Here is a 288,358-nt window from a genome sequence, read left to right as displayed (position 1 = left end):
TGACTACTAGCGTGAACGTAGTCCTGTCGTAACGAAATAACGTAATCACGTCGGATTTTCCGGCAACGTTGTCCGACCATGTGTATGCAACAGTTTCGGACAAAATACGACGGATTTGGTTGTGGGAATCTCCGACCGTGTGTACAAGGGCTAACCTTCTCATTTTAGGGATTTTTCTAAAAGCTGATAATACTCAGTATGAACGACTAAAACGGTCATACTGCCATAGCCATACAGCCAAAGATCATCATTTCTACAATCTTGCATATTCCTTTGGAGAAGTTATGAGGAAAAGCACAGTAAACTGGCACTGCCACAACTGATCTCACGCTTCTACAAAAAAAAAGGCTTCTCTTTATTTTTCACTGTTATCCTCTCTACAGGATAATCCAGCATAGTGGCTTTTATTACTGGTCTGTTATATAAACATGCCTGCTGGGCACAAGAGAGTTTTGATCCGAGTAATGATCTGTTTCTCTATAGCTCGGTACCACTACAGCAGAGACTTCCGTCTCCCATTAGACTGTAAATACTGCCTGGCTCTGTGCAGGTTACTGCACCGGGCCAACTCTTTGTCTTGGGTATGCATACTTATTGGATGAGGAGGCTGGGGCAGGGGTTGTAGGATCATTAAACAACAAAGATTGTTTTCCAGAACTTTAAAGCATCTGCTTTTAAGAAATCTAGAAATATCCTTTTAGAATAGTGACCTGGGATTTATCAAGCATGTCCACCCTATCCAATCTTTTTTTTTTTTTTGTAGGAACTGCAATGGTTCTGTGTTTGTGACTCTTTTGCCTGGAGTCAGATTCATGACTTTGACAGATTCACAAATACCTATCGTCATACTGGCAGCGAGATTGAGGCCAGGAATATGTTTTTTATCCACACAGTGCTACTTCTGAGAAGAAGTAAAGGGAATGACTGAATAAACATGTTCCGCTCCTCTTGATCTGACTCGCTGTACAGCAGAAAATGATAAACATCTCCCAGGCTGCTCTGCTGGAGATGCAACATCTTCCTCCAAGATATGTATAATATATGTATGCTGTCACTCAGGAGAATTGCTGCTTATATCTGTGTGTGTATGTATGTATGTGTGCATACATACACACACACACACACACACACACACACACACACACACACTCACCGGCCACTTTTTATTAGCTACACCTGTTCACTTGCTTGGCAACACAAATTGCTAATCAGCCAATCACATGGCAGCAACTCAATGCACTTAGGCATCTAGAGGCAGTGAAGACAACTTTCCAAAGTTAAAATCGAGCATCTGAATGGAGTAGAAAGGGAATGTCTTAAGTGTCTTTGAACGTAGTATGTTTGTTGGTGCCAGACGGGCTGATCTAAGTATTTCAAAAACATCTACTGGGATTTTCACGCACAACCATCTCTAGGGTTTACAGAAAATGATGCAAAAACGAGAAAATATCCAGTAAGGGGCAGTTGTGTGGAGGAAAATGCCTTTCTGATGTCAGGGGAGAATGGGCAGACTGGTTTGAAATGATAGAAAGGCAACAGGGAGTTTAACAAGACTCGTGGCCACTCATTAAAATTAGAAGAAAAGAGGTTTAACCTTAAACTACGTAGAGGGTTCTTTACTGTAACAGCGGTAAGGATGTGGAATTCCCTTCCACAGGTGGTGATCTCAGCGAGGGGCATTGATAGTTTCAAGAAACTATTAGATAAGCACCTGAACAACCGCAGCATACAGGGATATACAATGTAATACTGACATATAATCACGCACATAGGTTGGACTTGATGGACTTGTGTCTTTATTCGCCTACTATGTAACTGTAACTGAAATAACCACTCGTTACAACCAAGGTATGCAGAATACCATCTCTGAATGCACAACACATCGAACCTTGAAGCTGATGGGCTACCGCAGCAGAAGACCACACCAGGTGCCACTCCTCTCAGCTAAGAACAGGCTACAATTTGCACAGGCTCACAAAAATTGGTCAATAGAAGATTGGAAAAACGTTGCCTGGTCTGATGATGAGTCTCGATTTCAGCTGCAACATTTAGATTGTAGGGTTTGAATTTGGTGCAAACATGAAAGCATGGATCCATCCTGCCTTGTATCAAAGGTTCAGGGCTGGTGGTAGTGGTGTAATGTTGTGTGAGATCTTTTCTTGGCACACTTTGGGACCCTTAGTACCAGAGGAGGGAGAGGGGGAGACAATAGGAAAAAAGAGAAAGCTAGAAGAGGAAAAGTTTAAAATGCACATAACCTGGGGCAGCAACTCAAAATCAAAGAAGATCATATCCCATCCACCGCATTACCCCAAAAATCTATCCATGCCATCCATATCTTATCACCTTTCCTGGGACAACTATGACTAGCATTGGAAAGTTTATACAAGGGCAACACTGTTGATGGCAGCACACCAGGAGTCAACAGTGGGGGAAGGGGAATCTTCCATTGAAGAAGTATTTCTATTCAGGCATAGAAAAATGCGAAGGAGACAAATAACTTATTGTAATGGCTGAGCTCCACACTTTCCAACTCTCCCAGGAGTATCTTAGGATCCTGGGTTAGAGACAGGTCCAGTGCACCATTAATAATGGTTCGTAGGACCTGAGTCCCAAAAAGCACCAAGCCTGGGGCAAGTTCAAAGTCAAACCATGTGATAAAAAGTGCAGTCAGCTCCTCGGCATCTAGGGCACAAGAGACTGACCGTGGCATAAATATAAACTAATCGGACAGGGGTATAATATACTCTATGCTAAAATTTTACTTTAATAAATTGATCTTTAGCTGAGATCATACTTGTGATATAGTGAGACGTACAGACCTCCATATGACAGATTTACTACAGGTCGCCCACAACAAAAGCTTAATGGCCCCCGCTCAGGCTAACAAAGTTTGATTCATTGGATGCCGCTGACTAGTGAGTTTGCAGGCTGGGGAAAGGTTCATCTAGATCAGCCTTTTTCAACCTTTTCAACACAGAGGAACCTTTGAAAAAGTTCTCCGGTCTCGGGGAACCCCTTCTAAAAATTAGAAATCTACAACTCATGATACATTCGTGTGATGGTCATTGGGAAGAATTACCTCCTTACAGACAGCTAAAAAGATCAATGGTGTCAGTTGGAACTTATCTGAGAGGCAAAAATTGCCCAATGCTGAAGGAACCCCTAGCAAACTCTGGAGGAACCCTAGGATTCTACAGAACCCTGGATCACTGATCGAGATCCAAAGCGCGCTGTAGAAGTAGGAAGAGGTGGCCTGGCCATAGCCCAACTTTTTTTGGCCATATTTCTTTTGCGGGTCACAGGAGTACAATTACTTTTGTCCTGTAATCCAGAGTCAGCTGATGGTGGGTCATCCCATACCTCTATGAACCTGAGCCAGCTACGGGAGGGGCAAAATGGAGAGCGGTGACCGACAGTCACTCCTCTCCGCTCTGAGCTGACCGAGAACTGAGCAATCAGTGGTCATGTGATTACCATAGTCTTAGAGCCAATCTCAGACAGCTTCAGCATGGAGGTAGGTAATGTATGTTTATTTTTTTAAATCCCATACTTCTCCTTTTAAATTGATTGTAGTAGTTATGAGTGCGTTTTCAACAACACAGTTGAGTACTGCCTGTTATACCTTTTTCTTGCACTAACCATTACATTTTCAGGAAAACGTTTCTGGAATCCACCCCCTTCTTGGTCCAAACAGTACTGATACAGAAAGCCTTAGCAAAAAGTTCAGAAAAAAAAAATTGCCAAACACAACAGACCCTCCTGGAGGAATAAAAACACACAAAAATTACAGACAGTACACAACTGTATTGTCAAACCTTTGCAGACCTGTCGCAGTTGGCTGCCCAGGATTACAGGCACACAGGTCACAAATACACTATAAGTCTGTCGCCAACACTTTGCTAAACATTAGGCAGTTTGATTTGCTTGATAAATGTCCCCACAGTGTTGCAATCCTTGCTATAAAAAAATGAATGAGTTTGATTACAAATGTTTTTGTGTAATATACGTTTGTCAGCTTCTAATAAAAAGTGTGAGTGGGGTAAAGTTGTCATCATTATTAAATCATTTGCGCTGGTTGGCTTTACACCACCTGGTGCTACATGAATTCCTTCTCATTGGCTTCCCTTTGCAAGGTTTTTTGAGCTCTGAGGTCCATGGATGAATCAGCTATGTGGAAATGATTAAGGCTGCTTTCACACTGGGGCGGTATTCAGGCGTTACAGCGCTAAAAATAGCGCCTGTGTAGCGCCTGAAAAAAACCGGCCCCTTTCCCTCCAGTGTGAAAGCCGGAGGGCTTTCACACTGGAGCGATGCCCTGGCAGGACGGTGAAAAAAGTCCTGCTAGCCGCATCTTTGGAGCGGTGAAGGAGCGGTGTATTCACCGCTCCTATACCGCTCCTACCCATTGAAATCAATGGGACACCGCGGCAATAGCTTTGCGGGCGGGTTTAACCCTTTTTCGGCCGCTAGCGGGGGTTAAAACCACCCCGCTAGCGCCCGCAGACCGCCGCTAAAACGACGGTAAAGCGCCGCTAAAAATAGCGGCGCTTTACCGCCGACGCCGCTCCCGCCCCAGTGTGAAAGCGGCCATATTGTATCATGGATTTTCAGATTGACCATATTTGTTTTATGAGAAGCTTGTAACACAGTTCCAGCTTTATGTATAATTAATTTTATTTCTGCAGGTGCTTTTTATCTTTCTTTGGGGTTTTCTTAATTGCAAGAAACCAAAAGAAGCATTCTTTCCAAGAACCGTATATAAACTTTGGTGAGATTCCCGGTGAGTATACTTATGACACTGCTGGGTATATACTGTACATTAGATATTCGCATACTATACTATAGTCCCTATAGGCAAAGATGCTTTTATTGAGTAAAAAGAAAAAAAGTCAGCCAATCTATTGAAAAATATTGAACTCAAACAGGCAATGTGAAGGTATCAGAAATGAATGGTGGATCTCCGCTGCAGGAAGTTGCATACATTTATTCCTCACCCATTTTTGATAGTGTGTTCTATCAGATTACCGATACCCATCAGATTTTCCAATGGCAGTGACATTCCGACCAAAAAAATACTTACTGTGCATGTCCGATGCGTTTCATACACTTTACGATCTGACGGGTAGTGGTATTCTGATAGAACACTCAATGCGGACATCTTAGCACGCCCAGCTACATCTTGAATTGCAGAGTAATTTTAGCAATAATGTGAGCGTATATAAATCAATATCACATATATCAATATAGTATATTTATTAATATATGCTAATTTTATTGCTAAAATTACTCTGAAATTGAAGACATAGCTAGGTGTGTGTAGTAAGATGTCTGCATGGTGTCTATTACACTGCAAAGCTAGAATCACCACTAGGGGGCGAGTGTGTCTCCTGTAAGAGGAGAATGTGCTAGAGAGGCAGTGTTCTATCAGAATACCGCCACCCATCAGATCATAAAGTGTGCGGAACGCACTGCACTGTGGAACACATTGCGCAACACATCACGCATGGGCAGTAAGTATAGTTTGATCAGAACGTCGCTTCCGTTGCACATTTTGATGGGTAACGGTAATCTGATAGAACAAGGGCAAAGGGCAGAAATTTCACAGCTCTGCAGTGCCACCAGTAGGTGTAGTTTGGTATTTTGTAAACATAAAATTGAAACATAATGACAGGTTCAGGCAGCAAGGCAGTTGAAAGCACAGTAAGGCCAACCATACACGGGTCAAATCTTGGCCGGTTCAACACAAAACCTGCCGAGAATTAAACTGTTAATGGGCAGGCTAAATGACCAAGTTGATCGATCAACTTTGGTACAATCAGCCTGCCGGATTCTCTTGCGATTATCGCTAGTGGCTGCTATAGTCTTCTATATTGTCTTCTCCCGACAAGCAGACAATGGCTCGGAAGGAGGGATTCCCCTGTCAGCACTGTGTTGATGGGAGGATGATGCTAATTTTGTTCCCTGAAACCTGTGGTTGCAGGAAAGAAATTTGCACCGTGTATGTCCTGGCTAACTCACAATAATTTCGATTTTGGTGAAAGTGATTATTAAGGGTTACTGAACTTTTCTGTCATAACGGTTTGCACATTCCTATTCCAAAATATCATTATTGCGCAGCAGGATTGCACGATTCCTTTGGAAGGTACTAAAGTATCAATAAGTTTTAAAATGAATGTTCATGGAATTCACAGGTGACATGCATACTTTTCACCTGTGTCATTATGTTGCAAAACTATTTTGCCAAAAGATTTTGTGATTGTGTTTATTCAGATTTCCAATCCAAGCTCCCCTGCAAGACCAATTAGATATTTCAATAACTATATTTTGAATGCAGTTAAAGGTCATCTCCTGCTAACCACCCCCAAGCCCCACACATGACCCCCACCTGACAGGGGGCAGAAATTCCTCTCCCCTGAAGCTGCTGTCCCTTTTAAAATATGAGTGGCTGTGTTTGGCTCCACCCACACAACTTCATCATTCATTCACAGAGATCTGTGAATGAATAAACTACAAGTCCCATCTACCACCACGGCAGACTGACTTGTAGTTCTCATATGACAATGAGTGCGCTCATCGGCATACTCCTAGTCCCTTGACACTTCCTACAGCTCAATAGCTGAAAGCCTTGTATGGAGGTATGGGCACAGAGCTGTAGGAAGTGTTTCCATGAGCCTGACATTGCACCCGTGACCCGCTGATTGCAAGTGCTATACTTTGCAGGCTCCTGTGTAAAAAAAAAATAAAAAACATTATATATATATATAATATAATTTTTTTCTTAGGCACACAGGCTAAACCAATTTAACTCTTCTAGAAGCCAGCAGCGTTTTTGCAGGAAAAAAGCCTGACTCTTGTAAACATGTCTAAGGCACGATACTCCCATTTGAGCATCTACTTTTTCAGACGTTTTCTGTTTGTATGTACTTGCACTTATACTTGCGCATATGCGTTTGCGCAATTTTTACGCAAATGTGCACACATGAGGGAAAAACTCTTCACGTTTTTTTCCTGTAAAATGTACATGTGAATTGCGCACATGAGGCGTAAATTACTGACCAGAAATGCACAGCTCTTGTTTACGCACCTGTGTGCATAGGCACGTTACAATTAATGGGCTGTATTTTAGCTCCGTGAAAAAAAAAAAAAAAAAAAAGCTGTACTGAGCTTTTTCTATATGCAGTGTGCAAGAAGCCTAAAGCTTTTAGGAGCTTTTACAGGCATCAAGCTCTTGGGTGTTAATTCATTTCATTGGGCAGAAAAAATTATTCTCGTCATTGAAATCAATTAACACTCAAGCACTAGTGTTTAGCAGCTTTTAGTTTAGCTTTAAGCATTTTTTTCTGCTCAAACTGCTGCTCCTGGACGCAGTGTTTTTTTTTTTTCCTGCTTCTAAAAGACACTAAAGACAGGTAAAAGCCTATGTGTGCATGGATACATAAGCTAACATGGAGGGGAGTTTAGCGTCAGGAAAAGAAAAACCTCAAACGCCCCTAGTAGCAGCTGTAAAAACGTCTAGTGTGTGTATGAGGCCTTAAAAGCAAACTTTTCCTTTAAGGCTGAGTTCACATGCATTGCTGTGCACATCACATGCGATGGCTGTGTGATACGAATTCAGCCAACTGAATTCACACCGAAATGATGCAGGAACCTTTATTTGGTCCGCATTGGAATGGGTGTGTACACCCATGCAATCTGATTCCTGTACCATGTCACAGTTCGCACTGCAATCTGCGAAGCGATTTGGGGGGTCATTAACTTTACAGCGACACCCGCAGCGGTTCGCAGATGTCAATGTGAACTGCCTGCGATTCAGGTGCGATGCAGGAATCTGCACAGGAATGTGCACCAGTGTGAACCAAGCCTTAAGCAATACAACTTGGTAATTTTTCTCCCCTTGGTCTGCTGATTGTAGGAAATCACTCTGCTGTCAATCCAACACTAGACAGTTTCTAATGGGAGAAAAGAGCAACGTATCATTCTCCCACTCCCAATTAAATACTACTCTGAATGGGAATTACAATAAGCTGATATAAAGGCATATCTGGATAGTTATACTTCACAAACTGTATTTAAAAAAATATAGATTAGATTTTTTTAATATGCTGAATGCTTAACTGCATCTCTTGTGTCCTCCAGGAATTCAGCTTGGACTCTCTAAGCTGCAAAACAAAAAAACGTGTATATTTTATTAATCCCTGCCGCTGTTCAATAATAGTATATGCCAATCTGCACACAGCAGCCACTTTGTTGGCTAAACCAATTTGTGATTAATACATGAACCGAAGCAATGCAATGCTAAACCAATTTATGATTAACCGATTCGACCATTGAAGAATTTACCCCCTTCCTTACCAGAGCACTTTTTTTTGCGATTCGGCACTGCGTCGCTTTAACTGACAATTGCATGGCCGCGCGATGTTGCACCAAAAGAAAATTAACGTTCCTTTTTTCCCACAAATAGAGCTTTCTTTTGGTGGTATTTGATCACTTCTGCTGTTTTTTATTTTTTTTGCGCTATAAGCAAAAAAAGTGACGATTTTGAAAAAAGAGAAACAATATTTTATACTTTTTGCTATAATAAATATCCCAAGAAAATATATAAAAAAAACATATTTCCCTCAGTTTCGGCCGATATGCATTCTTGTACATATTTTTGCAAAAAAAATTGCAATAAGCGTATATTGATTGGTTTGCACAAAAGTTATAGCGTCTACAAAATAGAGGAAAGATTTATGGCATTTTTATTATTCTTTTTTTTTTATTAGTAATGGCGGTGATCTGCAATTTTTATAGTGACTGCAACATTATGGCGGACACATCAGACACTTTTGACACTATTTTGGGACCATTGTCATTTATACAGCGATCAGTGCTATAAAAATGCACTGATTACTGTGTAAATGACACTGGTAGGGAGGGGGTTAAACACTAGGGGGCGATCAAGGGGTTAAGTGTGTCCTAGGGAGTGATTCTAACTGTAGAGGGATAGGCTACCACTGACATGACAGTGATCATGGTTCCCGATGACAGGGAGCAGTTGATTCCTATCTTGTCACTAAGCAGAACAGAGAAATGCCTTGATTACATAGGCATCTCCTCTTTCTGCCACTCTGTGACACGATTGCGGGACACTGGCGGATATTGAGTCCAGGGGGCCAGTGGGCATGGTCACGCTGCACGCACTGGGCGCCTGCCCACTAGCCCCCCAATTAAAGGGGATGTACAGGTACGCCCATTTGCCCACCGCTGCCATTTTGGCGATGTATATCAGCGTGCAGCGGTTGGCAAGTGGTTAATATATGAGCTGAAGCTAAGCACTCCCTGAGAGCATGCCCCATTTTTACAGTGATGTGTCTAGTTAAATACGGTACTTCAGGCCATAAGATGTCTTCCTCCCAGCAGTGATTTGAACAAATTATCCAAAAATGAAAAAAATGACTGTAATGTGTTATAATTGCTCTTCCTAAGGCTGCAGTCTCAAGGTGCTGGTTGTAGCAGTAATTCCAGTGCCGTTGGGTTTGGATCTGCAACTCTCTGTCAGATGTTTTCCCAAGTTGGTGGAAAGACAGGGAAGCATTAAAAATGTGAGCGAGTTTCTTCGTCAAACAGGAGTAGATGTTGGCGCCTGCATTCATTTTGGTCTAGTATGAACTTGACTCTTCACCAGCAACACGGGTGTTTGGCTTAGTATACTCTATAGGCACAATATACTGGCCTGGAATAACTTGATGCCTGTACGGGGCTTATGTAAAAGTGGAAAGGTGTCCTTTCAATGTCCACAACTGCATGTGCAAACTATCTCTTCCTTTATTTCATTTGCATAGTCTGCCACTGGTATCACAGAGAGGCAGCCGCAGCAAGGCAGGGAAGAGACTGAGATAAAGGTAAAAGGGGAACTAACCAAATAATAATTTGGTATGGGATCACTCATGGTATACTAATCAGTTGCTGTGTGATAAAGAACTCCTCATTGACCGGAATTGTGAGAGATAAATGGCCAACGTAAAAATTTGCTGGTTATTTTTTTGGACTCCCTCGTGAATTTGGCCCCCTTGTGTCATGGACTACTGCAAGGGCAGGGCTTTTTTTCCTCAGAGAATAGGTTTCAGGAACTCCTTTCCTAGTCGCACCTTTTCTCTGCCCCTACACACCTCCTGCACCACTCCCTTGGTTCCATCCCCTACCCACCTCTCAGTACTGCCCTTTCAGACAATACAGAACCAAGTATCATTTTGTGGTGCTAAATAATTTGTATGGAATTTGGTAAGGATCACAAGAAAAGCAGTAAAATAGATCCCCCTACAGCCAGAAACAATAGATCCCTCTAACAACAATGGACCATCCCACAACAAAACTTCCCCTCCGGCAACAATAGACTCCTGGCAGCAACAAAAGATCTCCCCATAGCCAGCTTTGATAAACTCTCTGGCAGCCAGAAACAATAGACCCCTCCCTCAAAAGTAAACCCCCTCAGCAACAATAGACCCCTCCCTCAAAAGTAAACCCCCTCAGCAACAATAGACCCCTCCCTCAAAAGTAAACCCCCTCAAGCCCCCATGCAAAAATGGATCCCCTCCAGCTAGAATAGATCCCCAAGCAGCAAGCAGCAATAAACCCTGCAGAACACCCCAACACCCCTTGCCATTACATAAGTCAGTCCTTGAGGTGCTGAAATTGTGTTCCCGCTGAAAAAGCCCTATGCCAGGGGGTCCAGGTTCAGGATGCTAGTGATAGAATTTCTATTAAAGTGTATGATATACACGTGTGATTAGCGATGCTTCAAATTTTAAAGAGCTCAGTAGACAAGCCGTACGATGCCAGGCTGTACATTGCCAGGTAGGCCTCACAATGAAGACCTTTCAGTAGTAGTGTTATAGGCAAGTATAAGCTATAGCCTTGTGAACTCAAGTCCCTGGCAAGGCATCCTGAGAACTGTAGTTCCACAAACACCAACTTATAAAAACTTTTATGGGCTTTTCTGAGTCTTAAAGTTTGTGCTGTTTATTACCATGTCTACATATGTTTGATCTTCCTGCATGAGAACATTTCCATGCCATCATGTTTATTCCAATTAGAGACCTCAGCAGACAGGGAACTGGGAACATTGCAACATACTGCAGGAATCCCAATTAGACCTGGGCCAGGAGAGGGTCCCCTAGGTTGAAGATTATCTCATTTTATCCTATGAATCATTTCAGCTGCATTGAGAAGGGTGTGACCAGCAGCTGTATCAAACCGTGCAAATAACTAATTTATACTGTAACTTTAACTTGACTATCTGTATACTAAAAACAAGCAAGGGTTAACAACCTAATGATAACTGGATAAGTCATTAACATTTTTCCATGTGATTTCCATTCAACTGATTTATGAACTGCTTGGAGAGAGGACTAGGGAACAAGTGACCATGACTATTCTAGATGTTATATAGATGTTTAAAAGTGATTATAACCATGAGAGTAATCGCCCAGGCACAACCTATCCACCTGGATGAATGTCTGTTGGCTGAGGCCCTCTAAACATGTGTGCTTTGCTCCTCTGAGCACACATATCAACATTTTACAGCAAGTGGGAGTAGGCAGATTGCTCCTGGTTCAGCTTCTTTTTGGGGAAACAGTAGCAGTTGGTCAAGTTTTTCAAACCAATGCAGTCAATCATTTTCTCTGTTTGTGATCAAGTGCGGAAGGGGAAGACATAAACAAGAGATTGTCGACTGTCCCTCCATGGCTGTGATAAGTAGGAACCTTTTTACTCTCAAACCATTGACTGTTCTGAAGGAGGAATAAGTCTCTTAAAGCAGAAAAAAAATGTCTCTGATGTAGTGAAGCTGTGCCCACACTGCATGGGTTAACAGCTCATTTTGTCCAGGGGCACATTGAAAGGCTATACTAACCCGATCCTTTGGAAAACATCACCCCCCCGTGTGCAGAGGTGGACTGTTCTGTTCAGAACCAGTCTATGGTCATGATGATGTCAGAAACAGTCCATGCACAAGAGCGCTAGTGTGCAGGGGGGGCAGGAACTGGTTTTGCACTCAGGGGACTGGCAGATTAGGTAAGTTTATCTCCGCTCTGCTCACCCATTGAGAAAAAGGAGTAGTTAATCTAAGCAGCCCCACTGCATGGAAAAAAAAATTGTGTTCTTCCTGGAATTCTTCTTTTAACCAGTTTCATGGTTGCAATGGGGTTGATTTACTAAAACTGGATCACTCAGAATCTTGTTCAGCTGTGCATGGTAGGCAATCAGCTTCTAACTTCAGCTTGTTCAATTAAGCCTTGACAATAATATCTGGAAGCGGATTGGTCTCTATGCAGAGCTGCACCAGATTTTGCACGCTCCAGTTTTAGTAAATCCCCCCCAGCATGTCCTTGATTTCCAAGGACCATCTCATGTGTTACAATTTTGCTCTGGAAAAGTAGCTAGTTTTAATACTAAACAGGATTACAATAAAATCCTATTCTTGATGATGATTTTAGATATTGATATCCTCTGCCGTTTTTAAGTTAACATTATTGATCAGCAGAACACAAAAGCAAAAAGATCTTCCGAATCGCTAAGCATGCCATAGGTCTGTGTGGCTCCTGACACGTCGTGGTATGCAGCAAGCTTTGCTGAGCCGGATTAGCAGTTAGCCCTGAAAATGTAAAATTTAAATTTAAGTTAACAAATAGAAATTTTTCCATCTCTGTAGCTGGCAATTCTATACCATGGGTTGCTCAGTACTGTCCCCTCTTAGCTTACAAGAAGAAATTGATTTGCTATTTATAGACAAAGCTTGCTGTTTGCTACACATTTTCTTCACATAATTTTTACACATGGGAAAGCAATGGGAGGGATTTACTAAAACTGGAGAATGCTAAATTGGGTGCAGCTGAGCATGGTAACCAATCGGCTTCTAACGTCAGCTTGTTCAATTGAGCTTTGGCAAAAAAAAAACCTGGAAGCTGATTGTAAAATTTGGTGCTGCTTTTGTATAGAAACCAATCAGCTTCCAGGTTTTTTTTGTCAAAGCTCAATTGAACAAGCCGAGAAGAAGAAGCCAATTGGTTACCATGCTCAGCTGCACCAGATTTAGCATTCTCCAGTTTTCGTAAATCAACCCCTATATAATACATCACAGTGTGTCCCTTTTTATACCCAGATAGTGCAGACATACACATGCACATAGGGTACAAACCCTCAGTATCCACCAAGACATACCTGCCTGTCCCTGCTGTATGGCATGTCTAGAACGGCACAGCCTCTTATTCAAAATCTAGGGCACGCAAGTATATGAGATGCAGGGTCTGTCTGTAAGGCCTTTGAAGAAAGGGTTGCGAGGCCCTAGGAAGGCTACACAATGAAGTTCTCACTGAAGATGGCCATGTACTGACAGGCTAAGTTAGAAATGCTAAGAGAGGGGATCAGGTCCCAGTTGGAGAAGTGCAATAGAAGTGATCAGAGCCATCAGTTTGATTGTCTTCACAGGCCTAAAAAAAAGACCCCCAACTGGCTGGTCCAGTACTGTGCACTTTGTCACGTTCTACAAGCTGAACTTTGCATCCAACATTAAAGCCACTTGCACTGTTTCCTTGGGCTGGCAACCCTACCAGGACATCATGCTATGGGGAGATTTACTAAAACGAAAGCATGCAAAGTATGGTGATGCTTTGCATAGAAACCAATCAGTTTCCAGGTTTTAATGTCAAAGCTTAACTGAACAAGTTAGAAGCTGATTGGCTACTATGCAGAGCTGCACCAGGTTCTGAGTGCACCAGTTTTAGTAAATCTCCCCTTTTATGTGCTCTGAGCATATACCTGTAGGTGGATGGATGCTCTGCTTTAGCATTCACTTTCAGTTGAGACCTTGCCTACCTATTGAGTTACAGACCTGGAAAAAGCATACAGTAAAGTATAAAAATCTCAAACTCCCATCATGCATAGGTGTTCTAGGCTAGTTTATCTATAGCTAGTAAAGCCTGGAGCGGAATGATACAAACAGAAGCTCCTATTTTCCTTATTTTTAATATTTTATGTTTTCATTGAACATGTTGTCGCAGTAACTCACTAATTTGTCTGGAAAATATCAAATGTAGATTTCCCTTTTAATTTCAATTTTTTTTGTCTCTCTGCAGGAAAGGAAACGGTGGATAAAATCCAACCAAATTCAAACAGCATTACATATGGGACTGTGCTTAATTAGTTACTCACACAGCAGCTAAAGCAAAAGAGATGAAAGTAACAGAAACAGGGTCACAGAGCGGAAGCGTTTATTTATTGCCCAAGATTTTCAACACTGTGTCATGTCTGCGTGTCAGATCATTTTCTGCTCCCTTTTTTTATGCTTTTTTTTTTTCATGAAGCTTACGTTTTCTCTGGACCCTTTGATGTCTTTACAGTTTCAATCTCCAATGCTGTACAATCTCAAGTGCTTGGTCTGGTCCTGGTTTGCTAATGATAAACTCAAAAGAGTTTTGCAGATGACTTTCTGTCCGGTAAAAAAAAAAATGGTTCATTTCTGTAACATCTTCTCAGGGAGATGGAAGTTTTGGAGTTTTTAGACTGCTCCAAATGCTAAAAATACACAATACAATGGATGTAATAAGCGTTTCATGATACCTCAGGGCTGTAAGGACGGATGGCGACACTGAGCAAATGTTCTGTTTAAAGAGATTGCGAACATTTCATTAACATGTTTCCAGTTTTGGGATCATCGAGAGTTTATCTAGTGTGCCTCTCATTTTTCATGTATAATTTTATAAACCGTGCTTTATATAATCCCCAAGTGTCCTTATTTGGCTGGACAATTACTAAGGCTGAGAAAAAAAAGTTTTTGCCCAAATAAGTACAAATAATGTTGAAATTTCAGCATATTGGCTACACAGCTGAACGGGCAAGACTCCACTCTTTACAGCAGATTTTCTAAAACTTTTTACTCCAGAGGAACCCTTGAAATATATTTGGGGTCTCAGGGAGCCCCTGGTAAGATTAGTCAAATGGAGGTCATTGGGAAAATGCCCCTTACACTGGTGGTAGGAAGTGGGAAGAATACCCCCTTACAGGTTGACCAGAATGCCACCCTTGGAGTCATGCTTCTGGCTCTGCCAAGTAGTGTTGAACCTGGAACTATGCAGACCAGGCACCATCAGATGGGGGGGGGGGGGTCGGTTAGCCAGAACTCAAGGAATTCCTAGCCACCATTGGAGGAACCCTATTGTTCCATGGAACCCTGGTTGAGAATGGCTGCCTTACAGTGTACCCAAGTTCCAAATCCCAAAAATGTCATATATTGCAGCTTACTAGTCCTTGATGTGTTTTTTTTTTTCTTTATTTTCACTGTTTCTATGGAGGGAGCCCTGGTTGTTACTTTGACTGCTCTCCTCGTGTGGACTACAACCATGTCTGTATTGCTTCATCACCTTTACTTCGGGGTCAGAGCCATTGGTAGTTCACAGGCTATAGTTAGGAAAGAAGATATTCTTTGGTGACGCTCACAGGAAATGACAAGGGCACTGCATTTCTTGCAGGATCAATAGGGGTTTTCTGTATTTGCTGAATATGTTCTTAGCTTAAAAAATAAAACAAATAAAAGCAGCTGCTACATCTAAGGCCTGTAAGCTGCAATATTTGTTCTTGGGTTCAGTTATCCTTTAAAGCTAAGCTTCAGGCAAATCACTAAACGAGTGTATGTGTGTATATATATATATATATATCTGTATTGGCGTATAACACGCACATTTATTTTAAGAGGGAAGCTTCAGGAAAAAACATTAATATATATATATATATATATATATATATATATATATATATACATATATATATAATTTATATATTTATATATTAAAATATATATATATATATATATATATTTATATATTAATATAAATATATATATATATATATATATATATATATATATATCTGTCGAAGAAAGAATTTGTATTTCCCACCAGACAATTATGAGGTCTACATAGTCTTGTCAAACATCAGAACCATCTTTTTGACCCAAATTTTATATCTACCTTAAGAGTTTGTAAACCCCTGAAATGGAAAATGAACAAAGTATATCTTCCTATGGTGTGTACTTGGCTCAACCCAAAGCATCTAGCACCCCCCTGCTTTGTCCTCCATTTGCTATCTGTATGGGTCACTTCTGACAGTCTGTCCTGGGACATGGCCCCACCCCTCACCAGCACACAACAGGTGACTGACAGCCTCAGCTGTGAATGTTTCCCTATGAGTCTGTATAGAGGAATGTGTGTCCTTTCCCTCCAGTCAAGTCTCAGATTATACTCCCTTTTCTGTGCTGTGTAGTGTGTGACATTGGATCACTGCCCCCTGCCTTCTGGAGCTACGGAATGCTAAATAAAATGTGTGCTTTAGGAGGCTGTAGAGAAGTGAGGGCTGCAAATAGACAGGTACAACCTATCTTGGAGGATTTGTTTCATCTCTGTGCATCACTTGAGGCTAGTCACTTTACTGGGTATATGTAAGGGTGTACAACAGCTTTAAGCAAAACAGACACAAAAAAAGTCACCTTCTAGCCCCAGCTTTTGATTAGAACGTGAAGGCACAACAATAGACTTATGAAATCATCTCTCTTGACCAGTCAGTATATTCTTCTCCTGGAGATGTTTTTGCTGTAAGTCGGCGGGCAGATGGCTATAAACGGACATCCATTCAAAGACCACCTAAGTCTAGAAAAAAAATGGACAGTGTCCTGTACTTAAACGTGATGGATCAGAGGTGGCCTGATGTCCCATGATGAGTCTGTGGGCAACTGGATGTAAACGGTTGCAAGTCCCTATACTTCTGGTTGCCCGTTGAACCATCACAGGTTTCCCAATGTCCGCTGTCAAAATACAGACAAAAAAAATGACTGGGCAAAAAAGGCATAAAAGTGATATGTGTTTCAATCGGCTCCAATGCAACAGGAAATCTGTTCATTGATCCCCTGCTGAACAGACCCTTAATCCTGCTGTATAGAAGCTGAAACCCAGTCAAATTCAGGTATTTAAACTAGTTGTATTAAAAATACATTAAATGGCTTTTCACTAAATAGATAAACTTTTTGTATTTTATTAATATGAGCATGGAGCTTTATCTGATGGGTCAGCTAGACTTTTCTCAAACTGAAAACAAATTTAAACAGTGACTTTCTTCCAACCATCCTCAGAAATCTAATTTTCCTCTTTTGTGATTGTGTGTTTTTTTAAACAAAACTCTGATCTGTGATTAAAAGCATGGATACTCTCCCACTTAGCATCCCTACTTCCATCAGATTGAGGGAGTCAGTGAATTGGCCTTAGTATCTACAGAGCAGAAGTAGGTATGAATCTGCCATGATGTTTACTAAAATCCTTGCCACCACATGAATACTCTGAGGATTGTTTTTTCACCCTCAACAAGTGTAAAGTTTCACTTTAAAGCACAATAATTGTAAAGAACTGTGAACACTTATGTGATCTATCCACGCATTGTGCTAAACGGCTGCAAAGAATGTCTTTGCAGAGCCATCTTTTCACTTCTAGTAGATTTGCCAAATAGTTTGTGTTCTTACAAGCTGAAATTTATTTTATTGTATTATTATTTTTATTTTTTATTTTTTTTAGTGCATGCTAGTGAAAGCATGATAAATTGTGTCTGACTGAAGTTCAGGCTGTATTCAATAGTATGAAGTGCCTCTGGGACAGTTTTTCTCAAACTGGTCTCTGTACCACATATACAGTATGCCAGGTATCCACATGTATGCTGTGGTCTCTAACCATTTCCCTGTATGTGGCTGCCATATATGCTGCCATTTTGACAGTGGCCGGTTAAGGAAACTTTAAAGCGTACCTCCAAAAACAAAATCTTATGGAAAGCCCACAAGTTATCCCTAATGAAGCGGATGCTAGGACAGCAGCAATGCTGGGTACTGTCAAAATGACAGTTTAATTCATTCCAGATATTACATACAGTGCCCTTCGTTGAGTGCTGCAACTGATAGCTGTTGCTCTCAGACATTAAAGAGATCCTGTCATTCACTCTCCCATTCCGCTCCCCAATTCCATTCTCAAAAATACTTTTTCTTTTCAGATAATACAAGGTGTTCTGTGGTCTAGGTGGGATGGAGAGGCATTTTTACAGTAACCAAAAGAGCTGTAGTCCTTGCATACACTTTATTAGAGGTAAATTATTTCACTTGTGGGCTTCCAAAAAAATTTTTTTCATGTAGTTCCCCTTTCACCATGACTGGTCTATACTCAATGTGCTACCTCCTAGCTATTTAAAGGAGTACAATTCAAATCCATGAGAATGAGCAGGATGTACAGTGCCCAGTAGGAGCTGGGTGCTGCAAGGATTTTTTCTTTTTTGCTATCCTGGGCTCAGGGAAGATCTCCAGAGTGGAGATGAAGAGAAGTATTTTGGTTGGTGGTTTCAACTGAGGAGGAACATTTTAAAAGGCAACCGCACTAAAAGTGAAGTTGTCTTTTTAGGTTTTTGCTGCTGCTGTCTCCCCTGACTCTGCCGGGACTGCATACCAGAACACATCATATTCTTTAGGTCATGGGTCTTCAAACTATGGCCCTCCAGTTGTTCAGAAACTACCATTCCCATGATGCCTAGTCATGTCTGTGAATGTAAGAGTTTTACAATGCCTCATGGGATGTGTAGTTTCTCAACAGCTGGAGGGCCGTAGTTTGAGGATCCCTGCTTTAGGTGATATAGATGGTGACACCTAGGAGAGAACATTTTCACTGGCAGTAGCCAAAGCTTACTTGTATTCATGGATGGAGCCACATGTTGACACTAGGGCTTCATGAAATCCCAGGCACCATGCTACAACTGTCATTGTTTGGAGAGGGCATATTGCATGCAAGGAGCAGAAGTTTGGTAAGGAGTCTTGCACTTGGAACAGAGTGCTGATATCAAATAAAAATAACAGCAATTGAATGTAAAGGAGACGATAAAGGAGCACAGTTGAAAAGCGGTGCAGATCAGAATATGTCAAGCCTGATAAGTGGCTGGGTGGCTTCAATCCAAGGGAAGGAGTGAGGATTTTTGCAATTACATCTATAATTTATTTTAAACTAGATCTAGACCCAATTTCTGAACTATCATGTAATCTTTAAAATGTTCTAAGTTGCTTTCAATCTCCTGAAATCTGTAACGTTAATTCCAATAATGTCATCCAACCATAAAGGTCCTTGTTTCGTTTTTTCCTCATATGGGGGAACTCTTTTCTTCCAGTTGTGCTCCTGCATTGTCACCCTGTCAAATGGATGGTCCACTAGAGATTAATAGCACAAAGGATGAAAACAGGGGAACCTTTATAATGGCAATTGTTTGACACATCTTGCTTTAGCGAAATAAATTTGGTCTATTTAGGGTTTAGCTCTACTTTAGAGAGGCCCACGGACAATAGATCTGAGACCCTTCTGCTTTTGGATTTATGAACACCATGTACTGTGCATCTATGTCTTATTGTTTACATGAGGTGCTGAAATAGTCAAGTCATTTTAGACTTCTTCAATGAAACTGTTAATATATAACATGCAATTGTGAAATTCCACATAACCAAACCTGTTCATTTATTACGGACATGTTAATTTTCTACCCATACTGTACTTATGATGGGTGACGAACCTTGACATGGTGTGAATAGATTTCAATAAAATGATTTTTTTTGTGATGCGTTTGTCATATGTTCTGCTAGTTTGCTCTCTGTTCACCCTTCTGCACTGAATTTGCCATATGAGTTTAGTGGATACCACATTTTTAACTTTTTTTTTCCTTTTTTAATCTATAGTCCTAAATAATATAAAGTGATTGGATAAGAAAATGTTTATTTTTAAAGGCAGTGCATGGATTAATGAAGTGCCGATTGCAAAAACCTAGAGCAACAAATTTGATTTCTGTTGTCAAATGCATAAAAAATATGAGCTTAGTAGAATATGGCATAGTTTATTCTACTTTGCATAATAACAATGCACAAAAATTGCCATGACTACTGAGAAGCATATGCTCATACAACCAATTAACAGACTAATATCTTGCCCAAAAAATGACACGGAGGCTGAATACGTTGGAAAGGTCAAGGCCACAGCTTTATTTAACTTTTAATAAATTACCAATGCCTATCACAGGTATACTGTGAGCACACAAACCATAAATTTAAATAATCTAAGAGACCTGTCCTTACCATCAGAGCCAGACAGGCATTAGACTGACCCCAGAATTTAACTTGAGGGCATAGCCCATTATAACAACTTCAATTGCTGGTCAAAAAGGTCAAAACAGCCAATAAAGCTGTGCCAAAACATCAGAACGGGTGGGTGGGCGGGCAACTCTTATGTCAGCTGAATCTCCTCATGTCAGAGGGATGTGCCTCAGTGTGCATTTTCTGGAATTCGGGCTCAACCCCCATCTCCTTGTGTCCTGATGGCCAATCCCAATGAGCCACTTAACCTCCTTGATTTAGATCAACTGCCACTGTAATGCAATGCTTCCATCAGTCAAGGTTCCCTTTCCCTAAAGTGGTTCAAGGGGCCTTCATTCACAAACTTGACACTATTGGGTGTGTTGGATGCCTGCATTCGTCACTCCTTGCTTTGGTGACCTGTGTGCCCCACAAACATCCATCCTACTGGGGCACTGGTACACTAGCAAAAAATTGAGGCATGCTGGTAGTAGCAGATTATTCCAGGGCTGGCCCACAGTTTTTTTTTGCCAGCATCCAATCCTCCTGTAGGTGGAAGTATAACTGAAGGTTTAAAACTCCCAGTGTCCATAAATTAATAGAAAAATAAACACATTTTATTACTAAGACATTCAGTAGGCTTGTAAAATCTTTGCAATGGCTGTTGCTGAGAGCTCAGCTCCTGATTCTCCTGATGATGTACATGCATCATCAGGAGCTGAGCACACCTCCCAGAACTACATCTCCCAAGAGTCATTTACAGTATGTGGCTAACCTCCTGGAGGCCAAGGCTGCAGCCATGGGCATCCGCTAAACTTTTTTTCAGGAGGGACATAATTTTAAGGTCATCCTCTGCCCCTTTTTGACAATGTCATAAAGGGGAGCAACTTATTCATTCTCACATAAAGTGCAGGCCAGGCCAGGGTCCCACATAAAGATCCCCCTTTAGAGCAGACCTGGGCAGGTCCTCCCATAGAATAGATCCTGCTTTACTTGGTCTGCTTACCTTTTTTTTTCACCTCACTGTGCCATCAATGCAGACTCACTGTGCCCATCAATACAGCCTCACTGTGCCCATCAATACAGCCTCACTGTGCCCATCAATACAGCCTCACTGTGCCCAGCAAATGCAGCCTCAGTCTGTGCCCACCAATGCAGCCTCAGATTGTGCCCACCAATGCAGCCTCAGTCTGTGCTCATTAATGCACACTCAGTCTGTGCCCATCAATGCAGCCTCAGTCTGTGCCCATTAATACTACCTCACTGTGCCCATAAATGCAGCCTCGCTGTGCCCATCAATACAGTCTCTGTCTATGCCCATCATTGCAGACTCGGTCTGTGCCCATTAATGTAGTCTCACTGTGCCCATCAATGCAGTCTCGGCCTGGGCTCATTAATGCACACTCGGTCTGTGCCCATCAAAGCAACCACACTGTGCCCATCAATGCAGCCTCACTGTGCCCAGCAATACTGGTTCACAGTGCCCATCAATGCAGCCTCACTGTGGCCATTAACACTTCCTCACACATCAATGCAGCCTCGGTCTGTGCCCACCAATGCATCCTCTGTGCCCATCAATACCAGCTCACGGTGCCCATCAATGCAGTTTCACTATGCCCATCAATACAGCCTTGCTGTGCCCATTAACATTGCCTCACTCATCAATGCAGTCTTGATCTGTGCCCATCAATGCATCCTCAGTGCCCATAAATGCAGCCTCACTGTGCTCATCAATGCAAACTCACCAGTTCCAAGCAATACTGCTTCACTGTGTCCATCAATGCAGACTCACTGCGCCCATCAAGTGCAGCCTCACTGTGCGAATTAACACTACCTCGCTGTGCCCATCAATGCAGTCTCCGTCTATGTTCATCAATGCAGTCTTGGTCTGTGCTCATCAATGCAGTCTCGGTCTGTGCCGTCAATGCAGTCTTGGTCTATGCCCATCTATGCAGACTCACCAGTGCCCATCAATGCGGCCTCACTGTGACCATTAATTCCGCCTCACTCTGCCCAATAATGAAGATTCAGTGTGACCCTAAATACAGCCTCACTGTGCCTATCAATACTGCCACACTGTGCCCATCAATGCAGTCTTGGTCTGTGCCCAGCAATGCAGTCTTGGTCTGTTCTTGGTCTGTGCCCATCAATGAAGCCACAGTCTGTGCCCACCAATGCAGCCTCGGTCTGTGCCCATTAATGCAGACTCACCAGTGCCCATCAATGCAGCCTCACTGTGCCCACCAATGCAGCCACGGTCTGTGCCTACCAATGCAGCCACGGTCTGTGCCCACCAATGCAGTCTCGGTCTGTGACCACCAATGCAGTCTCGGCCTGCGCCCATCTATACAGCCTCACTGGGCCCATCAATACAGACTCACCAGTGCCCATCAATGCAGCCTCACTGTGCGCATCAATGCAGCCACGGTCTGTGCCCACCAATGCAGCCACGGTCTGTGCCCACCAATGAATCCATGGTCTGTTCCCACCAATGCAGCCATGGTCTGTGCCCACCAATGCAGTCTCAGTCTGTGCCCATCAATGCAGTCTGTCTGTGCCCACCAATGCAGTCTCGGCCTGCGTCCATCTATGCAGCCTCACTGTGCCCATCAATGCAGACTCACCAGTGCCCATCAATACTGCCTCACTGTGCCCATTAATACTGCCTCACTGTGCCTATCAATGCAGTCTCGGTCTGTGCCCATCAATGCAGCCACAGTCTGTGCCCACCAATGCAGTCTCGATCTATGCCCATCAATACAGCCTCAGTATGTGCCAATCAATGCAGTCTCAGTCTGTGGCCACCAATACAGTCTCGGTCTGTGCCCATCAATACTGCCTCACTGTGCCCATCAATGCAGTCTCACCGTGCCCATCAATGCAGCCTCACCGTGCCCATCAATGCAGCCATGGTATGTGCCCACCAATGCAGCCTCGGTCTGTACCCACCAATGCAGCCTCGGTCTGTGCCCACCAATGCAGCCTCAGTCTGTGCCCACCAATGCAGCCTCGGTCTGTGCCCACCAATGCAGCCTCGGTCTGTGTCCACCAATGCAGCCTCAGTCTGTGCCCACCAATGCAGCCTCAGTCTGTGCCCATCCACGCAGTCTCAGTCTGTGCCCATCCACGCAGTCTCAGTCTGTGCCCATCCACGCAGTCTCAGTCTCTGCCCATCAACGCAGACTCACCTGTGCCCATCAATACTACCTCACTGTGTCCATCAATGCTGACTCAGCCTGTACCCATCAATGCAGCCTCACTGTGTCCATCAATACTGTCTCACTGTGCCCATCAATACAGTCTCAGTCTGTGCCCATCAATGCAATCTCAGTCTGTGCCCATCAATACTGCCTCACTGTGCCCATCAATGCAGACTCACCAGTGCCCATCAATACTGCTTCACTGTACCCATCAATACAGTCTCACTGTGCCCACCAACACTGCCTCACTGTACCCATCAATGCAGACTCAATCTATGCCCACCAATGCATCCTCTGCCTGTGCCCATCATTGCAGCCTCACTGTGCTCATCAATGCAGTCTCAGTCTGTGCCCATCAATGCAGACTCAGTCTGTGGCATCCAAAGCAGTCTCGGTCTATGCCCATCAGTGCAGTCTCAGTCTGTGCTTATCAATGCTGACTCGGCCTGCGCCCGTCAATGAAGCCTCATCTTGCCAATCAATGCAGCCTCACTACGCCCATTAATGCAGCCTCACTGCGCCCATCAATGCAGACTGACTCACCAGTGCCCATCAATACTGCCTCACTGTGGCCATCAATGCAGCCTCACTGTGCCCATCAATGCAGCCACAGTCTATGCCCATCAATGCAGTCTCGGTCTGTGCCCATCAATGCAGCCTCAGTCTGTGCCCATCAATGCAGCCTCGGTCTGTGCCCATCAATGCAGTCTCGGTCTGTGCCCACCAATGCAGTCTCGATCTGTGCCCACCAATGTAGTCTCACTCTGTCCATCAATACTGCCTCATTATGCCCATCAATACTGCCTCACTATGCCCATCAATGCAGACTCCCCAGTGCCCATCAATACTGCCTTACTGTGCCCATCAATGCAGCCTCACTGTGCCCACCAATATTACCTCACTGTGCCCATCAATGCAGCCTATGTGCCCACCAATGCAGCCTCTGTACCCACCAAGACAGTCTCAGCCTTTGCCCATCTATGCAGCCTCACTGTGCCCATCAACACAGACTCACCAGTGCCCATCAATACTGCCTCACTGTGCCCATCAATGCAGACTCACCAGTGCCCATCAATACTGCTTCACTGTGCCCATCAATGCAGCCTCACCATGCCCATCAATGCAGCCTCACCGTGCCCATCAATGCAGTCTTGGTCTGTGCCCATCAATGCAGTCTTGGTCTGTGCCCATCAATGCAACCACAGTCTATGCCCATCAATGCAGCCTCGGTTTGTGCCCATCAATGCAGTTTCAGTCTGTGGCCACAAATGTAGGCTCGGCCTGTGCCCATCAATGCAGTCTCAATCTGTGCTCATCAATGCTGACTCAGTCTGTGCCCATCAATGCAGCCTCACCGTGCCCAATACTGCCTCACTGTGCCCATCAATACAGTCTCGGTCTGTGCCCATCAATGCAGCCACATTCTGTGCCCGCCAATGCAGCCTTGGTCTGTGCCCATCAATGCAGACTCACTGTGCCCATTAATGCAGACTCGCCAGTACCCATCAATCCTGCCCCACTGTGCCCATCAATGCAGACTCACCAGTGCCCACCAATGCAGACTCACTGTGCCCATCAATGCAGTCTCGGTCTGTGCCCATCAATGCAGCCTCGAACCGTGCCCATCAATGCAGTCTCAGTCTGTTGCCCTCAATGCAGACTCTGTCTGTTGCCATCAATGCAGACTCTGTTGCCATCAATGCAGCCTCACTGTGCCCGTCAATGCAGTTTCGGTCTGTGCCATCAATGTAGACTTGGTCTGTGCCCACCAATTCAGACTCAACAGTGCCAATCAATACTGCATCACTGTGCCAATCAATGCAGACTCATCAATGCCCACCAATACTGCCTCACTGTGCCCATCAATGCAGCCTTGGCCTGTGCCCATCAATGCAGCCTTGGTCTGTGCCCATCAATGCAGCCTTGGTCTGTGCCCATCAATGCAGCCTTTGCCTGTGCCCATCAATGCAGACTCACCAGTGTCCATCAATACTGCCTCACTGTGCCCATTAATTCAGCCTCACTGTGCCCATTAATTCAGCCTCACTGTGCCCATCAATGCAGCCTCACTGTGCCCATCAATGCAGCCTTGGTCTGTGCCCATCAATGCAGCATTGGTCTGTGCCCTTCAATGCAGCCTTGGTCTGTGCCCTTCAATGCAGCCTTGGTCTGTGCCCATCAATGCAGACTCACCAGTGTCCATCAATACTGCCTCACTGTGCCCATCAATGCAGTCTAACTGTGCCCATCAATGCCGTCTCAGTCTAAGCCCATCAATGTAGTGTTGGTCTGTGCCCATCAATGCAGCCTCGTCCTGTGCCCATCAATGCAGACTCGATCTTTGCCCACCAGTGAAGCCTTGGTCTGTGCCTATTAACACAGTCTTGGTCTATGCCCATCAATGCAGCCTCGATCCGAACCCATCAATGCAGTCTCGGTCTGTTGCCGTCAATGCAGACTCGGTCTGTGCCTATTTACACAGTCTCGGTCTGTGTCCATCAATGTAGCCACGGTCTGTACCCACCAATGAAGCCTCTGTCTATGCCTATTTACACAGTCTCGGTCTGTGCCCATCAATGCAGTCTCAGTCTGTGCCCACCAATGCAGTCTCAGCCTGTGCCCACCAATGCAGTCTCAGCCTGTGCCCACCAATGCAGTCTCAGCCTGTGCCCCCCAACGCAGTCTCAGCCTGTACCCCCCAACGCAGTCTCAGCCTGTGCGCACCAATGCAGTCTCAGTCTGTGCCCACCAATGCACCCTCACTGTGCCCATCAATACAGACTCACCAGTGCCCATCAATACAGACTCACTGTGCCCATCAATGCAGACTCACTGTGCCCATCAATGCAGCCTATGCCCATCAATGCAGCCTCGGTCTGTGCCCATCAATGCAGACTCGATCTGTGCCCACCAATGTATCTTCTGTCTGTGCCCATCAATGCAGTCTTGGTCTGTGCCCATCAATGCAGACTCGGTCTGTGCCCATCAATACAGACTCGGTCTGTGCCCATCAATGCAGACTCGGTCTGGCCCTCAGCGGGTATGTCCCGCAGTGTGATGGAGCTTAAGTCTTAATTCTTCAGTGACACTGTAACAAAGTTCTGCCTCCTTGACCTCCTGTTCCATATATTACAGGAGGAGCTACCGGTGTAGATGGCGGGAGTTTGTTACAGCACCACCGAAGAATTCAAAGGCATGCTCTGTGACAAGTGGAGGAGGGAGAGGAGGACTGTGCACTTTGATTGACTCTGGGCACCACAGCAGCCACAGCTCAAAGCGGCCCCCAAGGCAGACGGTCTGCCGATCCCTGATTCTAGGGAGGGGGAACTTGAGCCCCCTTGTGGGCTGCAGCATTGATTTTGCTGGGAAAGAAGTAGTAGGAATGTGGAGAGGAACAGAGAGGGGTGGGGATAGGAGGAGCTCTGTAGTCCCACAGGCAAGATTGAGAGCACTGTTTGGAATTTCACAGTAACAAAGACACTGTGTATTTTTTGTACCCACCAATGCAGTCTCGGTCTGTGCCCACCAATGCAGACTTGGCCTGTGCCCATCAATACTGCCTCACTGTGCCCATCAATGCAGACTCACCAGTGCCTTTGCAGATTTCTTTAATTATAAATTGAGATGTTTGAGATATGTTTTTCATTTTTTAACCTGACATACAGCCATGGCCAAACATTTTGAGAGTTACAGAAATATACATTTTCACAAGTCTGCTTCCTCAGTTTTTATGATAACACTTTGCATATAGTCCAGAATGTTAGAAAGAGTGATCAGATGAATTGCAATTAATTGCAAAGTCCATATTTGCCATGAACATGAACTTAATCCCATAAAAAAACATTTCCAATGCATTTGTGAAGAAGGCTTCATGTAGCCCAAGAAAGTCCAGCAAGAGCCAGGGCCATCTACAGTTGATTCAGCTGTGGGATCGGGGGACCAGCAGTGCAGAGCTTGCTCAGGAATGGCAACAGACAGGTGTAAGTGCATCTGCACACATAGTGAGGCAAAGACTTTTGGAGGATGGCCTGGTGTCAAGTAGGGCAGCAAAGAAGCAGCTTCTCTTCAGGAGAAACATCAGGAACAGACTGATATTCTGCAAAAGGTACAGGGATTGGACTGCTGAGGACTGAGGTAAAGTAATTTTCTCTGATGAATCCCCTTTCCGATTGTTTAGGGCAGGGCTCGACAAACCCCGGGCGCCTGGTCGCATTTGCGCCTAGAATTCGTGTCCTGGCGACTGGGGCAACGCTGCTGGGGTATCCCGTCTCCATTTGGATCCCGAACTCCGCCGCGCAATTGTATCGGGCCGCGCCGGCCAGTAATTCTAAAATCTTTCGGTAGTCTGGCGCCATCTTGTGGTGGATGTAGAAATTACACCCTATTCCAATAATGCTAATTCCTAATGGAGTGAAGCTCCCCTGCCTGTTTTTCACTGCCCGCCCATTTCCTTCCCAAAGTGAAGAGAAGGAAGTGATTGCGGGCGTCATCTGGCGCCTTTTGCCCAACGGTGAGTGTGGTGGCTGGTAAATGGCTTCTCATTATATATATATTATTAATTAATTTATTTATTTATTAATTTAATTATATATATATATATATATATATATATATATATATATATATATTTTTTTGTAAAAAGTAAAAAAAAAAAATTATTTTAATTAAGGAAAAAAAAAGGGGGGGGGGGGGGCTGCGGCACTATCTTCCCCTCACTCGTCTCCATGTCAGGCCAGGGACAGGTCCGAATCGCCGTTACCGACCTGGCTCCTAACTTTTTAAGCTGGCTCCTAGATTCCAAGCAAATTTGTCAAGCCCTGGTTTAGGGTATCTGGAAAAAACCTTGTCCGGAGAAGAAAAGGTGAGTGCTACCATCAGCCCTGTGTCATGCCAACAGTTAAGCATCCAAGAACAGTTTGGTGAGCAACAATGCCTTCTCCAGCATGATAGAGCACCTTGCCATAAGACAAAAGTGATAACTAAGTGGCTTGGGGAACAAAACATCAACATTTTTGGTCCATGGCCAGGAAACTCAGACTTTAATCCCATTGAAAACTTGTGGTCAGTCCTCAAGAAGCAGGTGAACAAAAAATCCCACAAATTCTGACATGATCCAAGCATTGATTATGCAAGAATGAGCTGCCATTAGTCAGGATGTGGCCCAGAAGTTGATTGACAGCATGCCAGAGCGAATTGCAGAGGTCTTGAAAAAGAAGGGTCAACACTGCAAATATTGATTCTTTGCATAAACTTAATGTAATTATCAATAAAAGTCTTTGACACTTATGAAATACTTCAGTATATAGTAACATCTGACAAAAAGATCTAAAAACAGCAGCAGACTTTGTGAAAATTAATATTTGTGTCATTCTCAAAACTTTTGGCCGTGGCTGTACACTTTAAGATAAACCAAGCCCCAAACGTTGTTTAACAGTTTTCTGTTAGTCCTCAAAATGTCTGCAGATCAGCAGTTTTATAGCACTGTGTTATATTTACCTGTAATTCTGCAATAACACAAAATTCCACCTTGTCAAGTAGAAATTCTATGTGCTCCGCTGGGTCTGTTTCTCATTGTTCCTCTGTGTACATGGATATAATCAATCAGAGCAGCGGAAACTTCCGTTCTGTGGTTTGATCTTTTATTCATCACCACTATATTTTTTCCTTTTGGGAAATCAAACAGATATTGATCTGGAGGAAACCTATTAGCTGGACAGCTTTTTAAATGTTCACAGAAGGTTATGTGATGTTAAGAGCCCTGTGTTCCCTGGGGGAGATCATGATTTAGAAAAGGGTTTTCAGATTAAATTGGCCAATTTGTAGTGTATGCTGTGCTACAGCCACATAGAAATAATTTAACACAAAACTTCCATTAAGTTATTTTATCACAACATTGTCATACAAACAGGTCATGACAGCTTGAAACTTTTAGTCTTAGTTACCTGTAACTCAATTGTATCCTATAGCCTGTAGCACTTATTGTATTGTATAGTATTTGTTAGCTACACTAATAATTATAAAAAAAGATACAATAAGTGCTATAAGCTATAGGATACAATTGAATTACAAGTAACTAAGACTAAAAGTTTCAAGCTGTCATGACCTGTTTGTATGACAATGTTGTGATAAAATAACTTAATGGAAGTTTTGTGTTAAATTATTTCTATGTGGCTGTAATGGATTCGTATTTTCAGACATTATTTTGGTAGAATAAGGCTCGGTTCACACAGGGGGCGACACGACTTGCCACGCCGCGACCTGCCGCGACCTCAGCGGCGACTTGCAAACGACTTCTGTATAGAAGTCAATGCAAGTCGCCAGAGGTCGCCCAAAAGTAGTACAGGAACCTTTTTTCTAAGTTGGAGCGACTCGAGTCGCTCCTCTTAGAATGGTTCCGTAGTACAGAACGGGGGCGACTTGTCAGGTCGCGGCGCGGCAAGTCGTGTCGCCCCCTGTGTGAACCGAGCCTCAGGTTCATTCGTTATGCCTACGTTATTTAGGCAACTTGCTAGCGATTTTCTTGTGACTTACTTGTGATTTTGGCCACTGATAACAATACAGAGTGTGACATGTATTATTGAACTTACAAAACTCTCTGAAGTCGCTCTTGTGGAAATGTTTATTAATGTATGTTGTCAGATGTCCCCCAGTGTCAGTTTTGCTGTAATACGCTCAAGTGAGAGTATTCGCACATACAGATGGTGGAAGACCATTGGCTGCAAAAACCTTCCCATGGACACGGCAGATCTGTTTGCTCTTTTAAGGATGTTTGTTTATGCCTCACCAAGGGACTGGCCACTTCATGTCGACTGCATCTAAACTCCTAAGTAAGCAGATCTACGTACATGGGAACCATAGCATAACCATACAAAATTATGGCACATGAGCATTGATAGAGTATGGCTCGCGTCATTGGTAGCAGTGGGAATGTGCACATGATCGTGTTTAGAGCCATGTAAGTAGTGTTCAAATTGTGAGACACTCTGTGCCTCACAAAGTCGCTTGTCGCATGGCTCTGCACATGACCATCTGCACACGTCACTACTGTATTTCTTTTTAAATATATACATGTGTGTGTGATTGGTTCTTTTGAAAGAATACAAGTGTCTGATTGGCTGATTCTAAAGCCACCACCTTCCTTTGTTATTCATGTTTATAATATAAATAAAGGAGCTGGCTATTTTCTCAAGGATTCTGCTAAGCTCAAGGTGATATCATCATCTGTGTCTGTGTTACTTGGAGACATACAAGCGCACCTTCCTGGCATTATATAAGAGAGCTGTTTTTGTGCTTTTAAGCGCAAAAAAATTATATCCTTATAGGAAGAAGCTTAAAATTTCCCTGACATCGCAAACAAATTGCATATATATGTAGCACCCTCCTAGGTAGGTGCTAGGAATGGTATACAACAGTTTTTCATAAATAAAAAAATTTATGACTTTCTGCTTAACAAAGAGCTGTGATTGTCTAGTTTAGCTTGCGCTGTGTGCTCTGGTGTGCCTCATGCTGTCTTGAGTTTCCCTGTATCCAAGCAACCAGAGAAGATTCTGGATAATAGGCAGAAACCATTCAGATGGGAGCATGAATATTCATACAGCCCTAGTCAGTTACAAAGGGAGGCACCCCAGGCATGCTGGGAGTACTCAGAATGGTCAGGGATGGGTAGTGGGGTACCCCAGGGTTCTGTGCTGGGACCAATCCTATTTAATTTGTTCATAAAGGACCTGGAGGATGGGGTAAACAGTTCAATCTCTGTATTTGCGGAAGATACTAAGCTAAGCAGGGCAATAACTTCTCCGCAGGATGTGGAAACCAGGGGTCAAGTCCTGGGGAAAAAAGTGTGGGAACTCCCACCCAAGATCCAATCCGCCACCAAAAAAAAAAAAATGATACGTTCATATGCACGAACGCTTCAAAAGTGGTATTTTTTATCCAATTTTCGTATTGTGTGTATGAAGCGTAAGTGTTAGTACAATCCTCAATAAACATACATACGGTAATTCTCTGAATAATCAGCATTCATTCAATTGTGCTTCCATGCAAATGTGAACATCATGTTCTGATCTTTATTGGGGAATTTTATTTTGTATATAGAGTGTTTATGTGGTGAGTTTACACTTTTCATTGAACAGAGTTTGAATAACACAGGGTTAAATGGAAAGGTCATAAATTAACTGCACATTATCTGGACAGAATGCTTGGGGAGATAGTGGTGTGTTCCTGCTTAGGAGTTGTATGTTAGCTTGGGGGGCTGCAAACTCTGCAGGGGCTCCAACACACACTCGCTGCTATTCCAACCCTTCACATATTTCCACCTAAACTTTACCTCCTGGCATTAAACTTTGCCAGGTATTGTGCTCAGCTTACCACCCCAAACTGATGTTCCTCCCTCAGCTCACCTCTCTCCCTGCATGTCCTGTGAGCAGAATAGCTGATCTACCCATCAGCTAGACCTAGACCTGATCTACCCATCAGCTAGCTGTGATTGACAGGTAGATCGAAGTGGAAGCTGTCATGGGGCCCCCTACTGGCAATGCCTGAATGGTCAGGTGTGCGGCACTTACTATTGCGAGCTGTGTCGGCAGCTGCTGGTGTGGCACCTGCCACACACCTCACATACTTCAAAGTCTTCCAGGACACGGCTGCTAATGGGAACTGAGTTCCTGTTGTAGAAAAAGTACAGGAACTCCGTTCCCATGCATTCCCGCAGGACTTGAGCCCTGGTGGAAACCTTGCAAAAAGATCTGAACAAATTAATGGGGTGGGCAACTACATGGCTAATGAGGTTCAATGTAGAAAAATGTAAAATAATGCATCTGGGTGGCAAAAATATGAATGCAATCTATACACTGGGGGGAGAACCTCTGGGGGAATCTAGGATTAAAAGGACCTGGGGTTCCTAGTAGATGATAGGCTCAGCAATGGCGTGCAATGCCAAGCTGCTGCTAACAAAGCAAACAGAATATTGGCATGCATTAAAAAGGGGATCAACTCCAGAGATAAAACGATAATTCTCCTGCTTTACAAGACTCTGGTCCGGCCGCACCTAGAGTATGCTGTCCAGTTCTGGGCACCAGTCCTCAGAAAGGATGTTCTGGAAATGGAGCGAGTACAAAGAAAGGCAGCAAACCTAATAAAGGGTCTGGAAGATATTAGTTGTGAGGAAAGGTTGTGAGAACTGAACTTATTCTCTCTGGAGAAGAGACGCTTGAGAGGGGATATGATTTCAATGTACAAATACCGTACTGGTGACGCCACAATAGGGATAAAACTTTTTTGCAGAAGGGAGTTTAACAAGACCCATGGCCACTCATTAAAATTAAAAGAAAAGAGGTTTAACCTTAAACTATGTAGAGGGTTTTTTACTGTAAGAGTGGCAGGGATGTGGAATTCCCTTCCACGGCGGTGGCCTCAGTGGGGGGCATTGATAGGTTCAAGAAACTATTAGATAAGCACCTGAACGACCGCAACATACAGGGATATACAATGTAATACTGACACATAATCACACACATGGGTTGGACTTGATGGACTTGTGTCTTTTTTCAACCTCACTTACTATGTAACTATGCTTCCTAGAAACTATTTCCTATAAGAGGATTCCACCAGCTAGAAGAGAGGTCGCTGCCTCCCCTGGCACTTGCTGCTATGTGGCCTCAGGGGGGAGACTAGAGTGCCTGAATTGAGAGTTAGGCCGCGCACACACGGGCGGACTGTATGGCCTACTTAGTCCGTCGAAACACATTTCAGCGGACAGTCCGCTCGTGTGTGGGCTTCAGCGGACTTTTTCAGCGTGCAGTCTGGCGTACTAAGTATTTCGGATTTTTCGAAATTCTGTCCGTCATACTTTGGTTTCAGCGGACAATCCGCTCGTCAGTAGGCTAGTTCGACGGACTAAGAATGGCGCATGCTCAGAAAGGATTTACACGGCGAAAGGTTGCATTGCTGTGTATTGGACTTCCTATTTCTAGTCCCGTCGTACGTGCTGTACACGTCATCGCGCAAGCTTTCGACGGACTGTTTGTGCATCCGTGTGTGGTCAAGTCTGTTCATTCGAAAGTATGACGGACTGTCCGTCGGATTGTATGACGGACTAAGTAGGCCATACAGTCCGCCCGTGTGTACGCGGCTTTAGTGTGCTGTCATGCGGCCTCACGTGGGAGTCCTGAGGGCTTGACGTTGGTGGAAGTGACCTTGGTTCTGCAGAGAGCTGGCCGAAGGGGCTGTCTATTCAAGATCTGGTCTGGTATCACTGGTATAGAGTGTCGCTTGGAAGTTGGAAGGAGGCTACCAGCTGTCCCTGGACATTTTGGGAGTACAGACAACCTAAAGGATCCATAGACTTGTGCTAGTCCTTAGAAACGGAAAATAAACAGCAGAGGCAAAGGAGAAGCTGCAAAGCATGCAGGGAATCCAGAAAGTTGTGGAATGTAACAGCCAGCAGACAGCCAGAACTCAGAACATGAAAGTAAACTTATATTGGATTATCAAAAGTAACTTGACATTTAAATACTTAAGAGTGGGCAGATCTGCTGTCTGCACAGGCTATGTATAGCACAGTGATGATGTCACTACAAGGTAATAACAGGGTTTGCAAAGGTATTTGCTGCTCAAAAGTGGATTTATATTTGTTATCACCATTGAGGAATATATTTGAACAAAATTTGTTGTGCCCGGAGTTCCGTTTTAAAAATTCATCAAACAACTTGTTAGCATGCTCAGCAGAATCTGGTAGAGGAACTCTGTGCATAAGAACACTAAATAAAGACACACGGGCTGATGGCAGCTGACTGCTACCTACAAATAACGGAAAAATAACAAAAAGGGATTTGGGAAAATACTAAATTCCTACATTTGAAACACGGCTTCTAAAATCCTGTTCCTGCTCCTGTGACCCTCGTAAAACCAATCTCCACTTTCAATTTGACAACCACAAATTACTTCTAGTCTCATTTGCAACTCCAGGGGCAAAAAGCTCAAAAGTTTTGCCTTTATTTAAACTAATGATTGAGAATGATTGTCATGCTTACAGAATGATAGATTAAATATTCATGAGCTGTCTGGTAGCTGGTGTCTAGAAAGTCTTCTGTGTAAGTATGCACATACTAATGGAGATTCACAGCTCCATCCTCTGCTGCAGTTTAATGGCTCAGCTGTGCACTTATTAATACATAGTTAAGTCTTATTTGTTATCTGATATTATGTAGAACAAGGCTGAGCTGGTGTAACAGTAGTCTAATGAATAAAAATGAATATTATTTTTTTTATGTTAAACTGTTTTAGTTGTTTTAGTAGTGTGTTTTTAGGGACTACAGTGAATTATTTTCAACCTATTGACTGAATTATAATTTTGATGTTCATTTACTTGTTTTCCGCTCATAGATACACTTTAACTGCTTCATGTCCACCCTATAGCAGTTTTACTGCTACAGGGTAAGTGAAGGTAAATTGGGTATCTGGCCCTCCAGGAGGCAATGCCCTTAGTTTGTAATAATGTACATTTGACTAGTTAGACTTTAGTTAAAAACAAAGTTGAACCACGGTAAAGGGGTGATTTAAAAAGAGGCAGCCATCCTTAGCCCTTGTACACACGGTCGGAGATTCCGACAACCAAATCCGTCGGATTTTGTCCGACGGATCTTGTCCGAAACTGTTGCATATACACGGTTGGACAAAGTTGTCGGAAAATCCGATCTTTCAGAACGTGATGACGTAATTTCGTTACGATGGGACTACGTTCAGGCTAGTAGCCAATAGCTTTGATGTAGGAATTTGATCTGAGCATGCGTGGCACTTTGTCCGATCGAAATTCTCTACACATGATCGGAGTATGTCCGATCAGAGCATTTTGTCGGAAAATATTTCCGGCAAGTTGGAAAAGTTGGTCCGATGGATATTCTGACAAAAACAGTCCGATGCAGACCACACACAGTCGGAATATCCGACAAAACGCTCCAATCGGACACATTCCATCGGAATCTCAGATCGTGTGTACAAGGGCTTAGAGTGTGTGCAGCAACTTTGCAAAACATATAAAAGAAACGGGGGGGGGGGGGGGGACCTATCTAAGTGTAGTATTAAAACAGTAACATTGATTATACAAGATTAAAAACACTTAGAAGATATAAGTGGGAGTCATGCTCATCAAAGGTATATAGTCCTGGCAGTTCTACTGCATCCCACAGGCTCCTCGCACAATCCGGGTAGCTAGGAAAAAATCAGGTGTGATGTTGTGCTGAATAGCTGTACATTCAGGAAAACCAGGAGGTAGTCAGCTCCATGCTGACCAGTTTCAACCGGAAGCGGGAATGACGTCACCAGCATGGGGCGAGGGGAAGGGGTCAGGATTGTCTCTGTGGAATGGACGACTGTGCGATTGGAGCTCACAGCTCCTTCTACTGGCCTGTTGTTCTCTGGAGGTAAGAATGATTAACTACTTAAAGACCGCCTCACGCCGATGTACGTCGGTAGAATGGCACGGCTGGGCACAAGCACGTACCTGTACGTTGCTTTTTAAGTGCCCAGCCGTGGTTCGGGAGCGTGCCGCCGGTGGCGCGCTCCCGACCCGGTCCTGTGCTTCGTGATCATTGCCGCGGGACCAGCGGACACGATCGCCGCTGGTGTCCCGCGATCGGGTCACAGATCTGAAGAACGAGGAGAGGTCTGTGTAAACAAACCTCTGCCTGTGCTTCCCTGTGTGGCTGTCACTGATTGTCTCTTCCCTTTTATAGGGAAGGACGATCAGTGACGTCACATGCCAGGCCACGCCCCTACAATAAAAAAACAACAACATAATGTCATACATAACACCTACACTGCCCCCTAGTGGTTAACTCCTTCACTGCCAGTGTCATTTACACAGGAATCAGTGCATTTAAATAGCACTGATTGCTGTATAAATGACAATGGTTCCAAAAATGTGTCAAAAATGTCCGATGTGTCCGCCATAATGTCGCAGTCACAATAAAAATCTCTGATCGCCCCGCCATTACTAGTAAAAAAAAATATTAATAAAAATGCTATCCCCTAACTATCCCCTATTTTGTAAACGCTATAACTTTTGCGCAAATCATTACCAAAAATATGTAGAAGAATACGTATCAGCCTAAACTGAGGAAAAAACTTTTTTTTATATATTTTTTGGGGATATTTATCATAGCAAAAAGTAAAAAATATTGCATTTTATTCAAAATTGTCATTCTATTTTTGTATATAGCGCAAAAAATAAAAACCGCAGAGGTGATCAAATACCACCAAAAGAAAGCTCTGTTTGTGGGAAAAAAGTACGCTAATTTTGTTTGGGAGCCACGTCGCATGACCGCGCAATCGTCAGTTAGGCAGCCAAGCCTGTATGGTTGGATTCTGGGTTGGCAGAAAGCCAACTCACAGGCAGCATCACTGAGACCTTCCCTCTCTTTCCAGAATGGAATGTGCTGGAATCTTCTGGAAAGGAAGGAGGAGAGGTGGAGGCATCTGAAGTATTCTGAAGGCCCTGCCCAATCCCCAACTAGGATTGGCAGGGGGCAGGCCCCCTCAAATACTCAGGATCAGCCTAGCAAGGGAGGAGTTGGTATCCAGTGCAAGACAGAGATGAGTGTTAGGCTCTTGGGGCCTTTGAGGGAGCTACCCAGTCTGGGGGGTGACCTTGGGCCTGGACAGGACCCTCTTAGAGGTGTCCTGATCAGGAGGAGCAAGAGAGGACAGCAGGAGAACACTGCTGGCAAGTCTTCAGGTGTTCCGTAGAGTGCCACCAAGAGGGCTTGTGAGTGTTCACATAGTCAGGAGAGGACTGGGGAGCCACACCTGAGAGGACTGGGAGAATGCAGCCTGGGATGGGTACAGAGCCAGTGGAGTGGACTGTGGTAACACGGTTATTGGAGAGAGAGACAGCTGCAGCCAGAAGGGCTTGCAGGGCCTGAAGATGTGGTACTGGGATCAGCAGCCATGTGGAAAGCTAGCACCAGGACTACCTACATTTATGCTACACCAAAGGGGCCCACTGTCCCTGCCTGCAAAGGGCATTTGCTAAGACCTGGCAAAGCCAGTGTCAGGCCTAAAACATAGTGCTAGCTGGTCCTGAAAGTGAGGGATCAAGTGATATGCTAGAGAGTGAGATCAGTAATCAAGTGTAGCACCCATTACCTTTACAGAGGGATATGTAGCCGAATCCCTACCTCACCACTGGTCAAAATTTGGGGCTCCTGGGACCTATGGTTCTGGAGATACGGGGCTCCTTGTGCAGCCTGTCAGATGCTACATACAGAGCAGCCAGTTTAAATACAAGCTTGCACACTCTGCAGCAGACTGAGAGGATGAGCTCACAGTGCCTCTCCTCACTTCTTGTCAGAGGCACTGAGCTCAATGGACAGCTTGGAGCCTGGGACCAATGGTAAAGGATCATTGGCGCCAGCTGTCCAATAAAAATGCTGCAGCGGAGGCACGCCTCTTACTGCAGTGTCATAGAAGGGAGCATGTTTCTAAAAGATACATGCTCCCTTCCAGCTCAGCCCTCTTATTTAGAAGGAAAAAACATGGGTTTATGGTTATAAGGTTTACCCATAATCTCATGTTTTTCTCACACAGTTAAGAGGGAGAATGAGAATCTTCTACTGCTGAAAAGGTACTGTTATAATCAAGCTGAATCATATATTATTATGCTATATGTTATAACATAATCATTTATTATTTCTCTATTTATTGTGTAATTACTGGTTGGAAGTTATAAGTTCAAACTTCAGTAATTTGACCGTTAAGCCACCTGCTTGAGTACAGTTTTTGAAAATATAGTAAATTACCTTAAAAACAATATATAATAACTATTTGTATATTACTTACGTATAGTAATTAACCCCTTGCCACCCAGGCCAATTCTGACACTTCTCTCCTACATGTAAAAATCATCATTTCTTTTCTAGAAAAATTATTAAAAACCCGTAAACCCCCTAAACATTATATATATTGTTGTAGCAGAGATCCTAGGGAATAAAATGGTGGTCATTGCAACTTTTTATGTAACAGAGTAAAACAAAGAGCAGCAATAATTTCAAACATGTTTTTTTGTGGAAAGTTTCACAAAAAAATAAAAATAGATACCAAACATGTCACGCTTTACAATTGCGTACACTTGTGGAATAGCGCCAAACTTCAGTACTTAAAAATATCCATAGATGACGCTTTAAATATTTTTACAGGTTACACCTTTAGAATTACAGAGGAGGTCTAGTCCTAGAATATTTGTTTTTGCTATAACATTTGCAGTGTACGTAACCTGTGTGTATCTGGCTCTGATACTAGCCAGTGCCTCACCAGCCACTGACCTCACCACACGTCCCTGACCCAAACCCAAAGCTGTACGAATGCCGTAGCTATGATACTTTACTTCACAGCTGAGTCTTTTTTTTGTAATTTCATTATCTGCAGCATCTTTAACCACTTTAGGACCGCCGCATGTAATTATACGTTGGCACTATGGCACGGGCAGGCACAAGCACGTACCTGTACGTGCCTGCCTTCCAGCGGGTGGGGGGTCCGATCAGACCCCCTCCCGCTGGCTGCGGCGGTCCGGTTCGCTTCAGGAGCGATCTAGGATGAGGGGATGGCCGTTGGTTTCTGCCATCCCCTCTCAATCGCTCCTGGCGAATGAGAAGCTTCCCCTGCCTGTGTAGTGTAAACACAGGCAGGAGGAAGTGATGTCACTCTCCTCGCAGCGGTCTTTTTGACCGGATGTCGAGGAGAGAAGACATCCTAGTAAGTGCACCAACACTACACTGACATGTAGGTACACATAGGCCCACTTTAACCAACAGTCACCCCCCCCCCCCCATCACCCCCCGATCCGCCCCCCCCCCCCCCAGTTGCAGTGTCATTTATTTACTGATCACTGCATTTAGTGCCAGTTGTAACTGTAAAAACCATCAGGGCATTTAGTGTTAGGTCCAGGGTAGCTCCCTACCCCCTCAATAAAGGTTTAACCCCCTGAATGCCCCCCAGGTAACCCTTTCACCCCCTTTTGCCAGTGTCACTAAGCAATCGTTTTTCTGATCGCTGCATTAGTGTCACTGGTGCCGCTAGGTAGCGTGTTATTTTTTAGGTTCACCGCCAGGTTTTTATAGCGTTAGGTACCCCCATATACTAAGAAGAAAGGAAGAAAAGGACGCAAATTTTGTTTGGGTACAACATTGCATGACCGCGCAGTTACCAGTTAAAGCAGTGCAGTGCGAAATTGTAAAGAGACCTCTGGTCCTTAGGCTGACAATTGGTCCGGGGCTTAAGTGGTTAACTCAGCCTGCGGAGTTTGACAGGCATCACCACCTGTCAAACTCGCCTATTGATTTCGATGGGGCCACTCTATCACTGCAAGCCAAACTCGCTCACAGTAGCAGCATAGTCCAACAATGTATAAATACTATTTAGCAATGTAAAAAAAAAAAAAAAAAACAAGGACGTGCAAAAGCACCTTATGAACACCTGTCAGCTGCTGCTATACCACTCATCGAAAAGGAATCCACCACAGATCACTTTTCAGAGGGCAGAAAGCATTACCGCAAATGTGAAAGAAACTTGAAACACATCATCCATTTTACACTCACCACCAACCAGATCACTCCCCAGCCAATTTCCATGTTAGCCACCTCCCTTCAACTTATATCACAGGTGTCAATTTCCCAACCTGCAGGTGACAGACCCTACTCCAAAAGGTATCACTCCCAGTTACTTCCCAAACCCGCTGATTGATATCCCTCCATGACCACCTCACACCCCCCTGCTGACAGACCTCTCTCCCCAGCCTGTACCCACACACCCTCTCACCTGCTGACCTGTAGATGGGGGAATCACTCCCGCAGTGTTATTGTGTTCTGCCATCGGGAAGCCTTCCTTACACACAGAATACAATGATCAGTGTTTTTAACTATAGCTGGCAGCACTGACTGTTTTGGGAAAAACCTGACAGGCTGATTGTACTCAAGTTGATTAATAGATTGATTTGTGTACAACCATGTGGCCCATATATAGATCGACTATGGCTGATCTCTGGTTAGTTGGCTTAATTTCAATCCATGTATGGCCCACTTAACCACCACGCAGTCCCTAAACATCCTTCCACAACTCTTTACATTTTTCCTTCCCAGATTCCTTCATCTTCCTCATCTGTACATAGTGCCTGCTGTCATACCCTCCACACTCCTCTCCTGTACATACTGCTCACTGTCATACCCTTCACACTCCTCTTCTATACATAGTGCCCACTGTCATACACTTCTCTCCAGGAACATAGTGCCCACTTTCATACCCTCCACATTCCTCTCCTGTGCATACTACCCACTGTCATACACTTCTCTCCTGTACATGGTGCCCACTGTCATACCCTACACACTCCTCTCCTGCAGGGGCGGATCCAGAGTCTAGTCTCGGGAGGGGCACTGCTAGACAATTTTTTTTTTTGGGGGGGGGGGGCAATTTATTGCGGAAATGGCTGGTATTGGCACTTCAATCATCACGGCACCATGGTTGTTATGGTGTCAGGATGATTGAAGCGCATTATTTCTATTATTACATTGTAATATAAAAATAAATGGTTCAACTCACCATAATGCAGAATCAGTGGGAGCCCTGAGGGTGTCACTTGCCATGTCACTTGCCACACACTGCACATTGTCACTTGCCACGTCACTTGTCACCAAATGCGGATTGTCACTTGCCACGTCACCTGCCACACATTGCGGATTGTCACTTGCCACGTCAACTGACACACATTACGGATTGTCACTTGCCACACGTTGCAGATTGTCATTTGCCACCGCGCCTGCCACACATTGCGGATTGTCACTTGCCACATAGCCTGCCACACATTGCAGATTGTCACTTGCCACGTCGCCTGCCACTCATTGCGGATTGTCACTTGCCACGTAGCCTGCCACACGTTTCGGATTGTCACCTTGCCACGTAGCCTGCCACACGTTGCGGATTGTCACTTGCCACGTAGCCTGCCACACGTTGCGGATTGTCACTTGCCACGTAGCCTGCCACACATTGTGGATTGTCATTTGCCACGTAGCCTGCCACACGTTGCAGATTGTTCCCAGAGCGAAATTAGGCAGCAGAGAGATAATGTAATCTCTCTGCTGCCCACTGCTTCCCACACAGTGAGGGCGGAACTGTGAGATGCAGGGCAGTGAGAGATGATGTCATCTCCCTGCTCCCCTGCTCAAACACTGAGCCGCCCAGCTGCCCCCCCTCTCACCCGCCCGCGCTGTCACCCCCTGGAGCCGCCCGCCCGGAACATCACCCGCGGAACCGCCCAGCCGCGCTGTCACCCGCAGGGCCGCCCGCCCAAAACGACACCTGCGGAACCGCCCGCGGGCTATCACCCACGGAGCCGCCCGCATTGCCCCCCCTGGATCCGCCCCTGCTCTCCTGTACATACTGCTCACTGTCATACCCTGCACACTCCTCTCCTTTACATACTGCTCACTGTCATACCCTCCACACTCCTCCCCTGTACATACTGCTCACTGTCATACCCTCCACACTCCTCTCCTGTACATACTGCTCACTGTCATAACCTCCACACTCCTCTCCTCTCCTGTACATACTGCTCACTGTCATATCCTCCACACTCCACTCCTGTACATACTGCTCACTGCCATACCCTCCACACCCCTCCTCTGTACATACTGCCAACTGTCACACGCTCCACACTTCTCTTCTGTACATATCGCCCACTGTCATACCCTCCACACTCCTCTTCTGTACATACTGCCCACTGTCATACCCTCCACACTCCTCTCATGTACAAACTGCCCACTGTCATACCCACCACATTGCTCTTCTGTACATACTGCCCACTGTCATACCCTCCACAATACTCTCCTGTACTACTTACTGCCCCCACAATACCTTCCACACTGCCAACTGTTATAGCCCCAACATTCCTCTCCCTCACCTGCACATACTTTCCACTATCCATACTCCTCCCCTATGCCTCTTATGCACAAAAACAGTTCTTTAAAATTATATTGAAAATTCTCAATGTTACCAGCTCTAGAATGGGCACACATTGTTAGTTCAACTAAAGGAAATCTTCTCAGTCCTCATATTTGTTCTGCCCATTATTAATACTCATCTAATTTTGAGATTACTATTGTGACATATAGAGGAGCATATTAATGTCAGCTACTCTAAATATACCACTGGTAAAAAAGTGTCCCTGAAAATATTTTTGAAAAGTTGGCAACTTTGTACTTGGGCACCGCCCATGGGCCACCGGTTCAGTAGGGGGCCCCAAAAGAGGCTCCAGGGATCCTGTGATATTAAAGTGGTAGTAAATTTTGCTAACATTACTACTTTTTAGAGGCCCTGAGGTAAGTTGTGCCATAATGTACAAGTAAGCACAGCATATTAGCACATTAGGGTACACTTACCTGTCAGACTGAGCCCTCCAGTGCTGCGCTGTGATCAATCTAAATACGGCAGGTCCCGGCGTTTCCATCTTCACCTAGTCTTCCTTCCGGGTTCTGTGCCTTCGGTCACTTGCCTTGGCATAGGCTGCGTTGATGTCACTCCCACGCATGCTCATGCACATCCTCTCTCTCATCCTCCCTTCCCTTACCCCTCACGTATCCCCTTTCTCGCTCTCATCCTCCCTCTCTCTATTTAATTTGTTATAACAAAAAAAAAAATACATTTTTATTTATTTTATAAAAAGCTCCACTCAGCACCAGGCCCATGATGTTCTTAATCCGGCCCTGTGCTTGAGCTGGATGTAAGGAGGTGTATATACAGAGACTGTATATAGTGGAAGTCCCAATTCTTTATCTTTTTCTTCAATAAAGTGGGCATTCCATATCTCGCTTATCCCCTTCCAAGTTTATTCCCCCAATAAAACATAAAAACAAAGTACAAGGACTGCTTCTTGACTACTGAGTGTCTGAAGATTGTGTGTCTGGCTGTGCAGGGTGAGAGACGGACCACAACTGCCATCAACCCCTATGAGGGTACCGCTACATTTGAAAATAGTTTGTTTGGGCCATCTTGGTGCAACCAATTATTTAACCACTTACCCACTGGGCACTTAAACACCCTTCCTAACCAGACCAATTTTCAGCTTTCGGTGCTCTCACATTTTGAATGACAATTACTCAGTCATGCAACACTGTACCTATATGAAATTTTTGTCCTTTTTTCACACAAATAGAGCTTTGTTTTGGTGGTATTTAATCACCACTGGGTTTTTTAGTTTTTGCTCTATAAAAGAAAAAATAAAAATGCATTTTTCTTGGTTTCTGTTATAAAATTTAGCAAATTTGTGAAATTTTCTTCATATATTTTGGCCAAAATTTATACCGCTACATATCTTTGGTAAAAATAACCCAAATCAGTATATATTATTTGGGCTTCGTGAAAGTTATAGAGTCCACAAGTTATGGTGCCAATCTCTGAAAATTGAGCACACCTGAAGTACTGATGGCCTATCTCATTTCTTGAGACCCTAACAAGCCAGGAAAGTACAAATACCCCCCCCCCCACCCTCCAAATTACCCCTTTTTGGAAAGTAGACATTCCAAGGCCTTTATTAAGAGGCATGGTGAGTTTTTTAAGTTGTAATTTTTTCCCACAATTCTTTGCAAAATCAAGATTTTTTTTTTTCACAAAATTATATTATCTCACACACAGCATATGCATAGCACAAATTACACCCCAAAACACATTCTACTATTCCTCCTGAGTATGGTGATACCACGTGTGAGACAAAGCGTGGCCACATACAGAGGCCCAACATGCAGGGAGCGCCATCAGGCGTTCTTGGAGCATAAATTACACATATCATTTCTTCACTACCTCTTACACTTTTGAAGGCCCCTGGAGAACCAGGACAATGGAAATGGCCCAAAAAATTACCCCATTTTGGAAATAAAACAACCCAATGTATAATCTATGAGGCATATTGAGTCTTTTGAACATGTCATTTTTTTCTGCATGTTTTTGGAAAATGTGTAAAGAAAATGAAAACGCATTTTTTTTTTTTACACAACGTTGTCCATTTACACACTGTTTCTAACACATAGCATGTACATACCAAAAATTACACGCCAAAATAGATTCTCCTACTCCTCCTGCCAGGTGTTCTAGGGACATAAGTTTCAAATCTAATTTGACTACCTATTACACTTTTGTGAGCCACTGTAGTGGCATGGATGAGAACTGATGTGGCATGGATGAGCATGAATGGGGATGGATGAGCTGTGGATGGGTATGGCTGAGCATGAATGAGTATGGCTGAGTATGGCCAGGTACAGCTCAGTACGGATGGGTATGGCTGAGTATGGCTGGGTATAGATGGGATGTCTGGGGATGACTGAGTATGGCTGGGTACAGCTGAGTATTGCTGGGTATTGCTGGGTATGTCTGAGAATGGATGGGTATAGATGGGATGGCTGGGTACAACTGAGTACGGCTGAGTATGGCTGGGTATGGCTGAGTATGGATGGGTATAGATGGGATGGCTGGGTATGGCTGAGTACAACTGAGTATGGCCGAGTGTGACCGAGTACGACTGAGTATGGCTGAGTATTGATGGGTACGGCTGAGTATTGATGGGTACGGCTGAGTATTGATGGGTATGGCTAATTATGGATGGGGGTGGAGGGGATGGCTTAGCATGGATGTATTGATGAGTATTGCTGAGGATAGATGGATGGCTGAGCATGGATGGATGAGTATGCTGAGTATGAATGGCTGAGCATGGATGGATGGATGGATGAGTATGCTGAGTATGGATGAGTGAGCATGGATGGATGGATGAGTATGGATGGGTCTAGCAAAAAAAGGCACATGGACGTGGGTTTGAGCTAGCTGTGCACCCCGTAACCATATTAAAAAAAAAAAGTCCCCCTGAGGAAGACTATTAAATCCCATGGTCGAAATGCATAGGGGTATAATGTCATAGCTATGAGTAAGCACTACGTTTAGTGTGAAACGTTGTTTTTGGTTCTGTATTACTTTGCTGTGACATGTACAGTGTGATCCTGATGTTCTAATAAAGGCACGAGAAATTTAATTTGCAGTGCAGCTGTTCAGAATTTTCTACTTGATTTTCTAAACACAATAAAGGGAGTCGAGTCCTTTAAAACAATCAGTAGTATACACATCGCCCAGTACAGCCCACATACTTGGTGTGGCAAAAAATCTTTCAAGGTAGGCAAAATGTATTTATTTAAAAAGAATTACAGTTACAAGTGGAGAGAAATATCAATTCTCCAGCACAGCTGCGATGTCCTTGAGCATGCCTGTGCGTGATGACGTTACAAAGTTAGCTACGTCTGACATGCTTCCCCATACAAGGGTTTGGAGGCTAAACTGAGACGTCATGACTCACAATTTAAAGTTAAAACACCAGAAAGGGGTTGCGTATTTAACATATACTTGTGCTGTAGCATGATGGTAGAATAGAGGCCAAGTGTACAATCTCACGCCCCAGATACTGCAGTAGTGTAGAAACAGGGACATTATTTTTACAATAATATGAACCTGTCAGGGTATAAATGTGGCAGCTGCCTTTGCTGACCAGTAACAAGCATGTAACCAAAGAAGTCTCAAAAACCTTAAAGCGGGAGTCCGCCGGGACTCCGCGTTTTTTTTTTTTTTTTAAAGCCAGCAGCTACAAATACTGCAGCTGCTGACTTTTAAAATAGTGAGGCCGCGTACACACGGGCGGACTGTTCGCCCAACTTAGTCCGCTGAACAGTGTTTCAGCGGACAGTCCGCTTGTGTGTGGGCTTCAGCAGACAGTTTCAGCGGACAGTCTGACGAACAAAGTTTTTCGGAATTTCCGTAAGACAGTCCGCTGAAACTTGGTTTTGTCCGTCCAAACTTGGTTTCAGCGGACAGTCCGCTCGTGTGTAGGCAAGTTGGACGGACTAAGTATCGCGCATACTCAGAAAGGATTTACACGGCCGAAGGTTGCATTGCAGTGTATAGGACGTCGTTTTTCTAGTCCCGTCGTACGTGCCGTTCACGTCATCGCGCACGCTTTCAGCGGACTGTTCGTTCATCGTGTGTGGTCAAGTCCGTTCATGCAAATTTTGAGCGGACTGTTTGTCGGATTGTTTGACGAACAAAGTTGGGCGAACAGTCCGCCCGTGTGTACGCGGCCTGACACTTACCTGTCCAGCGCGCCCGCGATGTCGGCACCCGAAGCCGATCTCTAGATCGGTACTCGGGTGCTGCCGCCGCCATCTCGGGTATGGGAATCAGGAAATGGAGCCTTTCGGCTTCATTTCCCGGTTCCCTACTGCGCATGCGCGAGTAGCGCTGCGCAATAAGGACGGTCCCCGCTGCCTCTGGGATCTGTTTGTTTCCCAGCAGGCAGCGGGGCACTTGCGGAAGGGGGCAGGCACTTGCGGAAAGGGGCGTAATCTACGCCCCTTTCCGCAGAGAGCTATCCCGGAAGTGGGTGCAGTTACCTGGATTATCCAGGTAACTGCACCCCCTCCCCCCTGAAAGGTGCCAATTGTGGCGCCGGAGGGGGGGGGGATTCCGATGAGCGGAAGGTCCATTTTAGGGTGGACCTCCGCTTTAAAGTTCCATCCTGCATGATTGTTCTAATTCAGTGACTTAGGAAGCATTGAGGCAAGGTTGAGAATTCAGATTTGGCACCTTTATACCAGGACAGCAATAAAAGCCTCTACCTTTACTGGTTCCCTTTAACGTAGTACTAAAGGCTCTGTTTTTTTTTTTATTTAATACTCCTGTATTCACAAATGCAGCACAACTTAATCATATTCTTCTCCCAAAAATGTCCAGAAACACTATTTACAGTTATTACAGATGCAGGCTCTGGTTTGACCTGTTGGTTGAAAGAAAAAAATGAACTCAATTTCCTTATCCAAACACTCGATGTTGATGATGATGATGATGAGGGAATCTTTCTCGCTGTGTCTTTATCTTGTGACAGCGGGGTGACTACCCTGCTGTCAGAATGCACAGATCAGTACTGTAGTCTACAGCCAGCAGCACTGATTGATTAAGAATATACCAACAGGGTGGATGAACAGAAGTCGATCAGTAGAATGACTTCTGTTCACACACAGTGGCCAGTTCTGCTGAACTGGCCAGATTTCGATTCAATGTATGGTCAGCTTGAGTCCCAACATCATCATCTTACATGGGTAAAGGGTTTACTATCACTTTCAACAATGTAAGGGGCATTCATTTTTTCACTGACATGAACATACTGCATTTGTACAGTGGACATTAATATCCGAGTTACTCAATAATATAAGGGTAATCAGTTTCTCACTGACAGCAATATAAGGGCTATTCGTTTCTTACTGACACAGAGCATTTTTTTCCCACTGACACCAATGTAAGGAGAATTCTTTTTCCACTGACGCCAATATAAAAGCCATCATTTTCCTACTGACGCCAATGTAAAGGTCTGTATTTTCCTACTGACACAAATTTAAGGTGAATTCACCTTCCACTGCCACCCAAATAAAGGGCATTATTTTCATATTGACACCAATATGAAGGTCAATATTGTCCCACTGACACCAATGTAAGTGCAATTATTTTCCCACTGACACCAATGCAAATGTAATTATTTTCTCCCTGACAACAATGAAAGTTAAATTATTTTTCCACAAACATCATTATAAAGGGCATTATGTTACTGATACCAATGTAAAGGTCAATATTTTCTTGCTGACACCGATGTAAGGGGAAGTATTTCCTCACTTTTACCAATGTAAAGGGACAGGGGCGTAACTATAGGGGGTGCAGCAGTCGCGACCGCAACTGGGCCCTGTGCTTCAGGGGGCCCATGTAGCCCCCTCTACATATGGCCGGCAGCAGCATAGGCAGCTAGGGGCACCATGCACACGGGTGGCTGGAGGTGGAGAGTGACTAGCAGAGCTCCATGCTCGACTATCACACTGGCTGCTCTTTAGTTGTGCATTCCCCGCATGATCTGTGTCCTCAGCCGGCTCCTCAGAGTACCCCTCTCCTGCTCCATGCATTGCCGCTCAGTCCGAAGTCTGTTCTCCCCAGCCAGATGGGGCACCTAAAAATAAAAAAATAAAAAAAACTACTGATGCCAGTGGTGGAACTACAGGGCTCACAAAGGTCATACCTCTGACCACGCCCTGGAGTTCCACCCCTGGACTCGGAGGGAAGGGCCCTGGCTGGGGTTCAGGGGGGCCCTTCATGGTTTCTTGCATCGGGGCCCTGAAGGTTCTAGTTACGCCACTGTAAAGGGAATAATTTTTCCACTGACACCAATATAAAGGGCATTATTTTGCCAATGCCACTAATGTAAGGGGAATTATTTTCCCACTGACAGACCAGTTAATAAGGGTAATTAACCTACCACAGATACCACAGATGTAAGCTGAATTTTTTAACACGAACACCAGTGTAAGGAGAAATAGTTTGACACCAACACCAATGTGGGGTATTTGTACAGATAGCCATGTTTCTTCTGAGTGGCACACCAAAAAAAGTAGAAATGACTATCCCACTGACACCAGAGAAGGAAATGTAAGCATGTGCTGCTGGGGGGGGGGGGGGGACGTTAAAGTGCAACTGTTGCTTTGAACATTATGAGAATGCCTTAAAAGATCAATTTCAGGCACAATATGAATAATATTATCCAGGAGCTTGGATTTAGGGCAATCCATACCAATAAGCATACTTTTTACCCCAAGACAGTGGCTAAGTGGTTATCACTCCTGCCTGGTAGTAATAGGGTTGTCGGTTTGAATCCCAACTAAGACACTACCCGCACAGGATTTGCATGTTCTTTCTGTGCCTGCATGGGTTTCCTCCTACACTCCAAAGAATTGGCCCCAGTATGTGTATGTAGGGATGAGCCGTACACCCCCCCGATTCATTTCGCAGCAGAACATGCGACCAGGCAAAAAATGTATTTGTTTGGACACCATTAAAGTCTATGGGACAATAACATGAAAAATCAAAAGTGCTCATTTTAAAGGCTTATATGCAAGTTATTGCCATAAAAAGTGTTTGGGGACCCAGGTCCTGCCCCAGGGGACATGTATTAATGCAAAAAAAATAAAAGTTTTAAAAACAGACTTTTTTTGGGAGCAGTGATTTTAATAATGCTTAAAGTGAAACAATAAAAATGAAATATTACTTTAAATATCATGCCATGCCTGGGGGGTGTCCTTAGTATGCCTGTAAATTAGCACATCTTCCCCATGTTTATAACAGTGCCACAGCAAAATGAAATTTATAAAGGAAAAAATTAAATTTAAAACTGCTCGTGACTGTAATGTATTGTCGGATCTCGGCAATAAAAATAAAAATACCAAAAATACTATTAAAAAAATGGCGTGCATGTCCCCCCAAAATCCATACCAGGCCCTTCAGGTCTGCTATGGATATCAAGTGGAACCCTGCACCAATTTTTTTTTAAACAAATGGCGTGTGGGTCCCCCAGGCACTATATAATCTGAGCAGCAATATATATACTATACGGCCTGCCTATAAACTCTGCAGAAAATTGGGCCTTAGGTGTTGGTGGAACCAGCACACTGTAAGCCCTTACAGTTACTCTTGTTGGGCACAGGAACAGGCCCAGCTGTGAAATATTATATCAAAAATTTTAATTACGTGCCCCTGTTAGACAGAGGCAGAAAAATTGGGCCTTGGGTGGTGGTGGTGCCACAACACTGTAACCCCACACAGATACTCTTGTTGGGACAACGGACCCTGCTGTGAAACATGACTGCCAGTTTCTTGTCCTTCTGTGGCACCCCCTCTCTCTAGGCTCACGTTACTTCCTTCCTTAACCTGGGAAGCAACATCAGAGCCTTCAAACCGCTGCGCATCCTCCAGCAGCATATAACTGACACTGTGGTCGAATAATTCTGGGGACTCCTCCGTGCATGATGGTGGGGCTACGGAAGGAGTTACTGTGGACAAGGAGCCAGTGGAATGGGCCACTTTGGCAGCTGCGTTGGAAGGCAAATTACTCTGAGCCTGGATGACAGAGGAGGAGAATGAAGATGGCTTTCTTATCCACTCCACCTTTTCCAACTCTTCTGCATGTTCTTGCTCAATAACACGACCAGCAGCAGAAAAAAGGGACAAGCATGCCCCACAGCCACCTGCAGAGGATGTACCATGTCCACAACCACTACTGTTGACTTTAGACACAGAGGCTGCTTGCCCTCTTTTAGTGGCCTGTGAGCATCCGCCTCTCCTTGGTGGCCTTCTGGACATGATGAATTTTTTGTTTTGCACACCACACTACACTGTATTAGATACTGTGTACACCACCTGAAGTGTATTAGAAAGTGTACTACGGCTGCACTGTATTGTGTATTGTGTACAACACCAGAAGTGTAGTAGAAACTGTACACACTGTATTAGATACTGTGTACACTGCCTAAAGTGTATTAGAAATAGTACACCATGGAATGCACTGTAGATATAGGCTATTTATATATATATATATATATATATACTAGACTTATTGTGTGTGTGTGTTTGTGTGTATATATATATCTATCAATGTAGCTATGTATCTAGATAGATAGATACAGTACCTAACATGTCATACTTCTAAGTTGCGCACACTCGTGGAATGGCGTCAAACTACGGTACTTAAAAATCTCCATAGGAGACGCTTTAAAAAAATGGAACGGTTACCAGGTTAGAGTTACAGAGGAGGTCTTTTATTTTTAAGAATTAAGAATTATTGCTCTCGCTCTGCTGATCGTGGCAATACCTCACATATGTGATTTGAACACCGTTTAAATTTGCGGGCGTGACTTACATATGTATTTTCTTTGCTGCGTGAGCGCGCTGGGATGGGGGCGCTTTAAAAAAAATGTTTTTTTCTTTTTTTTTTCTTTAAATTGTCCCTTTAAAAAAAAAATTCTGATCATTTTTATTGCTGTCACAAGTAATATAAACATCCCTTGTGACAGTAATATACATTGACAGGTACTCTTTATGGAGGGATCAGGGGTCTAAAAGACCCTAGATCCCTCCTTTGCTCTTAAGAGTATTCAGATCGTCAAAATCTGCGATTCTAAATACTGTATTTTCTTTTAAATCAGCGCCATTGTCAGCCGAGTAAACCGTATGGCACTTTGTGACTAGGCTAAGTCAAATTTATGATGGCAGAATTTTGAAAACATTTATGGACTTAAAAAGGGAATCTGATGTACCGCAAAAGACATTTTAACGATATTTACAGCTCCGGCATGCCCTGACAGCGCAGTTTGGCCCACAGATACCTGAATGGGACAAGACATCCTTGCCCCAGGAGATAATTAAAATAGATAAATCCCGGGGAGCTATATCCACCCTTTATGAATTATTATGTAAGGCTCCTGAAATAGAACCGGGCTTAGTTAAGCAAAAGAAGAAATGGGAGGAGGACATAGGTGAAATCACAGAGGAACAGTGGAAGAGAATACTGGAACTGGGACCATGGGTATCGGTCTCTCCATCACAGAAAGTGTCACATTTGATGTTGATATTTGATATCCATCCGCTGATAATATCTGTCTTTTGGCGTGCAGTACTGAGGCCAACCAGCAGGTGTCTCCTGTCAGTTTTGAGCTGTCAGGAGAGCTTTTCCCTGCTGATGCTAGATCATCTTTGGGCCGCAGTACTGGCGTCCACCAGCGGATGGATCCTGGCAGTATGGAGCAGGCAGCACCTCCTGCAATCAGGTGTCACTTGAGGCCAATCACAGGCCTATAAATAGCTGGCAAGCACTCATATGTTTGCCTCTGTATTGTTCCTTGTGCCCTGACCTGCTGCTTGTGATCCTGATCCTGAGCCTGATTCTAAACCTGTTCCTGCGCCCTGAACCTGTGACCCGTGGTTCTGATCCTGTTTCCCTGTCCTGGTCCCTACCCTGTCCCACCTGTTACCATTATCCCTGTCCTGCAGTCTGATCCGTCCATCCTCTCCCTGTCCTGTGTTCCTTACCCCACTTGCTGATCTCCCCGTGTATGACCTTGGCCTGGCTTGTGACTCTGATTCTGGACTGCCCTTGTTTATTTGCTGATCCTCTGTGCATGACCCTGGCCTGCCTATCGTTTACGGTCCTAGCATTTCCCATTTATTGTACATATCTGTCTGTTGTTGTTTGGGGGTCTCTGTTGGTTGATTTATTGCACTGTGTGGTTGTATTTATATTATTCACTTTCCTTAATAAATCATATTTCACTTATACACGTTTGGGTTTCCTTTGTTGCAGTCCACACAGTTCTGGTCTTATCTGATACGTGACAGAATACAGAGGCCATCCCTGACCAGAAGTGGCTACACAGAGGAACCATCTTGGTTCAGGTTGCTTACTGAAATGAATTTAGAGGTGATTCGTTATTATGCTTTGCTGGTGTCGGAGAGTGGTGACTATCTCCGCCAGACACTGAAAGGGTGGACCAGTGATCAGCTGTTGGAAACCATTAGTTTAGCTCACTCCTGGGTTGATCAGGGCTGTATGTTGTTTGGGGATGTTCAGCCGTTAATTCAAATCTGCACAGAGCTGGCCCTGCCCTGCATCCCAGAGGGCCATGATGATTTTTCTCCCCCTTTCAGTATTAATCAAGTCACATCACTGGTATGAATGATAGTGTTTTTTATTCCTGCGCTACCACTGGTGATCTATCAAATATCAGGGGCTGCTGCTACTACCGGAATGGATCACGCCGTATCCACTTAATATGAAACTAAAGATATGTTGGTATTGCGCTGTCCCTATATTAAAGCGGGAGTCCACCGGGACTCCGCGTTTTTTTTTTTTTTTTTTTAAAAGCCAGCAGCTACAAATACTGCAGCTGCTGACTTTTAAAATAGTGACACTTACCTGTCCAGCGCGCCCGCGATGTCGGCACCCGAAGCCGATCGCTAGGTCGTCTGTCGGGTCCTGCCGTCGCCATCTTGGGTATGGGAATCAGGAAATGGAGCCTTTCGGCTTCATTTCCCGGTTCCCTACTGCGCATGCGCGAGTCACGCGGCGCAATCCAGACGGTCCCCGCTGCCTCTGGGATCTGTGTGTTTCCCAGCAGGCAGCGGGGCACTTGCGCAAAGGGGTGGGCAGTTGCGGAAAGGGGCATAATCTACGCCCCTTTCCGCAGACAGCTATCCCGGAAGTGGGTGCAGTTACCTGGATTATCCAGGTAACTGCACCCCCCTCCCCCCTAAAAGGTGCCAATTGTGGCGCCGGAGGGGGGGGGGATTCCGATGAGCGGAGGTCCATTTTAGGGTAGACCTCCGCTTTAAATAACCCTCCGAGGGTGATAAGTATAATGCCTAGTTACATAAATCAATAGTGTAATATAAAAATATATCTATAAATGTCTACTGAATAATATCAAAAAGTGCTCTGTAGTGCGTTTACTACTATATATATTTTTGTTTATTCTAAAGTTTATTCCCATGTGATCAGGAGAGGGTACCCTCTTTTTGGTCTAGGTATATTCTTTCTTATTTTCTTGTATATCATTTGTTTATTATTAGGGTGGTTCACTTATATCACCTCTGGAGAGTGTTTACTTATTTGCACATTTATAAGACGCACTTGGCACTTTATGATCAATTCACTGTTTTTTGGCTTTTCACTTTTCACTCAATTGAAGCAGTTGTGTTTCTGTGGAGGTTTTCAATTGACTCTGCAGTGCGTTTACTTTTTTTTATTTATTTTTTGCATTTTTTCTGCACTTTATCAAAATAGTAATTTTTATAAGAGACAGTTTTTAGTTACTTGCCTTTGTCCACTTGATTTTCATTTATTTGGATTCTATCACCTTTGTGGTGTGTTTATTTTATTTAATGTAGCACTTTGCACTTTTTTGATATTATTCAGTAGACATTTATAGATAGATAGATATATATTTTTATATTACACTATTGATTTATGTAACTAGGCATTATACTTATCACCCTCGGAGGGTTATTTAATATAGGGACAGCGCAATACCAACATATCTTTATTAACATCACTGGTATGGCTTCTGGAAGATGATTCCTGTTACTTTTTTGAGCATTACACAGCCTGTTCCCAACAGATGATAATAGAATGTGTTGATTCCGTACAATCCCTTGTTAGACAGGCAGTATGTAACCCGCAGTTTGTACAACCACTACTTTTAGCATGGTCTGGTATTTTGCAATCAGCCACAGCCAGCCCACAACAAACCATCTCTGCTACCAAACAACTGCCTGCCCAAGAGTCTCTTCCTCCATCACCTATGGCAACCTCAGTTTCAGCCCAATATACTCTACTCCCCACCAAATATCAATACCCTGTTTCATCCTGCCTTTAATCCAACTGCCTCTTTTCCGTGGCCCACTATCCCTCAAGAACTTCCCCCAGCCACCGTTACCTCTTCCCTGCCATATTCCAACCCTTCTCTCCAGTCTGCTTCATCCCCTACCTATAGATCTGCAGCTACCTACAGGCCTTCAGTAGCTAAATCTAAAAAGAGACGGAAGTTCTTTCCTACCCATTTGTTCCTGCCAGTAACGCAACCTGCCTCCACATCAACCAACCTGCTCCAGTCTGCCTGCATGCCAGCTGAACCTGATCACCCACCTGATTCTGCCGAACATCTGCCTGCTATCCAGCCTGATGCCTTCCAGCCTAATGCCTTGCAGCCTGACGCCTTCCAGCCTGATGTCCCGGCCTTCCGGCCTGACGCCTTCCAGCCTGATGTTCCGGCCTGACGCCTTCCAGCCTGATGTTCCGGCCTGGCGCCTTCCAGCCTGATGTTCCGGCCTGGCGCCTTCCAGCCTGATGTTCCGGCCTGGCGCCTTCCAGCCTGATGTTCCGGCCTGGCGCCTTCCAGCCTGATGTTCCGGCCTGGCGCCTTCCAGCCTGATGTCCCGGCCTTGCAGTCTGATGTCTTGCAGTCTGATGTCCCGGCCTTGCAGTCTGATGTCTTGCAGTCTGATGTCCCGGCCTTGCAGTCTGATGTCTTGCAGTCTGATGTCCCGGTCTTGCAGTCTGATGTCTTGCAGTCTGATGTCCCGGCCTTGCAGTCTGATGTCTTGCAGTCTGATGTCCCGGCCTTGCAGTCTGAGGCCTTCCAGCCTGATGTCCCGGTGCCTGCCTTGCAGCCTCCCGGTCTGATGTGCCAGCCTCCCGGCCTGAGGTGTGCCGGTGCCCGATGTCCAGCCTGAAGTGCCGGTGCCCGCTGTCCAGCCTGCGGTGCCGGTGCCCGCTGCACCAGCTTGAAGTGCCTGTGCCCTCTGCCCAGCTTGATGTACCCGCTGCCCCGCTTGATGTGCCTGTGCCGGCTGCCCAGCCTGATGTGCCTGCTGCTAAACCTGTTATGACTCTGCCTGTTGCCCAGCTTGATGCCATGGACTTGTCCCAGCAGCAGCTAGTTGGAGCGTCCGGAGGCCGCTCCTTTGAGGGGGGGGTACTGTCAGACAATGTTCCATCCGCTGATAATAGCTGTCTTTTGGTGTGCAGTACTGAGGTCCACCAGCAGGTGTCTCCTGTCAGTGTTGAGCTGTCAGGAGAGCTTTTCCCTGCTGATGCTATATCATCTTTGGGCCGCAGTACTGGCGTCCACCAGCGGATGGATCCTGGCAGTATGGAGCAGGCAGCACCTCCTGCAATCAGGTGTCACTTAAGGCCAATCACAGGCCTATAAATAGCTGGCAAGCACTCATATGTTTGCCTCGGTATTGTTCCTTGTGCCCTGACCTGCTGCTTGCGATCCTGAGCCTGATTCTGAACCTGTTCCTGCGCCCTGAACCTGTGACCCGTGGTTCTGATCCTGTTTCCCTGTCCTGGTCCCTACCCTGTCCCACCTGTTACCATTATCCCTGTCCTGCAGTCTGATCCATCCATCCTCTCCCTGTCCTGTGTTCCCTACCCCATCTGCTGATCTCTCCGTGTATGACCTTGGCCTGGCTTGTGTCTCTGATTCTGGACTGCCCTTGTTTATTTGCTGATCCTCTGTGCATGACCCTGGCCTGCCTATCGTTTACGATCCTAGCATTTCCCATTTATTGTACATATCTGTCTGTTGTTGTTTGGGGGTCTCTGTTGGTTGATTTATTGCACTGTGTGGTTGTATTTATATTATTCACTTTCCTTAATAAATCATATTTCACTTATACATGTTTGGGTTTCCTCTGTTGCAGTCCACACAGTTCTGGTCTTATCTGATACATGACAGATATGTTTGGCGTAAAAGCAACACAGCTCATCACCCTCAACACACCATCCCCACTGTCAAACATGGTGGTGGCAGCATCATGGTTTGGGCCTGCTTTTCTTCAGCAGGGACAGGGAAGATGGATGCAGCCAAATACAGGACCATTCTGGATGAAAACCTGTTGGAGTCTGCAAAAGACCTGAAACTGGGATGGAGATTTATCTTCCAACAAGACAAGGATCCCAAACATACAGCAAAATCTACAAAGGAATGGATCACAAATAAACGTATCCAGGTGTTAGAATGGCTAAGTCAAAGTCCAGACCTGAATCCAATCGAGAATCTGTGGAAAGAGCTGAAAACTGCTGTTCACAAACGCTCTCCATCCACCCTCACTGAGCTCGAGCTGTTTTGCAAGGAAGAATGGGCAAGAATTTCAGTCTCTCGATGTGCAAGACTGATAGAGACATACCCCAAGCGACTTGCAGCTGTAATCGCAGCAAAAGGTGGCTCTACAAAGTAATAATGCAAGGGGGCCGAATAATTTTGCACACCCCACTTTTCATTTTTTTTATTAGTTAAAAAAGTTTCAAAAATCCAATAGATTTCGTTCCACTTCACAATTGTGTCCCACTTGTTGGTGATTCTTCACAAAAAATAAAAATGTTATATCTTTATGTTTGAAGCCTGAAATGTGGCAAAAGGTTGAAAAGTTCAAGGGGGCCGAATACTTTCGCAAGGCACTGTAGATAGATAGATAAAATCAAATACACTGCCACTAACTGAATAGCCTGCCTGCTTAATCTAAATCAAGCTATCTCTCTGTCCACGCCAACAACACCCTGCCTTTGGCCAATATGGCTCTCTCAAAAGAGCGCTGTGATTGGCCAAAGCATGCAGGTCATATGCATGCCTTGGCGAATCATCATATAGCAATGCACTGCGATCGTGCAGTGCATTATGGGGCGTTCCACAGCACTCAAGTTTTCTGCGAACACCCCATATGTTCGGTACGCTTTAGAACAAACGAACACCTGATGTTCGAGTCAAACATTTACGCTCGTCTTGAACCATAGGCTCATCCCTAAATGTGAGTTAGGGACCTTAGATTGTAAGCTCCTTGAGGGCTGGGACTGATGTGAATGTATAATCTATATATATGTAAAGTGCTGCATAAATAAATACAGTGCTCTACAGGAAGAGCAGTATTTTCTGCCCTACTTGGGATTCATCCAGTCTTGAGCCCTTGGCAAAGTTTCATTTCCTGGCCCTTCCATGGAGTTCAGGCATTTCTGATCTCCATGGTACATTGATTTCTGTCATCATATTCCACGTTGCTTTGAATAGATGGCAGCAGATCTTCTATCCTAAGGGACAGGTATTCTACACTCCGCCATCACTGAGAGGCTTAAATGAAATTTCATAAAGTTATAATAATCTGAGTTCATGCCTGAAGTCCATTACCCGTCAAACATATCTTTGTGACTGGCAGTTTTAATATCATTATTCACTGCAGGCAGGCCCTTTCACCCTTGAAAAATTAGATATTACATACTCTGAGTTTAATTAGATTAAGGCTTTTTCTACTGACTTGCTCACACCTAGCACCCAAGAGAGCCCCTTCTTGTGCAAATACTAAGCTGGCTTCTGCCATTATCATAATGAAGATATCCACCATTTTTTACTATTTTTGTTACTGTACTTTAAAGTGGAACTATGGACAAACTCATAAATCACATATACGATGTTGTCTGCTATTAGCAGCAGCCTTTGTATTTTACAAAGTCCCCCTGTAACATATTTGTATTGCCTGTTTACTCTGCAAGTAAGTCTAGTATTTTTCAACCTACTGTAACTCCATTCACACTTGTGCAACTTGTTATGCAACTTTGGACATCAAAGTTGCATGACAAGTCGTTCCCTATGTTTTCCAATGATACCCATTCATATATGTGTGACTTAGAGTTGCAGCAACTTCAAAGTAGTTCATGCACTACTTTGGTCCAACTTTCATGTAACTTGAGGGCCATAGACTTCAATGTTAACCCTCAGAAGTTGACTGAAAGTTGTACCTGAATATAATACATTTAAACTTGTTTGCAACAGTTGTCTATTATCACTGCTTAAAGCTAAAGTCGTATTTGAAGTTGCACCCATCCAAAGTTGCACTCCAAAGTCTGCGCAGCTTTGGAGTTAAGCAGAACTAAAGTCTGCTATACTTACCTCTCCTTGGATGGTCTGACAGTGCTGGCTGGCACCGGCATCCTCTTCCCAGCTATCTCCAGGTGTCAGCCTGTGGCAGCTTCATTGGCCAGTGTAGAATGTCATCATCCCTGTGCAAGAGTATAATTATCCCAGCACACAGAATCTGTGCTGGAATATAAACTGAGCTGCGCTTATATAGCTCAGTATACAGAATTGCTCAAAAGTTTGCATACTCTGGCAGAAATTGTGAAATTTTGCCATTAATATTGACAATATGACTGATCATGCCAAAAAAAAGTATTTTATTTAAGGATATTAATCACATGAAGCCATTTATTATCACATCGTTTTTTGGATCCTTTTTAAATCATAATGATAACAGAAATCACCCAAATGGCGCTCATAAAAAGTTTACATACCCTGGAATGTTTGGCCTTGGTGCAGACACAGAAGGTGGCACACACAGGTTAAAATGGCAATTAAATGTTAATTTAACACATTTGTGGCTTTTTAAATCACAATTAGTGTCTGTGAATAAATAGTCAATGAGTTTGTTAGCTCTCATATGGATGCACTAAGCAGGCTAGACATTGAGCCATGGGGAGGTAGAAAAGAACAGTCAAAAGACCTGCGAAACAAGTTAAAGTTAAACTTTACAAAGATGGAAAAGGATATAAAAAGATATCCAAAGCCTTGAATATGCCAGTCAGTACTGTTTAATCACTTATTAAGAAGTGGAAAATTAGGGGCTCTTTTGATACCAAGCCAAGTTCAGGTAGACTGTAGTAGAATTTAATTTTATCCAATATATATTTTATGTTATTTCGTAGATATAGAAAGTCTTGAACTTTTGATGACCTCTCTGCTTCATGTTGATATTTATACTGGGTGAAAGTTTATTCGAATAGATTCAAGTTATACAGAATTGTCTTGAGTCCTTGAAATGCATATAAATCACAGAGATAAGATAAGTTCATCTTACACAGGTGGTTTAGAAATAATGATGTGGAATACGGGAAATTTACCGTATATACTCGAGTATAAGCCGAGATTTTCAGCCCCTTTTTTTAGGCTGAAAGTGCCCCCCTCGGCTTATACTCGAGTCACCGCCGTCTGTCTACCTGATCAGCATGTCATACAGACAGACAGCGGCCATTCCACTGTTCAAAAGCCGCGCCTCCCTGTCTGTGATAGGCGGAACACTCAATTTCCCAGCAGTCAGTGTTCCGCCTATCACGGACATCCGCTCATCCTCATACTATGGACGAGGATGAGAGGATGTCCGTGATAGGCGGAACACTGACTGCTGGGAAATTGAGTGTTCCGCCTATCACAGACAGGGAGGCGCGGCTTTTGAACAGTGGAATGGCCGCCGTCTGTCACAGACGAGGAGGAGAATTGCGGCTTTTGAATCCTGGCATGTTTTTATGACATGCTGATACATGCTGATCGGTGCAAAATGGCACACAATGGCACACGGAGCTGCAGAAGGACACAGAGGCTGCAGAAGGACACAGAGGCTGCAGATTGGCACACGGAGGCATGCACAGGACACAGGTAGGCTACAATGGACACAGGGAGGTACACAGGGAGGTACACAGGGAGGCATTATTGACCCTCTTTTCCACTCTTTTAAGCTGTAACAGTAGCTGCTATACTCGAGTATATACGGTATGTATACGGTATGTATAGTACATTAAGTTTGACAGGGTCAAACAAAGGTCTGCTTGATCCCTCATTAAAACTTTTAAAATACATTGAATGGGATAACACTGATGTATGTATATGTGTGTATGTGTGTGTGTGTATATATATATATATATATATGTGTGTATATATTAGATAATACAGTACTTTTTAGTACATATATGTATACATGCACATAGAATTGTATAGTGAGAAACATTAAGACATAATACATTTGGTGGGCTTATTGAAAGTTCATTCTCCCAAAGTCGTAAATCTGTTATCCTTGAAGTCTTATTAGGACAAGGAGGGTTTGATTTAATACAGCTGGGTGCCATACTCTCTCTACACAGGTGTTTTTAATTGGACAAACCCAGTTATAAATCACTTTAATGAACATATAGGAATTCTGGGAATGAATAAGTTCGTCTGATTGTAGAATGGGTGTCAGATTTATGGATAGTTACATTGACGTAGATTTTAGCAACCAATTATATCTAGGAGAAATGGCTAAGATAAGGCTTGTAAAAGGGTATATAAATGCAAGTTCTATAATTTTTAGACAGACAAGTCAGATAGGAGCTCATAAGGCTGACCTCTATGTATGCTGCTCTATTGCACAGGTCAGAGAGGTCAGAACCAATGGGCAAATATCTGTTCCTTTTGTTGTATCTTGTCTCCTCATATGAGTCAAATAAAGAAAACCTGCATCACTGAAGTCCTGCCTGGTTCAATATGTTATTATTCTACTTCAAGGCCAAGAAAGATTTCAGCCACAACTGCCACAGGAACTGATCCTAAATACAGTGATATGAGTGAGGGTAGCTACCCAGAGACAGAAAATGTGATATCTGCAGGATCACCAGGTGAAAATGAATTAAAAAAAAAACAAATGCAGCCACCACATCTAGTGACTGCTAAACTTCAATATATAACAATTTAGATTTTTGGTTTCAATATCCTTTTAAATTGTATCTAAAGTTACAGTAAAGTAATTACGGTAACTTTTAGTTGCCACTAGAACAAGTGTTTCCATTCTGTTCTGTTCTGGTGACAACTGTATCTGTCAGGAGCGGCCAGTCTATAATGGGCGCAGGGGCACCACCCCCCTAGTTTGCATGCGGGTGTGCATGTGGGGCACCAAACTCATAAGTTTCCTTGAGTTTTTTTTTTTCAAGCCACATGATTAGAGCTAGAGGCTCTAATTGGCTTGAAAAAGGTTGGGCTTGGGGCACAGAGCACTGTGCCCTGAACCCACCCACTTGTAACACTAGTAAATCAATATTCGCTATTGTCTTCCGGCTCCTCCTCCTGGTCAATCAGGACAGGAGGTGGATCGGATTGGCTGGGAGGAGAAGCTGAGGAAGCCGCGGAGGGGCTGAGTGCAGGGGACCATGGAGGGCCGATTGCAGGGGACCGTGGAGGGCTATCTGTGGACGACCCCCCGAAAAAAAGTTTAGCACCAGCCTCCACTGGCATCTTTAAACACTGGCATGGACAGGATAACATAATACAAGATGAGATCGAAAGGCTGTGCATCTGTTATGCTATTCATCTAAGGACCATAAGGACCACAAAGTGCCTTGTTTGGCCTATATTGTGATACCCCTCTTTCATTAATCTGGTTCCTGTTACCTGCCCATTACATCTTTGCTTGCAACCAGTTACTTGGGGGACCACCGTGGGTTAAACTGGTTTGGGCCTGGGGGCCACACAATAGACCTCCCACTATGCCATCTGCTGCAGTGATGTTTTGCTCTCTGCTTGAACAATTGTATATTTGAGCATTGTACCCTTTTTTCTATGTTGACAAGTTGTTGAACGTAGATTCTCCTATATAAGCAGCCCTGACAAAGGCCTTGAACCTGAAACGCGTCAGCCTGAAGATTTTTAAAGGATACTGATGTTACTACATTACAGTTACTATATGCCTATTTGTATGTTTGCAATGTATTTGTCATTTCCTCCTGCTCTGATTTTTTTAGATCATCACATGTGTGATTGATCATTTCTTATATGCTTCAATAAACATTGGTTTTATATATATTGGTAATGTTGTTGCCGGTAAAATCCAATTTTTAGGAGGTATTTCCATTTTCTGGTATCTGTAATGGTCGCCAGAGCAAAAAGAGTAGGTGAACCTTACCAGCAGGAACGTGGAAAGCAGTTAAACACCCCTCACTACTCCAAACCTAAAAAAAAAAAAAAGGTTTTGGCTTTAGACACACTTTATTATTTCACAACCTCATTTTATGAAGGTGGCTTTATAATTCTTCAGTATTCACAAAGCATTAGACTATCTGATTTTATTGACATGCAGTGTGAAATAATTTGCACAGTAAGGGTTACTGCCACCATACAAGGTTTTCATTAATTCCCCATTATGTGAAGACTCGGCTCTCTTAGTTTACAGGATAAATACTTTATTTCCATAATGAATTGAAAATAAATCCCACGTCTTTAGAAGATTTACTTCTTTAAAACATCAGTCATTTTATACAAACATTATGGCAGAATATTTTAAAAGGGTAATTATACAATGTAATCTGAAATTAATTAATCTTTGGAGACTGGAATGAAAGTGTCAAGACCTTATTTCGTGTTAGAATGAAGTCAATTCTGAGCGGGGCTGATTAGTATACAAGACGGCTTTCCATAGCAGGTGAGTTAGAATGACGATGAGTTACCTCCTTACATCATTAGGTAATGTTACTGAAGGCATGACATGACTCACAACATAATACACAATAATGTCTCAGCCCTCCAAACTCCATTTCCATTTTGTGGCAAATTAACTCTATATTATATGCAAGTGTAGTATTTTAAGGCTGGATTCACACTGTTGCAATGCATTAACTCTAAAATAAGGATCAATAAATGTGAAACGCGTCAACCTTGTTATCTGTGTAATTGTGCTGTTGTCCTGCTTTTAACTCTTGGAAATAAAGAAGACAGAGTTTTAACTACAATTCAAGGTGTGCGGACATCAAACCTCATTTATTGTACTATTTACTGCACAATCTAGACCTGCTAGTTGTAGCTGGGCAATAATTGGGGGACTGACTTGGAGCAGTACATTTTTCTTTCATTAACACATGTATGTTAACATTTGTTACTTAACCACTTGCTGACCATGTAACTTAGATCTACGGTGGCAAGGAGGAACCGCTGCACCGAATCACGTACCCAGTTTGTTATCTGACTCTTCTGGGTAGGTTGGCGCACATGAGTGCCGTCGGTGGCCTGCTGCTGCTGTGATTATACACAGCAGGAACTCATTTGACGATCATTCGGTACAGAGGCAGAACGGCAGTCTATGTAAACAAGGCAGATTGCCATTCTGTCAGGAGGGAAGGCATGGATCCTCTGATCCTGCAAGGAAGGAACAAGGATGGAGGAATGGAGGCTTTCTGTTCTTCACAAACTGAAGCATAGTAAACAGAGCAGCCGGCAAGAGAGGAGAAGATGGAAAGTGACAGTGCTGTGGGGGGAGGAGACTGGGAGGAACAGGTGAGCCTGGGCAGTAGGGGGAATTGGCGACGCATGCAGTAATTAGGTTGTGCCTAGGCACACCCAGTGTGCATGCCTATGGACAATAATGATAAGTCTCTTCAGTCTTATGGAGCTAACTCCTATTTGAATACTCCAGAGACAAAAACAGAGCCAGAGGAGTCAACAAACACTGATGACAATAAAGTGGAGTCCTTTATGCCTAATGGATCTACATTAGCTATCAGTTAAATCTTCCAAAGTATGGTTATCATTATAATCTGTTTCCTTGGGGCAGTTCCTGTTTTGATAGGTCTATCCCTGGAAAGCAAGCATCCTCAGCAGTGTCCCCAGCAGGCTTTTTTTCTTTACACAAACTATGGTTTTAAGAATAATCCTGAGCATGCATATCCCCTTTGCACTGACTGTACACAAATTTGTGTTCATGGCTTGAAGGGGTTAAATCGGAGTGATGCCTGCAGTTGATTTTTAAAGCCAGCGGTTGGCTTTTTTGTGATAAAAACCGATGCCGCTAAAAGCTGCTCGGCTGTCATCCTAAAGGAACAAGAGGGGGCGTTCCCCTCCCACAGCATTTCCCTGGACTCCTACCGGGAGACCCGAGCCACCAGCCGGCACATCTGCCACCTAGGCTGAGACCCAAACAAAGCCGGATTTAGCTCTGATGGAGTCTCCGATGTAAAATCCCAGAAGCCATGTCACAAAGTGCCTTACGGTTTACTCGGCTGACAATGGCGCTGATTTAAAAAAAAATACAGTATTTAAAATCGCAGATTTTGACGATCTGAATACTCTTAAGAGCAAAGGAGGGATCTAGGGTCTTTTAGACCCCTGATCCCTCCATAAAGAGTACCTGTCAATGCCTATTACTGTCACAAGGGATGTTTATATTACTTGTGACAGCAATAAAAATGATCAGAATTTTTTTTTTTTTTAAAGGGACAATGTAAAGAAAAAAAAAAGAAAAAAACATTTTTTTTAAAGCGCCCCCATCCCAGCGCGCTCACACAGCAAAGAAAATACATATGTAAGTCACGCCCGCAAATTTAAACGGTGTTCAAATCACATATGTGAGGTATTGCCACGATCAGCAGAGCGAGAGCAATAATTCTTAATTCTTAAAAATAAAAGACCTCCTCTGTAACTCTAACCTGGTAACCGTTACATTTTTTTAAAGCGTCTCCTATGGAGATTTTTAAGTACCGTAGTTTGACGCCATTCCACGAGTGTGCGCAACTTAGAAGTATGACATGTTAGGTACAGTGCCTTGCGAAAGTATTCGGCCCCCTTGAACTTTTCAACCTTTTGCCACATTTCAGGCTTCAAACATAAAGATATAAAAATTTTATTTTTTGTGAAGAATCACCAACAAGTGGGAAACAATTGTGAAGTAGAACGAAATCTATTGGATTTTTGAAACTTTTTTAACTAATTAAAAAATGAAAAGTGGGGCGTGCAAAATTATTCGCCCCCCTTGCGTTAATACTTTGTAGAGCCACCTTTTGCTGCGATTACAGCTGCAAGTCGCTTGGGGTATGTCTCTATCAGTCTTGCACATCGAGAGACTGAAATTCTTGCCCATTCTTCCTTGCAAAACAGCTCGAGCTCAGTCAGGTTGGATGGAGAGCATTTGTGAACAGCAGTTTTCAGCTCTTTCCACAGATTCTCGATTCGATTCAGGTCTGGACTTTGACTTGGCCATTCTAACACCTGGATACGTTTATTTGTGAACCATTCCTTTGTAGATTTTGCTGTATGTTTGGGATCATTGTCTTGTTGGAAGATAAATCTCCGTCCCAGTTTCAGGTCTTTTGCAGACTCCAACAGGTTTTCATCCAGAATGGTCCTGTATTTGGCTGCATCCATCTTCCCCCTCAATTTTAACCATCTTCCCTGTCCCTGCTGAAGAAAAGCAGGCCCAAACCATGATGCTGCCACCACCATGTTTGACAGTGGGGATGGTGTGTTGAGGGTGATGAGCTGTGTTGCTTTTACGCCAAACATATCGTTTTGCATTGTGGGCAAAAAGTTCGATTTTGGTTTCATCTGACCAGAGCACCTTCTTCCACGCTTGGTGTGTCTCCCAGGTGGCTTGTGGCAAACTTTAGACGAGACTTTTTATGGATATCTTTGAGAAATGGCTTTCTTCTTGCCACTCTTCCATAAAGGCCAGATTTGTGCAGTGTACGACTGATTGTTGTCCTATGGACAGACTCTCCCACTTCAGCTGTAGTTCTCTGCAGTTCATCCAGAGTGATCATGGGTCTCTTGGCTGCATCTCTGATCAGTCTTCTCCTTGTCTGAGCTGAAAGTTTAGAGCCAGGTCTTGGTAGATTTGCAGTGGTCTGATACTCCTTCCATTTCAAAATGATCGCTTGCACAGTGCTCCTTGGGATGTTTAAAGCTTGGGAAATCTTTTTGTATCCAAATCCAGCTTTAAACTTCTCCACAACAGTATTACGGACCTGCCTGGTGTGTTCCTTGGTCTTCATGATGCTCTCTGCGCTTTCAACAGAACCCTGAGACTATCACAGAGCAGGTGCATTTATACAGAGACTTGATTACACACAGGTGGATTCTATTTATCACCATCAGTCATTTAGGACAACATTGGATCATTCAGAGATTCTCGCTGAACTTCTGGAGTTCCACTTCACAATTGTGTCCCACTTGTTGGTGATTCTTCACAAAAAATAAAAATTTTATATCTTTATGTTTGAAGCCTGAAATGTGGCAAAGGGTTGAAAAGTTCAAGGGGGCCGAATACTTTCGCAAGGCACTGTATCTATTTATTTGGTGTAACATCATATTTAAAAAAAAAAAAGTGGACTAACTTTACTGTTTAGTTCTTTTTTAATTCATGAAAGTGCCTTTTTTTCCCCAAAAATTGCATTTGAAAGACCGCTGTGCAAATACCGCGTGACATAAAATATTGCAACAATCGCCATTTTATTGTCTAGGGTCTCTTCTAAAAAAATAAAATAAAAATTATATATATATATATATATATATATATATATATAACAGCGATGCGGATTGCTGCACAAAATTATTTTATTTCCAAAAAGTATTACATCAGATATAAATATCAAAAAAGTACCAGGTACAACTGGCAGTCGACGTTTCGGGCTATGAAGCTAACGCCTTTTCTCACAATCTCATGTCTGCAACTGGTAACACACTTCACATAACATTTATCAGAATCACAGACTCCTTAATCACAATAATAGATTCAGCTGGAATCAGTTAAACCACATTTAACTCTATATTTCTTAATCCTACTATCAATCACTTTCAAGTGGTATCGGAGCGATTTTGTAGGTCATGGATACACCTGATTTCTCACTAGATAAATTAGAATACATTATTAATCGATCAGATGCTCGATCACAATCATAGATCAGTAAAATAAGCAATCAATTAAAGTAGTTGTAAACCCTTACAAACCACTTTGACCTACAGGTAAGCCTAGATTAAGGCTTACCTGTAGGTCCAAGAAATATCTCCTAAAGCTATACGGTTTAGGAGATATTTACAAAAAGACAGGCACCGCTGTCTACGGCGCATGCGCCTTAGACCGCGGCGTGCAGGCGCACTGAGCACGCCGCAGATCACGCCGATATGCCACTCGTGTCGGCTCCCGTGCGCATGCGCGGGAGTGACATCATCGCCGGAGCAGCGAGACCCGGAAGTCAATCCGGGATACATGGTAGCGGCGAAGATAAAGGAGGAGGACCACTTCGGGGGCTTCGTTCTCAGGTAAGTTATTCATAATGAGCTAGTATGCATACTAGCTCATTATGCCTTTGCCTTGCAGGTTGCATTCTTTTAAAAAAAATAAAAAATAGACTTTACTTCCTCTTTAACCACCATAGAGATCAGCACCATATATATATATATATATATATATATATATATATATATATATATATATATAATGTTTGGGGGTTCTAAGTAATTTTCTAACAAAAAATACGGATTTTAACTTGTAAGCAACAGATGTCAGAAATAGGCTTAGGAATGAAAGGGTTAACAAATGTAATGCTAGCCCAGTCCATCAAGCTCACCATTTCTATAGAGCAGACTTTCTCAACCTTTTCAACACAGAGGGACCCATGAAATAACTTTCCGGTCTCAGGGAACCCCTGTTAAAAATGACTATATCTACAACTCATGATTCATTAGTGTGATGGTCAGTGGGGAGAATGCTTCTTACATTTGGGACATTGGGAAGAATTACCCCTTCACATATAGCTAAAAAGATCAATGGTGTCAGTGGGAACATATCTGAGAGGCAGAAATTGTTCATTGCTCAAGGAACCCCTAGCAACCTCTGGAGGAACCCTAGTTGAGAAACAATGCTCTAGAGACACTGTTGTTCTTCCTTGGGATGGGGTTTGGTTTGGTGCCCCTGCCCACCGACTCCCAACCTTCTCCAGTAGCTGATAATGTAGGACACAGAGTGAGAGTTCCAGCCCCAGTAGCAGCGCTAGGTGGCTTTGATAGCTCAGTGAGGAACCCCTTTGAATGGCAGGGCAGCTGGAGCTGAATAGGGTGCCATGTACAGCCTGCCATCATCCTTATGCAGCATTTATTAAGTCTGGTGATGTTCTAAGAGAAGTGTGCTCTGAGAATAAGTTCTTGTTGCCCCTGCCGCCAGTCAGCTTCCAGCTGTCAGTGCTGCCTGCTGCTCTCCAAAAATAAAAGAAGAATTTTGATTGGTTGCTACATTTCCCTCTTACCATGCTTGTCATACAATGCCCACTATATTCATCTATGTATGTAGAATTCATCTGACCTAGCATTATTTCTGAGAAAGAACATGAAACCCCTATTGGCGGGTGGGACTTTAACTGCTTGCTTGCATGCTTACGCCGATATACGTTGGGAGGCGGGCACGTACAGGCAGATTAACGTATCTGTATGTTGCCCTATAGGAAGCGGTTTATGGGCCCAAAATAGCATCAAAAGTGTCCGATCTATCCGCCATAATGTCACAGTCACGATAAAAATCGCTGATTGCCGCCATTTTTAGTAAAAAAAAAAAAAATGATTAATAAAAATGCCATAAAACTATCCCCTATTTTGTAGACGCTATAACTTTTGCACAAACCAATCAATAAAGGCTTATTGCAAAAAGTAAAAAATAATGCGTTTTGTTCAAAATTGCCGCTATTTTTTTGTTTATGGCGCAAAAAAAAAAAAACACAGAGGTGATCAAATATCACCAAAAGAAAGCTCCATTTGTGGGGAAAAAAAGGACGTAAATTTTGTTTGGGAGCCACGTCGCACAACCGCGCAATTGTTAGTTAAAGAGAGGCATTGCCGCAGTGCCATTTCCGTCGGGTTCATCCAATAAGCCTAATTATGTCTACACATATTATGCAAATTCAATCAAATGTATTAATATCGATGTACTTTTTTGTCTTTGATGACATAAGTCTTTTATTCAATATATGCTTTTTGTAATAAATTTACTATTTCTGATACAATTGTAGCGCTGGCTCTTGACGACAGTTTAGAACAGGCGCTATATGTTTTTCAAAGTTAAACTTTCCTGAAACCACAGTTTGGTTTTGGGGCTATTCTCTAAATTTTTTTGGTTTCAGTACCAGTCCAGCTGGGTTGCACTGGGCTCTCCTTGACCGCAGGTGTCGCTGTCACCGCCGGCAAGAGTAAGAACGCAGTCTAGCTGGGTGTATTGAATTCCCCCTTTCTTTCGGAACCAACCCAGTGGGAGTGTTCTCCTGCTGTGCATTCTGGGAGGTGGAATTTAAGGTACAGACATCACGTGCTTCGAGGTTCTGTTCCAGAGATTATTTTCTGTCTGTTTGGTTCTGGTCCTCCTGACCAGCCCCATGGCCCTCCTGGTGTCATGGTTATGTAATAGAGTTTGTCTGCTTACCTGTTTCCATGTGTTCATCTCTAGAGACCAGCCGACCCTCACCTGACAGCGTTTGTAATCCATCCTCTGGCATGACTCCACCCTAGCTCCTATGAGAGAACTCTATATTAACCTGTTCACTGCAGGCCAACCCTGCTGATCAACCATTGTGTATTCCTTTGTGTGTTTAGCTTCCTGTTCCCTGTCGTGTGCTCTTCTGTTGTTCCGTTACCGACTTTGGCGTGTCCTTGACTATCCATGTTTGCCTGTGATCCTGACCTATTGGCGTGTCCCTGACTATTCCTGTCTGCTTGTGGCCCCGACCTTGGCTTTATCCCTCACTATCCCTATCCTCCAGTTGCCTGCTGTGGGTGCGAGCTGGGGGACCCTGGGAGTTGCGACCTGGAGCCAGTTGCAGCCAAGTCCATCCTCACAGAGGCTCTGGTGAACACCTGCTGGCTCTTAGACTCCGCGCCCCAGGGAATCTTACGCTCTAACCTTGGTGAGATCTGTCTCCCATCCGCAGCAGTCAGCCTTAGGGTCCACAACCTTGCGGTGCACTCCTGATCCCTACGGTGTGCATCTGTCACCTCGCCTCAAGGTGACCTGACACCTGGCCTGGGGTGCGGAACCATGCATCTCAAGTCTCGGGGCTGGCTAGCCCAAGGCAACGCAATTGCAGGGACAGGCTTCAATGGATTTTGGGGCCAATTGATCCAAAGGTGGTCCGGTGCGGTCTCATCCAAGGGAGAGGCCCAGCAACTGGAGAAACCCCAGGGGAGGACTCTTCAGGAGAATCCGTGCCCAAGGCTGGCTTCTCTGAAGGAGCCTGGAGGCTTAGTTGAAGGACACTACAAGGATATACACTCATACGGTATCGCCAGATCGGCTGAGAGATACTGGTACCGTATGATAGATCTTTAAATTAGTCTATGTCCCTCAGTTACGCTCAAGTCTGTGGCAGAGACTTTCTAAAATATTCTACTCTCAAGTCTGTGGCAGAGACTTTCTCAAATATTCTACGCTCAAGTCTGTGGCAGAGACTTTCTCAAATATTCTACGCTCAAGTCTGTGGCAGAGACTTTACTTAACACCCTACCGGCTGCTAGGCCCAGTGAGAGGAGGTCTATCTGGGGGTTGTAAAATCCAGCTGTGAAACAGTTCCTATTCTCTGGATTTTTCCTATAAGAAACTCAATTTTTTGCAGTCTAAAGTAACTGAACTTAATCCTAACCCTCTACCCTTATCTAAAGACTCTGTTTCTGGTTCAAATAAATAACCTAAAAGAAGATTCAGTGTCAGTTTCCATATTTCTTTGGGCTATCTACCACGGGAACTCCTATACGGAGAAGCAGTTAATAAGGTAACGGTAAGCCCAAAAAAAACAGCAGCTCCTTCGCGGGTCAGTGCTACATGTGGGGGCTCGAGTCTGGGATTTACCGTTACCTCTCGCAACTAAAAAGGAGCTGTCCTTGTGGAATCTATATGGTAGAGGGTTATGTTTTTGGACTAAGCCATTTTTACAAGGAGTGATTTACGGCCACTGTTTGGCGCATAAACTGTGGGTGGAGTCGGAAAAAGCCAACGAGTTGCGTGACCGGAGGAATCAGTGGGAGGAGTATTGCCTGTTTCTTTTCCCTGCACAAGGCACCGCGGGAGTGTGTCATAGGAGAAAGAAGAAAGAGGTTGTGTTTTTTTTCTTTGCGGAAGGAAAAAGAAAAAGAAAATGTTCTGGATGCCAGGAACATCATCCATCATGGGACCCAGGATGCCTTCGGTGGGAAATCCCACAAGTGTGATACTGCCTGGGACTTTACTAACGGATACAGGATATCGCCTGAGACCGCAGGGGCGTTTTATACTGTACACGACGGGAGACGTCGAGGCGTTGGGAATGCCCTGCAATAAGTGCGAGGGACTAGTCACAAGTCTCTGGCCATTTGTCAGATGCCTACAGTGTGGAGAATATCTGTTTAAAGTGGAGAAACCCACTGTGCCTCCTCGGGCGTACCGCATGGACTGGGCCACGGGTGTTGCCACCGAGGAGTCTGCCATGTATGCTCCTGTGGCGAGGCCTACAACTTGTACGCCGTCAACATCAACCAGTGTCCCAGAGGGAGATGCTGTCACAACTGTTACCGAAAGAGCCCCTCCGGATGTCATGGACACTACCTCATCTACTATTACCACAATTACTGTGCCTGCTCTGAAAAAAGTGGGTTACGTCAAGGCCTCCTGCGGCTGCAGTAGAGGCTTGACTCAGAACTTGCCTGGATCAGATCGGGGGAAGGAGATCACTCCGAAGGAATCCGCTACAGATTCGGGTGAGAAATCTGGGGAAATTGTGTTAAGTGGGACTGTATGTAACTATTTGCCAGCAGAGGAGTTGCGGGACTCAGAGATAGATTCCCTGTCCGATTTGTCTGGGGATGATGATTTGTTTGAGACTTTGTCCCAAGAGATGTTATGGGCCAATGCAGATGATGTGGCCGCAACCTGCAATGTTTCTGGCTGGTTAGCCCTAAATTTGGCGAGTGCATTGCCTCGGGCAGGAACCCCTACAACTATTGACTTGACTTTGCTTAAACCTGTTAGTTTGTCTGAACCTAAGAAATGTCTTTTGCCATGGTGCGCAAATCACCAAACTCTTGTGTGCCTCCTGGGGAAAGAAGTGCTTGAGCTCTGCCTAGGCTCGAACGGTCCCAGTGGCTGCTGAACAAGCGGGTGGCTACAGAATACGGTTTGGAGTTCCCTTTTGTCCCCAAGGAGATTATGCAAGAAATTGAGAAAAATCGAGAGCATGGGTATGCTAGTGACGTGTGGGACTACTTGAAAGTACCTAAGCCCTTTAGGAAGCAAAGATGTTTCCCTGCTATGTACCAACGCTTCACCGGGTGTCTTATGCATTGGAGCTTTGGGAGACACATATACTCCGACAAAGTTGTCATTTGCTGGCCAGGAAAGGACAATGTTGTCTATTTCATCACTATGGTGGACGCTAAGAGGAAAACACTAACTTTGTCTGATCCACGGTTTTATTGGTAAAACAATTATAGAGACTGTGTTTTTTTTTTTCTTCCCTCTGCTTAAAAGAATTTTTGAAGTACAAGGACTGTGGGGCTAGTTAGCAAGTATTAGGTCTATGGGAAGAGAGCTCCATGTCAAAGTCAACTACCAGCCACAGCACTTGTTTAAGGACTTACATTTTGTTACTCTTACCACTAGGTGGTGGGGGTCTGCACAAACACTTGGACTATTACATACAGACATGTAGGTTATCAGCACTGGAGAGAGAGTCTCATTTTCTGCTGAGAATGGGATTTTGCCTCCTAGGATTGTAGCCATAGTATGTTTTTGTTGTTCTTTTTGTGTGTTTTCTTTTCAGGAATCACCAAGATCATCTATCAAGCTACCGGAGAGTGAGTGGTGTAGATAGTCAGGCATTGGGGTTTGTGTACTATGTGACTTGTTTTGTGTTTTTGTTTTTTCCTTTCTGTTCCCCATCCCAATATTTTAAGTTCAGGTATTTGAATTTCAGGATTGAAAGTCTTTGTTTTTGGTTTTTCTTCCCAGATGATGAGGACATCGTCTAAATGGGAGGGGGAGTATGTAGCGCTGGCTCCTGATGAACAGGCGCTATATGTTTTTCAAAGTTAAACTTTCTGTTTAACTGTCGCTGTCACTGCCGGCAAGAGTTAGAAAACAGTCTAGCTGGGTGTATTGAATGCCACTGTTCTTTCGGTACCAGCCCAGTGGGAGTGTTCTCCTGCTGTGCATTCTGGGAGGTGGTATTTAAGGTACGGACATCACGTGCTTCGGGGTTCTGTTAGAGAGATTATTTTCCGTCTGTTTGGTTCTGGTCCTCCTGACCAGCCCCATGGCCCTCCTGGTCTGGGGTGCGGAACCATGCATCTCAAGTCTCGGGGCTGGCTAGCCCGAGGCAACGTAACTGCAGGGACAGGCCTGAATGGATTTCGGGGCCAATTGATCCAAAGGTATTCCGGTGCCGTCTCATCGAAGGGAGAGGCCCAGCAACTGGAGAAACCCCAGGGGAGGACTCTTCAGGAGAATGCCGTGCGTAAGGCTGGCTTCTCTGAAGGAGCCTGGAGGCTTAGTTGAAGGACACTATATGGATCTACACTCATACGGTATCGCCGTATCGGCTGAGAGATACTGGTACCGTATGATAGCTCTTTAAATTTGTCTATGTCCCTCAGTTACGCTCAAGTCTGTGGCAGAGACTTTCTCAAATATCCTAGGCTCAAGTCTTTGGCAGAGACTTTCTCAAATATTCTACGCTCAAGTCTGTGGCAGAGACTTTACTTAACACCCTACTGGCTGCTAGGCCTAGTGAGAGGAGGTCTATCCGGGGGTTGTAAAATCCAGCTGTGAAACGGTTGCTATTCTCTGGATTTTTCCTATAGGAAACTTTCCATTTTTTGCAGTCTAAGGTACCTGAACTTAATCCTAACCCTCTACCCTTATCTAAAGACTCTGTGTCTGGTTCAAATAAATAACCCAAAAGAAAAATTCTGTGTCAGCTTCCATATTTCTTTGGGCCATCTACCACGGCAAACACCAAGCAAGAGGAGTCTCTTTGGCTTGCTGGAGCAAGTTTTTAGATGAAAACTCCAGAGACACTTTCTCGAACAAGAGGAGACCACCAATAGGAAGATGGATGACAGAGAGGAGTTTAGCCACCACAGTTCCCTATCTGTTAAACCCCTCTTTCTAAAAGGTGAAGCTTGAAGAAGACTAGAATATACATAGAGGTGGCACAATGGTGTAGTGGGCAGTACTCTTGCCTAGCAGTAAAAAGGGTCACTGGTTTGACTCCCAATCGCCACACTACCTACCTGGAGTTTGCATGCTGTATGGGTTTCCTCCCACACTCCAAAGACATGCTGATAGGTTAGTTGGCCTCTCTCTAAATTGGCCCTATGAATGTGAGTTAGGGACCTTAGATTGTAAGCTCCTTGAGGGTAGGGACCAATGTGAATGTACAATGTATATGTAAAGCACTGCATAAATTGATGGCGCTATATAAGTACCATAAATAATAATAATATACAGGCCATGACATGAGCAATACATAGTGTACAGGACGCCGTGGCTGGGTCCTGGAAGGACGCTATATTTCCCCTCTGTTTGGGTTGTGGTCTTTTTAAATGAATAAAATTGATTAACCCACCTGTTAAGGGAGTGCCTTTAAAAAACAAGACAGGAAGTGGTAGGTGGGTGTGGAGGAGTGGAGAACACATGGTGGATGGTGTTTGTTTGGGTTGCAGCAGCTGAAGTGGACAGCAGTGTCCTGTTTGGAAGGCTCCTGGCAGGGGAAGCTACCTGCCATCAAGATCAAGCTCTGTTTCTGATAAAGACTGCTGTTCTGGACTTTGCAAGTCGGTGAGACTACAAACCTTTTTCCTTTTGTTTTTGGCTGCTGTAAAGCGATTTAAGTTTAATAAACCCTTTGTTGTGTGCAAAGCCTGTGTCCTGCGATCTACCTGGTCCCCCGAACATTACAAGTGGTGCTCGAATGCGGGCAGGACAAAGTAACAGGCGTTTTTTCTTGCTATTTTTTTTTTTTTGCATGGGATTTGAACTGACATTTAAAGGGACAGTACAGTGAATTTATGTCCTGGGTTAAAGCTGCACAGCTGTTGAAAGCTGAAACAATGGAGGAGCTAATTAAACAGCTGTCCTTAGCTAATATACAAGCGCAGACTCGCCATGAGGAAGCTAATCAGCGCTTAGCAACCCAGCTAGAGGTACAAAAAACGCACCACAACGAGTTGGTGGCCCAGTTAGCAGCCCAGCTAGCGACCCAACAAGAGGTTATGCAGGCTCAGATGGCGGCCTTAAAAGAAGCAGTGCAGCAGCTTTCTCAGGGCCGTGAACAAGTGGCCGTTGCCCCTGGCAACCAGGTGACCATAAGGGCAAGCCATTTTTTGCAGAAGTTGTCCCTGAGTGATGACGTAGAGGCGTTTCTGGCAACATTTGAGAGGACGGCAGAGAGAGAAGGGTGGCCCCAGGACCAGTGGGCCGGCTTAATTGCTCCTTTCCTCACCGGAGATTCTCAAAAAGCCTATTTTGACCTACCACCAGAAGATGCTAAAAATTATCAGAAACTAAAGGCAGAAATACTGGCTCGGTTGGGGGTGACTACGGCCGTTCAGGCCCAACGAGTGCACCAATGGAAGTATCGTTCAAACCGGCCACCGCAATCTCAAATGCATGACCTGGTGCAACTAGTAAAAAAATGGCTGCAGCCCGAAGTGTTGTCTGGCCCCCAAATTGTGGAGCGGGTCGTGCTGGACCGATACTTAAGGTCACTGCCAGATGACCTTCAACGGTGGGTCAGCCATGGAGACCCCAAAACCGCGAACTGCCTTGTTGAGATGGTGGAACGATATACGGTGGTGGAGGATCTGCTTGGCCCCACCAAGCGTCAAGGGCCCAGTCTGCCACGGCCCTTCCGACCAACTGCCGCCCTTCGAAAGGATGTCCCCAGGAGCCCTGGAACCAACACCCCGGAAGGCCAAGAGTCACACCCGTTACCCCCTCAGCGACCTGTTCCTGATCGGAGAGGAGGGGATGTACAATGTTGGCGATGTCATGCCTGGGGCCATACCCGGGCCCACTGCCCATTGCAGGAAGAACCCATGGAATGCGGGGTTCTTCGGAGGGAGTCTTTTTATGCCCATAAAGCGTGTACAACACATCTTGACCTTGGAGAGGGGAAGTTTGAGTGTGAAGTCCAAGTGAACCACCACCCTGCACAGGCTTTGCTGGACTCTGGAAGCATGGTAACCCTGGTTCACCCTAGAGTAATTGGGAAGATTGGTCCGGTAAGCAAAATTTTGCGGGTTGTGTGCATTCATGGGGACACTAGAGAGTACCCTCTCATCTCGGTGTCCATCTCCACAGCATGTGGCACTAGTACTCAAGAGGTGGGGGTGGTAAAAAACTTGGTACATGACGTTATCATAGGACGTGACTGTCCGTTATTTGCAAAACTTTGGAGACAAGGAGAACTATCTGAAAGGTCCAGAGACTGGGAAGAAACTAGTCCCTCTGTTCCTGTTGTTGAGGGTAATAACCCTGAGATGCCACATGTTCGTAATATGGACCCAGTTGATAAAAACGCCAAGACTTTGGTTAATAATGATGAAAATAGTGCTGATACTGTTAAGGATGTCAATATGTGGGGGTCTCAGACCTACCTGAACACTGAGGGGGGGAACCTTCCCCGCTCCAGGTAATGCTGGGGGAAGAGGATGAGGAAATGGCCTCTTCCCCTGACTTGCCAGATTTGGGTGTTCCCCAGGGGGCATTTGGTACTGCCCAGATGCAGGACCCCACTTTGGCCAGGGCACGGGAACAGGTTGTAGTAATAAATGGGGAGCCCCAAGAGCCAGGTGCTAATGAGCGGTGGCCACATTTTTCAATATGTAATGAATTGCTTTATCGGGTTACTAAAGTGAGAGAAAATGTGGTAGAACAATTATTGGTACCCCAACAGTATAGACGCAAGGTCCTGGACCTGGCCCATGATGATGTGTTAGGGGGACACCTGGGAGTTGAAAAGACGGAGGCACGGATCGCAGACCGGTTTTACTGGCCAGGCTTGAAAGCAGAGGTAAGGAGATACTGTACCTCTTGTCCCACCTGTCAGTTGACCGCTCCAGCGACCCATTTCCGGAGCCCGTTGGTCCCTCTGCCCATAATTGAGGTCCCATTCGAGAGGATAGCCATGGATATAGTGGGTCCCTTGGTAAAGTCGGCTCGAGGTCATTCTTACATACTGGTGATCCTCGACTATGCCACTCGATATCCTGAGGCGCTACCCCTACGGAATACCTCCTCTAAGGCTATTGCACGGGAGTTATTCCAGTTGTTTACACGGACAGGTTTTCCCAAGGAAATTCTCACAGACCAGGGCACCCCGTTTATGTCAAAGGTTATGGCTGATGTGTGCAAACTGTTCCGGATTAAACAGCTGCGCACATCGGTCTACCATCCCCAAACAGATGGATTGGTAGAACGTTTTAATAAGACCCTTAAGTCTATGCTCAAGAGAGTGGTACAAAGGGATGGGAAAGACTGGGACTGCCTGTTACCAGCTCTCCTATTTGCTATCCGAGAAGTGCCCCAGGCCTCCACTGGGTTTTCGCCCTTTGAATTGGTATATGGGCGGAGACCTCGTGGATTACTGGACTTTGTTAAAGAAGAATGGGAAAGTGAACCAATTTAGCATAAAAGTGTTCTTGAATATGTCTCTCAAATGCAGGAGAGGATCCGAACGGTGATGCCGCTAGTTAAGGAACACTTACAAAAAGCCCAGGAGGCTCAACGACGGGTCTATAATAGGGCAGCCAAAATTAGGAACTTCCAAGTGGGGGATCGAGTAGCAGTGTTGATTCCCACTGTGGAAAGTAAGTTCTTGGCCAGATGGCAAGGCCCTTTCGAGGTTGTAGAAAAAGTGGGAGAGGTAAATTATAGAGTCCACCAGCCAGGCAAGAGGAAACCCTTCCAGATATATCATGTAAACTTGCTAAAGCCCTGGACAGACAGGGAACCAGTGACCTCCCTGGCTAGTACAAAACTTGAGCCTCGGGTTGGGGTGGAGAGTGTCCAAGTAGCAAATACCCTGTCTAAAACCCAAAGTCAGCAGGCAAAGGAGTTCTTGCAGAGAAATAAAAAAAAATTTTCAGACTTGCCAGGGCTCACTAGTGTCATAGAGCATGATATTGTCACAGAACCAGGAGTCAAAGTTTTTGTCCGGCCCCCAGAGGCTCAAAGGAAGGCCGTTTCAGAGGAAGTAAAAAAGATGTTAGACCTAGGGATTATTGAGGAATCGCAGAGTGAGTGGTCGAGCCCGATTGTGTTGGTACCGAAGCCCAAAGGGACTCTGCGATTTTGCAATGATTTCCGGAAACTTAATGAAGTTTCCCGGTTTGATGCCTACCCCATGCCCCGGGTAGATGAGCTTATCGAGAGACTAGGTCCAGCCAGGTATATCACTACGTTAGACCTTACCAAGGGGTATTGGCAAATACCGTTGACTAAGGCCGCTAGAGAGAAAACAGCTTTTTCTACCCCAGAGGGGAGTTTTCAGTACAAAAGGATGCCTTTTGGATTGCAAACTGCTCCAGCCACGTTCCAGAGAGCAATGGATAGGATTTTACGACCTCACCGGAAGTATGCCTCAGTATACTTGGACGATATAGTCATTTTTAGCAAAGACTGGGAATCACATTTGCCCAAAGTGCAGGCAGTGCTGGACTCTCTTTGGAAGGAGGGGTTTACAATAAACCCTGAAAAATGTGCTTTGGGAATGGAGGAGGTGAAATACCTGGGTTATATCGTGGGTAGAGGGGTAGTGAAACCTCAGGTCAACAAGATAGAGGCTATACAGAATTGGCCTCGCCCCCTCACAAAAAAGCAGGTACGTGCATTCCTGGGCATGGTGGGATACTACAGGAGGTTTGTACCCAACTTTGCCACGTTGGCGGCTCCGTTGACCGATCTGACTAAGGGTCGGAAATCGGTCATGGTGGAGTGGAATGCAGACGCTGAGAAGGCTTTTTTGGAGCTCAAGTCGGCGCTGTGCCAACACCCTGTCCTTGTAGCACCCAATTTTTCAAAAGAATTTATTGTCCAGACTGATGCTTCCGATGTAGGATTGGGAGCGGTGTTGTCACAGGTTATTCATGGCGAGGAACACCCGATAGTCTTCCTCAGCAGGAAGTTAACACCAGCGGAGAAAAACTATGCCATAATTGAACGAGAGTGTCTGGCCATTAAGTGGGCTCTGGAATCCCTCAGATATTACCTTTTGGGAAGGAAGTTTAGGTTGATTTCTGACCATGCCCCTTTAACATGGCTGAGACAGGGAAAAGGGACTAATGCCAGGGTTACCCGGTGGTTCCTGGCACTCCAGGAATTTAAATTTGTAGTGGAGCATAGGCCCGGGAGACTGCATCAAAATGCAGATGCCCTCTCCCGAGTCCATTGTTTGAGCTCCACTGTTGCCTCCACCTCCTTGGCGTTGGGGCACGGGGGGGGATATGTACAGGACGCCGTGGCTGGGTCCTGGAAGGACGCTATATTTCCCCTCTGTTTGGGTTGTGGTCTTTTTAAATGAATAAAATTGATTAACCCACCTGTTAAGGGAGTGCCTTTAAAAAACAAGACAGGAAGTGGTAGGTGGGTGTGGAGGAGTGGAGAACACATGGTGGATGGTGTTTGTTTGGGTTGCAGCAGCTGAAGTGGACAGCAGTGTCCTGTTTGGAAGGCTCCTGGCAGGGGAAGCTACCTGCCATCAAGATCAAGCTCTGTTTCTGATAAAGACTGCTGTTCTGGACTTTGCAAGTCGGTGAGACTACAAACCTTTTTTCTTTTGTTTTTGGCTGCTGTAAAGCGATTTAAGTTTAATAAACCCTTTGTTGTGTGCAAAGCCTGTGTCCTGCGATCTACCTGGTCCCCCGAACATTACAATAGGTAAGAGAGAAAATAGGGCTTGGTCACACAGTCCTCCAGGAGGCAGTTGTGCAATGGTTTTCTCAGTTTTAAAAATAAATAAATTAATGTTGTGGTCATGTTGAAGAGGACTTTTATCTTCTATCTTAATGACAACATGGTCAATCTGACAGTGAGCGTGAATCTCTAAGCTACTCATCTTTATAAAGACCATTATTTATTTGAGGGATTCAAGAAGGTGCAGCCATGAGCTCCACTTAGTTTCAAGGTTCCCGGAATTCTATATCTAATCTATATGTATATCTAAATGTTCAGACCGCTATATGAGTTAGCCTTATACTCCTGGTGGTAGCGTCTAAACGGATGCACATGACAGGTTTACTTTAAGTGTGAGCTCACTTAACTTTTAGAATCAGAGTACTATTTTTGAAAAAGAAAAGACAAGTGGCTTATTACAGTCAGGGATTTATGTCAGATCACATTATACACACCACTAGCTTATGTAAACCTCCTGTTTCCTACAATGCATTCAGCTGAAAGATGTTTTTTATTCAGGACAGAAAGTCCTCCAAACCGCTAGCAGTAAAAAACAAACTTTAGCATTCTTTTCTTATACGTTTACTGGATAGTAATGAGCTTACCAGATGCGTATGGTCAGCGATCCTGGAAGAATGCTAATCAGTACGATGGGAGGTGACTGCTGTTTTGCATAGCGAGATGACTTGCAGACTTGCACGGTATTTGAAGTAGTTGTTGTCACCCACATCCTATATAGAAGTACTTTTGTGGGCTTAAAGCTGATTTTTTTTTTTTTTGCTCTACAGCTTCAGTGAACTCACGTAAGTGTGGAGAAAGGATGTCCCACGTCATGCAGGCAGCTGGATCCTGGAGAAATCTTCACTGCAAGAGTGCCCTGTCCTCTTCCTGTAGCTGAACTTCCAGGATGCAGTGGATTAATAGCTTCAGACTCATGGCTGAGGTGCTGTGAAACTTTTTTCAATGAAGATCCATCCCCTTGTTTCTCCTCGATTGAGAAAATTTAACACCATCTGTGAATGGAGGAGAAAATCTTGTGACTCATTAGACTCTCCTCCATTCACTGACCTTGTTCAGGCAGGGACAGCAGTCTAAGAACTTTTCTCAATGAAGGTGGAGAAAGAAGGGGGCAGGTTCTCAACAGCAGCTCAGCCAAGAGCCAGAAGCTATTAACAACCTTCACCCTGAATGGAAGTTCAGAGACAGGAAGAGGTCAGGCCTCCCTATAGTGCAGATTTCTCCAGGAGATAGCTGCCTGCATGAAAGGGGACATATGCCATTACAGTCACTGAAGCTGTAGAGCAAAGAAAATCAGCTTAACTTTAGCTTTAAAAAATAATCTAGCCAATTTATTTGGTAGGATCTGAGGCTATCACTGTACAAAGTGGGGACATAAAGCAAAATGGCCTCAAAGCAGCAGATGACGGAGAGCCGTGTCTCCTCATACTGCTAGACCTAAGTGCAGCGTTTGATACAGTACATCACAATACTCTACTCGTCCGCCTCACAGAAGTAGCTGGAGTCCAAGACATAGATCTCCAATGGTTCGCGTCCTTCCTAGGAAATCGGTCACAGACAGTGAAACTAGGAAAATTCCTCTCCGAAACTCGGGCAGTCACCTGCGGAGTCCCTCAAGGCTCTCCTTTGTCACCCGTTCTCTTCAACATTTACATTCGCCCACTCCTTCAAATCATCAGATGCTCAGATCTCTGCTTCCACTCTTACGCTGACGACACGCAACTTTATTTCCGGATCAATGGAAAAAAAGATCACCAACAACAACTTGAAAACTGCCTCAAATCAACAGAGGACTGGATGACCACTAACTCCCTCCAGCTGAACGAATCAAAGACAGAGCTTCTTATCTTACACCCAAATCATAAGCCCGCAACCAAAACCTCCTGGTCTCCACCAACTGTCTTTGGGCAGACTATCTCCCCAAAGACCAAAGCGAAGAGTCTCGGGGGTTATTTTAGATGCACAAATGTCAATGGATGCGCAAATAGGATCTGTAGTCAGTGGATCTCACCATCTGCTGCGCATGCTTCGCAGACTCATCCCTTTTATCCCAAAGAAGGACAAAGCAGTGGTTGTTGGAACAATCATTAATTCACGACTGGACTACGCAAACTCGCTTTACATAGGATTACCACAATATCAACTTGCACGATTACAACTGATCCAAAACACGGTGGCAAGGCTGATAACAGGAAAAAAACCTGGGAATCCATCTCTCCTTTGCTGAGGAGCCTACATTGGCTAACCGTAAAAAATCGGATCACGTTCAAGACCCTTTGCCTCACCCACAAATGCGTGCATAGAGAAGCGCCGCAATATCTAATGGAGAAAATAAATCATTACACACCAAACCGCAGTCTTCGATCAGCCAACAAAAACCTCCTCCTCGTGCCCAAAGCCTGGTACAAATCTAAGGGGGATCGGAGATTCGCTGTCCAAGGTCCTCGGCTATGGAATGCTCTACCAATCAACATCCGCCTGGAAGAAAATCACCTGGCTTTTAGGAAAAAACTCAAGACCTTCCTCTTTTAGCAGATGATCAAAGCTCGCCACAGCGCCTAGAGACGATTCAGTTCGCATTGTGCGCTATACAAGTATTTCATTCATTCATTCATTCAAAAGTCACCCTGTTATTTTATTTAAAGTGTTTGTAAATCCTTACAGACCACTTTTACCTACAGGTAAGCCTAGATTAAGGCTTACCTGTAGGTGCAAGAAATATCTCCTAAACCTACACGGTTTAGGAGTTATTTGCAAAAGACAGGCACCGCTGTCGATGCATAGTAGCCCATTATGCTTTACCTTTGCAGGGAAACAATGAGGAAGTAAAACCCGCCAGGGGTTACTTCCTCTTTAAGTGTAAATCCAGCCATAGATGGTTCAAATATCAGCTAGTTTAGCAGGGACTGGCCAAGATTCAAACCATTTACTGTATTGGCAGGTGATCGACTTGGGTACATGTCCAGCATGTCTGATTTTTACATGCGATTATTGCCAGCGGCTATAGCTGCTAGCAATAATCACTGTGTTCTCCCGGAAGGGACAGCTCCCCCCCACCCCCACACTAGGAGAACATGATAGCTCAGCAGGAGGGATGATTATGATTGGGGAATTTATCAATTTTATTTCCTGCAACCGATGTATAGTGGTATATGTGTTAAAGAATTGATAGAGGAAAATCAGTGGGATACCTACAGGGGGTTCGTTTTACACCTTTATAGGTGGTTAGTTCTAGTGTATACCTCACATTTGTGTTCACAGCCTCCATCTATCAAGCACTGCTGAGAATGACCCAGGTTCTCCCTTGCTAGTACAAAGGCTGCCAGTCACAAGCACAGTTCCATGCACACCAACACTACAGGCTCAGCCTAGGGAATGTCTTTTAAGAATTTATCGCTGAATAACTTCAAATAGGAGAGGGGTTCAAGGAAAGGTTCATGATACTCCAAACAATATTAGAAGCAATAGGAGGACAGACTTCCTAGCGCCAATCCTTATAGTGTCAGGCACGCATTAAAGTCCCAAACCCTGGTCTTACTCACAATGTCCTATGATCTATCTGACACCCACCCAGGTAGTTCCTTGGTAAAGGAGATATATGCATGCATCATACATATTAGGAGGAGTATAACTGGGGGAGTCAGTGGTGGAGAAGGATCTGGCTGTCTAGTAGATCATAAGCTAATAATAGCATGCAATGCCAAGCTGTGGTTTCCAAAGCAAGCAAATTATTTTCTTGTATTACGAGAGGTATAGACTCCAGAGAGAAAAACATAATGTTGCCCCTGTACAAATCATTAGTAAGACCTCATCTGGAATATGCAGTTCAGTTTTGGACACCAATTCTAAAAAAGGATATTGGGGAACTGGAGAAAGTGCAGAGAAGGGCAACCAAACTGATAAGAGGCATGGAGGAGCTCAGCTATGAGGAACGATTTAAGGAACTGAATTTATACTCTCTGGAGAAGAGGAGATTAAGGGGGATATGATCAACATGTATAAATACATAAATGGTCCATATAGTGAACTTGGTGTTGAGTTATTCATTTTATGGTCACTACAGAGGACAAGGGAGCACTCTTTACGTCTCAAGGAAAAGAGATTTAAAGTGATTGTAAAGTCTAGTTTTTTATTTTATTAAATAACAAACATTTTATACTTGTCTTGACTTGACTTGATAATCACCTGTGCAATGGATTTGCACAGGGCAGCCTTATTCCTCCTCTTCTCGGGCCCCTCTTTGCTGCTCCTGGCCCCTCCCTCCTGTCGAGTGGGGGCACCAGAGCCAAGCTGGAACTTGGTGTGTCCATTCACACATGAAGCTGTGGTTTGGCCCTGCCCCCTCCCTCTCTCCTGATTGGCTAACTGACTTTGATTGACAGCAGTGGGAGCCCCGGACAGTGATGTCCACAAGTCCCTCCCTCGATAGAAATGGGGCTCAGGTAAGTATTAGGAGGGCTGAGGGGGGCTGCTGCACACAGAAGGCTTTTTATCTTAACGCATAGAATATATTAGGATAAAAAAACCTTCTGTTCCCACTTCTGGGAGCCACGGCCGCGGCTATTGACGTTACCGCTCGGGTCCCTCCTCCTACCCCTGTCACTGGGCCAGTAGAAGAGAGGAGCGTAGCCTCTCGCATGCACAGTAGGGTTCCCGATGTGAAGCCGTAAGGCTACACTGCCGGGGTTCCCTTACCCGCAATGGCAGTGCCAACATCGCTGGACTCCAGGAGAGGTGAGTATCTTATTATTAAAAGCCAGCAGCTGCAGTATGTATAGCTGCTGGCTTTTAATTTTTGCAGTGGTGGGCGGACCTCCACTTTAAGGAGCTCTACTCTATCTTACTCTAGCGTGCAATAATTACATTACCGTGCTGTATAAATGCACAGTATGGCTGGAAACTTATTTTTCAACAGGTTCTCTTTAAGATAAACTTTGTCAAAGTCATTATTAGTAATTACTGGTTTTATTCTGTTCAACTTGTATATAGAGGTGAGTAGGTGTTACCCAATTACCTGGCTTGTGTGTGATGTAAATTCATGGTAGTTGTCTATGAAGAAATACAAAGCTTTCCTCTTTTTGAGCTGTTGGCACTCCTGCCTGTAGAATCTAATGAGGAAATCCATTGGGATATCTTGTCCAAAATGATATTCCTTATCTCCCAATATGTCAGTGTAGTTATCCACATAGACAGGATTTATCATTTTTAAAGCAAACTGAATTTATCATTTCAAATAATTACAGACTCTCCTCTGTAAATGTTACTACAAGGGATGAATGATGAAATCAATTAAAATGGAAGCAAGAACAACTCACAAGTGGTTAAATGAAATATTAAATGCAAATATTAAAGCACATCATTAAATGGTAACTCCAAGCAAATATCTAAAAAACACCCTTTAAACTTTCAAACAATGACTTAATGGATTTTAAAGTATGACCCTGGGCATAAAAAAAAACACAATTTTACACTCCACCTGCATCTGGGCAATCTGCTGTCATGTGAGCCACCATAGCACCTCTTATGGTAGCGGAGACCAGAGCTGCCCTTCTTGCAACTAATGCCACGTACACATGACCAGACTTTTCGACGGACTTTCGGCAGAGGTCCGACGGACTTTCTGAACGAACGGACTTGGTCACACACGACCGGACTAAGTCAGTTCGAAAGTCTGTTCGTTTTGAACGTGACGACGTAAACAGGACTAAACAAGGAGGTTCAATAGTCAGTAGCCAATAGCTGCCCTTGCGTCATATTTGGTCCATCAGACTAGCACACAGACTAACGGTTTTCCCGATTTTTAGTCCGTCGAACTTGAGTCCATCGGATAGATTTGAAACATGTTCTATTTCTAGGTCCGTCTGATTTTTTTAATAAAAAACGGTCAGACTAGCCCACACGCGATCGGATTGTGCGACGGACTGATCTCGTCGGACCTAGTCTGCCGGAAAGTCCGTTCGTGTGTACACGACTTTACCGTTCTTGTTACTCCCTTCACGTCATGGCGCTACCACTTGAAGACCTCTAGATGGACCATTCTAACAGACATTCTGCAGCATTCGTGTCACCAGAAAATAAAATAGGCTCTGCAAGAAGGACCCTCCTAGCCTACAGACCAGAAGAAAGAAAAATTGTGACCCAGCTTCTGGTGATCATCTTTAACCACTTGACCACTGGGCACTTAAACACCCTTAATAACCAGACCAATTTTCAGCTTTCGGTGCTCGTGACGGAGCGATCGCGTGGTAAACGGCTGCGATGAGCGGCCGTTTACCGTGATCCGTGATGCGCCGGGTCCTGTGGACCCGGCGGTCACGGATGCTCTCGAGTGTGCGCCCCAGGGGGCGCGCGAGGGCGGAATTCTGGGAGGACGTCATATGACGGCCTCCCAGAGTTAAGCAACCGCCCTGTAGCCGTCATTCGGCTATGGGCCGGTTGTTAAGTGGTTAAAGAGTGCAATTCAAAAAGTGAAAAAGTGGTATGTTATAAGGAACATTTAGAAATGTTAATTGCAGTGGCGGATGGTGGTATATTTTTTGGTGTTGGTCGGGTACCCCGCACCACCCGCTCTGCTCCCCAAGCCCACCCTTTTGTTGAAGCCTATTAGAGCCTCTGGTTCTAATCACGTGCTTAAAAAAAAAAACTATTGGAATCCATGCGTCCAGCGGCACGCATGTAGATTAGAGTGTCAGACACATGAATATGGGGGCGGCGCTCCTGCGTCCTGCATCACAGGCTACCACTGGGTTAATTGTCCCTAAGCAGTATCTTGAAAAATGTACATTTTGTCTTGCATTCCTCCTGAAAAAAAACATGACATCTGACATGAGGAAGAAAAGCCCTGCCTCTACAAAGATGGGCACCTCCTCAGAGAGACTCAATGAAGAACAACACAATAAGGCCTCTTTCACACTGATGGGCTTTACAGGCTTTCACACTGGGCGGTGCACTTCCAGGCCAGGGAAAAAAGTCCTGGAAGCAGCATCTTTGGGGCGGTGCGGGAGCGGTGAATACACCACTCCCAAAATGCTCCTGCCATTGAAATCAATGGCCAGCGCTGCCAAATCACCTGCAAAGTACTTCGGCAGCTGCGCTTTGCGGGTGCTTTTAACTCTTTTCCAGCTGCGGGGGAAAAGCGCTGCTAAAACAACAGTAAAGCACCGATAAAACTAGCGGCGCTTTACTGTCAATGCGGCCAGCATCTCATTATGAAAGTGGCCTAATAGAGAAAAGTCCACTGCAGGAAGACCATAGACTATACTAGTGATTAATCCTTTGCCTAAAACAAACCTTTCTCTGGGCAAAGCTTTCGGGGTTCAGTTCCTTGTAGAGGGAGTAACAGGCAGGTTGGTGGCCTTACAGGAAAGAAAAAAGGTCACACAGTAATCACCAGTATGGTGATGAGAACCAATAGTCTAAACAGAAAGGCAGAAGTCTACTGGGCAGGGTATACTATGTCCGTGCACATGGGGGTATACCAGGCAGGGACTGTGGTCATGTGAAAAGTCAACCATTAAGACAGTTCTCCAACTTAGAGATGAGCCTCACTGTGTTTTGTGATGAAGTGTAGAGTTCCTCTGACAGGTGGTTTGTCCCATGTTCCTACACACTGTACTTGTATGTCTTGCATTAGGAGAGATGTGCTGAGCCTGCGCCTATTTATTTACTAAGACCCCTTTCACACCAAGGGCGTTTTGCAGGCACTATAGCGTTAGAAATAGCGCCTGCAATCCGCCCTTAAACTGCTGCTCCATTGTTTCCAGTGTGAAAGCCCGCTATTGCAGCATATTGCGGGCGGTTTTAACCCTTTCTCGGGCGCTAGCGGGGGTAAAAGCGCCCCGTTAGCGGACAAAATGCGCTGCAAATTCTAAAAATAGCAGCATTTTACTGCTGACGCTATGGGCAGCTTGGTGTGAAAGCCGTCTAAGACTGTGGAATAGGAGGATCCACCTATCTAGCCATTCACTTTGAATCAAATCAGGCAGGCCCTTGCACTACATCAGGGGTATCCAACCCATGGGCCGCATAGAGTTTAGCATGTCGCCCGGGCCGGTCTGGGGACACGCTGGGGATGCCTTGCAAACATAGCAGCTGTTGCAGCTTACATTGACAAGCCAGGCAAATGCATGCCTGAAGAGATGCTGGGGATGCCATGCAAATCTAGTTTCTAGGTTCAGAATGTGTGTGCTAATTAAGTCAGCTGTTAAACTGCTTTCTATATCTTACTGTCTCTCACATCTCAATTCTACATACCAGGAAGTAATGAACCTTTCTATGAAACACAGAAAAGGTCTTTTGATTTTTTGATTTCTCTTTTATTTTTCCTGCAACTGAGGTACATTAATGGTATATTGGTACATAGGGGAGCTGGAAAAAAAAAAGGTGAACCGAGCCTTTAACCACTAGGCATCCGAAAGACGGCTGCAGCGCGGATGCCAATTGCCGAGAGGACGTCCCTGGATGTCCTCCTGTATACTTTCGCGATGCGCGCTCCCGCAAGCGCACATCAGGGAAATTCTGTGCTGGCCATGTCCCTTGGACACAGCCAGTCACAGATCACTGTAAATGGCCAATCACAGCGGCCATTTACAGCACGATCGCCGTGTCCAATGAGAGATAATCTCATATGTAAACATATGAGATCATCTCTCATCGCCGGCTCTCCCTCCTCACACAGACAGCGTGTGAGGAGGGAGAGATGAACGGCTGCAGAGGCAGTGAGTAAAAAAAATAAAAAATAAAGTGCCCACAATACATGTCACTGCCATCTGTCCCCAGTGCCACCTGTCGTCAGTGCCATCTGTCCCCAGTGCCATCTGTACCCAGTGCCACCTGTCGTCAGTGCCATCTGTCCCCAGTGCCACCTGTCAGTGCCATGTATAAGTGCCATCTGTCATCAGTGCCATGTATAAGTGCCATCTGTCATCAGTGCCACATGTCATCAGTGCCACATCAGTGTCACCTGTCATCAGTGCTACATATTAGTGCCATCTGTCATCGGTGGCACGTATCAGTGCCATCTGTCCATGTCACTTGCCATCTGTTTTCAGTGCCATCTGTCATCAGTGTTACATGTCATCAGTGCCACATATTAGTGCCATCTGTCATTCGTGCCACGTGTCATCAGTGCCACGTATAGGTAGTCAACAATTTAGATATTTTAGTAATTTATGCTCCTAGAACACGTGATGGCTCTCCCTGCATGATGGGCCTCTCTGAGTGGCTAGGCTGTGGAAAAGTCCCACACGTGTGGTATCGTAATACTCAGGAGGAGTAGCAGAATTTATTTTGGGGTGTCCTCTGTGGTATACACATGCCATGTGAGAGAAATAAGCTATTACAATGATAATTTTGTGGAAAAATAAATATCTTAATTTTGCAAAGAATTGTGGGGAAAAAATGACAACATCAAAAACCTCACCATGCCTCTTACTAAATACCTTGGAAGGTCTACTTTCCAAAAAGGGGTCATTTGGGGGTTATTTGTACTTTTCTGGCTTGTTCGGGTCGCAACAAATGAGCTACCAGTACATCAGGTGTGATCAATTTTTTATGATTTGCACCACAGCTTGTGGACTCTATAACTTTCACATAGACCAAATAATATTCACTAATTTGGGTTATTTTTACCAAAGATATGTAGCAGTATAAATTGTGGCCAAAATTTATGAAGAAAAATTTATAATTTTCAAAATGTTATCACAGAAACAAAGAAAAATTTGTTTTTTTTCAAAATTTTCGGTCTTTTTTCATTTATAGCGCAAAAAATAAAAAACCCAGAGGTGATCAAATACCACCAAAAGAAAGCTCTATTTGTGGGGAAAAAAAGGACAAAAAATCATTTGGGTACAGTGTTGCATGACTGAGTAATTGTTATTCAAATTGTGAGAGCACTGAAAGCTGAAAACGGGTCTGGTCACGAGAGGGCCCAGTTGTCAAGTGGTTAAAGTGGACATAACCCTCCGCATCTTTATAGCCAATGAATTTGCCACCTTAGCTTCTGTTTGGTCTGCAGTTACACACGTGATCAGTTATGATAGCAGCTGTTTGATGGCTTGACGGTTCTGTGGAGGACCCACGCAATTGTGGCATAGCTTGAATGTAACTGTTTTGGGAAAGTTCTGATGATTACATGTGCAGCACTATGCCAACTGCAGATCAGAGGCTAAGATGGCAGCTTCCTTGGATGTAAAGGTTAGGAGGGTTTAGTTCCACTTTAACCACTTGCCGACTGGCTCACGCGATATACGTCGGCAAAGTGGCACAGGTGCGCAAAACAACTTATCTGTACATCACTGCGTCATCACCATGTGAGCGTGCCCGTGGGTCCGGTGGACTCAATGTGGCGATTGTGGCATGGAGAGGCAGAAGGCATTTCCCTGTTCTGCCTAGCAACATGACAGGGATATACTGCTCCCAGTGATCTCTGTCGTTCTAGTGAGCCCATTCCCCCTACAGATAGAACATGCTGAGGGAACACAGTTAACCCCTTGATCGCCTTCTAGTGTTAACCCCTTCTATGCCAGTGAAATTTACACAGTAATCAGTGCATTTTTATAGCACTGATCGCTGTATAAATGTCAGTGGTTCCAAAATAGTGTAAAAAGTGCCGATCTGTCTGCCGTAATGCCACGATAAAAATCGCAGATTGCCGACCATTACTAATAAACAAGAATTATTCATAAAAATGCCATAAATCTATCCCATATTTTGTAGACATGATAACTTTTGAGCAAACCAATCAATGTACGCTTATTGCGATTTTATTTTTATTTTTTACCAAAAATATGTAGAAGAATGCATATTGGCCTAAACTGTGGAAGAAATTAGTTTTTTTTGTAAATTTTTGGGGGATATTTATTATAGCACAAAGTTAAAAATATAGCTTTTTTTTCAATCTTGACACTGTTTTTTTTTTGTTTATAGCGCAAAAAAATAAAAATCTTATATTCAAGATTTAAATATTTTATCTCTATTTGTGGGGAAAAAAAGGACGTCAATCTTGTTTGGGAACAATGTTGCATGACTGCGCAATTGTCAGTTAAAGCAACTTAGTTCCATATCACAAAAACGGGGCTTGGTCAGGAAGGTAAATCCGGGGCTGAAGTGGTTAAAGCGGAGTTCCTCCCAAAAGTGGAACTTCCGCTCATTTGTCCCCCCCCCCCCCCCTTCGGTGCCACATTTGGCACCTTTCAGGGGGGAGCGAATTCCTGTCCTCACTTCCGGGAGACCGGGCCGCGGCGCATTAGGTCAGCAGCTTGGCTCCCTCCTCCTCACTCCTCCTTCCCCCCCCGCCGGGCCAGTAGGAGAGCGCAGTGGTGCCTCATGTATTCGCAGTAGTGTTCCTGGCATGAAGCCGTAATGCTTCACTACCCAGCTCCCTTATCAGCAATGGTGGCGGCATGCACCTGACAGCTGATTGTAACATCGGCTGTGGTGCCGATATCGCTGGACTCCAGGACAGGTAAGTGCCCTATTATTAAAAGTCAGCAGCTGCAGTATGTTTAGCTGCTGGCTATAAATTTTTGCAGGGTGGGTGGACTTCTGCTTTGAAACGGAAAAATTGCCTGGTAATAAAAGGGCATTTGAAGCTAGTACTGATGTTGGGAAAAAATGAGTTTAATGTTTTGCGCTCCCTAGGAATCCGAGTGTTTGAGCCACTTACAGGAAGACCGGCAATTGATGTTTTGCTGGGAGGCGGCTAACAGGCTATTGTCCATGTAGCACAATAGATAAGAATTCCACAAAAATTAATTTGCCATCTGTTTCCTAGTCATCTTAGCTGACTGACCCCACTGATGACGGCACTACTACAAAGACTCATCAGCTCACTGTAGCCCCTCTTTTCTCTTCTATCACTAACCCTGACTATGCAGCAGAAAATATTGCTTTGTTTGTATGGAGCGATAGAAAGTAAAATCACATTGCTGGAGGGTGATGATGCCGAGGAGGTTGCCTAGCAACAGCCAGATGTACGGTTTACCTGCTATGCAGTAAACACAAAACTTCAGTCGGAGATGTTCCTATTAGCACCTTAGGGACAGCTCAATAGTTGGCCTGCAAAATTGAACTTCTATCTCCCGAGCGGAAAACAAGCCATGACCACGTCAGCAGTTCAGTTTGTTGCCTTGAAGTGGAAAAAAGTTTGCTAACAGAAATAATTTGTAATAGAATGAGATCAAAATTGATTTGCAAAACCAAAACATAGGAAAAATGAACAAATATTTCTGGACTTCAGTTCCTTGTTTCATTTGTAGGGTGACACCTGATCGGTTGCTGTGGGCAAGCAGTAGTACCACCTGCCAAGCACAACAGGTGGTATCATTTGCACCACGCTGCAACCACGATTATATGAACTGACATGGTGGCTATCCATGTGAAAACAGAAATGAACCATGCAGATTGTATTTCCCACTCCTCTTTCACACTGCCATTTTGAAAAATAAGCTCACGTGTCCTCCAACTTGTACTAGATGGGCACTATATTGCCCGTTGCATTTCTCCACTAAGTTGTGGCTTTCTAACACATTGCCCCCTGGGATAGCTGTGATGTAGCAATGCCAGTAGGCAATAGGGCCCAGCTTAAGACAGAAACCAGGAAGTCCTACCTTACAGCACAAAAACAAATTCAAAGTTAAAAATTGTAATATAGTATTTCTTTTTAAGCATTTGTGTTAGAGGGAGGGGAAAAAACAGTTTGTTTTACTGAGTTAAGCTTTAACTTGTGGTTTGGTGGTCTGAGAGCTGTAAAACCGTTGCTTAACCACTTATTTTTATGCATGAAGGTAGAAAAACCTTCTGTGTGCCATTGGATCCCACTGTTGTCAATCACAGCCAATGAGCCAATGAGGAGAGAGTGGGGGCGAGGCCAAGTCATGGCTCTATGTGTCTTGTGGACGCATAGAGCAGGGCTCGGGAGCGAGCATGCACCAGTGTCCCCATAGCAAGCAGCTTGCTATGGGGCCACTGGTCAAGGGGGAGGAGCCCAGAATGCTGACGGGGAACCCAAGAAGAGGAGGATCACAGCTGCTCTGTGTAAAACCACTGCACACAGCCACACAGCAGGTAAGTTTGACATGTGTTATTTAAAAATAAAAAAAGAAGCTGAACCTTTAATACCACTTTAATCTGCTAAAGTCATAACAGGAGTGGTGAATTCTGTTTGGCTAGAGTACTGTCTCGGCATCCAGTTCCATTTCTTGCATCTTACAAATGCTGGGAATGAGCGGAGAGCATGGACCACGCTGTGCATGTGCTGCAGGCAGTGTAAGCAAAAAAAATTGTTAGGAACAAAAGGAAGGAAGGAAGACTTTTTTTTTTGACAGTAGAGACTTGTGCATGTCTCCTCTGCTAAATAGCTACTTCCTATCTGTTTTTTGTTTTTAAACTTCAGGTAAGCCTTGACAATCAGCATTTTTTTTTAATCATTTATATAATTGAATAAAAGGGCTCATTCACGTGGAAAAAATCTATTCAATAGGATACAGCTGTGTCCGGGCCGTAATTTTGAACGTATGTTATGCTGTACACATGGAAACAATTGTGCCATAAATTAATTTATACATCAACCTAAAGCCACCAATGAAATTTTTGTTTTTGTTAACGTGTAATTAAATCTTGCCAATAAGCTTCTTGTTTTACCCCCTTTTGGTCTCCTAAATATACCATTGATAGTATTTTGTTATATTTGTTTGATAGGTTTGGATCCTGCCAGAGCTGATAATTTCGTCTGCTCCCTGCCTCTGCTGCACTCTTATGCCCCGTACACACAATCAAATTTTCCGACGGGAAATGTTGGATGTGAGCTTGTTGGCTGAAAGTCCGACCGTGTGTATGCTCCATCGAACATTTGTTGTCGGACTTTCTGCCAACAAATGTTGGCTAGCAGGTTCTCAAATTTTCCTCCAACAAAACTTTGTTGTGGTAATTTCCGATCGTGTGTACATTCCGATGCACAAAAGTTCACGCATGCTCGGAATCAAGCAGAAGGAGCTACACTGGCTATTGAACCTCCTTTTTCTTGGCTCGTCATACATCTTGTATGTCACCACATTCCCACGTTCGTAATTGTTGGACAACATTTGTGTGACCATGTGTATACAAGACAAGTTGGAGCCAACAACCTTCGAACAAAAATTCAGTTTTGTTGTCGGAAAGTCCGAGCGTGTGCTGGAGCTGCTCTGGCTCTGAGCCATCATTTCTTCAGCAAGAAAAAAAAGGAGACCTCCACCATGTCAGATGAAGAGTGTGGTAGTCCCATCCCTGGTACAATAGAACAAAGAGAAATACCCCCTAAATGGGACTTTGAAGACCACCAACTCTGATGATGTTAGAAAAAATTGCTTTTAATTTAATAAATGTAGATCAAGACAATGTGATCATTGGTAAAAAGACATCCAACATTGTATACATATGTATGCATACATTAAACAAAACACAAAACACAGAAAAAAATTATAAAATACAAGATGGCATTGGTACTCTCCGGTGGCACAACTGCCCCCCCCCCCCCCCGTGTTGATGGGTGCTTGCTGATTTTCCTGTTTGGGTTACCCCTACTTTTCAGCCTTCCCTTAGGGATATATGTACACTGGTGAATGAATAATGGGGGGACCTTTCCCTTTTGTGTTAGTGCTTACCATGTGTCTACCTTTTTCTATTATTGCCAGTCTATGGGTGGAGCCTTATCGCTGCCAAGCACACTTGTTGCTATACAAATTTGGAAACGCATTGTATTTCAAGCTTCCAGCTACCTTGATCTGCCGTTCATCTGTGCTTCCATCTGAATTTGCCTCTTCTGTTTTTTTGAACATGGAATCATTCCAATTGGTAGGTGGGGTCAAAAACTTTTTTTTCACTTTTTTCTGTTGTCATATATATATTTTTCGTTAAAGCATACAAGTACAGTTCACATTTTAATTGATGTCCTCTCTGATATGTCCCTTTGCGTTTTTAGAACTAAAATATATTTGACTATACTTCACTCTCTACTCCTGATGAAGCCCCTGATGAAGGTGTAAAAAACTGGAAATGCTTCGGGTATCAGGGTACATTAACCATCTTAATCAATTCTCAGGAATTAACTTTGCCAGTATTAGTAATGAAACCTCCAGCACAAAATATAAATTCATTATTCTTTACTTTTACCTAGCCTTCTTCCACATTTTTAAGAAAAGGAAGAGATAGACTACCTCTTCACCCAAATCCCCCCCCCCCCCAGGAAGAGACAGAAAGGTCAGAGAAATAAAATATATATATACAGTATATAAAATTTCCCTCTCTTTTCTTTTCTTTCTCTCTCCTCTCTCTCTTTTTCTTTTTGTTTACCTGTGTGTAATTTAATCTTCGTATAAATACAGCTGTTCTGTGAAGCCATCAGAGGTTTGTTAGAGGACCTTAGTGAACAAATAGCATCATGAAGGCCAAGGAACACACCAGGCAGGTCAGGGATAAAGTTGTGGAGAGGTTTAAAGCAGGGTTAGGTTATAAAAAAAAATATCCCAAACTTTGAACATCTGACAGAGCATTGTTCAATCCATCATCTGAAAATGGAAAGATTATGGCACAGCTGTAAACCTACTAAGACATGGCCGTCCACCTAAGCTTACAGGCCAGGCAAGGAGAGCATCAGGGAAGCAGCCAAGAGGCCCATGGTAACTCTGGAGGAGCTGCAGAGATCCACAGCTCAGGTGTGAGAATCTGTCCACAGGACAACTATTAGTTGTGCACTCCACAAGTCTGGCCTTTATGGAAGAGTGACAAGAAGAAAGCCATTGTTGAAAGAAAGCCAAAAGTCCCATTTGCAGTTTGCCAGAAGCCATGTGGAGGACACAGCAAACATGTGGAAGAAGGTGCTCTGGTCAGATGAGACCAAAATGTAACTTTTTGGCTTAAAAGCAAAACACTATGTGTAGCGGAAAATTAACATTGCACACCACACTGAACACACCATCCTCACCGTTACACATGGTGGTGGCAGCATTATGTTGTGGGGATGCTTTTCTCCAGCTGGGACAGGGAAGCTGGTCAGAGTTGATGGGAAGATGGATGGAGCCAAATACAGGACAATCTTGGAAGAAAACCTGTAATTCTGTGTATTCACGGTCAGAATTTCGGCCAGCAAAAGACAGATGGGAGCTTTTCGTCGGAAAACGCGACTATGTTTATGATTGGAATTTTGCTGGGCGAATTTCCGGCAGAAAAAAATTGAGTGCAGGTTCTCAATTTTTCAGACGGAAAAAGTTTCTATCGGAAATTCCGATCGTGTGTATGCAATTCCGACGTGCAAAAACTCACGCATGCTCAGATTTAACTACGAGACGGAAGCTATTGGCTATTGCACTTCCTTTTTCTAGTCCTGTCCTACATGTTGTACGTCACCGCGTTCTTGATGGTTGGAATTTGGTGTGACCGTGTGTATGCAAGACAGCTGGAGCGTAATCCCGTCGTAAATCCGTCAGGGAAACCATCAGCGCTTTTTCCAACCAAAATTCCGATTGTGTGTACACGGTATTAGAGTCTACAAAACACTTGAGACTGGGGTGGAGGTTCACCTTCCAGCAGGCCAATGACACTAAACATACAGCCAGAGCTACAATGGAATGGTTTAGATCAAAGTATATTCATGTGTTAGAATAGCCGAGTTAAAGTCCAGACCTAAATCCAATTGAGAATCTGTGGCAATACTTCAAAATGGCTGTCCACAGACACTCTCCATCCAATCTGACAGAGCTTGAGCTATTTTGCTAAGAAGAACGGGCAAAAATGTCACTCTCTAGATGTGCAAAGCTGATAGGAATATACCCAAAAAGACTTGCAGCTGTAATTGCAGCGCAGGGTGGTTTCACAAAATATTGACTCAGGGGGGCTAAATACAAATGCACTTCACACTTTTCACATATTTATTTGTAAAAAAAATTTGAAAATCTGAGTAAAATACATTTAGGTTGTAACATGACTAAAAAAAGGAAAGTTCCATGGGGTATGAATACTTTTTCAAAGCACTGTAGAAGTTTGTACTGGCTGGTTCTGCACATGTACATCCAGAAAGGGTTACATTTTGATTGGGTCACCTTAGGAATCCCTATAGAATTGTGAGTAGCAGACCCGTGTGTGATTCTAGAGCCTTGCCTTCAATCACTGATGCAGCCAGGAGGTACAGTCTGTAATGATGTTTTATTACCAGCACAAATACAAATTTCATCTTGTGATTTGACTGCAGCGTTACAGAATATCTATTTCTGCAAGGAAAATAGAACATTGAGGGGACTCGTGTTTGAGGTATTATTGCTGGATATTGCTGGATGGCATTAGTGCTATGATTTTCCATAGACTACCAAATGCATTTTATTTGAAGAGATGCTTGAAATAAAGTTGCCTTTAAAGAGGAACTCCAAAAAAAACGTTTTAATCACCATCTAGACCAATAATGAATTTACAGAAATTTCATCAATTTTCCATTTCAGTGTAATTGCTGAAAGCCTGTCTTTATACATTGCCACTTACCTTCCAAAAGGGCAGGTGTAGTAGGTACTTAGTGGACAGGGTTGCTCAGGGTGGAGACTACTATTATCCTGGTGTTCACTAGCAGTCCAAAGAGCAGGCTGTAGGTGGAGAACTGATTCTGCATTGGATTTGTTCTCTATAGGCCCTGGATCCTAGGTCTTTATCATGGTGGCCTGCCCAATTTATTTTTTACCCATCACTTCTTTACCTCTTGGCTTTTTCCATCGTAGTCAGTCTTGCAGAAGCACCATAAAAGCACCCCAGATGGAGTACTATAGATACTTACAGATTAAACATTGGATCTCCTCTCTTATGTAGAACCAGGATGTTTGCCTTGAAGCGGTACTAAAATTCAGCTGTCACAAACAGCGAGCAGACGGGCTCTTTTCTGCAGAAGATACAATATGCAATGTCTCTTCTGCCTGCCTGCTCACTGTCTTCTCCAGCATGAACATTGAGCTGCATATAAAAAGATGTAGCAGTGCTAGAGAGTGAATTATTTATATTTACTTTATATTTAATTTTTATATTTACTTTATGTGCGCTGCTACATCTTTTTATATTTACTTTGTGTGTATCTCACTTTTAGTAGCTGCTTATATAGTTAGTTTTATTATTTGTTCACAGTGGGGTTTATTCAGGGCTGTCTTTAATACTTATTGGACCCTGGGCAAAAAATTTCTTGCCCCCCCCCCCCCCCCCCATGCAGTTTTGCTCTCCATCTGCTCTGAGACATGCAATAAATAGCAGCTAGACTCAAAATCAGTTTACTGTATCAGATCAGGCAGCAATTGCGATTGGTTACCAGCGGTTACAGCATATCATTACTGCTTAATGACTGGTTGCTAGAGGTACAGCACACATTACGGCTCACTGATTAGTTGCTTGAGGTTACAGCAAATGATTTCTGCTTGTTAATTGGTTACTAGAGATTACTGTAAAGTAATACTGCTCACTGATTGGTTGCTGGAGGTTACAGCACATCATCTCCTCACTGCAGGGGAGCATGATACACATATGAATGCCACCTTTATTTACATATCAATGCTGCCGGCCACATCTATTTACTTAGTAATGCCGGTTATTTACATGTAAACACAGGGTCTGCAGGTGAGTTATCTGTACACAACAATAGGGCAGAGCTGGGCAGCATTAGTACCATCATTTCACACTGAGATATTGGGACTAAAACTTCAAAGGACAAGGGAATTTACATTGGGATAGTTGGCAAGTATGAGGCAGCTGCTTTGGGCCCCACAACAATGACAGGGCCCAGGGCAGCTGCCCCTTTTGCCCTGCCTTAAAGATGGCCCTGGGTTTATTTCACCTTTTTGCTTATTGAGCTGCATATGCCTGCCTTCTGTGTGCTGAGATGACTGACTCCTGAGCATGTGCAGAACTGACATCATCCTGCACCAACTATTCAAGATAGCCCAAGACCGACATACAGCAGAAGATGCTGACAAGGGACAGGACCATTGGAGCGAAGGTAAGTTTAGTTCCGCTTTAATGTGCTCAGTCTAAACAGTCGTTTATCGCAGTCCCCCCCATACATACTGTATGTATGAAAATGAGAACATGACTTGACATGGAGCAAGATCTTGTCTCGAATAACTAAATTTCCTTTTAATACAGCTATTATGAAAACAGCCTACAGGGTGCTAGTCAGGTGGTACTGGGTTCTGCCACAAATCACAAAAGCAGTTCCGCCATATAGTGATAGGTGCTACAGGGATGTGGTCATCAGGATGAGATGCTCCACACATGGTGGTCTTATCTGAAATTGATATCCTTTTGGTCTTTCTTATGCCTCGTACACACGACTGGACTTTCCGGCAGACTAGGTCTGACAGAATCAGTCCATCGGACAATCCGATCGTTTTTCACTTTAAAAATCCGATGGACCTAGAAATAGAACGTCTAAAATCTGACAGACTCAATTCCTATTGGGAAAACCGTTTGTCTTTATGCTGGTCCGACGGACCAAATATGACGCAAGGGAAGCTATTGGCTACTGGCTATTGAACTTCCTTTTTTAGTCCCGTCTTACGTCATCACGTTCAAAACGAACGGACTTTCGAATGGACTTAGTCCTTTCGTGTGTGGCCAAGTCCGTTCGTTTGGAAGTCCGTCGGAACTCTGCTGAAAAGTCCATCTGGAAGACCGTCGGACCTAGTCTGCTGGAAAGTCCAGTTGTGTGTACACGGCATTAGCCAAGCTCTGTTTTATGTTTCAAGTTTGGTAGGCTCTGGAAAAATCATAGCAATAATGCCATCCAGCAATATCCAGCTCTTCTACACCTTCCTATCCCAGGCCCCACTAGCAAAAGATTGCAACCTTCTTTTTTATATTGGCTAAACAGAATAATGGCACAAGTTGGAAGAAACCTATGGTGGTCTTACCAGAAGTTAAAATATGTATGAATATGCTGCTTGCTAATGAGAAACTTTGTAGTATCTTCATTAACTTGCATTAGATTAGGCCATTATATCTTCTTTAGATCGTCATCTTTTTCCACATCTTTCCCGCTATTCAAGCTCTACCACAATGCATTGACATGTAACTGCATATCTGTACTATGCCATTGGCTACAATGGTGCAAAACTACTTCCAGTTTATATGCCGTAGACCACACTGTTGCTCTGGTATGTGAACGGACCTGAACTGCAATGTGGAAATACAGTGCCTTGCAAAAGTATTCACCCCACTTGGCTTTTTACCTATTTTTTTTTACATTACAGGCTTTAGTTCAATGTTTTTTTAATCTGAATTATATGTGATGGATCAGAACACAATAGTGTAATGCCGCGTACACACAATCGGAAAGCTCTGATGGTTTTCCAGACGGAATTCCGATGGAATTCGGCTCAATCTGTCTTGCCTACACACAGTCACATCAGATTCCGATTATTTATAATGCGGTGACGTACAACACGTATGATGTGACTAGAAAAAGGAAGTTCAATAGCCAGTAGCCAATAGCTTCTGTCTCGTAGTTGAATCTGAGCATGCGTGATTTTTGGCGTGTCGGAATTTCATACACGTGATCAAAATTACTGATAGAAAGTTTTTCCGTCGGGAAAATTGAGAACATGCTATAAATTTTTGGCTGGCGGAAATTCGGACAGCTAAATTCCGATGGAGCATACACACGGTCGTATTTTCCGATGAAAAGCTCTCATTGGTCTTTTTCTGGCCGGAATTTCGATCGTGTGTACGCTGCATAAGTTGGTGAAGTAAAATTAGAACAATATATACATAAAACTATTTTTCAAAAATCAAAAACTGATAATTGGCATGGGCGTATGTATGAATTTGTATTTGTTATGAAGCCCAAAAAATCTCTGGTGCAACCAAGTACCTTCAGAAATCACATAATTAGTGAAATGATGTCCACCTGTGTGCAATCTAAGTGTCACATGATCTGTCATTACATATACACACCTTTTTGAAAGGCCCCAGAGGCTGCAACACCTAAGCAAGAGGCACCACTAACCAAACACTGCCATGAAGACCAAGGAACTCTCCAAACAAGTAAGGGACAATGTTGTTGAGAAGTACAAGTCAGGGTTAGATTATAAAAAAAATATCTAAATCTTTTATGATCCCTAGGAGCACCATCAAATCTATCATAACCAAATGGAAAGAACATGGCACAACAGCAAACCTGCCAAGAGACGGCTGCACACCAAAACTCACAGACCGGGCATGGAGGGCATTAATCAGAGAGGCAGCACAAAGCGACTTGAAGCTGTGATAGCCGCAAAAGGTGACCCTACTAAGCATTGACTTCAGGGGGGTGAATAGTTATGCACATTGACTTTTTCTGTTATTTTGTCCTATTTGTTGTTTGCTTCACAATAAAAAAAATCTCCAAAGTTGTGGGCATGTTCTGTAAATTAAATGATGCAAATCCTCAAACAATCCATGTTAATTCCAGGTTGTGAGGTAAAAAAACACGAAAAATGCCAAGGGGGTGGGGGGGGGGGGGGGGGGGGAGATGAATACTTTTGCAAGGCACTGTATGTTTTGGAAACCTGGCACATTACCCACACACTGACATTTATCAAGCAAATAAGCAACATTATTAGCCAAAAATCAGACTGCCTTGCACAAAGTGCAGGCAAAAGTTTTTCTGTGTATTTGCAACCTGTGTGCCTAGAATCCCAGGCAGCCAATTGTGACAAATTCTCAAAGTTCTGGGACAGATTTATCACTGTAGATGAGATAGATTTTCTTTGAACAGTCATGCAATTGGGAAGTGGTCAGACTCAGGTTTTATTCTGTTGCAGCGTGACTTTAAAGCATTTCAGGAAGGAGTTTATGACTTACGGCCCATTTACACCAAATGCTACGCTGTGCATTCTTACCCAATGCAGTCCCAACACATAGACAAGGCAATTTGCCTTGAGTTCTATGAGTTCAGTTGGTGCGTGCTGACAGAAAAGTAAGACATGTTCTACCATTTTTAGTGCAGGGTGTTATGAAACCGTACACTGGATTGCAACCTACTGCAGTGAAAATTTTTGAATAAAATGTAAATTGTGAAATTCCACCAAAGTCTACAATGCACTGGCATGACTCTCATCGAGCCCTAGCTGTAACCTTCTGCTAAATTGCAAAGCCCATTTTACTGCTCCTGTTTAGCATTGTCTTGTGAGACAAAATTCATAAATTTGTATATGGGGCCTACTTGCACTGCACACGTGAGGTACTTTTCACATCAAGTGCGCTCATCAATGCAAGGGACCAGGCGGAGACTGTGGTCATGTTAAGAGCCAAACATTAAGGCAGTTCCTTGACTTAGAGATGACTTCACTGTGTGCAGTAATTAAAGTACAGAGTTCCCCTTAAAAAGCATCTTGTCCCATGTCACTATACACTGTAACTTGGGGGTCGGCAACCCATCGACCGAAGTCTACCTGTCAACCGCGGGCAGGTGACAGGTAGCTCATCATCGAGTTCCTGCTGACCGGCAAGTGCTCCCCCTCCTCCTCCCCACACTGATTGGCAGAGCAGCGCATAGAAAGAAAAAGCTAAGACTTCTTGCCACTTGAGCTCTCAAGCTGGACACAATAGTCAGTTCTAGTCAGAGGCATTCCCTACTCTGCAGCAGGCCCCTTTCATGTGCAGCTGCGGGGTGGGGGATGCCTCTGCCATAAAGAATTTATCAGCTAGTTCGGGCTCTTGTAGCCCTGTGGGCAGTGTGCGGGTCCCTGCCGGCCCTTCAGGTGAGGGCGGCTGGTCCTCCAGGTGAATACAGGATCATGCAGTTTAGCGCAGCAGAGGGTCAGTAACAAGGGCTAAGGTCAGAACACTGCAGTCAGCAAAGGAGAGATCAGGAGCATAGTCAGTCATACACAGGAGGCAGGCAGGGGCAGATCCATGAAGTAAGTCAAGGTCAGAGCCAGAAGAGAGCATGGGTAATCCGAGATCTTGCTGAGTCAGTAACGGGAAGTCAAAAGTATAAGCACATAGGAAACATGGGTAACGGGTAAGGGAGCTGAAGACCAGTCAGCAAAGTCTGGAGGCAGCTGTTCTGTACAGGCCAGAGAGCTCCAAGATCTTTCGCACATGGTGTACATCAGTGAGCACAGGCTTGCTGCGTGAACAAATGTTTGTGCGCTGGGTGCGACATGCTGTATGTTGGTAAGTGTGCCAAGTCTCTGGGACAACTTTCTGATGGTGACTGCTCTGATGGTGTGACTCTCATGTAAGGGGAAACTCTGATGTAAAGGAAACGCTGATGTCCCGAGGCTCTAATGGGGACTATGATGGGCTCAAGCTTCTGATGGGCTCAAGCTTTTTTACTTTGCTTTCTTTGGTTTCAAATTGAGTTGCTTTGTGTTACTGAAGTTTTTTTTTTTTTCTGTTATTTTAAACCATATCATGCTGTTTACAAAAAAACTCCAAGTAAAACTTATTTATTTAAATTTGAATTGTTCATTTATAGAAAAAAAATTCAGCACACAAGTATTTGTAAAATGTATGATGTGGCTCTCGTACCGAAGAATTAGGAGACCCCGGATCTAGTAGAGCCATGCCTGATGTGGTGTACCCGCTACTCCCATCCTTGCTGTTCAATTGCAAAAGTCAGAGGGTGTTAACGGTAGTTGAATCATCTGGTGCTGGTAAGGTCACAGGCGTTGGCAGGTAAAGCATAGCTGGGGAGAAGTAGTAAATTATGCAAAGTCTGGAGACAGAGACACAATGAGAAGAGGAGTCTTCAGATAGAACCTAGTCTGTAAGACTCGGGTGGTGCCATGGTGGCCAAGCATTACATATAGGATATATAACTTAACTGTATGGGGAATTTCTGTAGTCTACAGTACATACCCTGATCAGTATTAGCACAGAAGACTCGATTCACAAAGCTAACACGCTAGCTTTTGATATTTATTTTCAATAAAGTGTCATAGGGCTAAAAACAATGAAAAATCCTTATTTTGAGCCTATAGTCTTTTTAGTTCAAAATATTGATGCTTCTACCTTTCCATGTTTCTATCCATGATGTCATTTGTTTATGGCATATGACAAACAATGCTACAATTTATCCTGCCAATTATAACAATAAAGCATTACATACTGCTCACTGCTTAATTGCGTCCATGTAACCAGCAAACTATCCTAAGAATCCAATCCAGCAAAACATCACGCAACACTAACATTGCATGACCCATTGAAAACACGACTGCAACAATTTGGAAGCAAGCTCGGATTTCATTGCCTCTCTAGCTGATGTGATTGCAGATGTTCCATCACATTTAGCCTGCTGACCGGGTTCAACGTGATAGATCACCATGCCACGGATCAATATGGGACTATATTAAACACAGACGCAATGAGCAACTGTAGAGCTTTCCAAGATCATATGCAACTGATGAGCTTCATGTGCCGGCCCGAGGGCTACAAGTGACTAATTAAAAAATACAGGAAGCAGGAGATTGAATTATAAGATCCTCAGAACATGTTGCGCCAACTGTTTTCCACAAGGGGAGATTACGCTCCACTTCTGCAGTAATTAGATTTAGTTTTATATTTAAAACCCTCTTCTCCTTGATGTATGAGCCAGTTCATTTACCAAAGCACAAATAACCAGCACTGGCCGATGACAACATTGCACTAAGCCTGGTGTGTAATAATGACCTATGGCATCACTGCAATCTCAACCTGAACCAAGTGTCAACATTTTGGCTGTTTAACAATACGCTTAATAAATTACATCAGTCCTTGCACATGGGAAGATTGCACAATATGGTGTCCTTACTGCAGTCATACGTGTACATAGACTAGGGCTCGACAAATTTGCTTTCAATCTAGGAGCCAGCTAAAAAAAAGTTAGGAGCCAGGCACCCAGGAAGGTCTTGGGGAACGGGAATGGGAAGTGCTCATGCCTGCAGTGGCGTGAGTTGTCAGCACCCGGGGCATCACAAGTGATTTGGTAAATCAGTGCCACTCATAAGTGCCACCTATCAGTGCCGTCTTATCAGTGCTCATCAGTGTCGCCTTATCTGTGCCCATTCATTTAGATCAGTGGGAGGAATTATTCCCCATCTTTGAAGTCAGTGGAGGGAATTGTGGCTTCCAAAAAAAAAAATTCCCTCCCCGGTCTCATGTGACTTGTTAGTGTTACAAGGTCTCAGGTGTGAAGGGGGAGCAGGTGTGTTAAATTTGGTGTTATCGCTCTCACTCTCTCATACAGGTCACTGGAAGTTCAAGCTAGCTATGACTAAGCACCATGTTCGGTGTGAAACATGTCAGCGGCTGTGCAGTTAGTCTGTTTACCAGCCTAGATGCTATGATTTTAATTACATTTTTGAAATAAAGTTGAATAATTCGGAGTGCGGCTATCCAGCTACATCTTTTCTACTTCACTGGAAGTTCAACATGGCACCTCATGGCAAAGAACTTTCTGAGGATCTGAAAAAAAGAATTGTATCCATAAAGATGGCCTAGGTTATAAGAAGATTGCCAAGACCCTGAAACTGAGCCACAGCACGGTGGGCAAGACTATACAGCGGTTTAACAGGACAGGTGTCAGAAACCATGAATCAGACTGAGACAGAAGTACAATTAAATCACACTTGTTTATTAATAAAAATAAAAAGGTAAACAGAAAAAGCGTAGTCAAGCATAGTCAGAGTCCAGTAACCAGATCGGGTAGTCAGCCAAGCCAGAAGTCAGGAATCCAAGTTGAGCAACAGCAAGCAGGATAAGGAGCCAGAAGGGATGTCAGCAAGCCAGTCTTTAAACAAACCGCAGGAGATGGTTTCTTGTGATGTGACCAAGGCAAAGGCAGAGGTGAAGTGAGCTGGAAGGCTTTAAGTAGGCAGGTCAGATGAGCATCATCAGGAACAGTTGGTAACTGTGGAAAGAGAAGAGAGCTGGCAATTAGCCAACAGCTGAGCAACCAGCCCAGACAGGGAAGGGCTAAGCCAGCCCTGACAGTACCCCCTCCTCAATGACCCCTCTCCCTCGGAGGGCCATCGGGCTTGAGGGGAAACCATCTATGGAACTTGCGGAGGAGGACAGGGGCATGTACTTCAGAGGATGAAACCCAGGAGCGTTCCTCCGAACCGTACCCCTTCCAATGCACCAGGTACAGTATGCGCTCACGGAACCTACGGGAGTCAACAATGGATTGTACCTCATACTGCTCATGGTTCTGAATAGGGTGAGGACGTGACACCGAGTAAAAAGGTTACAGACCAATGGTTTCAATAAGGAGACATGAAACACATTTGAGATGCGCTTACTAGGAGGAAGGTCCAACGTGTAAGCCACTGGGTTAATCCTGCGAAGGATACGGAAAGGCCCAATAAACCAAGGTGCAAACTTCAGTGAGGGAACACGAAGCCGGAGGTTGCGAGATGACAGTCAGACCCTGTCCCCAACCTGGTAGGAAGGCGCAGGCAGACGCCTGTGGTCAGCATGGAGTCTGTACCTATCATTAGCATGGCACAAAGCCTCCTGGACTTGTACCCAAGTGGAACGAAGACCACGGAGATGCTCCTCTAACGCAAGCATACTCTGCGGAACAAACTAATCAGGCAACATGGAAGGTTGGAAACCTTAATTCGCCATAAATGGAGACAATCGGGAGGCAGAATTCAAGGCACTGTTGTGAACAAACTCTGCCCAAGGTAAAAGGTCAGACCAGTTGTTATGATGGTCAGAAATATAGCAACGTAGGAATTGCTCCAAGGAGTGATTGGCTCGTTCTGTGGCCCCATTAGACTGCGGGTGATACGCAGAAGAGAACGCAAGCTGGATTCCCAACTGTTCACAAAAGGCTCACCAGAACCGGGAGACAAACTGACTGCCCTTGTCCGAGACATACACCTTGGGAAGCCCATGTATGCGAAAGATCTCCCGAGCAAAAATGGAAGCCAGTTCCTTAAAGGTAGGCAACTTCTTAAGTGGAATATAATGACACATCTTTGAGAACCGGTCAACCACCATAAGGATAACAGTGTTGCCTTGGGAGAATGGTAAGTCTGGAGCACAGCAGTACGGAGACTCTCTGGGACAAAGCAGCGGTCACAAGGTTTATCAGGAGGAGCATGGACCTGAGCAGCAAGAATTTTGTCACCCAAAGGAGAAGTAAGACTGGTGCGAACCTTAGCCATAATACGATCAGGAGGAATCCATAGGAACCGGAACCGACTCCGACTTGGAAGTGGAGGAAAACTGTTGTGACAAGGCATCAGTCCTTACATTCTTAGTACCGGGTAAGAATGAGACAATGTAATTAAAGCTCGACAAGAAAAGAGCCCATCGCTTAGCCTCAGACAAGAATGTAAGATTCTTATGGTCAGTAAGAATAAGAACAGGCACAGTGGTACCGTCAAGGAGATGTCTTTTTTCTTTCAGGGCTAAACTGATCACCAACAGCTCTCTGTCACCAATCTCATGACTGCACTCTGCAGGTGACAATTTATTGGAAAAGTAGCCACACAGATGCATAGCGCTCTCAGAGTTAGGACGTTGAGACAGAAGGGCGCCAACTCCAGTCTCAGAAGCATCAACTTCTAGGATAAAAGGCAACGTAGGATCAGGATGTGCCAACACAGGAGCAGTAACAAAAGGCAGCCTGGAGAGTCTCAAAGGCCTTAATGGACTCCGGAGACCAACTCTGTGGGTTACTGTCCTTTCTGGTCATATCAGTCAGGGGCTTGACCAGAGATGAGAAGTTATGAATAAACTTCCGATAGTAGTTGGAAAAGCCCAAGAAACGCTGCAGAGGCCGTAAACCCACGGGTCGAGGCCAACGTAGGATTGCCGAAAGTTTCTCTGGGTCCATCGAAAAACCAGCAGTGGAAATGACATAGCCCAGGAATGTAACCTGTTCACGATGGAACCCGCACTTCTCCAGTTTATAATAGAGATTGTTCTCTCTTAGTTTCTGAAGCACACGACAGATATCTGTGTGGTGGCTCTCCAGGGACTTGGAAAATATGAGGATATCATCGAGATAAACCACCACACACAACTGCAACGAATCTCGGAGCACATCGTTAATAAATTCCTGGAAAACTGCCGGGGCGTTACAAAGGCCAAAAGGCATTATCAGGTATTCATAATGGCCTGTTCTGGTATTAAGCACAGTTTTCCACTCGTCGCCCTCCTTAAAGCGCACGAGATTGTATGCCCCTCTTAAGTCAAGCTTTGTGAAAACCGTTGCTCCTTTGAGGCGGTCAAATAACTCGGAAAAACTGAATCGGGTAGGCACGATTGAGACCCCTATAATCTATACAAGGTCTCAGTTCACCACTCTTCTTTTTCACAAAGAAGAAACCAGCACCAGCAGGAGACGAGGATTTGCGGATGAAACCCAGAGAAAGTGCGTCGGCAACATACTCCCCCATGGCCTTATCCTCCAAGACCAACAAAGGGTAAACCCGGCCACGAGGAGGTATGGCACCAGGTTGAAGGTCAATTGCGCAATCATAGGACCGGTGTGGAGGCAAACTACCGGCTTGACCTTTATCATCACTAAAATCGCGGTACTCCTCCAGCAGGGAGGGGAGTGAAGAGGTGCACAGGACCTTGGATACCTTCAGGAAGCATGACTCGCTGCATTGTGGTGACCAGGAGAGAACCTCAGCATGGAGCCAATCAAAAGAGGGGTTGTGCCTCTGTAACCAAGGATAACCAATAACCAGCGGAAACCTGGGTGAGTTAATAACTTGGAATTGGATTATCTCATGGTGAAGAGCCCCTACGGCCATGGACAAAGGAACCGTCTCATGAGTCACATGGGCAGGCTGTAAAGGTCTCCCATCAAGAGCCTCAATGTCAAGTGGAGTGTCACACAGCTGCAGCGGAATCGAGTGCTGCAAGACAAATGCAGCATCAATGAACAGGCCTGCAGCCCCAGAGTCAATTAGAGCCTGTATCTTGATGGACGACTCAGCCCAAGAAAGGGTGACCAAAACCAGGGGCTTATCCTTCTGGATAACTGGGGACAAAACAACGCCACCTAAGGTCTGTCCATGACAGGACCTCAAGGTTCGGGCGTTCCCTGGACGGGTAGGACAAGACTTCAAATAGTGACCTGTCTGGCCACAATAAAGGCACAATCCTCCCTCCTCCTAAAGGCTCTCTCGTCCGCAGAGAGACGCGTGAAGCCCAGGTGCATGGGTTCACCTTAACTGACCAACTCGGTACCAGGAGGCATGGGAGGTGAGGGAGGCATGGATGGGACTACAAAGCTCGGAGGCAAACGTACAGGAGGCTTCCGCAAGCGCTCCTTAAGAGAAAGTATTTTTCTGAGTCTGGAGTCAATGAGGATGGCAAACGAGATCAAGCTCTCCAGCTCAGTGGGTATATCTCGGGCTGCTATCTCATCCTTGATGGAATCTGAGAGACCATGAGAAAAAGCAGCCACGAGGGCCTCATTGTTCCAAGCAACCTCTGCTGCCAGAGTACAGAAATCAATGGCGTAGTCGGCAACAGTTCTCATACTCTGTTTGATAGACATGAGGCACTTGGCAGCAGAAGCGGAGCGTGCGGGAACGTCAAATACCCTTTTAACCAGTTCCCGACCAGCGCACGCCGATGTACGTCGGCAGAATGGCACGGGCAGGCATATTGGCGCACAGGTACGTCCAATCTTTAATGCCGCCCTGCCATGTGCTGGTCGGGACCCCCGTGAGTCCGGCCGCGGGCATACCCGCGATCGTCTCACGGGGCGGCTGAACGGAGAGATGCCGTTGTAAACAGAATCTCCACGTTCTGCCTAGCAACTAGCGACGCTGATCTCTGCTCCATGTGATTGGAGCAGAGATCAGTGTCCACTAAATGAAAGCCCAGCCCCCAACAGTTAGTAACACACCCCTAGGAACACTTAACCCCTACACTGCCACCCACTGGTTAACCCCTTCACTGCCAGTGTCATTTACACAGGAATCAATGCATTTATATAGCAGTGATTGCTGTATAAATGACAATGGTCCCAAAAATGTGTCAAAAATGTCTGATGTGTCTGCCATAATGTCACAGTCACAATAAAAATTGCTGATCGCCGCCAGTACTAGTAAAAAAAAAATGATTAATAAAAATGCCATAAAACTATCCCCTATTTTGTAAACGCTATAACTTTTGCGCAAACCAATCAATAATGGCTTATTGCAATTTTTTACCAAAAATATGTAGAAGAATACGTATCGGCCTAAACTGAGGGAAAATAATGTTTTTTATATATTTTTGGGGGATATTTATTATAACAAAAAGTTAAATATAATGTGTTTTTTTCAAAATTGTCGCTCTATTTTTGTTTATAGCGCAAAAAATAAAAACCGCAGGGGTGATCAAATACCACCAAAAGAAATCTCTATTTGTGGGGAAAAAAGGACGCCAATTTTGTTTGGGAGCCACGTCGCATGACCGCGTAATTGTCAGTTAAAGCGACGCAGTGCCGAATCGCAAAAAGTGGTCTGGTCTTTGGCCAGCAAAATGATCTGGGGCTGAAATGGTTAAAGGAGGCCACAAACTGAGGGTAACTCAAGACAACAGGTTTTTGTGTCTCCCATAGAGGGTTAGCCCAGGCCAAGGCTCTCTCAGAAAGCAAAAATATCACGAAACCTACTTTGCTTCTGTCCGTGGGAAATGCCTGGGGCAGCATCTTGAAGTATATCTCAACCTGATTGAGAAACCCTCTGCATTGAACTGGATCACCCCCAAATCGCTGGGGGAAGCGGAGCAGAACCAGACATACCTCTTATAGAGGAAATACTCGAGGCGGGTGCCTGCACAGAGACTGGCGCAGCAGCAGGGACGGCCTGCGACTCAGGTTGTACCGGAGCAGCCACAGTGGGGGATTCCAGGTGAGCCGTGCGATTCAGGAGCGTTTGTAACGCCATGGCAACTGATCCATGCAGTGATCTTGCTCATCCAAAAAATGTTACCAACAAGTGGATTGACTGTACCTTCTGAATTTATGGCCTTCGCCTACTGTCAGAAACCATGAATCATACTGAGACAGAAGTACAATTAAATCACACTTGTTTATTAATAATAATTAAAAAAAAGGTAAATAGAAAAAGCGTAGTCAAGCATAGCCAGAGTCCAGTAACCAGATCGGGTAGTCAGCCAGGCCAGAAGTCAGGGATCCAAGTAGAGCAACAGCAAGCAGGATAAGGAGCCAGAAGGGATGTCAGCAAGCCAGTCTTTAAACAAACCGCAGGAGATGGTTTCTTGTGATGTGACCAAGGCGAAGGCAGAGGTGAAATGAGCTGGAAGGCTTTAAGTAGGCAGGTCAGACGAGCATCATCAGGAACAGCTGGTAACTGTGGAGAGAGAAGAGAGCTGGCAATAAGCCGACAGCTGAGCAACCAGCCCACTGAAGGAAGGGCTAAGCCAGCCCTGAGAACAGGTTCCACTCAAAACAGGCCTCGCCATTGGTCAACCAAAGAAGTTGAGTGCATGTGCTCAGGGTCATATCCAGAGGTTGTCTTTGGGAAATAGACATATGAGTGCTGCCAGCATTGCTGTAGAGATTGAAGGGGTGGGGGGGTCAGCATGTTAGCGCTCAGACCATATGCCACACATTGCATCAAATTGGTCTGCATGGCTGTTGTCCCAGAAGGAAGCCTCTTCTAAAGATGATGCCCAAGAAAGCCCGCAAACAGTTTGCTCAAGACAAGCAGCAGACTAAGGACGTGGATTACTGGAAACATGTCCTGTTGTCTAATGAGACCAAGATAAACTTATTTGGTTCATATGGTGTCACGCATGTGTGGCGGCAACCAGGTAAGAAATACAAAAGCAAGTGTGTCATGCCTACAGTCAGGTATGGTGGTTGGAGTGTCATGGTCTGGGGCTGCATGAGTGTTGCCGGCACTGGGGAGCTACAGTTCATTGAGGGAACCATGAATGCCAACATGTACTGTGACATACTGAAGCAGAGCATGTTCCCCTCCTTTCAGAGGCTGGGCCGCAGGGCAATATTCCAACATGATAAGGACCCAAAACACACCTCCAAGACAACCACTGCCTTGCTAAAGAAGCTGACACTAAAGGTGATGGACTGGCCAAGCATGTCTCCAGACCTAAGCCCTATTGAGCATCTGTGGGGCATTCTCAAACGGAAGGCAGGGGAGCGCAAGGTCTCCAACATCCACCAGCTCTGTGATGTCCTCATGGAGGAGTGGAAGAGGACTCCAGTGGCAACCTGTGAAGCTCTGGTGAACTCCATGTGGCCACACAAAATATTGAAACTTTAGCCCCAACTTGGACATTTTAACTTAGGGGTGAGTATACTTTTGTTGCCAGTGGTTTAGACATTAATAGCTGTGTGAATACAACACAGAAAAAAAGGAGGGGGCCAAAAGAGGGCTAGGGAATCACCAACCCCCGGGACTTTAACGGTATCGAATCACAAAATGTTTACAGAGAAAAAAAACCTTGATGTATAAAATATTACAATTTTATTCATGCTATACACAATTATAATTTAGACATTCATAAAAACGATGATTTGACATCAATTTGCAAGAAGGAGCATATTGGTATTTAATCCCATTTTTCACCAAACAAGAGGAGTGAAGAAAAGGCAAGCTGCAATCATTCTCAACATGTTTCGCCCGGGATGGGCTTCTTCAGGAAAAACTGATTGAGCAGCCACAAAGCTAGGGTAATAAACAGTGAAAAATGAATGTTACTATAAATTGGTGCAACAATAGTCGATAAAATAAATAACAATGAATTGATATAGATAATCTTTACATAAATTGAGTTATTAAAACAGATACATAATATATTTTAAATAGTTGAACTATAGATTAATTACAGTAAATGAGTATCTCACCGGTATTGCCAATGCTCCAGAGAATTCAAAATCTTAGACGAAAATCATTTTAAGACATTGTTAGAAAATCTATAGTTATTTTAGCGGAAAAAAAAAACGCGCAGATCAGGAGAAGTTTGTCGCCTAATGGGAATCTGCAGAGAGAAATAAAACAATCAAAAGGTATAAAGGAAAAGGAAAAGAAAGATCCATTGGACCCTTTAACAAAAAGGAGCCAATTTTGAAGATTAGGATGGATATATCATAAATATGATAGTTACCCTGATACTAATGTTGAATCAATGAAAATTGCTGAAAGAGGTTTTATAAACTTCCAAGATAGGTCAAAGTCAGAGTCCATATAATGTATTGGAAACAGACGTAATGATTAAAGCTAAAATAAAAGAAAAAAGTTGCTATTAAGAGAGGAGTCTAATGTACTAAAAAGATAAGTATGCTATCACAGAGAGAAGCATCAAGTGAGATCCACTAAAATGGGTTAATTCACAGAGCCATAACTAGAGATATAAAAAGGTGGCTAAAATGTTCAGCCAGCTTACCCATAATCAGCTGTCTGGTGTTTGCAAGTATGCATCCAGTTCCATCAATTGCCAAGAGGCAACTGATGGAAATGAGAGGTTTTATGCCTCTCCAGCTCGGCGGCGTCTGACGTCACCGCCGAGCTGCGGGCGGAAACAAAACAAGGGGAAGAGAGGGCTAGTTCCGGTATTCTTACGATTGTAAAGAAGTGCGCATGCGCGGACATCGCGTCGCGGCTCCGCGCATAGAACGCATTGCGTGCCGAAGCTTCGGCGGCCATTTTGGAAACTCCAGGAAGGAGTATAGCTGTGTGTTGAGTTATTTTGAGGGGATAGCAAATTTACACTGTTATACAAGCTGTACAGTCACTACTTTACACTGTAGCAAAGTGTAATTTCTTCAGTATTGTCACATGAAAAGATATAATAAAATATTTACAAAAATGTGAGGGGTGTATTCACTTTTGTGAGATTATATATATATATATATATATATATATATATATATATATATATATATATATATATAATCACACATGAAAGCGAATACATTTTATTTACAAATCAATGCTCCCACTCCTTCTACTGGATACTAAGACCTGAGGGCCACACAATAAATACTAAAGGGCTGCAGGTTTGCCACCGGGGCCTTAGAAGCATGGTTATCTAGGTTTTTACAGAAACTACAGCTTCATTTACAGCCTGTGCTCCAGAAATATCTCCCTTTCCCAATGACCCGCACATATACTGCACATATACTGTGGCCCTACAAAACAGGACTCCAGTGAATGGAAACGCTGCCAAGGCAGTTTACAATTGCAAAAACAAGCAGATTATTGCAACCTTAAACTAAATCTACTTTAAGATTCTGATAGAAGCTGATGGTTGTAGGATGGCCTAAAGCTATACTGCGGGCACCAGGCATCCAGCAGATATAAGGATTATATAATGCCCTTACCTCTGTAGTCTCTCTGAAACACCTTACCCTTTTCTGCCATAAATTATTTTCTACGTGTTTCAAAAATACAGCTTATATTATTTCAGTACATTTGAATGTTGTTAAAAAGTAGTTTGATTTCAACATTTGATTTTGGAATAAAAACCACATACACCGTTAGAAACTTGTACATTCAAGAAACACATTTCCACCCTACTCCTTCAAATGTTCTCATCACTGCAGTCAAAAACTAACACTGACACCAATAATGAATAAAAAAATTAAAAAAACATTCTTAGAATAAAAAATATCAAATGAAAATTCTACTAGTGTATACCCAGCTTCAGAATGGTAGAATGGTAGCATGTAGTCTTGCTGAGCTGAGCCCATGTGCACATCATCATGGCCTTAGTGCCATTACAGGGTGGATTCTGTGAATGAGAAGCAAAGGCTCCAGTGATGTGGGCATACAGTCGGCACCCAAGTCCCAATGCAGACAACAGTAAAGCAGTCTAAAGAGTTCAGAAAAATATAAAATATACCGTATTTTTCCGTGTATAAGACGCTACTTTATCCTTAAATTGTTAGCCTGAAATTCGAGCAGCGTCTTATACACGGTCAGTCAGCCTGGGAGAGAGCCGTGCGGGTGCCTAGATGGTCATAGCTTGTGAACGGCTTCCTCCAATCACGAGCCATATGTTAGTGACGTCAGCTGGAGGTAGAGGAGGAGGTGGAGAGTGCGCATATACGATCCCGTTCGACGTGGAGACTGCGCAGATGCAGAGAGCAGAGCGTTTTGAGCCCAAGATGTCACAGAATAATAAAAGTAAGAGACTGTCTTATTCTGCAAAATTAAAACTCAGTGTAGTTAGCTATGCAAAAGAGCATGGGAATAGAGCTGCAGAGAGACAGTTGACTGTGACTCAGAAGACAGCAATGATGCAAAAGAAGAATTCTATCTGGAACTAGTGATGAAGAAGAGAACATTGATGCAACAGAGGTTGAATAAAGTGATATGATGCATAATATACTGGTATGTAAAAGTTAATTACTAAATAAAACTGTGTTCTGTTTTACCTGTTTAAAATATGGATTTCTTAATTCTGGGTTGCAAAAGTGGGGGGCGTCTTATACATGGGGGCGTCTTATAGACGGAAAAATACGGTACTATATTGTCAATAGTATTGGGACACCTGCCTTTACACACACACACATGAACTTTAATGGCATCCCAGTCCTAGTCCATAGGGTTCAATATTGAGTTGGCCCACCCTTTGCATCTAAAACAGCTTTGACTCTTCTGGGAAGGCTGTCCACTATGTTTAGGAGTGAGTCTATGGGAATGTTTGACCATTCTTACATAAGCACATTTGTGAATTCAGGCGCTGATGATGGACAAGAAGGCCTGGCTCATAGTCTCTACTCTTATTCATCCCAGCAGTGTTCTGTTGGGTTGAGGTCAGGACTCTGCGTAGGCCAGTCAAGTTCCTTCACTCCAAACTCGCTCATCCATGTCTTTGTGGACCTTGCTTTGTGCACTGGTCCAAATCATTTGGTGGAGGGGGGATTATGGTGTGGGGTTGTTTTTTTCAGGGGTTGGGCATAGCCCCTTAGTTGCAGAGAAGGAGACTCTTAAGGCACCACCATACCAAGACATTTTGGACAATTTCATGCTCCCAACTTTGTGGGAACAGTTTGGGGATGGCATCTTCCTATTACAACATGGCTGCGCACCAGTGCAAAAAGCAAAATCCATAAAAACATGGATGAGCAAGTTTGCAGTGGAGGAACTTGACTGGTCTGCTAAGAGTCCTGACCTCAACCTGATAGAACACCTTTGGGATGAATTAGAGCGGAGACTGCGAACCAGGCCTTCTCGTCCAACATCAGTGCCAGACCTCACAAATGCACTTACACCTTTAAGGTTCATATCAATGGGTGTTCTAGCTAGACATTGGATTTTCCATTTGAACACACACAGTTGCTTTTTACCTGCTTTGCTTATAGTTCATGTTTCTTTGGAAGCAGCATGTCCTATTAACCTGCTTTTAACCACCTCAATACAGTGCACTTACACCCCCTTCCTGTCCAGACCAATTTTCAGCTTTCAGCGCTCTTACAGTTTGAATGAAAATTACGGTCATGCAACACTGTACCCATATGAGACTTGCGTCCTTTTTCCCACACAAATAGAGCTTTCTTTTAGTGGTATTTAAAGAGGAAGTAAACCCCTTCAAACCACTTTGACCTACAGGTAAGCCTAGATTAAGGCTTACCTGTAGGTCCAAGCAATATCTCCTAAACCTATATGGTTTAGGAGATATTTGCCCGAAAATGGGCACCGCTGTCTACGGCGCATGCGCCGTAGACAGCGGCGCGCAGGCGCACTAAATGCGGCAAGTCCAAGAATGGATTTGCCTAATTTGTCGACTCCCGTGCGCATGCGCGGGAGTGACATCATCGCGGCTTCGCCGAATGGCAGCGGCGGAGCTGCGAGACGCGACTCCCGTGCGCATGCGCGGGAGTGACCTCATCGCGGCTTCGCCGCTGTCATTGGTCGGAGCTGCGAGACGCCACCAGCAAGATGGATGCGGCGGACTACAGGGATCAGCGGCGACTTCGCTGGCTCCTGTGTCAGGTAAGTGACACATAATGAGCTACTATGCGATGCATAGTAGTCCATTATGCTTTACCTTTGCAGGGAAAAAAAGAGGAAGTAAACCCATCAGGGTTTACTTCCTCTTTAATCACTAGTGTTTTTTTTTTTGTTTTGTGCTAGAAATAAAAAAAAAAACGTACATTTTGTTAAAAAAAATGCCTTTTTCTTTGTTTCTGTCATAAAATTTTGCTAATTAGTAATTTTTCTTCATAAATTTTGCACAAAATGTATACTGCTACATATCTTTGGTAAACATAACCCAGATTAGTGTATATTATTTGGTCTTTGTGAAAACTATAGAGTCTACAACTATGGTGCCAATCACTGAAAATTTATCACATCTGTACATCAGGTGTACCTCATTTCTTGAGACACTAACAAGTCAGGAAAGTACAAATACCCCCCAAATGACCCCTTTTTAGAAAGTAGACATTCCAAGGTATTAAGTAAGTAGCATGATGAGTTTTTTCAAGTTATTTTTTCCCACAATTCTTTGCAAAATTAAAATTTATTTATTTATTTTTTTACAAAATTGTCATATTATCAGGTTATTTCTCACACACAACATATGCATACAACAAATTACACCCCAAAATACATTCTGCTACTCTTCCCTAGTACGGCGATACCACAAGTGTGAGACTTTTACACAGCCTGGCCACATACAGAGCACCAACATTGAAGTAGTACCTTCAGGTGTTCTACGAGTAAAAATGACACATCTCATTTCACAACCACCTATTACACTTTTGAAGGCCCTGGAGCACCAGGACAATGGAATTGCCCACAAAAGTACCCAATTTTGGAAAGAAAATACCACAACGTATAATCTATGAGGCATAATGAGTCTTTTGAACGGTTCATTTTTTTCCAGAAGTTTTTGGAAAATGTGGAAAAAAATGAAAACGCATTTTTTACACAAAGTTGTCAATTTATAACATATTTCTAACACAGGACTTGACAAATTTGCTTAGAATCTAGGAGCCAGCTGAAAAAGTTAGGAGCCAGTTATTTAAATCCTCTGCTCAGCGCCCAGAACTGCATGTCTGGGGCATCGGGCAATAAGAATTGCTCATGCCTAATGCCAAGAGAAAAAAGGACAATAAAAAAATAAATAAAAAAAAATAATAATCAACTTTTGTTTTGTTATAAGATTTTGAAAATATTTTTTTTTTCTCCTTCACCGATGTGCACTGATAGGCTGCACTAATGGGGTGGCATTGAGGTTGGAACTGATGGGCACTGACAGGTAGCACTGATGGGCACCAATAGGCAGCACTGAGGTAGCTCCGATGGGCAGCATTGACAGGTGGCACTGATGGGCAGCACTGACAGGTGGCACTGGATTGCACTGGCAAGTGGCACTAACTGGCACTGGCAGGTGGCACTGGATTGCAGTAGCAGGTGGCACTGGAAGGTGGCAATGGTAGGCAGTTGGCATTAGCAAGTGGCACTGGATTGCACTGCTTGGCACTGGCAGGTGACACTAACTGGCACATGGCATTGGCAGGTGGCACTAACTGGCATTGGCAGGTGGCACTGATTGACACTGGCAGCTTGCACTAACTGGCATTGGCAGGTGGCACTGGATTGCACTGGCACTAACTAGCATTGGCAGGTGGCACATGGCACAGGTTGGCACTGATTGGCAAGTGGCACTGGATTACACTGACAGGTGGCACTGGCAGATGGCACTAACTGGCATTGGCAGGTGGCACTAACTGACACTGGCAGGTTTCACAGCTGATCGTGTAACTGTGAAACTGAATGCTCTCTGCAGTGCTGCAGCATGTGAATCTGTATGGAGAGAGAGAAGAGCTGATAACATCAGGGTGATGTCAGAGGTGGGCGAAACCCAGGGTGGGCGGGACCCGACAGCTATCCAGCCAATGATTTGGCAGCCTAAGAAAGGGGAGGGGCCACGTACACGTACCGGCCCGCCCATATCCCATTCCATTGGCTGGTGTTGGATAGCGCCCACCCCGACATTCAGCCTCAATTTTGACAGCTCCTCTCCACGCACAGTTTCACACACTGCGGTGCTGCTCTGCCAACAGTGTGTGGAGAAGGGAGGAGGATATCAGCGGCTGCTGAGCCGCTCTCTTCCTGCTCCATCCCGACTACCAGATAGTGCTCTGTGTCTGGAGGGCCTCCACTTTCCCAAGAAGCCACAGCCAGCCCTGTAGCAGAGGCACCTGTCGGTGACAAAAACCCAGGTGCCAGGGCACAATTTCTATTTGCAACGGCGACCTGGGATTTGTCGAGCCCTGTTCTAACACATAGCATGTATATAGCAGAAATGACACCCCAAAACACATTCTGCTACTCTGCCAGAGTATGGCGATACCATGTGTGAGACTTTTACACAGCCTGGCCACATAGACAGGCCCAACAATGAAGTAGTACCTTCAGGCGTTCTACCAGCATAAATTACACATCTCATTTCATTCCTACCCATTACACTTTTGAAGGTCCTGGAGCACCAGGACAGTTGAATTACCCACAAAATTACAACATTTTGGAAAGCAAGCACCCCAATGTATATTCTATGAGGCATGGGCTGCAAATAGGTACTTGGATACTCTGATGGGCTGCAGATAGGTACTCAGGTACTCTGATGGGCTGGTGACGGGTACTCTGATGGCCTGGTGACAGGTACTCGGGTACTCTGATGGCCTGGTGACTGGTATTCGGGTACTCTGAAGGGCAGTGACAGGTACTCAGATGAACTGACAAGTACTCATATGGACAGCGACAGGTACTCAGATGGACAGTGAGTGACAGGTCCTCTTTATTTGGGGGGGGCAAGGCAATCAGTGTGATTGACGTGTACTGTAAGCGGTAACAAGATGTTACCGCAATCTCCTCCTCATTTTCATTTTTTCCCACATTTTCCAAAAACTTCTGGAAAAAAATGAACCGTTCAAAATGATGCCTCAGATTATACGTTGGGGTGTTTGCTTTCCAAAATGGGGTCATTTTGTGGGCAATTCCATTGTCCTGGTGCTCCAGGGCCTTCAAAAGTGTAATAGGTGGTTATGAAATGAGATGTGTAATTTTTGCTCGTAGAACGCCTGAAGGTGCTACTTCAATGTTGGTCAGCCATTGGCCGATCACATGGTACACAGCCATATCCTATGGCTGTTCACCCCCCTCGGTGGCGAGCGGTGTCTCCGTGACACGCCGCCACCGAAGGAACAGGTGATCGCGCGCATTCCCTGTTTAAATGGGAGGACGTCATATGACGCCCTCCCACCACAAGAGCAGCACCGACTGCCTGTCATTTGACAGCCGGCGGTCGGCAAGCAGTTAAAGTAAGCCAGTGCGATGTGTACTGCTCAATTAAACTCTATGGGGATTTTGATGACCTGTGTTTGACTAGCCTTCCAAACATACAGGAAAAAATTACGAAAATATACCAGTTGATACAAGAGTCTTTTTGTGAAGGAAGCACTCGGCCCAACTCTCTTTAATTCCAGCACCAGTATGTCGCTATTTCTACTAAACTATATTACAACACATGCAGTGGTCACATCGATCTGTAGTGGAAAACGTTCATTTGAGCCAGCTTGGCCCAAACAAACTGTTTAAAGTAAAATTAAACCTGGAATTCTACTTTAACCACTTGCAATACTGTACTCATATGAATCTTTATAATTTTTTTCACACAGAGCTTTTTTTTGGTGGTATTTAATCACCACTGGGTTTTTTATTTTTTTGCTCCACAACAAAGACAGAAAACTTCTTAGTTTCTCTTATAAAATTTAGCAAATAAGTCATTTTTCTTCTTCGCTGATGAGGCTGCACCGAAGGGCACTGATTGGCAGTGGTGATGGGCACTGTTGGGGCTCCACTGACGATCAGTGCAGATGTCCCCCTGTCACACTTCCTGGTTAATGGCTCTCCTCACGCTGTCACAGCATGAGGAAAGGAATGCCGATAACCGACGAGTGTGTTACCATGTGATCAGCTGTGTCCAATCAATGGAAAAGGGCCGCTGTGACTGGCCCTTTTTCTTAAAAAATAAAAAAAATCAGATTTTTTTTATTGACAAAACTAAGAAAAACTCTTCCATTGAACAAAAAACATACATTATATAGCATTACAGAGGACATAAGAATTTCTAGACGTACAGTCAGCCGGCTTTACTACTTATACATCAGAACATTATATGAAGTTACAATCCGTATAAAAATAAAGACAAATCTTTTAAAAGTATATATCTGTGTTTCATTTTGTAATTTACCTTTTATTAACCACTTCTATACAGGGCATTTATACACCCTTCCTACCCAGACCAATTTTTACCTTTCAGCGCTCTCACACTTTGAATGACAATTATTCAGTCATGCAACACTGTACCCAAAGAAAATTTTTAGCATTTTTTTATATACAAATAGAGCTTTCTTTTGGTGGTATTTAATCCCCACCATTTTTTTTTTTTGCCACATAAGTAAAAAAAAGAGGGAGACATTTTGAAAAAAAAAAACCTTTTAGTTTCTATATTAAAATTTTGCAAACAAGTAATTTTTGTTCATAAATTTGGGCCAAAATTTATACTGCTACATCTCTTTGGTAAAAATAATCCAAATTAGTGGATATTATTTAGTCTCTGAGAAAGTTATAGAGTTTGCAAGCTATGGTGCAGGTGTGATCAAAATTGATCACACCTGACGCACTGATGGCCTCTAATTTCTTGAGGCTCTGAAATGTCAGGAAAGTACAAATACCCCCTAATGATCCTTTTTTGAAAAATGGACAGTAGAGGTGCGCGATTAATCGCGAAACGATCGCAATCTTGATTCACCCCCTCCACGCGATCTAAGTTCTGGGTGACCCGCGATTTTCTTTTAGTGCCGCCGGTTCCGCGTAACTAGTGTGGAACGCAAATGGCGGATATCGAAACTGACGTCAGCCACCAGAACTGATGTCAGTCATTGGAGCGTGCGATGTGGCGTGCCGCTGCCTGGTTGTGGGCAGGTACAGTGGCCAGGAAACAGCAGTGCGAGTGCACACTGCTATACACAGTAGTAGGGGTGCAACGGATCCTCACGGGTCACCCCGCTCGGATCGGCACATGCCGCGATCCGCTGAGTGCTCCGCGGTCTCGGCCTTAACAAAGGCCGCGGCTTCGGCCTAGCTCTGAAGCGGTGGCCATCTTTCTACACCCAGGCTGTTTACACTGTGATCGCTCCGACGGAGCGATCACTTGTAAACAAACCGTCGTCATGTCATGACGCCGGTTCCTCTCTCCCCCTCTGTACTAATCTGTACAGTGGAGGGGAGAGATCCAGAGATGGAAGCAGCCATCCCTCCATACCCTGCAGTACCCAGCAATACCCTGCCAATACTCTTGCAATACCCTGCCAATACTCTGCAATACCCTGCCTGCCAATACTCTGCAATACCCTGCCAATACCCTTCCTGCCAATACTCAGCGATACCCTGCCTGTTAATTTTTCAAATAAAACTGTTTTTTGAGAATCGTGAGAGAATCGTGATCTTCATTCTAAGCAAAAGAATCGTGATTCTCATTTTTTCCCAGAATCTAGTAGACAGTCAAAAGGTATTTAGTAAGAGGCATGGGGAGTTTTTTGAAGTTGTAATTTTTTCCCCCACAATTCTTTGGAAAATTAAGAATTATTATTTTTCACAAAATTGTCATAATAACAAGTTATTTCTCACACACAGCATATGCATACTTACAATCACACCCCAAAATACATTCTGCTACTCCTCCTGAGTATGGCGATACCACATGTGTGTGACTTTTACACAGCCTGGCCACAGAGGTCCAACATGCAGGGAGCAGCATCAGGGGTTCTAGGAGCATAAATTACACCTCTAATTTCCTAATGACCCATTACATTTGTGAAGGCCCTGGAGCACCAGGACAATGGAATTACCAACAAAATGACCCCATTTTTGAAAGAAAACACCCTAACATCTATTCTATAAGCATAAGTCTTTTGAATGGTTCATTTTTTTCCAGACGTCTTTGAAAAACGTGGAAACAAAATGAAAACTTATTTTTTTTTTACACAAATTTGCCAATTTATAAGATATTTCTAACACATAGCATGAATGTAGCAAAATTTAACCCCAAAAGACATTCTGCTACTCCTCCTGAGTATGGCGATACCACATGTCAGACTTTTACACAACCTGGCCACATACAGAGGCCCAGCACTAAAGTAGTACCTTCAGGCGTCCTAGGAGCATAAATGACACATATCATATCATTCCTACCTATCACACTTTTGAAGGTCCTTGAGCACCAGGACAGTAGAAATACCCACAAAATGACCCCATTTTGCAATGCAACCACCCCAATGTATATTCTATGAGGCATGGGCTGCAGATAGGTACTCGGATGGCCTGGTGACAGGTACTTGGGTACTGTGATGGGCTACAGATCGGTACTTGGGTACTCTGATGGGCTGGTGACAGGTGCTCAAGTACTCAGATGATCTGTTTCAGGTACTCAGATGGACTATGACAGGTACTCGGGTACTTTGATGGCTGTTGATAGGTCCTCTTTATTGGGGGGCAATCAGTGTGTTGGTGTGTACTGTAAGCGGTAATAAGACGTTACCGCAATCTCCTCACACACAATCCGTGTGTGAGGAGGAGAACCCGGTAACATCTCATTACCGCGGTTTGTTGACATTCTGTGACCGGCTGTAATTGGACACAGCCGGTCACACGGTAAAGAGCCAATTTCATTGGCTCTTTACTGCGATTGGGGTTGAGCAAGCCTCATCACAGATCCTAATACGTTTTCTGGCGATAAACAGAACTCTGAGAATGGCTGTGTAGGTGTAGGGTGTGTGCATGTCCTCGTCTAGCCACCCAAGCAGACACAGATTAGGGTAAACTGCAAATTTACGGTTCTATATTTTAATAATAGAGTTGATCACATCAGACCAGTACCTTTTCAGTTTCGGGCACTTCGAGAGAATGTGAATAAGGGTACCGTTTGTCCACCCTACAAGGACAAATGATCGTCTCTTTTGTGCCATTTATGTAGTTTATACGGGGTATGGTAAGTTCGGTGAATAATGAATAGTTGCGTGAGTTTTTGTGAAGAGGACACATTATCCAATATGGTAGACCATTCCGCATCTGTTATGTGACCTATATCCTCTGCCCAGCTTGTCCTACACTTTGTCATGACCGGCCCTTTACTCTGATCGTAGTGCGCGCCGGATTCACAGTTCTGGGAGGAAGTCAATAGATGTCTGCACAATGCTGTAGCGGTCATTCTGCTATAGCACAGTCAGCAAGTGGTTGAGACAAGTGGGGTTATTTTTACGAAAGGCAAATCCACTTTGCACTACAAGTGTAAACTGAAAGTGCATTTGGAAGTGCAGTCGCTGTAAATCTGAGGGGTAGATCTGAAATCAGGGCAAGATCTGATTTTATCATCCAATCATGTGCAAGCTAAAATGCTGATTTTTATTTTCCTTGCATGTCCCCCTCGGATCTACAGCGACTGCACTTCCAAGTGAACTTTACACTTGTAGTGCAAAGTGGATTTGCCTTTTGTAAATAACCCCCATTGTGTATAACACACAAACTTTGTGATCGTGTGAGGGGAAGGGTTTGATCATCACAGTAAGCCATTATTCCATAAAGTATTCCAGTTTCGATGGCAGATGGGAAAGGGAAGCTTTCCCTTATATTGCAGCCATTTGCTAAAATCATTTAAGTTCTTTTTCCTCAATGTACACACAGCACCCCATATTGACAGAAAAACACAGAATTGTTGAAATTTTTGCAGATGTATTAAAAAAAAGAAAAACTGAAATATCACATGGTCCTAAGTATTCAGACCCTTTGCTCAGTATTTAGTAGAAGCCCACTTTTGATCTAATACAGCCATGAGTCTTTCTGGGAAAGATGCAACAAGTTTTTCACACCTGGATTTGGGGGATCCTCTGCCATTCCTCCTTGCAGATCCTCTTCAGTTCTGTCAGATTGGATGGTAAACATTGGTGGACAGACATTTTTAGGTCTCTCCAGAGACGGTCAATTGGGTTTAAGTCAGGGCTCTGGCTGGGCCATTCAAGAACAGTCATGGAGTTGTGGTTAAGCCACTCCTTCGTTATTTTAGCTGTGTGCTTAGGGTCATTGTCTTGTTGGAAGGTAAACCTTTGGCCCAGTCTGAATTCCTGAGCACTCGGCAGAAGGTTTTCGTCCAGGATATCCCTGTACTTGGCCACAATTATCTTTCCCTCGATTGCAACCAGTTGTCCTGTCCCTGCACCTGAAAAACACCCCCGCATCATGATGCTGCCACCGCCATGCTTCACTGTTGGGGCTGTATTGGACAGATGAGGAGCAGTGCCTGGTTTTCTCCACACATACCGCTTAGAATTAAGGCCAAAAATTTCCATCTTGGTCTCATCAGACCAAACAATCTTATTTCTCACCATCTTGGAGTCCTTCAGGTGGGCTTTCATCTGTTTTGCACTGAGGAGAGGCTTCCGTCGGGCCACTCTGCCAAAAAGCCCTGACTGGTGGAAGGCTGCAGTGATGGTTGACTTTCTACAACTTTCTACCATCTCTGGAGCTCAGCCACAGTGATCTTTGGGTTCTTCACCTCTCTCACCAAGGCTCTTCTCCTCCGATAGCTCAGTTTGCCTGGACGGCCAGCTCTAGGAAGGGTTCTGGTCATCCCAAACATCTTCCTTTTAAGAATTATGGCGGCCACTGTGCTCTTAGGAACCTTAAGTGCAGCAGAAATTTTTTTGTAACCTTGGCCAGATCTGTGCCTTGCCACAATTCTGTCCCCGAGCTCTTCAGACAGTTCCTTTGACCTCATGATTCTCATCTGCTCTGACATGCACTGTGAGCTGTAAGGTCTTATATAGAGAGAGGTGTGTGGCTTTCCTAATCAAGCCAGTTAAAAATGTAGAAAGATATTTCGACTATACTACTCCATGAAGGCGGACATTGTCCTTCAAGAGACGCACTTTCCCGCTTCACATACCCCTACCTTCCTACAACCTTGATTCCCACAATTCTACCTAGCTAATGCAGAGAATAAGACAAGAGGGGTAGCCATCTGCTTCTCGTGCAACCTTAAACTTTACACTGACAAAGTTAGAGATCTGGAGATTCTCCTACTTGAAGGTACCATAAACGGAGGGACATACACTTTTGTGACATATTACACACCCACATACACTTTTGTGACATATTACGCACCCACTAAAGGCCAGGGAATGTTTTTCAACACTATGGGGAAGAGACACTAATTTGGCTTTTGACCTAGCCCTGGACAAATCCAGGGGAAGTTCACCTACTGCCAAACGCCCACCAAAACAGAGTTTGAAAGTTACACAATTATTAAACAATCATCTAGTTCACATATGGAGGGAACTGAACCCCCATGCCAAAGATTTCACCCATTTCTCGGCTTCACACCAGACTTATGCCAGGATAGGCCACATTTTTGTAACGGCCTCTTCAATTCCCCTGTTGCCTCGAAGATACCCCACTGTTGGACCACTCCATGCTGTCCCTATCCATGCAATATGCAGGGGATTCCGAGAGACCCTTTCAATGGAGTCTCAACAAATTCATCTTCAACAACCTGGTTCACTGCTCAATCCTTGAGAAATCACGTCATGACTATTTTCTAGACGACACTGACAATATCTCCCTATCCACACTCTGGGCAGCATATAAATCTGTGATGAGGGGCATTCTTATTCAGATGTCCTCTCGATTAAAGAGGGAACGCAAAGCTGAAATCGTACGACCGAATAGAGAATTTCTTGGTGTGTAAAGCACATAAACGCAACGCCACACCTACCTCTTTACAAGCCCTGGAAACAGCTAAAATTCAACTTAATTTGACCCTCACCACAGACAGTGAGCTATTTCTCCGCTGGTCAGGGGCAAAATTTTACTACCAAGCAAATAAAATTGGCTCCAAACTGGCAGCGAAATTAAGCCCCAAGACTCAAACCCTAGTCCTCCCCAAAATTAAGACCGCCACAGGGGATCTGACTCAAAACCCAAACCGCATCATGGATGCTTTCCAGGCATACTACTCCAAACTATACTTGGACCAGAAACCACCAACTGCTAACGAACAAGACTCCTTTCTTCGTGACCTAATACTCCCTAAATTATCAGATGAGCATAAGAACCTTATGGAAAGTCCGTTTTCCACGGAAAAAGTTTTGGGGGTAATAAAATCCCTGAAACGTGGCTCAGCACCAGGCCCGGATGGTTTCTCCTGCGGCTATTCTAAAACAAATTTGGGACCACTCTAGCCTTGTAACTCACACGTCTTTTTAATTCTCTGAAAGAGGGTAACCCAATAGATAGAGACTTGAACAAGGCCTTTATTTCGGTTATCCCTAAACCAGGGAAGGATAGGAGTGATGTGGGAAATTATCGCCCCATCTCTCTCATCAACAATTGCATTAAGATCATGACCAAAGTCCTGGCGAACAGAATGTCAGAATTTATAGCGAAATATATCAATGAACAGGCAGGCTTTATACCGGAGAGACAGGGCCGGACCAGGTCAGAAGGGCCCTAAATATCTTATCACTTCTGAACTTCAATTGGGATAGAGGGACCCCACAAGAAGGCTTCCTGGCATCTATCGACCTACAGAAACCTTCGATAGTGTCCTGGCCTTATCTCTGATATATATTAGAAAGGTGGGTTTTGACCCCAACCTTTTTGGCATCATACACTCTCTATACTGCTCCCCGAGTGCACAAATACGCCTCATGGGATACTACACGAGTTTAATATACATAAAGGCATGAGACAGGGCTGCCCACTATCTCCACTCATTCGCGATTGCCATTGAAACACTAGCTATAGCCATTAGAGCCGATCTGAACATTAAAAGGAATGGTATGCAGACCCCATGAACATAAGTGTTCACCGTTTGCGGACAACATGCTATTCTTCGTTACGTCCCCCCTAATATCCACACCCAATCTATTACGAACGCTCAAGGACTTTGGTTCCCTCTGGGGTCTCACAGTGAATTTATCCAAATCAATGGCTCTTAACAGCTCTGTCCCAGGCCACTGGCTGGATCAACCGAAACATTTCCCCTTTACTTGGACTAAGGATTCTATACCATACCCAGGTATCACACTCCCCAGTAAGGTGGACAGACTCTTTGCTGCAAACTACCAGCAGATTTTCAAAAAATTGGAAGGGGACCTCAGGGCATGGTAATTTTCACACACAACCATCTCTAGTGTTCACATAGAATGGTCCGAAAGAGAAAATAGCCAGCGAGTGGCAGTTGTGTGGAGAAAAAATGCATTGTTGATGTCAGAGGAGAATGGGCAGACTAGTTCAAGATGATAAAAAGGCAACAGTAACTCAAATATCAACTCATTACAACCAAAGTATGCAGAATACCATCTCTGAACACACACATCAAACCTTGAAGCAGATGGGCTACAGCAGCAGAAGACACCAGGTGCCACTCCTGTCAGCTAAGATGATAAAGCCGAGGGTACAATTCGCACAGGCTCACCAAAATTGGACAATAGAAGATTGGAAACATGTTGCCTGGTCTGATGATTGTCAATTTCAGCTGTGACATTCAGAATTTGTCATAAACAGCATGAAGGCATGGATCTTTCCTGCTTTGTATCAACAGTTCAGGCTGGTGGTGGGGGTGTAATGGTGTGGGGGATATATTCTTGGCACACTTTGGGCCCCTTCTTACCAACTGAGCATCATTTAAATGCCACGGCCTACCTGAGTATTTCTGCTCACCATGTCCATCCCCTTTATGACTACAGTGTACCCATCTTCTGATGGCTCCTTCCAGCAGGATAATCCACCATGCCACAAAGCTCAAATCTCACCACTGGTTTCTTGAACATGACAATGAGGTCCCTGTAATCCATTGGCCTCCACAGTCACCAGATCTCCATCCAATCACTTTTGTGATATGATGGAATGGGAGATTCACATCATGGATATGCAGCCAACAAATCTGCAACAACTGTGTGATGTTTTGTCAATATGGAGAAAAACCTCTGAGGAAAGTTTCCAACACCTTGTTGCATCTGTGCCATGAAGAATGAAGACAGTTCTGAAGGTAAAAGGGAGTCCAACCCGGTACTAGCAAGGTGTACCCAATCAAGTGGTCGGTGAGTGTATATTTTTGAATGCATCCTTACTTTACAGCATTACTTCACAAACTTTTGTATATCCAAATATAAATGCATTAAGGGCAGCTACCAAGATTTTTTTTTCAGAACCAAAGTTGTGTAATGAAAAATGTCCTGTCCTACAGCTTCTCTTAACCAGAAGTCCTCCGGGATTATACTGCATGATGCTCCATACAAGAGTATTCTGTAACCGATATGAGAATTATCCTGTGGCCTGACAGTAAGGTAACTCAAGACTCCAAACCAGAAGTAAACTGTTGGACATCACCAACAGAGATTTATAGAAATATAGAAGAGAATAATGTGCTGGTCGGCTAGAATTTAGATTCCAAAAAAACGAAAGAAAAAGTTAATAGGTTTCAGAATATGGCCTAATGCTGCCATCTTGTGGAGAAGAAAAGTGCAATTTTTTTTTTAGAAACGGGAATTAGAAGGCAGTAGGCAACATAGAAATTTCATAAAAAATTGCTACCAAAAAATAAATAAAAATACTGCATATGCATAATTGTATTTTACTATATACACACACACAAAAAAAAACATGCTGCTGTAAAATGTTATATATTCACATGTACACATATACAGAAAGCTGCCATACAGGTAAATTCAATATAAAGAAAATAAAAGCAATGTTACATTTCTTTAGCCAGCAGCACTGTAGATTTCAGTTTTACAACATGATTTTAATCGTCATTCATCTTCACTATCCCAAAGACCAGTTTTCATGTGCTTGAAGTGGAACTATAGTCAGAAAATAAAGTCCTGCTAGGTCACTTCTGCAGGTATTTCATAATGTAAAATATTAAAAATAAGCGTCTATACTGCACAAAATCCAGTACTGCACTGTCTCACTCTGCTCTGCACATGCTCAGTTGCTCTCCATTTTTGGCATTATACCAAAAATCAGAGCTACTAGAGGCCCGATCTGCTGACAGCCTAAAGCTTTACTGCTTTTTAGGGGCTTTAGCAAAATGGCAGCTTCCAGCAAGAAGAGACAGGAACAATGCTGGGAGACACTTTACAGCACACATTCATTTTGGAAGCATAAGTCAAGTGGAATGTATGATCCTTGCTAAAATAACTTCATCAAGTTGTTATGGATACATTTCTGCATTAAGTACATGGCCATAAGGCTAGAGGCTTTATTTTTGGTGAGCAAGCACATATTAGTATTACAAGTCTTTGCATTTCATGCAGGAAGAGTTGGACAATGGACCGCTAGAATTTGATGTGCAAAACCGGGATTAAGGACATGGAGCAGCCTCTCAGAGCTGATCTACTTCCCCTTGTAATACCACGCCTCTCTTTATAGATAAAGTATAACCCCCCCAGTGTCAGGAAATGGTAAACTCAGTCCTACAACAGCTACCTCAACCCTGGATGTGTTTAAAAGGGGGACGCTCCCTAAGATTAGGGTGCTTCATAACCACTGGAAGAGCTCTGTTATAAACCCCCCCCCCCCCCCCCAAAAAAAACAGGACCTTCATTGATCACCAGTTCTTAACACCAGCAAAAAAGAACAAACCGATTCCATATAGGAAAACTACAGAGATATTTATAGGCTAACATTTTTTCAAGAGGTCTGGTACCTGGCTGGCTGGCTGTGGCTTTAGAGCAGTATTTCTCAACTCCAGTCCTCAAGCCCCCCCAATGGGTCATGTTTTGAGGATTTTTCTCAGATGAAACAGCTGTGGCAATTACAAAGGCATTGAAACTGATCAAATCACCTGTGCAAAATAATGGAGAGCCTGAAAACATGACCTGTTGGGGAGCCTTGAGGACTGGAGTTGAGAAACATTGCTTTAGGGTTTAGGAATCTTTGACCTGGAGCAAGCTTGCATCAAGTGAAGAGGAAAGTCAGAATTCATAATCCACATCTGTCGCAGGTCAGTAACTCCTAAAGCAATCTGGTCACTGGATCAGTAGAGCCGCTAGGCATGTCGATTTTAAGAAGACATCAGCGATGGCAATTCTCAAGTTTATGTAAGTGGTAAAGTTTTTGGTTTTGAGTAAACTGAGCCAGAAACTAAGGTGGGTGGGGGTGGAGAGAAATCATACAACTGGAATCCCAAGGAAATATTGTACAAGGAGTCAACAGGAATGAGCTCAGGCATGTTTGGATACCAGTTCAAACCCACCGGAGCCATCAAAGCTAACAGTCAATCTTAGGAGGCGGAGGCATTCCCCATGCATCACGTATGCAAGGGGCATAGTGAAAAGTTTCTTGAAAGCTCCTTGACGCGATAGCTCAAACAGGTTTTGACTTGTGTGTGAACATGCCTTGGCTCATCACTAGTTAGAGCTGGGCGATTTTCACAAAAAAATTAAAAATAAATCTTCGATTTAAAAAAACAAAACAAAAAAACTCTATTCACGTTTCAAGTTTCTGTTTTTTTTTTTATGGCCACCGCGGTGGTCCTGAGGAGCTGCGGGCAGGAGTTTTTAAGCGAGGCCGCAGCCTCGTCTAAAAACTCCTGCGAGCAGCACCTCAGGACCGGCGCGGTGTCGGCGCCAGTCCGCGTGAAAAAAAAAAAAAAAAAGTAAAAATATATGAAAAAAATAATAATAATCGATTTGCTGAAATTTTTTATCGATTTGACCTCTTAACTTGATTCAAGATTTAAATCGATTTTTTTCCCCAGCCCTATCACTGGTAGTCAATGGGTAGCACCCACCGGCCTCCATTCCATTAATTAATTTAGGGTGATCCCTTTCATTGATAAACTTCTGAATCAATTTTATATTGTAGTAGCGCTTTTCAAAATCTGGCTCCAATATTGCCTTGGATCCACTTCTATTTGAAAGAATAGGGAAAGATTCTTATTTTTTTAGGCATCAATGATCAGCTTTGCAAACCTGTACTGAAGAGAGGATGGGTTTCTAAGTAACACAATACCAATTTTGTCACTAGTTTGCTGTAACAAGTGCAATAGACCTGTTAAGCTAACAAACCCTAAGGCCCCACCACATCCTGCAGCCATGGAGAAGTCACCATGCGTAACATAACCAAAAAGGAGCCTGTTGCAGTGTGTGGTCACCTCCGGTATAGGACTAGGCCACAACCCCAGTGTCAGTTGGTCACTGACTGAGAGATCTGCATTAATCTCCATCTTCTCAGAGCCTTCATGCTTAGACTTGGATTTCTGCCTTTTCCGCTCCTTCTTCTGCTTCACAATTTTACTCTTAAAAGGGTCACTGTGCTTGGGCTCCTGGGGGCCCGCAAACAACTTGTCTTTTCTCAGCTGGATGAAATCTTCCTTAGCTGGAATGCAAATCAGTGAATGCAACTCTGGGCTTCCCTTTGTCACCATCGCCAGTCTTACCCACACCAATGCCCTTGGGGAGTCTCTTAGAATGGGATTCACCAGACTCGACAGTTCTGGAGATGAGGTATGATTGGTATTCCTACCATGCGGATCAAACAAGGCAGACAGCATTTTCAACACCTTTTTATTCCTGTAAAACAAAAGTCAGAAAATATTGTAGTTCATGTTCCATTGTATATCAGAGACACTACTTTTATTTTTAATCAAAAAAAAAAAAAAACAAAAAAAAAAAGAGGTTCCTTCTAACAGGTACCAAACATTACATGGGCTTGTATGTTTTGAGTTCAAGCTACACTCCATTCCTAAACTTTATGGAAAGCATACCGACACGATTTGTACCAGCTGATAGGTAAAAAGCCCACGTGGCACCAAAATTTAACAAAGAGCGGTTATAGTCCTGGAAACAGGCATGTTAGCCCAACATCAATAGTTTGTAAACTAGTGGAGGTGATAAGGGATATCAAAGAATTTGCTGATGAAAACAGTATCGGTAGTAATCAGCATGGGTTTATGAAAGGTCGTTCTTCCAAACCAACCTGTTAACATGCTACGAGGAAGTGAGCTGCCACCTGGAGAAAGGTAGGCTGGTATCTAGATTTTGCAAACGCATTTGATACATTCCCCCACAAACCCTTAATCTACAAACTGACGTCTGTAGGCATGGACCAAAAGGTAAGTTCTTGGCTAGAAAACTGGCTACAAGGGCGTGTCAAAAGGGTAGTGATAAATAATGTGTACTCGGAGTGGTCTCGAGTGGAAAGTTCTGCCTTGGGACCAACTCTGTTTAATTTACCGTATATACTCGAGTATAAGCCGAGATTTTCAGCCTCTTTTTTGAGGCTGAAAGTGCCCCCCTCGGCTTATACTCGAGTCATCGCTGTCTGTCTGCCCGATCAGCGTGTCGAGCAGACAGACAGCGGCCATTCTAGGATTCAAAGGCCGCGCCTCCGTCTCCGCCTTCGCCTGTGATAGGCGGAACACTGAATTTCCCAGCAGTCTGTGTTCCGCCTATCACGGACGTCCTCTCATCCTCGTCCGTAGTATGAGGATGAGCGGACGTCCATGATAGGCGGACCACTGACTGCTGGGAAATTGAGTGTTCCGCCTATCACGGACATCCGATAGGCGGAACACTCAATTTCCCAGCAGTCAGTGGGAAATTGAGTGTTCCGCCTATCACCGACGGAGGCGCGGCTTTTGAATCCTAGAATGGCCACCGACGAAGAGCTGCGGGACGGGCTGGGACGCAGGCCGGGACGGGACGCAGGCCGGGACGGGACGCAGGCCGGGACGGGACGCAGGCCGGGACGGGACGCAGGCCGGGACGGACACAGGCTGGACGGACACAGGCAGGCTGGACACAGGTAGGCTGCACGGACACACACACACACACACACACACACACACACACACACACACGGATGCATGCACACACAGGGATGGATGGACACACACGGATGCATGGACACACACACACACACACACACACACACACACACGGATGCATGCACACACACAGGGATGGATGGACACACACACGGATGCATGGACACACACACGGATGCATGGACACACACACGGATGCATGGACACACACACGGATGCATGGACACACACGGATGCATGGACACACACACACACACACGCATGGACACACACAGGGATGGACGACACACAGGGATGGACAGGCATGTCTCACCCTCGGCTTATACACGAGTCAATAATTTTTTCCATTTTTTTGGGGGTAAATTGGGGACCTCGGCTTATATTCGGGTCGGCCTATACTCGAGTATATACGGTATTTATAAATGATAGAGAGGATGGGATAAATAGCTTGATCTCAGTGCTTGCTGACAACACAAAAAGGAGTAGGGCAAAAACATAACAGGATATAGCAACCTTACAAGAGGACCTGAATAAATGAATGGAGCGAGCAACTAGATGGCAAATGAGGTTTAACATTAAAAAATATAAAGTAATTCACTTGGGGGTTAAAAATATAAAATGCAAAGTTACTTGCTAGGGGGAGAAGCTCTGGGGGATTGCAGGATGGACAAGGATCCGGCCATCCTAGTAGAAGACAGGCTGAGCAATAGCTTACAATGTCAAGCTGCAACAAGCAAAGCCAGCAGAATATTAGCATGCATTAAAGTGGTTGCAAAGCCTTAAAGTGGTTGTAAACCCTTACAGACCACTTTAAACTACAGGTAAGCCTAGAATAAGGCTTACCTGTAGGTGCTTGAAATATCTCCTAGACCTTAGGAGATATTTGCAAATCGCTGTACGCGATTTCTTCTGCGCATGCGCCGGAGTTAGAAAGCGCACGCTGTGCCATTTTCTAGCTCGGGTCATGCCGTGACGCCACGCGACTCCGGCCAGTCACAGAGCTGGAGTCCGTGGCCCCGGAAGGAAGAGGGGTGAAGAATGGACGCTTGCTGCTAGCCAGGAAGACGGGACATCGCGGGATTCTCCTGCAGGCAAGTGTCACATAATGGGCTATTATGCGATGAACCAAGTCCCGCTGTCTGTCAATGGAGACAGCAGAGGGACTCAGGAGTGAGCCCGCAGGGGTGCCCACATGGAAAGCCGCTTTTCGCGAGGGCACCCGAAGTGCCGGTGGGGGGACCTCAAAAGAAGAGGATCAGAGCTGTTCTGTGCAAAACCATTGCACAGAGCAGGCAAGTTTAGGCAAATTTGTTATTTAAAAAAAATACCACTTAAAAAAAGGGGATTTACTCCAAAGATAAAATGATAATCCTGACACTTTATAAAAATCCGGGTTGGCCGCATCTGTAGTATTCCGTCCAGTTCTGGTCACCTATCCTTAGGAAGGATGTGCTGGAGCTAGAGAGAGTCCAGAGAAGGGCAACAAATGAATAAGGGGGCTGGAGGACCTCAATGAGGAACAACTACAAGCACTAAATCTATTCTCCCTGGAGAAGAGACTCTTGAGAGGAGATATGATAGCGATATACAAATGCCTCAATGGTGATCCCAGCGTGGGTATGAAACTATTCTCAGGGAGTACAAGAAGACACGGGGCCACACAATGAGACTGGAAGAGAACCAGTTTAACCTTAAGCCACATAGGGGGCTTTTCACTGTCAGGGCGGTAAGGATGTGGAACTCTTCCACAATCTGTGGTGTCAGCAGGAAGTATTGATAGTCTTAAAGGACTTAGACGTGCATCTTAGCAAACACAATATACAGGGATATGGGAAATCATACACGTGAACACACTCCCACACAAGTCAAACTGGATGGATGATTGTCTTTATGCAACTTTACCAACTAGGTGTGTGTAAAGGGAGCCGAGCTACATGGTAAACCCACTAAAACACATCAATAAATCCACAATTAACCATACAGTGCCAATTCCATGAATCAATCCAGTGTCGCCTACTTTTATTCCATATTTATCGGTGTATGACACATACACTCTCTCTCTCCCCCCTGAAAATGGTGGACAAATCATGGGTGCGTGTTATATGCTGACAGTGTACCTTGGAGGGGGAACGAGCACCACCGGAATTCACTGAGCCGTCATGTCCCGTTTACTCGGCTCTCTACACAGTCCCGACTCGGCCACCGGCACTGGATCAGTGTTCTGTCAATCAGAGGAGCTGGTCCAATGCCAATGGCAGAGGCAGGAGTGTGTGTGGTGTGTGTGTGTGTGTGTGTGTGTGTGTGTGTGCGCGCGCGCCAAGCAAGAGCAGGAGATGACAGCTCTGTGATTTCCTGCACTGTTCAGGCTGCATTAATGAGAGATTGTGAGGCTGAAAATGGGCATTAATCAGGCTGCATTGCGTCTGAAAATGGGTATCAGGTTACAGATGGGCATTGATCAGGCTGCATTGATGGGAGTTGGGAGGCTGCAGATGGGCAGTAATGAGGCTGCATTGATGGGCACTGACCCTTATTTTGCTTCAAAGTTGTTCATTTAAAAAATACGTTTTTTCCTGAAACGTCTCTTAAAATAAAAGGTGCATGTTATACTCCGATAAATAAAGTAAGTGTCCATAAATAATCCTGTGTTCCATTATTGCTTGTGCTTTCATAAATCACCTCTTCCAAACAGCATATCAAAGTAGTAACATTCTGTAAAATTATTCTGCATTTTTTGACTGAAAATGTAATAAAATCAGGAGTCTTAACTTGCATATAACAAATAAAATGTTATTATATTTGACATACCTTAACACAGAGAAACCTTGTGCTTCCTTTGGGCCGACCTCAACAAGGTTTTGTTCAGTGCTGACCACAGAACCAGATTCCAGGTTTATATCTTTGTGATGATGCAGCTGCTCTTCAGTTCTTTGGTCCTCCTCCTGTACAGATCTTTCTAGCTTTGCCCCAGCTTCACTTCCATGGTCCTTGTCCTCCAGTACAGATCTGTCCAGCTCAGCCCCAGCTCGCATCTCCCACTCTCTGGTCAGCTGTTCCCAGGGGCACAGAAATGGAGCCAGAATACCATGCTTGATGAAGTTAGTCCTCTTTGCAGGTGGGCGCCTTATATGAAACAAGAAAATCAGCTTTCAAAATGTGTGATTGCTCAAGTTTTCAAAGCAGTATTCTTTGCTTTGGAAAATGTGCATGTACTGGTGTAATTATTTTTTTTGCCCAGACATACATTAATAATAAAAAAAATTATATATATATTTATATTTATTTATTTTATTAAACACACGTAGCACCCCAGAGTTTTGTCAGGGAGCTCCTCACAAATTTACTTGTCAAGACTAGTCCTTGATAGGCATCTATTGATTTCTCCCCAAGCTTGGCCTCGTTGCGCTTTTCTCTTCTACCGCTAGGTGGCCGGGTACTTGGTGATACTAGGTACGAGAAGGGCAATCCAAAGTCAAGTTGCGGGTATCCCAGCCAATGGGCAGGGGTTTTCTTGAATCCCTTGGCCTGCTGGGAGAGCCTATATATTCGGGTGAGGTCAGTGGTCGGAGGTAGAAGGGAAGAGGTCGCCACAAAGAGACCAATCGCCTTCACCAGGGACCACAGTGAGTAGCTGAAGCAAGTACCGGAACCATAGTCTCACTGAAGGGCACGGTGTAGAATCGAGAAACTTCAGGCGGTAAGGAGGTCAGGGACCCAACCTGCGGAGGAGATGCTTGCAGAGCAGCCTTGTGTGTCAAGCCAATTAGCAGGGGTGAAACTTGAGGAGTCTCTGGATTGCCAAGCTTAGGAACCAGCAGAGAAGTGGGGGTGATGCTTGAGATACCACCGCAAACCTTGGAGGATCTCAAGGAATTCATAGTCAGTGAATCAGTGGGTCTAGTGAGAGACCAGGAGCTCAGTATTGAACAAGGAGCAGTTGAAGTGGAGATGAAAGAACTGATACGTTTGAGTTAGGAACTGTTACCATAGGAGACAGCAATTCTGCACGTGCAAAAGTGGCGTGTTGCTGGGGCCTTTCCCTGCATGGCTGTTCTATTGAAGTCTCGGAGTCTGCCAATTGAGTTTCCAACTAAGGGTGTCCTGGCCCTAACCCTCTTTACCCCAAAATATACAAGGACTGCCAAAAGAAGTAAAACCTCTTTTACATCCAAAAAGGGTCTGGCGCCCAATGACTTTCACCGTCTTTGCACTCACTATGCCTCACAACCCACCACATATTGAAGGATGTCGGCTATCGCTGGCCTTGGAGGTTCTCAGACCAAAAGAGGTTAAAGACCTTGCTACATACATTTGTGCTCATAAGTTTACAAACCCTGGCAGAATTTATGATTTCTTGGCCATTTTTTAGAGAATGAGAATGAATGAGAACAAAAACGTCTTTCACTCATGGTTAGTGTTTGGCTGAAGCCATTTTATTATCAAACGTTTACTTTCAAATCATAATCACAACAGAAACTACCCTAATGACCCTGATCAAAAGTTTACATACCCTGGTTCTTAAAGTGGTTGTAAACCCTTACAAACCACTTTGACCTACAGGTAAGCCTAGATTAAGGCTTACCTGTAGGTCCAAGAAATATCTCCTAAACCGTATATTTACCCGCTGTCTGCGGCGCGCAGGCACACTGGGCAAGCCGCAGATTGTGGCGATATGCCGCGAGTTTCGGCTCCCGTGCGCATGCGTGGGAGTGACGCCACCGCGGCTCCGGCGAATCACAGCGCCGGAGCAGAGAGACCCACCAAGAAGATGGACGCTTGGAACTACAGGGGACAGCGGTGACTTCGCTGGCTCCTGTGTCAGGTAAGTGACACATAATGGACTACTATGAGATGCATAGTAGTCCATTATGCTTTACCTTTGCAGAGAATCAAAGAGGAAGTAAACCCATCAGGGTTTACTTCCTCTTTAATACCGTGTATTGCCCCCTTTAATATCAATGACAGTTGGAACTTTGTGGTATTTGTGGATGAGGCTCTTTATCTTCTCAAATGGTAAAGCTGCCCATTCCTCTTGGCAAAAAGCCTCCAGTTCCTGTAAATTCTTGGGCTGTCTGCACGTTTGAGATCATCCCAGAGTGGCTCAATGATATCCACTCTAAAACCTTCACTGTATTCTGTTGTAGCCAATGACAGGTCAATTTAGCCTTGTGTTTTGGATCTCTGTCATCTTGGAATGTCCATGTCCCATGCACAGCTTTCTGGCTGATGAATGCAAAATGTTCCTCCAGTATTTTTTTTGATAACATACTGCATTCATCTTGCCATAAATTTTGAACAAAATTTCCTGTGCCTTTGTAGCTCCCACATCCCCAAAACATCAGCGATCCACCTCAGTGTTTCACAGTATGAATGGTGTAGCTTTCATCATAGGCCTTGTTGACTCCTCTCCAAACGTAGAGTTTATGGTTGTGGCCAAAAAGCTACATTTTGGTCTCATCAACCCAAATGACTTTGTGCCAGGTGGTTTCAGGCTCGTCTCTGTGCCGTTTGGTGTATTGTAAGTGGGATATTTTGTGGCATTTGCGTATTAATGGCTTTCTTCTGGCAACTCGACCATGCAATCCATCTTTCTTCAAGTGCCTCCTTATTGTGCATCTTAAAACAGCCACACCACATGTTTTCAGAGTTCTGTTCACTTTCACCTGAAGTTATTTGTGGGCTTCTCTTTGCATCTCAAACAATTTTCATGGCAGTTGTGGCTGAAATTTTAGTTGGTCTACCTGACCGTGGTTTGGTTTCAACAGAACCACAAATTTTCCCACTTCTTGATTAGAGTTTGAACACTGCTGATTGCCATTCTGAATTCCTTGGATATCTTTTTATATCCCTTTCCTGTTTTATACAGTTCAACTACCTTTTCCTGCAGATCCTTTGACAATTCTTTTGCTTTCCCCATAACTCAGAATCCAGAAACCTCAGTGCAGCACTGGATGAAAGATGCAAGGATCTTTCAGGAGTCCAGAAACTCATTGACCTTTTATACACACACACTAATTACAAGAAAACAGATCACAGGTGAGGATGGTTACCTTTAATAGCTATTCAAACCCCTTTGTGTCAACTTGTGTGCATGTTATCAGGCCAAAATCACCAGGGTATGTACAATTTTGATCAGGGTCATTTGGGTAGTTTCTGTTGTCATGATTTTAAGAGAGTAAACACAGTTGATTGATAATAAATGGCTTCAGCCAAACACTAATCATGAGAGAAAAAGGTTTGTGTTATTAAAATTCTCCAAAAAAAAAAAAAAAAACTGTATATTATATATATATAAAATCGCAACTTGTGTATCATTTGAGGTGTTTAAAATGTGTCTCTGCCAAGATTCCAACATCATAATGTGCTGGTGTATACCCAGTGACAACAGAAAGACAACTTACTTGGTGTATTTTTCCAGCAGCTGAGACTCTTTCTCCAGGGCAGACTGAACCCCAGCCAGGCTGTCGGGGAAGTCCCCAGGAATATGTGGTGACCCCATATACTGGAAGTGTTGCAAAGCTTGCTGTAAACCTCCAACTCGGACACCTCTGTAAATCTGTAATTTCATTATAAGTAAGGCTGTTGCACAGTAAACAGATTGCATGAATTACAAGGAATGAGAACACATACCAGAGGGATCCAGAAAGCCATGCTCCAGCCTTTCGGTAGGCAGATGTCCCAGCCACTGCCCCATCCTAGCCGATCGTTGCCTTTGGCTTTACCAGGGTGCTGAATTAATAGAATGGGAATCTTAGATTCCTTATTGCCAAGATCCAGCCGTGAACCAGGTACCAGAAGCTCACTTCTCAAACGGTTGACTTCCTGTAATACAGTTGATAATCTCTTAATATGGCCAGAGAACACAGTCAGGAACAAATAAATATTGTTAATCTAATATTTTCAAATGCAGCCATAAATTTTTAGCCCCTTGTGTCAGGTTTTTCTGGCTATCCTTATTTATTCTGTTACAGAGGTTAGAGCCGACATTCACCCACTCTCCTTATTCACAGAATAGTTTAAAGGTTTTAATCATACACAATCTAATAGATCACTACTGCAGTGCCCCTTTTAAATAATGTTCTGAGAATCATGTGTAATGGAGGATGGGTGTATACATACAGTATATTGTACATTATACTTAGAACTGAAAAAAGGTTTCTTAACCATGTAAAAGAAAATCATTCCTTTACACAAGAAAGGTGAAGGCTACAAGATCAGCAAAGCTTTATCAGTCAGAATACTGTAGCAAAATGTAACAAAGATGGAACTGCAACCATCTCAGAGATGTCCAGGCCATCCACAGAAGTGAACACCTCGACGGGAGCATCTTCCAATAAGAAGGGTTGAAGAAAATTGCCATGCAAGTTCACTGCAGTTAGCTAAAGTAGAAAGCCAAACTGGCGTGATTGTTTCCTGTGACACAATACAGCGTACACTGCAGAGGAATGGCATGTATTGGTTTCGTCCACAAAGGAAACCTCTCCTAAAGCCCATGCACAAAAAAGCCTGCCTAGAATTTGCCAGGTCCCATGCTGAAAAAGAAGACTACTGGGACTCTGGAGTGATCTGACCAAGATAAAGGTTTTTGGAACTGATGGCTTCAAACTGTATGGCATCACAAAAGTGAGGAGTACAAAGAAAAATGTATGGTGTCTACTGTGAAACATGCAGCCCCTTCTGTGGGGCTGCATGAGTACTGCTGGTGTCGGAGCTGCATTTCATTGATGGTATCACGAATTCACAGATATACTGCTCTATATTGAAAGAGAAGATGGTACCACTTTCATCACATCCAACATGACAATGATCCAAAAACACACATCTAAGGCCACTGAAGAACAGGGTGAAAGTAATTCAGTGGCCAATATGTCTCCTGATCTGGAGCCAATCGAACACCTATGGGGAATTCTGAAGAGACAAGTAGAGCATCACTCTTCATCCAGCATCCAGGCTCTAAAAGAGGTCATGGTTAAAGAATGGAAAAAGATGTTGCAATATGTTGCCAACTTGTTTATTCCATGCCTAGAAGGCTTGGCGCTGTCCTTGCAAATAATGGAGGTCATACGAAATACTAGATGTAGTAGTTTTTATTGTGGGGATGTAGTCATCTTTGCATCAATATGAGCAAAACTGAAGTTTTTGTAATCTTAAAAAAAAAAAAATCTTACTTTTCAAAAAGGGTAGTACTCATTTATGCGGAGATAGAGAATATATATATATATATATATATATATATATATATATATATATATACACACACACACACACACATATACACACACACATACACACTTTCACCTGGTTTCCACATTCTGATCTGTACTGTCATTGGCCCCATCTCAAAGTTATTAGCTTTCTCTTTCATCACTGTTCCCAAATGTTCCATAAAAGAACATATCCTGGCATCCCTTTATAAGAGTGTGCTCAAACAACCAACCAGCTAAGTCTGCTGCACCCAGTGGCCAGCAGGGATGAGTATGTGTTTCTAAAGGGGTGCCGAGGATGTAATCTTTAAAAAAAAAAAATTGTTACGTGAAGATCCAAGGCAAGGTTCTGTAATGTTAACTGTAGCTTGCCAGCCTCTCCCAAACAGCAGACAGATCAGTGATGACATCACTGCATCTCAAAAAAATAAAAATAAAATAAAAGTAATTTGTGTTGATCTGGGAAGAGATACAATAAGAGTAATTATATTCACGTCCTACACTTCAGCTTTAGGAATACGCAAGTATTTCAAATATCTATAGCCTGGTCAGTGTTACTTTAACTACCACTTAATGTCAATTACTCAGATCTGCCCATCTGTCAGTCACTGGGCTGAAAGCATTGATCAAGCCAGCGAAGACACTGCAACATAGAAGGCCTGCATGTATACACCATTGTTCCGAATCACAAGGCTTTATGTGTTATTCACCTGTTCTGTTATTTTATTGTCCGTTACTTGAGAGCGAATATCAGAAGACCAGATGAGACTTTGAGAGCATTCCACTGGAACGCCATTCACCATCAGTGACCTCACTTTTTCTCCATCTGCTGAGTCAAGAGAAAGCAGACATATCTGTCCATCAACAGACAACTCTGTGCACATCCCCAGAATACAAACAATACAAACATTGAAACAAACATCTTATTCTGAAGCATACACTTGGAATTGTTAATTCATTTGTTAGGTTATATCCAAGTGTGTATAAAGCAGATCTGCAGGCATCCGCAGAGAAGTCATGTTTTTATGCCACAGGACACCTAATGAGTTACTATGCTAGTGTAGCTCTGACATCTCCCAGACGGTCCAGCTGTGGTCACTGGTCAAACTATGGATTGTTTGAATAGTCAGAAGGAATGTTCCTAAAGATCAAAGCATTATGAGTGATTCAGAAGCTTGCCACTTTTCAGACAATGTACTTTATGGTAAATGCTTATGAACAGACTTGATAAACATTTTTTGATTATGGAGTCTCATTTGCAAACAAACCCCCCCCCCACTCGCAACGCCGCCACCCCCAAGGGAGACAGAAAGGAAGGCCCCTTATCTTAGGACAGTGGTTCTCAACTCCTGGCCAGGCAAGATAACTGAAGGGGATATCATTTGTTGCTCAGTGATTTCAGTATTCTAGTCTGCATCTCCCCAAGGCAATACCTAAAATTTGGCCTGTTAGTGGGTCTTGGGGACAGGACCCACTTCCTTATTGACCGGGAGGAGACACCCGTCATCCGATCCCATTATGTCGGTCAAGAAACAGATGGGGTAACCTATTCCCCATCCATCTGGCAGATCATATGCAATTGGACGGGCGGCCAGTTCCATACAGTTGCCCCACAGAGGACAGCGGGGGCTGTATCCATGTTCGCTGTGCATAGGGGAGCTGACACAGACCTGTCATCCAGCTGCTCAGCGGGGATCAGTGGAGAGATCCCCCACTGAGCAAGTGAACCCAGTTTCACAGTGTTTTCAGTTTGTGGTATTTGGTTGTAGTTCAGTTTAGCTTGAACAGTATAGTAGCATGTAGCGTCATAGGTTGCCATGGGTGAAGTCCACTTGCCTCTATAGTCCTTACTTCAGCTCTATTCAAAGAATACAAAATAAACCCCCCCCCCCCCCCCCCCGCATCCGCTGATCTCTGAGTTAACTGCAGAGTGGAAGGCAGCTTAGTGCTGGGTGGAGGGCAGGGGGCGGGAACTATCACAGTGATTGGTTGTTAGGTGGCCCAGAGGACACAGCATTGGGGAGTACAGAGGACACTACTGTGGGGTTTAACCTGAAGGGGGGCAGAGGACACTACTGTGACACAATATTCTTCATGCAATCTTTTTATTGGCAGCTTGATTGTTTTAAAGCCCCCCCCCCCCCCCTCCCCAGGAAATTTGCTTCCCTCCATATTTTCCAGGTAGATCTCAACCTTTGAAAGGTTGCCGACCCCACATGTAACCACATCATTGGCCTAACATTTTTCTCAAATTGATCCACCCAGTTTTACCCTCCTCTGCCACCTTACATGTAGCTCCCGCATTCCCTCACTTATCCTTAGTCCTTTTAATCTAGTACTGTTAAGCCATTCCTTTCATTACTCTCTTCACAGTACATGAGATAACGTTACATAAAACATTGATAATGATCACAAAATGGTCAAAGATGGCCAAGATGAATAGTTCAACAGACACATGAAGGGCAGACAACACTATTCCAGTTGGCCTTGCCAGGATTTGAACCTGGGTCATCTGTATGGCAAGACAGAGGCTCCCACCGAGCACAAGGCCAGCAATAGCTTGATCCTTCTACACAAACATTAGACACGTAGACAATGATATATGTATACATATAATAGCCAGAGGATTCACCTTCATACTGCTGGAGATTTGGCACAGATTTGGTCCTCTTCTTAGGTAAATTGACTCTTGGATCTCCAACTGTGAGACCCAAAACAGTTCCTGGTGGAATCTGTGCTGGTGAGGTTATTCCTGGAAATAAGTCATGTGCAGGTTTGAGAAATAGGAATTAGGTATGAAATATCCTGTTCAGTGACCAAAGTACAATTCCTCAAAGCAAAGGTTATTGAACTAGGATATCTGACGTGTGCCCCTGCCAAAACAAGCACTGCCTTCTAAAGATATGAACTGTATGCCCAAATACAGAATAGTCTTTAAGGGAGTCGGAACCTGGCAGGGGGGTGGGGAATTGTTACATTATCTAAAAACAGAACTACAAAATATTTTAGTTAAAACAGTTTAAAATACATGTACTCAAACTATATACATGCTGACTGCCTGCAGTTCCACTTTAAGTGTTCAGCATTTTTGTGCACGTTTTTGTTTTTAAAAATCTTTGGGTAGATTAATTACTAGTCTGTCTAGTTTTTAAATGTGGTGTAAAATATATATTTGCCTTGGAAAGCGCTATAGGTCAGTAGACATCAATACAATGGAACAGAAAAACGTATTCACCTTAAAATGGAAATTGATGGAGAAAATGAACCAATCAGTCCAGTAGGCATGTGAAACCACTAAAACTATAACAGAAGCTCAAAAGGAGTTTGACAACTACTGGGAAGTAGGCTGCAGAACACCAGAACAAACAACGGGGACTTTAACAGATGGCCATGCCCCTTTGAGAAACCTGTGTTGACAGCATGTCATTAAGATACTCAGACTTCAAAAGGTTCTGATCAAGAGTTCTGAGGGTATTGACTTTCATTAATGGCATACCAATTAAGGAACAGAAAATATGAAAGAGAAGCTCCACCCAAAAAGGGGAAGCTCTACTTGTTTCCACCCTCCTCCCCTCCACTGCCACCTTTAGCACTTTAGAGGGTACCTGGTTTTGACAGGTACCCGCTCCCTACTCCGGCTCAGTTTGCCATGTCAAACTGAGCCGGAAGTTCAGCCCCTTCCTTCCCGTGAAGTCTCCTAGGACACATCACAGGTCCCAGAAAACTAGGGGACCACTCACAAGGTGCAGCACGACTTGCTCATGTGCAGTTGGAAACAGGCAGTAGAGTTTCGTCTTCAGAGTGTTTGTTGTGATTTGTGAGGATTTTAGCAAATCAATAAGTTTGCATTATGGGGCCCGATAGGATACTGTCAAATAGAAAGACTCAAAACACCTGAATGGAAAGTAGACAGTCTTGTTGCAGACCAGAACCATCACTCTCCAACGGCACCATGCTAAACTTCTGATGCAAAGAACTTTAACCCACAACAATACGCTCCTTTGAATTTATTGCTGTGTGTTCATCATGCAGAGATCTGCTATTTACCCCAATGATCTGTCAGAGAAATAATAGAGAACAAAGCACCCCCAAGCACCCAGCGTGTACCTTGCAGTAAGCGAAAGAGTGAGCCCTGCTGGTCATGAAGGAGACTATTATCTGAATTCTGACTGTAGTCTTCCCACCAGCTGTGGGGTCCATGATCTTCAGTTTTCTGTGGATAAAAATGAAGAGGTTTCAAGACTACAAAACTAGCCCAAAAGTGTCTATTGAGGCAACAAACTGGAAGTATAAGGCCTTATGCACAAAGGAGGTTTTCTTTACCTCTCCCCTGGAAGTCTCTGCTCCAGGGGAGGAAAACACGCTTAAGGCCATGCTTTACATGAGCATTTATGCACAATCGTGCATTTGGTCTTGCCCAGAATAATTTATTCTGGTCATTAGAAAGCCTTAACGCACCTAAAAATGTATAGGAGCATTTGCCATTATTTCCGCTCAAAGGCTATCCTCTTCTGAATGCGCAAGTGAGGGTTTTTTTTTTCTTCTGCCTCAAAACGCCTATGCGTGCACACATAAGCTAACACAGAGGGGCATTTAGAGGCAAAAAAATAAAAAATAAAAAGGAGAAACGCCCTTAATAGTGGCATTTTTGACACCCAGCGCACATAGGGCCAAAGATGGTAGCCAACAGCATATTATAGTAAAGGCTCACTTTGTGGACTGGGGCTGGATGTAGAGCATCATTGAGTACACAGTTAGAGAGGGGGCCAACAAGGCGATACCGCACTATTTCCATAGTCAGGTCCCTGTAAAATAAAAAAAAAAAAAGGATTTAAAAAGGCAAACAAAAACATTGTAAAAAAACTTAAGCTTGGTTACTTTTCAATTCTGCGGAAGAATTACACAACACAAAGTTAAAATACTGTACTCCTTTCAACTGCATACTGAAATTCAGTGGCAAGTTTGGCAACTTCATACGACTTTTTTGCAGTATAACAATCAAATTCCACAGAAATGAACAAATAGACTTCCATTTCCAGTTATTACAATACAGCAATCATGTTTATTCGATGAGAGAGCCGGTTTTGCATTTTTTTGCACAGGTTTAAAAAAAAAAAAAAAAATAATAATTTTAGGCCCAAATATTATATAAAAATCTCAAAACATTGTACATATTTTTTTCTGCAAGCAGACACCCTAGAGCAGTGATGGCGAACCTTGGTACTCCAGGTGTTTTCGAACTACCCATGTAATAATTTCCCATGATGCTCAACTACACTGTAGAGTGCATGAGCATCATGGGAAATTTAGTTCCAAAACATCTGGGGTGCCAAGGTTCGCCATCACTGCCCTAGAGAATAAAATAGTGGTCATTCCAACTTTTTAGGTCACTTGATATAACCACAAAATTTCAGTAAAACACACAAAGTGAATTGTAGGGAAAACACACACAAACTACCCAACATTCAAACCTTAAATTTGTGGCAACAAAGCTTTAGTACCATATATTTTCTATAGGCGACACTTCAAAAGCCCCCTATACATCATCCATTTACTGTTACGAAGGAGATCTTGTACTAGCATTATTGCGCTCACTCCGGCGTGCGTGGCAATATGCAACATGTATCGCAGTCGATGGTTCACGCATAGGCACCCTCGATTTTATGTGCTTGGCTGTAACTTTGCTCATTATATAAGGAATAAGTGCCCTATGGGATAATTTCTAGGTGACAGGATATCAAATGAGACATGCAGGGTGTTAAAGTTGTGATAAACTCCCATCTCTGGTTTTTACCTATAGGTAAGCCTTATAAGCTTACCTATAGGTAGTGAAAAATCTCCTAAAACGTGCATCTTTTAGGCTAGGTTTACAGTAACACCCGGGCCGTTCCTTCAGAGCCCTGTGCTGTGAACTTCGGCTCCCGCGCACATGTGTCATCATAACTCTGGCCACGTAAAGAAGATGGGTGAAGTTGGAAGCACCTGCAGCTCGTTCTGAAAGGGCATCGTTTTAAGGCAAGTTCAACATAACTGGGATAATAGACGATGCATACTAGCACATTATGACATTACTTTGCAGGGTACCAATAAAAAAAAAAAAAAAAATTTCAAGCGGTTTACTACTGCTTTAATATAGGGGGTGGTTGCTGGTGCCGAGGGTGTGTGGAGGCAACCAGGTGGCAGCACAGCCACCCAAATGCATCTGCCTGTCCATTTTACACACAATCCCAGTGGTTGCAGCAATCGGATTAGTGTGCGAATCCCCCACTGTCTCAGGTCTGTACGACGTACGGACCTGGCAGCTAAAGGCTTAAAGGGATTGTAAAGTCTGTTATTTTAAACTAAGGAAAAAAAAAAAAAAAATGTATAATATATATATATATATATATATATATATATATATATATATATATATATATATATATATATATATATATATATATATATATATATATATATATATATATATATATATATAGTTATACTTACCTCCTCTATGCAGTGGTTTTGCACAGAGCAGCCCAGATTCTCCTCTTCTTGGGTCCCTCGTTGGCACTCCTGGCCCCTCCCTCCTGTTGGGTGCCCCCACAGCAGCCAGCTTGCTATGGGGGAACCTGAGCCAAATCACAGCTCCTTGTGTCCATTAAGACATGAGACTGCAGCCTGGTCCCTTTTCTCTCAGAATAGAATGCATTAAGATAAAAAAAAAAAACAATAAAACATTCCGACTTTACAACCACTTTCAAATTTGTGAAAAAATAGCTGTTGGACTTCACAGGGACATATAAACACTGCCTGGTGCTCAGTAATGTGTGGGAGATTGGGTGAATTGAAGATCTGGAGGCTATATAGCCATCTGCAGAGTCATTCACAAGTAGGACAAGTCTACATAAACTTATTTAGGCAAAATAAAAATTTTGATATCAATTTGTCTTATGAGTGCTCTATTCATTCATTCCTATTCATGAGTTTCTAGTGGGAATAATTTATTCTGTAATTGCATAGGTGATAGAGGATAAACCAGAGATAAGGCTGGGAAGGACATACCACACAACAAACATGAATGATATCGAAGGCTCTATATGCATGGGCACTTACACCCATAGTCCATGAATAGGCCATGTCTAAGTATCTGGATATGCAATGGCAGCACATTCTTTTCTATGGGAACACTACGCATGCACAGCACAAATTAATTTGTTCCAATTTGAAAGTTGTGCAAGTGAGCGGCTCTGAATACACTTTGTGCGTTTGGGGCCACTCACTCACATGACTGTCCTATTGGAACGAGCTGCTGCATTCTCGTAGACATCAATGGGCTGCCTGCATGCAGCACCTGGTGTCTACAGCCACGTAAAGACCTGGCCCATTCATGGGCTACTGGTCTAAGTGTCTGTATGAATAAGACTTAATAGTCACATAAATCATGTAGCAATGGCAAAAACATGTTTTTATAAAATAAAAACAAACACATACCGAATTGTAATGGAAGTTTGGGTGGATGTCCACTGGTATGGGTCAGGACAGTCTCTTGTTCCGTCACCAATGATCTTTTTTACCGGCACAGCTTTCTCCCCTTCTTTATCCTGCATCTTCCTCTTCTTGCCCGCTTTTTTCACAGTTGCTGGTTTCTCCTCCTGGGGAGGATCAGCTGGCAGTGCTGGAATGTACACAGCATTATCTGGCCTGTCGTCACATACACAGACAAGTCTCAGTTCCTTCAATATGTCCTGATAAAAAAAATAAAACCATATAATCTGTTACCGTAAGACAAAGGTGCTCAACCCTTTGAAGAACAAGATCCACTTAAGTGATTTGGTTAACTGGTCACAGGCCACAATGAACTATGGGGTTTTTCCAGGCCCCAAGCTATAATTGCCTTTACTGTCCTGAGCCCCCATGAGGCTGCTTTCACACTGATGCACTGATGTTTACCCTCACCGTGGTTCTAGTGCAGTGCACCTGCAGCACTTTGCCAGACTTCTATTACATCTTGCTGGTGTGGTGCCCTTTCTGAAATTACACCAAAAAACCGGCATTCAGGAGTTTTGGTATGCTTTCAGAAAGCGCAAACACCCAGGTTTTATAGTAGAAGTCTAGGGCTTGCAGCTAACCCACAGGTGCACCCCATGGACCAGAGTGAAAGCTGGCTAATGACCCTTTTTTGGAAGTGCTCATATGCCCATTAAGTGCAGCGTATGTGATGTTTAATACACTGAACCTTTCTCTTCCAGCTTCTGCTGGCATTGCTCTCCAGGCTACTAGAAAGGTCCCAAGCGAAGTGCACTTGGATCACTCCGCTTGGGATAGGAGCCGATCCTACAAAGTCGTGTCGGCATATATGTGCCTCCAGCTCCCTCTGTGACCACCTTCTTCCTCTGTTGTCAGCAAGATTACCCACTCACTGTCACAACAGGGATCGGGGGTGGGGGTGCAGGGGCTGCTGCAACAGTAACATGTTAAGGGGAACTTATCCTTTAACTACTTAAGGACTGCCCCAAGCAGATATACTGTGGCAGGGCGGCACTCCTGCTTGAAAATATACCTGTGTGATTTCGTTCACACAGGGGTAGGGCCGCCGTCGACCCACTATGATTGGACACAGTGGGACCCACCAATCTTTGACAGGAGAGGCAGGACGACAGTCTGCCTTTGTAAACAAAGCAGACCACTGTTCTGTCAGAGAGGAAGATGAAGATGAAGATGTTGTATGTTCCAATGGGCACCTTTTGGGGGGAGGGGGCAGGATACCCGTCTTTGACAGGTATCCTGTTCCCACAGCCGTGAATATTAACGTCATCACTCGGCTCCCTCCTCCTCCCCCGTCGCCAGGCCAGAGGGGGAGAGGAGCAAAGCCTCGCACAGGCAAAGTAGGTTTCCCAGCGTGAAGTCGTAAGGCTACACTGCCGGGATCCCTTACCCCCAATGGTGGCGGCAGCACCCGAAAGCTCATGAAAACATCAGCTGCGGTACCAACATCGCTGGACTCCAGGACAGGTAAGTGTCCTATTATTAAAAGCCAGCAGCTGCAGTATGTGTAGCTACTGGCTTTTCATTTTTTGCAGTGGAGTGTGGACCTCGGCTTTAACCCTTTGATCACCCCTGTTAACTGGTCCCCAAAGTGTCTTAGTGTCCGATTTGTCTGCCGCAATCCTGCTAAAAATCGCTGATCACCGACATAACTAGTAAAAAAAGAAATAAAAATTCCATAAATCTATCCCATAGTTTGTATCAATATACGCTTATTGGGATTTTTTTTTTTTTTTTTTACCAACACGTAGCAGAATACATATTGGCCTAAATTGATGAGTTACATTTTTATTGGATAGGTTTTATAGCAGAAAGTAAAAAAAAAATTTTTTTTTTTTTCCAAAATTTACGGTCTTGTTTATGTAAAAAAAATAACCGCCAGATGTGATCAAATACCACCAAAAGAAAGCTCTATTTGTGGGGGAATTTTTTATTTGGGTACAACGTTGCACGACTGCACAATTGTCCGTTAAAATAGCGCAGTGCCGCATCACAAAAAATTCCCTGGTCACAAAGGGGGTAAACCTTGTAAAAGACTACATCCAGGGAGAGGCAGGAGACAAATTTCTCTAAAGGGATCTTTGGCTTTCTAATTCAATTAGGCTGCATTCACACCTGAGCGTTTCAAAGTCGCTCGTTTTTGCACAGGTCACCAATGTAAAAAAATAAATAAATAAAAATAAAAAAACACATGTAATCTGCCCCAAAGAAGCTCATGTCCTTGTTTCAGCTTAAAGCATTTTCAGGCATTTTACTTCAAGTGACAAAATGCTCAGATGTGAACAGGTGCCATTGAAATTAATGAAATTTTGCTTGTCAGGCGTTTTATGAGCTGCAAAAACGCTCAGGTGTGAATGCAGCCTTATAGAAACTTAACATTACCTGTTTCAGGGCAGGATGCATCCATATCCACAGCTGCCTTATCTCACATGATGACTCTGGGATAGATTTGGGTTTCCAGATGAAATCAACAGGTCCCAAAGCTTTATCAGGGTATTTATCAGCTTTGTATAGAACCAGAGAGCCCTGCCTCCTCCCAGACAGACAAGGCACAGCAGCAAAAGTTGGACCTGGAACAAACCGAAAACAGAACACTAAAACATATCTGCTAATGGTCAACCAGGTCTATTCTGGAGAGATGCATGGTCTCTTCCATTACAATGTGTACCCAACTAAAGGAATCTCTGCACTCATCTCATACACACAATGGCAAAACAGAACAAAGGGGAATGATTACATGCAAGTTACAGCCGGGAGATTGGGAGAACCAAACATTTCACATACAAGCAGTGAAGAATGAATAGTCTTGGAACACAATCGCCTCCCAAATCAGTGAGGAAAGCTGCAATACGTTTACCCCGACAGACTCAGATCAATGTAAAGAGGAGACAAAAATAAAGAACACAATGAAGGTTGCTTCCAGTGTACAGACCATGTTAAATCATAATGCATCTGTTTATTGCTAAAACCCAATTAAATCAAATGACATGTCATACTACACACACCATACACTGATCAGCCATAACTTTATGACCCCCCACCTAATGTTGAGTAGGTCCCCCCTTTTGCTACCAAAACAGCCCTGACCCATGGAGACATGGACTCCACTAGAAGGTATCCTGTGGTATCTGGCACCAAGCTGTTAGTAGCAGATCTTTTAAATCCTGTAGGTTGTAAGGCAATTACTCAGCATGGATTGGACTTGTTTTTCCAGCACAGCCCACAGATGCTCAATTGGATGGAGATCTGGAGACCAATTTCCAGATGCCATTGTAACAAGATAATCAATCAATATTCACTTAAGCTGTCAGTGGTCATAAAGTTATGGCTGCTATCAGTAAACCCGTCACACAGGCATCTGCACTCACCTGTTTCTATGCTGCAAAGCCTTGACAGGGCCTTCAGTACTTCTTCCCCTTTGCCCGTTACTTCAACACAGCAGAGGTAAGATAAGTCCTGTGGAAGAAAGATCAACAATTCAATGTCTAGAAAAACTCAAGGCAGCATTTCTTTAAACCAGCATTATTCATTTCATCACAAATGCAAGACAATCAATGGTTCCATTCAATATTCTAAGATAGTGTCGGCAAATACAAGCTGTTGCTAAAACTAGTATTCCAGATACTTCCTATTGTGTGAAGCCTCCAGTATGCAAATTATGACAGGAAATCCGACAGCAAGAATTATCTCAGTATGGAAGTTGCCTGCATGGAGTTGTTCTGTTTAAACCAACACAATACATTCAAGGTGCATCAAAACAAAAAATGTTCAATCTGTGAATAATTTAGGGCCCCGTGTACAACCTGAGCCAAAAATACAAAAGGCTTTACAGAGATTGCTCTGGTCATACACCTGTAAAGTTGCTTTAAAGTTAGGTTTTTAACCTTAATGCAGTCTCTGCAATAACCTTCAGTGTGCAGCTTCCCCGCTCAGTCCTACTAAATACTTACCCGAGTCCGATCTCGATCCAGCGCTGTGCCCGAGAGCAGCAGCTCCCTCTCCCCTCACTGGAGAGAGGGGGAGACATTGGCTCTTGCTGCTGTCAATCACAGCCTTGAAGGAGAGAGCAGAAGGTGGGGCTGAAGCGCATTTGTGTATGGACAGAGTGCAGCTCATGAGCGAGCCTGCATGAGTGCCCCCATAGCAAGTAGCTTGCTATGAGGAAACTCGGCGGGGGGACCCAGAAGTGTTGCAGGACCCCAGAAGAGGAGGATCTAGGCTGCTCTGTGCAAAACCATTACACAGATCAGGTAAGAATTTTTTTTTAATCAAAAATAAAATAAACACATTTACAAACTACTTTAAAAAATGACCACACGCACACTATACAGTCTGATTGTACAATTGACAAATATGAGGACACACCTAAACGCATTAAATGGGACAGCCTTAAGCCCTGGTTCACACTACTTCAGCATTTCAAAGAGGCTCTTGCACTGCAGATCAGTGCAATTTGCACCTCCAATTTCATTGTGGATTGCAACTTTGTTTAAACAGCTATGCCAGTCGCAATGAATTTGGCTAAAAGCCACGCAAGAACCGTTTTTTCAAAGTTGCTGCGACATGAGTCCCGGCAATTTAAACCGTTCCATTGCCGACAATGGGGTGTGACTTTACATGCAATTTGGAACTGACAAACCGCACCAGTGTGATCGGGGGCTAAAGGGAGAGATTGCACAATCAAATTGTATAGTCTATGGTCATCTTAATCCAGGTGCTCAGGACTGTAATCTCTCACACTGGCTGTACAATCAGAATGCACAGTGTATCGCTATCTTAAAGTGAGTACACCCCTCACATTTTTGTAAATATTCTCTTATATCTTTTCATGTGACAACACTGAATAAATGACACTTTACTACAATGTAAAGTAGTGAGTGTACAGCTTGTATAACAGTGTAAATTTGCTGTCACCTCAAAATAACTCAACACAGCCATTAATGTCTAAACCGCTGGCAACAAAAGTGAGTACATCCCTAAGGGAAAATGTCCAAATTGGGCCCAAAGTGTCAATATTTTGTGTGGCCACCATTATTTTACAGCACTGTCTTAACCCTCTTGGCATGGAGCTCACCAGAGCTTCACTGGTTGCCACTGGAGTCCTCTTCCACTCCTCCATGACGACATCATGGAGCTGGTGGATGTTGGAGACCAGTCTCCGAAGGGAGGAAATCATTCTCTGCTTCAGTATGTCACAATACATGTTGGCATTCATGGTTCGTTTGACGTAGTGTGCAGCGTATGGTCTGAGCACCGACAAGCTGACCCCCCATCACTTCAACCTCTGCAGCAATGCTGGTAGCACTCATATGTCAATTTCCCAAAGACAAACTCTGGATACCACGCCAAGTCTGTGCAATCAACTTCTTTGGTCGACCATGGCAAGGCCTGTTCTGAGTGGAACCTGTCCTGTTATACCGCTGTACGGTCGTGGCCACCGTGCTGCAGCTCAGTTTCAGGGTCTTGGCAATCTTATAGCCTAGGCCATCTTTATGTAGAGTAACAATTATTTTTTTTCAGATCCTCAGAGAGTTCTTTGCTATGAGGTGCCATATTGAACCTCCAGTATCCGGTATGACAGCGATAACACCAAATTTAACACACCAGTCACATTACACTGGGGAGGGAAAATAGCTAATTGGACCCAATTTGGACACGTTCACTTAGGGGTGTACACACTTTTGTTGCCAGCAGTTTCGACTGTGTTGAGTCATTTTGAGGGGACAGAAAATTTACACTGTTATACAAGCTGTACACTCACTACTTTACATTGTAGCAAAGTGCCATTTCTTCAGTGTTGTCAAATGAAAAAATATAATGAAATATTTACAAAAATGTGAGGGGTGTACTCATTTTTGTGAGCTACTGTAGGCGTTAAGAGATTGTAATAGCACACACCAGCAATAAATTCATACTGCTGCTTTATGCAGCATACTATTAAACCCTCATGCAGAGGGAAGGGAATGGGAAGATTTGAGTTTACCTATCAGACGGGTACCTTATATTATCTGTACAGTAAAATTTCAAGAAGAGCTCCAAAGAACTAAATACATACCATAGTTAAAATACACATATAAATTGTACAAAGGATTCGTAACTTGTTAGGATTAAACACATAAAACAAAGCCCTTTATTAACATTACCTTTGTACATCTACCTTAAAAAAACACCTACTACATTTCTCTTATTTGTTCCCTTTGGCTCGATTAAATATACAACTGAATGTGTGTAATTATATCTGTTCAGAAAGTGGGGCAATAAAAATAAAGGGGCTGCTCATCCAGCCACAAATCTTGTAAACTGGTAACTTCCTGTGCCCTCTACCTCTACACTCTCATCAGTTCCCTGCTATTCCTCTGGAATACAAAAAAGGGAGTTATGTTGTAGTCCTAACACACTTCCCATTCCTAGGGTGAGGATGCTGCCCAGTATGATATACAGGCGAAAATAAAGATAAAAAGAAAACTGAAAACAAATGCAGCCACCATCTCTAAGGGCCAATAAGCTGTAAAGCGATCAATGTTTGTAAAGTAAATTAATAATAATGCACAAGATTGGCACACTGTTTCTTCCTTCTTGTCATTAGCATTTACTGGCATGAGACAAGTATACACGAAAGTAAAGCTGAAGTAAAATCAGCAGGTTTGGTTGCAGCCAGTGATTGAAGCCGGAGGGTCAGAATGACAGTCAGGCAGATGGCACATTCAGGGGTGGTGAGTAATGGAAATCTACCATGGAGAATTCTGTGATGAATGGAGAAGGTGGAGGTATCCAATGATTATAGACAGGTAAACCCTATAGGAGAGGCTTTACCTGAAGTAGGCAGTGATTGGACATGGCTCGGTAACAGGCTCTGTAGCTCTTCATTGTAGGCCGTTCTGCTAAGTAATAGCCCCATTTCTTCACCATGTGGAAGCGCTTTGTGAACCAAATGTGAGTTTCCAGCCAGATATTCTTCCTCTGCCTGCGATTAAACTCCAACTGAAGGTTCCCATGGCGCCTCCGAGCTTTGCGACACTTGCTTTTAGATTGTTCTTTCTTCTGGTGCACAGTTTTTTCCATCTGCAGATTACAACAGGGGAGATTTACTAAAAACTGAGCACACAGAATGTAGTGCACAGAAATCAATCTGCTACTAGATTTTGTCAAAGCTTAAAGTGTAATGACACTTTCATAGGGATAAAAAATAGCAAATAAAGAAAAAAAATAATATAGCGTATACAATTGCAACACAAGTTATATTGGATTTGAATGTTCTTAGAAACTAGCTTTCCTTTTCAATCTGCAGCTCTGTCATTGCATTGCCTTTTCATAAAATATGGCTACCTGGAGGTGTTCTGTACACAGAATGTGTACAGAACACCCAGCAGAAACAATTTCCTGCGTGTGAGATTCGCTCATCAATTTTCCCAGAAGTCTGCCTAAGATACAAGTCAGATTTCAGGCATCCCCTGCTACAAAAATGTCATTTTTGGCGAGATATTGCCAATAGGAAATCACGTCTAAAAGGGATGCAGGCCCAGCAGCTTTCCTCATTAGTGCCCTGCAGGTGAAACACTGATAATTGTAAAACCACGCCCAATAGACTCACATTCCCCCATGGACAGAGAAACACAAGGTAGTGATCTGCAAAAAAAGTTTGTTAAAATCCTTGTAATGTACATACATCACCCAGAGGAGAATGTTTTTTCTCTACAAAAGTGGAGTAAAGTTTTAAAGTAGAAGTGAATAAAAATTTTTTTTTATAAAATTTATATATATACATACACATATATATATATATATATATATATATATATATATATATAAAATCTCCTATAGGGGATTATTATTAAAATTGAAAGAAAGTCATAACTTTGGGATATCCCTAGAAAAATAACAGAGGAAATCTTCCAATCGGGATACTAGTTCTATAGCTCACGTCACATAGCCAGGCCGAGTTCGGGAAGGATCAAGACCATATGGTCGGGATCTGCCCAGAACCCTGGACCGGCACCCGGCTTAGCCTCTCAGCAGAGGCCGCTGAGAGCCTGAGCAAGCCAACCCCACCCCATCCACAGCACAGAGCTCTAGTGAGCCGGTGACTCACAGGTACCAGCACTCTGCTCACAGAGCTGCAAGGACTGAGCGATCAGTTGCATTTGGATCTTGGATCTCAATCTTGGAGCCGGAACGATGCTGCATCCAGCTAGGCAAGTACGATTCCAAAAAATAAAATCCCATACTGCTCTTTTAAAGAAGGCAGAACAAGTGCCACTGAACAGAAGAGCCTACCTCTCTCTTAGCAATCTCCCGCAGCCTTCTGGGTAACCGCTTAATGTCATGTCCCATGGCACGTCGTCGCATGTGGCGGGGCAAAGACTGAAACACCAAAGAGTTGGAAGATTTCTGAGACACGGCCTTCAACATGGCATTTATTTCTGCTGCTCTGGCCTGAGCAAACATTGATGCTAGAATACAAAGCAAAAGGAATACAATTAAATATACACACACACACACACTTTCATTACAGCCAATACAGGTTTGTCCATCTGTATACAGGCTATATACAATATCACATATTGATTATCAGCTTTGTCTGACCTAACAGGAACCATTACAAACACATGTAAGCTTATTGTTAAAATAACACTTCTGTCCTGCCATCAGTTGCCGGTGTGTGTTCCATATAGTGCAGGGTGAATGCAGCTTGGCTATAGAAGTTCAGAGTTCAATAAAACCTATAGCGTCCATTTCTGTAAATTGGTGTTCAGTTTATAAATGCCACAGAACTGAATTACAGCATAGAAGAGAGAAGGGAAAGCTGCAACTCCAGTTTAAAAGCTTTGAAAATGCAAAGTTTACCTTTTGGAAAAGTGTAATAAATGCCCCTACATAAAAAAAAAAAAAAATTTATATATATATATATATATATATATATATATATATAAAAATAAATAAGCAGCCTTTATTACATTTTGCATTGTAACCTGCAGGGCATTGCAACCATAAGCGCATTGTGCCTGCTGTATGGTTTATATCCAAGCTCCAGGTCCGTACAGAGGTGCGGACCTTCTACTATTAGGCTGGAGAAAGTAATAGATGGACTATGATTGCAGTGAAGTCACCACTTATGCTCCATTGAGATCCGTGCACCCCTCTGCCATGGTGAAAGATGGGAATTGTAGTCTGTCCAGATCCCTGTAAATGTATGATGTGACTAAAGACAGAGACATGTACAGCTGCACTAAATCCAAAAATCAACAGGATGCTCCAGAGAGAAGCACCTATGAATCAGGTAAATGGGGAGGGGGTGGGTGTTCGGGAACGCTATTATGTTTCTACTTATACCCTAGGTATGGTTATAACATGAAATATGTTTGAAAAAATGGACTAAGCCTTTAAAGCAACTCAACTGGGAGTTATAACCTAAAAAGCCTGCAACATAAGCTATCGATACTCACCTGTCCTGCTACCCTAACCACTTAAAACTGCTACGATGGAGAGAAATTTTCTTAAAGATTTTCACAATCCAGAATACTACTGAATGTGTCAGGTGTTGCTTCCCAGATGAAAGTCAAGGCTATCAGCCACGATATCACTACAGGGCAAAGTATTCAGTTAGAGGACAGTGGAAAAAACTAGAGTGCACATCGGGTAACACTGGCATCCAACATTCCTAGAAGTGTGCTGGATGCTCAAGGACAAGTTCACCTTTTGACAAAAATAAATAATAGGATGCAGGCAAAAGAATGGGCATTATTTTTTGTTTTGGGATAACCAATGCCATGCAGGCCTTCTGCAAATCTGTCAGTGTACCAATACATTCTGACAGGAAGGCTCAATGGACTACCACAGCGCCCACAGCACTATAGTAGCTCATTGAAAAACTACAAGTGGACAGCCACTAAGGCTGCCAGACCTTTTCGTTTTCCATTCACAGAGAACTGAATAAGTGATGCGGCCGGGTGGGGAGAATATTCTGTCACAGCAGGTGTGTGGGGGGTTGTGGGTCCGTTCGCAACAAGTTACATCCTGAATATGGGTGTTATAGACCCCTTTCACACTGAGGCAGTTTTCAGGCATTTTAGAGCTAGAAATAGCGCCTAAAAACTGCTCTCATTTATTACAATGGTGCTTTCACACCCGGGAAGAGCGTTCAGAAAAGTCCTGCAAGCAGCATCTTTGGGGTGGTTTTTGGGAGTGCTGTATACATCGCTCCCAAAACGCCTCTGCCCATTGCAATGAATGGGCAGCGCTTCTTAAGCACTGCAACACAGGAGTTTTGAAACCATTTTTTGGGGTTAAAAGCTCCCCACTAGCAGCCAAAAAGCAGCGCTAAAATGATCAGTGCTTTACCGTTAATGGCCAGAGCTTTCAGTGTAAGAGCAGCCTAACATGTAACATTTTATGAAAGGTGAACTTATCCTTTAAGCAAGTGTTAACAGGATAGTCAAGTATTATTGTTTGCTTGTCAGGACAGGAGAGTATCAATCAACTGTTTTGCAGGAGATAATGTTTTTAGCTTTTAAAGGCTAGGTTTTTTTTTTCCGAACATGCAACACATTCCAGCTCCTTCCATCTCTCCCCTGGAGTGGAGTGCAGGAGTGGGACAGCAGGTGGGGGTTCCCTCTATCAGAACACAATAGCTCAGAGGGTAGATCACTGTACTAACACATCATTAGTACAGGACCTCCTTGTGGTACACATGGTAAGTGCCAGGCTTTAATTCTAATTCCGTAGTCAATAAATAGCTCTTTACAGTAAACATTTACCTGTAATATATTTAGGGATCTGAGGTCCTTCATTGAAGTCCCCTCTTCCTCGGCCTCCAGTGTGTGGTCCTCTCTGCTGCTGCCCAGAGGTGCCGCCTAAGGAAAATGCATGACATGTGACAAGTTGACAAGGCTCTTTGGTAATCTAACATTAGGTGACATTCTCACATATGCAGTTCATGGGTCCAGTTTTACCTCTTTGCTGCGGAAAATATCCCCGTCCATAACCCTGGGGTGTCCTATCACTCTGATCGAAGCTCACGTTGGAGGGCTGATTTCTCATCCGTCTGGCATATTTTTTTTCTTTTGCATTAGACATTGTGGATGAAATACTGAAAGAAAACAAATCATCAGAGGCTGGAGTGGTGCATACAGCCTGTGAAATCTTTCCCTTGGTTTCTCATTCATGTTTCAAAAACTCACATTAGGATATGGAAAGGGATGATTACAGATACTTCTACACCATGTCATGAGCAAGTACAAAAGATAAAAATCAAAGTTATTCAACCAGCCAATTACAACAGAAAGAAAGGCACCTTGAAGTGTAGAAGTTAAAAACTATTTAATACCCCCAGCAGGATTTAAAACACTTACAGGATCAGGAGATACAGAAAGCATATCATCAAAGTGCAGGTGATCCAGCATCAGGAGAGTCCCCGGGATATTAGAAGACTCCAAGGACTGTTCATGTGTTGCGGCAGAAGCTCTAATGAACTCACCGGCAGAATGTCCAAGATCCTGGGGATACCGGTGGAGGTCACATAGTCCGAGTCTAAAGGAACAAGAGTCCCGGAAGTGACAGGACCCAGCGTGGACCATATCCAGCTTGCAGCCATAAGAAAGGGACGCGTTTTGAAACTCTAATTGGTTCCTTTATCAATCTATGACTACCAATATACCAATGCATAATTTATACTCTCTGGGCTGGCTGTGGGCGGGAACAAGCACAAAGAGAAAAAGGAGATGGGGAAGCATGTATAGCGATCTCTCAAGGTGGTGAAAGCATTAGAAATCAAATAAAAATAAATAAAACATAGTCTAAACACATATAACATCTAACTTGGCAAATAATTAACCAATCTAAAAGATAAAGTTCTCAAAAAAAAAAAAGGGGGGGGGGGCAATATTGATAGAATGGGTAAAATGACAAGTGGAGGAAAATGTTAATATTAAATTTATATATATATATATATATACACACACACACATAAATGGAGATGATAAAACATGCAAGCACATACACTGTGCATACTCCAAAAGATATAGGTCAGCATCTGCGAGCAAATAAAAAAATCACAAATAAAAAAAATCATTGCTTTCAAAAAGAGAGCAAGGTTTAAAAGTAAATGCATTTAGACCTTGCTCTCTTTTTAAAAGCAATGTTTTTTTTTATTTGAGACTGACTGACTTATTTACTCATTCATTCCATCTCCTTTATTTTAGCTATTTTTTGATGCATCCCACACCTGATGATTGGCTGAAATCGCCATGAAACGCGTAGAGTCCATACTCAGGGATGTCAAGTCAAGCTTGCTACAATCATGAATTTCTTTTATTATAATTATATTTATTAGGATAAACATTGTTCACCTGTTCTGTATATCCATTCAATTTTTTAATTGTGATTGCTTTTACCAATTAGGTCTATTATATACATTAAAGCAGAGCTCCACCCTAAAGTGGAGCTTCCGCTCATTGGAACCCTCCCCCCCTCCGGTGCCACAATTGGCACCTTTCAGGGGGGAGGGGGGTGCAGGTACCTGTACAGTACAGGCATCTGCACCCACTTCTGGCATAGATATCCGCAGAATCTACGCCCCTTTCCGCAGGTCCCCCGCTGTCTGCTGGGAAACACAGGGATCCCAGAGATAGCGGGGACCATCCTTATTGCGCAGCGCGACTCGCGCATGCGCAGTAGGGAACCAGGAAATGAAGTCGCAAGGCTCCACTTCCTGATTCCCATAGCCAAGATGGCGGCAGCAGCACCCGAGAGACGATCGAGATTGGCTTCGGGTGCCGACATCGCGGGCGCACTGGGCGGGTAAGTGTCCTCATTTTAAAAGTCAGCAGCTGCAGTATTTGTAGCTGCTGGCTTTAAAAAAAAAAAAAAAAAAAAAAAAACGCGGAACTCCCGCTTTAAATATGTCAATATGATTATTACTACAATTATGCTTTTTGCATGATCTATGTAATTATATATATATTAATTTAGTATTTGTATTTCATTTATTAGACTGATTAGCAACTCTCTATGGTTATACAGACTTTCCCCGCAGGGACAGTGACATTCAATTACATTTTAGGTATCCTAGACCATTTCAAATACATATCCATGCCTCATTTAAAGTCCCACAACCCACTTTCATCATTTCCTTAATATAGGGATGGAGGCATGCTTATGTTGCACTGGGGTCTAAACAAGTCACGCGCTTTTTTTATTATCTGATCCTGTAAGTGTTTTTAATCCTGCTGGGGATAATAGTTTAAAAACTTCTACACTTAGAGGCACCTGTCTTTCTGCTTGTGAGACCGCTTCTATCTGTAAGTTGCAGCCCTAAGTGTTAAAGATTTATCATCATTATTACCACCACCAGACCCCTGCTTTATATAGACATTGTCTGCTCAGTTCTGAAGTTCAGAGCGCCCTTTTATATATAAACATTGTGCCAGCCAATTACAGCGAGTCCCAATATAAACCTGCCAGATTCCACTTGCCCGATTCTAATATGGAGTATACATTAAAACAAAACGTCACTCTTGGAAGATATGGATATATCCATCTCTTTCTTGTTCAATGACAAAAAAACCTGGAAGCTGATTGGTTTCTATGCAGAGCTGCACCAGATTTTATACTCTCCAGTCTTATTAAATCTCCCCCTAATCTGTGTGTCCCTATTGCCATTATAGCAGCGATTTCTGGCACTCTCATGTAATACATCTCCAGCCTATGACCGGCTCCCAAAGAATGTCCCCAGTCTCCAACAACTCTCGTATCATCTCCGCGGTCTCCAGTTTCATGTCTACATCCTCCCGCCCTCTCCGTCATCATGGCCGCTGCCTCCCGCCCTCGCCGCTATCACGGCCGCATCCTCCCACACCTGTCACAACCGCATCCTCCTGCCCTCGCCCCTGTCGTGGCCTCCCGCCCTCGCCCCTGTCGTGGCCTCCCGCCAGTCGCGGCCGCATCCTCCCGCTCCTGTCACGGCCGCATCCTCGCACACCTGTCACGGCCGCATCCTTCCGCCCTCACCCGTCGTGGCCTCCCGCCCCCGCCGCTCCTGTCACGGCCGCATCCTCCCACCCTCGCCCCTGTCGTGGCCTCCCGCCGCCGCATCCTCCCCCTTGTCACGGCCACAGCCTCCACCCCGTCACGGCCGCAGCCTCCAGCTCCTGCCACGGCCGCAGCCTCCAGCTCCTGCCACGGCCGCAGCCTCCAGCTCCTGCCACGGCCTCCAGCCCCCTGCCACGGCCGCAGCCTCCAGCCCCCTGCCACGGCCGCCAGCCCCCTGCCACGGCCGCCAGCCCCCTGCCACGGCCGCAGCCTCCAGCCCTCCCGCCCTCCCCCCCCTGTCATTTAGAGCTACTGTTGCCTATACAATTGGGAGGACAAGCCTAAACATTGAACTCATTTCCTATCAAATCAGGCTGCTGCATTGCATAGTGTATAGCCAGCTATTACATACCTCCCAACTTTTTGAGATGGGAATGAGGGACATCTATTAGCAAAGGTATGTAGTCATAGGACACGCCCCCTGCCACACCCCTTAAAAGGAGAATTGTAGAAAAATGATTGGGTGAACCAAGTGTTTTTTTTTTACCATACTATTCCTTTATATTGGATATAGAAACTTACAAATGCAGCAATTTAGAAATGAGATTAAAGGTTTGGCACAAATGAGGAAAGAGGGACATTGTTCTAATTGAGGAACAGAACCTCCAAATCAGGGACAGTTGGGAGCTATGGGATTGTAAAGGCCTGTGTGTGACTGGATAGAAACCGATTAGATTGCATTGGTTTCTCCTTGTATTAAAGTGTTGATAAATGTAAATGAGATTGTACGATCAGACTGTAGTGTGTATGTCTATCCTAGGACACACAAACAGATATCACCCATAACTGAACACATTAGTACACAGTGATGGGCCGGTGTGCGGTGTACAGCAATGTTTGTATAGGAAAAGTCCATACCAGGCCCAGCTCCGCTACTCCTCTCCTGTCTCTCCTCACCCGGAACAGCCCGGACCTCACTATACACCTCACACGTGGGAGAGCCACCGTGCGTTCCACGCCTCTCTCTAGATCTGCAGCGAGGAAGCTTATTGGTGGATGAGGAGGTCTCGTGACAACATATGAACGTTTCCCCGCACAGCAGAGTTGTATACCGCGCATGCGCACAACCCATGTGCTGCTGGCAGCTGTGCACAGAGGGGAGGTGCAGGTGAAAGTTTGCTGGGTTGTTGTCAGTCATGGCTTCTATCGTCAGGAAGATTATCTGCAGCGCCAAGGCTCCATCTGCTATAGGACCGTACAGGTAGGAGAATGCAACATGACTGTATATTCTATAGAAGGAGAGGAGTGCTTGAGACCTCTTCGCTGCATTGTGGCTGTGTATATGTATGTACACACACACACCTGTGCAAAAGTCTTTGGCGGGTGTGAAAAAAATGCTGTAAATTAGGAATGCTTTTGGAAATAGAAGTTTTATTAGTTTATTGTTATTAAAGCGGTTCTGCACCTTTAAAAAAAAATATTAAAAGCCAGCAGCTACAAATATTGCAGCTGCTGACTTTTAATAAATGGACACTTACCTGTCCCAGGGTCCAGCGATGTCGGCGGCAGATGACGAGCGATCGCTCAACTCTCTGCTGCCACCGCCGCCATCCTCTGTCAGGGAATCGGGAAGTGAAGTGTTGCGACTTCACTGCCCCGGTTCCCTACTGCGCATGTGCGAGTTGCGCTGCGCACCTCTGCTGGTCCCCGCTGTGTCCTGGGAACTGTATGTTTCCCAGAACACAACAGGGGGGGCGGGGCATCTGCGGCAGTCTTGTCCCGGATTATCCAGGTAACTGCACCCCCCTCCCCCCTGAAAGGTGCCGATTGTGGCACCGGAGGGGGGGGGGAGAGATCAGATGAGCGGAACTTCCACTTCAGGGTGGAGAACCGCTTTAATTAACAAAATGGAAAGTAAATGAACAGAAGAGAAATCAAATCGATAGTTGGTGTGACCGCCCTTTGCCTTCAAACTGCATCGCTTCCTCTAGGTACACTTACAGTCTTTGAAGGAACTTGGCAGGTAGGTTGTTCCAAACATCTTGGAGAACTATGCACAGATCCTCTGTGGATGTAAGCTGCCTCACATCCTCCTGTCTCTTCATGTAATCCCAGACAGACTCGATCAGGGCTCTCTGGGGGCCAAACCATCACTTCCAGGACTCCTTGTTCTTCTTTACACTAAAGATAATTCTTAAAGGGGAGTTCCACCCAAAAATTGAACTTCTGCTTTAAGTGCAGGTGACCCCCTGACATGCCACATTTGGAATGTCATTTTTTTTGGGGGGGGGGATAACCTCTTCCAGCTCCCGCTTCCTCCCCGTGCTCCGCAATGCTGGAAGGAAGTTCACCTCCCTATCAGCAATCATCTGGGACACGTCACAGGTCCTAGATGATTGCCCGGCCTGTTACAGCGTGCAGTGCGTGCCAGGCTGTGAAGCCACAGCCGGGTGCCCACAGTGACAATGCCAGCGCCACAGAGAGGAGGCAGAGAGGAGGCAGAGAGGAGCGAGGCTTTGTACACCCGCCTTGCTGGACCATGGGACAGGTGAGTGTCTGATTAATAAAAGTCAGCAGCTACAAAAAGAGAGAGACTTTTCTATGGGTGGAACTCCACTTTAATGACGTTGGCTGTATGTTTGGGGTTGTTGTCCTGCTGCAGAATACATTTGGGGCCAATCACACGCCTCCATGATAAGACATGAAGGATAATTATCTGTATTTCTTAGCATTGAGGACACCATTGATCCTGACCAAATCTCCAACTTCATTTGCAGCTCCAAACTTGCAAGGAACCTGCAAAATGCTTCACTGTTGCCTGCATCGCATACTAGCAAAATACTTACCTTAGATCAAAGCTGTTGCAGCGGTCCCCATACAACCCTGTGACTGGCGACACGTCTCCCGGATTTATTTCCGGATTTGCGGGCTCTGGCGCTGTGATTGGCCTGAGCCGCGATGACATCACTCCCACACACGCACGCCCGCCGGTCACGGCACAGGCACTTTAGAAACAGCACGATCAAACCCTTTCTTCAGTGTGGCGATGACGTTGGCACAAGCATATATGGTAAATATCTACTAAATCGTGCAGTTTTAGGAGATATTTCCAGTACCTACTGGTAAGTCTTATTATAGGCTTAACTATTAGGTACAAGTGGTGTAACAGGGTTTACAGCCACTTTAAAGAGGTAGAGAATTCCACTTTGTGACTTTTTTTTTTTTTTGCCTACAGGTAAGAACATAATAGGGCTTACTTGTAGGTAAAATTAATATCTTACCCAGATATTCACCCTGGGTGCCGCCAGTGACCTCACGGGAGCATGCTCTCCGAAGCTCAGGTGTACCATGCTGGAACTTCAGAGCACAATGCTGGAACCAGGGGCTCCCACAGGCATGTGAACACGGAAGGAAGACCGGAGGAAGATGGAAGCCCTGGGTGACAATGCACCACTGGAGGGCTTCATTCTAAGCAGGGTGGATTTGATTTAAATCACTAGTAAAAAGCCGTTTATTTAAATCATCACTTTTAAAGAGCAACTGCCATGTCTGTCTTCTGACCCACTGTTGACTCACCAACAGTCCAATTCACTTTAACGGGATTACTGGTGATGCGGCAGTGATTCAACAAGGTGAGGGATGTGGTGGCAGCAGGTTAGTGGATGCCCGCTAACGGGCGCTAGCGCTGCCATGGTGGATCTGAAATGACAGGTGCTCTTCAAATATAAGGACTTATTCTTGCTGGTAGTTAGAATCTTTAATATTTGCAAACAAAATGAAGGTTTCCTATTTAGAATAATAAGCTGTCAGGTTAGTAAAACAGCGACATCAGAACCAATTCAATCATACAGTTTGTAGTGTACATAGATTTGCGATACAATGGGATAAAGGAATATTCCTAAACAGGGTTTTATCTCATGGTTACTGTGACATTGTGTGAATGCATCAATGCAGTGCATGTTATCTCAGCTTGCAGAGCTTGGATTCATTGAATGAGGTTACCAAAAAATGTAAATATTGCAGAATATACAGCCTCATGCCACAAAACTAAGCTCCATTTCATGCTGAATATACTAAATTATTGATGTAGAAAAACAGGAATGTAACTGTGCTGGAAAAAACAAATAAACTACAAACCGCAGCAGCAAACAGTGCGATAACACAGAATGTAAGTAAAATTTAAAAAGCTGCGCTATAAATTATGTACAATTTTATGTCCATAAAACCCCCATGGTGCCAGGAAGGTCAGAAGAAATATAAATATGAATGTTATAGCCACTGGCTGTAAACACCACAGTGCACATGCATGAACTTCAAAAAAGTGCCCGATCATTGCAGATGTAAATTGCGCTTACCAGATGGCAAGCATTAAAGGCAATTGGCTTAACCCAGCCTAGGCCTTTAAGCTTACAGATGTCCACAACAGATGTAAACTGGGTAAAGTTGTATACTACGTCCGTCCCAATGTCCATGCACTCTCATGAATTGCTCAGCAAAAAGAGAAGGACTATCATGGTGTAGTATGTTCAATACATACAATAGTAAATGTATTCATTAAAAGTTGCACTTACAGTTAGGTAGTAGTAAAATGCATGTAAAAGAAAGTGCCGGCATACACAGACTGAGCCTGTCCTCCTACTCGAATGGCATGGTGAAACGTAGTGACTTCCTCCAGACGCGTTTCATCAGACGTGTTTCATCAGACGTTTTCATTGGAGATCTTTTGATGACGAAACGCGTCTGCAGGAAGGCACGTAGTGACGTCGCCATGCCATTCGAGTAGGACAGGCTCCGTCTGTATGCCGGCCGGCACATTTTTTTACATGCATTTTACTACTACCTAACTATAAGTGCAACTTTTAATGAATAAATTTACTAAGTATTGAACATACTACAGCATGGTAGTCCTTCTCTTTTTCCTGAGCAATTCATGAGAGTGCATGGACATTGGGACGGACGTAGTATACAGCTTTACCCAGTTTACATCTGTGTTGTGGACATCTGCAAGCTTAAAGGCCCAGGCTGGGTTAAACCAATTGCCTTTAATGCTTGCCATCTGGTAAGCGCAATTTACATCTGCGGTGATCGGGCACTTTTTTGAAGTTCATGCATGTGCACTGTGGTGTTTACAGCCAGTGGCTATAACATTCATATTTATATTTCTTCTGAAACTTCCTGGCACCATGGGGTTTTATGGACATAATTGTACATAATTTATAGCGCAGATTTTTTAATTATTAATGTATCTTCAATAGAAAACTATATTTAGATACTATTACTCCAAAAGCATTTTATTAAAATACATTTGATAAAAATAAAATTTTTTAATAAGATTTAAATTTTGTTTTTTAAATCATTAATTTTTATCCATCCTGATTCTAAGGTAAGTATTTCATAATGCGCTAGTATGCGATGTTGTTCTGTTGTATGCTGTTCTGAGGTACAGGAAACAGCACTGGGGAGAAAAACCGAGCTGAGGCTACAAGAAAATGGCCGCCAGCCGTCCTTGTATAGAAAAAAAGAACAGGGAAAATGGCTGCTGAACTCTGAGAAAATGGCTGCCGACCATGCTTCTCACAGAGGCTAACAGAAAATGGCCTACGATGTACTGTACGCAGAAAGTACACAGAAAATGGCGGCAGTCAGTGCTATGGTGGCAGCACATGCAGAGCCCACAGACACCAGCAGAGAGACAGATGACAGCACAGGGACACAGACCCCTGGCGCAGCCCCCAATCAAGGAGCAGAGCCCCCCGGAGGACCCCTGGCCCAGGTACACACACCGCACTACAGCCCAATCATATAGCATCCCCCGGGGGGGACAGGGAGAGGGGAAAGGGAGGAGAGGGACCCCCTAATCGACCTCCCAGGGAATGCCCAGCTGCTCTGTCCTGCCAAGGCAAGGAGAGCTGTACTTGCCACCCGGACAAGCAGGAGGCATCCCATCACAGACCCACACCCGAGCAGTACGGGGTGGCTGTGGGCTATGGCACACTGTGACAAAGACATCCGTAGTCCGGTCGTGTGTGCCCCGGAGCATGTAGCTCACTGGCCGCCCCTGGAGCCTGAGGAGCATGTTGTGGCCGACCCAGCACGTAGCTAGGGTCTGCACACGCTTGATGGCCAGGCTGAGAAGACTACAAGGATCTAGATTATCCAGCCTGTCACCCAGCCGGCTGTTGATAAAAGATCACAGGATCTTAAAATCCTGCACAAAAGGCAAAAATCCAGAAAAAAATCCCCAGGACCGATGGTCCCGCAGGGAGCCTAGGTCCTTCTCCTTCACACAGGAAGCAGGCTGAGGGGTTATTGCCAGAGGGACTGCCCCCTGGGCTTGGCTGTACAGTTCTCTTGTTTTTCACATGTATTACATGTTTTGCCTAGTCCTCTCCTGAAGGTGGTGTAATAACCCTGCGGTCAAGAAGAACAATACAGGAAAAAATGGACTTTGTAGGCACCAATTATAAAAAAATTACATAATTATTTATTAAACATATAACAATACAAAAGATCACATTTAAAAATGTATTTTGCAATAAAATAATCCTTATCATAATAAGCTCCCGAAGAAGCATTTAATTGCAAAACATGTAGAGCGCTTTTTCTTGCATACCACGTTTTGATTGCAGGATTACAATGATGTTCTATGTCATGCACTTTTTGTCCTACGGAGTTGTCAGTTTTGCATTTTTTTTTTATTTATTTTTTTTTATTTTTTTTTTTTTTTATTGCAAAATACATTTTTAAAACTGACAACTCTCTAGGACATCATTGTAATCCTGCAATCAAAACGTGGTATGCAAGAAAAAGCACTCTACATGTTTCACAATAAAATGCTTCTTCGGGAGCTTATTATGATGAGGATTATTTTATTGCAAAATACATTTTTAAATGTGATCTTTTGTATTGTTATATGTTTAATAAATAATTATGTAATTTTTTATAACTGGTGCCTACAAAGTCCATTTTTTTATTTTTTATTTTTTTTTCTGTATTGTTCTTCTATTCAAAATTGATTTGTAGGACGCGGCACTATTTTATCAATAAGACTTTCACAGTGCCATCCTGTGATGGAGCCTTGGTAAACTTTGATGCAACCCTACGGTCAAGATCAATGGAGTTGTGTCCGTCGATGAACTTCAGAGAAAGGGATTTTACAGTGAGTACAAAAATCCTATATATATATATATATATATATATATATATATATATATATATATATATATATATATATATATATATATATATATAATATATAAAAAAATTATTTTTTCTTTAACCACTTAAGGACCAAGCCTCTTTTTGAGATTTGTTTACAAGTTAAAAACACGTTTTTTTGCTAGAAAATTACTTAGAACCCCCAAGCATTATACATTTTTTTTTTTTTTTTTTTTTTAACTAACACCCTAGAGAATAAAATGACGGTCGTTGCAATACTTTCTGTCACACAGTATTTGCACAGTGGTCTTACAAGTGCACTTTTTTGGGAAAATTAAAAAAATAAGACCACAGTAAAGTTAGCCCAATTTCTCTTTCGTTCATTGACGGACACAGCATTTAAATCTCGACCTTAGGGTTATATCGCCACCTTCAGGAGAGGACTAGGCAGAACACAACAAGACAGCACTGCCCAGGGGGTGTTCCTACTGGCTATAACCCCTCACTCTGCTTCCAACAGCTCAGTTTTTTTTTTTTTTTTTTCTGCCTAGTCTAGGAGAAAGACCTGGGGACCAATGGTCCTTGGAATTTATTCTTTTTTGCTGTTTTGATTCCTGTGATCTACAATCAACAGCCGGGCTGGATGACAGGCTGAATAATATAGATCCTTGTAGTCTCCCCAGCCTGGCCATCAAGCACGTGCAGACCCTAGCTACACTCTGGGTCGGCCGCAACATGCCCAGTTCTGGTCCAGGGATGGCCGGTGAGCTATATGCTCCAGGGCACACATATGACCGGGCTACTGCTGTCCGAGTCACATGTTCCGTGGCAGACAGCCACCCCGTACTGCTCGGTGATGGGTCTGTCTGTGGAGGTGCGTCCAGCAGTCCCTGCAGGAGGGGTAAGTATGGCTCCACCTGTTTAGGCAGGCTGGACCAGCTGGGCATTCCCTGGGAGGTCGAGTAGGGGAGTCTCTCCCTCTCCCTGTCTTTTTTTCCCTCCTCCCCATGCTAAGGGGCCGCTGTGTGACTGGGCTTAGGGGGTGCGGAGCACGTACCTGGCCGGGGGTCCTCTGGGTCCTGGCAGGGGGCTGCGCTGGGCGGTTGGTGGTCCACTCACTTTTGCCCCGTTTTTTTTCCTTTTCTGGGGTGTCACCGCCATGTGGGGGGACTGGTAGCCGTGGGAGTCGCGGCCATTTTCCTGGACTCCGGTGGCCATTTTCCTGATGTTTACAGACACTTTTTGCTGAGGCGGCAATTTTCTGGTAGCCTCAGGTCTGTTGTGCTCTATTGCTGGGCAGCTGGTTTACACTGGTACAGCGTGAAAAACGTACACAGGACACCTCGTGGCAGACTAAGGACAGAGCAGATGGCGGCAGCACCTGGGTCAGGGTGGTGAGTCCTGCGGGGGCTCCTCAGTCTGTGGCAGCTAGGAGGGTGTACATTTGCTATTGCTTGCCTTCGGTCCCTAAGGGTGACAGGCGAGCGCTTCTTCAGGCACCTCTGTTTTAGCAACCGGTTCCACTGCACTGGTGGTGCCTATGGACACTCTGTCAGCGGTCCTGGAATCATTTGTTAAAAGATTGTGCATGGCCTTAAGTATGTCTGTGATGCGGCCCTGGATACGTCCCCTTGCTTTCTAGAGCTTCGCTATCGGTGGTGGTGCTGCGTTGCTTGATTTGGCTTAAATGCTGGTCTGCGGACCAGGCATCTAAGAAAGTGCTTCTGGATTTGCCTTTCCAAGGTGAGAGGCTATTTGGAGCCTCCCTGGATGACATTATTAAGAATGTTACGGGGGGAAAGAGTACTTTGCTCCCACAGTCCAGAAAGGGTAAGGAGCCGCACCACAGGCAAGGGCCCTCCTTTTCCGCTCGGAAGCGGATTTTTCGTCCGCCCGGGTCGGCAGGTAAGCATTCCTAGTCCAACAAGGTGCCCGCTGACATTCAATTACAATATGACTTCTTTCGCAATTGTATATGCTTAACACAAACCGCACCAAAAACACACCTCCCCATTGAAATGCATCGAAAACTCAGGAAGAACATATCAATATTGCACCTGTTGTGTTTTTTTTTTTTTTTTTTTTTTATGCAGTTTTTGAATCTCATGACCTATGTAAAATCACTGCAAAAACGCATGCGTTTTCCTCATCATTATCTACACTTTTTTTTTTCTCTCATCGACAAAATGCAGATAACCTCATTTTCACCCAATATGTTTTGGCCCATCTGTAGTAACCGGTGCTTGAGTGATTACATTTAGGCAGCAAGGATGAGCTACAGGAGCCTTTAGCCTCCCATTGCTTTTGCTGGGCCTTCTTTCCACCGCTCATCACCTGCCACCCCCCGGACACAGTCCCACTCACAAGTGTGAATGTGGTCTTATTCATTGCAGTGTACCAGTTTTAAGATATGGTGGTGGCATTAAAAATAATAAAGCGCGAAAAAAAAAAAAAAACTATTTATTTATTTTCTTTTTTTTCCTCTTTATTTCCACTTTGTGATCCTGCCAGTAACACACTTCCTGTCCTAGGATGACGACGCTCACTTAATGTACTGTATGTAGGTTTGTCATCCTAGGACAAGAAGTATGTTAGGTCTTCTCTCATCTTCATTACATGGGGGGGGGGGGATTGACTGTGAGTGTCGGTTCACACTGAGGCAGCACGACTTGCAGCGCGACTGCCTCAGGCAACTTGGACACGACAGCTGCGGCGACTTGCAAAATGACTTCTCTATAGAAGTCAATGCAAGTCTCCTCAAGTCACCCCCAAAGTCGTACAGGAACCTTTTTCTACAAGTCGCTCAGATTAGAACGGTTCCATTGTACAGAACGGGATGCGACTTGTCAGGCGGCTAAGTCGCCTGACAAGTCATCCCAGTGTGAACCGACACTGACTGTTAATGGAACAATCAAGCAGTTTTCTTTCCACCTGTGGTGCATGGAAAGAAAATTGTATGATCTCTGGCTTGCATTAGGTAAGATTTGCAGGGTCAGCATTTGTGTGAATGATCTTATTCTGCAATGGTTTATAGTGAAGGCTGTAAATAGTTAATAGTGAATTATCTCCGCCCATACAATTAACCTCTCAGCGTCCAGAGAGGGATGTTATATTTGTTGGTTAGGTGAGCTTTCATCACAGCAAAGGCGACTCCTTATGTCAATAAGGATCAAAGATTACCCCGTCTGTAAACGCAGAATCTGATTTCAGCAGCAGCCATGTCATCCTCACTAAGACACATTATCTGTACCCGGAATGCACCCAACTTCAAAGGGCTACTCAGGTATGAACTTGAATTCTGTATTTCTTTATATGTAGTCTTTAAACCAACCTTGTCACCAAGTGGAGAAAGTGATTCCACTAACCCTCTGTAAAAGAATCGAATATTCGATTCTCGGTGGGCGATGTGTGAAATCTTTGCTATCTTGAAGAGCTTCAGGTGTTGCTGCTATCTGACACATCGTGGTGTGCTGGCTGCGTTCCCCCTGTTGCATGCTGTGGCTTTTCCTACTGACCCCCTATGTCCCTGCAGGACACAGTGATGAAAGAGTTGGATAGTATGCTTGCCTTTTCCTCGGCTTCCTCCTGTGACATCTAAACGAGGACAATATCATCCTGCGGGATCTGGGGTGATGTCATCCTTCACCTTGCAGGACATCTCGAGGAGGACAATATCCTGGAGGATCTGGGGTGATGTGGTCCTTCACCATGCAGGACCTCTAGATGACGACAATATCATCCTGCTGGATCTGGGGTGATGTCGTCCTTCACCATGCAGGACATCTAGAGGAGGACAATATCATCCTGCGGGATCTGAGGTGATGTCGGCCTTCACCTTGCAGGGTCCCAGGGAATGTCATACTCCAAATCTCGCCCTAGAGACATTCCCAGCACTGTAATAAAGGGGTGTATGAACTCCTGCACTAATACAGTGTGAAAATAGTTAGGCCCCTTTCACACATGCGGACTGTTCATCATCAGCTCAGTCACGTCTTTTCAAAGAAAAAACAGATTATGTTTTCATCGGCTGCTCTTCTGTTTCTCATAAGTTTTTTTTTTTTTTTTTTTTTAATTTTTTTTTTTTATAATCCGATCAGTTTTTTTTTTGTTTTTTTTAACGGAAGGAAAGTAGAGCTATGATCCGTTTGAAAAACCAGATGTAAATGGATGATCATCCATTTACATCAGTTTTTCCATAGAGATGGATTGATGTCCCTTTTTCATCCATCAACGGATGGATGAAAAACTAATGCTCCTCATGTGTTAAAGGCGCCTTTTTAACTAAGGAACAAAACAAAAAAAGTGAATGATTGCTGCAAGCACCTAAAATGGGTTCCCACGCTCGGTATACAAATTAATAAATTGCACAACTTCAATCGCTCTAATAACATATGCGGTATAAAGTGATGAAATATAAAATAATTACATGATGCTATTAGAAGTGCTTCATAAACAATCTTAATACATAGTACGTGTTCAACAATGTGCAAAATATGCTGCATTAAAGCGCCATTAAGTTTCACACAGTCCCCTATCTCTTGGTGTAACAAAAGTGCTTAACAATTACTTTACACGCATCCCCTCAGTGCTCGCAGAACTCTCACCTTCATATAGAAATCTACACGCCAAATTTGTATTGATCTGTTGCTACTCAGGTCTCTAACACTTGGGATCCTCTAGATGTCCTCATATATGTTCCCAATATATTGAGGTGCTGGTCCCTTTAAGGCTCCAAATATTTTGCATGCTTGCAGGTGTATCTGGAAACCAAGATATAGAAAAAGACTTCCATAGTATAATATTGTATGAAATAGCCTTTTATTAAAGTCTAAAATTCTGCTTACATTTTTGAAAACTATAAAACTCCAAAGTTTATATCATGAGAATCCAGAAAAGTGCCCTCGTACATCACTTCTGGTCCGCGACGACCTCCGAGATGCCCTACGGGTTACGTCACGCCCACCTAACTTCTTTAGGACGTAACTATAATTTTACCTTTTAACAAAAGGCTATATCATAAAATGGGAGGTTTTCTCTATATCTTTGTTTCCTAATACACTTGCAAACATGCAAGATATTCGGAGCCTTAAAGGGACCAGCACAAATATCCCACCCAACCCTCTAACTGCCAGTTCTGCTAGACAGCTTGGCCTGTGGGGAGGAATTGTGCACCATCTTTGGTGGCAGTGGGAAGGAATTGTGCACCAACTTTGTTATCATTGGATGAAAATGGTTCCCCAAGGGCTGGATAAAAGTAAGCAAAGGGCCACAGTTTGGAGACCACTGATCTAGAAGAAAGCATTAAATGATGGTTTATTTCTACTACTTGCAATATACAAGGTTCTACAGCTATAAAAAGTCTGTTGCTCTACTATATCTCATATTTCTCTAGAGGGGTATAAGGAAAGCAGGAGACATTTCACGTAGTTTTCCCAAAGTCATAATGCAGATCTATTTGTCTAATTTATAATACAAATTACCGAATGAAAGATAAACTTTGTTCTAAAAGATTTCCAGGGTCAGCATTTCGGTGAATGAGCTTATTCTGCAATGGTTTATCGTGAAGGCTGTAAATGGTGAATTACAATTAACCTCTCAGCGCCCAGAGAGGGATGTTATATTTATTGTTATATTTATTGGTCGGTTAGGTGAGCTTTCATCACAGCAAAGGCGACTCCTTATGTCAGTAAGGATCAAAGATTACCCCGTCTGTAAACGCAGAATCTGATTCCAGCATGTCATCCTCACTAAGGCGCTCTGTACCCGGAATGCACCCAACTTCAAAGGGAAACTCGGGTATGAACTTGGATTCTGTATTTCTTTATCTGTAGTCCTTAAACCAACCTTGTCACCAAGTGGAGAAAGTCCATTAGCACTCTGTAAAAGAAGAGGAATATTCTATTCTCAGTGGGTAATGTGCAAAAGCTCTCTTAGATGGCTTTCACACTGCTGCGCTCATAGCGTCGGCGGTAAAACGCCGCTATTTTTAGCGGCGTTTTACCGTCGGATTTGCAGTGCATTTCGGCCCCTAGCGGGGCACTTTTACCCCCCGCTAGCGGCCGAGAGGGTTAAAACTGCCCGCAATACGCTGCGATGGCGGCGTTTTGCCGGTGGTAATGCAGCGCTGCCCTATTGATTTCAATGGGGAGCAGCGGTGGAGGAGTGGTGAGTTCACCGCTCCTTCACTGCTCCCAAAGAAGCTGCTGGCAGGACTTTTTCCTGACGTCCTGCCAGCGCACCGCTCCAGTGTGAAAGCCCCCGGGCTGATGCGGCAGCGACACAACAAGATGAGGGACGTGGCGGCAGCAGGTGAGTGGATGCCCCGATAACAGGCACTGCCATGAGGGATATGAAATGACAGGCACTCTTTAAATGTTAGGACTTAGTCTTTCTGGTAGTTAGAATCTTTAATATTTGCAAACAAAATGAAGGTTTCCTATTTAGAATAATAAGCTGTCAGGTTAGTAAAACAGATATCAGAACTGATTAAATCATACAGTTTGTTTTGAAAATCTATGTACACTACAATGGGATAAAGGAATATTCCTGAACTTTGTTTTATCTCATGGTTACTTCAAAAGTATTTTAATAAAATAAATTGGATTAAAAAAAAAACAGATTTGAATAATAAAAAAATAAATAAAATCTGATATTTAAAAAGAAATCCTTGCTTTTTTTTTATCCACCCCGACTTAAAGTGGTGTTGCGCACACACACACAAAAAAAAAAAAAAAAATGATTAAAATTCCTTAAAAAAAATTGGATTTTATTTTTTATTTTTTTTAAACTCACCTCTAAATGGCTGTTGCTAGGGGGTCCCTCGCAGTCTGCCTCCTTCAGTTCCTGGGCTGGTGACATCGCTTCCCCTTGGCACAGGAAGGGCTGAGATCTGCCCCCTCCCTCCTGTCAGTCATCTGTGAACGTGACAGGTCCGAGATGACTACGTGGCCAATCATGGCATGGGTTGCCGCTCACGCATCTGTAGAGGGTGCCTGGCTGTGAAGCTACAGCCGGGTGCCCACAGTTGCAATGCCGGCGCCGCTGAGCAGAGGGGGGGGGGGGGGGGTGAGCGGAGCTTCGACAATGCTGCAGCTCCCCTGAGCCCCCGTTTTACTTGCCTGTACCCTCTTTCTCGCGCCGGGGATGAGCACACCAGCAAAAGCAGGTGTCTCGGTCGTGATTGGCTTCCGCTGCTGTCAATCAAATCCAATCGGAGCTACAGCACCATTGAGGGACCCCAGAAGAGGAGGATCGGGGCCACTGTGCAAAACCAACTGCGCACACACACACATATATATATATATATATATATATATATATTAGAGGTCGACCGATATATCGGCCGATATTTGCAGTTTTTTAAATAATCGGCATCGGCCGATTGTGCTGATAAAAAGCCGATTCTACAGCGGTACTTTGAAATGACTTCTGTAAGAAGTCAGCGTGAGTTGCCTGAGTCGTCATAGCAACACTTTCCTCCTCTCTGGGCAGACTGCCAAGAAAAGAACAAAATGATACAATGTTTACACTTCTGAATGAAATCATCTCAGTGTGTAAAGTTCTCAGTTTAACCATTTAAAGACTAAATCTTTTCTGACACTTGTTGCTTACAAGTAAAAATCCTGTATTTTCTGCCAGAAAATCACTTAGACCCCCAAAAATTATATATATTTTTTTAGCAGAGATCCTAGGGAATAAAATAGCGGTTGTTGCAATATTTTATGTCACACGGCATTTGCACAGAGGTCTTTCAAATGCATTTTTTTGGGAAAAAAATACACCATTTAAAAAATAAAGAAAAACAGTAAAGTTAGCCCATTTTTTATTTTTTTATTTTTTTTTTTGTCCAAAAGTTTTGACTACCCGTTTTTTATTTAATATATAGGTTTTTTTTTTATTTATTTTTTTTTTAAATCTAGATCATACATACAAGTAAACTGATTGGAGGTTTGTTTTGTTTAATAAATGTTTAAAGCGGGAGTCCGCCGGGACTCCGCGTTTTTTTTTTTTTTTTTTTTTTTTTTTTTTTTTTTAAAGCCAGCAGCTACAAATACTGCAGCTGCTGACTTTTAAAATAGTGACACTTACCTGTCCAGCGCGCCCGCGATGTCGGCACCCGAAGCCGATCTCTAGATCGACACTTGAGTGCTGCCGCCGCCATCTTGGGTATGGGAATCAGGAAATGGAGCCTTTCGGCTTCATTTCCCGGTTCCCTACTGCGCATGCGCGAGCCGCGCTGCGCAATCAGGACGGTCCCCGCTGCCTCTGGGATCTGTGTGTTTCCCAGCAGGCAGCGGGGCACTTGCGGAAGGGGGCGGGCACTTGCGGAAAGGGGCGTAATGTACGCCCCTTTCCGCAGAGAGCTAGCCCGGAAGTGGGTGCAGTTACCTGGATTATCCAGGTAACTGCACCCCCATCCCCTCTGAAAGGTGCCAATTGTGGCGCCGGAGGGGGGGAGGAATCCGATGAGCGGAAGGTCCATTTTAGGGTGGACCTCCGCTTTAAGTGTAAGAAATTTTCTGTATCACTTATGAAGACTGCTTTCACACTGGAGTGGGCAGACGTTGATGGTAAAACGCAAGTTTTAGCGGCTCTTTACCATCATTTTAGCAGTGCTATTTGGCTGCTAGTGGGGCACATATAACCCAGCTAGCGGCCAAGGAAGAGGTTAAATGTGCCCATGAAGCACCGCTGCCAAATCGCATTGCATGCGCTTCGGCAGTGGTGCCCATTCATATCAATGGGCAGGAGTGGTGGAGGAGCGGTATACACCACTCCAAACGTGCTGCTTGCAGGACTTTTTTTTTAAGATCCTGCCAGCGCATCGCCTCAGTGTGAAAGCACTCTGTCTTTCACACAGACTGCAGGGGAGCCATTTTGCAGGCACTTTACAGGCGCTATTTTTAGCCCAAAAGCGCCTTAAAAAACCGCCCCAGTGGGAAAGGTGTGTTAGATCAAGGGGGATTAAAAATAAATAAATAAAATAAAATCGGCCTAACATATCGGCCCCAAAAAATCGGCATCATATATCGGCTATCGGCCGCCATGATTTCTAAATATCGGCATCGGCCAGAGAAAAACCCATATCGGTCGACCTCCTAATATATATATAATTTACAGTGTTGGGGAGTCTGAACGAGGTAGAAGGAAGTTAAAATTCTTCCTCTACCCCCCCCCCCCCCCCGATTCTCTCTTCACTCCCCGATTCTCCACCTCTCAGCTGGTGAATTCTGACATAGATCGCTAGTGAAGCGCTGAGATTGCAGCTTCATAAACTGGCCATTACTGTGTCAGTCAATCAGCATTCTCCGTGTGTGGAGATAATTGGCGGGAGAACATGTTCAAACACTTCTCCCCTGATTATCTCTGGTTTGTAAACCGTTTATGGGCTGAGATCATTGGCGATCCTCGGGATCACCGCTCTTCACTGCTTCATAAATGGACACAAAAAAACTTAAAACAGAGAAAAGTAGTACAAAACAAAAAATTCTTGAATCTGAAGTTAAAGCGGGGTTCCACCCTAAAGTGGAACTTCCGCTGATTGGAACCCTCCCCCCCCCTCCGGTGTCACAATTGGCACCTTTCAGGGGGGAGGGGGGGTGCAGATACCTGTCAAAGACAGGTATTTACACCCGCTTCCGGGCATAGACTCCTACGGGAGTCTATGCCTCTTTCTGTCCCTGCGCGCTGTCTGCTGGGACACACACGGGTCCCCGAGACAGCGCAGACCATTCCTATATGCGCAGTAGGGAACTGGGAAGTGAAGCCGCAGCGCTTCACTTCCTGATTCCCTCACCTAGAATGGTGACGGCAGCAGTTGAGAGCCGAGTGATCGATCGGCCTCGGCTGTCGGCATCGCTGGACCCTGGGACAGGTGAGTGTCCAATTATTAAAAGTCAGCAGCTGCAGTATTTGTAGCTGCTGGCTTTTAATATTTTTTTTCCACAGTGCAGTCCCGCTTTAGGCTGGGTTCACACCGCTGCGGGTGGGAGACCCGGATGTGATTCGCACCGCACTGCAGTGCAAATCACATGCGATCTCTGTGCGATGCGAGTTCAGCCATACAGATAGTATGGCTGAATTCGCATCGCACCCGCGGCAAACTCGCACAGGACTCTTTTTTTTTTTTTTTTTTTGGTCCACAGCAGAATCGGATCGCATGGGTTTTCACACCATGCGATCCGAATTCCTGTCCGAGTTTGCAGATCGCACTGCGATATGAATTTTGAATGAATTTTGTAGGTTTGTCACTTTTCAGTGCTGCACTATTTGTTTTTGTGTTTTGCTCTATATGTCTAGTGTAGTGCCAGCAGCTGTACATATTCTCTATGCACAGTTCTACTACACCCCTCTATCTGCCCACAAGATATAGGTTGGACAATACGGGACATAATTCAATCCAGGGCTGGTAAGGTTGCTTTAATAACACCAATCTCCCTAGATGTATCTGGAAGGCTGTGAGCTGCCAAGTCTGCTTGTGACCAGGATCTCTTGCAATGTTGATCATGTCTGAGTTTCTGAAACATTCTGTTGCATTTTGGGTCTGTATTTAGGGCCCATTCACACCAGAATGCAGTGTGGGGAAAGTCGAGTTCCTGTGCTGCTTCACACACCACATTCTAATCTCACTGCCCTTGTGATCTGCTGCAGAGGTCAGTGCAAAGTTAGACACCCCAGACGCAGGTCGCAAATGCAGTGCGTTTGCCTGCATCAGATTGCATGGTATAAAAGTACCAGGCAGTTGTATTGCAATGCATTTCATGCACTACTTTTGGTGCGGTGCTATTTCAGCTCATTCAAAATTAATGGGGCTGATTATGCACTGCACAAAATTGCATGTGAATCGCACAAGTCCAGCACAGCGTTCCTGTGCAATTCAAATGCAGTTCCTAGTGTACACATTTTTTTTCATTTTTTTTTAGATTTCATTACTCTTTAATGACAGGCAGTTATATAATGCTAAAGGAGGTGTGATGGCATAAATGGTAATCATGTTTAAAAGATTAAACCACACCGGGGGGATCTCACATGGTAAAAACTAAGAGATGCAGGTGTAAGCTGACAGCTTAGGATGTCTGTTTTGTAAATGTTTTATAGGCGCACCTCTCCCTCCCTATCTATACTGACCTCTCCTTTGTAGATCATGCATGTTCCCTGGCCTCATGCCACAGGATAGTTTCTGGAGGTCATGGTTGTCCCCTGGCTCCATCCCACAACACAGTTTTTGGAGGTTGTGCATGTTCCTTAGATTCATCTCACTATGCACATTCCAGAGATCATGCTTGTCCCCTGGTCTCATCCCACAATGCACATTCCAGAGATCATGCTTGTCCCCTGGCCTCATCCCACAATGCACATTCCAGAGATCATGCTTGTCCCCTGGCCTCATCCCACAATGCACATTCCAGAGATCATGCTTGTCCCCTGGCCTCATCCCACGATGCACATTCCAGAGATCATGCTTGTCCCCTGGCCCCATCCTACAATGCACATTCCAGAGATCATGCTTGTCCCCTGGCCTCATCCCACTATGCACATTCCAGAGATCATGCTTGTCCCCTGGCCTCATCCCACTATGCACATTCCAGAGATCATGCTTGTCCCCTGGCCTCATCCCACAATGCACATTCCAGAGATCATGCTTGTCCCCTGGCCCCATCCTACAATGCACATTCCAGAGATCATACATGTCCCCTGGCCCCATCCCACACTATAGTTTGTGGAGATCATTTGTGTCCTTTGTCCCAATCACACAATGTCATTTCTGGGGGCCTAGCAGCAGGCCTGCCCTGTGGTCTACCGATATGCAAAAGGTGATGTTGAGACAGTAGCCATTTTTGTATACCAACTTCAGCTCTTCCACAAGCAGTGGCCCATCAGCAGCTGAAAGGAGCCCATGACTGCTTACAGCTATCTATTGGCACAGTGGGAGGATAAATGAGGAAGGATCCAGGTCTACCTTCAATTCAACTCATTTGGATTTTCTAAGTATGGCTGAGTGTTGGTAATGCAAAGAACACCGGTGTGAGGTCCATTCTGTAGATATCTTTATTTCAACTCTCCCAAATGAACTTCACTACAGTCTCGCGTATTTTGCTGCATTCTCTGCAACTGTATAATAGTAGTAAGATGTGGGAGATGGTGATTCGGGTGCAAAGACCTTACTGCTAGAATCCCTGAAAGATATTATGTTAAGTGATTGCAACCACTGGCCTTCACCCAACACTAACATTTTATATTTTGTATGGCCTAACCCTTTGAGGATAGGAATGCGGGCGCTGCCAATGCTGACTTGTTTTAAGCTGCAGGCTCCTTGGCGTTCATTCTGATCCTGGCTTCACTGCCCAATGAATCCTTTACCTGGAACAAACAAGCGAGCGATCATTGAAGTCTTAACCTGTACACTTTTTTTTTTTTTTTTTCCCTGGTCATTGATTGACTGACTGGATAAGGAAGCTATGATCAGAACAGCCTTGGAGCCTGTACCTTTAAAAACAAGTCGGCAACAGTAGTTCCCATTTTTCTTTCACAGGTTCCCTTTAAGCATGATTTTGCTAGGCACCAGTTGGAAAGGGACCAAGATAACACCTACAGCCCTCTGACTGGCTGAATTTTATGTCAATAAGAATCAAAGGTTACATCTTGCCCCGGAGCTATAGGCAGAGGGTATACAGGCAAGTCCTGGCTCCTGAAGCATGTCGGCTACACTGAGACGTATAATCTATACAAGCAGAGCCCCTGCAAGGCGCGATGTCTACAGGTAAGAATACTTCTCACCTTGATCAGGAAATCGCTGCCACTCATTGAGGATTGCCTCATTACAGTATTTTACTGTGTTTGAGTCAGCAATCAATATTAAATTACTTATTACTGATATATACTTGCTGTTATCCTGTCTAGCTTTTTCACAGTGGATAGGGAACTACAAGGTCTAGCATGTCTAGCCAGTCTTTGTGTCGTGCTGGGAATTGCAGTTCTGCAGTGTCTGGAGAGCTGTACATTCCCCATGTTTGTAGAAATATATTTTATTATGTAATATATAAAAGTGTAATATGAACTCAGGGTTCTGATTTATTCCATATTATTATTTTTTTGGTATTTTTTTTTATTTATTTTTTACCCTACTGCATTAAAGTTAAAAGATGTTTAGGTAACAGCATCACCCACTGAGCCCTCAATCCATCCAGCACTGTGCCCATCTGTAGCAGCAGGATCCATTGGCTCCCACTACTGTCAGTCAGATCCTGCAATGGAGGTGGGACCCAGCCATGCTGTCTCTATCAAAATATGCAGGCGGCGTGGCTCAGGATCGAGCTGACAAGTGAAGCGGCTTCCTATGATGGTACACTGGGAAGTGCAGGAGCCACCCTAAGAAGAGGAGGGGGGACTGGGTTCATTCTATTCCAATTCAATTGGTAACATTTTTGCTTTTTTGGGGGAAAATACTTAAATGGACACCTAGCATGTCACGCTTTAAAATGGTGCACGCTCTGCATAGAAACCAATCCGCCTTTTTTTTTTTTTTTTTTTTTGATACTGTGTTTTTCGCCCCAGCAGAAACACGGATCTCTGCCTTCTCCTAGTCAAAGCACCTCCCCCACAGTGAGCAAGCACAACCTAGGCACAGTTTTACCCTTTTGATCTTCTCTGATGTTAACCCCTTCCCAGCCAGTGTCATTAGTACAGTGACAATAACTACACAGAGGTAATGTATATTTTATATATATATATATATATATATATATATATATATATATATATATATATATATATATATATATATATATACATACACACACTTTTACACTGTGTGTATTATACCTTATTAGAACAGTGGGGTTTACAGGAAACCTACTCTCTGACTTTACAACCACTTAAGAGGTGGCCTCCATAAGCACAAGAAGAAGATGCGTAGACCACCCTTGGGTATCAGTGGCAGTGCCTGACCTGAAACAGGGAAAGGGGAATGTCACCCACTTTTGTAGACCAGGGATCTCCAAACTTTCTAAACAATTTATTGTCCTTCAGACTTTAAGGAGGGCCAGATTGTGGCCAGCAAGAACAGAAATTGTCCTGGCATCAGTGGGAATAAACGTCACTACATTTGCTATTAGAGGGAGGACTGAGTGCCCAATTGTTGGGGCCAGTGGGAGAAATGGTGCCCCATTGTTGAGGTCAGTTGGCAGAATGGTATCTGGTATCAGTGGGAGGTATAGTGTCCCAAGGGTTGGATAAAGGCTAGCAAAGGTCCGCAGTTTGGAGACTGGTTTTGATTATGGAGCAGGGTGAGGGAGGTGCAATGCAAACGCTTGCATTTGTTGGATTTTTAGGGGGAAACAATGATCAAGTAAAGTATTCTAATCCGTCACTCATTTCCCTAAATAAGATTCAGATGGCACTTTATGTTGGTACAACATTGATAGTCATCTGATCCTTCTGGACACTCTACCATAGCGGTCTGACCCATCAGTCCACTCAATGAGATATCCTGCCAGGCTTGTCATATCTTTCATAAAACTTCTATAAATCCTGTATAGTAATAATTTACTACTGTGGTACCATCTTCCACCACGTATGGAGTTTGAGCCCTTTTGTTGCAGCGCACATAATAAAAAGAACGGGTGAAAGTGGGAACTGAGGAACAGAGATATGACACGGCAAAGAAAAGCAGACTACGCAGAGTGGGAATATCAGTCTTGGGCAGACTGACCCTTTTACTATACAAGGTGGGATCTCAACTCGTGCCAGGACTGCATTCTAGAAATGCACATATATTTCAAAGTTTGCATTTTTTCACACTATAATATAGGCTGTTAATAGGTTGGCAGGTCTGCCAGCACAGGGCAAATCACAGGTCAATATGGAGTAATCTGCCTCCCTGCGCAGATCTAAAGCACAGGTCCAAGCTATAGGGGTTGATTCATTAAAACCTGATAAAAAAAAAAAAAGGCGGATTGGTTTCTATGCATACCTTCCCTTCTGAGAGAATGTAAATCTGCCTTGTTTACATAGTAGTGTCCTGCTTAATCGGCGGGTGCTGGTGGACATTGAATCCGTGGGTACCCACCGATAGGCTCCCGTTGTGTCTAATCACATCGGGAGCAAAGCAGCATGCGCCCCAGATCCAGAGATGTCGGATCACCTACTAGATAGGTGATCTGGTGCAGAGCAGCTGCAGTATATCTGCAGAGGGCGGTCTGCAAGTGGTTAAAAAAATATTTACACTGTGTATACCTTATTAGAACAGAGGGGTTGGCAGTAATCCTCCTCTGTGACTTTACTCTCAGCTACTAATAGCAATAGAAGGGGAGGGGCCGGGAGGAGAACGCTCGCACACTATTTGCTGACTGGCAGGGAAGGAGGGGGAGGAAGGAGGGACTCTAACACATTGGGATGACGGAGGCATGTAAAGTGACCACGGTAAAACAGGAAGCGGCAGGATCAATCGGGGTTTTTTACAGCATAGAAAGGGACAGACTAGACAGCATAAGCACTATGCTGTTTAACCTGCTTTAAAAGAATAGGATATTCCAAGCTCAAACTTGCCAACCAGGCAGCGACCAACCAAATCGACCTGTCTAACAATATGCGTTAAGAATGGGGGGTTTAGTCTGCACACATTTGCAGATATGCATAGGCTACAAGCCCCGTCTAGGCACCCTGTTTTCTGTAGTCCCCAACGCTGGTCGCAGTTTGATAAGTTTGATCTCGGAAATCTTTGTGTTTAATATGCGTCGCCCTTCCAGTGCCCCTTGCTGCAATAGACCAGTCGTGGGTGGGGGGCAGTGGCCACTTGTTTGTATTTTGATTATATTGGTAAGGCAAAGCACTGATCTCTTTGCTGCCATAGTACCATGTGCTGGGTGTTCAGTGCGCCCCTGTACTGTACCACTAATATTGTAAGAAGTAGGGGGTGCCAGGTTTTGGCTTATTTTGCTGTTTTTCTTATCCATCTTTTTTTAATTACTATTTCTACGATTTGGTGCATTCCTCTGGGACTTTATATAGGGAATGATGCATTACATTGAAATACAGGAGACTGAAATTGTGATCATTGTTAACCACATGCTGACCGGCTCCTGTAGATGTACGTCGGCAGAATGGCACGGCTGGGCAAAGTAACCTACCTGTTACTTTGAATTTCCCGCCGTGCATGCCAGCGCTCCGTGAGGGTGTCACGGAGCTGAAGTATGGGAAGATGTAAACACAGCATCTGCCTAGTGACAGGACATCGATCGTCTGCTCCCTGTCATCGGGAGCAGCGATCAGTGTCATGTCACTGCTAGCTCATCCCTCAGACAGTTAGAAACATGCCCCAGGACACACTTAACCCCTCCCTGCCCCCTAGTGGTTAACCCATTCACTGCCAGTGACATTTTTACAGTAATCGATGCAATTTTATAGCACTGATCGCTGTATTAATGTCAGTGGTCCCAAAAATGTGTCAAAATTGTCTGTGTCTGCCATAATGACGCAGTCATGATAAAAATCGCTGATCGTCGCCATTACTAGTAAAAAAAAAATTAATAAAAAATTTCATAAATCTATCCCCTATTTTGTAGACGCTATAACTTTTGCGCAAACCAATCAATAAACGCTTATGTCGAATACGTATCGGCCTAAACTGAGGAGGAAAAGTTTTTTTAAATATATTCTTGGGGGGTATTTATTTTAGCAAAAAGCCTTTATTTATTTTTTTTTTAGGTTTTTTAATTGATGCTTTTTTTCAAAATGTACACTTTCCTTTCTTTGTGTCCGTGTGATTTGCTACAATGTTTTAAAGAGTAAATAATGAAGGTCATCCTAAAGGCCCCTTTTCACAATGTCGGACCGTTCAGGTTGGCCTGTCAGTTTTGACGGCGGACCTGATCGGGCGCTCCGTCCTGGTCTATGGAGCGACGGATGTCAGCGGTGACGTGTCCACTGACATCCGACCCGGTCTGATCCGCCAAAAGCAGACGGATGGCCCTACGTCCGGATCCGTCGCTGGCAGATCGGGTGAAATCTGATGAAAACGGACATGCTGTCTGTTTTCATCCGATCTCTCCATAGAAACCAGCGGCGATCGACAAGCCCCTCCCCACTCAGTGAGCAGAGAGGGACCTGTCACCTGCTGGCTCATCGGAGATCAATGGAGAAATCTCCTGCTGAGCCAGCGGACAGAACCAGACTCCATGGAAGCGGCTCCACCTCATCTGAATGAGGCCAAAGAATCTTTAAGTGAAAGTGTCAATCCACCTGTGTGTTTTTTTTTTTTATTTTATTTATTTTTTCATGAGAGTTGAGATATACACCTCCCATCCCAGATTTTAACTGATGTTTTTACAATTTGTTGATTTTGAATGTGGAAATAAAAATGTAATTTTATGCATGGTTTTTTTTTTTTTTTTTTTTTTTTGTGGCACAATAACCCCCCCCCCCCCCCCCCTTTCCCTTTTGCCTCTTTGAGTCATTAAAATTCTTTACATGCATTTTAAAAGGGGTGGTGCCGTGGGTATTAAGCAAGTACCCCCACCTATTTTTGTAATTTACTCCTATTAATCTGAATAATCTTGAAGTTTGTAAACCTATTCTGTGAAAATTTACTTCCTTTAATTCTGTGACACGTAGTCACTATGTCCTGTGAGTGTGCACTGCTGTGTAACACATGTCACAGAGCCTGCCACCTGAACTACAGAGGTGCTGAGAGGAGGAGTTTCAGGAGGCGGAGTCGGTACAGAAATTACTGCTTACAGGTAGCAAGGTACCATGGGATATGTAGTCCTTAGAAATGAAAAGTAAACAGCAGAGGAGGTGTTGTATAGCATGCAGGGAATCCAGGAAGTTGTTGGAAGAGATGACCGGCGGACAGGCAATACTCACAACATGAGAAGCTATTTTTCAACTAAGCTTATATTGGATTGTCAAAAATAACTATTGCTTGTATTGCTATTACAATGCTGATGTTGTAAAGTAAAGTGTGTGCTGTGACCATAGGTTTCCTGTTAGTATACCTTTACAGAAAAACTGGAAAGGTGAACTAATATCATCCACCCTCCTCACCCCCCTGGTGTCTGCTGTACCTACCTCGGGGGTGCTGAGCTGTCGTCCTTGTGGCTGGTCCAGGGATTTGAAATCCCTGCCCTTCTTCCTCTTCTCTTTGCAGCACTTCGGGGATGGACCCGGGTGATTCTGATTGGTCAACTCCTGCCCTGCAAGAGAGAGATGGGGATTTTCTCTAGACCTGCTGGGAGAGCACTGACTGCTCACCATCCCCGGAGGGCAAATACAGCGGAGACCGGGGGAAGGTGTACAATGTTCAGTTTTTTTTTTTTTTTTTAACTAACCCATTAAAGCATTTATTCTCCCAACATTTCATATTCCTGATGTGTGCCTATTGTGCCATGTACTTGTATGAAAAAGTATCCTGTTCTCTTTGCATTGCTTCCTTTATGTGAAATCTCTGGTGTTCCTGCCAGCCCCTCTGCTTACCTATGAAAAACTGACCACACTAAGCAGGATGGCACATCGTGGCCAGTTCTCTAGCTATGCTGGTAACTCGGTGTACTCTCCTCCAATCATCAGACATGTCCTGACACGCCCCTCTGCTGCATAGCCTTTCTCTGGGAAGCTCAGTGTACTGCTTCTCCTCCTCCCCCAGCTCTTATGCAGTTGAGAACAGAGGAAATGTGATCGCTAAAAGGGGGAAAATGGTTGTTGTTTGTTTTTGTTTTTTTTGTTTTTGTTTTTTTTGTTTTTTTTTTTTTATGTAAAATTTTATTTATTACTTTTTATTTATTTTTTATCTATTTACAAATGGTTTGCCTTTCAGGTAAACTAAATGGGTTGTTTTACAAGGTTATGGTTCACAATCACTTTATCTGTACTGATACCCCCAGTGAACCAGTCACTGAGGATAGAATAGAAGTGGATTAAGCATGTGTGCTGCCATTCACTTACATCCAGTGTCGTGTGCACTTGATTTTCCAAACATCCAGGATTTCAGGTTTATGCGTCAGTCACTGATATTTTATCATTTCTAATAATTTATTTTTATTTTTTGCTTGATAGAAAATTTTGTCAGCAACGTGCTCTACTGCTTTGCACAGACTACGTGTGTTGCTTACATAATGACAAGCGGTATTGCAAGCTTCAGTGATTTGGTGATCCTGTTCTGAGATAAAGCCCCATACACACTATTAGATTTTCTTCAGATTTTTGTTTTCAGATTTGGGCCCCTTTTACACTGGGGTGGGAGCGGCATCGACGGTAAAGCGGCGCTATTTTTAGCACTTTTTAGCAGCTGTATGCGGCCGCTAGCGGGGCGGTTTTAACCGAAAAAGGGTTAAAACTGCAGAGCCCCTTTTGCCGGCGGTCTAGCCGTGCTGCCCCATTGATTTCAATGGGTAGGAGCGGTGAATACACTGCTCCTTCGCCGCTCCAAAGATGCGGCTAGCAGGACTTTTTTCACCATCCTGCCAGCACACCGCTCCAGTGTGAAAGCCCTCCGGCTTTCACACTGGAGTGAAAGGGGCCAGATTTTTACAGGCGCTATTTTTAGTGCTGTTGCGCCTGAAAAATGCCCCAGTGTGAAAGGGGCCTTAACAAAACCATGTAGTGCAAGGGCCTGCCTGATTGCAATTGCATACAACTTGAAGATCTTAAAGTGGTGTTGCCAAAATGTTTAAAATTCTTAAAAAAAAAAAAAATTGGAAAAAAAAAATGTTTTACTCACCTCTCTAAATACCTTTTGCTAGGGGGTCCCTCGTGGTCTGCCTTCTTCCTTGCCCGGGCTGGTGACATCACTTCCCCTCGCGCCGCACAGTCAGCTGGGACCTGTCGCGTGTCCCAGGTGACTGCGCGGCGTATCACGGCGCCCTGCGAGCAGAGCGGGGAACGAGGGGGGGCTTCATTCCCCCACATTGCTGGGACAGGTAAGTGTCCGATTATTAAGTCAGCAGCTGCAGTATTTGTAGCTGCTGACTTTTAATTTTTTTTTTTTGTTTTTTTTTGGGGGGGTACCCCACTTTAAGGTTCTGACCTCCATATTGTATGGTTTTGGTAAATCAAAAAAAAAAATGACAAAAATCTGCAGAAAATTTAATAGTGTGTAAAAGGCTCTCACACACAGTCAGAAAATCTGAAGATAAACTTCATCTGATGAACGATCTGCCGATTTATATGATCCTTAGTATGCTGCTTTTGGCAGACAAAAACTTGATGCGCAGGCTTGACATTTTTTGTCTGATGTGACCAAGTCCTTTTTTTATTTTTTTTTTCCAACAAAAAAAAATAAAAAATTCTGAAAGAGCAAGACTAGGCATGCTCAGAAATGAAAGAACATACAAAACAATTCAACGCATTACATCACTTCTGACGTTGAATTCTGTTGTCAGAAAATTTTCTGATGGCGAGTACTCTCTTCACTTTCGATTGGAGACTAGCATCAAACAAAAAACTGACGGAAATTCGTCCAATAATCTGACCGTGTGTACAAGGCTTTAGACGGGTGTAGTGTTTCTGCGTCATTCAGCCACATATAATAACCACTAGGTGTAAGCCACATGAAGGTCACTGCATGTGTTCATTTTCTTTCCTTTTAGTTGCCCAGCAAAGAGAGAGAGCGGTTGAACTTGTAGGAGACATTCAGAAAATTCTCGCCGTCAGCAAGTGGTTGGATGACCCTTGATCTGTGGCTAAACAAGTCAGTGAAAAGCCAGGAGGAGTTGTCCCGTCCTGGCCAATAAGCCCCAAGCATTGTGGTATTCCCACCACCCTCCCCGCTGCCCCTGTGCTTGGCTTACATGCTTCGTCTGTTGTCACTGCTAATATTTAGTAGACTCTTGGCTAGCAAGTCCTGCATATACCTCCCATAATAATTAATGATGTGTGGAGACTGTAAAATGTCACCTATAAAGCTCACGGCTGCTTTATTGCATGTATTGTAAACCTAATCTAAGGTGACTAGTACATGTGTCAAAGGAAAATGTCACTTCTAGTAATAACATGTCCTGTTCTCTCTTCCATTTCCTCGCCTGTGATGCTGGTGATATGGTAAAGCTGATCCAGGGAAAATCCGATTTGCCTCTCAGGGGGGATCAGGAAGGAGTCTTTTTTTCCCCTGCTGGCTCATGCTTTGGATGAAGGATTGATTGTATTTTTTATTTTTTTAACTAGATGGGCTTGTGTCTTTTTTTTTTTTTTTTTTTTTTTTTTTTTTTTTTCAACCCGACTAACTATGTAACTATATGTACTAATGAGGTCTGTAGACCCTGCAGCAGAATTGGAGGTATTGCTCACAGCGGTGGATCTACTTCCATGATTGATCCAAGGAATATGATTGGATTCCTCCAGCCCCACTGCAGACCCTTAGGGGACTTTTTATAATGCAACCTGCATGCTGATCTCCTGTGCTGGTGTACCTCCTCAATGTTCTCCGCATAACCTAGCTGAGAATGCCCCTTGGTGGAAGGAAGACTTAGTCACATGAATTTTCCAGGTCATATGGCCAGGCTCTTTTCCTCCCAGAACATTTATTAAAAATGAACCCCAGTCTTCCACAGTTGTACAGGATTCTCTCCTGTAATAAAATTGCCTACTCTGATTTTACTGCGATCTGTGATATCATTGTGACAAAAAAAAAAGGGGGGGGGGGGGTTTAATGAAAATAGGTTTTATTTTTTAAAAAATAATTAGCGTGGGAGAGCAAGATGTAAGCATAATAGGCTTCAGCTATAAATATGTGGGGCTGATTGCTTTCAGAAGTAGAGAACACACTTGGAAAGCACATGGCTGTGCTTTGGAAATCTGGCAGTCCCCCCCCCCCCCCCCCGCAACCGATTTATTAAATGGGGCCCTTAGACTCCTTTTAATTTTCAGTGTAAATTGTTTCTCTCATCCACCTATGAGGTTTTTTGATAGCTAATTTGAGACTTAATTGTAAAGGATCATTCTTTGTTATTAAAAAAAAAAAAAAAACATGTTATACTTACCTCCACTGTGCAGCTTGTTTAGCACTGACTGGCCCCGAACCTCCCCTTCTGGGGTCCCCCGGCGGCTCTCGCGGCTTCTCCTCGCACCAAATAACCCCCTAGGTGAAGCGCTGTCCTGGGGGGTTACCTTGCCGGCGCACTCCCGAGTCCAGCATTTGCATCCACAGACACTAATGCTGCCGGACTTGGCTCTGGCGCCCGCGTCATTGGATTTGATTGACAGCAGCGGGAGCCAATGGCTGCGATGCTATCAATCTAGTCAATCAGGACACGAGACACCGGCTAGAGCTGGTGTGCTTGTCCTTGGTACAAGAAAGAGAAGGTTCACGTAAGTAAAACGGGGGCACTGGGGGGCTGCTGCACTGCAAGAGGTTTTTCACCTCAATGCATTGAAGTGAAAACCACAAGGGTTTATAACCCCTTTAAGCATGGATTATGGGTCAAAGCCAAAGGTTTGTAAAGTGTACACGGATCCGGGAAAACGGGTAGGACTTGTGGCTTCTTTTTGTATTCCACCTCTGCTCCGGTTGGAGTTATGTTAGTACAATAATCTCCCCTGCTGTTCTATTGTGTTCTGACAGGGGGAAGTCCTCCCCGCTAGAACACTCTGTCATTGGCTGAGAGCGCTGATCAAGAGACGGTCAGCTGCTGGTTTTCCAGCATGCTTGTCTGAAAAAGCTGCCTTCTGTCAGACCGACTGCCATACATACAGGCTGGATGTGGCCTGCATTTTTGAACCCGCATATGAAAAATGCCCTTCCCACATTTGCTTTGCTACAGGGAGCATGTGATGGACCCCCCTCCCCTTCTCTTCCTCATATAACAATGGTTATATTTGCTGCGCTGAATGAAAGCACCCAGTGTGTGTGAGATCGCAACTTGAACCTTCTGCTGGGTGCACACAAAGGCGGGGAAGATTTATTTATTTTTTAGTTGTCCCAGCAGGCAGAGTGGGGAAAAAACACAGATTGCCATACTAACATATCCGATGTTTGGTGCGGCAATCTCCACTGAGCTATCTTGTTCTGACAGGAGAACTGCCCCCCCAACCCGCCAGAACACACTAATCAGCATTCCCAGCCATTGACTGCCAGCACTGATTGGATGCTGGTTTTCCAGCATGCTCATTACAGAAGACAGTGGTGGGACCAGCTTCTGTCAGACACGGAGCTTTACACACAGGCCGGTTTTTGGCCGATTTGTGGCCCGTGTTGTACCCAGGTTTACACAGGGCTTCCGCTGTGCTACTGGGATCTGCATGATGCCCCACTGTTTGGCTTTTGCAGCAATTTCCCTTTGTCACCTATAGCAGAATTGGGGGGAATCGGATCCCTTTTTCTTTTTTTTTCTTTTTTCGTTTACTCCATGTTTGTCCAGCTTAAAACTCTTGTGGGAAGAAATCTATTCCATGGCAGTTCTGGCCAGTGGTAGATAACTGCTGATAGGTCACAGTTGCAGTTTGTATATAGACTGGCCAGGTTGACTATCAAATAACCTTGAAAATGATATTGGCTATTTGTATCAAAAGTATTTGCAATGAATAAGCTGTGTTTGGCAGTATGTGCTCCTATGACTGGGGTCACAGGTTCCAATTCCAAACAGGACACTATATATTAGATTGTAAGCTCTAACGAGCCAGTGTCTGATCAGATAGTGTCCCCATCACATAATGTCCGCCCTGTACTGCACTTGCGCTGTATGGGGGACAAGTAGAAGCCGAACATCTCCGAAGATAAACGGCGCCTACGCACTGTGTCCAGGTTCAAGTGGACATAATAAAAGAGCCGAGCGATGCAAGGCCGTGCCCGAATTGCGGCGAGCGGCCCTGTTACTATGAGCAACCCTATGTCCGCTTGGATGGTGGGGCTTCAATCTGGACTCAGTGCGCAGGCGCCTTTCTTCTTCGGAGTCTCCTTGTCCTCCGTACTGTGCAAGCGCTGCGCCTGCGCAGTACGGGCCGGACACTATTCGATAGGCGGACACTTTTGGTCAGAACACCGGGCCCTCTGATTCCTCCTGTATTGTGGTGTTACTGTACTGTGTGCTCTAACGATGTAAAGCGCTGTGGAAATTGGCGCTATATAAATCTTGAATAATTATATTGATCTATATTGAGTTTGCATGTTCCTGTGCTTGCATGGGTTTCCTCCCACACTTCAAAGGCATGCTGGTGGATTAATTGACTGAAATTGGGCCTTGTATGTATGTATGTATGTATGTATGTATGTATGTATGTGAGATAACCTTAGATTGTAAGCTCCTTTTGAGGGCGGGGACGAACAAAATGATTGATTTATTTCTGCAATTGCAATTCAAAAGGTTTGCCCATAACCACCAAAAAGCAGCTGGTGTACAGAAACAGATGTCTAATTTTAAACAAATTAGGGCTTTAAAAAAAACGAATCGATTAAGAAATGAATCGATAGGCCAGTAACATAATGGGGTTAAAAAAACTAAAATTAGCCTTTTTAGTGCAAATAATCTCTACAGTAAATATTACTTTCACTGTTGCACAGTAAAAAAATGAAGGGCTAAATTTTAAAAACATTTTTAACTCCATTATGTTACTAAATGTCTTAGGCCTGGTTCCCACCTATGGTGTGTGGGTTTTTTTTTTTTTTTTTTTTTTTTTTTTTTTTTCTTTTGGTGCTCTACAGTTCATTTAAAGAGGGATTCCACCAAAAAAATACTACAGCTGCTGACTTTTAATAAATGGACACTCACCTGTCCCGGGTTCCAGCGATGCTGAGGCCGATCAATCGCTCGGCTGCTGCCGTCGCCATTCTAGGTGAGGGAATCAGGAAGTGAAGCGAATCGGCTTCACTTCCCGGTTCCCTACTGCGCATGCACGAGTCGCGCAGCGCAATAGGAATTCTCCGCGCTGTCTCTGAGAACCCGTGTGTGTCCCAGCAGACAGCGTGGCAGGACAGGAAATCGCGTAGACTCCCACGGAGTCTATGCCCGGAAGTGGGTGTAAATACCTGTCTTTGACGGGTATCTCCACCCCCTCCCCTCCCCCCTGAAAGGTGCCAATTGTGACACCGAAGGGGGGGAGGGTTCCGATCAGCGGAGGTTCCACTTTAGGGTGGAACCCCGCTTTAAAGCGGGAGTTCCGCCGTTTTTTGTTTTTAAAAGTCAGCAGCTACAAATACTGCAGCTGCTGACTTTTAAAATATGGACACTTACCCGCCCAGCGCGCCTGCGATGTCTGCACCTGAAGCCGATCTCTCGATCGCCATCTTCGGTATGGGAATCAGGAAGCCTTGCGGCTTCACTTCCCGGTTCCCTACTGCGCATGCACGGGTCGCGCTGCAAAATAAGGATGGTCCCTGCTGTCTCTGGGATCCGTGTGTTCCCCAGCAGACAGCGGGGGCCCCGCAGGAAGTGGCGTAAATAGCCACAGATTCTGCGGGTATTTATCTATGCCCAGAAGTGCAGATACCTGTATAATACAGGTATCTGCACCCCCCCCTCCCCCCTGAAAGGTGCCAATTGTGGCACCAGAGGGGGGGAGGGTTCCAGTGAGCGGAAGTTCCACTTTAGGGTGGATCTCCACTTTAACGTTCACATCTATGCTTTTTTCAGCTGCTGCGTATTTGGAAAGGGTCCAAGGACCTTTTTCAACGCAAAATGGAGCTTTTTTTTTTTTTTTTTTTTTTATGTTCAATATACTTCAATGGAGAAGCTGCAGAAAAGCATGTAGTGCATTTTTGCTTATTTTTGTGCTTTTGTTTCGCCAATTTGTTTTGCAGATTAAAAAACACAAATTGCTGCAAAAAATGCAAATTGCAGCAAAATCATGTGCGCAAAAATCAACATCCACAGCAAAAAGCACTGCATAAATTGATCAAATGAATTACGAAAAAGAACCGCGCTGTCCTAAGTGTGAACTTAGGTCGTGTATAGTCCCAATAAAAGAATAAATCAGATATTTTATTACCTCAATTCGTGAAATTGTATCCGTAACTAATACCACAGAAAATAAAATCTAATGATGAAAGGATTAATAAGTATATATAGAGTACCGTCTGTAACCACAACTTAATAGGTGTAAATGAATACCCCATAAGTTTTAGCTGACAGATAATAGTGAACAAAATAATACATATAAAAGAAACATATTAAGTATTGTTAACAAATTAATAATCACATAAATTGTCCAATTGGTTAAATCAGTCCATGAAAAGAACACCACCACGTGTCGAAAGTGTAATTATAACTTATTCGGAAATTCCAGTAGTTCAACAACTGTGAGCGTGCACCACCACCATAGATAAAGATGGCTCCTTACCAGATGTTCTAAGATTATATGCTCTAAAAGTCAGACCAGGCTGTATATATTCCTCAGACATCCATAGGCTCCACCCATAGGTCAAATGGTTAAACAGTCAGGTTCCAATGTTTGACAATAACCGGTCGGCCATAAAGAGGAGGAAAAAGCTCCAAATAGTGTAAAAACATTTTATTAAAATATTAAAAACAAGAAATGCACTTACAAAAAGTCAAGCACAATGGGGCATGTCACAGTAGGTAGCGCCGGCCGGACGCGAATCCCCCACTCCAATACCCTTTCACCAGTTCGTTCGTTCCGAGGCAATGAATAGAGTGTCGCTATTCATTGCCTCGGAATGAACGAACTGGTGAAAGGGTATTGGAGTGGAGGATTCGCGTCCGGCCGGCGCTACCTACTGTGACATGCCCCATTGTGCTTGACTTTTTGTAAGTGCATTTCTTGTTTTTAATATTTTAATAAAACGTTTTTACACTATTTGGAGCTTTTTCCTCCTCTTTATGGCCGACCGGTTATTGTCAAACATTGGAACCTGACTGTTTAACCATTTGACCTATGGGTGGAGCCTATGGATGTCTGAGGAATATATACAGCCTGGTCTGACTTTTAGAGCATATAATCTTAGAACATCTGGTAAGGAGCCATCTTTATCTATGGTGGTGGTGCACGCTCACAGTTGTTGAACTACTGGAATTTCCGAATAAGTTATAATTACACTTTCGACACGTGGTGGTGGTCTTTTCATGGACTGATTTAACCAATTGGACAATTTATGTGATTATTATTAATTTGTTAACAATACTTAATATGTTTCTTTTATATGTATTATTTTGTTCACTATTATCTGTCAGCTAAAACTTATGGGGTATTCATTTACACCTATTAAGTTGTGGTTACAGACGGTACTCTATATATACTTATTAATCCTTTTATCATTAGATTTTATTTTCTGTGGTATTGGTTACGGATACAATTTCACGAATTGAGGTAATAAAATATCTGATTTATTCTTTTATTGGGACTATACACGACCTAAGTTCATACTTAGGACAGCGCGGTTCTTTTTCGTAATTCATGTGAGTAGGTATATTTTTGGGTATATAGCAGGACTGCAGCAGTATTAATGTGTGCACAAAGACACATTTTTTCGTTTGTTCTTCTCTTTTTCTTCTGATTAGTAGTTAGTAGCGCGATTTTTTCACTAATTTTTCTTTATAAATTGATCAAAAGCAAACTGTGTACCGAGACTTATGCAGTGTCCAACGGATTCGTCTGGCCTTTGCTGTCAAAGTCCGGCCGTGTGTACACGGCATTATGCTGGCCACACGGATCAATTTTTAGACAAGAATATTCATGCAAAAAATCTTTGTCCATTTGCTGAAAGAATGTTTGACATTTTTCACTTGCTTTTTAACATTCTGTTTTAAATCCAATGTAATTTCTGAACGAAAAACCACATACACTGTCTGAAAATTCCTTTGACCAATACGTTTTTTTATTTCTAAATGTTCCCGTTACTATGGTTGAAAACAAAAGTCGATTTGACCCCACTAATGATTAGAAAATCCAAACACAGTTCTTAATGTAAATTTTATTTTATTTTTTTGAAAGAAGACATTGTTTTTGTATGGACAGCATATAATATATTACAGTTCTGTTTGAAAATCTGCAAAACAGTCTATATATATATATATATATATATATATATATATATATATATATATATATATATATATATATATATATATATATATATATATATATATATATATATATATATATAAATAATTATTTATTTAAATAAAAATATTTGATCTGAGTATATTTACCAGATTTGACCTCTAATAGTATATACAGTATATATCTTCTCTAATAGTATATACAGTATAGCTCTTCTGTCAGTTATTCTCAGAGTGGATTAAAGATTTTACTCCCTAACCCTATAGTTGGTTATTTATATTTATCCCTGCGTATAGAGATATTTAGGAATAAATTGCCTTTTTTTAAACTTTACATATTAACTAAATTATACACCACACTTTTTTTTTTTTTTTTTTTTTTAGGTTAATCAATTAATCGAAACAAAAATTGGCCAAATAATCGATTATGAAAATAAGTTGTTTGCAGCCCTAAAACAAATTATGCATAAAGAGATAACTGATTGCTAATGTGTTGTCTGCTTTCACTTCCCAGTCAGGCTGTGCTGGTGGATAAAACCATGTACGTATCTGGTCAGCTTGGCATGGACCCAGCAAGTGGACAGCTTGTCCCTGGGGGAGTAAAGAGTGAGGCAAAGCAGGTAAATTCCCAGTTTTCTTTGACATTAAAAACAGAATATGTAATCATCCAAAGCCATGTCTCTCCAGCTTAAAGTGGTTGTAAACCCCATTCATGAAATCTGAACTAAGTGCATATATCTGCAGTGTTTACTTACTTTACTTACTATCTCTCTCCAAAGCTCTAAGTATCTCTCTGGTGCTTCTTTCCCCTGTTATTAGCATGTCACTTCTGACAAGTTCTCTGGCACATGAGATAACAGTAGCTGAAAATTGTGTCGGGGAGGGAGCTTAGAGGTAGATAAGCAGGGAGCTTGTCTATTCAGACTACAGCTCTGCATGTTCCTTCATTCTGTGCCTTTCCTCCAATCAGCTCCCACACAGTGTAAGTGCAGCTCTTCACCCACCCCTATGTGCTGCTGGCAGATGAAGAAAGATTTTTAACAGGAGCTGCACTTTTCAAAGGGCATATAAAATAAAGTTGAACACAGCAGAGATACAAGTAAAACTTTTGTAGGAGGATTTGTATCATCTGTGGCTATTCACTTCACTGGGGGATTACATCCACTTTAAAGCCTAACTTTTTAAGCTTCTTTTTTTTTTTTTTTTGTGTGTGTCTCCCAGACAGTGGAAAAATAGAGGCTCTGTCTGCAATACTCTCCTACAATTTGGAGCTGTCTTGTGCAGCTCCTCTTCTTGGCCACACAATGTCCTCAGTTTTTTTTTTTTCTTTGTTCAATGATATCCAATGTCTGTCAACCCAAAAGACTGTGAAGGCAGGATATCATGGCTCTACCTCCTGAGCACAATGCCCTGTGCTTAGTGTATTAATGCAGAATGCTGATGTCGTCAAGTGTTGAAATTTGCGTGTTGTAGTATCTTAGCATTTGGGGTTCCTGGGATGCTGAAGACCGCATATAGTATGATGTGTGCGGAACTGCTTGGTACTTGCACTGTAGTTCTGGAGCTTGTTTGGTACCCTTATGATGCAGACAGGTGGCTTCACAGACAGAAAATGCTGATTTAATAAGCTGCTCTCTGTACAGTTCAGTGACCATATGTAAATACTTTTTTCTTTTTTTCCAGGCACTGGTAAATATGGGAGAGATCCTTAAAGCAGCAGGATGTGATTACAGTAATGGTATGTAATGTCTGTGCCTCCTTTGTCTTGTTGGTGTAGTGAGCCCTGTAAATAAAAGCTGACCATTGTAAATATCCCCCTAAGTATTATATGCTTTTAACCAACCCTCTAACTGCCAATTCTGCTGGACAGCTTGGCCTGTTACAGGAAGTGGGAAAAAAAAAAATATTAGATACACTGGCAGGATCAACGGGAAATAAATGTTATGCAGAACTCAGAAAAACAAAAAAAGTGTTCTAAAGGCAAAAGGTTTTTTTTTCTTTCTGAGATTTGGTGTTTTCAAGTTAAAAACTGTTTTTATAACGTCCAGTGTGCATGAGGCCTAAAGCGAGTGAACATGAAAAACAGACCATTCGTTTTGTATCCAGTCAGACAGGCCTTGCATTGCATGGTTGTTTGTAGACCTAAATGGGGAGATGAGGGGTCAGCACAGCCAACTTTTTATTAAAAGCCTTTAACCACTTAAACCACATCAATACTGGGGCCCCTTCCTTCCCAGACCAATTTTCGGCTTTCAGCGCTCTCGCATTTTCAATGACAATTGCGCAGTCATGCTACACTGTACCAAATTAAATTGTTATCATTTTGTTTGCACAAATAGAGCTTTCTTTTGGTGGTGTTTATTCACAACTACGTTTTTTATTTTTTGCGATTATAAGTGGAAATTTGGGGGAAAAAATATTTACTTTCCATTTTAAATCCAATAAAATCGAATTTTGTCATAAATTTAAGCCAAATGTATTCTGCTACGTTTTTGGTTAAAAAAAAATACAAAAAAAAAACCATTAAGTGTATAATTGATTTGTGTGATCACGGACAGATGTACGCGGATGATCACGGACAGATGTGTGCAGATAATCATTGGGACATGTGTTTTGGGGACGTGTTTACATTGTGTGGTGACGCTAGGTTGGTGACCAGTGAGTAAAAAGCTGTAAAAAAAAAAAACAGCTCATACTCACTGATCACCAGCCGGCTGCAGCGATCCGCTCTCCTCTCCTCTCCTCTCCTCACCGACAACTTCTGTGTGAGGAGAGCCGATTGCCTAGCAACCGACTGTGTTTACATCACATGACGGCTGTGATTATACACGGCCGTCATATGATCAGGTGGGCCAATCACAGAGCCCTCCCTGCCAATCGGCGATGCACCATGTCCGGGTGACACAAGCGCATCGGATCACTTATCTGTCCCAGGATCCAGTGATGCGGGGGGATCGAAGCCCCGCTCGCCCCCTCTGCTCGGCGGCGGCATCGCAAACTGTGGGCACCCGGCTGTGGCTTCACAGCTGGGCACCCACTGCGCATGCGCGAGCGGTGCCACACAGTCATCTTGGACCTGTCACATGTCCCAGATGACTGACAGGAGGGAGGGGGCAGAGCTGAGCCCTTCCTGTGCCAAGGGGAAGTGATGTCACCAGCCCAGGCACTGAAGGAGGCAGATTATGAGGGACCCCCTAGCAACAGGCATTTGGAGGTGAGTTTAAAAAAAAATTCAAAATTTTTTTTTTTTTTTTTTTTTTTTAGGAATTTTAATGATTAGATTTTATTTTTTCTGTGGAACACCACTTTAAAGATCAGCCGCCTCTGTTGTACTGCGGTAGTTTGGCTCCTCTGCGAGAATCGACATCACTGTACGTCGGCTTGCGCAGTTGCGGGTGCCCGCGGGTCGGGCAGACTCCAATGTACGCCGATGACCCACAATCGCCTAGTAGAGAGGCATAATGGGGATCTGCCTTTGTAAATAAAGCGGTTCCCCATTCTGACAGGTGACATGACAGATCTGTTCCCAGTGATCTCTGTCATGTTCCAGTGAGCCCATCCTCCCTACAGTTAGAACACATCCATGGAACACTGTTAACCCCCTTGATCGCCCCCTAGAGTTAACCCCTTCTATGCCAGTGTCATTTTTACATTGATCGGTACATTTTTATAGCACCGATCAATGTAATGTCACTGGTCACCAAAAAGTGTAATTTGGGATCAGATTTGTCTGCCGCAATCCTGCTAAAAATCGCACATTGCCGCCATTACTAGTAAAAACAATAAAAAAATTTAAGTCCCTAAATCTATTCCATAGTTTGTAGACGCGATAACTTTTGCGCAAGCCAATCAATATACGCCTATTGCAATTTTATTTATTTTTTTACCAAGAATATATATTGGCCTAAACTGATTAATACGCGTGTGTGTGTGTGTGTGTGTGTGTGTGTGTGTGTGTGTGTGTGTGTAATATATATTTTTTCCAAAATTGTTGCCAAAATTGTTGCTCTTTATTTATAGCGCAAAAAAATTAAAACTGCAGAGGTGATCAAATACCACCAAAAGAAAGCTCTATTTGTAGGGGAAAAAAGATGTAAATTTTGTTTGGGTACATCGTCGCACGACTGTGCAATTGTCTGTTAAAGCGACGCAGTTCCGTATCACAAAAAATGGCCTGGTCATTAAGGGGGGGAAAACTGCTTAGTGGATTAATGCTGACCGGTTTGCTTTTCTTTTTGTTTCAGTTGTAAAAACAACCGTATTATTGGCTGACATCAATGATTTTAATGATGTCAATGAAGTTTACAAGCAGTGTAAGTAGTATAGTTGATGTTGCACAGCAAAGATGTTTTGTATTAAAGTGTACCTGTAATGTAATGTTTTACTTTTAAATCCTAAATGGAATCTTTTTCTAGTTATTAGAATATGTCATGTAAATTTTCCCCTGTATCATAAATGCCCTAGGTCTGGGCACAATGGTTCTGTGCAATGTGTTCAGGACTACAGAATAGGCAGCACAGACTGGAACAGATCAGAAGTGTGTAAAGCATGCTCTCAGGAAAATACCAAAACTCAGTGAGCATGCTCACAGGCAGTTCAGTCCTAATGCTTAACAAACTTCACTACTTTAGAAGAGGAAGGTTCGCCCTTACCAATTGCCTCCAAGAAAAGAAGCTGTAGCAGTTTTCATTACATCCGTGTGGAAGACCCTAAAAATTTAGGAAATGCCTTTGGATCCCCTAATAGGGCATTTTTCTTGCCAAAATGTATGGAGAAATCTGTCTTTCTTTCAACCAAAAGGCTAGAAAAGCAGACTGTGGTGTGATCTGTTCATAACCTAGCAGGATACTTTCTGCATCATGCCTTAGCTGCAGTTTTTCTTTCACAGCTTTTAATAAAATGAACCACACTCATACATCAGGAGGTATATCCTTGCAAAACACTTGGTCCAGGTTCTTGCATATTTACACAATGTGGTGTTGGGAGGCCAGCTCTCTAAAGTTGCGACTTTCTGTATCTGCCATAGTTCTTTGTGGGCTCCTCCAAGAAGGCACTGACTGAAATTCCTTTTGCAGACCAGTGCTTGTTTGGATTCATGCTAGATGAGATCCTTAAGAATCTCATTTGGGCAATGGTATCTTCCTGCCCTAAACCTAGTACTGCATGGCCTTAAAGTACCGGGGGTGATTGGTCTGATTTTCACATTTTAGAAATCTTTCAAAGCATTGATTCAAGTCTCTTCACTGTTAATGGATGGGGTGTCATAGGCTTAGAGATGCTATTGGAAGCCATGGGAGGTTATCAAGTGACCAAGGGAGAACGTGTAGATGGCAAAGAGAAGCCGTCCAAGAACAGATGGAGCAGAATCTTGGAGGCCAAGGGAGTGGAGTTTGAGAAGGAGCTGGTGGCTGGTGGTTAACAGTATCAAAGGTTGTGGAGAGGTCTTGTAGTAAAAGTATTGTAGTAGGCCTTGGTTTTAGCAGTTAGTAAATCGTATAACCTCAAGACACTCCCTCATAAGCAAAGTTACATATAATTACATGAATTGCATATAACCATCCAAGGTTAAGATATATATATTCTAGTTTTTATATCGATGAATGAGGTAGAGCTTGCTGGCTTTAATGTTTCTCTATCGAGTTTCATCAGGAATACAAAGGTAATCTGTACTCATAATTGTTCATATGATACATACAGGGGTTGGACAAAATTATGTAAGCGTGTATGGTAAAAACGCAATCATTACCGAATATGGTGTTGGACCACCTTCTGGCATCCAAGACGGCCTGAATTCTCCTGGGAATTGACAAATATAAGTCTTGGATGGAGGATAATGGAATCTGATACCACTCTTCAAGCAAAAATCCGGGTCACAATTTTGCGCAATGTCTGTCTTTCAGTCAGTTGACCATGTCAATCACACTTATGCTCATCAGACATATGTTTTCCCAGAAACTATATATATATATATGCTGCCATAACCTTTGATATTGTACCTAGCGACCCCGCAAATAAATTGGCAACTTCAGTCACCGAGACACGAGCTATGCTGGTACCAACAATATGCCCTCTTTGAAGCTCAGTAAGCTCTGATGTGACTGTATCACTAGCAGGACATGCAGTGAATGATTAAAGTGAGGCTTCCCACCTATTAGCTTGGTGTCTCTTTGGTAGCCTTAGAGGATGAATAATGTTTTTTTTTTTTTTTTTTTTTTTTACAAATGTGTTTGTGTTTTTTCTAGTTTTTAAGATTAATCACCCAGCACGAGCTGCATACCAGGTTGCTGCTTTGCCAAAGGTAAGCTGTGTAAATATTTCAAATAAGTAACCGTTTTGCACTTTGCTTGAAAGTAGATAGATGGAATTAGAATGCAGATTTGTTCCATACCCATGACACAGCCCTAGCAGTGAGTAAGTTTGTTTTTGCTGGAGTTCCAGTAAATTATCAACAGTATTAACATAAGCCGTATCTAAATGTGTAAATGGTACCAAAATTTACTGCACTGTCTGTAGAGGACAACAATAATTGGCAGTTTGCATTCATTTCAGTATCCTTTAGACAATAAAAAATGTTGAGTAGATTCAACTCTCCACACATCCCAGACAGGAACTTTAGCGCAGGGGTCTCCAGACTTTCTAAACAAAGGACCAGTTTATTATCCTTCAGACTTTAGAGGGGCCGGACTGTGGCCAGGACCCCCATCGTTGTTGCCAGTGGGAGGAATAGTGCTCAACTGTTGGTGTCAGTGAGAGGAATAGAGCCTCAAGGGCCAGATAAATCAAGCAAAAGGCCGCAGTTTGGAGACCATTGCTTTTAAAGTATCATCCCTCTTAAGAGTTGAAAAAAGGCCACTCAAGTCTACTCTTTTTATATAGGCGGGGGTACAACTTTGCTGAGGGAAGCTTATAGTTCCATTTGGGGAAGTGAATACATTGGCACTCTTGCCTACAGAGCATTGATACTCCACGTCCACACCAAATGGACTTGAGGTTTATGTCCACTGAAAGTTAAACTTTATCAAATTTAAAAACGATGTCTTTTACATTAAAGTTCCTTACCTGCCTGCATGCTCTCTACACTGAGCTAGGCACACACAGCTCAGTGCACAATTTTGGTGATACTGAGATGAACGATCTCCTGCACATGTGCAGGAGTGACGTCAAGTTGGCCCAGCTAGTGAAAATGGCTGAAGATGGGTACCCGGAAGCTGACCGGCCAAAGATGTCAGTGGGGAGCTCTGAGACCATGCAGAGCTGGAGAGAGGGTGAGTATAGTTCCCCTTGACAGGCTTTCCTATGTACGGCGGGAACAACTCCACAAGTGGATCTTGAAATGCATCTTGAAAGAGGAGCCAGACTGAAGCCTGTCTACCAATATACAAGAACCCTTATATTTTTATGGGCTTGGTTTATAGGGAGCCAGTGCAGTGACTGACCTATCCCATTGTAAACATTCAGGTCATGGAGTTTGGCCTGGAAAAATGTAACTCCAGCTCGCATGAGAAGGAATTGCATCATTAGTGGTCCCATGGGGTGATGATTGCAATGAGCTGAAGTGCAAAGCTTGCGTCACTGGAGAAAGTAAACGTTGGGGGGGGGAGAGTCTACGAAAGAATGTATACGTACTTGAAGATTGTGGCAAGTGCTCCAAGGATATTCTTCAGATTTAGTTATGCTTTAATTTGCCTATTTATACTTTGCAAAGTTCTGAAGCTAAGAGCTTACAGGTGTCATTGTACAATTTTCAGTAGGTGGCCTATAAAAAAAAAAAATATAATTCTTATCAGTTTTTTTTATTTTCTCTACTTTTCCATAGTCTAAAACGTAGCAGTTGTTAATATACTGTCCGTTAGTGTTCTAATGTAAAGAGTATGCTATAAATATCAGCCATCACAGGGGTAAAGCGTATCTTTGTAAAAAGAGCAAGTCTCTACTTCAGATTTCTTGCCATTCTGTAACCTCCATCCATCCTTCCTTTCTATTAGGGTGGGAGAGTGGAAATTGAAGCTGTGGCCGTCCTTGGACCTATAACAGAAGTTTCCTCGGCACTTTAAAGATGAATGGTGCACAAAATCCTGCCAGCATTCAACAGAAAACTATAGGAGTGATGTGTTATGATGGAGCAAAAATTAAGAGCTGTTGCTCATAGCAACCAATGATGTATAATCTTTAGAGTAAATTCATACTGCCAATATAAATGTTGACATAAGGCCATTGTTGAACATAAGGTGCCAAATCATACTTTTCATTTGTCTATTCATCTTCAGTGATGCCACTGCTACCTTAATGAGTTGAGTGTTTGTTTTTTGTTTTTTAGAATTTAAGACAGTCTCAAAGCCATTCAATAGTGGCCTTTTTAAATATTAATATTGGCATTACAGTGGAGGTGAAGGCCTGTACCTGCTTTCAGCCCATGGACACTAGACTTGGGGATTAGCAGACAACAGGCACAAGCCTCATTCCACAATGGTGTGTCTAGGACGGTCATACTGAGTTCTGTCTACTTGTTTAGCCTACAGATTGTTCCATAGCTGCTTTGTACTAGTGACAGCTACACTGTATACATTCCTAAGGTGTATCTCTAGAATGTTTAAAGGACACTTTGTATAGTACATAGAAAAAAAATAGATTTTTAGGAATAAACATTCATAAATCTCTGTGTATCGTGTCCATTTATTCTTTACCCTTCACTTTATACTTCAGAGCTGACTCTTCTAGTAATTCTATCTTATTTCACACAATATACTTTGTGTATTGGTTGCCAAGAAGGCTAAAATGTATATTTAAAGTCATAACTTTTATTGGCACGGTGAACTATTGTGGCTATAATCTATAGCTGGTGATGGTCAACTTTCCTGACGGCTACATGTTGGCACAGCTTGGTATAGGCCCCTCCAGGACTTAAAGCGGAGGTCCACCCTAAGGTGGAGCTTCCGCTCATTGGAACCCTCCCCCCCTCCAGCGCCACAATTGCCACCTTTCAGGGGGGAGGGGGGTGCAGGTACCTGTACAGTACAGGTATCTGCACCCACTTCCGGCCTAGATTCTGCAGAAGCTACGCCCCTTTCCTCAGAATCTACGCCCCTTTCCGAAGGTCCCCCGCTGCCTGCTGGGAAACACACGGATCCCAGAGACAGCGGGATCATCCTTATTGTGCAGCGCAACTCGCGCATGCGCAGTAGGGAACTGGGAAATGAAGCCGCAAGGCTCCACTTCCTGATTCCCATACCCAAGATGGCGGCGGCAGCACCCGAGAGACGATCGAGAGATCGGCTTCGGATGCCGACATCGCGGGCGCGCTGGGCGGGTGTTATTTTAAAAGTCAGCAGCTGCAGTATTTGTAGCTGCTGGCTTTAAAAAAAAAATCTGCAGACTCCCGCTTTAACTCATATAAATTTGAGCCCACCTACAGCCTCGGCGTTCCTCTTTTTCCTCCTATGTGCAGGACCTAGGTGTGCTCCTCTACCTGGCTGGCTGTCCGTCCATGTGTGTGGATTAGGCTGGGCGCAGTCCCTGGTGTCTGGGCTAAATGACCCATAGTCCAGGGAGCCCTGCTGTTGGTCCTTGGGTGGCTTTTATCAGCCTTGTCTGGGGTATGCTGGGTCCATGTCTGCCTGAACTGACCTTCAGAGTCCATATCACACAAGAGGTCAGTGGCGTACTAACTAGGGGGCGGGGGGTGCGGACCGCCCCAGGTGCCACACATTAGGGGGGTGTCAGGCAGCTCCCCTGTATGAAACAGTGAGAGTGGGACAGGCTTGGTAGTGCAGTCGATGTGACATGCTGAGCAGGGAGACCTCAGGCAGACTGACCCATTGTCACAATGCTCTCACTCTGTTTAATTATAACAGCCCAGTGAGTGAGTACAATTTCCCCCCCCTCCCCTCCACAGAGATGGAAGAGTCTGCATTAGCTCTGCCCCCTCTCTCCCCTGCGTGTCCCATCCAAGCTCCGTGCAGCCTGTGTGCTGAGCTGCTCTGAAAGGAATATGGGGGAGGGAACATTTAAACAGTGTGAGGAAGAACATCCAAGTAAGTTATCAGCACTGTCTCTTTGCCCAGACTCTGCCCTCTCTCTCTCTCCCAAATCTCATTCACTCCCCCTCTTTCCTCTGTTGTCCTACAGAGTCTTTCCATCATGTTCCCACCATATTCCCATCATGCTCCCCATCATGTTCCTTTACCAGGGTTTACACTACTGTGTTCATAGACATTGCATGTGATTCACACTGAATTACTGTGCAAATCACATGCAATGTCTGTGCGATGCAAATTCAGACATACAAACTGTATGGCTGAAATCACATTTGCACCAAAATGGTGAGGGACCCTTTTTTTGGTCTGCACTGGAATTGGATTGGATGGGTGTTCACACCTATGCAATCCGATTCTTGCACCATTTCACAGTTCTCACTGCGATTTGCAAACCGATCTGGGGATGCCATTAATTTTACATTGACACCCGTAGCAGCTTGCAAAGGGCAGTGTGAACAGCCAACAAGCAACATGCAATGCAGGAATCTGCACTGGAATCTCACCGATTCCTGCATCGCATATATGTGAACCAGGACTCAGGTGGGTTCACACTGATGCGCTGTGGTTCAGTTGCCTCAATTTTCACTACAGTCCCACAGACTTCTATTAGGTTACACATTTTTGCACCATTTTCTGAAAGTGCACCAAATGTCCTCTATACTGAATCTTTCAGAAAAACACAGTAAAATTACACAAGCTAATAGACGTCTGTGGGACTGCAGCTAAAAATGAGGATTATATACAGAAAAACTGCATATACCCCAACACTGCGACAAACTCCAAGACACCAGTGTGAACCCAAAGGCTTCAGGGGGTTGTGTAATGTAAAGGGGTCCTGAAGTGCAGGGGGTTGTGTATTGTAAAGGGGTCTAGAGGTGTAGGGTGCTGTGTAATGTAAAGGGGCCCTGAGGTTCAGGGGGTTGTGTAATGTAAATGGTTCCAGAGGTGCAGGGTGCTGTGTAATGTAAAGGGGTCCAGGAGGTGCAGAGGGTTTTGTAATGTAAAGGTGTCCTGAGGTGCACAGTGCTGTGTAATGTAAAGGGGTCTAGAGGTGTAGGGTGCTGTGTAATGTAAAGGGGTCTAGAGGTGCAGGATGCTGTGTAAAGTAAAAGGGCCCTGAGGTTCAGGGGGTTATGCAATGTAAAGAGGTCTAGAGGTACAGGGAGTTGTGTAATGTAAAGGGGTCTAGAGGTTCACCAGTTTTGTAATGTAAAGGGGTCCAGAGGTGTGTAATGTAAAGGGATCCAGAGCTGCGGGAAGCTGTGCAATGTAAAGGAGTCCAGTTGTGGAGAGGGGGTACAAAGTGGTGACAAAGAGATATTGGGGGATGCAGAGGTATGCAGGGGACACAGTGCAGTGTTTTTACATTTTAAAGTGAGGGGGGGGGGGGTGCCAGATATAGGAGTCGCCCCGGGTGCCGAATGCTCTAGGTACGCCCCTGCAAGAGGTTGTCCTCCTACCTTCCTTTTGGGAAGTACCCAAGAAATGAACCCATCGGATGTGGGCCAAGCTTTAAAATGTTTAATCAAGGCGACTTCTGCCATCAGGAAGTCGGAGCAGCTGTTTGTCATTCCAGGTGGAACACATAATTTTATGGCTTCCAGCAAGATTATTGCCTCTTGGTTGGTAAAGTTCCTCTCCTTGGCCTGCAAATTGAAAGGGTTGGCTGTGCCAGGAGAATCACAGCACCCTTCACTAGAAGGGCCTCAACCTTGAGTGGCAGCAGGCCGAGTGTCTGAAACTATCTGCGAGGCAACTACATGGGCATCAAAGTATTCATATTCATGGCTTAATGACAGTTGAGTTTAGCAGAGGTATTCCTGGCTTGTGTTTTTTTTTTTTTTTTTTTTTTTTTTGTCAGAATTGAGTGTAGCATTATCCCTCCCCTGTTTGGCTAATTAGTTCCCAGCTGTGCTGACATGGAGCCATCAGGAAAACAGAAAATTGAATTAAAATACTTACCATAATTTTCCTTTCCTGACGAGCTCCATGGCAGCACAGGTCCCACCCAGCTTGGTAAGACTAGTTACAGAATGCCAAGGCTGTAGGTGGGCCCAAATTTATGAGTCAAAGGGGTTGTAAAGGTAAACATTTTTTTCACCTTAATGCATTCTATGCATTAAGGTGAAAAAATATCTGACAGCGCCGGCCCCCCCAGCCCCCCTGTTTTTAATTTAATTTGGGCACAGTGTTGCATGACTGCGCAATTATGAGTAGCGTAGAGAAGTGAATTGAAATAAAATGGGAAAATTTATTGAGCCTGGGTATGTCCAATATGCTCTGTTTTGTATCAAAGATATATATGTATTTTTTTTATTAAGAGGGAAAAAAAAAAGGTAGCATAGTGCTGCATGGAGGTTAAAATGGTTAATGTTCATAAGAGGGTTGTATACATCCTACTAGCCGAGAGGAAACTCCTTCAAACCATGAATGTAAGAATTTTCTGAGAAACAGAACAGGCAGTATTTGCATAGATCTTTAGTTTTTATTACTAGAAAACAATTGACAATATAGCATATTTATACAGATATTAGGGTGTGACTGCTGAAGACCACAAGGGGGCGACATGTCATCTTATCTGGAAGGATGACCTCTTCCACTTAGTACAGCAGACAAATGATCACATACAAAAATGTTATTTGTCATTTTGCTGGGCTGAGCTGGTACGTAAGGCACAGAATTGTAGAAACATAGAAAACCCACGGACAGTGTCTGAAGTCTTGGCAATGTGGTTTGGAAGAGATGCTGAATTCTGCTGGATATTATCACACAAGTTACATATCTACATTCTCCAAAAATACTCTGAAATCTGTACAAAATAGTCCAAATCATGTGTGTCAGAAGGTTTATTCTTCTGCATCTGCTGTATCTGAGGAAGAAAACACAATAGTAAATATTTCTTAATGAAAATGTATACCCACTTCTAACATTTTATAAGAAAAATATGGATGTCAGATATTAGTTGTGCCACATCCTTAATGTAGTATGAAATCAATAAGTTACAACAATATGAGTCTTTCAAGGTACAAAAAAAAAATTATATACAGTGTGTATACAGTTATATATATCAATTAGAATTTAATTGCGCAAACTGTTGGTGCTATATAAATTCTGTATAATATTAATAATTGTATTAATAACCCTTTAAAATATAATAAAATGTTAGCGTCAAATATTCACACCTCAACCTCCAACCCATCTATTAATGTCTTCCTGTGCCGTCATTATGCATTAAAGATATCCAGTGGTGTGCTCTGCCCTGGGTACATCCTCCACTGTTAGGCCCCTTTCACATGGGCTTTCCGATCAGGATCGCCTGTCAGTTTTTCAGGACGGACCTAATCCGACGCTCCATTCCCCTCTGTGGAGTGGCAGACGACACCCGCTGCTATTCTGATCCTGTCCATGAACTCCAGATGGATGGAAACCCTATTTTCTATCCATTTGGCGGATCTCTCCATGGAGGAGAGCGGGGTTCTGACAGGTCCGTCTTAGCTCAGTAAGCGGAGACAGGCCTGTCATTCACATGCTCAGCGGGGATCAATGGATCGATCCCCGCTGCGCAAAGCGGAGTCCGCCGGGCAGCCCGCCTGTGTGAAAGAGCCCTTACAGCTTTTCAACTCTCCCAGAATCAAAACAGCAGACACTATCTGGGACAGGTTTACCTCCATACTTCATTTTCTAATAATTTGGGCCATATAAACCCTTGTTTCAGTAACTGCCATCCCACCTACCTTCTGAACATCTACTTTTGGCCCTTGGAATAAGCTTACCCACTGTCAACTCATTCGAATACACCAATCTGTCCTGTCATTGACAACCGCAGGCCCATCCAGTTACCACCTGTACACTGTCCTTTATACGCTCCATTAACAAATGTTCAGATATCTTTGTTGGTCCTACTGCATTTGAATCGTTACTCCTATAGATTCATCCACCTCTACACACCATCTCTCAGCTACACTCTATCCACCACTTTGTGGCCAACTCTGACCCCCCTTCATACATCCTAAAGAATGTAAGACTATTATTACCCCAGCAGACAGGGAAAAATGTGTTTTCATGACCCACAAATTGTTGATTGCAACAAAAGTGCAGGAAAAGTCTCATTCCCAGGTGGTCCAGATGCCCCTCCAGCCTCTATCAGGTTGACCTTTCACGTTTGGATCTTCCTTGGAGGTGCCATGCATCTAAAGGCACAATGCTCTGACTAATCAAGTCTGCAAAGAAGGATGTCCTTTGACGGCTGCTAGGATAGTTATACCCTGTCACTGGAAAACTTCCTCCTTACCCTACCCAATGGAAGGGATGAGTGAACTTGACTCTATCAGAGATCTTGAACATCTGTTAGTGCAGCAAAATGATAGAGAAGAACACTTTAAAACACCCGGACTTCCTGTCGTATGTTCTGATATTCCTTGGCATCTCATACCTGGATCATGGAGAATGACCCTCCTGGACAATAGTCACCCATGATGGAATGATCATCTCCCTCCCCTTCGCCACTCTATACACCTCTCTCAGTCCATATCCACGCTCTTCAACACCCACTCTATTGCCATCTTTTTTCCTTCCTCTTGCCACTTTTGTTTGCTTCTTTTTCATTCAAGTTTGGTACACTCAGCAATTCCTGATATTATATGTTTTTCAACATTAACCTCCCTGGCGGTATGATTATTTTGGATTTTAAGTGCTGAAAGCGGTACAATTATTTTGCATGAAAAGTTTGCGTTTTATATTGTAGTCCTGTAATTCAGGAATAACTCGCTTAAATCTGTCCAAACCAGAGTCTAGCAGACATCCCGGGTATGATAAAGTTTGAAAAATGAAATCATAAATTATAATATAATAAATAACTATAAATAATTATACCAAATAATAATATAACAATAATGAAAATTATTCAATAATGTAATCAAATCAAAAACACTGAAATTTGCTCAGTTGCAGAACAGTCACTGTCATTACTTTTCAGTATTTGGTGATGGATCTCCCCACAAATCACTATCACTCAATTCTGTGAGTGATTCTAATTTATTATCACTGTTTTCTAGCTGGTCTAAAACCATTTTTGATGTAAAGGGACAGTTTTGGTTGCTATGGACAATCTCCAGTTTCCAGGCATAAAGAACAGTTTTTATAAGATAAAACTGCATGCAGGACACTGGGCAGACCACTAGGGACAAAGGGGATGTGAAATAATTGCATACAGCAATGTAATCTGTAAGATTACATTATACTGTATGTATACTGTGTGTTTTACTTTTTGAATTTGGCGCCAATCTCCGTCCCCGTACGTCGCAGCGCTCGCAGGGAACGGAGATTGGCTCCGTGATGAATCGAGCGGAGGACGAGCCGCTCGTACAGCGAGGGGACATCGCTGGATCCAAGGGAGAAGGTAAGTAAACGTCCTGGATTCAGCAATGCAGTCCTGAGTCTGGCTCGAGGTTACCGCTTTTGGTACAGAATCTCCTCCCCGAGCCAGACTCGGGAATACCGCCAGGGGGGTTAATAGGTTCCTTTTTTAATGCTGTAGTGCTGCCCGATTTTGTAGACTTAGGTCGCGTACACACGATCGGACTTTCTGACAACAAAACCGTAGATTTTTTTCTGACAGATGTTGGCTCAAACTTGTCTTGTATACACACGGTCACACAAATGTCAGAAATTCCGATAGCCAAGAACGTGCTGACGTACAACGAGCTGAGAAAAATGAAGTCAATAGCCAGTGTGGCTCTTCTGATTGATTCCGAGCATGCGTGGAAATTTGTGCATCAGAATTGTGTACACACGCTCTGATTTTCCAACAACAAATTTTGTTGCTGGAAAATTTGAGAACCAGCTCCCGAACATTTGTTGTCGGAAATTCTGACAGCAAATGTCCAATGGAGCATACGCACGGTCAGAATTTCCGACACCAAGCTCACATCAAACATTTGTTGTTGGAAATTCCGATCATGTGTACACAGCATTAGACTGAATGGCCAAAGCTATATATTTTTTTACTCCTTTAACATTGTCATCTTTTATCAGTGGCATTATGCTCCCCTGTGCTGCTAAACATTGAAGATTTGAATATGTTACATCTCTTTTGGTCCTTTTGCATTCTTTATCTGTAAATTGTATATGCTTTCTTTCAATAAAACTAGACTGAACTAAAGATACCCGGCGGTGATAGGGAAAGAAGGATAAATATTTGATAATAGTTTATTATAATTTAAATATAAAATATTATTGGTCTTTTTGGTTATGCTAAATATGTTCCAAAACGCAGAAATTCTTACACTATTTCTATGACAGAAATTAAAGGGGTGTCGTGTCCTGGACCTCTCTACAAGCTACTTTGCCATTAAAGAATACAGCCTGGTTCAGGATGCACCCTCGCCTTCTAACTTTTTGTTTGTTAGCTAAACACTATGGGGGGTATTTACTAAAGGCAAATCTACTTTGCACTGCAAGTACACTTGAAAGTGCAGTCGCTCTAATTCTAAGGAGTAGATCTGAAATGAGGGGAAGCTCTGCTGATTTTATCATCCAATCATGTGCAAGCTAAAATTCTGTTTTTTATTTTCCTTGCATGTCCCCCTCGTATCTACAGCGACTTTACTTCCAAGTGCACTTGCAGTGCAAAGTGGAGTTTCCTTTACTAAATAACCCCTATGTCTTTAATTTTAACTATCATTGTAGGCACTTGTACCATGAGCCTGATTTTACACAAACACAGCTGTGCACAATTATTAAGCAAGTATTTTGACCAAATCATCATTTTTATGCATATTGTCCAACTCCAAGCTGTATAAACTCGAATGGTTATTGGATTTAAGCATATCGGGTGATGTGTATTTGTGTAATAAGGGAGGGCGTGGCCTAAGGAGATCAACATCCTATACTAGTGATGGCGAACCTTGGCACCCCAAATGTTTTGAAACTACATTTCCCATGATGCTCCACTACACTGCAGTGTGCATGAGCATCATGGGAAATGTAGTTCCAAAACATCTGGGGTGCCAAGGTTCGCCATCACTGTCCTATACCTAGGTGTGCATAATTATTAGGCGGCTTCTTTTCCTCAGGCAAGATTGGCAAAAATAGATATTTAACTAACTCTGAAACATCAAAAATTTTAAAAAGTATTTTATATATTGGGGTGTGATCACAGAACCATCAAACGTTTTGTTGCAAGTAGTCAACAGGGTCGCAAGAAACGTGTTGAGAAAAAAAAGATGCAAATTAACTGCCAAAGATATGAGAAGAATCAGTTACCAGAAACCCATTGTCTTCCAGTGCTGTAATATTCAAGAACTACAGCCTACCTGGAGTGCCTAGAACAGGGATATGCAATTAGCGGACCTCCAGCTGTTGCAAAACTACAAGTCCCATCATGCCTCTGCCTCTGGGTGTCATGCTTGTGGTTGTCAGAGTCTTGCTATGCCTCATGGGAATTGTAGTTCAATTTGTTCAGTGCTCAGAGACATGACCAAGGTACAGAAGGCTGAAACCCAACCACATCTGAACAAGACACATAAGTTAAAACGTCAAGACTGGGCCAAGAAATATCGGAAGACTGATTTTTCAAAGGTTTTATGGACTGATGAGATGAGAGTGACTTTTGACTGACCAGATGGATGGGCTTGTGGCTGGATCAGTAAAGGGCACAGAGCTCCACTACTGATATGGGCTGGTATTATTAAAGATGAGCTAGTTGGACCTTTTGGGGTTGAAGATGAACTCAAAATCAACTCCCAAACCTAATGCCAGTTTTTAGAAGACATTTTTTTCAAACAGTGGAACAGTAAAGGCCTTAGAGATAAAAGAATGACATGTTCCTCACCCTATTGAACTTGTGGGCCCTTCTTAAACGGGAGATTTACGTTAAAGGAAAACAGTACACCTCTCTGAACAGTGTCTGGGAGGCTGTGGTTGCTGCTGCAGGAAAAGTTATTGTAAACAGATCAAGAAACTGACAGACTCAATGAATGGAAGGCTTGACTGTTGTTGAAAAGAAGGGTAGCTATATTGGTCACTTATTTCTTTATTTTTAAATGTCCGAATCTTTTTATTTGTAAATTTTGAGTTTGTTCATTATTCCCACTTTAACAGATTCAAATAAAGTGAGATGGAAAATTAAAAATTTTTGAATTTAGTTGCATAATTATTCTGCACACTAATAGTCGCCCAATAAGTGTGAACACATAAATTCTCCTAATGCCCCGTACACACGAGCGGATTTTCCATCAGAAAAATCTTGGATGGTTTTTCTGGCAGAATTCCACTCAAGCTTGGCTTGCATACACACGGTTACACAAAAGTTTGCTGAACTTTCGACTGTCAAGAACGCGGTGACGTACAACACTATGACGAGCCGAGAAAATTAAGTTCAATGCTTCCGAGCATGCGTCAAATTGTTTCCGAGCATGCGTAGGAATTTTGCACGTCGGAATTGCTACAGACAATCGGAATTTCCGATCTGAACTTTTTGCGACCGAAAAATAGAGAACCTGCTCTCAATTTTTTACTGGCTGGAATTCAGCCAGCAAAAGTCAGATGGAGCATACACACGGTCGCATTTTCCGACCAAAAGCTCTCATCGGTCTTTTGCTGGCCAAATTTCTGATCATGTGTACACGGCATAAGAAAGCCAAAACCTCACTTTTACTTTCTTAAATATTAAGGTTTGAGGTTAATTAACATTTTGGAATGACCGAGAGCATTGTAGTTGTTAAATAATGAAATAAATACTCAAAAATACAACTTGCCTAATAATTGTGCACACAGTGTATGTTTATTAATTATCAGAGAAACAATATAACAAAAGTAAAACAAAGAACAGATGTGGTCCACCTTATCTCCAAAGGAGAATAGACTACCGGATTTATCGGCGTATAACACGCACCTTTTCCCCCTGAAAATAGGGGGAAAATCAGGGGTGCGTGTTATACGCCGATAGCGTACTTTGGAGAAGGAGGTGGACGAGCGCCGCCAGAATAACTGAGCCGTCATGTTTAGTTCACAAGCACCGCCAGAATCACAGAGCCGTCATGTCTTGTTTACTCGGCTCTGATGTCACACACACATCACAGAGCTGGTCCAATGGCGGAGGCGGGACGTGTGTGTGCCGAGTACTGTAAATAAAAGATGGCGGCTCGGTGATTCTGGTGGCACTCGTCCCCCTCCTGATTTCCTGCACTGCATGAGAAATGGTGAGGCTGCAGATAGGCATCAGGGTGCATTGGATGGGCACAGATCAGGCTGCAGATGGGCACAGAGGCTGCATTGTGGCTGCAGATGGGCAGCAGTCTGCATTGAGGCTGCATATAGGCACTAATCAGGTTGCATTGATTGACACTGACTTATTTTGCTTCCCTCCTAAAATGGGGTGCGTCTTATATGCCGGCGCGTGTTATACGCAGATAAATAAGGTAATTAAAATACATATACAGAATATCCTAGTACAGAAAAAAATAGTAAAACAAAAAAACTAAACATTTATAAATCAGTACATTCCAATAATTTAGAAGAGTGGTGATTTTTCCTTCGAGTGATAAGGCTAAAAGGAAAAGGGAAAAAAGGACAGCCTGACAATACAGAGACCCTGTCATCTTGCCCATGTACAGCATAGTGACAGTGTCTTTGCAGAGGGTCTTCCCCCTCATACTTAAAGCGGGATTCCACCCTAAAGTGGAACCTCCGCTGATCGGATCCCTCCCCCCCTCCGGTGTCACAATTGACACCTTTCAGGGGGGAGGGGGGTGGAGATACCTGTCAAAGACGGGTATTTACACCCACTTCCGGGCATAGACTCCCGTGGGAGTCTACGCCATTTCCTGTCCTGCCGCGCTGTCTGCTGAGACACACACGGGTCCCAGTGACAGCGCGGAGATTTCCTATTGCACGATGCGACTCGCGCATGCGCAGTAGGGAACCGGGAAGTGAAGCCGATTCGCTTCACTTCCTGATTCCCTCACCTAGAATGGTGGCGGCAGCAGCCGAGAGCCGAGCGATCGATCGGCCTTTGGCTGCCGGCATCGCTGGAACCCGGGACAGGTGAGTGTCCATTTATTAAAAGTCAGCAGCTGTAGCATTTATAGCTGCTGGCTTTTAATATTTTTTTTTTTGGTGGAATCCCTCTTTAAGTTGTCTGCACTCCCTAAAGCCTCGTACACACTACTGGTTTTGTTGAACAAAACAAAAACAAAACACAGACATCTCAGAGAACCGCGAGAACACACAGTGATTGTTGCCAGCAGCTATAGCATGAAAAATCTGACATGCTGGTTGTACCCAAATTGATCAATAGACCGACTTGTGTACAATCAGCTTGCTCATACATGGGTTGAATCTGGGCCGGTCCTTGCTAAACCAGCTGATATTCTAACCGTCTCTGGCCAGCGTAGCAGGTGCTTTTGAGTATGGGTAGCATGTAATCTGCTTTCTTGTAAGGCCGCATTCACACGAGGCATACTAAAGCTGGCCATAGATGAGTCCGTTTTTTTCATTCAACTAGCGGGTGGTACAAAAAAAAACGAACCCGTTTCTGCTAAATAAATCCTCTCACTAAGCTATTGTTTTCTGACATCAGGGAGACGTCCCCACCATCAGAATACACTGATCAGTGCTGCAGGCTATAGGATCGCTAACGCCGGAGTCCCATGTCCGGCATCAGCCTTAGAATTCTCAATTTTCTTTAAAAAAATAAATAAAAAAAACTGCTGGGCTGTTTAAAAAAAAAAAAAAGAAAAAAAGTGGTAAAAAAATAAATAAAATTGTTGTTCTAAGGCCGCGTACACACGCGCGGACTGTTTGCCCAACCTTGTTCGTCAAACCGTTTCGGCAAACAGTCCGCTCAAAATTTGCATGAGCGGACTTGCCCACACACGAGCGGACTGTTTCAGCGAACTGTTTGCCAAACAGTTGGCTCAACTTTTGAAATGAACGGACTCGCCCACGTAAGGAGGAGGCAAATCCGCCCATTTCGAGCGCGTGTACAGGTAGGCGGGGCCCGCGAAGGAGACGTCGCGGGCTCCGCCGCCTGGAATGGGCTTAAAGGGGAACCCCAACGCCGAAAAAAATCGGCGTGGGGGTTCCCCCAAAGTCCACACCAGACCCTTGTCCGAGCACGCTACCCGGCCGGCCAGGAAAGGGGGGCGAGCGAGCGCGCCCCCCCTCCTGAGCCGTACCAGGCCGCGTGCCCTCAACATGGGGGGTGCCTTGGGGAAGGGGGGGCCGCGCGGCCCCCCCACCCCAAAGCACCTTGTCCCCATGTTGATGAGGACAAGGGCCTCTTCCCGACAACCCTGGCCGTTGGTTGTCGGGGTCTGCGGGCGGGGGGCTTATCGGAATCCGGGAGCCCCCTTTAAGAAGGGGGCCCCCGGATACCGGCCCCCCACCCTATGTGAATGAGTATGGGGTACAATGTACCCCTACCCATTCACCTGTGAAATAAAGTACAAAAAAAAACACAACACAGGGAAAAAATATTTTATTGCACAGCTCCGGGGGTCTTCTCGCCGGACTCCTCCGCTATGTGTGTGTAGCTCTTTTACTAGCGGAGGAGTCCGGCTTTCTTCCTCCCCGCCGCCGGCCTCTTCTCCCGACTTCGGGGGTCTTGTCCCCCTCTTCGGTTCTTCTGCCGGGCCACCGCGCCTTCTTCTAGCTCTTTTACAGGCGGTGGCCCGGTCTTCTGTCGCCGCTGCCTTCCGTTCTTCTGTCGCCGCCTTCGGTTCTTCTGCCGGGCCACCGCGCCTTCTTGTAGCTCTTTTACAGGCGGTGGCCCGGTCTTCTGTCGCCGCCGCCGCCGCCTTCCGTTCTTGTTCTTCTTCTTGTTCTTCCTCTTCTTCTCCTGGAGATGTTGACTCGACGAGCTCTCCGGCCGGAATGCCAGAGCCGCGCTGTGCGGTCACTTATATAGTGACAATGGGGCGGTGTCACATGGTATATGTCACATGGGTTGGTCACATGGTGACCCCGCCCCCTTACGATGTCATAGTCCCCATGTGACATCAACCCATGTGACCAACCCATGTGACATATACCATGTGACACCGCCCCATTGTCACTATATAAGTGACCGCACAGCGCGGCTCTGGCATTCCGGCCGGAGAGCTCGTCGAGTCAACATCTCCAGGAGAAGAAGAAGAAGAACAAGAAGAAGAACAAGAACGGAAGGCGGCGGCGGCGGCGACGACAGCGGCGACAGAAGACCGGGCCACCGCCTGTAAAAGAGTTACAAGAAGGCGCGGTGGCCCGGCAGAAGAACCGAAGGCGGCGACAGAAGAACGGAAGGCAGCGGCGACAGAAGACCGGGCCACCGCCTGTAAAAGAGCTAGAAGAAGGCGCGGTGGCCCGGCAGAAGAACCGAAGAGGGGGACAAGACCCCCGAAGTCGGGAGAAGAGGCCGGCGGCGGGGAGGAAGAAAGCCGGACTCCTCCGCTAGTAAAAGAGCTACACACACATAGCGGAGGAGTCCGGCGAGAAGACCCCCGAAGACGGAAGACCCCCGGAGCTGTGCAATAAAATATTTTTTCCCCTGTGTTGTGTTTTTTTTTGTACTTTATTTCACAGGTGAATGGGTAGGGGTACATTGTACCCCATACTCATTCACATAGGGTGGGGGGCCGGTATCCGGGGGCCCCCTTCTTAAAGGGGGCTCCCGGATTCCGATAAGCCCCCCGCCCGCAGACCCCGACAACCAACGGCCAGGGTTGTCGGGAAGAGGCCCTTGTCCTCATCAACATGGGGACAAGGTGCTTTGGGGTGGGGGGGCCGCGCGGCCCCCCCCTTCCCCAAGGCGCCCCCCATGTTGAGGGCACGCGGCCTGGTACGGCTCAGGAGGGGGGCGCGCTCGCTCGCCCCCCTTTCCTGGCCGGCCGGGTAGCGTGCTCGGACAAGGGTCTGGTGTGGACTTTGGGGGAACCCCCACGCCGTTTTTTTTCCGCGTTGGGGTTCCCCTTTAAGCCCATTCCAGGCGGCGGAGCCCGCGACGTCTCCTTCGCGGGCCCCGCCTACCTGTACACGCGCTCGAAATGGGCGGACTTTCCGAGCGGGAACAGTCCGCTCATTTCGAAAGTACAGCGGACAGGCCCACACACGGGCGGACTGTTCGCTCAAACACAGTTTCAGCGGACAGTTTTTCGGAATTTCCGAAAGACTTTGTCCGTCCAACTGTCCGCTGAAACTGTCCGCTGAAAGCCCACACACGAGCGGACTGTCCGCCCAAACACTGTTCAGCGGACAAGGTTGGGCGAACAGTCCGCCCGTGTGTACGCGGCCTAACAGATATTTGTAAAAAATGTTGCTGTGAAATTTAAGTCATGTGATTGGTTGCTATGGACAGCAGCTCCATGATTTTGTCCCCAATTGCTCTTCTCCATTTTTTTTTTTTTAAATAAAGGCTCCTCCCTGGCAGTCTTGAAATTTCTTTAACAAAAAGTTGTCACCGTGGATCTTATTCTACCAACAACTATAATAAGTCTACAGTGAACAGATCTCACACACTCTGATGAGCGAGACTCACATTTTATGAAGCTGTATAAGTCTATTATAATTCTGATTGTTCTATGAAAAGACCCATAAAACGCTGGACATATGTGTAGGCTACTTCCGTATCTCTTTACATAACAGATCACCTGAAGTGGGTAACACAAGACGGGTATTGACAGAGTGGCTCATTATCAGGACTACAACGCATGTGTCACCTGAGTAATAATGCAGAGGACATTCACTGTTCCCCTATCAACATACCCATCTCTGGTTCTGCCGCATCCACGGGGTGTTCTGTTTCATCCTCCTTTGTCTCCGGCTCTTCGCTCACTGTCTCTTCATGGTTGTTGGCTAGAACGGCTTCCTCAATCTCACCTGGATACAGTCAACATAAGACACAATGATACAGTTAAAGGCGAATTCCAGGATATGCCACTTGTAAGTGCCCAAACCAACACTTTTCTAATAAACATTTGATTAGGCAAATAAAGTTATAAAGCGCTACAATATACATTGGGGAAAATATTTATTTGATCCCCTGCAAATTTTGTAAGTTTGCCTACTTACAAAGAAATGAAGGGTCTATAATTTGTTTATCATAGATGTATTTTAAATGATAGACACAGAATATCAACCAAAAAGTCAGAAAAAAACACATGATAAAGATGTTATAACTTGAGTTGCAATTCAGTGAATTAAAATAATATCTGATCTAATACCAACCAAGTTTAATTCTGGCTCCCGCAGACTGGCTACAGTATGTGCTCAACCCCAGATTAAATTGATGGCGCCATCTCCTTTACTCACAAAGCCTCACGTACCAAGAGAATGACTACAAATCCCCAATCAAATGGTACCTGACACCCACAGCCTTTCACAAGATATTTCCTTCAGTCTCCAGTACTTGTTGGTAATGCCAATGAAGTTGAGGGGCCAATGTCCTACGTCTTGGTCATGTCCCAAACTTGAATGTTTCTGGTCCTACTTTTCCATCTCACCCCTCTAAGTAGGCCCAACTCTCTGTTCATTTACCTAACCTAACGCAGCCAGGGCGTGTATACCTTCCCTATGGAAGGAATCCTCCCTTCCTATGGTCGCACAGTGGTTTGCAAGAATAAATATAATGTCAATGAAGGAGTTTATATTCTCTACCTCTCCAACAATCCTTTTCCTCTCTCTGATCACTACCTTATAAATTTTACTCTCTCCCTGTGTTTCACCACTTTTTCCTCCAACTTCCTTACAATTACACATAGAAACCTTTTCCACGTCAACCCTTTTCTTCTCTATTCTGCTACCAACCACCTCTATGACAAAATCTCACCCCTGTTCTGCCCCAATTTAGCCACTTCTGTCTACAATAGATCCCTGTCCTCCGCCCAGGACAGGCTCATCCCCCTCACTACACGCAGAATCAGGCCCCAACCCCTACAGCCCTGACAGATGACACCAAAATTCTCAAAAAACGTAGCCGCGCTCTTGAACATCTGTGGCGTAAGATTAACCACTTCGGCCCCGGGGAGATTTTACCCCCTTCCTTACCAGAGCACTTTTTGCGATTCGGCACTGCGTCGCTTTAACTGACAATTGCGCGGTCGTGCGACGTGGCACCCAAACAAAATTGACGTCATTTTTTCCCCACAAATAGAGCTTTCTTTTGGCGGTATTTGATCACCTCTGCGGTTTTTATTTTTTGTGCTATAAACAAAAGAAGAGCGACAATTTTGAAAAAAAACACAATATTTTTTACTTTTTGCTATAATAAATATCCAATTTTTTAAAAAAAACTAATTTTTTCCTCAGTTTAGGCAGATACGTATTCTTCTACATATTTTTGGTAAAAAAAAAAAAAAAAATAGCAATAAGCGTATATTGATTGGTTTGCGCAAAAGTTATAGCGTCTACAAAATAGGGGATAGATTTATGGCATTTTTTTTTTCTAGTAATGGCGGCGATCTGCGATTTTTTTTCGTGACTGCAACATTGTGACGGACATATCGGACACTTTTGACACATTTTTGGGACCATTCACATTTACACAGCGATCGGTGCTATAAAATTGCACTGATTACTGTGTAAATGTGACTGGCAGGGAAGGGGTTAACACTAGGGGGCGCTGCAGGGGTTATGTTCCCTGGGAGTGATTCTAACTGTGGGGGGAGGGGACTCAAAGGGAGAAGACCGATCGGTGTTCCTTTGTAGTGGGAACACACCATTGGTCTCCTCTCCTCTGACAGGACATGGATCTGTGTGTTTACACACACAGATCCACAGTCCTGCTGTGTTCCCGTGCAATCGCGGGTGCCGCCGGGCACGCGCACCAGGTCCTGAGTGACACAGTGCGCACGCGCCCCCCCTAGATGGCCGGGAATAGGAGGACATCAGATGACACCCGCCCAGGATCCCATTTGTGGGCATCATATTACTATGGGCAGGTAGGGAAGTGGTTAAGTCTCACAAAGACTTCAACCAATATAAATCTGCCTTCCAAAAATACAAGTCTTGCCTCCACACTGACAAGCAGACCTATTTTATCACTCTCATAAACACCTTCACATCCAGTTCCTGTCAACTCATCTCTACCTTTAGCTCTCTACTTTGGCCTCCACGCACTAACTTTCTCAATCACTGCACAGGAGATCGCCAATAACTTCAAAAATAATATTAATACGAATTGTGATGAAATTTCCACTCTACAGATATCCCCCTACTTAACACCTCATGTCCACGGGTACACTCAACACTTCCCTTATTCAGTCCTGCTACTATAGAAGAGGTTGTTAAACTTTTTTCTAACACCCACCTGTCCCCTGGACCCAGTTCCATCTCAACCGCTACAATCACCCTCTGGATCTACCCTGCACTCTAAAACTTATATCTTCAATCTCTCGCTCTCTTCCGGCATCTTCCACAGCTCTCTAAAACATGCAATAATCACCTCCATACTTAAAAAGCCTTCATTGGACCCCAACAATCTTAGCAACCACCACCCCATCTCCTTGCTCCCCCTTTCCTCCAAACTCCTTAAACATCTGGTCTACAACCAACTAAGTGATCTCATCATTAAGAATAACCTTCTTGATCCCTTTCAGTCTGGATTTCGCCCTCCACAATCCAAAAAACTGCTCTCCTAAAACTCACAAACTATTTACTAACAGTAAAAACCAATGGACACTATTCGGCACTCATACTTCTGGACCTTTTAGCTGCTTTTTGATAGGGTTGACCACCCCCTCCGCCTCAAAAAAATGTATGACTTTGGTCTCTGTGACTGTGCTTTTTGTTGGTTCTACCTATCCCACCTCACCTTCAGTGTCACAATTCTACTTCCTCCTCCTTCCTTTCTCCTTCGGGGTCCCCCAAGGTTCTGTTCTGGGACCTTCCCTATTCTCATTCTACACCTCCTCCCTGGGTCAGCTGATAGCCTCCCATGGCTTTCAATATCATTTCTATACCTAAGACACCCAAATCTCTCTAACCCTCAGCACACAACATCAGTCTCCTCACCCATCATTAATTTACTGACTGACATATCAGTCTGGATGTCACACCACTTCCTCAAACTCAACCTGTCCAAAACCGAGCTCATAATATTTCCACCTCCACGTGCCTCTTCACCTGACATTGTCAAGATCAATGATACAGCCATCAACCCATCCCTGCATGTCAGAGTGCTAGGCATATGGGGATGAGTTCAGAGTACTCTGAACTCTCCTTTCGGCCCCACATCCAATCACTTTTCAAAGCTTTCCGTCTCAACCTCCAAAATACGCCCCTTCCTAACCAATATCACCACAAAGCTTCTAATTCACTCCCTGGTTACCTCTCACTTTGGCTATTGAAACTCCTTCTCCATCGGCTTACCTTTATGAAGTCTATCCCCCCTTCAGTCCATCATGAATGCTGCTGCATTAAATTTATTTGCTGAATTAAATTCAAAACACTGACAACAACTTACAAAGCCACCCACAACTCAGCACACAACTGCATCACTAACCTGGTCTCTAAATACCAAACTAATCTTTCTCTTCGTTCCTTCCAAGACCTCTTGCTCTCTAGTTACCTTGTCACCACCTCCCATACTTACCTCCAGGACTTCCCCGAGCCTCTCTCATGCTATGGAGTTCCCTACCCCAATCTGTCCAACTATCTCCTACTTTAGGCGATCCCTGAAAACTTTTCTCTTCAGAGAAGCCTATCCCGCCCCCACCTAACAACTGTACTTTTATATTCTCTATCAGCTCATCCCCCACAGTTATTACCCTTTACATCACTTGACCCTCCCTTTTAGATTGTAAGTTCTAAGGAGCAGGGCCCTCTGATTCCTCCTCTATTGATTTGTATTGTAACTGAACAGTCTGTCCTCATGTTGTAAACCTCTGCACAAACTGTTGGCGTTATATAAATCTTGTATAATAATAATTCTCTATGAACGTCCTGGACAAACAGTATACAGGTGAACGTTGTATTAATGGGTCGAAAATAAAATCTCAGAATACAGTCTCCCCCTATCCTTCACTGAATCCCTTATTGGAACCTGCCTGATGGCATTAGCGAATACCACCCCGCTAAATTAACCTTTTTTTCCTACCCCCCCCTTACTTTCACCTACAACTCTTTCTGCCCTCCCCTGCATTCTCTACTGTCTGCTACGCCCTCCCTTTCTCTTGTATCCTGTCTCCGGACATTACCTCACACTCAACCCTTCCTTTTTTTTTGTTTTTCTCTAAACATATTGTGCACACACAATCAGGTCACACTTCACGGTGTCAAGAACAGATTTCTATATACTTAAAGCGGTTGTAAAGATTGCATTTTTTTTACCTTAATGCATTCTATGCATTAAAGCGGTTTTGTACAGAAAATTGCAAGTTCATCTTATTCAAATGGCTTTGGAACATAGATGCAGTTATGACCATAGAAATAAAATAATATGCAGTATTTACCTTTTATTTTTAATGTTTATGCCGACTTCCGGGCTCTCCTCCCGTGGGAGTAGGCGTGTTTATCGGCTTCGCAATGGTCTCTGGGAACTTTTTTAGCTATTTCCCAGGAATCAGTGGGGGACACAGTCATGCCGAAATCTCGTGAGATTTCGGAAGGAGGACGCCGGTCACGAGGGTATGTCCGAAATTGCCATTTTTAAAGTGGGCAGGCAGCTCTATCTGCCATTACCACTATAGCACACGAGGCAAGAGGAAGGAAAACAAAGAGGACACTCAATGAGCATGTGCGAGATGGAGCGGTGGATGCTGGGAGCTCAGCATCATCGCATCCAGGAAGTAAATGCCTGTGGGCTTCAAATGCCCACAGTGAAAATGGAAACCGCCGGACTGCTTTTTTAAAAGTTTTCCTTAGCAATGAAATCGTCACGCCGGGGGGTTAAAAAGACGCCGATCGTGACTGCAAAGACACCGTAGGAATCGCCCACCAGTGACACAGGTAAAAAAAAAAAAAAAACGGCAGCGGAATCCCGTTTTAAGGTAAAAAAAAACCTTCTGTGTGCAGCTCCTTCCCCAGCCCCACATATACCTTAGCTAAGCCCCATCGCGATCCAGTGCTGTGCCCAAGAGCAGTGGCTCTCTCTCTGCTCTCTTTCTCTTCACTGGACATGGAGGAAGCAATGGAAGCCATTCTCTCCTCCTGATGACAATCACTGCCAGTGAGCAGAGAGAGGGGGGGGGGGGGGTTTGAGCCATGCTGTGTGTGTCTATGGACACACACAGTGCAGTTCAGTATCAAGGCTGCATGAATGCCCCTATAACAAGCGGCTTGCTATTGGGGCATAAGGCAGGGGGAGGAGCCAGAAGTAGTCAATGGAAGACCCCAAAAGAGGAGGATCGGGGCTGCTCTGGGCAAAACCATTGCACAAAGCAGGAAAGTATAACATGTTTGTTAGATATAAACCAAAGAAAATAAAGGGAAGTGCTCTAAACATTAAAAATCAAAATACCCAAGATATGTTAATGTGCAAATAATTTCATAGCAAAAATACAGGTGCATCTCAAAAAATTTAAATAGCATCAAAAAGTTAATTTGTTTCAGTAATTCAATTCAGAAAGTAAACCTCATGTATTTTATATAGATGCATTACACACAGAGTGATATATTTCAAGCATTTATTTCTCTTAATTTTGATGATTATAACTTACAGCTAGTGAAAACCCAAAATTCAGTATCTCAGAAAATTTTAATATTACATAAGACCAATAAAAGAAAGGATTTTTAATACAGAAATGTTGGCTTACTGAAAAGTATGTCCATGTACAGTATAGTATGCACAAAATACTTAGTTGGGGCTCCTTTTGCATGAATTACTGCATCAATGCGATGTGGCATGGAGATGATCAGCCTGTGGCACTGCTGAGGTGTCATGGAAGCCCAGGATGCTTTGATAGTGGCCTTCAGCTCATCTGCATTGTTGGGTCTGGTGTCTCTCCTCTTCCTCTTGACAATACCCCACAGATTCTCTATGGGGTTTAGGTCAGGCCAGTTTGCTGGCCAATCAAGCACAGTGATGCCATGATCATTAACCAGGTATTGGTACCTTTGGCAGTGTGGGCAGATGCCAAGTCCTGCTAGAAAATTAAATCAGCATCTCCATAAAGATGGTCATCAGAGGGAAGCATGAAGTGCTCTAGAATTTCCTGGTAGAGGGCTGCACTGACTTTGGACTTGATTAAACGCGGTGGACCAGCAGATGACATGGCTCCCCAAATCATCACTGACTGTGGAAACTTCACAGGCTGGTGGTGGTGGTATAATAATGCAGGGGATATTTTCTTGGCACACTTTGGGCCCCTTAGCACCAAGCATGAGTATCATTTAAAACGCCATGGCCTACCGGAGTATTGTTGCTGACCATGTCCAGCCCTTTATGACTACAGTGTACCCATCTTCTGATCGCTCCTTCCAGCAGGATAATGCACCATGTCACAAAGCTCAAATCATCTCACCGCTGGTTTCTTGAACATGACAATATGGTCAATGTACTCCAATGGCCTCCACAGTCACTGGATCTCAATCCAATAGAGCACCTTTGGGATGTGGTGGGATGGGAGATTTGCCCCATGGATGTGCAGCCGACAAATCTGCAGCATGTGCGTGATGCTATCATGTCAATATGGACCGAAATCTCTGAGGAATGTTTCCAACACCTTGTTGAATCTACACCACAAATAATTAAGGCAAAGGGGGTCCAACCCGGTACAAGCAAAGTGTACCTAATAAAGTGGTCTGCGAGTGTATGTTCCAGAAAATGGAGCAACAAACAGCCAAGTCTCTTACAACACTTAAAGAAAACGTATAAGGTACTTAGATGAGCACACATTTTGAGTTATTATTACATAGTATTTTACTTTAAGAGATTGCAGATGAAATTTCACATTTCTACATGCTTTCCTTTTGAGAGCCAGTTCACACCATAAAAACGCAGTCTGGTTGCATTTCAGATGCTTTTTTGCATGTGCGTTTTTGTCACGTTTTTGGTGCGTTTTTGATACAGTCCAGTGCATTTATTTGTTCCAGTACAGTCCAGGGCAGGAAAAATGCAGCATGTTCTACTTTTTTTTTCTGGAACTGGAACGCACTGGTGTGAACTATGCCATTGAAAACCACATAACCTACTTTCCATGAGTTTTTGATGGGAATTGGCTCTTATTTTTTTTTCATTGTAGAAATATAGCAGTGTTCAGATCAGCCACTAGAGGGGGCTCTGTATTTTATCCAATCTTCTTTGACATCCTTCCTCAATTGTAGAGACTAAATATCAGCCACACTGGCAGTAAAGCACAATCATTGTGTACCACTGCAAAGCTGGAAGAAGAGCCTACCTTTACACTGGGGCGGGGGGGGGGGGGGGGGCTTTAGCAGTAAAGCATTGCTACTTTTAGTGGCACATTACCGCTGTTATAGCGGTGCTTTTAACCCCCGCTAGCGGGCACATAAAGGGTTAAAAGTGCCCGCAAAGCACCGCTGCCAAAGCGATTTTCAGACGCTTTGGCAGTAGGGATGGACTGCATGTTTGAGTCAAACCCATGATCGACTCGAACATCATCTGTTCGCCTGTTCGGGGAAATCCAAACTTTAAGGGCAGTTTTTCGGCAAATTCGAGTGGTGCTCACGGCCCATAATTCACTGCGGCATCGCAGTGCATTGCTGGCTGATGATTGGCCAAGCATGCACTATGACCCACATGCTTGGCCAATCACAGCGCCGTCACCGAAGAGAGCCATAATTGGCCACAAGCAGGGTGCCTTTGGCCAATTATGGCTCAGGGGGTTTAGTACATGCCCCACACTATATAAGGCCACCTGCGCGGCGGCCTTGCGTAGCTTGTTGCGTCGGCTAAGAGAGAGAGAGATAGATGGAGAGACAGTGTCTGAATTTCCTTTGAAGCTGTTGCAATTACAGTCCGTGTATTGTGCCACCTGCACAGTGTCCACCTAAAGCTACCCCAATTGCTGGTGTTCTTCTGATCCTATACCACAGGCAGCTGCTGCAGCAATTACAGTTGGTGTATTGTGCCACCTGCACAGTGTACACCTAAAGCTACCGCAATTGCTGGTGTTCTGCTGGTCCTATACCACAGGCAGCTGTAGCAATTACAGTCAGTGTATTATGCCACCTGCACAGTGTAGACCTAAAGCTACCCCAATTGCTGATGTTCTTCTGATCCTATACCACAGGCAGCTGTAGAAATTACAGTCAGTGTATTGTGCCACCTATACAGTCTACAGCTAAAGCTACCGCAATTTCTGGTGTTCTGCTGGTCCTATACTACAGGCAGCTGTAGCAATTACAGTCGGTGTATTGTGCCACCTGCACAGTGTACAGCTAAAGCTACCCCAATTGCTGGTGTTCTGCTGGTCCTATACCACAGGCAGCTGTAGCAATTACAGTGGGTGTATTGTGCTACCTGCACAGTGTACAGCTAAAGCTACCCCAATTGCTGGTGTTCTCCAGATCCTATACCACAGGCAGGCAGCTGGAGTAATTACAGTCGGTGTACTGTGTCATCTGCAGTGTGCACCTAAAGCTACCCCAATTGCTGGTGTTCTTCAGATCCTATACCACAGGCAGGCAGCTGCGGTAATTACAGTCAGTGTACTGTGTCATCTGCACAGTGTGCACCTAAAGCTACCCCAATTGCTGGTGTTCTTCTGATCCTATACCGCAGGCAGGCAGCTTCAGCAATTACAGTCGGCTTATTGTGCCATCTGCACAGTGTACGCCTAAATCTACCCCAATTGCTAGTGTTCTCATAGTAATAATACTACAGGCAGGCAGTTGATTCTGCTAGCTGCAGTATAATCAGTACATACGTCCCAGCTTTGTGCAGCTACATCTCCCTGCAGGCCATTAGAATGTCTGGAAGGCCAAGACATAGAGGCAGACAATCATGAGCCAATAAAAGAGGGCAAGCAGGCACTGTGTCTAGAGGCAACAGTGCTGGTCACAGACATGGTGCATCCTCATCAGCACGTGGCCATGGGACACGCTTGTCATTATTTTCGGCAGCTGGACGTGTTGAGCTGCAACACGCCAAAGACTTGGTAGAGTGGATGACCAAGCCCTCCTCATCCTCTCTCACCCAGGCTCAGGGTACTGGCAAAGCAGCTGCCAACGTGGCCTCCTCCCTTGTCTCAATGGCATTAGTCACTCCTTCCCTAGCCCCACCATGTGCTCCTCCTGAGGAGTCCCCCGAACTGTTTGAGCACAGTGTTGGGTACATGCTCCATGAGGATGCCCAGCGTTTTGAAGGCTCTGATGATGATACCCAGCTAGAGGAAGGCAGTAATGTGAGCCCAGAGAGAGGGGATGCCCAAGAAGGACAGCAATCTGGCAGTCATGTTCCCCCAGCTGCAGCATACTGCCAGGTTTGCTCCAGTGATGAGGAGGGAGGGGATGATGAGGTTACTGACTCCACGTGGGTGCCTGATAGGAGAGAGGAGGAGGAGGCAGCACATCTCCAACAAGGCAGGATGCCCTCCAGGGGCCAGCTTAAGGGCAGCACACCGACTGCATCACACCGCAGAGGTCTGCCATGTGCAGGGCACTGCCTCTGCGCGTTATTCCAAAAGTTCTTTGGTGTGGGCCTTTTTTGAGACAAGTGCATCAGATCGCACTGCTGCTATTTGCAACATATGTCTCAAGCGCATCTCGCATGGCCAAAACATCAGCCGCTTGGGCACCACATGCTTGACCAGACATATGTCGACATGCCATGCAGTTCGTTGGCAAGCGTACCTAAAAGACCCACACCAAAGAACAAAGCGGACCTCTCCTTGCTCCTCATCAGCTGGGATCTCCAACCCCACTATACCTTCAGTCCTCTCTGAAACCTGCACTGAGAGGAATGAAGGTGTAGAATTAGGTGTGTCACAGTCAAGTACTTGCGGGCAATCTGCTAGCAGTACACCAACGTCCGATTGTACCAGGCAAATTTCTGCCCCAGCTGCTGGACAGTCGAAAGACGTTCACTCCCAGCCATCCACATGCCCAGCGGTTGAATGCTAGCTTGGCTAAATTACTAGCACTTCAACTGCTGCCTTTTCAGTTGGTAGACTCGGCCGCCTTCCGTGAGTTTGTGTAATGTGCGGTTCCTCAGTGGCAGGTTCCCAAACGCCAGTTTTTCTCACGGAACGCGATTACAGCTCTCTACCGGCATGTGGAAGGCAATGTCCACGCCTCGCTGGACAGGGCGGTCAGCGGTAAGGTGCATATTACCGCTGACTCATGGTCCAGCAGGCATGGACAGGGACGTTACCTATCTTTCACGGCACATTGGGTGATTCTTCTGGCAGCTGGGAAGGATGCAGGACAAGGTACAGTAGTGTTGGAGGTTGTTCCGCCACCACGCCTCCAAAATGCTACTACTAGTGATTGTGACACACCTCTCTCCTCCACCCCCTCCTCTTCTTCTTCCTCCATGGCCTCTTCCTGTGCTTTGTCCTTGGAACCAGCGGTGCTCCGTAGGCGTTCAAGGGGCTACGCAAGTACTCAGGCAAAAAGATGCCATGCTTTGCGACAATGGCACCAACCTCCTCTCCGTCTTCCGACAGGGACAACTGACCCATGTGCCCTGTGTGGCTCACGTCCTTAACTTGGTGGTGCAGCGGTTCTTGGGCAGGTACCCGGGCTCACAGGATGTCCTGAGGCAGGCCAGGAAAGTCTGTGTGCATTTCCACCGGTCATATTTTACCGTCTGATTTACATGGTGCAGGAATACCCAGGGGCAGGATCAGACTTGGGCACTTTTCCCACCAAAAATCCTCTGGGTTACTGGGCCTTGAGGATGGATCACTGGCCAGAGCTTGTACAGTATGCAATTGAGCTACTGGCCTGCCCTGCATTCAGCGTTCTTTCAGAACACACATTCAGTGCTGCTGGAGGCTTTGTAACCGATCACAGGGTGCGCCTGTCCACCGACTCGGTTGATCGACTGACTTTCATAAAGATGAATCAGTCTTGGATCACCACCAGCTACCAAGCACCTGAAGGTGATGTAACCAAATAATTTTTTTGAAATGTCAGATCCCTTCAAGACTGCCTATGCTGATGCTGAGTGATTATCCTGTTATGCTGACTGACTATCCTCTTCCTCCTCAATGATCCTGCTGATAGCTTGGAAGAACATTTTTGGTTCTGGGCGCGGCCACCAGTGGCTAAGGCCCAATTTGTCAGCCCCTGTTTAACAGAGACGTGTAATTATAATTTTTGATGCAATAATTTGCAGCAGGGCTCATTCCTGCGCTCCAACTAGAGTATCTGTGAGGGGTTGCAGTGTCGTGGCACCAGCACCAGTGCCTAAGACCCAATTTTTCAGCCCTTGTTTAACAGGGGCGTGCAATTACAATTTTTGATGCAATACTTTGCAGCAGGGCTCATTCCTGCTCTCCAAAAAGAGTTTCTGTGAGGTATCTGTGAAGGGTTGCAGTGTCGTGGCACCAGCACCAGTGCCTAAGGCCCAATTTTTCTGCCCCTGTTCAACAGGTGCATGTAATTACAATTCTTCATATAATATTTCACAGCAGGGCCCGTTCCAGCACCCACCAAGAGTAACTGTGAGCACTGTGTTATGGCAACACCACCACCACCAACACCACCACCAAAGGCCCAATTTTTCTACCATTGTTCAACAATGGCATGTAATTACAATGCTTGAAATACTCATTCACAGCAGGGCATTCCAGCGCCCACCAAGAGTCACTTTGAGGGCTTAAAGTGTTGTGGCAACACCAACACCTTAGGCCCAAATTTCTGCAGAGCATATAGGGCAGGCCCCTACTTTCAAACATCCAACTTACAAACGTCTCCTACTTGCAAACGGAAGGAGACAACAGGAAGTGAGATGAAATCTACCCCTAGGAAGGGAAATTCTCTCCTGTAAGAGTTGATATGGGAAAAATGTGTCTCCTCTCCACTGATGCTTTATCCCAATCCTTGTTTTACTAAAAACCCAAAATTTTCAAAAAACATTTGTCATTGGGACAGAAAGTGAGGTGAAATCTTCTGAAGAGGTGCACAGACAGCAAAAAAAATGTTACGGGGTGATAACTCTTCCCTGTGTTTTCCAAAAAGCTTAAAAATTTATTTTATGAGTGGAGCTACACTTTAAAAATGTACCAGTTCAAAATTACAAACAGATTCTACTTAACAACAAACCTACACGGGCCTGGGGGCCCCACGCCTTTCCTTTTTTTAATTTGGGTAGACCCAAAGGGGCTGGTAATGAGCAGGGGGGTATTCAAACTTTCGGTCCGTTCACAGGTTCTAGTGCCGGGGGGTGTTCAACTCATCCCTATTCGGCAGCAGTGCCCATTGATTTCAATGGCAGGGGCAGTGGAGGAGCCCCCACCACCCCAAAGATGCTGCTTGCAGGACTTTTTCTAACATCCTGCACTGCCCCAGTGTCGAAAGCCCCAGACTCTCACACTGGGGCTGCAGGGGAGGCATTTTTCAGGTGCTTTACATGAGCTATTTTTAGCCCAAAAGCGCCTGAAAAATGAGTGAAGGGTCTTACATATACCCAGTGAAGGGACTGTCCTCAGGTGATACACAGAGATAAAACAACTCCTTCTACATGAGTTGTACCTGTTTATCTGCAGTTTACATCTGTGCAAAGTGCTGAATTTATAAGCTTGTATGAGAGTTCAGAATAAAGGGGGCAGAGAGCTAAAATTACACTCCGCAGAGCTCAGTGAGGAGAGCTCAGAAAGTTGATTGGAGCATGCCCCCCTGCACACAGGAACTGAGCTGAAGCTGTCAATCTGCTCGGGTTCCCTCCCCTGTTATCCTTTTTCTCTTGGTGTCAGGAAAACTTGCCAGAAGTGATTTTCATGCTGATAGCAGAGAAATCAAGCAGTGGACAGAAATGACACCCAGTGCTCTTAATTGAGACAAGTACACACTATAGAGGGCTATGCTTTGTACATATTTCATGTCTAAAGATTATAACCACTTTAAGTCACATAAAAGTTAATACACCTTATCACTTAGATTTTACAGGCCACAAATTCCCTTTATTCCAAATGTAGTACATAGAAGCTACCAACCTTCCACCACTGAGCTGTCCTGATTAGTGATGACTTCTGTAGGTTCCTCAGCCTGTGCTGGTTCCTCCTCTGCTGAAAAAAAGGCCACATTGCTGTCTTCTGTACTGGGCGCAGTTTCTGCTCCATCAACCTCTACTGCTTCTTCAACCTCAACTTTCTCCTCTTCTGGGGGAATTCCATTAGTCGATGGCTCATTCTCTGTCAATGGGACCAGCTTTGTTTGGTCTGGAATGGTTTCCATGTCATCTATGATATGGTCACTGACTTCTGAAGCTAAAAGAAACATAAGAGTCAGTATAAATGTACCTGCATATAATAAAGGTCTTACAAATGCAATTACGTAAATGAGCAGACAAGACAAGCACTTGGATTTGATTCAAAGAAAAAAGGAAAAAGGAAAAAAATCCATGGCACCTTCATCACTTAAATATTAAGAAAAACCAACAACAAGATTGAAATGGGATTTTCATCTCATTTTTTATTTCATTCTTCCTTCTAAAGCAGATATTCAATTACTTATTTCTACTGTTGAACCATCCTGTAAACAAGCTGTTGAAGGGCTTTGGGTAGACATAGCAGCACTGGGTATAGAGTGGAAGAAGTGGAGGTGGGTCAAGATGATATTAAACAAGCTGTGGCAGATACCCAGGAAATGACAAAATATCATGAAAAAGTATTGAACTCTCTTATGGATCAAGCTGATGATCAAGAAAATAGGGGCCGTCAGCAGAACATACATATAAGGGGTATGCCGGAGGCAAATCAAACCCCCGACTTGCTCTTAAGTGTGACCAGTTTATTTTGTCAAATTTTGGGGTAATCTACACCTGATAAAATTTAAAAACATAGAGTATTATCCTCTGCCCCACAAAATGCAGATAAACCAAGAGATATTATATGCAAACTACACAGATATGCAGTGAAGTAAGCTATCATGAAAGCAGCCCACAACAGCCCTACAGTAGATTTTGGAAGTGGTCAGCTATCCTTGTTTTTAGATTTGACACACCAAACCCTTATGCAACGCAGATCAGTCCGGTCCTTGCTTGAGGCCTTACGGTCGGTTGATTTAAATATCGCTGGGGTTTCTGTTTTCGCATAACAGCTACTCGGAATGGTAAAACAGCGATACTTAGAACCAAAGATGATCTGCAAACATTTGTAGAAATAGTTGCCATCAGTGGACTTTCCAGTTTGGAAATTAGATACATTACAACGTCCGAAACGATGGCATCAAGTTATGGTCATTTTAGTTAATGTCGGTCTGATTTGAATTTAACCACTGAAGGACCGAGCCTCTTTTTGAGATGTGTTGTTTACAAGTTAAAAACATTTTCTTTTGCTAGAAAATTACTCAGAACCCCCAAACATTATACATTTTTTTCTAACACCCTAGAGAATAAAATGGCGGTCATTGCAATACTTTCTGTCACATGGGATTTGCGCAGCGGTCTTAGCCCTTGTACACACGGTTGGAGATTCCGACAAATAAATCCGTCGGATTTTGTCCGAAACTGTTGCATACACACGGTCGGACAAAGTTGTTGGAAAATCCGACGTGATTACGTTATTTCGTTACGACGGGACTACGTTCACGCTAGTAGCCAATAGCTTTGGTGTAGGAATTTGATCTGAGCATGCGTGGCACTTTGTCCGATCGGAATTCTCTACACATGATCTGAGTATGTCTGATCGGAGCATTATTTCGGAAAATTTTACCGGCAAGTTGGAAAAGTTGGTCCGTCGGATACTCCGATGGAAACAGTCCGATGCAGACCACACACAGTCGGAATATCCGACAAAATGGTCCCATCGGACACATTCCATCGGAATCTCCGACCCCGTGTACAAGGGCTCACAAGTGTACTTTTTTTGGGAAAAAATACACTTTTTCGCATTAAAAAAATAAAACAACAGTAAAGTTAGCCCAATTTTTTTATATTGTGAAAGATAACATTACACCGAGTAAACTGATACCCAACATGTCACTCTTCAAAATTGCGCCCGCTCGTGGAATGGCGACAAACTTTTACCCTTAAGGGCCGGTTCACACTGCGAGCCGCGGCGAGGCGTCTCCGACTTCCTCGCCGCGACTTGCAGGGGGGGTCAGCGGCGACTTGCAGAGGACTTCTGCATAGAAGTCAATGCAAGTCGCCCCCGAAGTCGCCCCGAAGTAGTACAGGAACCTTTTTTCTGAGTCGGAGCGACTCGAGTCGCTCCTCTCAGAACGGTTCCATTGTACTCAATGGGGACGACTTGCGGGAGCGAGGCGAGGCGAGCCGTGTCGCCTCGCCTCGCGCCGCAGTGTGAACCTGCCCTAAAAATCTCCATAGGCAACGTTTAATAAATTCTACAGGTTGCATGTTTTGAGTTGCAGAGGAGTTCTAGGGCTATAATTATTGCTCTCGCTCTACCTGCAGAAATACCTTGCATGTGTGGTTTGCACATGTTTTCATATGCGAGCGCTGCTCACGTATGCGTTCGATTCTGCACATGAGCTTGGCGGGACGGGGCGCGTTTAAATAAAAATATGTTTTTTTCTTATTTATTTTACCTTTGATTTTTTTGATTTTTACCCTGTTTTAAAAAAATAAAATAAATTGTGTCACTTTTATTCCTATTACAATGTAAACATCCCTTGTAATAGAAAAAAAAGCATGACAGGACCTCTTAAATATGAGACCTGGGGTCAAAAAGACCTCAGATCTCATATTTACACTAAAAATTTTTTAAAATTGTAAAAAAAAAAAATGGCCATTTAAAAGCTATGGGCGGAAGTGACGTTTTGACGTCGCTTCCGCCCTGCAATTTTATGGTGACGGCTGGGGGATATCTTCCCCTCACTTGTCTCCATACCCAGCAAGTGTGAAGATCCGATCGCCTCTGCAGGTGCCAACAGCTCAGGTAAGTGGCAGAGGGTACCGGAGTGCGACGGGAGGGGGGGGGGCCTCTCCCGCCGCCAATAAAAGTGGTCTTGCAGCGAATCCGCAGCAGAGCTCACTCTTGGCAGAAAGCGGAACGCCGGCCAAAAAAGAAGAGGATACCGGGGTTATAGCAGCTAGCTGCTGCCATAACAACGATATTCCTCTTCAAAGTTAGACATATATCGGCGTGCGGCGGTCCAGAAGTGGCTAAGGTTTGAATCTAAACACACAGAATTTATTGTCCTAAGTTAGTAAAAGGAGTTTAGAAGGATCTGCTCATATAAGCATATTTTTTTAGAGAGGAAATTAGCTTCATTATAGATAGGTGTTGATTTAAAGGTTGGAAAATGGGTAATAGGTAGTTATTGCATAAAATGCTCTTGGAAGCCTGGGGAACAACGGTCTCTGCTCATGTCTTTTAACATTTTTCCCCCAATAGGTTGGTCCCAAGTTAAGGGACTTGGTATTCCGCAAGATGCGGAAGGGAGAATAACTCCGGTATGGGGGATTTCCACCATCTCGTACTTATTCCCCAATTAGCAGATAGGTCACAAATGTGGGCTATCTTGTCATTATGTGTTTTTTTGCCAGATGCATATATGGAGTACTATGGACAGAGTAGGGTTCTTCGTGGAGAGAAAAGACGTTGATTTAATGGAAGGAGAAATAATAGGTCTAATGAGCTGTACGTACAAAATGGGCTATGGCTGATAAAGCGAAGATCATTTCTTATAGTGTAAGGGGGCTTTTCTCTCCTTGTAAAAGGGGTCGTCTCTGGTGTGAACTGCACCACCTGTGGGCAGAAATAATGTTTCTACAGGAGATGCACTTCACATCAGGGTCGACCCCACTTATGCCCCTTTTCCCATTCAATGGTTTCATGTGCCATTCCAAGTGCTTTTCATAATTCGTGCCCCCTGGTACCCATTAAAATAAGAGCAGATCCTTTGCGTCTATCTAACGTGCCTAATAATCGCACTGTAAATTTTTTATCTAAAACCTTGGAAATACTGGGTAAATTCAGGGAAGGTTTTTTGATATTGGGAGGCGATTTTAGTATTACTTTAGATCCTGGACTGGACACCTCAGCCTTATTTGTCTTTTAGAGCTCTACTTCATGTAGTGGACAGCTGGCGGGTGCTGCATAACAGGGGAAGGGATTATAGTTATTATTCTAAAATTCATGATTCATAGTCACGGATCGATCTACTAATGGTGGATCAGTTCTATTTGAATCATGTGAGTTCCTCTAATATTGAATCAATTACAATATCTTACCATGCTCCTATAACCCTGACTTTCTGTTTGGTTCCAGCTGGTAGGGGGAGCGGACATGGAGACTGAGTCCATTTTGGATGATAGGCTGGCTGTGGATTCCCTATCCCGTATATTGGCATTATATTTTGAGATTAATATGCCCGGTAAGGTGTCGGATCAAGTAGTATGGGAGGCCCATAAGGCGGTTATTAGAGGGGAATTGATTTCACAGGGATCTAATATTATAAAGGAAAGACAGAAGGAGATTGTGGACCTTTTTGAAGAAATACACCAGATTGAAGTCAAACATAAAGCTCACCTAGACCCTGTAGATGTCCAGAAACTGGAGACGCTACGGAATGATCTTTCTCAGTGTCTGGACCGGAAAGTCAAAAATAAACATAGGTATTTTGCGCATCGTTTTTATGAAGGAGGATCAGTGTTTCAATAGAGAATATTTTGAAGAATATTAAAGCCTCTAGCACGTACGGCGTCCTGAAAGGGGCTGAATAGGGGGTGGTTGTGTCCTGCAAAATAGCGGCCGTAGATTGAGCATGGGGGTGGGGGCCATGAATAAAGGGGTGCAGCTCCAGAGCCCCTAATGGATGGGCCGCCACTGCTGCCCTCAGTCTTATCCACCTTCCCCTATTACTTCACCATCCCTGAAGAAAATACCCCTACAACACAAGGTTACTGCAACATGCTTCACAGTTGGCATGCCATTCTTCAGGTAGTGAAGTATAATTTCTGCAACCTCCAAATGGGATTTGATCTTGTTTTTTTTTTTTTGCAGCAATAACAATCTTCCTATCACTCTCTCCACCTCCTTTAACCCCTTGGACCCTACAGTAACTCACCGCAAGCGACAGGGGTGTAGCATGCCGCAGGTGACAGGGGATATAATTATTTGTCAAATAAATATTCACTATAGCATTAAACTTTGTAGCATGCCTAAGGTGACAGGGGATATAATTCCTGTGGCAGCTGCAAAGCATCACAACCACAGCATGTGCACACCTCCTGCTGCTGCCTCTGCAGCTAAAGGGGGAATGGTTGGGCGCAGTAAAACAGAAGCTCAGCCATGGGGTTTTACTATGCCCCCCAGCTGCTAGTGTGAATGAGCTCTTAGAGAGGATATTTATTTTAAAGCAAGCCTGTCAGTAATAAACATATTAGCATGCATTATACCATATACAGCTCTGTCCTGCACACAATCACTGTGTGTTGGCCGTATTCCCTACAGCCATCCATTACAGACGATGCGTGCCTCTATGGGAACTTTCTATTTGTTTGTATGTCAATGTGTTTGTGTCACTGTCTTATTATCACACGCTTCTACATTTCTCCTGGGGCATTGACCTGTAAATGCAAAAAAACATTCAAGCATAGCTGGTTGTACAAACTATGAAGCAGAAATCCACTTTTTTTTTTAACTGAACTACAGGCACAAAAATTGGATAATTTGTTTATATTTCTCCATAGCTACAAATGTTATAGATTCACACTTTGCAAACCCAGTTATTATCATGCCAACATAGCAGACATCCCTGTGCTGTACATAGCCTGTACAGAAAGAAGGGCTGTGGGAGGGGCTGTCAGGCTCCACTCACTACAATTTGCCTGCAGAAAACTGAAGGGCGCAGGGACAAAAATGTATTACAGAAGACTCCTGCACAGCAGGGGTGCTGAATTAAATCGCGGCATCGGTGCATCACGATTCAGCAGTCCACGATGCGGCATCGATGCTGCGATTGTCATAATCGATCTTTGGGTGATGATGTCCTCCACGCACTGCGCTGTGCCCTGTCTCTCTCTGAACGGAGCAGTGCCTCTCTGAACAGAGCCAAAGGGAGCCTAAGGGGCCAAGCCCAACCCCTGAAAAACAACCCCACGCCATAATCCCCCCTCCAACAAATTATGAAGTGCACAAAGCAAGGTCCATAAAGACATGACTGGCCTGAACACTGGCCTGAGTACTGACCTCAACCCGATAGAACACATTTGGGATGAATTAGAGTGGAGACTGCGAGCCAGGCCTTCTCGTCCACATGAGAGCCTGACCTCACAAATGCGCTTCTGGAAGAATGGTCAAATATTCCCACAGACACACTCCTAAACCTTGTGGACAGCCTTCTCAGAAGAGTTGAAGCTGTTATAGCTGCGAAGGGTGGGCCAACTCAATACTGAACCCCACGGACTAAAGCCTTGTACACACGGTCGGAGAATCCGTCGGAATGCGTCTTATCGGACCGTGTCGTCAGATAATCCGACTGTGTGTGGTATGCATTGGACTGATTCCGTCCGAATCTCCGTCGGACCCAATTTTCCAACATGTTGGAAATATTTCCAGACCAACTGGTTTGATCGGACATACTCCGATCATGTGTAGCGAATTTTGATCGGACCAAGTGCCACGCATGCTCAGATCAAATTCCTACATCAAAGCTATTGGCTACTAGCCTGAATGTAGTCCCATCGTAACGAAATTACGTCATCACGTTCTGAAAGATCTGACTTTTCGACAACTTAGTCCGACCGCGTGCATGCAACAGTTTCGGACACAATCTGACGGACTAAATGGTTGGCAGAATCTCCGACCGTGTGTACAGGGGCTTAGACTGGGATGCCATTAAAGTTAATGTGCATGTAAAGGCAGGTGTCACAATACTTTTGGTAATATAGTATAAGTTTATCGTAAGGTGCTAGTATTCTGTGCACATTATGACTTATACCCCACAGGAACCCAAATGTTTTTTTGTTTTTTTTGGACTTAACTACCCCATTATTGAGTCTAAATTTGTCAAATAAATATTCACTATAGCATTAAACTTTGAAAAATCTCCAGGCTGCTGTGGTTGGAGAGCACATACTGTGCAAATGTTATGATGCTTTGGACTACATGTCCCATGATTCCTTGCCCACCCATCACACTACGTATTTGCACCCTAAGAAAATGATGTACACCACCCGACAGGAACAATGAAGAGGACCGTTGCCACACTGCACATATGCCCTATGCACAGCACCAAGTAAACTCAGAATGAGGAATCTTGAAATGAAAAATACAAAAAACAGAACCCAGGGCTATTCATCTTTTAAAATCCTATATAAGGCAAGAATGGGACATTCCTTTCCCAAAACTCCAGCAACTGGTCTCCTCAGTTCCCAGATGCTCCACCATTGTAAACATGGCCTTGTCACAACTTTTTTGAGATGTGTTGCTGCCATCAATTTCAAAATTGCCTTTTTTCTTAAAATGGTACAGTTTCTTAGTTGAATTACTTGCCCTCTGGAAGATTTAACCCCCCCCCCCCCCTTTCAAGACCAGGCCATTGTTTGCTTTTTGCCACTGCATTACTTTAACTGACAATTGCACGGTCATGCAACGCTGTACTTAAATAAAATTAGTAGAAGAAATAGAGCTTTCTTCTGGTGGTATTTGACCTCCTCTTTTTCCTTTTTTTTTTGTTTGTTTTTTTGCGCTATAAACAAAAAAAAAGACAAAAAAAGTTTGAAAACATTTTTTTTTTATTTTCTGCTATATAATAGTTCTAATAAAAAAAAAAAAGTCAAATTATTTCATAACTTTAGGCCAATATGTAATGTGGGAACCAGTGACACTAATACAGTGATCAGTGCTAAAAATGTGCACTGTCACTGTACTAATGACACTGCCTGGGAAGGGGTTAAACATCTAGGGCAATCAAAGGGTTAAATGTGTGCCAAAAAACAGTGTTTATGTGTGTACTGCAAGGTGTTTTAACTAAGGAATATGCCAGCTTTTGTTTCCCTGCAAAGCAAGGAATAAAAACCAGCACATCCCTTAGTAAAAGCACCTCACAGTACACACATAAACACTGGCTAGGCACACATTCAATCCTTTAATCGCCCTAGATGGTAGCCCCACTGACAGGGCAGAGCTCTGTCCTGTCTTCCTCCTTGATAATCAGCGGGTGGTGGCAGTCAATCATTGGCCGCCACCCACTGATCGGCTTGTGCTGTGACTAATCACAGCACAGCCGGTGAACCCCCTACCTGGAAGGGCTGGATCACATACAAGGTAAGCGATCCATCACAGGAAAGCCGTAGTCATACATAAAACATTAGATACATTTTCTATTCTATTCTAAAATATGGGTTTATGAGATTTGTAAATCATTGCATTCTGTTTTTATGTAGATTTAACACAGCATCCCAACTTTTTGGGAATTGGGCTTGTACATTCATTTCCAGCTTCCTTGGAGATATCTCACAGGTATGACCCATACCTACTTAGCTTAGCTTGGCTGTATATGCAAATTACTATGATGTAAGTTTTCAATATCCTCAGCATTCTGTGTATGATTATCCAGTATTATTTGGAAGGGTCCAATCATTGTTGATCATTTTGAATTTGAATTTTATAGATACTATATTTTCTGTGAAAACCCCTGATGAAGGAGACAGCATCTATCTCTGAAACGTGGGGAAGTTGTATCTTTCTTTGCATTTTTGTATACACTGTATCCACGGTTAAGTGTAATATTTTATACATGCTATAAATAACAATAAATGTTTAACCACTTGACCACTGGGCACTTAAACCCCCTTCCTAACCAGACCAATTTTCAGCTTTCGGTGCTCTCACACTTTGAATGACAATTACTCAGTCATGCAACACTGTACCCATATGAAATTTTTGTCCTTTTTTTCACACAAATAGAGATTTCTTTTGGTGGTATTTAATCACTGCTGGGTTTTTTTATTTTTTGCGCTATAAATCAAAAAAGACTAAAAATTTGGAAAAACAAGAAAAAAAAATTCTGTTAAAATGTATTGCAGAGTATTGGCAAGTATTGGCAGAGTATTGGCAAGTATTGGCAGAGTATTGGCGAGTATTGGCAGAGTATTGGTGAGTATTGGTGAGTATTGGCCAGTATTGGTGAGTATTGGCAGAGTATTGGTGAGTATTGGCCGAGTATCGGCGAGTATTGCAGAGTATTGGCAAGTACTGGCAGAGTATTGGCGAGTATTGACAGAGTATTGGCGAGTATTGGCAGAGTATCGGCGCATATTCCAGAGTATTGGCGAGTATTGCAAATTATTGCAGAGCATTGCAGAGTATGGGCAGAGTATTGGCAGAGTACTGCAGAGTATTGGCACTGAGCAGCACTCTGGGCACTACAGATCCAGCCTACAGCGCTGCTACAAACGATCTCTCCCCCTCTCCCCTTGCACTGTACAGATGGGTACAGAGAGGGGAGGGAGGAACCAGCATCATGACATGACGTTGGTATGTTTACAAGAGATCGCTCCATCATTAGATGGAGCGATCACGTGGTAAACGAGCGCTACTAGCGGGCATTTACCATGATCCGGGATGCAGACCCGGCAGTCATGAATATTTCCGGGAGTGCCCCCCCAGGGGGCGTGCGAGAGCAACGTTCTAGGAATAAGTCAACCGTGCTGTAGCCATCTTTTGGCTATGGCCCGGTCGGCAAGTGGTTAATATTTTTCTACTACCACTCATCTTTATGTGGTAGCGGCTTAAAAGTCTCACCCTGGGGGTTTTTTCCTCTTTTCTTGGTACATTTGGGATGTGGCACACCCTCTACAGTTTTCTTTATCAGAAACCCTTTTCATACATAATTAGCTTGATCCATGCTGATCCAATGTAACTATGTAAAAATGCCATAAATAAAGTTCAGCTTTAATCTTTGTAATCTCCAATACATGGATCATATTTTTACCCATTACTTCAGGTTCATAAATAGTCATAATGAAGGAAAGCAACATCCAATTAAACACGCTGGTAGAATCCCTTATCCCTAGTTAAACGCTATTAGACTAATTGGTTCCCCTGTAAATATACAGTTGTTATTATGAAGCACAACAGTTACTGAACACACAGAATTCACTTTCCAAGCTGATGCAACCATGGTTGTCTGATATTTTATTACAGAGCTCTTACCTAAAAATATAAAAAGAAATCCCTGATTCTAAATTTAGAAAAGATGTGACTGTACAGTAAACAACCTAACCAGCAGAGCCAACGATTGGAGGGTCAGGGGGGGCCCCCTCTTTTTTGGCATGCCTTGATGATCTGAATAGGGCAGATTTCACCCTAGCCTTCTTGTAAAATGGACCCCGGGTGGCCAACCAATGTTGTCCTTTTCTGCAATGCAGGGGCATTGCGAGGTCTACAAAAGATCTGGGGCTAGAGCCCATAGCAACGAAGTAAAGAATATGATTGGGCGGGCATACACATGTTTATGATATAAATGTGTCTGTAATATATATATATATATGTGAGGGGTTAGCTCGGCAGCGGGTGTGTGTGACCCCCTGGATGGGTTCACAACACAAAATCAGGCACAGCAGACAGCGTTGTAAGTGGAAAAAACAAAAGGTGCGGTTTATTCATGCTACATGCAGTAAAAAATATAACAGCCAAAACAAAAGAAAAACATGAAAATAAATCCTGGTCAGCTTGACCTCTAATTACACACTTAGTTTCCCTGTCTAACAACTGAGTGCAGCCTTGTGCTGCACCAGTCCCTGTCTCTGTTGTAGAGGTTTGCCACACAGGCGTTAACTCACCGCACAGAACAGGTGTCACACTCCCCAGTCTATACAACACAAAACTGGTTCCAGGATGGAGCATCTCCCTAAGCATGCTGGGGTTTTTTGTAGAGGTCTTAATGAGCCCACTTACTTCAGCTGGGCTCATTAACTCTTCCCCTCTAGTTGTACAAGTCTGCATAAAGCCTGAATCTAGGGCACACATATTTCCCATCCTGGATACAACCAGGTGACTTTACCTGCGTGCTGCCACAATACATACACAGTGCCTTGCAAAAGTATACGGCCCCCTTGAACTTTTCAACCTTTTGCCACATTTCAGGCTTCAAACATAAAGATATAACATTTTTATTTTTTGTGAAGACACAATTGTGAAGTGGAACGAAATCTATTGGATTTTTGAAACTTTTTTAACTAATAAAAAAATGAAAAGTGGGGCGTGCAAAATTATTCGGCCCCCTTGCGTTAATACTTTGTAGAGCCACCTTTTGCTGCGATTACAGCTGCAAGTCGCTTGGGGTATGTCTCTATCAGTTTTGCACATCGAGAGACTGAAATTCTTGCCCATTCTTCCTTGCAAAACAGCTCGAGCTCAGTGAGGTTGGATGGAGAGCATTTGTGAACAGCAGTTTTAAGCTCTTTCCACAGATTCTCGATTGGATTCAGGTCTGGACTTTGACTTGGCCATTCTAACACCTGGATACGTTTATTTGTGAACCATTCCTTTGTAGATTTTGCTGTATGTTTGCGATCATTGTCTTGTTGGAAGATAAATCTCCGTCTCAGTTTCAGATCTTTTGCAGACTCCAACAGGTTTTCATCCAGAATGGTCCTGTATTTGGCTGCATCCATCTTCCCCTCAATTCTAACCATCTTCCCTGTCCCTGCTGAAGAAAAGCAGGCCCAAACCATGATGCTGCCACCACCATGTTTGACAGTGGGGATGGTGTGTTGAGGGTGATGAGCTGTGTTGCTTTTACGCCAAACATATTGTTTTGCATTGTGGGCAAAAAGTTCGATTTTGGTTTCATCTGTCCAGAGCACCTTCTTCCACATGTTTGGTGTGTCTCCCAGGTGGCTTGTGGAAAACTTTAGACAAGACTTTTTATGGATATCTTTGAGAAATGGCTTTCTTCTTGCCACTCTTCCATAAAGGCCAGATTTGTGCAGTGTACGACTGATTGTTGTCCTATGGACAGACTCTCCCACCTCAGCTGTAGTTCTCTGCAGTTCATCCAGAGTGATCATGGGCCTCTTGGCTGCATCTCTGATCAGTCTTCTCCTTGTCTGAGCTGAAAGTTTAGAGGGACGGCCAGGTCTTGGTAGATTTGCAGTGGTCTGATACTCCTTCCATTACAAAATCATCGCTTGCACAGTGCTCCTTGGGATGTTTAAAGCTTGGGAAATCTTTTTGTATCCAAATCCAGCTTTAAACTTCTCCACAACAGTATTACGGACCTGCCTGGTGTGTTCCTTGGTCTTCATGACGCTCTCTGCGCTTTCAACAGAACCCTGAGACTATCACAGAGCAGGTGCATTTATACAGAGACTTGATTGCACACAGGTGGATTCTATTTATCACCATCAGTCATTTAGGACAACATTGGATCAACTTCTGGAGTGAGTTTGCTGCACTGAAAGTAAAGGGGCAGAATAATTTTGCACGCACCACTTTTCAGTTTTTTATTTGCTAAAAAAGTTTAAAATATCCAATAGATTTCGTTCCACTTCACAATTGTGTCCCACTTGTTGGTGATTCTTCACAAAAAATTAAAATTTTATATCTTTATATTTGAAGCCTGAAATGTGGCAAAAGGTTGAAAAGTTCAAGGGGGCCGAATACTTTGCAAGGCACTGTATATATATATATATATATATATATATATATATATATATATATATATATATAATAACATTACATGCAGTGCCTTGCAAAAGTATTCACCCGCCTTGGCTTTTTACCTATTTTGTTACATTACAGGCTTTAGTTCAATGTTTTTTTAACCACTTGGGTACCGCGCTATTGCCGAATGACGGCATTAGCGCGGACCTAGATTTCCGGGACTACGTCTATTGACGTCGTCCCGGTTACGAGCGGCCTGCGCGCCCCCTGAGGGGCGCGCGCGGCGCGCTCTGTGATCGGCGAGTCCGTGAGACTCGCCTGATCACCGATCCGTGTAAGGGGTCGATCCCGACCCCTTATCACGTGATCAGCTGTCAGCCAATGACAGCTGATCATGTGATAGAACGGAGCCGGTAATCGGCTATTATTCCTCCTCGCGCTGACAGCGCGAGGAGAAAAAAAAAAAGCCGATCACCGGCGGCCGTGATCGGGACATCAGTCCCGATCACGGCCAGCAATGCAAGGCACCACATGCCACCTGCCAGTGCCCACCTGCCTCCCGCAGTGCCATCCTGAAGTATAACTAAAAGTAAAAGTAAGTGCCCCCCGTCTGTGCCCATAGTGCCCACAGTGCCACCCACAGTGCCACCCACAGTGCCACCCCACAGTGCCACCCACAGTGCCACCCACAGTGCCACCCAATCTGCCTCAAAGGTGCTGCACCCCAGTGCCGCCCATCAGTGCCCAGCAGTGCCGCCCATCAGTGCCCAGCAGTGCCGCCCATCAGTGCCCAGCAGTGCCACCTATCAGAGCCACCTATCAGTGCCACCTATCAGTGCCCATCAGTCCCATCTATCTGTGGTACCTATCAGTGCCCATCCGTGCCACCCATCCGTGCCACCCATCCGTGCCATCTTATCTGTGCCCATCTTTGCCCATCAGTGCCGCCTTATCTGTGCCCATCGGTGCCGCCTTATCTGTGCCTATTAGTGCCGCCTTAACTATGCCTATCAGTGCCCACCAGTGCAGCCTATCAGTGCCCACCAATGCAGCCTATCAGTGCCCACCAATGCAGCCCATCAGTGCCCACCAATGCAGCCTATCAGTGCCGCCTTATCAGCGCACTTCAATGAAGGAGAAAAATGACCCGTTTGCAAAATTTTATAACAAACTATTAAAACATGATTTTTTTTTTTTTTTTTTTGCATCTTTTTTTGTTTGTTTAGCAAAAAATAAAACTCCGAGCTGTAACTAAATACCACCAAAAGAAAGCTCTATTTGTGGGAAAAAAATGATAAAAATTTCATTTGGGTACAGTGTTGTATGCCCGCGCAATTGTCATTCAAAGTGCATCAGCGCTGAAAGCTGAAAATTGGTCTGGGACTGAGGGGGGTTTAAGTGCCCAGTAAGCAAGTGGTTAATCTGAATTATATGTGATGGATCAGAACACAATAGTCTAAGTTGGTGAAGTAAAATTAAAAAAATATAAACATAAAACTATTTTTCAGAAATAAAAAAATGATAATTGGCATGTGTGTACGTATTCACCCCCTTTGTTATGAAGCCCATAAAAATCTCTGGTGCAACCAATTACCTTCAGAAGTCACATAATTAGTGACATGATGTCCACCTGTGTGTAATCTAAGTGTCTCATGACCTGTCATTACATATACACACCTTTTTGAAAGGCCCCAGAGGCTGCAACACCTAAGCAAGAGGAACCACTAACCAAACATGTCCATGAAGAAGAAGGAATTCTCCAAACAAGTAAGGGGCAATGCTGTTGAGAAGTACAAGTCAAGGTTAGGTTATAAAAAATTATCCAAATCGTTGATGATCCCTAGAAGCCACATCAAATCTATCATAACTAAATGGAAAGAACATGGAAAACCTGCCAAGAGACGGCCGCACACACCAAAACTCACGCACCGGGCAAGGAGGGAATTCATCAGAGAGGCAGCACAGAGAACTAAGGTAACCCTGGAGGAGCTGCAGAGTTCCACAGCAGAGACTGGAGTATCTGTACATAGGATGACAATAAGCCGTACGCTCCATAGAGTTGGGCTTTATGGCAGAGTGGCCAGAAGAAAGCCATTACTTTCAGAAAAAAACAAAATGGCACGTTTTGAGTTTGCGATAAGGCATGTGGGAGACTCCCAAAATGTATGGAGGAAGGTGCTCTGGTCTAGTGAGACTAAAATTGAACTTTTTAGCCATCAAAGAAAAAGCTATGTCTGGCACAAACCCAACACATCACATGGTGGTAGCAGCATCATGCTGTGGGGATATTTTTCAATAATTGGAACTGGTAAACTGGTCAGAGCTGAGGGAAAGATGGATGGTCTTAAATACAGTGATATTCTTAAGCAAAATCTGTACCACTCTGTGTGTGATTTAAGGCTAGGATGGAGGTTCACCTTCCAGCAGGACAATGACCCCAAACCCACTGCTAAAGCAACACTTCAGTGGTTTAAGGGGAAACATGTAAATGTGTTGGAATGGCCTAGTCAAAGCCCAGACCTCAATCCAATAGAAAATCAGTGGTCTACAGTGGTATCGCTAGGGCTTGGCTTTTGGGGCTATAGCCCCAAAGCTGGGGCCCACAGCCCCGAGTCTCTACAGGAGTCCCCAAGGGGAGGGGAGGCTCTCTGGGGACCCTGATGTAAGTGGGGGGCTCTCTGGGGACCCTGATTTAAGGGGGAGGCTCTCTGGGACCCCGATTTAAATGGGAGGCTTTCTGGGGACCCTGATTTAAGGGGGAGACTCTTTGGGGACCCTAATGTAAGGGGGAGCCTCTCTGGGGACCCTGATGTAAGGGGGGGCTGTCTGGGGATATATACACACACACATATATATTATATACTTGTGTATGCTTGCCCAAGCGTATAACTTTCTTTACTACGCTGCTATGGGCTCTAGCCCCAGATCTTTTGTAGACCTAGCAACGCCCCAGGTGGTCAGACTTAATGATTACTGTTCACAAGCGTAAACCATCCAACTTGAAGGAGCTGGAGCAGATTTGCAAGGAGGAATGGGCAAAAATCCTATTGGAAAGCTGTGGCAAGCTTATAGAGACTTATCCAAAGCAACTTGGAGCTGTGATAGCTCCAAATGGTGGCTTTACAAAGTATTGACTTTAGGGGGATGAATAGTTATGCACATTGACTTTTTCTGTTATTTTGTCCTATTCGTTGTTTGCTTCACAATAATAAAAAAAAACATCTTCAAAGTTGTGGGCATGTTCTGTAAATTGAATGATGCAAATCCTCAAACAATCCATGTTAATTCCAGGTTGTGAGGCGACAAAACACGAAAAATGCCAAGGGGGTGAATACTTTTGCAAGGCACTGTATCTGAGTGCGGATCCCTACTTACATCAGGGTCCCAAGAGAGTCCCTCCTTACATCACGGTTCCCATAGAGCCCCCTTACATCAGGGTTCCCAGAGCCCCCTCTTTACATCAGGGTCCCTAGAGCCCCCTCATTACATCAGGGTCCCCAGAGCCCCCTCATTACATCCGGGTCCCCAGAGAGCCTCCTCTTACATCAGGGTCCCCAGAGCTGCTCTTCCTCTAGCATTAAATATAAGCCTCCTAAAGTTTCTTACCTTCTTTAAATTCACAACACGTGAAGGGGAAGCGGGGCACTGGCAGCAGCCAGGTCTAAATGAGAAAGTTCCACACTGGGAGGGAGCAGAGTTAGATAAACTGTGGTTGGCTGGTGGATACCAACCACTGAGGAGACGGTGAGCCCAGAGGTGTGGCAGCAGCGAGCCCAAGACGGGACTGCAAGCCAGGAAAGTTCCGCTCTCCGCTAAATGCCGGGGTCAGAGCCAACAGAGTCACCGTTGGAATGGGAGTATGGCACCACTCAGGGCAATGGGCCCCAGATTTCGGCCTATAGCCCCAGAAGCCACCCCCTAGGGGTTTTCTGCATCCAATTCGCATAGCAGGAGACTGTGATCGGCTCTCTATGGAGCTCAGGTGCGAATTGCACAAGAGCCCTGTGCGTCTTTTGGTCCGTTTCAGGTCCAAATTCAGCCTAAAATTTGGGCTGAAATTGGACCTGAAACGGTGAATGGAGACGTACCGGACTCCTGCTGTGAGCCGCTGCATTATATAGTGTGAACCCAGCCTTAGAGGTCACAGTATAGCTTTTATATAGTTTATCCTACATTTAGATGTCAGATTTTAGATTCAAGTTCAAGTCTCATTCTTTCTAATGCCGTGTACACACGACCGGACTTTTCAACGGACTGAATTCCGTCAGACTTTTCTACGGACTTTCGACAGACTTCCATCGAATCGAACCTGTCTACACACAATCACACCAAAGTCTGACGGATTCGACCGTGATGACGTACGACCGGACTAGAATAAGGACGTTCACAGCCAGTAGACAATAGCTGCCCCAGCGTCGGTTTTTGTCCGTTGGACTAGCATACAGACAAATGGATTTTTCGACCGGTCTCGAGTCCGTCTGAAAGATTTGAAACATGTTCTAAATCTAAAGTCTGTCTGATTTTTCGACAGCAAAGGTCAGATGAAGCCCACACACGGTCGAATTGTCCGACAGATTCGTTCCGTCTGACCTTTGCTGTCGAAAAGTCTCGCCGTGTGTACACGGCATAGTAGCAGTCGCTGATATGAATGTAAACACATATATAAAAGACTTTGGACTAGTGGGAAGTTTGTTTGATGCTCTTTTTCTACATTTGGAGTTCTCAGTTTAGATGACTCTACCACTTGTGGGACCCCCAGATTTGTGGAGATCTGCCAAACCCAAGCTAATAGGGTAAATAATGACAATTTCCAAACAAGGATCTGTTACCAGTGCTTAATTTTTACATTTTCTTTGATTTAATTGATGCTCAGGTGTATTCAGATCCTGGCCCAAACCCACCCGACAAGTCCGCCAGGAAGCTGTCACCTGACTATTGTCATCAATGACTGAAAGTGATTGAATATCCAAAATGATGAGTTGTCACCAGAACAGAAATAGAGGGAAAATCTTCCAATGGGGACACTTTTTTGGTGACGATGCAGGACAGGAAGTGAAGAGAAATCTCCCAAATGGGACAGATGACAAAAAACATGCAAGAGGTTCAACAATTTTGTGCGCCAAAATGACTTAGAAAGTGGTGGCTTTAGATAAAGTATTTTAATAAAAGTTATGTTGCAATAAAAGCCAAAAGGTAAAACATGCCTAACATTTTACTGGTAGAAAACCTCCAATAACTGGATCAGTGGCAGCTGGTGGGTTTTTTGTTTGGGGGGGGGCACTAACAACGCCAACTCCACGTGCCTGCCGGTTGGTCCGGCACTTATCTGGATAGATAGATCCAGATAGATGAGGGGTGTCACCTAGGGTGGCGGCGTCCAGGCAGTGGTTCCAGGTTAGTGGGTGGGGGGTCCAGGCAGTGGCTCCAGGCTAGCGGGTGCGGGGTCCGGCTCCAGGCTAGTGGGGACCGGGCAGCCAATCCAGGCTAGCGGGTGCAGGGTCCAGGCAGCGGCCCCAGGCTAGCGGGTGCAGGGTCCAGGCAGCGGCCCCAGGCTAGCGGGTGCGGGGACCAGGCAACAGCTCCAGGGTGGCGGGCTTTCTCTCTGGCTCCAGCGCCCTACTCCCTGGCTCCACATCAGGTGTCCAATAGGATCGCCTGACGTTTTGGCCAATTAGGGCACAGGTCTCACACCTGCTTCCTGATTGGCAGGGAGAAGATTTATTGATTAAGATGAAGATTCATTTGCTATCGTAACACAACTTGGTAGGATCAGGACATAGTGCTCTGCACCCCGAGCCCACACTTTTTTGAAAGCTGTTAGAGCCCCTGGCTCTAATTATGTACCCCCCCCCCATCCCAGCCATAGGAAATATTACGCCTTGAAAGGGGCCGGGTGCATGGATAGGGAGGGTGCTGGGGGGGCGGGCGGTGCCTGTGCGCCCACAATGCACGGGCCGCCACTAAAATGGATTATTGCATCCAACTCTAATATGAATAGCCCATTCATCTGCACATCTGCCACATATGCCACAATTTTTTCTTTTTAAAAAGTCAGCAGCTACAAACACTGACACCTGTCCAGCGAGCCCGCAATGTCGCCCCCTCCCCCCAGGCCGATCCGTCCATCTTAACGAAGTGAAACAGGCAGTGGAGCATTGCAGCCCGTCTCCTACTGCGCATGCGCGAGTCGCGCTGCGCTTTGTGAATGGCCCCTTGTTTTCTGGGACACACACATGTCCCAGAACACAACAGGGCAGCTCACCGGAGAGGAGGAAGCGCAGCGGAATAGGAAGAGGCAGATTAGGAAAACTGCCTAGCACAGGGGTTAACATTTTTATTTTATTTTAGGGTGGCCATCCGCTTTAAGTATAAACATTGTAACAATTTGTCAATGGAATAGACTTTGTGTGTTAAGCCGCGTACACACGGGCGGACTGTCTGTCCAACTTAGTCCGCCGAAACACATTTCAGCGGACAGTCCGCTCGTGTGTGGGCTTCAGCTGACTTTTTCAGCGTGCAGTCTGGCGTACTAAGTATTTCGGAATTTCCGTAATATTGTCCGTCAGACTTTGGTTTCAGCAGACAATCCGCTCGTGAGTAAGCTAGTTGGATGGACTAAGTATGGCGCATGCTCAGAAAGGATTTACACGGCCGAAGGTTGCATTGCAGTATATTGGACGTCCTATTTCTAGTCCCGTCGTACGTGCTGTACACGTCATCGCGCAAGCTTTCAACGGACTGTTTGTTCATCGTGTGTGGTCAAGTCCGTTCATTCGAAAGTAGGACGGACTGTCCGTCGGATTGTCTGACGGACTAAGTTGGCCATACAGTCCGCCCGTGTGTACGCGGCTTAAGTGAAAAAAGTTTAACCACTTAAACACTAAACATTTTTCTGACATTTGTTGGTTTCAAGTTAAAATATTATTTTTTTGCTAGAAAATGACTTAGAACTCCCAAACATGATATATATATTTTTTAGTAGACACCCTAGAGAATAAAATGGTGGTTGTTGCAATATTTTATTTCACACTGTATTTGTGCAGCGGCCTTTCAAATGAATTTTTTTGGGAAAAATTTACTTTAATTAATTAAAAAAAAAAAAAAAAACCAGTAAAGTTAGTCCATTTTTTTTTTGTTTGTATAACATGAAAGATTTTACTCCGCGAGAATCGTGATCTTTTTATTCTAAGAAGAAAAAATCATGATTCTCCAGTGCTGGAAAAAAAAAAGGTTTCTGCACCTTTTTCATGCAATTCCAATGCGAGTTCAGCCATACAAACTATATGGCCGAATTTGCATTGCACAGACATGTGATCTGTACAGCAATGCGGTGCGAATCACATACGAAGTCTGTGTTCGCAATAGTGTGAACCCAGGCTAAACCAATAATCCGCATGAAACAAAAAATTCATATAGCCTGCAAAAGTGTGCAATATTAATGTTGCAAACAAGAATATAAGATTTCATCAATAAAAAAAATGAAAAAAAAACGAATTCATAAATAGTATTAGTCATAAAGTGAAAAAGTACATTCATAAGTGACTATTTTGCCAATAAAGTGCATAAACAATATAAATATTCATTTGTTTTGCAAAAATAATATTTTTGCACTTTTGAAGACTATATGCATTTTTTGCTTTATGCGGATTATTGGTTTAGCGCGGCCATTTTTAAATATTAAAGTAAAAAATGTTTCTGCTGGTACAGGCTGTGCAGTGAAGACATTGTTACACAGCAGGTCATTTCCAGCTTCTGAATGAAAAGAAGCTCATCAGACGTCTCACCCACCTTTTGCACCGGGATTGCACTTTGTTCCCTAAGATGCCGTCTAGACTGAAACAAAATACTGCCGGCTATGACATGACCCGAGTACATGAGTGAGTGGGAATCATATACTATGAAGGTGTACCTGTCCTCCACATGGCACTGATCAGACGCAGCAGACTCAGTACAAGAACAATGGGGAAAGATTCACATTGCTGTTACTATTATTATTTATTACTGCAGTCTGTCATTGTACAATATTTTTTTTAGGGTGAACTGGTTGATCAAAATTGCAGCTAAATAAAAAAAACATGTAGAAAATAGTTTCCCAGGAAAAAAAAATGCAATAATCCATTTTAGTGGCGGCCCGTGCATTGTGGGCGCACAGGCACCGCCCCGCCCCCCCAGCACCCTCCCTATCCATGCACCCAGCCCCTTTCAAGGCGTAATATTTCCTATGGCTGGGAAGGGGGGGGATCCACCTCATGTGGAAGGGGCCTAAGCCCTTGTACACACGGTCGGACATTCCGACAACCAAATACGTCGGATTTTGTCCGAAACGGTTGCATACACATGGTCGGACAAAGTTGTTGGAAAATCCGATCGTTCAGGTGACGTTATTTCGTTACGACAGGACTACGTTCAGGCTAGTAGCCAATAGCTTTGGTTTAGGAATTTGATCTGAGCATGCGTGGCACTTTGTCCGATCGGAATTCTCTACACATGATCGGACAAAGTCCGATCGGATTATGTTGTCGGAAAGTTTTATAGCCAAGCTGGAAAACGTAGTCCGAAGGAAACAGTCCGATGGAGCCCACACACGCGGTCCGATCGGACATTTTTCGTCGGAATGTCCAATCGTGTGTACAAGGGCTAAGAGTGTAAATTTAGTGTCCCCTCAAAATAACTCAACACACAGCCATTACATCTAAACCGCTGGCATCAAAAGTGACTACACCCCTAAGTGAAAATCTGGCCTAATTAGCCATTTTCCCTCCCCGGTGTCATGTGAATCGTTAGTATTACAAGGTCTCAGGTGTGAATGGGACGCAGGTGTGTTAAATTTGGTGTTCTCTCTCACTCTCTCATACTGGTCACTGGAACTTCAACATGGCATCTCATGGCAAAGAACTCTCTGAGGATCTGAAACAGATAATTGTTGTTCTACATAAAGATGGCCTAGGCCAGTGATGGCGAACCTTGGCACCCCAGATGTTTTGGAACTACATTTCCCATGATGCTCCACTACACTGCATAGTGCATGAGCATCATGGGAAATGTAGTTCCAAAACATCTGGAGTGCCAAGGTTCGCCATCACTGGCCTAGGCTATAAGAAGTTTGCCAAGACACTGAAACTGAGTTGCAGAATGGAAGACCATACAGTGGTTTAACAGGACAGGTTCTACTCATAGTGCATGTGCTCAGCGTCATATTCAGATGTTGTCTTTGGGAAATAGACGTATGAGTGCTGCCAGCATTGCTGCCAAGGTTGAAGGGGTGGGGGTCAGCCTGTCAGTGCTCAGACCATACACCGCACACTGCATAAAAATAGTCTGCATGGCTGTTGTCCCAGAAGGAAGCCTCTTTTGAAGATGATGCACAAGAAAGCCTGCAAACAGTTTGCTGAAGACAAGCAGACTAAGGCCGCGTACACACGGGCGGACTGTTCGCCCAACTTTGTCCGCTGAACAGTGTTTGGGCGGACAGTCCGCTCGTGTGTGGGCTTTCAGCGGACAGTTTCAGCGGACAGTTTGACGAACAAGGTTTTACGGAATTTCCGAAAAACTGTCCGCTGAAACCTTGTTTCAGCGAACAGTCCGCCCGTGTGTAGGCTTGTTCGTCAAACTAAGTTCCGCGCATGCTCAGAAAGGATTTACACGCCGAAAGTTATAATGCAGTGTATAGGACGTCGTATTTTTCGTCCCGTCGTACGTGCCGTTCACGTCATCGCGCACGGTTTCAGCAAACTGTTCGTTCGTCGTGTGTGGCCATGTCCGTCCATGCTAATTTTGAGCGGACTGTTTGCCGAAACTGTTTGACGAACAAGGTTGGGCGAACAGTCCGCGCGTGTGTACGCGGCCTTAGGACATGGAATACTGGAACCATGTCCTGTGGTCTGATGAGACTAAGGCCGCGTACACACGGGCGGACTGTATGGCCTACTTAGTCCGTCGAAACACATTTCAGCGGACAGTCCGCTCGTGTGTGGGCTTCAGCGGACTTTTTCAGCGTGCAGTCTGGCGTCTTAAGTATTTCGGATTTCTCTAAATTCTGTCCGTCATACTTTGGTTTCAGCGGACAATCCGCTCGTCAGTAGGCTAGTTCGACAGACTAAGAATGGCGCATGCTCAGAAAGGATTTACACGGCGGAAGGGTGCATTGCTGTGTATTGGACTTCCTATTTCTAGTCCCGTCGTACGTGCTGTACACGTCATCGCACAAGCTTTCGACGGACTGTTTGTGCATCTGTGTGTGGTCAAGTCCGTTCATTCGAAAGTATGACGGACTGTCCGTCGGATTGTATGACGGACTAAGTAGGCCATACAGTCCACCCGTGTGTACGCGGCCTAAGATAAACTTATTTGGTTCAGATGATGTCAAGCATTTGTGGTGGCAACCAGGTGAGGAGTATAAAGACAAGTGTGTCTTGCCTACAGTCAAGCATGGTGGTGGGAGTGTCATGGTCTGGGGCTGCATATGTGTTGCCGGCACTGGGGAGCTACAGTTCATTGAGGGAACTATGAATACCAACATGTACTGTGACATACTGAAGCAGAGCATGATCCTCCTCCCTTTGGAGATTGGACCGCAGGGCAGTATTCCAACATAACGACCCCAAACACACTTCCATGATGACTACTGCCTTGCTAAAGAATCTTTAGGGTAAAGGTGAAGGACTGGTCAAGAATGTCTCCAGACCTAAACCCTATTGAGCATCTGTGGGGCATCCTCAAACCGAAGGTGGAGGAGCGCAAAGTATCTAACATCCACCAGCTCTGTGATGTCATGGAGGAGTGGAAGAGGACTCCAGTGGCAACCTGTGAGGCTCTGGTGAACTCCATGCCCAAGAGAGTTAGCGTTAAAGCGGTTCTGCACCTAAAATAAAAATATTAAAAACCAGCAGCTACTAATATTGCAGCTGCTGACTTTTAATAAAATCACACTTACCTGTCCCAGGGTCCAGCGATGTCGGCGGCAGATGACGAGCGATCGCTCGTCTCGCTGCTGCCCCCGCCGCCATCCTCTGTCAGGGAATCGGGAAGTGAAGCATTACAGCTTCACTGCCCGGTTCCCTACTGCGCATGCGCGAGTCGCGCCGCGCGTCTCTTATGGTCCCCGCTGTGTCTCTGGGAACTGTGTGTTTCCCAGAACACAACGGGGGGAGCGTCTGGGGGGTCTGCGGCGGTCTGGCCAGAAGTGGGTGCAGATACCTGGATTATCCAGGTAACTGCACCCCCCTCCCCCCTGAAAGGTGCCGATTGTGGCACCGGAGGGGGGGGGGATCAGATTAGTGGAACTTCCCCTTTAGGGTGAAGAGCCGCTTTAAGGCAGTGCTGGAAAATAATGGTGGCCACACAAAATATTGACACTTTGGGCCTAGTTTGGACATTTTCACTTGGGGGTGTACACACTTTTGTTGCCAGCGGTTTAGACATTAATGGCTGTGTGTTGAGTTATTTCGAGGGGACAGCAAATTTACACTGTAATACACTCACTATTTTACATTGTAGCAAAGTGTAATTTCTCCTGAACCCAGCACTCTGTACACAGCGTGCTCCTGAACCCTACACTCTGTATGCAGCGTGCTCCTCAACCCTACGCTCTGTACGCAGCGTGCTCCTCAACCCTACGCTCTATACGCAGCGTGCTCCTAAACCCTGCGCTCTGTACGCAGTGTGCTCCTAAACCCTACGCAGCATGCTCCTGAACCCTACGCTCTGTACGCAGTGTGCTCCTAAACCCTGTGCTCTGTACGCAGCGTGCTCCTAAACCCTGTGCTCTGTACGCAGCATGCTCCTAAACCCTGTGCTCTGTACGCAGCATGCTCCTAAACCCTGTGCTCTGTATGCAGCTTGCTCCTAAACCCTACGCTCTGTACGCAGCGTGCTCCTGAACCCTATGCTCTGTACGCAGCGTGCTCCTGAACCCTACGCTATGTACGCAGCGTGCTCCTGAACCCTATGCTCTGTACTCAGCGTGCTCCTAAACCCTACGCTCTGTACCCAGAGTGCTCCTGAACCCAGCTCTCTGTACACAGTGCACCCCTAGAATAGATACATAGTCCTACAGATACAACCAGCCCTTTGAGGGCAACCATACTGCTGATGTGGTACCCGATGAATTAGAGTTTGACACCCCTGCCCTAAGCAGATGCCCTAAGCTAGCACATCATGAATGGAAAGGGTGGGGGGGGGGGCACAGTTTGGAAAATTTGCCCTCTGTGCTGAATGACCTTGTCCTGGCACTGCAGATATCTGACCAGATCAATAGATTGATATATTTTTATAAACTTTTTTGCACTTATCTAACAAAACTAAATAATTGTTAGTATTTAAACACATTTTAAGCCTATTTCAATAGTTTCAAGCTAGTCATACATGTATAGATTTCTCTTGTAGATTCCCCCATCCATGCTGGCTCCTGCTGGCTAATTAATGTATTCTGAGAGCCACAACTGTCAGAATAACCGAGCAGAGAATGCATCTGTTTGGATGCAGTCACTGTTTGGCTGCAAATTTTCCATCATATAGGGGGATAGATAGATAGATAGATAGATAGATAGATAGATAGATAGATAGATAGATAGATAGATAGATAGAAGCAGGAAGTAGAGAAAGAGAGAGGGAGAGCAACAGAGAAAACATGGATTACCACCTAATTTACTGCAGCTCTAACTTCAGCATCAGCACCAAAATTCAGCAACACTTTTGGAGGAGCTTGACCCTTAACCACTTCAATACTGGGCACTTTCCCCCTTCCTGCCCTGTTTACACATTTTTCATTGAAAAAAAGCACAAAATAAAAAAAATAATAGATTTATTTCATTTGTAAATAACTTTTCAGTGCTTTTCATCATTGCTGACAAATGCTTGGTATTGGTAAGTACTAAAACAAATAAAAAATAAAACGTAATAAATGGTATGGGTGCATCCCTACTGCTGTCCAAATCTGCCCCCTGTGCTCCTTCCTCCGGAGTGGTGTCTGTACAATACAGGGGGTGTGTTATATGCCAGATCACCAGGTAAAAACAGAGAGAAAAGGCCTAAAAAATGAAAACGAATGCAGTCACCACATCTAATGATTGGTAAGCTGCAATATAATAAATTTTTGGACTTGGGTTTAATATCGCTTTTAAAAAAAACACGCAGCAGGGCTTACAGACATGCTTAGAAGTGCAGTAGGGAAGGGTTTAAAAGATTCTTCGTGACTCCATTTCCTTTATACAGATTTTTCAAAATAATAAATCTAATAATTTAGAGATTGGATGAAAAGCTTAGTGTAATATAACACTTCTGGTAGTTAGGTAAAGCATTTTATATTACAGAGGTCTATACAACAAACCAAGAGGAGGTACGAGGCAGAAGGAAATATACAGGACAACGTGACAATGTATTCTCATGGCCTAGTCTTTAAATTCCCGGAGATCAGCTGGTGAATGTGTAGCGAGTTGCCCAAGCCTGGCATGACATCATCGCGCTGGGAGAGGGACAGTCTTGTTAAACAAGCACTTATACCCACTGAGCAGGACACTGTAAATGTTTAACGTAGAAAGTTAATAAGAGACATCAGGTTTTGGGGAATGCACAAAAGGTGAACAATTTAAGACATGACCTCATGATTTCCCATCACGTTTCCAACTGTACTATATGTGAAGAAAACAAGTGTATTGATCATGAGAACGGCCAATGTCGCCAGAATCAGAGTAGAAACAAAAAGGATTAAAGCCCAAAAAAAAAAAAAAATCAACTTATCCCCTACAGCTCCTAAAAATAAAAAAAAAGCAGTTCCAGCTGCTATACTCACCCGATCTCCAGTGCTGTCAGAGCAGAATCATCCATTCAGTGCCTTAGGCGCAGCTCCTCCTCTGGACTGAAGGACACCCGGTGTCATTTCATCCACTTACTGTAGCCTAAGGTGTCAATATACTCCGGCATCCCTTAATAATGTTTGTTTGAATGAAACGCACATCGGGACCAACAGGGAGCTACAGATTGCATCTATCTGGGTGCCTGCATGTGATTTACTGCACTATATGTGATTTCATCCCTGTCTGTTTGTAAGTAGTTTTAACCTTCATTAAAAAGCCTTAGCCCTTGTACACACGGTCGGAGATTCCGACAACCAAATCCGTCGCATTTTGTCCGAAACTGTTGCATACACACGGTCGGACAAAGTTGTCGGAAAATCCGACGTGATTACGTTATTTCGTTACGACGGGACTACGTTCAGGCTAGTAGCCAATAGCTTTGGTGTAGGAATTTGATCTGAGCATGCGTGGCACTTTGTCCGATCGGAATTCTCTACACATGATCGGAGTATGTCCGATCGGAGCATTTTGTCGGAAAATTTTACCAACAATTTGGAAAACTTGGTCCGTCGGATACTCAGTCCGATGTAGACCACACACAGTCGGAATATCTGACTAAACGGTCCGATCGGACACATTCCGTCGGAATCTCCGACCGTGTGTACAAGGGCTTAAACTTAAACTCTTGGTATGTGACAACCCACCCTGAAATCCCAGCTCATGCTATCCATCCATCCCATGAGGATATTGGTAGAGGGTTGCACAAGTATCGGTACTCATGCAAATATTCCGATGCTTGATCCGATACCTGTTGTATCAGGCCAACATCCTCAGTGTAGCAGGGAGGGCGGGCAGCCTCACAGGTGATCGGTGGGGTGGTGGGGGGAGGTACAAGCACCGATCTCCCTGTATAGGTTTCAATAAAGCATCTGACAGCAGCTTCTCCTCTTCTCCCTCCTGTGGCTGTCAGATGCTTTATTGAAAGCTATACAGGGAGATCGGTGCTTGAACTTCCCCCCCACACCGATCGTCCACTGTGTCCTCCTACCCCGGCTCTCTGGGTCCCCCTCCGGCTCCTCTGTGTGCTCCTCACTCTCTCCGACTCCCCTACATGGTCCTTATCCTCACTCTCTCCGTTTCCCCCTCCAGCTCTCCCATATGGTCCTCACTCTCTCTGGGTTCCTCTTATGGTTCTCAATCTCTTTGGCTACCCCGTGTGCTCCTCGCTCTCTACAGGTCCTCTTCCCGTTGCTCTACATATCCCCCTCCAGCCCCCCTGTATGGTCCTCGCTCTCTCTGGGTTCCTCGTATGGTCCTCAATCTCTTTGGCTACCCCGTGTGCTCCTCGCTCTCTACAGGTCCTCTTCCCGTTGCTCTCCATATCCCCCTTCAGCCCCCCTGTATGGTCCTCACTCTCTCCGGCTCCCCGGGTTCAGAGGCTTTTCAAAAGCTAAATGCTTGTAACAGCTTGTAAACGCTGCTAAACGCATTTCGTTTACAGACATTTTTCATTTTAACAAAAAAATTATTATTATTTTTTGTACAAGCGCTTTTCGACGCAAGCGCAGCTAAAACGCAGCTAAAACACAGCTAAACGGCCATTTTTAGACATTGGTTTCTAGCTGTCATGTTAAATCATTCAAGAGAGGTTGAACAACATCCTGCGTACATGAAGCCTAAACTGCTCATTTGCTCAAAAAGTTTGGAGACCCCTGCTCTAGACCAGTCACTGAGTTTTGTCAGGATAACTCATTTGTACCCAATTACCAGTCATGGAAACGGTCTAACCCCATACTGCCCACACTTGATTGTGCTGCATCCTATTGTCTTGTTTTGGACAACAGCTGCAACCCATATTAATCAGCGACTTCAATTCAAGTCAGTGGAGAAAAATAGGATTTTTGTACTCACTGTAAAATCCTTTTCTCTGAAGTTCATTTATGGACACAGCGCCTTTAATCTTGACCTTATATCGCCACCTTCAGGAAAGAACTAGGCAGAACATGTAAAAACAGCAAAACTGCACAGTACCGCCCAGGGGGCGGTCCTACTGGCTATAACCCCTCACTCTGCTTCCAGAAGCTCAGTTCGTCAAAAAGCAGTACAAGCATAGACAGGATGGGTGGGTGCTGTGTCCGTCAATGTATTTCAGAGAAAAGGATTTTACGGTGAGTACAAAAATCCTATTTTCTCTTTTGTTCATTGACAGACAGAGCACCATTAATCTTGACCTTAGGGATATCTCCAAGCAGTGTCCTAAAACAAGGGGTGGGAACAGCAGGTAAATAAACTCCATCCATAACAACCAGAGCTCCTCAACAGAGGAATTGCAACCTCAAACAACCGCCTGCAAAACCTTGCGGCCGCAGCAAGCATCGGAAGATGCGCTCACATCAACCTTGTAAAATTTAGTGAAAGTGTGAACGGACGACCAGGTCGCTGCCTTACACATCTGGGAAACGGACGCTTGATGTCGGAAAGCCCAGGAGGCACTGATTGCCCCGGTCGAATGTGCTGTGACAGGAAAGGGGGGCGCCCGCCCCCTTAGGGCATAAGCCTGAACCATGATCTGTCTCCTCCACCGAGAAATGGTGGCCGATGAGACCACTAGGCCCTTCTTCAGACCAGCCACTGATACAAACAGCGAGTTCAACCTCCGGAATAGGAGCCGTAGCAGACAGATACACCCGCAGAGCCTGAACCATGTCCAAGGAATGCAAAGCAACCTCTTTGGGATGTGAGGGCCGAGGACATAGGGATGGAAGCACAATGTCCTCATTTAGATGAAAGGCCGAAAAAACCTTTGGAAGAAATGAAGGCTGTGGACGCAGCACCGCCTAATCCTTGTGGAGGATCAAGTAGGGAGAATTGCATGACAAGGCCGCCAACTCAGAAACCCTCCTGGCAGATGTAATGGCCACTAGAAAGACTACTTTCTGAGAGAGTGTCAATAAGGGGATCTCCCTAATGTTTTCAAACGGCAGTTTCTGAAGCACCGAGAGCACCAGATTCAAATCCCATGGAGGCAGCGGTGGTCGAACCGGAGACGCCACATGTCGAACCCCCTGAACATCTGGTGTGCCCCACCTTAGGCAAAGGAGCCGAAATACATCCGGATGCAGCGACCATTCCCCCTGGTCCAGCAGCTGATGACTTAGGTATTTCGCCTGCCAGATTTTTTGCCCGGAATGTATACGGCCGCCAGAGCCAGCACCCGCCGCTCTGTCCACTGCAGGATGTGAGCGACATCCAGCGCTGCAGCCGAGCTCCTTGTCCCTCCTTGATGGTTGACATACGCCACCGGAACGGCGTTGCCCAACTAGATCCTGACTGGACACCCCTGCAGCCACTGTGACCATGTGGAGAGGCACCGCCTGATCACCTGAAGCTCCAGCACATTGATCGGCAGGCAGGATACTTCATGCATTCAGCGACCCCGGGCCGACTGTACGCCCCCACCAGCCAGTCAGGCTGGCGTCTGTTGTGATCACCGTCCAATAAAGAGGAAGGAACGACTTCCCGGACCAAAGGGCCAGAGACCTCAGCCACCAGAGAAGAGACTCCCTGACTAGCTGGCTCACCCGAATTTGACAATCCAGGGATGTCGGAGATTTGTCCCATTTGGACAGGATCTCTTTCTGCAAGGCTCGAGTATGGAATTGAGCATACGGTAGTGCCTCAAAAGTGGCTACCAAGAGACCCAGAAATCCCTTTCAAAAACGCAGTGACGACCACCTGCGGGACATCAACAACTTCACCGCAGCTTGAAGAATCTGCAGCTTGTCTGAAGGGAAAAACACTCTCCCCTCTGAGGAGTCCAGAATCAAGCCCAGGTACTCCAGGTGTTGAGTTGGCACCAACACCGACTTCTGGAAGTTCAGTACCCAACCAAACTCCCGAAGAGTCTGTATGGTGATCTTCCTTTAATTCTGAGACGGAGGCTGCTCTCAGAAGGAGGTCGTCCAGGTAACTCACCATTGCTATCCCTCCTTGCCTTAGCAATGCCAGAATTGGGGCTAGCACCTTGGTGAAGACCCTTGGTGCCGACGCTAGGCCAAAAGGGAGAGCTACAAATTGGTAGTGCTCGTCCCCGACTGCAAATCACAGAAACTTCTGAGTCCCAAAGCATATGGGGACATGCAAGTATGCGTCCTTGATGTCCAAGTATGCCAGGAAATCCCCCTGATGGAGTGCAGCAACCACGGAGCGAACTGATTCCATCCTGAACCTTTGTACTTTCACAAAGCCGTGGGGGCCAGGACCGGACGGACCCCTTCCTTCTTTGGGACTACAAACAGATTGGAGTAGAATCCCTGAAACCTTTCCGGCGTCGGCACAGGTATTATCACCCCGCGCAGCAGCAGGTCCTGTACTGCTCCGAACAGGGCTTCCCGACAAGCTGAAAGAAGATGAAGGTTGGAGGGAAAAAAATCTGTTTGGTGGACAAAAAAGAAACTCTATCTTGTATCCTGATGAAACCAGTTCGCAGACCCACTAGTCGGAAAGTAGGGAGGTCCACCGGGCTGCAAACTCCCGAAGGCGACCCCCCACCTGAGAGTCGGGCGGTGACAAACCTTCATGTGGCAACAGATTTGCTCACAGGTTTGTTTGGCTTGCGAAACCAGGGGCCCTTTTGTCCCTCAGTGGGCACCTTGTCAGATTGGGAACGCTTACCTGCCAATCGCTTCTGAGCGGAAAAGGAGGGCCCCTGCCTACAGCATGGCTCCTTAGCCTTCCTGGACTCTTTCCCCCAGTAACATTCTTAATAATGTCATCCAGCGAGGCACCAAATAGCCTCCCCCCCCAGAAGGGCAAATCCGCCAGTGCTTTCTTAGATGCCTGGTCTACAGACCAGCATTTTAGCCAAATCAGGCCACGTAGCACCACAGCTGATACTTAGGCTCTAGAAAGCAAGGGGGCCATATCTAAGGCCACATCACAGATATACTTCAGGCCCTGCACCAACTGGTCTGCCAGTTCCACACAGACCAGGGAAACCTGTTGCTTCTCCAACTCGCGGTGCAACAATTTAGCCCATTCAGTAAGCGCCTGTGACACCAGGGCCGTGGCTAACACTGGCCGCAATGCTGACCCCACCCTGTAAACATGGACCGGGCAACCGACTCGGCCCCTCTGTTGGCAGGGTCCTTGAAAGCAGGGGTCCCTTCCACCAGAATCTTGGTTACCTTATTTAACCTGGATACCGGGGGGTCAACAACATTTTTTCAGGAAACTCTCCTCAAAGGGGTAATGCACCTCCATCCGTCTCGGGACCAAAAAGGCCCGCTGTGGGCTTCCCTATTCCTTGTAAATAAATGTGTCAAAATAAGTTAGGTAGTAAAACACCTTAGCAGTGCGGGCCGCCTTGTGGGACCCAAAAGGGACCGACACCTCTGTAGATGCCCCCGCCGTATCCTCCATCTTTAGGGTATCTCGCACTGCTGTGATAAGTGCTCCTACTAGCGCTTTTTCCTGCAATGACCCGGACACGGATTCATCCTCACTGTCCAAATGGTCCTGGTCCGCATCCTCTGAAACGTCAGAACAGGGGCCCGAATCTGAATCAGAGTTTTTCCCAGAAGACGGTGGGGGCGTTTTTTTACCCCCCTTACGCCCGCACGCCGCTTCCACCCTGGCAACAAAGGACTCCATGACTGCCGACAGAGCGTACATAGGCACCGCAGGTACAGGGGAACCAGTTGCAATAACAGGGATGTCTGGGGAAGAAGCGCCAGCTTCTGACACCATGCTGACACATTCTCGCCTGTTCCCACTAGGGACCCAAGGCAAGTCACACAAATTGCCCACCCTCCTAGCTGCCACAGACTGAGCTGCCGCCGTCCGCTCTCCCCTGTGCCAGCCAGGAGGTGTTCTGTGTAAGTTTTGCGCTGTTCCAGAATGAACCAGCCACCCAGCGCTAGGGTACAACAAACTGAGGCTACTACAAAATGTCCGCTGGCCGCCTCAGAAAAAAACATCTGAGAGCGTTGGGGAAAATGGCCGCCGGACTTCCAGAAAATGGCTGAATAAGAAAAACTGGCTGTGGTTACAGAAAAATGGCCACGGTTCACGAGGCAGCCAGCCCACATGGCATACACACAGATACCCCAACCATGGCCTAAAACCAGGGAAAAAGACGAGTGGACGACCAACCACCCAGCGCAGGAAACACTTTTTGAAAGATAAAAAGTGCATTTTATATACAGCTATATAGATCAGACCAAAATGAGGGACAAATGAGGGGGAAAGATCGACAGAGGGACATTGCTCCAAATCAGGGACAGTTGGGAGCTATGCTCCCGCAGTCGTCCGCAGTAAGGCTACAGTTAGAAGTCTGCAAGCGGACATCTTTTTACATCCACCCAAGTCTTGCATTTCACACTTATTTTTACCAGTAAAGTCAGCTTATCTAGTGAAATACAGAATTCTGAAATCCGTCAAACTGTTGTGATGTTGTTGTGATTGCCGGTGCTTTTAAAACTCAACATCAAACAATCACACGGACTTCCAAATACTGTATTTCACTATATAAGCTCAGTTTACTGATAAAAATAAGTGTGAAATGCAAGATCCTGGTGGGTGTAACAAGATGTCCGCTTGCCGCCCTCTAACTGTAGGCTTACTGCGGACGAGTGCGGGTGTACCAAGATGGCCACAACAAAAGGTCACTGCCAATGCATATTCTGATGGGTAGCAGTATTCTGATAGAACATCGGATTAATGTTCAGTTTTGACTAGTGTATCCTCTCAGAGCACAGACAGTAATACAAATAGGTCATGGCAGAGTGCAGGGATCTGGATATTAGAAGTGAAGTGGTACAGTGTTGTGTAAGCCGTCGGAATATGGTTACTGGGTTAGTCACATAACACCGGACACGTATGAAATATTCAGTGAGGATAGCTTCCTGTAAATTAGTCCACGTGTATTCTGAATTTAGCACCGAATGTTCCAACACAAGAACAAGAAGAAGCTCACTTCATACCAGTCAGGAACTTTCACTGCACGTTGTCATTCTTCCAATATCTAGTTAGAATGATTGATAATACTATAAATTCTGAATTTTTTTTTCTTTTTATTCTTTCCAAAAAGACTAAAAACGGAAGAGTGTAAAATAAGAGAAATATAATGTCTTCTAAACCACAGATTTAAATAAAAAAAAATAATATACTATAGCAGGGTTAACAGCATCACCACCGCCGCCAGGTCCAAATGAAAAGAACTCACCGCTCCAAATGTAACTGATATGCCCACTGGAACACGCACCTAAGCGCTAGCCCTGGCTCGCCTCCGTGGTAAATTGTCAAAATAAGAAACGGCTGCACCTCACGTGGGCTCCAAGTATAGTTTATTGGAATATGAAAATATCCAAAATGACACCAGAGGACACCAGCAGTGGTCAAGGTGGACGCATTTCACACAACAGAAATGTGCTTAATCATTACCTGTAATTACCAGTAATGATTAAGCACATTTCTGTTGTGCGAAACGCGTCTACTTTGACCACTGCTGGTGTCCTCTGGTGTCATTTTGGATATTTTCCTATTCCTATTATATTTCATTTTGGATATTTTCCTATTATATTTCATATTATTATATTCCAATAAAATTTACATGGAGCCCATGTGAGGTGCAGCCGTTTCTTTCTTATTTTGACAATTTACCACCACCAGGTACCAGCTACAGAAACAACTGCCCCCGGTACACCCCTAAACACAAAAATCATGGTCCTGGAGTTATTTCAAAGGTATTTAGTAACCATGTGTATTTTCTATGGTAGTGGTCTCCAAACTGCGGCCTGGGGGCCAGATGCAGCCCTTTGCTTGTTTTTATCCAGCCCTTGGGGCCCTATTTCATCCATTGATACCAACAATGGGGCATAATTGACACCCACTGACACCAATGAAGAGGGTACATTTCCTCCCAATGACAGCGATAGGGCACAATTCCTCCCACTGACACCAACAATGGGTCCAATGACAACAAAGATGGGACACAATTCCTCTCAATCATCCCACTTACACCAATAATGGGGCACAATTACTCTACCTTAACCACTTCCCGCCCGTTCAATAGCAAATTGACATCCGGAAAGTGGTTCTGTTATCCTGACTGGGCATCATATGACGTCCTTCTGGATAACATGCCGCGCACGCCCGTGGGGGCACTCACCGCGGCAATCGGTTGTGCGGTGTGTCAGTCTGACACACCGCTACACTGATCTCGGTAAAGAGCCTCCAGCGGAGGCTCTTTACCACGTGATCAGCCGTGTCCAATCACGGCTGATCACAATGTAAACAGGAAAAGCCATTGATTGGCTTTTCCTCACTCGCGTCTGACAGACGCAAGTAGACAAGGGGGGGTTTGCGCTGATTGTTTATCAGTGCAGCCCCCCCTCAGATGCCCACACTAGACCACCAGGGAAGCCGCAAGGACCCCCAGGGAAGTGGGCAACATTTGGATGGCCAGGTATGTACCCCTTGGCCATCCACATGTGCAAATGTTGTCCAATCTGTGCCAGTCAGTGCCCACAAATGGGCACTGACTGGCACATCATGTAGCAAAATAAAACAGTGATGCCCAGCAATGCAACCCACCAGTGTCATCAGTGCCACCCATCAGTGTCCAGCAGTGTCACCTATCAGTACCCATCCATGCCCACCTATCAGTGCTCATCCGTGCCACCTATCAGTGCCACCCATAAGTACCCATCAGTGCCACCCATAAGTGCCCATCAGTGCCGCCTATGAGTGCCCATCAGTGCTGCCTTTGAGTGTCCATCAGTGCCACCTATGAGTGCCCATCAGTTCTACATACCAGTGCCACCTATCAGTGCCCATCAGTGCCACCTATCAGTGCCACCCATAAGTACCCATCAGTGCCACCCATAAGTGCCCATCAGTGCCGCCTATGAGTGCCCATCAGTGCTGCCTTTGAGTGTCCATCAGTGCCACCTATGAGTGCCCATCAGTTCTACATACCAGTGCCACCTATCAGTGCCCATCAGTGCCACCTATCAGTGCCCATCATCATTGCCTGTCAGTGCCACCTCATCAGTACCACCTCATTGGTGTCACCTCATCGGTGCCCATCAGTGCCGCCTTATTAGTGCCCATCAGTGCAGCCATATCAGTGCCCGTCATTGAAGAAGAAAACGTACTTATTTACAAATAATTTTAACAGAAACAAAGAAAAACTTTCGGTGTTTTTTTTATTTGTTGCGCAAAAAATAAAAAAATCGCAGAGGTGCTCAAATACCACCAAAACAAAGCTCTATTTGTGGGAACAAAATGATAAAAAAATTGTTTGGGTATATTGTAGCATGACCACGCAATTGTCATTCAAATTGCTACAGCGCTGAAAGCTGAAAATTGGCCTGGGCAGGAAGGTGTCTAAGTACCCAGCATTGAAGTGGTTAAACAAACAATGGGGCATTATTTTTCCCACTGATGTCGGGACTATTTCTACTCCCACTGGGCACCGTCCGGCCCTTTGTATAGAAGGTTTGGAGACTCCTGTTCTACGTGATACACTTCCAAAGCTTTGGCTGTCATTGTGTTTTTTTATCTGTAAACGATAACATTTGTATTGATTTTTAACATTTTCACCTTATTTTTGTTTATTTGTGTGCGCTAAAAAAATCCCCACCACTCACATTTTCCAATTTGCATATATTTCTATAAGGTAACCTTGATCATTAGGAGATCTTTGCCCAATAATGATTTTATGCTTGATAACTGGACTGTGTATGTGGCACTAACAAAAGACTGATAATCTCAAGACACATAAACCAGAAAAATGTAATTTGGTCAGGTTCAGCCACATGGTCAGTGGCAAAACTATAGCCATAGAAGCCCAGGCTGCTGTTATGGGGCTCCTAGATGGAAGGGGGCCCAACTAGAAGGTCATTGAGGCAACAAACAGGGAAAACCAGTGTGTATGTAAAGGTAACACAGATCCAGTACCATTAATCCTGATCCTCAGATGTCTACATTTCAGAAGATCTGACTGTCAGATCCATGGGACAAGTTTTTGGGATCATGTTGAGTCACAAATCAGCCCCCATCTTTTAGTAGATTGATTGCCTTCAGAACTTGTGGTCATCATGGCCAGCTTTATAAAATGAACCCTGTGTGTCTAACATAGACTTTCTAAAGCTAAAAAAATCCAAGAGTCTTTCCTAAGCTAAAGGGTTGTTTGAGATTTGTAGTTCTTCTAAACATGCAACACACTTAGATTTTACACCAAAGCTCTAAGCCCTTGTACACACTGTCGGAGATTCAGACGGAATTTGTCCTATCGGACCGTTTTGTCGGATATTCTGACTGTGTGTGGTCTCCATCGGACTGTTTCTGTCGGAGTATCCGACGGACCAAGTTTTCCAACTTGTCCGAAAAATTTTCCGACAAAATGCTCCGATCGGACATACTCCGATCATGTGTAGCCTACTCCGACGGACAAAGTGCCACGCATGCTCAGATCAAATTCCTAGACCAAAGCTATTGGCTACTAGCCTGAACGTAGTCCCGTCGTAACGAAATAACGTCATCACGTTATGTACAATCGGATTTTCCGACAACTTTGTCCGACCGTGTGTATGCAACAGTTTCGGACAAAATCCGTCAGACAAAATCTGTCGGACAAAATCCAACGGATTTGGTTGTCAGAATGTCCGACCGTGTGTACAAGGGCTTAGATCCTATACTCTAGATCAGTGGATGTTGAGAAGTCATGGTGAACATTCATGCTCTGCATTGCTGCTCTTCTCTGCAACTTGTATCCACAACACTGGTCCGTGATAAGGATGATCTAAGGTTGAGGCCAAACTCAGTTCAGTTGTCTGTTTGGGCTGAGGGCTACTATCATGTGACAGTTTCCTGTAGGTTCAAACCTTAGCTCATTCCTGACTATGCTGACAGCTCTCCTGCTACCTGTCAGCCATAGACAGTTGGAATCTCAGCCGATTCATCAGGGACCAACTGAGATTCAAACCACGGAAAGAAAATACTAATATTTTGTGGACTTTAATTTGAGATTCAAACCATGTATGGGCAGGCTGAGGCTCCATGCACACTAGTTTTTTTTAAGCTCAAAAAACCTGGATAATAGCATTTTTTTTTTTTATGCTGGCTTGTAGTAGCTGTTATGAGCGTTAACATTTTATAAGGATTTTTATAGTACATGGAAAAAAAATGCTTGAATAAAGCTTAGGAGCGTTTTAGTAGCATTTAAGCCCCATACACACGATCGGACTTTCCAACAACAAAACCGTGAAATTTTGTTCCAAGGATGTTGGCTCCAACTTGTCTTGTATACACACGGTCACACAAATGTTGGCCAACAATTCCGAACGTAGTGACGTACAAGACGTACGTGATATCTCCATTACGAATGCCAGTCTTACAAGACCGAGCGCTTCCAGGTCATCCTTGATTCCAAAGATGTGTGTGTAACGGCACCCCTAATATAAAGGGGGTTAACGCCATTTACGATGTTCCTTCTCCTAGACACACATCCACTCGCTACCAATATCCACAGCTAAACGACCCTTTCCTATAGGAGCCGACCCCTCTGGCAAAAAGACGAGACGCACTCTGTCTCTTCTGTAGTAGGAATGACTTTATTATTGAGAAACATTGTAACTTTATGCACAATTCAAGGCACATGCTTTAACATGAACAAGGGCCCAGCTCCACCCACACATCCCAAGACTCAACACCTCATCCTGACGTCTGCTAGGCTTCAAACGATCCCACCCAATACACATCTTTTCACAAAGGGTTGGCAGCCAGTCTGTCTGGCACTTTACAATACACACAAGGACAGACTTAAATGAACAATAGAAATGCAAAACAACTTAATTCCTCACAGCAATGATACTTAACCCCCATATACAGTATACATCCAATCTATATACCATGTATATACAGCCTTGAATATGGCTATCACAGACCATATCGGGGGTTTCTTTTATTCACTCTGTGTCCAAAGTGACCCCACTGTCACAGTGTGTTTGTACTTTGGACTTTTGTCCAACAGACTTGTGTACACACAATCGGAAAGTCCGACAACACACATTTATTGGAGGAAAATTTGAGAACATGCTAGCCGAAATTTGTTGGCGGAAAATCCGACAACAATTTTATGATGGAGAATACACACGGTCAGACTTTTCCGCCAGCAGCCTGACATCCAACATTTCCCGTCGGAAAATCCAATCGTGTGTACGGGCCTTAAGAAGCGTTTAAGATCATTTAGCGTTTTGGTTTTTTTTTGCCGGTAAAAAGCTCCCAAAAACTCTATGAAAACTATTTTGTTTCTGCTTCTAAACACTGGAGCTCGAAAAATGCTTCTGGCATAAAATAGTGTGCATGGATACATAGGATAACACTATTAGCTTCTAGGAACAGAAAGCAAAATGCTCATATTCGCTTCTAGGAGCTTAAAAAAAATGCTAGTGTGCATGGAGACTGAATGTACCCAAGTTGATCGATCGATCAATATGCATTTATTATTAATTATTGCCAGCGGCTACAGCTTTCCCCCGCAGGGAGAACATAATGGCTCAGCTGGAGGCATTCCCCCCCATCAGCACTGACTGTGTGATGGGGAAATCAAGCGATTTTCTTTCCTACAGCCCGCGGAAAATCGCTCCATCTATGGCTGGCTTTAGAGGTTTATAATGTTTAGACCATTTACACTATTGTCCCAATTGACTTACGAGGTTCCACATAGAAAGGCTACTGGGAGGGCCCATGAAAATTTTGGTATGGGGCCCTATGAATGGTAATTATGCCGCTAATGCTGCATACACACGACCGGACTTTTTCTAAGGACTTTCGACTAAGTCTGACGTTCTTCCCAACGGACTTTCAGCGGAGGTCCGATGGACTTTCCGAACGAATGGCCTTGCCCACACACGAACAGATTAAGTCCATTCGAAAGTCTGTTCGTTTTGAACGTGATGACGTAAGACGGGACAAAACAAGGAAGTTCAATATCCAGTAGCCAATAGCTGTCCTTGCGTTATATTTGGTCCGTCAGACCAGCATACAGATGAATGGATTTTTCAACTGGATTCGAGTCCGTCGGAAAGATTTGAAACATGTTTTATTTCTAGGTCCGTCTGATTTTTTACCCAAAAAATGATCGGACTAGCCCACACACGATCAGATTGTCCGATGGACTGATCCCGTCGAACCTAGTCTGCCGGAAAGTCGGGTCGTGTGTACGTGGCATAAGGCCCCTTTCGCACGTTTGCTCAGCAGGGATCGATCTGTTGATCTTCACTGAGCAGGCGGATTACAGGTCCGTCTCCGCTCACTGTGCAGAGACGGACCTCGGATGAACAGAGGTGGCCAGAGGTAGAGATTGGATGAAAACGGATCCGCCTGTCCGTTTTCATCCGATTCCATCCAATCCGCCAGTCGGATGGAAAATAGGGTTTCCATCTGTCTGGATTTGGTGGATCGGATAGTGCCGGATATCAGCGGACATATCACAGCTGACATCCGTCTCTCCATAGAGGTGCATGGAGCTTCCAATCAGGTCCGCCTGATAAACGGACAGACGGACCTGATCGGACAGAATGTGTGAAAGGGCCCTACAAGAAGTGTATGCAAAGTGATCTAATAGTCTTAAATGACTGAACTGCTGGTATTCGGCCACAAGTGATTTCCCCCTCTCTGAGTGCTTGCTGCAGTTAATGAACCTTGCCATGCAAAGACTAAACCAATAACCGTTTTTGCTGTCACTTGGTGCTAGGAGGAAATGATTCCTTATAAAAAGATACATGTTTGCTAGGAGAAGCTAACATTCTGTAATGACTATATGGCTACTGATTAACAATAATTACATTAGAAATAAAGTCAAACATTTTTTTTCATTTTGGATGAAGTAAGGGAGGGTTTTAACCCCTGACAGTTTTTTGCCCTCTGTGTCCCATTGTGGAGATTTCCCTTCACTTCCTGTCCCATAGCCAAGAAGAAATCCCTCCAAAGCTGTCAGGTATTCGAATCCCTCTCCATTCCATTTAAAAACGTAAAAAAAAAGTCTAGTTATACTTTAAATCTACTAAAACCTAATTCCAAGAAATACAAAAGTGTTTGTTAATTAACCAGTTCAGCTCCGGAAGATTCACCCCCCCTTCATGACCAGGTCATTTTTTGCGATATGGCCCTACGTTACTTTAACTGACAATTGCGTGGTCGTGCAACCAAATACCCAAATAAAATGTATGTCATTTTTTTCCCACAGATAGAACTTTCTTTTGCTGGTATTTGGTCACCTCAGCATTTTTTATTTTTTGTGGTATAAACAAAAAAAAAGCAAAATTTAGAAAAAAAAAAAAACACATTTGTTTTACTTTCTGCTATAAAACATATCCGAGGAAATGTAAGCACTAGCAATGCTAGTAGCGCTGCGAGTCTTTATATTTCCTCGGAGGTCTAAGCATTTTTTCGTATATAGTATTAAATTTAAAGCTGCGGCTAATTTATCAACTGAAATATCAGATTCCTAAGCCCTTGTACACGCGGTCGGAGATTCCGACGGAATGTGTCCTATCGGACCGTTTTGTCGGATAATCCGACTGTGTGTGGTCTCCATCGGACTGTTTCCAACTTGTCCGTAAAATTTTACGACAAAATGCTCCGATCGGACATACTCCGATCATGTGTAGCCTACTCCGACGGACAAAGTGCCACGCATGCTCAGATCAAATTTCTAGACCAAAGCTATTGGCTACTAGCCTGAACGCAGTCCCGTCGTAACAAAATAACATCATCACGTTATGTACAATCGGATTTTCCGACAACTTTGTCCGACCGTGTGTATGCAACAGTTTGGTTGTCAGAATGTCCAACAGTGTGTACAAGGGCTAAGTGCTGAGGTGAAGTGGACTTGTGCAATTTGTGATTGTATACTTTCTCTTTTATAGTATAAAACATATCCAATGAAAAAAATTAAAAAAATGTAATTTCTTTATAAATTTAGGGCAATAAAAACAAATCCTAATAACCGTATATTAAAAAGGTTTGTGCAATCAGTTATAGCATCTACAAACTATGGGATATATATTTTTTTTACTAGTAATGGTGGCATTCAGTCACTTATAGCAGGATTGAGATATTGTGCTGGACAAATCGGACACTAACTGACACTTTTGACACTTTTTTGGGTGACACTAATACTATGATCAGTGCTAAAAATAGTGTACTAATGACACTGACTGGGAAGGGTTTAACACCAGGGGCAATCAAAGGGTTAACTGTGTGCCTAACCAGTGCTTGTGTACAATGGGGGGGGGGGGGGGTGATTTTACTAGGGGAAGACATGGATCCTTATCCCTGCTTTGCGGAGACACATGATCCATGCCTTCCCTACTGACAAAACAGCAATCTGCCTTATTTACATAGACAGACTGCCGCTCTGCCTTTGTAACAAATGACCGGCAGGTACCGACGGACATCGAGTCTGCGGTATCTGCTAATTGGGTCCCTCTGTGCATAATCACAGCAAGTGAGCCACCGCTGGTGCACATTCACGCCCGCTACTCGGAAGTGCGAGATCACGTATATATGCGTGATCCAGCACACAGTGGCCACCCTGTAGCAGTAAAACTGTTATAGGACGGTTGTGAAGTGGTTAATATGAGTATCTGCAATTACAATATTATACCCATGATAAAAGTGGCAGTAAAAATATTTTCATCTTCAAGGTCTTGTACAGCAGTAATGCCCTGTACACACGGTCAGACGGAAAAGGTCCGATTGGATTATATTGTCGGAAAATCTGATCGTGTGTGGGCTCTATCGGACTTTCCGGCGGAAAAAATTTGAGAGCAGGATCTAAAATTTTCTGACAAAAAAATCCGATCTGACTTTTTCCGATCGTTTGTAGAGAATTCCAACGGAAAAAGTGCCAAACATGCTCAGATCAAATTACAAGACCAAAGCTATTGGCTACTAGCCTCTACGTAGTCCCGTCGTACACAACGAACGTCACCTCGTTCCAAGCGAATGGATTTTCCGACAACTTTGTTTGACCGTGTGTATGCAACACCAGTTTCGAAAAAAATCCGTCTGCAAAATTCTGACGGATTTTGTGGTCGGAATGTCCGACCGTGTGTACAGGGCATAAAAGCTTTGGGTATTACATTACTTTAATTAACACAATGCGTTATCAATGCATTAAGGTGTGATGCATCAACAGTACTGATGTATGAACATCAGATAATCCTGGCAGAAAGTTCCTGTGTAAAAACATGTATATACACACATATTTGCATGTATTTGCTTGTATACACGTATACACCTGTAGTATACTAACCAGCAATGCAGATTTTTTTAAATGATCTTTATGCAGCAGTAGTTTACACACCTGTGTGTACAGACCCATTAAAAACAATGGTCTACATTTACAGCATAACAAAAAAAAAGTCAGAATGCTCAAAAACATGGCGTTTATAGGCCTCCATATGTAAGAAACCTAAAACCGCTCATTCATTTAGAAGGAGCTGAGAGAACCCCTTCACACACCGATACACCTGACTCTCACTGCCCTCTACTGTATTAGTGCTCTGTGCCACCCTTTTTAAAAGAACACCGCGGTTTGTGCATAAAGTGCACTGCTGGAAAAGGTGCAACACGGCAACCCAAAGAAAAGAATGGCACCTCAGACCTACGCGGTCCATCATGGTGTAATTTCATGGCTTGACAGTTCAGTTGAGAGCACAAGCAAATGTGCCAATTATCATCATGGCATGGCTTGAATAGAACGGTTTTTGGAAACCATGAAATTGATGGGTTTGGTTCTGCTTTAAAGTGGAAGTAAACCCTCCTATTGTTTTCAGCCAAGGAAGCTGCTATCTTGGCCTCTGTGTAATCTTTAAAGCGGTTCTATACCCGCAAAAAAAATAAAAAACTTGTAAGGCTAAGGCATAATGAGTAGGTATGGACTGCATACTAGCTCATTATGAAATACTTACCTTAGAACGAAGCGCTGGCATCACTTCCCGGTCACTGCTGAGGGAGCTGACATGTTCCCTCTGTGTTTCTTCCAGGTTCACAGCTCCGACGCTGTGAGTGGCCGGAGCCGCGATGATGTCACTCTCTTTCCGGTAAGGAGCTCTGATTTTCCGGCAAAGCGCATGCGCCGCTGACGTCAGTGGCTGCATGCAAGGTGAATATCTCCTAAACCATACAGGTTTAGGAGATATTAATTTTCCCTACAGGTAAGCTGCTTACCTGTAGGTAAAAGTGTGAAAGTGAGGTATACAACTGCTTTAACTGCCATGATGCTGAACATGTGATCAGTTATGACACCAGCCATTGGATGGTTTGACAGTTTGGGAGCACAACCAATGTGACAGTTACATTACTGTTAAATCGATGGGTTAAGGCCCCTTTCACACTGGGGCGGTTTTCAGGCGCCTGTGTAGCGCCTGAAAAAACAGGCCCCTTTCACTCCAGTGTGAGAGCCCGAGGGGCTTTCACACTGGAGCGGTGCGCTAGAAGGACAGTGAAAAAAGTCCTGCTAGCCGCATCTTTGGAGCGGTGAAAGGAGTGGTGTATTCACCGCTCCTAAACTGCTCCTACCCATTGAAATCAATGGGACAGCATGGCTATACCGCCGGCAAAGGTGCCTTACTTCCACTTTAACCCAATAACTTGGAATTGGCTGCCAATGCACCTTAATGGCCCCAAAAATGTTTGACCTTTTTTGTATTGCAATGCACCACAGTACAGGCATACCCCACTTTTAAATACACAATGGGGTTTATTTACTAAACTAGAATGTGCAAAATCAGGTTCACTTCTGCATAGAAACCAATGAGTTTCCAGGTTTTATTACTAAAGCTTAACTGAACAAGCTGGGGTTAGAAGCTCATTGGTTTCTATGCAGAAGTGAGCCTGATTTGTCACTTTCCAGCTTTAGTAAATAAACCTCATTGTGTTCTTAAAAGTGGGGTATGCCTGTACATGACATGTGTGTTGTGGTGCATTGCATCGTTCGTGCGGTGCATTGACTGCTACTGTAGTTGAGTAGTAGGATGCCATTCTGCATGAATGACAATGCAGCAATGTGTGATAATGAGTTTTACTGGGCATAGATCAGAAGGAGGCCCCATTCACACCTATGTGATTTGTCGCACTTCACTCATAGCATTACAAGACACAACACTAGAAATCCCATTATTGTCTATGGAGCCAGTTCATACCTAAACAACGCGCTTCTGTGTGACTTGGAAAAAGGTACTGGCATATGCATTTTTGGTCTCATAGAATCAATAGGAGTGCATGAAAAACATTCAAAAAAATGCATAATAAAAATGCATGTAATTCATGGAAATGCAGACGATCCATATCCAAGCACAAAGCAGCGCTGGGATTTTTTTTCTTCTATTACATTGGAAAAATAAAAAGAAGGCATTGCATTGATTTTTTTTTTTTTCACTGCTAATTATTTGGAAATAATTACAATATTATTTTAAAAAGTGAAAGCGATTTTTTCAGTATCCTCCAGTCTGCTTTGGGATGACAATACACACTACAATGAGATTATTATTATTATTTTTATTATTATTTTTCACAATTTATATAGCGCCAACAGTTTACACAATGTAGAGGTGGGGGACAGCACAATTACAGTACAGTTCAATACAGAAGGGACAGGAAGGCCCTGCTCGTAGAGCTTACATTCTAAAGGGAGGGGGTGGGGGTACAAAAGGTAATAGATGTGGGGAATGATTTGATGGGGGTGGTTCGGGGGCAGTTAGGTGGGTGAGGGATAGGCTTCCCTGAATAAGTGAGTTTTCAGGGATCTCCTAAAGGTGGACAGGGTAGAGGCTGATCGGCTATACCGGGGGAGGGAATTCCAGAGGATGGGAGAGGCTCTGGAGAAGTCCTGAAGGCGAGCATGGGAGGAGGTAACAAGGGAACTAGAAAGCAGGAGGTCCTGGGAATAGCGGAGGGGACGATTTGAGCGATATCCGCAGATGAGGTGGGCGATGTAGATTGGGGCGATTTTGTGGATGGCTTTGTATTTTATGGTTAGCATTTTGAAATTTATACGGTGGGGTAAGGGAAGCCAGTAAAGGGATTGGCAGATCGATTAGTGAGGTGTATTAGTCTAGCAGCAGCATTCACAATAAATTGAACGGGGGATAGCCTGTGTATGGCTAGGCCATTAAGGAGAGAGTTGCAGTACCAAGGTGGGAAATAATCAAGGAGTGAATAAGTTGCTTTGTGGTGTCATTAGTCAGGAAGGTGGAATTCTGGAGATGTTGCGGAGGTGAAGGCGGCAGGATTTAGCCAGTGATTGGATGTGGGGGCTGAAGGAGAGCTCAGAGTCGAGGATTACACCCAGGACCCTGGCATGTGTGGAGGGACCAATGGTTGAGCTGTTGATCTTAATGGTAAAGCCATGGGGGGGATCGGGAAATATTACAAGCTCAGTTTTAGAAAGATTGAGTTTGAGAAAGTGGTGTGACATCCATCTATACCAAGAAGTCATTCAGTAAGTTTGAGATCCGTGAGGAGACCGAGGGGGTGAGATGAGGAGAGATAGATCTGGGTGTCATCGGCGTAGAGGTGGTATTGGAAGCCATGGGAGGTTATCAACTGGCCCAGGAAGAAGTATATATAAGAAGAGGTATATTATACAATCCCTGCACAATCTCCTTTTAAATTTACCAAAATAGTGTAATATGAGGACAAACTTAAACAGTCCATTCAATTTGTATCCAATAAGTCAGGTCTATACTACACAATGGATGGTAAATCTTATAGTAAATTTTGACCATACACTATATATTCTGATGGTACAGTCCCATAAATGTTAAAAATGTCTTTATTAGCTTGGACCCACAGCCAAGTTGTCTATGTGTAGTACACTCCTAGTAGTATACAGCTATTATAGGCAAACACTGGAAGGCTGGAAAGACTTACATGTGAGTGCAAATCTTTTATATGACCTTTTTTTAACCATTAAAGTATGGGATTTTGCGCAATGGTGGTAGTTTTTGTCTTTTGATAACCATATTAAATGGAGGATCATCAGAAAGTAGTCTGCGATTTGGTGGAGACATATCTACGCACCTATATGGAGGATTAAACAAAGGCAATACACGGGCTTGTTTACAACGGCTTTTTGGTAAGTACATGGATGGTGGTGGTTAATCACAACACGGTTGTCTTGGAAGTCACCATTTGTTTAGCACGGTGGATCAACTTACTTGGACTTTATTGTTTGGTTCATATTTCAACATACGTTTGTGTTCTGGGATTTTCCACATTTGTATAACAGGTTTTTTTATGGCAAATCATTAGCACATTAATACACCGTTTGATTTATGTATTTAAAGGGCAAGTGCAATAGGTTGTTTTGTTTTTTTGCACATTTTTTTTCACTTATCTAGCGCTGAAAATTAGCTGCAGCACAGTCCACGGTATCTAATAATTGAAATTTGTTTTGCGCCGGTGGCACACACATAAATGGACCCACAGCATAACATAGATAGTTGGAATGAAAAAAGACACCATGTTCATCATGTCCCTCTAGCTCAATAGTCTCCAAAATGCAGTCCACAATTCAGATGTGGCCCTATGCTTTGCCTTTATCCGGCTCTTGGGGCACCATGCCATCCGCTGACACCAATAATGGGGCACCATTCTTCCCATAGACACCAAGGATGGGGCACCATTCCTCCCACTGACTCCAATGATGGGGCGCCATTCCTCCCAGAGACACCAACGATGGGGCACCATTCCTCCCGCTGACTCCAATTATGGGGCACCATTCCTCCCGTAGACACCAAGGATGGGGCACCATTCCTCCCGTAGACACCAACGATGGGGCACCATTCCTTCCCACTGACCCTAATGACGGGGCACCATTCCTCCCTCTGGCACCAATGATTGGGGAACCATCCCTCACACTTACACCAATGATGGGACACTATTACTTCCACCGACACTGATGGGGCACCATTCCTACCACTGACACCAATGATTGGGGAACCATTCCTCCCACTGACACCAACAATGGGGCACCATTCCTTCCACTGATGCCAACAATAGGGCACTATTTCTTCCACTAAAAGCAATGATTGGACACTGTTTGCTCTCACTGACACCACAGCATTTTCTAATCGCACTGGCTACAGCCCGGCCCCTCTAAAGCCACAAGAACCATAAACTAACCCTTTGTTCAGAAAGTTTGGAGACCCCTGCTCTAGGCCAACCAACAAATACTAAATAAATAAATACATAAATAAATAATCCACATCTACATGAACCTTAAACACACAATTCTAATGCATTAAATCTCCTTAAACTGGATTCAGCTTTAGGGCCGGTTCACACTGCGGCGCGAGGCGAGGCGACACGGCTCGCCTCGCCTCGCTCCCGCAAGTTGTCCCCATTGAGTACAATGGAACCATTCTGAGAGGAGCGACTCGAGTCGCTCCGACTCAGAAAAAAGGTTCCTGTACTACTTCGGGGCGACTTCGGGGGCGACTTGCATTGACTTCTATGCAGAAGTCCTCTGCAAGTCGCCGCTGACCCCCCCTGCAAGTCGCGGCGAGGAAGTCGGAGACGCCTCGCCGCGGCTCGCAGTGTGAACCGGCCCTTACAGAAGGACAGATCTATAATAAAACAGATGTATTGTGATAAATACAGTATCCATCTTTACAGTACATTTGTATTTTCTAAGTATGTGCCCATTCATCAACACTCTCCTACCTCTCTATTCCACTGATATTTTTTCCTCACTTCACAGAGCTCTACAAATATATTTGTCATTTATTCCCTATGTATACACAATATACCTACAACAACAATATACACAATATACCTACACCTACAAAAAACTTTGTAACAATTCACATCCAGGGGAAGTCATTGCTCCATAATTATGTTGTTGCTTCTTTTCAAACATTGCTTTACCTAATTCATTGGGGGACATTTACAAAGCAAACTAGTGACACGATCATTCACAAATCAGGCTGTCTCAGTCTCTGTGACGGGGCGACGGCCCTGTGTGTCTGTATTCCTGGGCAGCCAAGTGCCACAGTTTGCAAAATTCAAAGACAAATTTATTCCTAAAAGGTTTCCACACTAATCTGACACATAGTCAGGGTCAGGTTTAATGCAGTCACAAATGTGGTCTGTACAACTGCCAAAAGAGGAATTTATGACCGGGGCTGTCAGCTTGTAATAAATCGGTCTCACCATGCCTCCCACTGCCCCTGTTTGGCATCACTTTACCTTGCAAAAAGGATCGATAACTGTCTCCCTTTGTACTTTCAATGCCATTTACAGTATAATCATGAATTGCCTTGTTATAGCAATGATTTCTAGCAGTCTCAGGTAATATGTCTCAGTTTCCATCCTCTCCTATAGCATGTCCACAGTCTCTGAATGTCTCCTTTAGCATGTCCACAGTTTCTGACCATCTCTTGTATCATGTCTGCAGTCTCTGACCATCTCTTGTATCATGTCCGCAGTCTCTGACCATCTCTTGTATCATGTCTGCAGTCTCTGACCATCTCTTGTATCATGTCTGCAGTCTCTGACCATCTCTTGTATCATGTCCGCAGTCTCTGACCATCTCTTGTATCATGTCCGCATTCTCTGACCATCTCTTGTATAATCTCTGCAGTCTCTGACAATCTCTTGTATCATGTCTGTAGTCTCCAACAACTCCTATAGCATGTTCACAGTCTCTGAAAGTCTCCTGTAGCATGTCCCCAGTCTCTGACCATCTCTTGTATCATGTCCAAGGTCTTTAACTATCTAATGTTTTGTGTCTTCTGTCTCTGACACTGAATTTAATGTGCAGCCCTTTAGTGATGTTAGGGGCCACACTTGAGGTCCCCCATATCAAGAAAGTTGGCCACCACAGGATTAATCTTTAAAAAAAATGTACATTTCATTTTATTAAAGTTAAAATTTTAATTCAATTCACCCTACAAAAAAGCGATTGATATATATATATATATATATATGTGTGACCTTAAGGATGAATCATTACAGGACTGTATGAGTCTCAGTTATTCTGCACAGGGGAACTACATGTCCCAGCATGTGATCCCAGTGATAGAACCAGTGACCCCAGTGATAGGACTGGTGATCCCAGTGATAGGACCGGTGATCCCAGTGATAGAACCAGTGACCCCAGTGATAGGACTGGTGATCCCAGTGATAGGACCAGTGGCCCCAGTGATAGGACCAGTGATCCCAGTGATAGGACCAGTGATCCCAGTGATAGGACCAGTGATCCCAGTGATAGGACCAGTGGCCCCAGTGATAGGACCAGTGATAGGACCAGTGATCCCAGTGATAGGACCAGTGATCCCAGTGATAGGACCAGTGGCCCCAGTGATAGGACCAGTGATAGGACCAGTGATCGGACCAGTGGCCCCAGTGATAGGACCAGTGGCCCCAGTGATAGGACCAGTGATCCGACCAGTGATCCCAGCACAGATCAGACCCCCTCCATCCACCTGCACACAGTCCCCCCATAGTACTCACTGCTCATCTTCTTGGGTCCATTGGTCTCCACCGCCTTGGCTGGGGGTCTGCTCCCCCCCTGGCTGTGTGTCTGGGTGCTACTTGAACAGCCCATGTCTCCTGGTCCTGGGATGACAGGGGAGGGGGGTGAAGTTCAGGAGAAGTCCACAGCGAGATCCTGCACTGTGTCTGCAGAGGTCACATCCAGCACCGTGGGATGAGAACGCACCGGGGAGTAGCAGTTAAAGTTTCTGCGCAGCTCTCCGCCCGGCTGGTGACAGTTTACTGATCACCGTATGACCTGCAGTACGGAGCGTTATCCTGCAGGGGGTGTGACAGCGAGCAGGATCTTCTGCGCGTGCGTCAACTCCATACAGATCCATCACGGTGACAACCTCCCTGGGGCTGAACTATGCACTGTACACAGAGGAGAAGAGGGAGGAAAGGTTATCATACAGGCAGAAATGTTTACACCATGATGGCATCACCATACCTCAATATGGTACAACACTATTTCCTTTTTATTTTTCCTCCTTTTTCCAATTCTGTACAGTGCTGAGCAAAGAAGTCTGCAAGAGAATAATAAGAGGGTGCAGATCTCCTCCCCCCATTAAAGCAGAACCCCCCCTACCTAAAGCAGACATTCCCCCTCCTTAAAGCAGAACCACCCCTCCCCCTGCCAAAGCAGACTCTCCTTAAAGCGGAGGTCCACCCTAAAGTGGACCTCCGCTCATCGGAACCCTCCCCCCCTCCGGCGCCACAATTGGCACCTTTCAGGGGGGAGGGGGGTGCAGATACTTGTACAGTACAGGTATCTGCACCCACTTCCGGGATAGCTCTCTGCGGAAAGGGGCGTAGATTACGCCCCTTTCCGCAAGTGCCCGCCCCTTTCTGCAAGTGCCCCGCTGCCTGCTGGGAAACACAGATCCCAGAGGCAGCGGGGAGCGTCCTTATTGCGCAGCGCGATTCGCGCATGTGCAGTAGGGAACCGGGAAATGAAGCCGAAAGGCTCCATTTCCTGATTCCCATACCCAAGATGGCGGCGGCAGCACCCGACAAGACGATCTAGAGATCGGCTTCGGGTGCCGACATCGTGGGTGCGCTGGACAGGTAAGTGTCACTATTTTAAAAGTCAGCAGCTGCAGTATTTGTAGCTGCTGGCTTTTAAAAAAAAAAAAAAAAACGCGGAGTCCCGGCGGACTCCCGCTTTAACAAGTTCAGCCCCGGAAGGTTTTACCCCTTTAATGACCAGGCCATTTTTTGTGATACGGCACTGCGTCATTTTAACTGATAATTGTGGGGTCGTGCGACGCTGTACCCAAACAAAATTGTTCACCTTTTTTTTCCACAAATAGAGCTTTATTTTGGTGGTATTTAATCACCTCTACGGTTTTTATTTTTTTCACTATAAACAAAAAAAGAGCGACAATTTTGAAAACAAATATATATTTTTTTTACTTTCTGCACTAAGGCCCCTTTCACACGGGATGGATCAGTAATGATCCGCCCCGTGATGATCCGCTTGCTCAGCCGGGATCGCTCTGTTGTCCCCGCTGAGCCGGTGGATAACAGGGCGGTCCCGGCACAGTGTGCAGGGACTGCCCTGTCAGCTCTCCGCTCTCCTCTATGGGGGGATTGGATGAACATGGACCGTCTGTCCGTGTTCATCCGATCTGCTCTGCAGACGGATAGAAAAATAGGATTTTCCTCCGTCTGCAGAATCGGACAATTGCGGAGGCGGACGATATCGGGTGTCTGCAGATGTTCATCCACAGACACCCGCTATCCCATAGGAATGCATGTATGTCCGAATTTCATCCGCGAACGGATGGATGAAATATGGACATACTGTCTGCATGTGTGAAAGGGGCCTAATACATATCCAAAATAAATATATATAAATATATATATATATATATATATATATATATATATATATATATATATATATATATATATATATAAACACATTTATTCATCAGTTTAGGCCATTATGTATTCTGCTACATATTTTTTGGTAAAAAAAATAAAATCGCAATAAGCGTGTAGCACTAACCCCCAAGGAGCTGCTGGTTATTTTTGGGCTTACCGTTACCTTTCATTCTCCTTGTGACACGTCTAGGGGATGTCCCGTGGTAGATGGCCCAGTAACTTGAGACTGGCAATAGATCCACTTGAATGGATTTCATTTGCAAATTCAGACAATTGAACAGTTTTTTCAACTTGGGATCAGAGGGATGGAAAAGGAAGTTCAGATACTCTCAATGTCAAAGTCCAAAACATTAAAGAACTTGCTTACTTTGACTGCATTCAGAGAATAACCATTCACAGCTGGATGAACACTCAGGTTGGACAGTCCCTCTCTCACAAGGCCTAGCAGCCAACAAG

General features: G+C 44.3%; 4 protein-coding genes and 1 long non-coding RNA gene across 10 annotated transcripts in view; 2 read left to right on the top strand and 3 right to left on the bottom strand.

Moving 5' to 3' along the window:
- The window catches only part of NIPAL2 (NIPA like domain containing 2), a 197,190-nt gene extending 182,430 nt beyond the window's left edge, over positions 1 to 14,760 (top strand). The window contains exons 10-12 of one of the 2 annotated variants that reach the window (XM_077493087.1): positions 4,689 to 4,783; positions 9,828 to 9,887; positions 14,118 to 14,760. In XM_077493087.1, coding sequence (XP_077349213.1) covers positions 4,689 to 4,783; positions 9,828 to 9,880 — 148 coding nt within the window. In that variant the 3' untranslated portion in view covers positions 9,881 to 9,887; positions 14,118 to 14,760. The remainder of the gene's footprint in view (positions 1 to 4,688; positions 4,784 to 9,827; positions 9,888 to 14,117) is intronic. The other variant, XM_077493086.1, reaches the window with a different exon arrangement.
- A 97,998-nt stretch (positions 14,761 to 112,758) lies between these two features.
- On the bottom strand, positions 112,759 to 114,119 carry LOC143998379 (uncharacterized). 2 transcript variants are annotated; one of them, XR_013277892.1, is made up of 3 exons: positions 113,416 to 114,119; positions 113,156 to 113,289; positions 112,759 to 112,976 (listed from the first exon to the last, which is right to left on the bottom strand). It is a non-coding gene; the product is annotated as an uncharacterized LOC143998379 (long non-coding RNA). The 2 variants fall into 2 exon arrangements; XR_013277891.1 differs by having other exon boundaries at positions 113,156 to 114,119.
- A 15,868-nt stretch (positions 114,120 to 129,987) lies between these two features.
- Positions 129,988 to 164,993, bottom strand: POP1 (POP1 ribonuclease P/MRP subunit). 2 transcript variants are annotated; one of them, XM_077493080.1, is made up of 16 exons: positions 164,832 to 164,993; positions 160,838 to 160,974; positions 160,643 to 160,738; positions 158,163 to 158,338; positions 156,702 to 156,950; positions 153,257 to 153,344; positions 152,271 to 152,458; positions 149,835 to 150,088; positions 147,070 to 147,163; positions 146,466 to 146,571; positions 144,991 to 145,110; positions 143,069 to 143,187; positions 140,785 to 140,976; positions 140,556 to 140,710; positions 136,963 to 137,277; positions 129,988 to 132,898 (listed from the first exon to the last, which is right to left on the bottom strand). In XM_077493080.1, the coding sequence occupies exons 2-16, from the start codon at positions 160,959 to 160,961 to the stop codon at positions 132,271 to 132,273; spliced, it is 2,904 nt and encodes a 967-aa protein (XP_077349206.1). In that variant the 5' UTR covers positions 160,962 to 160,974; positions 164,832 to 164,993; the 3' UTR covers positions 129,988 to 132,270. The 2 variants fall into 2 exon arrangements, with proteins under 2 accessions (XP_077349206.1, XP_077349207.1); XM_077493081.1 differs by having other exon boundaries at positions 143,069 to 143,184.
- Positions 164,994 to 165,016: 23 nt separating this feature from the next.
- RIDA (reactive intermediate imine deaminase A) lies at positions 165,017 to 207,669 on the top strand. 3 transcript variants are annotated; one of them, XM_077493083.1, is made up of 6 exons: positions 165,017 to 165,174; positions 199,527 to 199,632; positions 200,696 to 200,750; positions 203,257 to 203,325; positions 205,255 to 205,310; positions 206,998 to 207,669. In XM_077493083.1, the coding sequence occupies exons 1-6, from the start codon at positions 165,110 to 165,112 to the stop codon at positions 207,064 to 207,066; spliced, it is 420 nt and encodes a 139-aa protein (XP_077349209.1). In that variant the 5' UTR covers positions 165,017 to 165,109; the 3' UTR covers positions 207,067 to 207,669. The 3 variants fall into 3 exon arrangements, with proteins under 3 accessions (XP_077349209.1, XP_077349211.1, XP_077349210.1); XM_077493085.1 differs by lacking the exon at positions 165,017 to 165,174 and adding an exon at positions 174,192 to 174,354; XM_077493084.1 differs by lacking the exon at positions 165,017 to 165,174 and adding an exon at positions 183,620 to 183,831.
- A 3,842-nt stretch (positions 207,670 to 211,511) lies between these two features.
- LOC143997462 (uncharacterized) lies at positions 211,512 to 286,285 on the bottom strand. Its single transcript, XM_077493082.1, has 4 exons — positions 285,992 to 286,285; positions 236,082 to 236,354; positions 222,787 to 222,900; positions 211,512 to 211,915 (listed from the first exon to the last, which is right to left on the bottom strand). The coding sequence occupies exons 1-4, from the start codon at positions 286,083 to 286,085 to the stop codon at positions 211,893 to 211,895; spliced, it is 504 nt and encodes a 167-aa protein (XP_077349208.1). The 5' UTR covers positions 286,086 to 286,285; the 3' UTR covers positions 211,512 to 211,892.
- Between the last annotated feature and the right edge of the window lie 2,073 nt (positions 286,286 to 288,358).

Source organism: Lithobates pipiens, unplaced genomic scaffold (genome assembly GCF_037356315.1).
Source record: "Lithobates pipiens isolate NorthernLeopardFrog02 unplaced genomic scaffold, aLitPip1_a1.2 Scaffold_19, whole genome shotgun sequence".
Lineage (NCBI taxonomy): Eukaryota > Metazoa > Chordata > Amphibia > Anura > Ranidae > Lithobates > Lithobates pipiens.
Note: the sequence above shows the minus strand (reverse complement) of the source record. Positions and strands in the feature narration are given on the sequence as shown.

Coding starts and splice junctions, on each gene's coding strand:
- LOC143997462 (XM_077493082.1), bottom strand. CDS start 286,085: ATGGGCTGTTCAAGTAGCACCCAGACACACAGCCAGGGGGGGAGCAGA. Junction 222,901..236,081: donor GGACAGCTCAGTGGTGGAAG/GTTGGTAGCTTC, acceptor GACTGTATCCAG/GTGAGATTGAGGAAGCCGTT. Junction 211,916..222,786: donor TGCGGCAGAACCAGAGATGG/GTATGTTGATAG, acceptor TTTCTTCCTCAG/ATACAGCAGATGCAGAAGAA.
- RIDA (XM_077493083.1), top strand. CDS start 165,110: ATGGCTTCTATCGTCAGGAAGATTATCTGCAGCGCCAAGGCTCCATCT. Junction 200,751..203,256: donor AGGATGTGATTACAGTAATG/GTATGTAATGTC, acceptor TTTTTGTTTCAG/TTGTAAAAACAACCGTATTA. Junction 203,326..205,254: donor CAATGAAGTTTACAAGCAGT/GTAAGTAGTATA, acceptor TGTTTTTTCTAG/TTTTTAAGATTAATCACCCA.
- POP1 (XM_077493080.1), bottom strand. CDS start 160,961: ATGTCTAATGCAAAAGAAAAAAAATATGCCAGACGGATGAGAAATCAG. Junction 140,977..143,068: donor ACAATAAAATAACAGAACAG/GTGAATAACACA, acceptor ACTGTATTACAG/GAAGTCAACCGTTTGAGAAG. Junction 137,278..140,555: donor CTGCTGGAAAAATACACCAA/GTAAGTTGTCTT, acceptor GTTTCATATAAG/GCGCCCACCTGCAAAGAGGA.